The 288358-nt window shown below is 35.9% G+C and overlaps 2 pseudogenes; both read left to right on the top strand.

Moving 5' to 3' along the window:
* Window positions 1-25113: 25113 nt before the first annotated feature.
* LOC118543462 (zinc finger and BTB domain-containing protein 44-like) lies at window positions 25114-28558 on the top strand (annotated as a pseudogene).
* A 20888-nt stretch (window positions 28559-49446) lies between these two features.
* On the top strand, window positions 49447-49953 carry LOC118543461 (UMP-CMP kinase pseudogene; annotated as a pseudogene).
* The last annotated feature ends 238405 nt before the right edge of the window (window positions 49954-288358 follow it).

The following is a 288358-nucleotide window of genomic DNA, read 5'->3' as shown; positions in this document are numbered from 1 at the left end:
TCTTTCTGTACGGTATAATCAAATTTATATATAACTTCATATGCAGATTAAAATATAACATAATTAGGAGTGCCTGGGGGCTCAGTCAGTTAAGCAGCTGCCTTCAGCTCAGGTCATGATCTCAGCGTCCTAGGATCAGCCCTGCGTCAGGCTCCTTGCTCAGCGGGGAGTCTTCTTCTCCCTCTCCCTCTGCCCTACCCACTGCTTGTACTCTCTATCAAATAAATAAAAAAAATCTTTTTAAAAAGAAAAAATATAGCATAATTAAAGAAAAATTAATTTCTTTATATTTTTAGTTTTCCACATTATTAAAGTTAGGAAGATGCTATGAAATGAAATTCATAAGCAAACTTTTTTTAAATTACTTAGAGTTAAAAACTCAATGTAAATAGTCTGTATTTTATCTGAAGTCCATAAAATATTTCACTGTCACCACATTCATTTGACAATAGATACATAAGGGATTTTGTGATGCTTTGGAAACATTGCCAGATATTGATTTTCAGGGTCACATGATGACAAATCTTGCTGACATGATTTTTATTTTTTTATGACAAGAAGATCATTATTCAGATCCTTGACATTTAGAATTACTAACATTTGTATTGGACTGTCCACTACATATTTACAGTGTTTCAGGGATTTGTTGAAAATATAAAGCAGCGGAAACCAAACAACATATCATATCTGACAGTATTGTCTGATTATTTAATGGAAATAAAGCATACAAATTTCAAATAAAGAAGTGGCTCATTAGCCATGGTAAAATACAGACTGGTCTGCCTTAGTTAACTCTAGTTCTGTGATACATACAGTGCTAATGGAATAACCAGTCCTCAGCTTAGTTATAAGGTTTTTGGTGGATTACCGCCTTCTTGTGTCATTGGACAAATCAAATTAGCATATTTAAAACACTCATAGTATTCATTAGGCGCCCTACCATTATTCAGTCTTGATGACTTTGTACAGGATTGCATATAGCTTCATTTGGAATAGCAATAAAGATTTTTTTCCCTGAAATTCTGAAGCAGAGATCCAATGATATGAAACTAGAAGAATACACTAAACTTTATTTCTTTGTAATTTTTTCTTAAACAATAGTGTTTTTTTCTTCTGCATTATTTTTTTCTAAGTTAACATATATCAGTTGTGGTGAGAAGCATACAAAACTTTAAAGCAAGTTATGACACATAACATTACAGCTTTCCTTGCTTTCTTCATTTTATTTCAGACTATATGAAATATTTATGTAATAATTTCTTGTTTAGAAGATTTGTAGATAACATATTCTTCCAAAAACATTTGATGTGGGTCATACAATTCTTGAAAGCTTTATGTGATATCACCAAAACGAAGAAAGCAAAAATGATATTTTTGAATTTTGAAACAAATATTTTTCTGTTCAAATTTTTAGGCTTTTAACAATTATTCATGCTTTTATTTAAAGTAAGCTATTGGTAAATCTGCCAGTTTTCCTCATAAAAAAACTCATCATTAAAAGTTGGCAAATATCATTCATATTCTCTTCCTTTTGGCATATACGTATTAATATGTGTTGGTGAAGCATGGGGAAAAGTAACAGTTACAATTATTTATTTAAAGAGTATTATTTCCTGTGTGTTTGATTGACCTGTACGAGGAAGCAGGCTTTCTGTGTAGACTGACTTGGTTTATGTGACAATCATAACTCCTGGAGGGGGGGAAGCTTTGACACCTTCCAATTTCACTGCAGTAATAAAGCACTGCGCTGATATTCAGCCCTTATGAGATCAATACTTGTCTGAGTCAGCCAAATCTCAAACTTTTTATTTCAAAGATATTTTCTTATATTCAGTACCTATTATTTAGTGGAAAATGTGGATTTTAAAAATAATTTTACTAAGATAGCTGGTTAATCAGGTGGGGGAAAATACTCTATTTCAATATTAAAATTTAGAATCAACTACAGATCAATTTTATTAGGTTTAAAGAGTATTTGCTGATATAAAGGAAAACAGTTAATTTTTGCATATTTATCCTATAATTTACCATCTTAATTGACTCTTATTTATGCTATTATTATTTTATTTTATTTTTTGGTATTTGGCTATGCAATCATATCATGAATAAAAAATGAAAAAAAGTCTCCTCTGTTTTCAATTAATATATCTCTTCTATTTTGGTCATATTGCTTTGCTAGAACTCCCAGAAAAAAGCATTTAAAATATAAACGAATCCAGGCATGCTTTTCTTAACCTTTATTTTAGGAAAAATCTTTGGGAAATTTTGGGGTTAAATGTAAGGCCAATGGTAGTTTTAAATTTGTGTTTTATAATTAAAGAAGACATACTTTAAACTATTGGAAACTAAGTGTGCTTTTGTCAGAAATTGATTTGGAATTTTAGTTGCATATCAAAATTTTGAATAATTCTATTCTACTCTTAACAAAATGCTTTTTTTAAATGTTTATTTATTATTTATTTATTTATTTATTTATTTATTTATTTAAGTAATCTCTATACCCAACGTAGGGCTCAAACTCATGGCCCTGAGATCAAGAGTCCCATGCTCTACTGACTAAGCCAGCCAGTCACCTCTTAACAAAATGCTTTTATTTCTGATTTTAACATTAATTCATGTTCATCAGAAAACAAATAAAATATTACAAAAAAAAAATTAGGAGGGGGACGCCTGGGTGGCTCAGTCATTAAGCGTCTGCCTTCAGCTCAGGTCATGATCCCAGGGTCCTGGGATCGAGCCCCAGATCTGGCTCCCTGCTCGGAGGGAAGCCTGCTTCTCCCTCCCCCACTCCCCCTGCTTGTGTTCCCTCTCTGGCTGGGTCTCTCTCTGTCAAATAAATAAATAAAATCTTAAAAATAAAAAAATTAGGAGGAAGCAATACTGCTTATAAGCTCATTTAAAAACAAATTGACATGATATTGTATAGATTTTAATTCTCTTCTATGAAATGTCCATATACACAAGACTTTCTAAAAATGGGATTTTAATATTCAAGTTTTTTATGCACTGCTGTTTTAATATCTCTATATATTGTAGATCCATATCTATACAAATAAGATATAGACTTACATCATTATTTAATTACTAAATAGCTTTCATTTATGTAGCTGTAACCTGTTTGTTTTTTAATTCCACATTTAAATATTTATGTGGTTTCAAATTTGGCTTTGGTTTCTAGAAAATGTATTTACATTTCATTTTCATTTTCTCTGTCTATGTCTTTCTCCAGACAAGGCTGCATGTGTGCATGCCTGCACACACACACAGAATGAAAAGGAAATCCCCAAAGTTTAGAAAAGAACACAAACAAGAGTAATAGCTTGATTGTTTACTACAGCGACCAGGGTGGGGCAGAGGCTGAGATTTACTACCCACGTAAACTGCAGGGAAAAAAACTCATGAATTCATGTGAGATACAAAAGAGAGTAATAGTTGAATTTGACCTGGAGCAAATGAGTATATTTAGCAATAATAAAATATAATTAATCAGCCTAATGCCTGAGATTCATCTCAACCTATATATATCTAAAAGACATAGGGTTACTTTTTAAAATTATGGCTACAATCCCTCTACTTTTTGTACAGTGAAAAATATTTGCATGATCATAGATCTTAAATTCAGCCTATTTGATTTGAACTTATTGGAAAAAGCATTGAAGGATTCAATAAGTTCTAGAACAGAATATATATATTGTAATCTTCATGTTGTGAAATTACTACTATATAACTAAAACAAATAAAAAAAAGTCAGATGATTGAGGTTGGGGAGAAGAGAGAACAGGAAGAACTTTTTCACCAGATATTTATTAAAACCAGTCTTAGATCATAGTGGTAAATGTAAAGACATAATGGAGAATAAAATAATAAGACCATTAAGGAACAAAATGTATGGATGAGCACAGGGCTGTCAAAGAAAAATTAATTCTGTGATGCCATCATTGAATACGAAGGAAAATAAAACAACTTGAGGCTGAGTTTATGATAATATAAATAGAAGAAAAAATAAACTTATGTAAAGAAAGAGAAATTCAACCATTTATTTTGTAGAGTGTTCTAGATTTCCTATAGCACTCGGGTGGATTCTACTACTGATCAAAGATCCAACAGTGAGCAAAACAGACAATAGACACAGAATCTTCCCCACAGAACTTAGAGTCTGGTGAAGGAAACACACGATTAGCACATATCCTAGAACATATTCAGTGATGATAAGGCTACGGAGAAAACAAAGCAAGGGAAAAGGGTAGGGAGAGCTATGGGGCAGAGTATAAAGAGAAGGAGTGGCTAGTTTTCACAGGATGGTAAGAGAAGTCTTCTGCTAAGGTGATGGCTGGGTAGGAATCTGAAGGAAGTGAGGGTCATGCTGAGAGAGTTCAAGAAAATGCAAAGAGCCTGGGATGAAAGAATGCTTGAAGTGTTTGTGGCACAACTGGGAGACCAGTATGGCTAAAGAGTAGTAACCAGTGGGGACAAGATTGAGAAATGGGTCGGAGAAGTTGTGGCCCTTGGAAACCACTGGTGGTATCTCTGACATTCCTTTGACTAGAAGTGATTCCTAACCTTGGCTACACACTGGAATCCTCTGAGGAGTTTATAAAACTATAGATGTCTTGGTCTCACTTTCAGAAATGGGTCTCAGGTATGGGTTGGGCATGGAGAATAAAAGAAAAAATCCCCAGATGATTATAATTTACAGCCAATGAAGGACCACAGGATAGAGGTAAGGAAAATAAAAGGGATACAATAAAGGGAAGAAAGGTGAAGTAAAAGAAAAATCAAGGGAGAGTGATGTTCTGGAAGTCAAGATAAGAAAGTGACTTGAAAAAGGAGAAGAATTAGTTTTGTCAAATGCTGCCTTTTTTGGGTCCACAAAGTAAAAGCTGATTCAACTATTGGAATTGGCATTGTAGGGATCATTAGAGATTCGAAAGGTTGAGTTGTGGTGATGAAATCCTGATTGGCATGGCTTCAAGGGATAAAATGAAGACAGAGAAAGTGGACATTCTCAGTATATATAACTCTTTCAAAGACTTTTCCTATGGAGCTGAGGAGAAGAGTGTCCCATTTCTAAAGCAGGATTTGTGCTTGAGAGATACTAACTGGAAATGAGGCCATGCTTTCTAAGAGAAATAATTTAGTAGAGAGAAAAATCTGATAATTAAATGAGTTAATAATTATAAAGCATTTTGTAACAGTGCCTAACAATCACATAGTAAATGTGATATAAATACTTGTTTAATGAATGAAGGATTCAAGAGAATGGATTGCAGGGGGGAGGACTTAGCAGAGGAAAATCAGTGAGGAGCCTGAGACGGTGACTTAGCTCAATGATGGGGAACTGTCCTCAGATGGTTGCTCAGAGTCTTCCCATTTGGTAGACTGTTAGTTATGTGATTAGATTTGGTGGAAAGAGTATAAAGATGTTTTATTCAGAATTTCTTAATCTAAGTGAAATAAAAAGCAAAGTCATCTGTTGAAAGAAAGGGGGTAGGAAGTGTTCGAGTTTGGGGAGCCTAGAGACTGAGACAGTGAATGATTTGAAGTTTTGATCAGGAAGTTAATGTGAGAGCACTCATTAAGGTTGCATACCTCCCCCATTAACACTGATCTGTATGTTTTGTTTTGTTTTTACAAATACATACATATATAGAGTTCTTCCCAATTCCATCCTAATAATCTACATAACACTTCATGCTAATCTGGGTACACTTCACGTATGAAAATGTATTCCACTCTATCAAATGTAGATAATTGAACTGTTTCCAGTATTTTGATATCAAAAATATGAATAAAACTAATAGTTTTATACATATGTTATTTCATATTTTTGCTAAAGTTTATTTGAGAGCTTGTTGGTCACACCACATTCTCCAGATGGGGAGATCTTGCTACTGTATCTACACATCCATCTGCATTCCCCCCTTCTTCTTTTTAAATTTAATGGGAGAAGTATACCTCCTCCAAATAAAGTCTGGTGTTTATACCCCTTTTACCTTATCGGAAACCACTCGTTATTGATTCTCTCTCCAGTATGTGGAGTCAGTCTCATTAGCATTTAAGTTTCTTTAGTTTTTTACATCCTAAAAACACTCTCCATTCTTGACCTCTATGATACCACATTCTTACTGTTATCTTACCACTTTGGGGTCCTCTGAGTACTCTATGTAAGCTCCTTTTCCTCTACTAGGCCATTATTCTTAGGGACCCACTCTCCTCTCTTTTCATTTTGTGATTTCTCGCAGGGTAAATTAATCAATATCCGCAGCCTCACGTAATGTATAGCACTCACTGATGGTACCTAAGACTGAATATTCACTTGGCTAGGTCTGATGGCCTTCTCTTTACTCCACACACCTAAAGACCACTGCCCACTTTTCTGTTTTCCAGGAGCTAAGGATGGTTTTTTAAATCTTTTTAAAGAATTACAAATATACAAAAAGCAAGTAAGTAAATAAACAGAAGAATACGTAATAGGAACTGTATGTGGCCTGCAGAACCCCAAATATTTACTATTCTGCCCTTTACAGACAAAATGTGTTAACTACTATTTTAGATGATTCAAAGTCCTTTAAAATTCCATAATCTAAGACAGAATTCCACATTACTAAACAATGTTTCCTCAGTGAATGACATCATTATTCACTCATGCAGATACATCTAAAACCTAGTGCTTATGACTGTACACCTTTACTTCTCATGTCCAATCTATTATTATGCTTTATGTTCTAAAGCATTCTAAAGTCAATCTACTAGCATTTATTTCAATATTATCATCCTGGTTCAATATATTATCATCTTGCACCTACCCTCTCCTCTGTCTAGCCTACCCTTCCAACTGCCCCTCATATTGTTACTAGAATCACCTTTCCTTAGTAAATTGCTAATTATTTAACTCCTAATTAATACTCTTCAATGATTTCTGGATGACTTTAGGATTATAAAGACTCATTACATTGTCCTTTAGGGTTCTGCATGGTTTGACTCCCATCCTGTTCACTAGCCTTACCCCAAACCACCCTGTCCTTCCCTTTCCCAGTCCAGCCACACTAGCTTTCTTTCTACAGTTTAGTGAGGCCAGCTCCCTCTAAATACATGGCATTTCTACAGGTGGTTCCCTATGCCTGGAACCTTTCTTTGCTTATTTAATTTAATCCTACTTATCCACTAGACTGCACCTCAACATCACTTCTTTGGAGAAGACTTCCTTCATACCCTATTTAGGTCAGGTTCCATTTTAATATGCTTTCCTCCAATACCCCTTTGTGTGATACTTGGCTAACACATCTTGCCCCTCCATATGATAAAGATCATGAGAGGAGATCTGTCTGTTGTTTGCTATAGTGTTTTCTAAACTTATCATTGTGCCTGATAATTATATCACTGGAAATAAATATGTCATTGATGAATGGATTGAGTCTCTGATATAAAAATTTATTATATAAAATCAGGGGAGAAATGGTATATTAATTCAATAAATAATTATGTACAATGGACTAATTATTTTTAAAACAAAATTAGGTATTTACCTCACATTATTAATCAAAATAAATCCAGGAAGATAAATTATTTTATGTGAAGGAAGCAATGCATTTATGGATGACTTTTTAAGCATAATCCCAAAGGTTGAAATAAAAAAGGAAAAAATGAAAAGATTTGACCACATTAAAGAATAAAAAAGCCAACACATATCCACATTCAAAAAGTCTTCATGGAAATGATTAAAGCCAATTTTAAAAATGGAAATTAGAAAAATAATCTATAAGACAGATCATTTCTAGTCTGCAATCATGTGAAATTCACTTCATTGCCATTGTTTGTCACATGCATTTCAGGGGGAATCTCAGTAAATACAGATTGCTATGTTTATCTGTATAGCTTCTTGCCTATCCAGCATTCATTTGGACCTCATTTATAATAAATTTATCAATGAATTGTTAAGAATGTAATGACTGATACACAGTAGTCATCATTATGAGAAGCATTTAAGACTACTTTTTCAGCTCCCACAGGAGTGCATTATTTCTGAGAGAAAGGACTGACTGCAGACAGAAATAGAAAAATTTTACTCCACTCAGTGAACAATATTCTAGTAAGACTCCTTACATGAATGGAATGCTTCAAGAAACACATCCTATGGGACCTGTGTGTTTTATTTCCTAAGAGACTCTTCTTTTCCTACCAAGTAATGATCCCATCTTTTGAGCTTTGGTTCATTAAATTTTCTGTGTTCTGTATCTTAAATTCACTAAAGAATTTCTTTTCTTCCCCCTCCGTGTGTGTAAATGACTCTATATTGATTGGTTGAAAAGTGAAAACTCCCGTCATTCCTTTAAACATTTTCATGCAATTTAAACATGAATTGACAGTTCAGTATTTTGTAGGTATAAACAAACACATTGATTTGAACATGAAATAACTGTATTATGAAGATGATGAAATATGTTATTCTTCTTCCATAAATATAAGCAGATTTAAGATTAAGACAGATTTTGAGAATAGCCTTTTCTTGTGCAATAATAACTTTTTTTTAAAAAGGAATGATAGGAGCTATATTTATTTTGTTTAGTGATTGGCCCTTAAATTTTATTATTATTATGCTTATTTTTAGCATTTTACTTTTTAAAATTTTTAAATCAAAGCAAAACTGAACGTAGTACCAAAAACCGTAGGGAAAGTCATGAGCATTGAAATAAATTTCTTGGACTCTTATTGCCAAAATTTAAGATGCTATTGGGACTTTGGATATCTGTGTGATAGCCTCTTCTTACCTGTGATTATTTAAAAAAAAAAAACAACTTAGGCCCTCTTGAACTGAGTCCATGTTTTGTTGGCCAGATTAGGTTTAGGAAACATGTTATAGAAGTCGAAACCTATCATCATTTCATTTAAATTAATAATGTAACTGTAATTTGAAAAATAGGGAATTGAATAAAATAGTCCAGAGGCAGGTAGATGGACAAATAAGACCCAGCACAAAATTATGAAGCACATTAGGAAAGATGCTTATTAAGTAGTTAGGGGAATAGGCTCCTCTCATTGCCTTTCTTCCTTCTATTTAAATAAAAGCTTTATGGTTAAGAACTCCCTCCTCATCAGAAATTGTATATGACTCGATTTAACAACAAAACAACAATAAAAATTACATTCTAATTACTGCGAAAAACCCACAGCAAACAGGCAAGAAAATGGCTTCTATTATTGCTTAATTTAAAACATGTATCTGCAACAGAATCTGTTGCATCATGGAAACCTTAGTGGAGGTTAAAGACCTGGTGTTTTGGTTTCATCAACTCAGTTGAATGGCCAGCTTAACGTTAGCACTGTCTGTTATCTATGATCTCTTCCCAGTCAGTCTCAAGTTAGCGATCTCCCTTCTAAATCTAAATGGGTAGATCAACAATCTAGTTGACAATTTTTCACTGTTAGAAATGGCAATTTCATATGGTTTAACCTAATAATGAGAATGCAGACAATAGAGGAATTTCTTTCTCTTTCTCTCTTTTTTAAGATTTCCTTTATTTATTTATTTTAGAAAGAGAGGGGGAACAGGGGGAGGGGCAGAAGGAGAGGGAGAGGGAGAATCTCAAGCAGACTCTGCATTGAGTGCAGAGCCTGATGCAGGGCTCGATTTCAGGACCCTGAGACCAAGAGTTGGACACTTAACTGGCTGAGCCACTCAGGTGCCCCAGAGGAATTTCTTTCTTAAATGTTGTCATTCTGATAGATATAAATACATCCATTAGACAAATTCGCATAGGATACTGGGTTTTCCTTAAATTTCCTTATCTTTCCAAATGACTGGGTTTATAAAGTACTGATTACAAAATTTGAGGCACAAAGAGCCTTGGAAAATATATACTTTACAAAATGCTTCTGCAGAAAATATCTCCTTTAATTTTTGTAGAAACCCATGACCTCAGTATTATCATTATCTGCATTTTCTAGCTGAATTAAGATCCAACTTTATTCAGATTTCTTTGTCCATGCTCTTAACAGCTGAACTGTACTGCTACTCTGCAAACCCATTGAGATAGACTTCTAATGTTGACTTCATTTTTCTAGATGAAAAAAACTAAAATCAAAAGAGGGTATGCCCTTAACCCAGGTCACATTTTCTACTCTGCTCCAGGTCTGTTCACAGCTGGGTCTAAAATAGATTGAAATGTCAGAGCAGTGTTCTTTCCCATAAAGACGTATTTAACTCAAAATAGTCTTCTATTTATTCTTTCAATAACATCAGATGATAGTATCTTAATTAGATGCAATTTTGCGGTTCCTATTTGTCAACTAGGGCTTTTTAATGTTACAAGTAGTCAAAAGAAATAAAAAAAAAAAACAATGCAAATAGGTTTAAATAAACAAAAAAAAATGAATTGAATCACTCATAAAATTGTGACGTCCACTGATAGGACAAGTTCTGGGTTTGTCTTGATTTAGTGGTTACAGGTTGACAAAGACCTAATTTCTTTCTCTCTCCAAGTGTGGTAGTTTTTTTGTTTGTTTTGTTTGTTTTATTTCTCCTAAGGCTGGATTCTCACAGATGGTAACAATTCCAGGCTTTAAATTCATGACTTCTAGTAGCTCTTTCAGATGATCAAGGAATATTATTTTACTAGAGTCTCAGCAAGTCTTCTTTCATGGTTCAGTTTAATTGGGTCGATGCTAATTCCTGATCAATTCTTATAGCCATAGGAACTCTGTATGTTGAATGGCTTAGTCCTGATTAGGTTAGTTCAGATTCTAACTAAAGGTGTTACTGTGATCTGATCGAAACAATCAGTGTTCAACCAGGGAGCTGGGACAATGCTATTCCCAACCCCACCCACCAAAGAAACAAAACCAAAGACTGTTACTTAGGAGAGGAACAGGAGGATTGTTGTTGAGATGTAAAATGCCGGCAAATCTATGGCCCAGGAAATTCACAATGTGACAGTGATTCTTTACTAAGGATGCACCCTGGGTACCCTCTGGAATCTTTGTGTTATTGTTCTTATGTATTAGCCTTTTAATTGTGAAATTTAATTTACACACTGAAAAGTCCATTAAATATAAATGTATGACATCATTAATCATTGTCAGTAGAACATTGGTATAATCTTTATCTAGGTCAAATAAAAGCACATTGTCAGACCTGAAGAAGCTTCCCAGGTACACCCTCATAACCACAATCCCTTCTGACTTCCCTGAAGTTTACAATTATTACATGTTATGGTAACCATGTCCTTGCTTTACTAAACCCTTCTACTGCCTACCACCTTAGTGGGAATCCTTAAGCATTATAACTTAGTTTTTCCCATTTGTAGCACTTTGCAGAAATTTAATTGTACAGTGTGGGGGCTGGCTCTAAAAGTCTGTAAAATTCTTTCATGTTGTTGTGTGTGGTTGCATCCCACTCAGTGAAACTATCACATTTTATTTTTACATTTTACTGTTATTGACCATTTGTGTTAACTACCATGAACATTCTTGAATATGTCTCTTGGCACACACCTCACTTTATTTCTGTCAGATATATGCCTCTAGATTTGTTGGGTCATGGGAAATATATCTGTTTAGCATATTAGATACTGCCAAAGGGTTTCCCAAAGTAATCGAACCATTTTACTGTCCTGCTAGCAGTAGGAGGTTTCTCTTCTTCTATACCCATTGCTAAATCATGCCATTGTCAGGTGAATTTCAGACATTCTGGTGGATATCCACCAGTGATCTCTCATTGCAGCTTTACTTTGCATGGTCCTGGTTAGAAATAAGATCTGTTGGTCTTTTCTATGTTCTTTTTTGTTAAATGACTGTTGAGGTCCTTTGTACATTTTTTAATCTAATTGATTATCTGATTTCTTTTGCACTTAGAGGTTTCATATATTCTGATATGAGCTACTTGACAATTATTTTTGTCTTGCAGGGATCTTCTCCCACTCTGACTTCATTTTCACTTTCTTAATTCTTCCTTTGACAAAGAGTTCTTAATAATGTAGCCAAATCTACCAGTCTTTCAATTTATACTTACTGATTTTTGTGTTCTACAAAACTATCTATGATAGATCAAAAACTATCTTTCTAAATTATTTAATTTTTATTGTTTTATTTTTTCTTTGACATATAGTTACAACAAACTTAGAATTGCTACTTGTGTATGTTATGTGATATTATTTTATACATCATTTTATATTTATCTTTACATATAATCTCCAGTGTCACAGTACCAGTTTATGGAAAAAAAAAATTCTGTTTTGGCTATTGTAGATAATGCTGCAACAAACATGCAGTTCCTCTTCAAACTGGTGATTTTGTTTCTCTTGAAAATATAATGAAAAGTGGAATTGTTGGATCATATGATAGTTCTAGTTTTAATTTTTTGAGCAAAGTCCATGTTTTCCATAATGACTGTACCAATTTATATTCCCACTAAAAGTGCACAAAGGGTCCTTTTCTCTCCATCCTTGCCAACACTTATCTCTTGTCTTTTTCAGAGTAGCTATTCTAACATGTGTGAGGTGACATCTTATTGTGGTTTTGATTTGCATTTCCCTGATGATTAGTGATGTTGAGCATCTTCCCATGTACCTGCTGGCCATTTAAATATCTTCTTTGAAATAATGCCTACTCAAGTTCATTGCAGCATTATTTACAATAACCAAGACATGGAAACAACCTAAGTGTCCATTGATGGATGAACTGATGAAGAAAATGTGGTATGTATATATACCATGGAATATTATTCAGCCATAAAAAGTAGGGACATCCTGCCAATTGTGACAACATGGATGGAACTTGAAGGCCCTGTGAGTCAGACAAAGAGAGACCAAGTAATGTATGATCTCACTTATATGTGAAGTTTAAAAAACAAAAACAAAAAGAACTCATGCAAACAGAGAACAGATTGGTGGTTGCCAGAGTTGGGGGAATTGGGGGAGGATGGAATGGGTAAAGGTGGCCAAAAATCTCAAACTTCCATGGGGTGCCTGGGTGGCTCAGTCAGTTCAGTGTTAGACTCTTAATTTTGGTTCAGGTCATGATCTCAGGGTTGTGAGATCAAGCTCCTGAGGGCTCCACAGTGGGTATGGATCCTGCTTGGGATTCTCTCTTTCCCTCTCCCTCTGCCCCTCCCCTCCTGCTCTCCTGCTCTCCATCTCTCTCTGGACGGAGGGAGGGGGGAGCGAGTACAAAATTCCATTCCTAAGATAATTAAGTTCTGGGACTTTAATGCATACCATGGTGACTATAGTTAACAATACTGTGTTGTATATTTGAAAGTTGCTAAGAGATTGGATCTTAAAAGACCTCATCACAAAAGAAAAAACTTTTGTAACCATGTGAGATGATGAATGGATGTCACCTAAACTTATTGTGGTAACTATATTTATAGCTACATATACAATGTTATATGTCAAATATATTTCTATAAAACTGAAAAAGAGGGGTGCCTTGGTGGCTCAGTCAGTTGTCTGCCTTCAGCTCAGGTCATAATTTCAGGGTCCTGGGATTGAGCCCCACATCAGGCTCCCTGCTCAGCAGGGAGTCTGCTTCTCTCTCTCCCTCTGCCCCCCCAACTCATGTTCTCCCTCTCTCTCTCTCAAATAAATAAATAAAATCTTTTAAAAAAACTGAAAAAAAAAAAAACCCTTTCTAATCTTCTGCACTGCTAATAGTTCACAAATTTATATTCATATATGTGTGGATCTGTTGGGAGATCCTCAATTCTGTCCTGTTAGTTCATTTGTTTCTCCTTGGTTTGTCAGCTGACCACTTTAAAGATTGCAATTGTATAATATGATTTGATACTGGAAACACTGAGTCTTCCTATCTAAGTTTCCACCAAAAGTAACTTAGCTCTTCTTGGCCCACAGTATTTTCACCACAGTTTGTAATCAGCTCAGAAGAGTCTACCATAAAACCTCTAATGAGTGAAAATACATTGAATCTATAGGTCACTTTGGGGAACAATTTCTTCATTGTAATACTCAAACTTCCATTGCATGAATGTGGTCCATTTTTTCCTTTTTCTTGGGTCTTCTTTAATTTGAAAGAATTCAATGTTATTTGGTAGTTTCCTTCATATTTTGTACCCAACTTAAAAAAAATATTAGTCTGTTTTTGATACACTGAAGCTATTGGAATGGTATGTTTCTTGAATTCTCATTTGTACATTTTGCTGCTAGCATATCAGTATGATTTATAAATTGTCCCTGTATCCAGTAGTTTTGTAAAACTCACTAATTCGGGGCACCTGGGTGGCTCAGTCGTTAAGCGTCTGCCTTCGGCTCGGGTCATGATCCCAGGTTCCTGGGATCGAGCCCCGCATCGGGCTCCCTGCTCAGCGGGAAGCCTGCTTCTCCCTCTCCCACTCCCCCTGCTTGTGTTCCCTCTCTCGCTGTGTCTCTCTCTGTCAAATAAATAAAATCTTTAAAAAAAAAAAAAACTCACTAATTCTATTCAGTCATCTGTAGATGATTTTGTCAGTGCACCAAATGTGCTTCTTTAGGAATTTCACAATTTTTTTTTTCCTGTGGAAGAAGTCAGAGAGGTGATTGCCTGATTTCTTCCCTTCCAATATTCATTCATCTATCCATTCACTCATTCATTCATTCATTGTGTTATTGCACTGGCAAAATCCTCAAACACAGCATGGAGCTCAAGTACTGTAGCCAAACATCCTTGTCTTGTTCTATGTCTCAAATGAAAAGTTTTCAACATTTCACCATTAAGGAAGATAACTGTTTTAGGTATTTCTATGTATGTTTATCACATTAAGAACGTTCCTTGATAGTCCCAAATTGCTAAGGTATTTTACTATGAATGGATGTTTATTTTTACCAAATACATTTTATGCCTCTATTAGATGATCACAAGATTGTTCTTTTTATTTTGTTTATGTGAAGAATTACACTATTTGATTCGCTACTTTTGTTTAGGTGGATATCCTCTTTATTGGATTTTTCCTCCCCCCGAGGTAATAATCAAAATAGTAAACAAATGGCAGAGCAGAGGCACCAATAAATCGGAATGGACAGAGTCTACTCACGTAGGACAGCGGTTGCATGTCCCACACCTCCACCTGTTAAAGTACATAAGCTGTACCTGGGCCTGTGGTCAGGCCTCCTTGTGTCCTTGTTTCTCATTGATTCCCTTTCTTTCCTTCTTTGCTTTTTTTTTGCACCTAGTACTTTTAATCCAACCTCTCATGCCAGGTATAGGCTGAACTTCCTTACACTTTTTTTTTTTTTTTTTGCTACTATCTGTTTAGAACTTTTGCACTTAAGTTTATAAGGGTAGACTTTCATTTTTTTAAAAATATATACTTTCCTTTTAAAAATTTCGTGAAGCAAAGTGAAGATAATATGAACTGAGGAGTACTTATTTACTTTCCTATTATTAGAGGTGACTGTGCAATTTGAAAATACTTTGTCCTTGAGTGTTTGGTAGAACTATCTAGGGAAGCCACTGGAAACCAGAAATTTTGGCTTAAATTTTATATATTTCAGAACTATTTTTGATCATTTACTTAATCAGGTGTGGGGTGTGTGTGTGTGTGTGTGTGTGTGTGTATGAAGGTGTATGTGTGTGCAAAGGTTTTTGATAACTAATTCAAATGAACAATTATAAGCAAATTCAAGTTTGCTAAATTTTCACAAGCCCAATCTTGGTCTTGATAAATTACATTTTTAAAGAAATTTGCATATTTCATAAATATTTTAATTCACTGGAATAAAAGCATAAGTTTGTCTATATTTTCATCTTATTATGTTATAATGGCTGCGTGATCTGAAGTGATGTACTCGTGTTCATTTCAGACATTGTTTATTTGGACCTCATTCTACTTTCTTTGGGTTTTTTTTCCCCCTAACTTTTTGAGATTTTTGCAGCTTGTTTTTTATTCTAATACATGTATATAAGGTTATAAATTTCCCTCTAAATGCTGTTTAGCTGTACCACTCCTTTTGATGGTGACATTTCTCTTAGTATTCAGTTTAATTTTTTTGACCTGAGGGTTATTTAGAGTTATACATTTTAATTTTAAAACACTTGTATTTTTTACGTTATTTATTTCTAATATAATTAAATTGTCATCAGAGAAGTTACTGCTATGGTTTCAATCTTTTCAATATTCTGAGACTAATTTTATACTCTAATAAGATATTCAAATATTTTACATGTGCTTGAATAGAATGTATATATAAAATATAAGCTCATTTGTGGGTTCATAAACATCTATACATTTTTATTAGGGGAAGTTGATTGTATTGCTTAAATTTTATATATTTCAGAACAATTTTTGATCGTTTACTTAATCAGGTGCTAAAAGAGGGAAAATAAATCACTGATATGATTGTAGATTTGTCTTTACCTGCTTGTATTTGGTCAATTTTTTGTTTTATATAGTTTGAGGCCATGTTTTTAGGTGCATACTACTTTAGAATTGCAAAATGCTTCTGCTGAATCCATTCTGATAAATAAAACAATTTCATTTTTAATCTCTGGTATGCTTTCAGCTTAATTTATTTATCTTTTTTTCTGAACGAATATTTGTACTTTCCTGTGGTTGGAGTTTAAATGATGTATATATTTTATTCTTTGACTTTCAAGCTTCCTGCTACCTTATGATTTAGGTGTATTTCATTAAAAGAGCATAGAGAAGTTTATTTATTTTTTTGTTTTTTTATTTAGTCTAACACCTTCCTTTTCATTAGAACTTTGAGTCCACTTTACATTCAATTTAAATATTTAGATACTTTATTTTAAATCTACCATTTTACTCTCCATCTCTGCTTCTCTCTTCTGAGTTTCCTTTTTTTCTCTTTTTTTTTCTTCTTTTTCTTTTGGCTTATTTTTTTCTTGTTTTTTTCTTTCCTTTTTTAAAATTTAAAATCAATTTAATTAACATTTACTGTATTGTTAGTCTCATAAGTAGAGTTTAGTGATTCATCACTTACATATAACACTCAGTGCTCATTACATCAAGTGCCCTCCTTAATGTCCATCACCCAGTTACCCCTTCCCCTACCCACCTCCCCGCCAGCAACCTTCAGTTTGTTTCCTAGAGTTAAGAGTCTCTTATGGTTTGTCTTCTTCTCTGATTTCATCTTATTTTATTTTTTCTTCCCTTCTCCTATGTTCATCTGTTTTGTTTCTTGGATTTCACATGAGTGAAATCATATGCTATTTGTCTTTCTCTGACTTATTTTGCTTAGCATAATACTCTTTAGCTTTATCCATGTCATTGCAAATGGCAAGATTTCATTCTTCCCGGTGGCTGAGTAATATTCCATTGCACATATATATAAATATATTTATATAACATCTTCATTATCCTTTCATCTGTCCATGGACATCTTGTCTCTTTCCATATTTTGGCTATTGTGGACATTGCTGCTATAAACATTGGTGTCTATATGTTCCTTCAAATCACTATGTTTGTATCCTTTGGATAAATACCTAGTAGTGCAATTGCTGGGTCATAGGTAGTTCTCTTTAACTTTTTGAGGGACCTCTATACTGTTTTCCAGATTGGTTGCACCAGTTTTGCATTCCCAAGTGTAAGAGGGTTCCCCTTTCTCCGGATCCTTGCCAACAACTGTTGTTTCCTGAGTTGCTGATTTTAGCCATTCTGACTCGTGTGAGGTGATATCTCATTGTGGTTTTGGTTTGTATTTCCCTGATGCCAAGTGATGTTGATCTTTTGGCCAATTTTTGTATTTTGATGTCTCCTCTTATAGTTTGTGAGTTATAGATTATTATTTCCAGAGATTTCAATATATATCAAAATTTAGATAATATTAATTGGTACTATTCCCTTCTCCTCAATCAATGCAAAGGCCTTAGAAAGTGTTAACTCTATTTACCTCCTCCTGATATTAATTTTATTTTTATTTTATTAATTTCATTTATTCTCTCTCTCCACACACACACATACACAGTAGGGCCAGTGGAAAAAAGAAGGCTTCACCTTTGTATTAGGATGCAATACCTAAAGGAATGGACCTTCAGTGATACCATCCCCTCTCTCCACCTGACCCCTCCCTTCCCAGGGTGATCCCTCTGCCCAGGTGAATGCCCTGTTCTGGATAATTGGAGGAGGCCTCAGGCAAGGGGGCAACATGAGAAACTCCCTCCCTCAGGAAGCAGGTAGTGGACTTAAAGACTGTCTCTTCCTCTTAGTCCCAACTTGCAGGGGGCCAAGGCAAGGTCTGCCCCATCTTTCCTTCCTAAGTGAGTGGCATGTTTTAATAAATCTGTTTTCATTTTGGAAAATATTTATGAATAAGTAGTTTTGTGTTAAAAAAAATAATATAGATATAGTTAGATTTACAGTTGACCCTAGAACAACATTAGGATGGAAAGTGTTGGCCCCCATGCACTCAAAAATCTGTCTATAACTTTTGACTCCCTCAAAACTTAACTGCTAATAGCTTACTATTGACCAGAAGCCTTATCAATAACATAAATGGTTGATTAATACATATTGTGTACATTATGTGTATTCTAACAATAAAGTAAGCTGCAGAAAAAAATGTTAAGAAAATCATAAGGAAGAGAAGATACATTTGTTGTACTATACTTATTTATAAAATATCACATATAAGTGGACACACACAGTTCAAACCTACATTGTTCAGGGTCAACTCTACATACATCTATATCTATATTTATATCCATCATCTGATATATATCTACATACTGTATATAGAGAGACAGTTATACACACATAAACCCACATATATGTTCATATAAATACACCTCTTTATGTATGCATCCATATATTTCCTCATAAGACATTTTACTGTTCTTGTTAAGTATTTAATCAGTCACAATTTATATATATGTATATATGCATTTACATATTTTCAATTACAATCATGTATTTTTCTATTTTGATTACTCTTAATTTTATTTCTGTATTTCTTGCCTTTAATCTGGATTTGTATTTTTCTGCCTTAAAACATTATGCCTTTGTGTATCTTTTCGTATGAATGTGCTGGTTAAAATTTTCTTAGTGTTTTTTCCCCTGAAAATGTCTTTGTTTTACTTTCATTCTCGAAGTCTGTTTTTTCCTGGGTATTTATTTCTAGCTTGACAATTATCTTATCCACACTTTAAAGATACCATTCACTATATTGTGGCCTCAACTATTTCTGCAGAGAAGTCATTTTTGTTAGTGGTTCTTCCTTTTAAGCTCTTCTATGTTTTACTTTTGACTTCTTTAAAGATTTTTTCTTAGTAATTTATGTCTTACAGTTATACTATAAATGTCTCTAGACATGGTTTTTATGTATTTTAATCATGCTGGAGTACTTTGGGCTTCTTGAATCCCTAGAATGGTGTCTTGCGATGTTTCAAATACTGCTTCTCATGTCCACAATAGCTAAGGTTTGGAAAGAGCCCAGATGTCCATCGACAGATGAATGGATAAAGATATGATATATATATATATATATATATATATATATATATATATATATATATATAAAGAAAGAATGAAATCTTGCCATTTGCAAAAAACGGATGGTACTAGAAGGTATTATGCTAAGTGAAATAAGTCAATCAGAGAAAGACAATTATCATATGATCTCACTGATATGTGGAATTTAAGAAACAAAACAGATGAACATAGGGGAAGGGAAAGAAAAATAAAATAGACGAAATCAGAGAGGGAGGAAATCTATGAGACTCTTAACTATAAGAAACAAAGTGAGGGTTGCTGGAGGGGATGTGGGTGGGGGCTGGGGTAACTGGGTGATGAACATTAAGGAGGGCACTTGTGATGAGCACTGGGTGTTAAATGATGAATCACTCAATTCTACCTGTGAAACTAACAATACAGTATATGCTAATTAAATTGAATTTAAATAAAAACTTAAACAAAAAAATAAGACAAAAAAAATGCTGCTTCTCCCCCATTCTCTCTGGTCTTCCAGTGGGACTCAGTCAATGAAAAAAAAAGTTAGTTTTTCTCACCTTTTTCCTTTTCTTGGTCCTTTTACAATCAATCATCTTTTTTTTCCTATCAGTCCTTCTGTCTGAATAGTTTTTTAATCTATTCAGTTATTAATTTTCAGCTAACTTTTCTAATCTGCAGTCAACCCTACATTCTGAAATCATAGTTTAAATTATTGCAAATTTTTTGTAGACTTTTTAAAATTTAGATTTGCCTGTTCTTGTGCTCTTTTCCAATGAATTATTTTAATTTTTTTCTATATTTAAATTTATAGTAGCAATAATAAATTTAATATAAAAATGTACAGGTAACATAGTTTGCCTAATTATTTGAAATTCTATTCTTTAAAACTCCAATATTAGAGGCTTTGTTGGTCTATTTCTATGGCAGATCCATTTCTGTTGATAGGCATTTGTCTCTCTTTGTGTGCTGGTTATTTTTAATTGTGTGCCCATTTATATAAGTTGCTTATAGAAATTGTTTGTAGAAGTAACTTAAGGCCTAGTTTGATGTTATTATTTTCTTTCAAAGAGAAATTCTGCATTTCTTCTAGGTTTATGGTTATGAAAACATTAAGTAAAACTTTATTTCAGTTTTAGACATTGATGGAGCTTTTCTGGGTTAATCACATGATTTGAAGCTTGAATGTAGTCTGGGCAAATAACTGCTTCATTCTTAGTTCTTCCTTATCATACTATTCAAACCTTTGGCATTGTACTCAAAATATACAAACACTCATCTCCTCCTGCTGGCAGACCCCAAAACGTAGCATTTGTATCCCTAGTACTTTATGCTGACAGACACTACACAGTTCCTCAGGTGCCTTTATGGAAAAATAGCCCTTTCCAGATGCTGTGCTCACCATTCTGAAGCTTTGTTTTCTCTTGCATCTTGATCCAGTGGTTCATCCCTAATTTGTTAACTGCCTGATGCCTTTGATCCTTCTGTGCACATCTTATTTTTATTTGTTCAGTATATTAACTTGAACCAATAAGATATATACTATAGTAATTGGTTCACACGATTATGGAAGTGAGAAATCCCAAATCTGTAGTCGGCAAGCTGGAGACCCAGGAGAGCTGATGGTGTAAGTTTCAGTCCAAGTCTGAGTCCCAAGGCAGAAGAGGACTGACATTCCAACTCTAAAACAAGCAGAGAGAAAGAATTCTTTGCTAACCTTTTATTCTATTCTGGCTGCCAATGAATTAGATGAGGCCCATCCACCTGCTTTACTAGGTCTACTGATTTAAATGTTAATCTCATCCAGAAACACTCATAGACACACCCAAGAATAATGTTTAAAGAAATATCTGGGCATTCCACGGCCCAGCCACGCTGACACATAAAGTTAACCGTCATGCCAAGGTTTCCAAACTCCTGAGGGGGAGTTTGTCTAAATTACCTCGTCTGTCATTATTGGAGTTGGAAGTCTTCACAGAATCTTTTAAAAATATGGATACACTCAGGCGTGACTGGGTGGCTCAGTTATTAAGCGTTGAACTCTTGATTTTGGATCAGGTCATGATCCCTGGGTCCTGGCCTAGAGCTCCACATGGGGTTCCCTGCTCAGTGGGGAGTCTGCTTCTCCCTCTTCCTCTGTCCCTTCCCCCACTCGTGCTCTCTCTCTCTTAAATAAATGAATAAATGAATGAATGAATGAATGAATAAATAAATAAATAAGTAAATAAAATATGGATACACTCTGTCTTCAGGAATTTGTTTTCTTATGACTGAGAGACACTGATTCAGCCATGGCAATCTCCAAATATCCAATATAACTGAAAATAAAATGTCATTGAATTCTATCTTTTAAATGTTCAGTGAAATAAACATCTTTTTCTTTCAACGCTCCACTGAGACTAAAGAATTCTCAAACTATGTGCTATAAATCTTCTTTGTAACATTTCTGCTTAAACAGGTCATTATTACTTCATAATCTTTGAAGGCTGACAGTCAGGCAGAGTTCCTTGTAAAATAAGAAGTATATTTCAGTACAAATTTTTTCCTTAAAAATATATTATCCTCTTAAGTTTCGTTACCTAATAATGTTTCTAACAAAAATATGTGATTTTGATGTACTTTATTCAGAGGTGATATTGTCCTTTAATAACTAACTTAAAAAATAATTTGCACTTTGATCTCAGATGCAGCAGTCCTTGATCTTGACCTATCAGTTATTATTAACATCCACTGTTATTATCACTTACCACTTAAATCCTTTTTACTCTCCCTTCTGTGCCTATGCACTTAGAAACTTTGAAAAGTAAGTCAAATTTAGAGTCACGAAATTACAGTTAAGGTTTATCAGTAATGATGAGACTGTAAATAGATGTCTAATTTACATTCCTTAAATATTAACGTGTAGTGGAACTAAGTTCTATAGCTTTAAAATGAATAATAAATCATCTTTCATATAATATTTTAGTCAACCTTTGTAAAATATCTCATGTAATTATAAACTAATAGTTATGTAACACTTATTATAATTTACCATGGGAATACTTCTTCCTTGAGTGTCATTTTAGGGATTTAGAAAAAAGTATACTATCAAGAAATAAATTTTTCCATATATTTGAAATATGTACACAAATATTTAAAATATTATATATTTATTGTATTCCCAGATAAACACACACCATCAATATAAAATATATATTTTAAATAATATTCTGCAAGAGTATTTTCCCTTCAGTATGCTTTATCAGTAATTTGCAATGGGAGGAAAGTAGTATTTGCCTTTGAGAATCACTGCCATATTGCACCACTGTATGTTGGTATGTGTGGGTCCTATTCCTCACTTTTTTTAAGTGCTGGTAAAGAAAAAAAAAAAAGGATTTTGGACCCTTGTTCTATAATTGCACTGTTACATTCCTGAGGACTTAAGTCCCAAAGTTTGAGTTGATCAAGAGGTGTTTCATTTGAAATCAGTTAGATCACAATCTGATTTGAGTGTAAAAAGTCACACATATATATATGGGTACTCATTTTCTTGAATCATTTCAACAGTACATGAAAAGTGAAATAATGTTGCAAGGTCGCATGAACTGGTTGCAAGCAGCAGCTATCCTTATGACCTGGCTAATCTTCAGTGCAGACTCAAGTGTGTAGGCTGGAGATTGAGTGACACGCCACCTCACCTTTCTGACCAGAAAAGTCCCTTGGTAATTGCTACACTGACTCTGTAACCCCCAGCTAAGTTTACCTCAATGGAAATTTTTTCTGGAAGTGTTGGTTCACCCTTAAATTTCATCACAGGAATCAAACTGGTCTAAGCGTTACCATTTGGGACAAGCTACCTTGCTTCACTTACTGCGTTTCTAATTAAATTATTGATGGTGATTTATAAAGATATCAGGAACTTTAGTGGGCGACTTCTTTGTGTAGTAAATGCCACTTTTATTCTATGGGAAGCACTGATTTAATTCTTAGTGGGAAAAGAAGACCCTAGAAATGTCAGGATGTTACCCTGAGGTAAAACATTTGTTTCCATTTCTTCTAGATTACTGCCTCATGGATTTCTCACCTAGAAAATCTGTACCTGTGCATTATGTACCCATTTACCATGTGTGGGTTTTTTGTGTACATTTTGAAGATATTTCTGAATATGTCCTATTTATGTAATCTGTATTTTTATTTTCTGAGGATTATTGATTGTTTCCATTCACCTTTAGGTAACCAGTAACTGATTGCTAAGTAGTACACTGATATTTCATTAGTTTTAATTAAAATGATTTGATAAACCATAAAAAAGTGCCTAATAAAATTCTTTAATAAAGATGACTCCATGATTTCACCTGAAAAGAACATTCCTAACAACCATTCCCATCACCCACCCTCACTCCCTAATAAGCGATAAATTAGCCATCAAATGTAGCTGTGCCCAGGAACCAGATACATCTTTTTTTTTTTTTTTTTTTTTAAGATTTTATTTATTTATTTGAGAGAGAGAATGAGAGAGAGAGAGAGAGCACATGAGAGGGGGGAGGGTCAGAGGGCGAAGCAGGCTCCCCGCTGAGCAGGGAGCCCGATGCGGGACTCGATCCCGGGACTCCAGGATCATGACCTGAGCTGAAGGCAGTGGCTTAACCAACTGAGCCACCCAGGCGCCCAGGAACCAGATACATCTTTATGAAGCAGAAGTTTAGGACTAGAGTTACAGGCCACCTGGACACCGGGGCTGACATAGGAATTATAAGAACAGTTCGCCTCTTTGGAAGAAATAGGTTGCAAAATGGGGAAGAGAATCAGAAATCCCTGTGTAAAGAAGGAAGCTGGAGCAGGTCCTTCTGCCTGTGAATGAAGGCTGGAGATGATGGTGACCACAGTTTGGCACACCCCTTGATGAGAAACCGCTATCCTGAAGGTGGTATAGGACAGGGAAGAGCTAGACAGCCCTCAGATTGGCAATTAGGCCAATTCAGTGGGTGAGAGCTCCCTGCTGCCATCATGATATCTGGTGCTTTACTGGGGGTTCTGAAAGCCTCGATAAAGGTAATGCAAAACTCCAAGAAATGAAGACATGAACAGAACAGGAAAAGAGCAGTTCCACTCAAGGTTATATCTAAATTAAAATTTAGAGACAAAATCATATATATAAAAGTCATATATATATATATATATATATACACACACACTAGTTATATATATATTAGGTATATATTTCATATAGAAATCATATTTATATCTATTTTATATGCAAAATCCAAACCAAGAGAAATTGTTCCCTAGGAAAGAAACCTAATGGACATAGAAAATGATTCTAAAATCATGTTTACAATCTTTAAGAAAATCAAGGCAAGAGCAACTTCCATTAAAAATGAAAAAAAAAAAAAAAGGACAATGGAGTGGCAACAAAAACATAGTTTTAAAATCTTTCCAGATCCCTGCACACTGTATTAGGCAGGACACCTTCACTATGTACAGGATAGTAAAGCCAAAGACCCAGGAATGCCACCTACAACAGTATGTGGTGTTAGGGTAGCCCTGTGTTCCCCAAATCACAGGAAGGTGGAGACAAACCTGGGACAACCGCCTGAGTCATTTCTGCAGCTATGAACAGAGAAGTGGATGGAAAGTAAAGTGACTTCTAATGTCCCTGTGAGCCAGAAGACATAATATTCATTAACAGTTAATGCCCAAAGGTGAAACATGGAAAGCTGAGGAAGGCAGCAAAACTGGCCATGAAATATGCAAGCTCCAGTTTGCAGGTGAGTGAAGGATTCTATAGAGACAGTTGGGTGCTGGGGATGTCTGGGCCCTAAAAGCTCTGAATTAATCAACTTTAAGATCCCACCAAGGAAAAGCCCATGGGGAGGTGAAATTTCTGTGAATGGAATCCACATAAGAGGGACAAAGAAAGTATGGGCAAAAGAGAAAAAAAAGGATCCTGACAAAAGTTGGGAGAGAACTTTCAAAAAAGTTTAAAGCCATATTTTCGGGAACTGTATTGTAACAATAAAAGGAAGTTCCAGAATCTAGAGCTGGTGGTGAAGCTAAAAAAGTAATCAAAATCCACCTCCTCTTCTAAGAATAGAGGAAAAGTCACCTCCTTTAAACTTGAACAAGAGAAAATATTACAGTTCGACCCCATAAAAGTTTCATCTAAAATATATGATGAATAAAGAGAATAAGAGTTCTAAAAAATGACAATGCTTTACCAGAAAGAGAAGACTTCAAAGCAGATGCAATCTGTCAAAGTGAGTTAGAATAAATTATAAAACCAATAACATTTATGAAAGCAAAGCCCATCTTAGAATTAGAAATACCCAGGGCGCCTGGGTGGCTCAGTTGGTTAAGCGACTGCCTTCGGCTCAGGTCATGATCCTGGAGTCCCTGGATCGAGTCCCGCATCGGGCTCCCTGCTCAGCGAGGAGCCTGCTTCTCCCTCTGACCCTCCCCCCTCTCACGTGCTCTCTCTCTCATTCTCTCTGTCTCAAATAAATAAATAAAATCTAAAAAAAAAAAAAAAAAAAAAAAAAAAAAAGAATTAGAAATACCCAGAAATAAGAAGATTGAAGAAAAGAGAGATTTGAAAAAACTAAGGAAAAATTGCTAATGAAATGAGTAAAACCCGTTTTTGAATAAATATTAAACTAGATGGAACGGAAGAGTGAGTTAACACCAGGGTTAATGCCATAAGATACATAAAACATGGATAAAAATGATTTGACAGAAAGCGATAGCTACACAAGATAGCATCTGAGTGAAGGGACACACTAAGAAGAGAACCAAAGCAACAGAATGGAAAAAGAGGCAAAAACTATAACCCAAGGAAAGTTTCCTGACATAGAGATGACTTGAAAGTAAGTGTGTATTGACAGAACACACATCATACTTGGGAAAATCAACTGAGTGGCCGATGCTGGGAACTCTTTTTAGGAAAAATATTTTAGGAAAACTTTTGAATTCTAAAGTAAAAGAGAGAGGAAAAAATATCCTCAGAGTATCCCAGGAAAAAGTCTAAATTGCTTTTAATTCAAGTGATCAGATAATTTATTATCCAACCCAGGAGACTGGAGAGTTAAAAGGAATGAAAGCACAGGGCAACTGTTGTAAAGCAGGAATATCCTGGCAGAAAGGAACATTTGATCCTCCTATTTAGAAAAGAAAGAAAATCGAATCGACATCAACCTTTTTGACATCCGTAGTTTATGCCCGGAGACAATGAAGTAGTGAATTTAAGTCCATCAAGGAAATAAAATAAGAACTAAAGATTTCATATCCAGCCGGATTGACTTCAAAATGCCAGGAGGTCTGTAATAAAACATGCGAAAATTCAGGAAGTATTTTTCCCTTGACTCACTTCTGATATACCAAAAGATCTATACAGAGGAAGAGATAAAACAAATAAAATAGCTCGCATAGACTACAATCTAATAAAAAAAAAATAGAACTAAAACCAACCATTTGATCAGATAAACATGGATTTTGCTTATTTAAGTCACCAATTACAAAGATTTTCAGATAACTAACAAAGTGAAATCTGACATTTTACCATGTATAAGAAACACCCATCTTATAAAACAGTATTTAGGAAGTTTAAAAATAAAAGGACAAATATAAACCAAGAATAGGTAAATGAAAAGTAGAAGAGGAGTCTCATACTTGATATTAGAATTCAGACCAGGAAGCACTGAAAAAGCAAAGGTCACTTTATAAAGCTGAAAGGTTCACAACGAAAATATAACAATTACTATCATTATTTATTATCGCTCCCAGAACTTACTGCAACACCGTTCTTAGCGGAGAGAATACAGAGCTACAGATGCTTGGAGGAATCGAATCAAACTAATAGTCGAAGAAATTAACGCATGTCTCTCAATGCAATACAGATCAAGGAATATAGACCTGAACAACATAACCGACAATGCAGATTTCACAGAAATGTATCAAAGTTGCAATACAAATAGCAGAGAATAGCTGTTCTTTCTAAGTTTATGTGAAACATTACCCTAGTTTTGACTGCAAAGAAAACCTTCATGAATTATAAAGGATGCAAGTAATCCAAAGAGCATTCTCTGACAACATATAGTAACATAATCAATTTTAAATAAAAGGCTTTTTTCTTAGAAATTAAGGGAACAAAACTATCAAAAGACGTGCTGGGAGAGCTCCCAGCCACAGGCAGGCGGCACGCTGCGCTGCTATGCCCCAGCCACAGTCTGTCCACGGGCGGGGCGCAGGGACCCTACAGAGGGTCCCGGGGAGCGGGGAGGGGAGAGGCTGCGAGCCCTGCGCTCTCCCGCCGCTGGGGCCCCGGCCTGGCCGGGAGCAGCAGGAGCGGAACGGCCCGCAGGCTCCCCAGATGGAGGTGTCACGGAAGGGTTACCCACACTTCCAAGCACTTCCAGCGCTGATGCTCGTGCAGGTGATGAGGATCCCCTGGGAAATGTTTAGTGTCCCTGCCAACTCCGCATTGCTCCTTCTGCCCGCAGTACGGAACCAGCAGGCCCACAGGGTCCAGACAGACCTTTTCGGTGTCCCACTTGTGGGGTAAGACACAGCGTATTCAGAACCTAAGGAAAGCACGTGCTCATCCGTTCAGGAATTAAACCATTTCAGCGTGAGCGCTGCGGGGGAAAGTTGGCCAGGGCTTCCTCGCTAAAGGTGCGTGGCCTCAAGCGTGAAGGGCGACGCAGTTTCCAGTGCCGGATGGAGTTTCCAGTGCCGGATTCGTGCCATCGCTTCCCTCAGCGGTGTAAACGCCACGTGAGGGCTTCCCAGCACATTATCCGCAAGCCTCGGATTTACGGGTGCAAAACCCGCGGCGCCCTGTTCGTGCACCTGGGGAGTCCGGGCCGTGAAGCAAGCTGCTTCCAGAGCCCTGATTTCCTGGTAGTGGCCTGCTTCGACCAGGAGCAAGAGCAGGCTCTTGTTGTTCTGGGTGATCTTGGAGAGCACAGTTTTGAAAGCAACTGCCCTGTTCAAATGCCTGTAATTTGCCAGGTCTCCTCGACCCAGAACTGTGAAAGCACTTTCCCCTTGGGGTCTCTTGGAGGGCTGGCAGAAAAAGAGGAAGAAGAGCCAGAGCAACCAAACACCAGTGCTTGTGCCAAAGCAACCAGAGAAGAACCCCCCCCACCCCCACCCCCCCCCACACACACACATCAGAGCTGTCTTCTGTAAGCACTGAGTGATTTCATGGTTTGGCTTCATTTTTGGTTTTTGGAAAGTGCCTGTGCTGGATCTTGTACATTTAATTTAAATTAAATTTTTTAAACAAACAAACAAAAGTTTGGGAAAGGATTTTTCATGACTGAGAGGCTGCTTCGGTAAGTTGACAATAACATATTGTTGAAACATAATTGAAACTAGGAGACTTAAGGAGAACCAGTTGACTTAACCCATAGATCAGTTTCTTCTTCCATTGTTAAAAGTAGGCTAAGGAGATCAGCAGATAAAGGGGAATTCAGATGATTATTGACCTTCCTGAGGTGAAAGAGTTCAACAGAACAAATTACTGAACAGAATTCGACAGATAGCCTAAATAGATGTTTACTCCCATACACAGGACATTGTACAATATTTTGTAAAGCCTGATGGTTTTGGAAATATTTACAGTAAAATTTCTTAAAAATTATTAGGGTAGGTACTTCTGAAACCCATGTATTTTTTTTTTTTTTAACTTTGTCATTTCTATTATTTTTCACGGTGAAAATTTGCTGTTGGGATAGGCATTTCCTGGACTTTTTTAGTACCGCTCCAAATCATCTTTCTTCTGCTTTCTCTGCTTTGCAGAGACTCGTGATTGAGAATAGTCAGGCTGTGCATGAAATGTGATAGGGAGTGGAAAATGAAGTACATACATCTCAGCCTTACAGGAACTCTTGCAATACTGACTAAACTGTGGTTTACCTGGTCTTTGAATGTTAATGCCTAGCTAATTAGGTCATTGCCCAAATCATTTTTTCTCTTGCCCCATGAACAATACTTTCTCTTACATATACTGGAATGTCATATGAAGGAAAAATATTGGAGATTTTCTATATTTTATGGATGGTTTTATGTATTGTTGGAGATGTTTTAATTGTGCTGATTTGGACAAAAAAAAAATTCTCTGTTAAGGAGAACACAAATCCAAAATATATTCTAGGGGAAATAGAATCCAATTATCACAGAGGAAATAGAGAAAATGTTTAAAGAGCTCCTTCATAAAACCCAGCATGATTCAGTTGCTTTCACAGGTTAATATTTTATATGGATTTTCCTCATATCTGTGGTAGATGCACTGCTGGGAAAATGAACTGGTTTCTCTTCAACATTACTATTAGTCCTGGACAGTACCTAGCATTATGTCCTTTGTTTAATAATTGCCAGTTCTTTTGTTTTACATTGAAAAATTTAACTTTTGCAATTTCTGTTTTTATGAATTTATTTAAGCTATGATTCTCTAAGTGGCCATGTCTCTACAGTAAAATTTGGAAGTGACTCAACTCTTCAGTGTCTCAACGACTGAAAGGTATAAATATGTTTAGTGTATGGATGTGAGGTTCTAGGTGGCCCATGATATTTGAGAAAATCTTTTCTGTAAAAGAATTTTCATGCATCCTGCGTAACAGTAAAATGTCTCCAGAACATTCATGTATGTAAAAAAACTGTCCATGATTATCCATTTTTGATATCAATAAATTATGTTTTGAAGTATTTATTATATAATGAATTGTCCAGGTATGCATATAGATGTGTTATTGGGGGGATATATTTTTGCTTGGAACTTTTCCAAGAATTTACTATTTTGGAAAATTATGTCAATAAGTATTTAAGCCACTAACTCAAGAAATCTGTGTTAGTCTTCATTTTCTGTTGTCACATTTGTGATTATTCTCTACATAACTATATTTTTGAAAACTTCTTTCATAAAGTTTAAGAATGATATTCTATGAATAATTGAATTTATTTTTATATCTTTGTGCACAGTTCTTCTTATGCCAAAACATTGGTTTTAATTAAGCAAGGAACTGTCAAGATTAGGTAAATATTTTGCCCACATTTACCAAAAAATTTTGAAAAGACTTATCTTACTTCTGACATACAGAGGGAAACTGTTGAATATTATCTTTGAAATGTTTAAAAGTCTTCTAATCAGCAAGACAAAAGCATCAATCTTATGTAAAAAATAGCAGAAGTAATAACCCTGTAAGCCATGGAATATTGGAGGAAAATTAATCTTACTAAATGTGAAAAGGGTTATTAATACACTGATAAAAAATTCAAATGACGTTATATCTCTGTCCAATCGAGCAATGATACTGTTTTTAAGAATCAATGAGATGTTAAAACATTTTACAAATAACCATGTAACAGACTATAGTACAACAAATTTTTATTACAACTCATTGAAATCATCCTATGTTACAAATGAAGTTTAACTAATAGCATATGTAAGTTGTTTAAGGAATGAAAAAGTCATAGAGGAAATGCTATTTTAACATAGTTATTTATGATGGATACAATGGGGTTGCTAGTATACACACTGCTTAAAAATTATTTCACAGAAAAAATAATTCCTTTTACCAATGTCATTGTTTCTATAACAGAGGAAACCACAGATATAATTGGTCCACAACATGGATTTACAGCACTTTGAGAGATAACATCAAATATTTTACTTATTTATTCCATTATTACTGGTAATGTTTATTTATTAAAAGATCTTAGTAAAATACTTGACAAATCATGGAATGACATGACATGACTGCTATCAGTTAATATAACATCAATCCTTTAAATGACAGATTATTTGGTAAACAACAACAATGAGGAAGATGTTAACATCTTATCTTACATAGAAGTAAGATGGGTCTCTAAAGGAAATTGTTTAAATATATACTATTAATATATTATAATAATGACATTTTATGCCATTAGTTAAAAATTAAGGATACTATTTTCACTTCTAGTTAGAATGTAGTAAAATGTTAATGATTGTCACTTTTAACAAAAAGAGACAGAAAGATTAATGGATAAAATAAAATCATACATTTCTATGACACTACTGAAAAGCAGTGGGTACAAGAAAGGTTTGGTTGATTAAATAGAGAGAAGTACAAATCCTTCACATGTTAGCAGAGAACCATGGCATCATCTATAGATTAGTATGCAGAAAAGTAGGTCTGTCATCGACTGGAGACTGGAAAATTTGCAGGACTGAGAAGACATAAATCAAGCTTTGAGTAGCAGCGCAAGCTAGAGGGATGGGTTGATAGCTAGAGAACCCCAAAAGGGAAAATAAAGCTTAATCACAATGTTTCTCTGCCACCGTCTCATCAGACTGTAACCAAGGAAGCAGTAGTGAAGAGGTAGTAAGTCAAAAAGAATCTATGTAACGTCGTGTATTCTCAATGTGCTTGGATTCTGGGGTGCTGACAAAATTGAATACAAAGTTGAAGAAAAACTCTCTGAAACTGGGCGTTTGAGCCCTCTCGGCTCAAACCATGTAAGATCAAAAGTTTAGCCTTTTGGTGATGCTGGCATAGAGTTTAAAGACTTAGTTCACTTTAAATGTACTCAGTAAAAGTGTGGTCCAGTTCCAGATCAGATCAATCATGGAGGAATCAAAATAGCTCCTCATCGTAACTGCCCGCTCCAGAAGAAGGCTTGTGATTTCTGTGAAAATAATAAGTGAAATTTAAAAATATACTGCATTCTGCACTTTTTAAGTCTTTAAATAATATTTGGAATAAAAAAAATTAAAATAAAGAGAAAGAAAGAAGAAAATGCAACTCAAATAAAAAGGGGGAAAAAAAGCCGATAAGCAAATTCTGAGTACCCAGTCATTGGAATGACTGTAAAGGACTTTAAAACAAGTATTAACTTTTTTTAAATATAGGAAGGAATGGGTGAAGAAATACAGAATTTTATAAGAGAAATGAAAACTCTAAAAAGGATCAAATAGAAGTCAGAAAATAATAAAATATCTAAAATAAAAATGTTGGATAGGCTTAACAGCAGATTGTACACTACAGAAGAAAGGATCAGGGTAGTTAAAAGCAGATTGAGAACTGGTCAATTAGAAAGTACCCAACTTGAAGTTCACAGAGAAAAACAACCGAAAAGAAAAAGTAGAGTCAGTGACCTGTGAGACAATACCACGCAGTCTAAATTATGTGTAATTTGAGCCCCCAAAAGAAAAGAGCGAGCCTGGGGCAACAACATTTTTTTTGAAAAATAATAGGTATAATTTATACAACTATGATGAAAAACACCAAACCCAGATCCAGAATCCCAGTGAAGCCCGAAAATAATAATTAGAAAGAAAATATCACTTCGGTACACTAGAGTCAAACTGATGAAAACCAAAAAAGAAGGGAGAATCTTAAAACAAAACAAAGCAAAACAAACCCAAAACAGAAAAGAACACCACACTACATACTGTAGAGAAACATTAAGCTTATCCAGAGTTAGCCAACTAAGAAGTATCAGGAATGGGATTTAAACCCAGTTTTAACCGGCACCTGTATTTATGTTTTTAACACTATGAAAGTATGGTTTCTTCTATCAGTGAAATTTCCCATGTAAATATGTCCATGATAATATATCAACATATCTAAAAGACACTATGTAATTATCTCCATAGACAAATAAAATATTTTTTAAAACATCCAAAAAAAGTTTATGAAAAATAAAACTGAAGGGGCGCCTGGGTGGCTCAGTCAGTTAAGTGTCTGACTTCAGCTCAGGTCATGAGCGCAGGGTCCTGGGATTCAGCCCTGCACAGGCTCCTTGCACAGCAGGGAGTCTGTTCTCCCCCTCTTTCTCCCCCTCCCCCTGCTGGTGCGCTCTCCCTCTCTTTCTCAAATAAATAAATAAAATCTTAAAAAAAATAAAATAAGTAAAACATAAGAAAATGAGAATAGATGATGTAGATTATTATTATTCTTTTAATATGCTGCTTCACTTTATGTACTAAAATTTTATTGAGGATTTGTACATAAAAGATTGTTCTGTAGTTTTTGTGGATTATTTTTTTTGGTAGTATCTTTGAACTTGCTACAAGTTTATATAGAAGAGAAACAGTTTGGAAACTATTTTTTCTACATTCTGAATAATTTTTAAGGTATTAAAATTGTTCTTTCAAGGCTTTTTTTTTTTTTTTTAAAGATTTTATCTATTTATTTGAGAGAGAGAGAATGAGAGACAGAGAGCACGAGAGGGAAGAGGGTCAGAGGGAGAAGCAGACCCCCCGCTGAGCAGGGAGCCCGATGCGGGACTCGATCCCGGGACTCCAGGATCATGACCCGAGCCGAAGGCAGTCGCTTAACCAACTGAGCCACCCAGGCGCCCCAAGGCTTTTTTAATCTGAGCACATAGCTATTTATGGGATGATTTTTAATAAATTATTTTATATATTATATGACAATTGGATCATTCAGATTTTTAGTCTCTCTAAGGCCAAACTTGATAATTTATAAAGCTAGGAAATGATTCATTTTCTCTGTTTCAAATTTGTTAGCCTAGAATTGAGCAGAGTACTCTATGATACTCCTATTGATTTGCCTCATAGGTTTGGCTGTTTCCACATGTAATTTGTTATTTTGTATATTTACTATTCCCTTTCCTCTTTTTGTTGATTAAGTGAGCTGACAGAATAACTCATTAGTTATTTCCCTCAAAGAAATTGCCCTTGAATGAATTTATTAGTTATATGGTTTTCATCTGTTTTCTTATTTATTTCTATTTTCTTTATTGCTTACTTTTGCTTTTCTTGGGAATATTTTGTTGTTCTATCTCTTTGAATTTTCTACTTCCAAACAAAATAGTGTGATAGGTGTGAAATTAATAATGAAAAAAAAATCATTTAGAATGGAGTCTAAAGGGAGGCTGGCAGTGGAGTTCTGATTCCCCTACCACTTGTAAACTGCAGACCCAATAAGAGACCCACCTTGCAAATCCCGGATACTTTACTATCCCAGCCCGAGGAAGAAAGGCTTTCTCTTCTCCCTGGCAACAGCCCAGCCAATGAGAGACAGTCACAGCTCAGCCAATGAGAAGCCGCTATACTCCCAGGTCCCAGTTACACCAATGGAGTTTTTGTTTATAACAGCCCCTCTGACTCCCATCTTTCCTCCAGAAAAGAGGGCTCCCGTCCTTTGTTCTGCAGACGTGCCTGTGGTTTTGCCATGGCTTGCTTGTCCCAGATTGTAATTCTCTGTTATGCCTGAATAAACCCATTTTCTGCAGGTAAAAACCTGGCAACTTTATTTTTAAGGTTAACACGGGCATAGGATAGACATTTCCATTCCAAAAGGGTGGGGATAAAAGGAATAACAGTGTCGCTAGGGCCCAGCCTGCCAAAATTTGTTACATTTCCAGACCTAAGCATGATTTTCTGTGGTTTGATGCTTTGCTCTGTGCACATGAAGGCTTGCTCGGTCCTGCCTCTAGCCCATCTCCCGGCCTCTCCCTTTTACCTAAAGTTCAACCCTTAGAATTCTTCCTTTTTTGATACGCAGCACATGTTTATAGCTTAGTTGCTCTATCATTCCATTTCCTGCCCCGGAATCCCAGAAATTTGACAGTTTTCCTATATTTCATCCCATGTCTTCCCTTTGAGTCCTGAGCGGCAGGGTTTTAGTGGTATCCTATCTCATTAGTACCCTGACAGATCTTTTCTTCTTCCATGTCAAGGGGGTCTACACCCTTAGACAAGAGTGCCTTCCACGTATTTTTCCCGGAAAATCCCCTCTTTTCCTGGTTTCCGCCAAGAAATTGATTAGATTCATGACTCACACACCTAATCTCTTCCATGAAGACTTTCCAGCCACACTCATGGCTTTCTATCCAGAGCAGCTTTACCAACAATGGGGACTTGCTCATTTTAACATCTTTTGTGATCTGAACAGGCTGAGAACTTACAAAGTCAACAAGTCATGGTTGTTTTGCTGAACGGATCTTTCCTCAATCTTTCTCTTCCCTCTCACATTTTGCCATAAGCAGGAAGGAGAAACCAGTTTGCATCTTCGGCACTTTTTATTCTTTCACAGTTATCCCAGAGGCCAGAAGTCCAAAATCAAGTTGTTGGCAAGGCTGGTTTCTTCTGGAAGCTCTCAGAGAGCATCACTCCATGTCTTCTGCTGGCTGCTGTCAATCCTTGGCATTCCTTGGCTCTGGCTGCCCTTCCGTCTCTTCCTCTGTTTTCACATGGCTTTTGTCTCCATGTGTTGCTGTCTTAAATCTGTGTCTTTTAAGGACACATATCATTGGGTTTAGGACCCACTCTTAGGCACATCTGCAAAGACCCTATTTTCAAATAAGACAGGTACCCGGAGTTAGGACATGGACATACTTATTTTAGAGCCAATATTCAACCCATTACATATATATGTATGTACATCTTTGTGTGTTTGTATATATGTGTGTGTTCCATTATTATTATTTTTGAGAAATTCTCTCTCGTGCTCTCTCTCTCACTGTCTGTTGTAACTACTCTAGTGTGTAGCACAAAATCTGAGTCTCTGTTATAGAGTATCAGAACTCTTTGATCCTAAGAGATTTGGTAGAAATTCCCTGTGAAACCAGCTTTAGTATGGTAAAATTTTCTGTGTCATCCAGGCATTAGCTGTTTAGGCTTTCTACCTCTAATGGGTTAATTGTCTTAGTCTGTATTTCAATAAGAAATTATCCCTTCCCAGAGAGGGAGGCAAACCATAAGAGACTCTTAATGATAGAGAACAAACTGAGGGTTGGGAGAGTTGGGTGGGGGGATGGGCTAGATGGGTGATGGGCATTAAGGAGGGCACTTGTTGTAATGAGCAATGGGTGTTATATGTAAGTGATGAATCACTAAATTTTACTCCTGAAACAAATACTACACTATATGTTAACTAACTTGAATTTAAATTAAAAAAAAGGGGGGCGCCTGGGTGGCTCAGTTGTTAAGCATCTGCCTTTGGCTCAGGTCATGATCCCAGGGTCCTGGGATCAAGCCCCGTATTGGGCTCCCTGCTCAGTGGGAAGCCTGCTTCGCCCTCTCCCACTTCCCCTGCTTGTGTTCCCTCTATCGCTGTGTCTCTCTCTGTCAAATAAATAACTAAAATCTTTAAAAAAAATTACTAAATTAAAAAAAAAGAAATTATCCCTTCCGATGGGATGTTCACATTTATATGCATAGAAGTCTTCAAAATTGCTTAACATTTAAATATATATATATATTCTTATATATCAATGGTTATTTGCCCTTCTTGCTTATTTCTTATTTTGTATTTTTGTGCTTTGGTAATATATTCTCAAAAATTAAGCAATGACTTGTATATTTAATCATATTTTTCAAGCACCAGGATTTTGAGTCGTTCATTATTAAGTTTACTCTTTTTCTAGTCTCTGTCACTTTAGTTTTTTCTTTTATTATTTTCCATCTTGTGCCTTCTTCTGGTTTACTTTGTCATTCCTTTTCTAGGACTTTGGGCTGGGAGTTTAATTCATTTATATTCATTCACCTTTTTTTTTTACTGACAAAACTGTATAGTGGTATCAAATTTCCTCTGATCAATGCTTTTGATATATTCTACAGATTCTGATATATTTATCTTCCATTATCATTTCTTGTTAGAAATTCAATCATTTTAATTTTTATATCTTCTTTAATACCTGTTTAACAGAGGGTGACAATTGATATTTTTTGTAACCATCAATGTTATTTTATTTTATTTTATTTATTTATTTTTTCTCTTTATTCTTTTTTTTAAATTTTTTTATTGTTATGTTAATCCCCATACATTACATCATTAGTTTTAGATATAGTGTTCCATGATTCATTGTTTGTGCATAACACCTAGTGCTCCATGCAGAACGTGCCCTCCTCAATACCCATCACCAGGCTAACCCATCCTCCCACCCCCCTCCCCTCTAGAACCCTCAGTTTGTTTTTCAGAGTCCATCGGCTCTCATGGTTCTCCCCCTCCGATTTCTCCCCCTTCCTTCTTCCCCTCCTGCTACATTCTTCTTCTTCTTTTTTTCTTTCTTAATATATATTGCATTATTTGTTTCAGAGGTACAGATCTGAGATTCAACAGTCTTGCACAATTCACAGCACTTACCAGAGCACATACCCTCCCCAGTGTCTATCACCCAGTCACCACATCCCTCCCACCCCACCCCCCACTCCAGCAACCCTCAGTTTGTTTCCTGAGATTAAGAATTCCTCATATCAGTGAGGTCATATGATACATGTCTTTCTCTGTTTGACTTATTTCGCTCAGCATAATACCCTCCAGTTCCATCCACGTTGTTGCAAATGGCAAGATCTCATTCCTTTTGATGGCTGCATAATATTCCATTGTATATATATATACCACATCTTCTTTATCCATTCATCTGTTGATGGACATCTTGGCTCTTTCCACAGTTTGGCTATTGTGGACAGACAATTGATATTTTTAAGCAAAAATTATAAACATGTGCTATGGTTTACTTGGAAGTAAACCATATAAGATTGTAGCACAAATAATGGGAGGATGTATAAATGGAATTATAATATTTTAAGGTTTATTCATTCTACAAAGAGTGATATAATATTAATTCATGGCAGATTGTGATAATTTAAGGGTGGTTGTGCAATTTCTACAGTACTAATTTATAAACAAACAAAAAACCCAAGGTGAAAGAACTAAAAAATAATAGAGTAGGTAAAAAGAATACTGACAATAAGCATTTGAATAATCAAAACAAAGCTGTAAAGGAGAAAATAAATAAAACAAATGGAAAACAAACCACAAATTCAACCACATATATAATTGCATTAAATATAGTTGGACTAAACAATTAAAAGTCCAATTAAGAAGATGAGGTTTTTGTTTGTTTGTTTGTTTGTTTTTAAAACAAGACTCAAGTAATTCTATTTAAAAAGAGGTACTTGATATAGGAGGACGCAGGTTGAAAGTGAAAGTAAAATGATTGAAAAATATAGACCATGCAAACTTTAAGCATAAAAAAGGCTGGTGTATTAATATCAGAAATAAGCACTTCAAGGTAAAGAGGAGCATTTTATAAAGATAAAAGGGTTGATTTATCAAAAAAACATAATAATTCTAAATAAATGTGTACCTAGGAGACTCAGTTCAAATCAAATGAAGCCAAATCACATCCTTTTACAATTATTTACAAAGAAACTAAATTACTTATTATAATAACATTTCTTAGTTACATATTTGGTTGAAAACAGTTTCAGTGCAGTTGTACAGTTAATGCAGAAATCAATTTGAGAGTCCTTATAGAATATTTAGAACTAATAATAAGTTACCATCAATGAATATAAGACTCTCTTTAATTTTATTAGTAACTATTAAATCAAAATTATGTTATTTTCAGCATATATATTTTTATAGTTATTGAAGCAGAATGAAAAAAATCTGTTTTGAAAATTAAATGTTATTATTTTTTTAATCTTAGGGTTGTCTGTTGTTCTTCAGGCTTATCCTGGTATTATCCATAAGGTTTCAAATGAAATTGTATATTACCTCTTTTCTCCCCTATCACCTATTTAAAATATCATCCTCAAGATTAAATGTATCTAGATATATGTGATAGGTCACAAAGTATGAAAAAATATTTCCTATTATATTTTGTTACAATCATATATCATAACATGTTAAAGAAATTTATTTTGATATTATACTTTAAATAAGGTCCAGATCATATGCAAGACCATCTTATTTTCTCATCTTTGAAACTAATTTGTCTTGGGTTGTTATTCTTACTTAAGTTAAGGTGATTTTTCTCTTATTATACACAAAAATGAATGGCTTATTCTTACTTATTCTCAAACTAATTTTTATTCTAATGTCTAATATTTATTTATTTATTTATTTAATTTCTTTATTGAGAGTGCATGCCTGTGCAAGCGGCAGGAGGAGGGGCAGAGGAAGAGAGAGACTCTTAGGCAAGCTCCACGCCCAGGGCAGAACCCACTGTGGGGCTGGATCTCACGACCCTGAGTATCATGTCCTGAGGCGAAATCAAGAGTTGGATGCTTAACCGACTGAGCCACCCGGGTGCCCTTCTAATGTCTAATTTAAAATCTGCATCTGCTCTTTCATTTCTCTTTAATTTTTGCAAAAAAATGCTATATGGTCATTTTACTTCACTTAAATCTAAACTTACTCATTATAGATATAAGCTTCTAACTATTATTTCTTCTAGTTTTGAAATACATATTTTTTCCTGGAAAGTATTTCCTATAAGACCTTACATTATAATAAGGCCACCAGAAATTATTTTAGAACTTTTATGTGTAGATAGTTTATTAGTAAATTCTATTTAAATTTCAGTGTTAAAACAAACATTACAAAATCCTGGATAAATGGGACGGTGTGTTGGGTCTAATAATGTTGACCTCTAATTTAGACTTTCTATCTAGCAAAAGTATGGCTAAGTTGTCATAGTTCTAAGTTTTATTTTCATAAATTTCTTAAATATTTCTCTAATCCTCTACTATCACATATTTCAGTTTCTTTTTTTCTCTTCCTATATACTTTAAATAATTTATTTTTAACTGTTATTGAAGTATAATTATGATTCACTGTTAAATAGTTTCATGTGTACAACATAATTATTCTACAATTGTATACATTACTCAGTGCTCATTAAATAAGTGTAGTCACCATCTGTCATGAAGTGACATAATGACAATCTTATTGACTATATTTCCTATGTTGTACTTTCCATCTTCATGACTTATTTATTTTGTAACTGGAAGTTTGTACCTCTTAAACCCCTGTATCTATTTCACCTGTCTCTTGACCCACCTTCCTCTCGTAACCATCATTTTGTTTTTGTATTTTTGAGTCTTTTTTTTCTCTCTTTTTTTCTTTGTTCATTTGTTTGTTTTTTAAATCTCACACGTGAATGAAATCATATGGTATTTGTTTCTTTCTGCCTGATTTATTTTACTTAGTATTATTCCCTCTAGAGCCATCCATGCTGTTGCAAATGGCAAGATTTTATTCTTTTTTATGGCTAAGAAATATCCTAAGATATATATATATATATACCACATCTTCTTTATCCATTCATCTATTGATGGGCACATGGGTTGCTTCCATATCTTGATGACTGTAAATAATGTTACAATAAACATAGGGGTGCATATATCTTTTCAAATTGATGTTTTTTTTTTCCTTTGTGTAAAAACCCAGTAGTAGAATTACTGTATCATATGGTATTTATCTAATCCTCTACTATCACATATTTCAGCCTCTATATTTAATATAGTGGAAAGGGAGTAGATGAAAAGCCACAACATCCCTTTCTTGTCCGATCGAGTAGAAGAGTGGAAGTGTCCCTTAGTAAAGAACAATCAGACGTGGTTGGTTGCTAGGAGACCTGTTTCTGCCACCCGTCCTATCAAAATTTCGCAGTAGATAATAGAACCAACAGACACTTTTTTGTGAAATCAGAGTAGAGATAATTAATGTTTCATTCCAGATAATTACAACATGAAGCAGTAAATCTGAGGGATAGTGTTTTAGAGATACCCTGAATTTCCATGACCATTACTCTAATGTGGGTGGGCAACCATGCTGCTGAGAAGAGTCTAAAATTAGTTGAAAGAAAGAGTTGATGCTAAAACGTGGTCTTGACCAGGATGCAGATAACAGCAAAGAAGCTTACAAGATGGAGTTCAACTGAATGTCAGCAGACACTCAGGTAGAGAAGAATAGCTACTTCATGAGTACAGTTGGGTTAGGCAAAGACCAGAAGGCCTAACTGTACATTGCACAGTTGTACATTGCAGAAGATGAAACTGCAAGATGACCATCAACCAGATGCATTCTTTGATTCAGTGTTATGACTCAGGACCCCCAGAACTGAGATGTCTTTTGGAGGAAGGAAAAGCGAGAAATGAGGAATACCTAATATTAGAATTAAAATAGAATAACTCTAAAAATGCTTTTAGTACAATTCAATTATTTGCTATTATGCAGAAATCAAGACTCAAACTAAAACTTCAGGAAAGTTTTAGAAGAAAAGAGTTATATAATTTTTGTAGAACCAAAATTCTAGTCTAGGAATTAATCCTTATATTAGAATAAAAATCATCTTACTGGAATATGTGCTTCTTTCTGGATTACAGTAGACTCCTTTTAAAATCAATTTCATTGGATAACACAACAATTAGATAGTGAGCATCTCAGGAGAACAGTGAAATGTCCAGAACAGGCATGATAAAGGAAGGGCCGAAAAGTTATGTAAAGGCTAATAAAGGGCCAGTAAATCTAATTTTCATTTTGTGCTACCCTTCTTAAGACTGAGTTATCATTGCATAGAGAGTCAGATCCAATTGGAAACAGGTCAACAAATATTATATTTCATGTGTATATGACATATTATATGTATTTGCTGTATTTCATAACAAGTCACTTCTCACTTATGATAATTTTAATCTAATTTTTTAAAGTTTTGCTCAACAATATGTTCTGTAGAAATATTTTGAAATGTTGACTTTCTAAGGTAGCTATTTTTTTTATCAGTTTGCATACATATATCCCTGCATTTAAATATATAAATATGTAATACATAAGTTGGAACTACTAAATACAATTAATAAAACTAGTGGCAGTGTACATTATGTGAAAAGGAAAACTGATTTCACATTTACCTCCCTTGATGAAAGCCTGAAACAGGAAGGTCATCTTCTCAAATTCCTATTCACTTTCCTTGTTGCTCTAGTTCCTTGATTATAGATGACTATAATTATGGTGGATTTAAAAATCTTGTCTGAAAAAGGCTTTTTATACCTCTTTGTGAACTATCACTCATGACATTATGAAAAATTTAAAATACATAGGAATCACTCAGGGATCTTGTTACAAGGTGGATTTCTGGGTTCCAGCCACAGAGACTAATTCAGTGGACCACATACTGCTGATGTTGCTCATGTTTGGACCACACCTTGAGGAGTACTGGTCCAGTCCACAGACTACACTTTTATTCCTAAATGGTTCTCTCTAACTCTGATGGAGCATGCACTTGGATTCCACTTTTGTTCATAGTTTTTGTAACCTCTAAGAACTGACTTCAGAAACTATTTCTCTCTTTAAAACTCTCCTCTTTTAGCTCTTTCCTCTAAGATTGGAAACATCTTATTGTTAAACAACAGCAATAACAATATCCCCTTTCCCTCATCCCACCTTCCTTTCCTGCTGCTGCTTCTCTCTGCCTGCCCCACCCCTACCTTTCTCAACCAATCTTCTTACAGGCATAGTCTGCTCTTTGACCTCATCCCTCTCAAGGCATGAAATTTGCCATAATTCACCCTGCAGTGCAATAACTGACAAAAATCATCTGATGCTCAACACCCTGTCAAGTACGATGGGCTCTTGCTGTTCTTATTTTACTATACCTTAGTTTGACCAAGTTATTGTTTATACTGTGGGCCACTCACTCATTGAAACTCTATTCTCTTGATCCCATTATCAACCACTCTCATGGTTCTTCTTACCCTTTAAGTTCTCACTTTTCTGCCATTTCCACAAAATCCTCCCCTTCCTCCTTTGTGGATAACACATCAAATTCTTCAACATTCTGTCTTTAGCTCATCCTTTTCCTAATTTTATGCTGTCTGACTTCTACTTCTGTCCTGACATCCTTCTTGAGTTTTGGACTCAGGTGCAGAAATGTTACCCTGGATTTCCATAATCAAGCTTAAGCATATTTAATAATTCCCTTTCCAAACCTACTCTTCTGGTCTCAATATGTAGATCCATTTCATTCTAGCTCTAATCATGAAAGCCAGATACATGGCATTCATCTTCCCACCATCCCCATGTCTAGCCATTCTTACTTCTTTAAGGCTTTCCTACTAAGTCCTGTTCTCACCAGCTTTACATTTACTGTTGAGTGGGTACCATCTCTCATTTGGACCATTACTGTGTCCTTCTAATTGTGTTCTCTGCCTCTTCTCTTGTTTGACTTCTCAATTCTACCTTGTAGACAGGTGAATTACCTATAATAGGAGTCATGATCATTTACTAAAATTCATCGAAGATCCATCTACCTTATATTTATTAGTCTGGCAAATGTTGAAATTACACTATTTCTCCAGGTGCATTTGTGAATACATCTTACTTTGCCCCTTACCTGTGAGTAAGAGTGAACAAACATTGTTGTATTTTGCCACTAACCCTCTGCCTACTTAGAATATACTTTGCTTCATTTCTTCTTATTAAAAATTTTAATATAGAAAAATTTACAGAGTTATATAACAGAAACATACATCAAGAATTACTTTTTCCTTTGGATTTTTTAAAATTAGAGTTGTGTTAAATTTTTAGATTAGAATTTGAAAGTGTTCATTCCACTTCTGCTTCTTACTTTTACTGTGAGAGTAAATAATTGTTAACTTTTGCCTGCCTGGTTTCTACACCTTGAAAATGAACATAATCATTGTGCAATCTTCAGAATGACTTAAGAATTAAATAAAGTACATTTTGTAAAGTACTTGGAAAAGGTGCTTGACACATGGAAGATGCTCAGTAAATATTGGCTTTAATTACTGTTTTTCTTTTGTTGGCTTTAATTATTATTATTAATAATTTTATCAGAATTGCATTTCCTTATTCATGAAATGGGCTATTTCATTTTTTTGCTTCATCTTTTATGTATTTCAATGTTTTTATAATTTTTTTCCAAAATTATTTTTCTAAGTAGACTTTTTTGATAGGAAAAGGTAAAATATCTTACTGGCACTTGTATTTTTCTAAGTGACTACTGCTTTTACAATGCTGTCGGTATTCCCGTTTTTAAATTTATCCATCAAATCAGCATGCTCTACAATTTGTCTGTAGAATCCTTTGCATTTTCTGGATAAACAAAGTAAAATTTTAAAGCAAGGAAAAATTAGCTTTTTCTTTTCAAATCTTTCGCTACTTTTTTCTTGTTTCATTGTTTGTCTTGAATTTCTAATAAAATATGGTTACAAGATGCTGTCCTTGGCCAAACTTTAGTCAAGTTGTATTTGACAAGGTCTTGACCTTGGCGCCTATCCTTGCCAGATGTGCATAGTCTAGTTTTAGCAAGAACCCTGATATTAGTTTAGATGGAATCTACCCCACCCTTATTAAGTGATTAGTCTCAATATCTAGTCAAATTCCTCATCCTCCTCTCCTCATTCTGGATGCCTCCGCAAGAATCTCCTCTAATATGTGATGTCTCTTTTTAGTAATTTTCCATACACTGAACCACACCCTCACACACATCTTTTTCCTAGCTATAAATCTTCGGCTGTCTTATTGTATTCAAAATTGAGCCCAGTTCTATACACAGGTCTCTTTTCCCATATTGCAAGTTTCTGAATAAAATCAGTCTTTATCCCTTTAAGGAGAGTCTGGAGCTGGTTCTGTTTGGTTCTGTTCACACTAGGTGTAATAATGGTTCTGACTGGTTTCCACCTGAATTTAATTGGAACACTTCTAAAATGGAACACTAAGTGTGAAGTTTACTATAGGTTTTATAAAAAAATTTTTTTCATTTAAAGTTTTATTTTTTTCCCTCTGCTCAGAATTTTTATCACTGGTATGTATTAAATATCTCAGAATATTTCATCGTTAATGTTTGCTAATTTTATTTTGTATGTATTTTCTCGTATTCTCCTAATCATGTTTTTTTTTTTTTTTTTTAATGGATTTAACCATTAAATCCCTTAATGGGGTGATTTACATGAATAGATTTATAATGTTGAAACATTTGTCTGCACACCTGAGGCCAAATTTGCTTAGTAATGGTTTTTTGAGTTTTAATTTGCTATCTTTTTTTTGTCTTTTAGGATTTTTTTCATCTATGCTCATAAATTAGATTGGGCGATAATTTCTATTTTTTGTCTCTATTTGTCTTATTTTGGTATCAATGTTACAATACCCTCATATAATGAAATGGATAATTTCATTCCTTTTCAAATTCTCTGAATCATCTTGCAATTATTTCTTCCTCATCTTTCTTGAGGTTGGCAGAACTTATTTATAAAACCACATCTGTAACGAGATCTTTTTGGTGAAAAAGTAGAGGTGACAACAATTTAATTCCTCTATTTCATTGTTTTACATAAGCATTCTACTCATTTAAAAATAAATACTTTTTAAAAATAAATACTTTTAATTTGTAAATTTCTAAAGATTCTTTTCATAACAAAATAAGTTCAAAATAAAATATTGGTCTAATTTGTTCAAAGTATTCTTTAATAATTAAAAATATTCTAGCTATAGTCATGCCCCAGCTTTATTTCTCATAGTGTTTGTTTAGGCATTTCTATTCTTATTTAATTATTTCTGTGCAGTTTATCCTTCTGATGAGTTTTGCTGTGGCTTCTTCTGCTGCTGTTGTTTTTGCTGTTGTCTTTAGAACCAGTTTTGGTTTGTAGAGGATGAAGGACATTGCAGATTGCTACTTTGTATCCATTCCCCTTCAACATTTCCAAGAGACCTCCAACTTGTTCAGTTGTCTATTCTTTTCCATACATTGGGACTCAGAGACGTTAACCCTAGCCTCATCTACGGGGATGGATCTTGTCAGACTAGGGTCAATTCTATCTTCCCAGAGAGAGATTAACTCTCAAATGAGTATGTGAACACATTTGGCCCAACGTGATGCTAGCTGGTATTTGAAAGGGGTTTGAGCACATTCTTGTTTGTTTGTTTTTGTGAGCTAGTGAAAGCTGTGTTTTTCTTCTTCAGGATTTGTGCTGCACAAATGAAAGAGAGTTCTGGGAATACTGTGGCATCTACCAGTCTGAAGATAAAGCCAAAACATGGATGGGAAGAACCAAGAGAACTGGAGAAATGGACCTGAAGTCACTAGAAGAAGCAGCCTTGAATCCCATTTCAACTCTGCCTTCATGTGCAAGTGTGATGATTAATATTATGTTTCAGTGTGGCTAGACGATGGTGATTGGTTGTTTGGTCAAACACTAGAAGCTGCTGAGAAGTATTTTTTAGATGTGATTAACATTTAAAATAATTTTACTTTAGCTGAAGGAGATTACTCTCCATAATGTGGATGGGCTTTATCTAATTAGCTAAAGACTGAGGTTTCTCAGAGAAGAAAGAATTCTACTCCCAGACTGCCACATAGAAACTATGCATAAGTTTCCAGTCTTTGAATTTAATACTGGCATCAACTTCTACCTGAATCTTCAGGCTGCCAACTTGCCCAAGATTCAGACTTGCCACCAGCCCCTACAATTGTATGAGTCAGTTCTTTAAATATTTCACTCTTCTTCTCTCTCTTGTTTCTAATATATATCTAATCTATACCTATATCTGTATTATAGAGAGAGAACAGAATAAATAAACCACCTGAGGCAGTTTATTAATACTGGACTTAATGGATATTTTTATGCTAAGGTTATTATTTAGAGCCTTAGGTCTTTGGTTTCAATGAAGCTTTATTTGCCAGTACTGAAATTTAAAAACAATATTTAGGAAAGCACTTCCGGGGCGCCTGGGTGGCTCAGTCCTTAATCATCTGCCTTCGGCTCAGGTCATGATCCCAGGGTCCTGGGATTGAGCCCTGCATCGCATTGGGCTCCCTGCTCTGCGGGAAGCCTACTTCTCCCTCTCCCACTCCCCTTGCTTGTGTTCCCTCCCTCACTGTATCTCTCTCTGTCAAAAAAATAAAATCTTAAAAAAAAAAAAAAAAAGGAAAGCACTTCCAGAATAGTGGGGTTAGTTACCTCTGAAAATTTACTCCTCTATAAAAGCATGATAATGCTGGTAAATATTGTTAAAATCAACTTTTACAGAATTCTGTAAAAAAGCTGGCAATAATCCAAGGGATATTTATTCAAGACAAATGGCTGAATCTCAGTAAGATTGAGTTTTGTGAAGTGTTAAATTGCTCTTTTCCCCTTCTGCTATCCCTAACTCCAAGGGAGACTTACAAACCAACAGTCTTGTAATAATGGTAGTCATGAGAACCAGCAGCCAAATACCTGTTGGAGAGAGAAGAATAGGTTTGGAGCTTTCCCAACCACCCAAATAATTGTTATTATTTCACTTATCTGGCAGTTACTTGAAATACCTCACACTGGGCTTATTTGTATTAGAAGTGATTTAGAGTTTGTTCAATTCTTTTCCATGGCATGTTTGGGAAAAATCAGTGTCAATTGGTTTAACATTGCAACTGCCTCAGGTGGTGATGTAGCTCGGGCGAACAAGAAATTAACTGAAAACTTAAAAGGAAAAGCTGTGGCATGAGACAAACATAAAGAGCTTTGAAAAGTTTTGACATATTCTTGGGAATCTAGAAAACCACATTCACACACAGGATTGGGCACATGCTGAAAAGAGATCTGAGACTGTCCTAATCTCTTTCCTCTGGCTGATCTTGAGGTTCTGTGCAACTAGGAAGTGAAGAATAAGGCAGTGTTGTAAACTGTCTGCCAGAGCATTGAATGCATGCCACACAAACCTTCAGCAAAATTTGGGAGTCTTATTATTTTAAGAAAATCAATTTCCAATCATTAGTTGATCACTGACCTAATTGAAGAGTCTTCGGTGGCTATACATGATGAAGAATATAGACTTTGCAGAATTAGTATAGGAAAATCACTAAGCAAACAAACAATAGTAACAACAACATGAAAAAAAAAGCAACAACAAGAACAATAAACTCTGAGAAAAGGGGAATCTGATTTCCAGATTTGCTACGTTATATCACTTTGAGTGTCCAGTTTAAAAAAAAAATATAAGAAATGCAAAGAAGTAGGAAAGTATGGCCAATACACACACACAAAAATAAGTCAGTGGAAATTGTCCCTAAGTAACTCAAACATTGAACTCACTAGACAAGAATTTTATGTCAGCTATTTTAAACATGTTCAAATAACTAAAAGAACCATAACTAAAGAACTAAAGGAAAGTATCTGAACAATATCTCACCAATAGAAAATATTGATACAAATGCAAATTATAAAAAAACCAAACAGATGTTCTGGAGTTGAAAAGTACAATAAATGAAATACAGTGGCTTCTGAATAGCAGAAGATTTAGTGAACTTGAAGGAAGGTTAATTGAGATTATCTAGTCTGAGGACCAGAAAATAAAATAAAAATAAAAAGTGAAGAAAAAATTTTAAAAAATAAATCTTGGAAATCTATGAAACACCATTGAACATATCCACATACAAATTTTGGGAGTTCCAGAAGGCAAGGCAATAGAGAAAGAATACTTGAAGAAATAGTGGTCAAAACTTCTCAAATGTGATGAGCACTGTTACTATACACATACAAAAGAACTACAAAAAAATCTCCAAGTAGAACAAATTAAAAGAGATTCACTCCTAGACACATCATAAAACAAACAAACAAACAAAAAACATCAAAAGCCAAAATCAAGTACAGAATCTTGAAAACAGCAAGGGCAATGAGACTCTTTCTATGCAAGGATCAATAGATGCAACAGGATTAACAAATGATTTATCATAAGAAGCCATGGGCGAGGGGTACCTGGGTTAAACATCTGCCTTTGGCTCAGGTCATGATCCCAGGGTCCTGGGATCAAGCCCCACGTCGGGCTCTCTGCTCAGCGGAGAGCCTGCTTCTCCTTTCCCTCTGTCTGCCCCTCTGTCTGCCACTCTGCCTACTTGTGTTCTCTCTATCAAATAAATAAATAAAAATCCTAAAAAAAAAAAAAAGAAGAAGCCACAGAGGGGAAAAAAAACAGTAGAATGGCATATTTAAAGAGCTGAAGGAAAATGACCACCAACCAAAAATTTAATATCCAGCAACTCTGTGCTTCAAAGATGAAGTAGAAGTTACAACATTTCCAGATAAAGAAAAACAGAGGATTTATCTCAGAGTTGGTTTATAAGAAATAATATAGGGAGTTTTTCAGGCTGAAATAAAAGAATATTAGATAGTAATTAAACCCATATCAAGAAATAATAACACCAGGGGTTGGTGAACACGTGGAGATTTAGGGGGAGATACTTGTCTGGAGAAGGCATGGAAGCTCTGTGCTTTGGAGCTATGCATCTATCTGACTGTTCCTGAGTTACATCCTCTACAGTAAATCAATGATCTAAAATATGGCGACACAAACCTTTCTGCAGGAGAACTTTTTGATGAAAGGAAGAACCCAGATCCACAGTATGGTGAACTCATTGAAAAGTACATTAAAGATGGAAAGATGGTGCCAGTTGAGATAACTATCATTTTGTTAAAGAGTGAAATGGATCAGACAATGGCTGCCAATGCTCAGAAGAATAAATTCTTAATTGATAGGTTTCCAAGAAATCAAGACAACCTTCAGGGTTGGAAGAAGATCATGGATGGGAAGGCAGATGTGTCTTTCATTCTATTCTTTTACTGTAATAGTGAGATCTGTATTGAACGATGTCTTGAGACGGGAAAGAGTAGTGGTAGAAGTGATGACAACAGAGAGAGTTTGGAAAAGAGAATTCATACCTATCTTCAGTCAACAAAACCAATTATTTACTTACATGAAGAAATGCGGAAAGTCAAGAAAATAGATGACTCTAAGTCTGTTGAAGTTTTTGATGAAATTGATAAGATTTTTGACAAAGAAGGCTAATTCTGAACGTGAAAGCATCCTCAAAATCATGCTTGAATATTGCTTTGATAACTGTTATTACAACCCCTTTTTAAGGCAATTTTAATCTTTCATAATTACATCTCAGTTAATGGCCGGAAGTATGTAATAAGACAAATTAAATTTTTTATCTTAAATTTTTTTTGTTTATAGGAGTAGACAGTGAATTTGGGTCTAACTTCATCTTAGCTATGGTGTTCAGAAAACAAAGAAGGATATCAGCTAGTTCTTTGCTTTTACTCAAAAAGCATATCCCTCTCATAGTTTGTGCCTTCTGTGAGCAAAATTTTTTAGTAAGTGTGTATATCCCTTTAATAATTACAACGTTAGGATTAGGGATTCCCCACTTCCTCCTTTTCTTGCAGGTTTCAAATTTCCAACCTGTTAGATGAATCTGTAGACCAAATTCCAAAGGAAACTTTTGTGTAGTTGGTTCTTGCAAAATGTGTTTGATAAACTCATAAAATGAATTTCTAGAAGTGTTTTAGTATTTATCAAATAACTGACCATTTCCTATAGAAAGGTAAGAAAACTTAGGTTTTGTTTTATTACAACTTATACAAAGTTGTGTGACAGGGCATCTTCTTTGCTTCCAGGGATTGGGATGGGGTCACTGGGGTTCAGAGCCTGGCAGAATTGTCAGCTTTATTCTGACATAAATCTGAAGGTAAGGGGCAAGATCACATCTATTGACCTGTGTTCCTGTGCTCTATTACATAGTGTTATTAATGATTAAACTGATCTTAACAAAATTCCTAGCAGTGGACCTTTGAAATGTATATACTACGTTTATGGTCAATGATTTGGTTAGTGTTTTAGTAACACTTCATTCAAAGTGTTTTTGTTTGTTTTCTAGACTAAATGCAGGGTTGGTATGAAATAAAAACATCTAATGGTTAATTTTCCATTGTGTTTTATTTTGTTGAATACTTTTTTCAGTTATTTGTTTAAAGAGATTTAAAAATCATTGCATTTTGGTCAGAAAAATAATAAATATATCTTATAAATGTTAAAAAGAAAGAAATAATAACACCGTAAAGGTAAACATAAGAAAAAGTTTAAATGCATTTTTGTTTATAACTTTCTCTTCTGCCAATTTAAGGGACAGCTGAATAAAACAATAAATATAAAACTGTGTTTATGGATTTATAATGTATAAATATGTAATTTTTATAACAATAAGAGCATAAGGGAAACAGGAGGGGATGGAGCTACAAAGGAACAAATTATCTAATAATTGAATCAAATTGGTATTAATCTGAACTAGGTAGATTTACATTAAGATGTTTACTGTAACCTCAAGGTCAGCCACTAAAAAAAACCTAAAAATTACATAGTAAAAGAAATGACAAGGAGATTAAAATGGTACACTAGAAAGTATTTAGCACAATAAAAAATAGTAACAGAGAAATAAAGAACAACAACAAAAAACCCACTAAGATATATACAAAGCAAATAACAGTGGCAGACATGAATACTACCTTATCGGAAATTACATTAAATATAAATGAATGAATCTTTCCAATCAAAAGGCAGATAGATAAAAAATAAACATGACTCAATTATATGCTGCCAGCAAGATTACACATTTCAGATTCAAAGACACAAATTGGTTAAAAGTAAGAGAATAGAAAAGATATACCATGCAAACAACAACAAAAGAGAGCTGGAGTAGTTATAATAAGAAAAGAAAATAGACTATAAGATAAAAACTATTGCTAGGAACAAAGAAAGATATATTATGATGATAAAAATGTCAGTCTATAGGAAAGACATGTGCCTAACAATCGAGACCCAAAATATCCAGAATGAAAACTGATAGAATGACGGGGAAAATAAGCAATTTAGCAATAATAGCAGAGAATTCAATTTCCCACTTTCAATAATGAATAAAACAACCAGACACCAATCAATAAGGAAGATTTGAGCAACTATATAAATCATTTAGTCCTAACAAGTATCTGTAGAACACCCTGCCCCAAAATAGCAGAATACAAATTTTTCTCGATCTTATGTGGGACATTACCCAGTATAGATTATATGTTAGGCCACAAAATAAGTCTCAATAAATTTAAGATGATTAAAATCATACAGAGTATCTTACCATGATCAAATAAAACTAGAAACCAAAAACATTTGGAAAATGAGAAATTAAAAAAATACATGGAAATGTAAAAATACACTCCTAAATAAGGAATGGGTCAAAGAATAAATTGCATAAGGAGTTAGAAAAATATTTTGAGATAATTGGAAATGAAAAAAAGACATACCAAATTTTATGTGATGTAGCTACTGCAGTGTGAAGAGAGAAATGTGTAGTAGGAACCTATATTTAAAAACTAAAAATCGATAACCTAACATTCTACTTTTAGAAACTAAAGGAAAGGAACTAACAGAAAATAAAGCAAGCAGAAGGAAGGTAATAATAAAGCTTAGAATGGAAATAAAGTAAAATAAAATAATTGAAAAATATACTACCTTGAGAAACCAAAAGTTGGTTCTTGAAAAGACCAACAAATTTGACAAAACTTTACATAGACTGACCAAGGAAAAAGTGAGAAGACTGAAATCATTAAAATTAGGAATGAAATATAGAACATTATTATGTACCTTACAGGAAAATAAAAACAGAATAAAATATAATACTATGAATAATTGCATTTCAATAAATTATATAACCCAGATAAAATAAATTACCAGTAATACATAAACAACCATAAATGAGTCAAAAAGGAATAGAAAATCTGAATAGACTGAAAACAACTGAAGAGATTTAATTAGCAATTAATTTTTTAAAATGTCAAAAGAAATTACCATGTCCAGATGGCTTCATTGATTAATTCTACTAAATGTTTAAAGAAAAATTAATACTAATCCTTTAAAAAATTGTCCCAAAGATAGAATAGGAAAGAACGCTCCCTAACTCTTTCTATAAAGCAATATTACTCTGATAGAAGAACCTAGAAAAGACCATACAGGAAAGCAGAACTATCTACCAATAACTCATGTGAATATATACACAGATTCCCCCACCCCAAATAATAGCAAATTGAACCCAGCGCTATGTAAAAAATGATTTCAAACCATGATCCAAGTGAGATTTATACTAGGAATGAAAAATTATTTCAACAGATGAAAGTCAATCAATGTAGTATACCATCTTGTTGGAATAAAAAGGAAAAAAGACCTTGATCATCTTAATGCAGAAAAATCATTTGAGAAATACCAAGGCCCTTTCATGATATAACATTCTACAAACCAGGAAAAGAGGGGAACTTCCTAAACTTGATAAGGTGTATCTACAAAAAACACACAGCTAATGTCATACATAATGGTGAAACACTGAATGCTTGTCCCCTAAATTCAGGATCAAGACAAGAAGTCTGATCTTCCCATTTATATACAACATTATACCAAAGATATTAGCCAGGGCAATTAGGCAAAAAAGAAATAAAAGACATCAAGATTTGGAAGGGAAGTAAAACTATCTCTATTTGCAGATGAGCTGACCATGTATTTATAATATCCTAAGGACACCACTAACACTATTAGAACTCATACATTCATCAAGGTTGCAAAATACATTATCAATATACAAAAAAATAGTTGTATTTCTACACCTTCCAATAAACAATCTAAAAATAAAATTAAGCAGTTTCACTTACAGTAGTATCCAAAAGGATAAAATACTTAGGAATAAATCTAAGTGTTATGAACTGAAAACTACAAGACATTGTTGAAAGAAATTAAAGTAAATCTGAATAAAGGGAAAGATATCCCACATTTATTGATCAAAAGACTTAAAATTGTTAAGGATAGCAATACTTCCCAAACTGATTTACAGATTCAAAACACCTCTATCAAAATGCAATTGTCAATTTTGCAGAAAATGATAAGCTGATCCTAAAATTCATATGGAGATGCAAGAGGTCAACAGTAGTAAAAACAATGCTGAAAAAGAAGAGTAAAGTTGAGTGATTAATACCTATGACTTAAAAATTAATTATGAAGCCAGATAATCAAAACAGTATGATACTAGTATAAGGATAGACCTATAAATCAATGAAATAAAATTGAGATTTCAAAAGCAAACTCTTACATTTATTATCAATTAATTTTTGGAGTTTCTAGAACATTAAAATGGGAAAGATCTTTTCCAAAAACTGGTGTTGGGACAATTGTGTGTCTATGAGAAAGAATGAAAATGGATCCCTACTTGAAATGATATACAAAAATGAACTCAAAATGGATCAATGACTTAAATGTAAGAACTAAAATAAAATGTTTAGAAGAAAATACAAGAGTAAATCTTCTATCCTTGGATTAGGCAATTTTGTCTTAGATATGACACCAAAATTACAAGTGACAAAACAATATATGGAGAAATTGAACTTCACCAAAATGAACAATTTTGTGCTTCAAAAGACACCATCAGTGAAATGCACAGACAACCCCTGGAAAGGGGGGGGGGGTATTTGTTAGTCATATGTATGAGATAAAATACTTGTATTCAGAATATATAAATAACCCTTACAATCCAACAATAAAAAGACAAACAACCCAATTAAAATAAATGGACCAAATACCTGAATAGACATTTACCCAAAAAAGATTTAAAAAAATTCCAGTGGTAAATGTGGATATCAATGAACTCTTTTGTATGCCTAAAACTACCTTAATACTATTTTCATTCTTCAATACTTATTTTATTGAGTGTAGATCTCTGAATTGACTGTTACTTTACCCTACTATTTGAAAAATATTATTCTAATAACTTCCAGAATCTGTATATTCTGATATGTGGGATGGCCTCATTGTGAAGTTTGTTCCTATTTAAGTGACCTATATTATCTTTTCAGGATTTTTAATAAATTTCATTTTGCTTGCTATTGTGCATTGTCACTAGATGAGTCCAGGTATGAATTTGGTTGTATTTACCTTTTTCAGGACACAGTATGCTTTATTCTGTCTTAGAATATATGTCTTCTTCAATTAAAAAAAAAATTCCTAGTTTTTACTTTCAATGTTGTCTCTTCAGATGTCCTAATTTTGTTTAAAACAAAACAAAAAACTAGAGTTCTAGCTCCTTAGCCTTCATGGTTCATGCAGTTTGAATGACTAATCCCCCACGTGGTTGTGAAAATTCCATCCATTGAGCTATTTCTGTTTTTCATATACCTCTGAGAGTTTGGCTTCAATTCCTATTTTTTTTTCACTCTTGATTTATGATATATTTTTGTTTTTATCTGACACCGGGAAATTTGCTTCATTTCTTTAATATTCACATATTTGTATTAGTGTGTGTATATAAATTATTGCATTTTATACTAAATATCAATGCAACTGGTGTGTAAGCACTGTGCAGAGGAGGAATTTCCACATGATCTCTCTCCACCACACTGATTTTTTTATTCTTTCCCTCCTGAGTACTTCTGTGCACCTTTCAAGACTCAGTTGTCTTTTGATTTCACCATAATAGCCATTTCTGGGGAAACAGGCTATTTCTGAGCTCCTCCTATGTGTTCCCATGGGTCATTATGTGCACATCTAATAGTATATTATATCTACACAACAATCTATTACTTTAGCTTGTCTGCACTGCCAAGTTACATTTTGCCAAGCATTAAAAATAAAATTTCAGTATCCTTACAAACATTAAATATTCTCTTTACTAAACACAAAGAACCCCATCTGATTTATATATATTTTACGTTCCTAAAATAACTAATACTAAATAGTTAACAAGTAATATTACAGAGATTCTATTGTAGAGAAAAATTAAGATGTTAAAATTATAAAGTCATATCTCCACAATAATCTTTGTTTTCCTGTAGGCAATCAATCTCTCAGGGGTGTAGGTAAAAGATCGCTCATGAAGGATGGCCTCAACTTCCAGACCAATTTAACTTCAAAGCTTCTGATATTGGTTATTTCTCAGGGGTTGTGACTTTTTTTCTCTATCACAACCACAGTTGGTCTAAAGGTAATAATTTCCTGGGCAGGAATCCAATTTTGTAACTATCTCTGTCAGCATGCCGATTTTGTATTGTGCCTTATAAGACTCAGTAGGATCCATCAACATAAGCTCAGATAGTTCTACCATAATACTTAAATGTGTTCTTAAACTAAGGCAGAGACAAAGTTAACAACTGGAAATACCTACAGTAAATTTCTGAGGTAAGCATTTTCAAATTTACTGGCAAAGATAATTATTTGTATATATCATGCAGGTTTGCTTTTTATTTTACCTGCCAATGTCTTCACAAAGGATCATTACTCTCTTTTCTGCTCTACTGATATTTTTATTAATTTCATTTCACTCTCTAGGTAGAGTTGTCCCCTTGGTTTCATGGTCATTAATAAGGTTGAATAAAGCATAGTAGGTGGATTTGAAAAAAAAAACTCCAAGTTTAAGGAGGTGGTATATTTAAATACCCATATATAATCTAGGGGGATAAAAAAAAAAAAAAAGATAAAGTGGTAGAAAAGAGTAAGGTGAAAGACTTCAGTAAGGTATTAATACTGAAGAAATCTGGCTTGGGGCCCACAAAGACCACCAATGATGAAAGCCCACATAATCACACATACTTATGGGATCACAAAATGTGAACTCAATAATAGCATCAGTAATATTTAGAAATATTTATTTCCAAAGACATAAATGTTTTAGTTTCTGTCGAACACATCTCTACCTTGCTGTAGCAGGAGGTTTTATGCTATACTGAAGTAGAGACACATGGGTAATCTTAAGGAAACATTTCATGGATAAGATGGAATGAAATTCTATTTTCTTACAGACTGAAGATGAACTTATACATCTTATTTTTAGCCTCTTCTTATTTCTGGGCCAAATAGTAATATAAAACATTGCACATTAACAAGGTTAAATTGAGTATCATTTACACCACAATTTTAAAAAATCAAATGATGTGAAAACTGAGGGTTATGTTAGAAATTTACAAGCAAACGTTTGATTTAAGCATCTTATAAATTTTTGAAATAAATATAATATACTAATTCGATTGTTCATATGTCCCTTTTTCTTTTTCTTGCAAAAGGAGTATAGGTGATATACACTGTGGGTGTATGTGCATATTTGCCAGATGCCATAATTCAAGATTTTACTCTGTAGTGAGGCTCAAGAAAAATAGACCCCCTTTGACTGAAGTGAACAACATACACACTAAATCTTTAGTCTTGGACTTTTTTTTATAATTTCGTAAGCCATATTTGGATGTTGCAACTGATCATGAAGTGAAATAAAAAAATGATTTTTTAAATGAAGTCTGTTCCGTATAGTGACCATTAACAATTTATTAAACCTGAATTGTAGGGTAAGCAATTACAATTTTATTTCCAAATGCAAGTATTAATTTGAAGATAAAGCACGTTTGATCCATATTATAAGGCAAACACTGAAAAGAAACAAACTGACAATTCAGTATTCATGATCAACGTGATCTAATGTATACTTGATACTATTCATGAGTTCCTCTCAAATGAGAGAGATGTCAAGTATATGGACTCTATATCAGTCTAGAGGTATAAGTTGTTAATAATATAGGAAATTCCCATTTTCTATATAGCATCTAATGATAAATGCAACATATATTTCTCATATCTTCACATTTCTTAAACTTGAATCAAGTAACTTGACTAAATGGAGGTACACTCAGACTGAATAAAACATATATTCAACTTTTCTTCCATCTCAAGTCTCTTTGAATAGGAAGACTGGAGGCCTCTGAAACATTTCCTTAGCACAGAACATGGGGTTAGGAGTCTAGGAAGACCCAGTTGCTGGAGTTCATGAGACAAAGGACTAAAAAGGAGAGAGCAGCATGGAGGACTCTCTGGAGATCTGTGAAGGGTCGTTTTGGGGCATTATTCAACTAATACTGATCAATGTAGGAGGAAACCACTTCCAAGACTGGGGAGAGACCAACTGAAAAGATCATCAGTAAGACTGTCTGAAGTTCACACAGGGCCCAAAATAGTGTAAACATCGCTGGCAAAAACTTTATGTAAGTAGTGGGACACACTCTAGAGCCATTAATACTTATCATTTGTAGGTGTTGATAGATATCCAGGAATCACAACTATTTGATATAAACAAGTCATATGAAAACTAGGAAAAAGATCAAATACATATAATGTGCTAAATGAGGAAACAGAAAAATAAATTAAAATTAATAGAATTTATACCTAGAGAGACAGAGCAAAAAAGAAATAAAGAAGTTATCACATCTATAAAACAAGAACGGGTTGTTGTACACAAGAAATAATCATCAATCTTTCAAAATATATATGTAATTGCCGAAAAAAAATCAGTGAAAGTTGAATAACATAAGATACATGGTTGAAGACTGGTGAAACAGGAGTAGCATAATGTGAGGACACAGTTTCAAGAACAATTGAAAAGAGTTTTATTGATTTATGTGCATCAAATACAGCTGTTAAAAAAAACAATGAGAATTCTGGAATAATGATAAAGGCATAAAACTGTTACTTTCCACCTTTTTGCCCCCTGGGAAGCATTTAAAAGCAATAAAGCTAATGTGAAACAAAATACAATTAATGTTGAAACTAGAAAACATTTATTTATTTTTTATTTATTTATTTATTTATTTATTTAAAGATTTTATTTATTTATTTATTTGCCAGAGAGAGAGAGCGCACAACCAGGGGGAACAGCAGGCAGAGGGAGAAGCAGACTTCCTGCTGAGCAAGGAGCCCGACGTGGGACTTGATCCCAGGACCCTGGTCATGACCTGAGCTGAAGGCAGACGCTTAACTGACTGAGCCACCCAGGCATCCAAAAACTAGAAAACATTTAAAATAGCAAACCCAAGTGTGCAAAACTGCTAAAAGCAGTGGAGATTTAGGAGGAAGATCTGTAAAAGCAATCAGGAGAAGACATTGTGGCAGCCAGGAAAGAATGCTTCTTGGAGGCAGGGCACACAGAGAGGCCGCATCTAAATTACTTGTTTACAATAAGAGAGTGAGGTCCAATAGCTGTCAGTAGAAGTTCCCCTGAACCCAGTTTGGTTCCAAAGAGCACAGGAAGTAGAGCTAAATGACTCACAGCCAAGTCATATTTGCAAAATCCTGTTAGTAGTCGTGCCCAAGTGGAAGAATTGAGGATTCACACTGTAAACCTCTGTAGCTGCCTTTCTCCATTCAGCAGATCTGAATACATCCTATACTGACTCTTTTGCACTGACTAGGTGTGGGCCATGTGAAAATTTAGCTTCTATTTCGCTATTATGAACTCTTAGAATGCAGCCTTCCCAGCATGGCCACTTCCTCAATAGACAAGATGAAGGACAAGCAGCAGAAAAGTAGGCATCAGGCTACATAAACATAAGAGAGGATTTACTATAAATCTTCTGTCCCGAGGTAAGTATGCAATATTAGACTGAGTATCCAGAAACACAGTAGGACATTAGTAGACATTAGAAGAACACAGAAGTCTCGGTGGTAACCCAGATACGGTAGACAGTAATTGTGTCCAACATCCTTCAAAAACATTTGAGTAGCAGCAGTGTGATTTAGATGGATTGACCCCATCCCTAGCCTCCTCTTTCCATCCCCACATCACAGTAATTGGTGTAGGGATGAGTGTCCAACCCACATTTAAGACCATCAGCATGTAGTCTGGACATCCTGAATGTTTCAGGGTTGGCATATGCCTCTGGTTTGGAGTGGAGCTCCAAGGTGCGGGTGTTGAACATATGATCCCAGGAATTGTTAGCATTCATTTGTAGCCATGTGAGGCAATCTTGAACTAAAACTGTTAATTTAGAAGGCAGGACAGAAAGACAGAAAAGAAGTAGGTCCTCAGTTATGTCACCGACCTGTTGTACCAAATCCAATCTGACCAGAATTACAGGAGTCAACTTACTCCATTTAGCTTTTCATTGGTTTCCCGTGATGTAAGATCAAAAGTATCCTCCTAAAGCGGTTTCCCAGGGGCTACAGGCAGCATAGAGTTTGGCGGTTTCTGAGTCCAGTTGGCAGTAGAAATGCTAAAAGATAACCTAAGATGATGACTCAGTCGCTGATATTGGCACCTATGAGGGTGACGTGACTTTAAATTGCATCCATTCCGGTCTTCATGCTGGAGGTAAACTAAAAAAGGAAATTGTGGATGTATCAATGGCTACATAACTCAAGATTGTCTTAGAACTAGGTGGTGAACAGCTGGAAAGTGAGAGAAAAAAAAAAACACACATGATTTTTGAAAAATAGTGACTGTGCTCTTTGGTTTGAGATTATGTCTCTATTCCAAAATGATGAAGCTGAGCACTAGAGATTTTATTTAACTTTTCCAAGGTTATTTACTGGAAAGGTAGATCAAGGATTCAAATTCATGTCTACTGATCCCAAAAGATCACACTTCACCTTCTGCATAATTAGTTCTCTAAAACCAGGAATATTCAAGAACTCATGGGTAAACATATTTCAAGGCTGTGTAGAACCAATCCTCTCCTCAATTATCTACCCCTTCTTTTCCGACTGTGAGCATCTATGTTTCTATTTCAGTGTCTAGCTTGTATGAGGCAGGTTTAATAGACGATTTCCACATGTTCTCTGAAATAGATTGTTGTCAAATACTTACTGATTCCTGTCATAGTTTTCTTTACCTGAACACAAGGAAGAAATCAGAGGTAGGATGTGTGACTGTTAAGGTAGTTTGGCCAGTTTGGAGTGTTCTGGTTCCTTGCTGTCATTGACACATAAACTGCTCTCACGTTTTTTGTTGTTTTTCTTCTTTGCCTTTTCTTGGATCCTCTATACCTTCCTCTATACATGTTATTAACACCAGATGTTGTCAAATCGGATTTTCTTATTTGGTATTTGAGTTTTTTGTTTATTAGAACCGCTGCCAACACAGCAAAATTCAGTGTAATCTTTCACATCTGAATTGCCCAAATGCAATTTGGACAGCATGTGGATTATGCTTAGTGTAGACTGTGACATGAATTCAGTTTCTTTGAAGTTAATTGTCAGCTCTTACATCTATAGTGACTGCAGAATAGTCAGCAAAATGCCGCAATCACCATCATTAAGAAATTTTGAATGACTGCCTTTAGATGCAGCATAAAGCTTATTGATGTGGGGGGAAAAAAGATCATTTCAGACTACTGAACATTTATCATGGTACTATTGCCAAGTTCCTAATTATATCTTAAGGCATGGCTTTGTGAAAGAAACTGCATAGAACTGAATCTACTGTCAAATTCTACTGATGTTGGTAACAAGAACTGACAGAGCAGCATTAAAGCTAACGCGCTTACCCCATCCATTGTTGTTACTAATAATGCAATAAACTTGATTATTCAGTAACTCACAGACGAATGACTAAAGAAAGAGCAATTTTGACTTGCAATAACCAAGTAGGGAGGAAACTTTCAGTATGGAGGTAAGAGTTCTGTCGGTTACATAATGACAACACTGTCTATAGTTGTAACAGTGAGCAGATAGAGGCTGAACCGAAGGCAGGGTTCTTGTCAGATGGACAGCACCTGCTCAGAAAACACAGCAGTCATTGTGAGGCCAAGTAGAAGCCAAAGAACTAGATGACCATACCATAAGTTTTACAAATGAAAACACTGTTTCATAAAAATTTCAAATCAGAGAGAACAAAATGCACTTCCTTCACCTCTAAATGCCATTAAATTTTGTTTGCATGCTTGTAGTCAAATATATGATGGACTTGTGCCCTGTGGTTTCGGTTATTCACCGACACCTTCCCATAAGTAATATATCCTAAAGCCAGTGGTTGATATTTGCCCATGATTTCCCTCATCTCATCTATATGTGCGCTTTGTGATCTTTTGACCCTATTACTGAGATTGATATGGTAATGAGCTGACAATTGTTTGTGTTGGTATGTAAATTTCATTTTTTCATAGCAGTGTTCTATTTTCAATGCTGATTCAGAGCTCCACAGTACCAGTTTATCTCGTTTAAATCTCTCAAACTACTTGTGAATTAAATCTTGCTATCCACCTAATCGTCAGATGAGAATGATGACAATCAGGTTAACAATTTATGTAAACATAGACAAGTAATGAGTGGGAGATCTGTAGGCTCAAGGCTACATCTATTATAACACAAATTTTATGACCTGTCCTCAACTCTGCATGCAGCCTTCTGGCAAGATAGCCTTCACACTCTTCCTTCTAGATACGAAAAAAAATGTATCAGTGGACAGAATTTCAAGGAAGGAGATATAGGAATCAAATAATTTACATTTTTATCATTTCATTTTACTTTGTGAACTAACTGATAAAATTGCAGGGTGATCTATAAAAATAAGAAATACTAATATCTTTAACCTTTACAAACATAATAGGAAAATTCTATAATCCTGTAATAGATACTTATCTTCTTATTATATCTTTCTTCTTTCGACAAAAGTTGATATTGCCCCATTTTAGGAGGTGGTGGTCTATGACAAAATACTGCAATTTAAGGAAAAGAAAATCTGGGCTGAGGCAGAAAAGCTTACTTTTGAAATTATATCTCACAAGGCAACTACGAATGAAATTACAGTGAAAGCCAGGGGGAAAATGTGAAGAACAAATGTCAAACTGTAGGAATAAAATCAGTTACATAGTAGATAACTTCAGAAATTCTCAGAATGGGAACTGAAACATGCAGAGAATTAAAGAAAAAAAATAACTAAAAACAGATTCAGTTTCCAGTTGAAGGCCAAACGTCCAATTTGGGGCCCAGACTCCAAAACCTCTGCCTTCTCATAAATTAACTACTATCACTCCATTAATTTATTTTGCTGCTGGTTCTTTCCTATCATCAAGTAAACCTGTAGACTTTATTTAAACTTAAAATGTAACGAAACGATCTCTATGGATCACATCATCAGTGCTGGTCACTGACCAATACTTCCCCTCACTGACTGGTCACTCTTCAATTCATGACTCCTCTGGCATTCCCAAAAACCTTTGCTAAAGGCATCCATTACCTCGATGTCTTTAAATAAAAGCAACACTTTTAAGGCCGTATTATGTTTGACTTCTCTATGGCACTTGACATTCGGAGACATCCGGTTGTTTGCTTTTTTTTTTTTTTTTTAATTTTATTAAAGTATGGTTGATATATATTAGTTTCGCATGTACCACCTAGTGATTCAACAATTCCGTACATCAGGCTGTGATTGCCACCACACGTCTAGCTAACATCTGTCACCACACAAAGTTACCACACTATTATTGACTCCATTCCTTACGCGTACTCTCTATCCCTTTATTTTATAACTGGAACGGTGTACCTCTTGATTCGCTTCACCTACTTCACCCATCCCTCATCCTCTCCTGGCTGGCAACCTCCAGTTTGTTCTCTGTATTTATGAGTCAGTTTCTCTTTTTGTTATTCCTGTAGTTTTTGTTCATTTGTTTTGTTTTTCAGATTTCACATATAAGTGAAGCCATATGGTGTTTGTCTTTTTCTGTCTGGCTTATTTCACTTAGCATAATATGCTCCAGGTCCGTCCAGGTTGTCACAAAGGGCAAGATTTTATTCTTTTAATGGCTCAGTCATATTTTATTGTGTATATATCCCATATCTTCTTCTTCATCCATTCATCTATCAATGAACACTTAGGTTGCTTCCATACCTTGGCTTTCAAAACTAATGCTACAATAAACACAGGTGTGCAAAAAATAAAACAACAGCAACAGTCAATGACAGGTGGGCATATATTTTTTTGAATTAATGTTTTTATTTTCCTCAGGTAAATACCCCAAAGTAGAATTACTGGATCATATAGTGTTTATATTTTCAATTTTTTGAAGAACTTCCATGCTATTTTCTATCATGGCTGCACCAATTCATTCCCACCAACAGTGCATGAGGGTTCCTTTTTCTCCCCATCCTTGCAAACACTTGTTATTTCTTTCTTTTTGATACCAGCCTTTTTGTCTGATGCGAGGTGATATCTCTGAGCCATTCAGTCTTTAAAGCGTGGTCTTTCCTTGGTCTTCCTGATGTGCCTACTACAAAAAAGCAGTCTTATTCTCTCTCAGAGTATCTCCTTTTGCCTCATCCTTTTTTTTTTTTTTTTTTAAGACTTTATTCATTTATTTGACAGAGAGAGAGAGAACACAAGCAGGGGGAGTGGGAGAGAGAGAAGCAGGTTCCCTGCTCCCCCCAACGATGTGGGGCTCGATCCCAGGACTCTGGGATCATGACCTGAGCCTAAGGCAGATGCTTAACTGGCTGAGCCACCCAGGCGCCCCCTTTCACCTCATCCTTAAAGTTGGAGTTCTGGGCACCTGGGTGGCTCAGTGATTGTGTCTGCCTTTGGCTCAGGTCATGATCCTGGAGTCCTGGGATAGAGCCCCGCATCGTTGGGGGGAGCAGGGAGCCTGCTTCTCTCTCTCCCACTCCTCCAGCTTGTGTTCCCTCTCTCGCTGTCTCTCTCTCTCTGTCAAATAAATGAATAAAATTAAAATATATAAATAAATAAATCCTTCTTTAAAAAAATACAAAGTTGGAGTTCATCGCACCCCTATTAAAAGCCTTTCATCTCAAATTACACAATTCCCTGAATTTATCACATCCATGACCTCGGTTATCAATATATGTCAATGGCTCATTTATTCAATGCATAATTACTGAAAGCCTATAATGGGCCAGCCCAAACGTCCGTTCCTCAGCCTAGAACTATATTTTCTCATTTGTACATGGATGAAATTCAGTCACTTCACATTTCACAGATCGAATCTTACTATCTTCTCCACCCAGCCTTCCTCTGCTGAGTTTATCCTGTTTCAGAAAATACTATGAAAGTTGAGTGATTACTCTAGGGATTGTTAAATATGTAATATTCACCTCCTTGCAGGCTATTTTACTGTCTTTTTTTTTTTTTTTAAAGATTTTTATTTATTTATTTGACAGAGAGAGACACAGCGAGAGAGGGAACACAAGCAGGGGGAGAGGGAGAGGGAGAAGCAGACTCCCCGCTGAGCAGGGAGCCCGATGCGGGGCTCGATCCCAGGACCCTGGGATCATGACCTGAGCCGAAGGCAGACGCTTAACGACTGAGCCACCCAGGCGCCCCTATTTTACTGTCTTTTATTTATTTATTTTTATTTCTTAAGTTTTATTTATTTTGAGAGAGAGGGTGAGAGACAGAACTGGGGGAGGATGGGGAGCGGCAGAGGGACAGTGGGAGAGAAACTTAAGCAGTCTCCATGCAGAATGTGGAACCTCACAGGGAGCTTGATCCCACCACCCTGAGATCATGATCTGAGCCGAAAACAAGAGTCGGACGTAAAACAGACTGTGCCACCTAGATGCCCCTACTTTACTGTTTTTTAAAGGAATGCTCTTCCGGGACGCCTGGGTGGCTCAGTTGGTTAAGCGACTGCCTTCGGTTCAGGTCATGATCCTGGAGTCCTGGGATCGAGTCCCGCATCGGGCTCCCTGCTGGGCGGGGAGTCTGCTTCTGCCTCTGACCCTCCCCTCTTTCATGCTCTCTCTCTCTCAAATAAATTAAAAAAATAAAGGAATGCTCTTCCATAAATGAAAACCTAATTATGTAACTACAGTCCACAAGGGTTTCCCATTCACCTTAAAATGAAACCTTCCATTTTTAATATGACATACAAGCACATGAGTGTTTGGGCCCCACTTTCCTGTTCATCCTGATCTGATTAGTTCACGCTCATCCTCTAGTTTAGCTAGCCTGAACTATTTTGTCCATTGAAGGAACCAGACCATTCCACCAGAATTTTAGTATTTTCATTTTATCACTTCACATTGTCTAAGCATATTCTTGATAATCATTTGTTGTTATTATCGTCATAATTACGATTATTTCCTCTATTATAATTTGTAACTAGTTTTTGTTTTTATATAAGAAACACATATTCCAACGCCACTGGTAGTCTCAGATAGAGAATAATCATTCAGTTACATTGAGAATGTTGAATAGAGAGTGAAATTGGATATGCACCCGATGAGTGTTCTGGGTTTTAACAGAAGTGAACTGTAGGACAGGTCACAGCACACAGGTGCAAGATGGATGATGTGAAGGAAAGAACAGATAATCGTCTTTAGTCTGAGTGGAAGTGATATGAGCAGGTGAGCTTGAAAAGATGAGGGATTGTGTTAAGCTTGGACTTATTTGTGAAGTGCAGATTTGGTTTCTTGATAACTGATAAAACTTTTCATTTTTCTCTCAGAAATAATTGGACCTTATAGAAAATACAGTGAATTTTAAAGTTGAAGTAATAGAAAACTAAGTCTACTCTCTCTACTTTTTAATGAGAAATAAGACTTATTTGAAAAAGAAATTTACAATATGTTATGCTATCATATATTAAGATACACAAATGCACACAATTTAATCTCTTTCTTGGAAAGATACTGATACGTAGATATTGTACAAAATATGAAGGGAACCCATCAAAGTCTATTAAATTTACTGAATCATTATCGACAACGGTTCTTCTCGCTTCTCCTTAGTCTCCTTAGTTTCACCTCCTCCTTGCAGTGATACTCCAACAGCTACACCAGATCATTTTCTGGGCTGTAACTCTCTCCTTGGATAACTGGTTGCCTTGCAGTAGAATGTGTGCTGAATCTTCTAGATTTATACAAGTTCATATATATACATATATATGTTGTACCTTTAGACTCTATTGTGCAGGACATATGACACCTCTCTGCTCACTGGCCTTTGCTCTGCTCCAGTTACTTCAGACTATTTATTCATGTTCCTGATTCTCCTGTGTACATTCACATTTCTGCTTTTAAATTCCCTTTTTATCTTCTGTGCTGCTACCACAGTATTCTTTCTCAGAATTCTCACTCATCGTGATAAATATTTATCATGTGACTTTAAAAATCTTCTATAGGCAAATATCTCCAAAATGTTTACCTCCAATTGGAACTGAATTCCAGACTTTTATTTTTGACAGTTAATTATAAATTCTACTTGGATATGTAATAGGTATGTCAAATTTAACATGTCCCAAACGGGAATCTTTATTTCTACTTTAAAATCAGAAAGAACTTACATGAAACCATTTCGCAGAAACACTTATTTCTACGTACCTAGAACTGTTTTGTTATTTCATAGCACTTACAATTTTTGTAATTATTATTTAACTTAATAAAGTTTCCATAATATATGATACTATATAACAGTTTTAGTTGTTTATTGCTGCATAACAAACACACAGAAGCACAGAGTCTGAAACCTACCTCGATTATCCTTGTAGATGCGCGGGTTGACAAGCTTTGCGTAGGTGGTTTCTTTGCTTTTTTGGGGGGTTGGCTGGAGCTGCAGTCATCTGGAGGCGTCACCGAGTTGGGCACATTCAAGAAGTCTCAGTCTTAACAACTAGCTGTTTATGTTGGCTCTCAGGGGAGGGCTCAGCTAGGTCTACCTACTGGGATAACTCAGGTCTCCTGCACGTGGCATCTCCACGTGGCTTAGGTTTGTCTCAGCATGGCCACTGAGTTTCCAGAAAGAGAATTCCTAGCACCACAGGCAGATGTCACAGAAGATGCATGGGATCGCTTGTGCCTCATTCTAGTCGTCAAAACAGGCTACAGGCTCAGCTATGATTCTAGGTGGGTGGCACAGGACTCTACCTCTCAATAGGAAGAAGGGCAAATAATTTGTAGCCACTCTTAATCCCTAGAATCAGCAGCCTGATCAGAATTATTTATTTTCTTCTCACATGCAAAGTGTATTCACCGCTCCTTAAACCTCTTGAATTCTCCTTTTATAATGGCAGCACGGTCAGGCTTAAGGTCCAGGATTTGTTATCTAAGTAAGGTCCAACTGAAGATGAAGTTCTCTGCATGCATGTTTTTTTGTTTTGTTTTGTTTTGTTTTCCAGGTGCAGAGACCCAGCTGCCTTACTGTCCCTTACTGCCCCTTACTGTCCCTTCTGGTCCCTTCCTGCCCCTTACTGCCCCTTACTGTCCCTTCTGGTCCCTTCCTGCCCCTTCCTGCCCCTTACTGTCCCTTACTGTCCTTTACTGCCCCTTATTGTCCCTTACTGTCCCTACTGCCCCTTACTGCCCCTTACTGTCCCTTACTGCCCCTTACTGCCCCTTACTGTCCCTTACTGCCCCTTACTGTCCCTTCCTGTCCCTTCCTGTCCCTTTCTGCCCCTTACTGCTCCTTACTGTCCCTTCCCGCCCCTTCCTGCCCCTTACTGTCCCTTACTGCCCTTTACTGTCCCTTCCTGCCCCTTACTGTCCCTTACTGCCCATTACTGTCCCTTCTTGTCCCTTACTGTCCCTTCCTGTCCCTTCCTGACCCTTACTGCCCCTTACTGCCCCTTACTGTCCCTTACTGCCCATTACTGTCCCTTCCTGTCCCTTCCTGTCCCTTACTGCCAACACAAAATGGGATGACAAAAACAGTATAAGTGCAGTCGATGCTCTTGCTCAAAAATGAGGTCTTAGGGGCTGAATTGTGTGTCCCTAAATTCATACGCTGAAGCACTAATCCTCAGTACCTCATAATGTGACTGTATTTGGAGAGAAGGCCTTTAAAGCTATGATTAAGTTGAATGGAAGCCATGGGTAAGGTAGGTGCGCTAGTCCACCTCTCAATACCGGAGGGAAGAATGGAAGACACGTAACAGTCCCTGGACTGCAGTATTGTAAATCCAGCCAAGCACGTGCTACCAATTCCTCCGCTCCAGGGACAGAGAACGGTCCTTGGTTAGGAATCGATTCTGTCCATTTAACAAGATCACTTGTGTATGGGTCTGGACTCCAACATCAGGGTCCTCAGTGTTCCTGTTCTGTAAGAAATGGCCTTGCTTGCAACTGAGTAATATTCTAAGCCTGATTCCTGACCATAGAAGTCTGCAGGCTCGAAGGCGTCATTTCATTTTGAACTATTTCTGTCACTATCAGTCCAGGTAAGATAGCTCCTTTAAGTACTGTTTAAATTTCTATGCATCCGGGCGCCTGGGTGGTTCAGTCGTTGGGCGTCTGCCTTCCGCTCAGGTCATGATCCCAGGATCCTGGGATCAAGCCCCGCATCGGGCTCCCTGCTCCACGGGAAGCCTGCTTCTCCCTCTCCCGCTCCCCCTGCTTGTGTTCCCTCTCTCACTGTGTCTCTCTCTGTCAAATAAATAAATAAAATCTTTAAAAAATAAATAAATAAATAAATAAATAAATAAATAAATAAATAAATTTCTATGCATCAAATTATAATCCAGTCTATGATATTAAGGCACACCCATAAATCTTACCAGGTCAGCCCTTCTCAGTTTTTCTGGGATATCTCAGAGCCATGCCTTTGACTTAGTACTTACTGGATTTGATCTTTGCCCCGGAACCATTTCTTAATTGGCCAATCTTGGATAGCTGGAGAAACTGGGAAAACTATTCTATTTTTCAACTAGCAAGTCCTAGGTTGTCAGTTCTCCAAATTCTGTTTAAAAACTGACAGATGAAAAAAAAAAAACTGACAGTTGTTTTTAAGTTACTTTTTGTTTTTCTTTTTTTGGGGTCATGTAATTTTTCATAGTCAGTTAAAGGATGCCAGTTGGTGCTTAAAACATTCTGCCTGAAAATCTCCTTTTTTAGATCCACAAGTTCATTTTATATACATCCTTCCTTACATTTTGCTGCAAGTAACACTTAGCTGTCAGTTACACTATACATAATTGAGATTCCTTTTCTGAAGACTTAGGTAGCAATTTTGTGAGTAAACAGCCTGTTTTAAACCCTTCGGGCCTGAGGCTCCTGCCTGGTCCCAAAACCAAATTCACAAGGACCAATTTCTGTTTCAATTATACATTGATAAATAACAAAAGATCCCAAAGTTAATGGTTTAAAACATTCAGTGTCTCTCACAATTCTATAGGTTTACTAGCTATAGATTATTTATATTCTTTCCATGTTAAAATACAGACAGCTGCTCCCAACATTCACAAAGTCTCATTTCACTGCAGCCTCAGGTGCAGGTGACAGGTGGTGACAGGTTGGAGGTTGGGGGCTGGAACATCCAAGATGGCTGACTCACACTATGCCGTAGGTGCTGGTCTCCACTGGGAGTTAAGCTAAGTGTCCTATCAGGGCAACTTGGTTTCCATCCACTTGAGCAAACTTTGTGGTTTAGACTTCTCATTTCATGACTGGGTTCCAAAGGGAGCATTCCAAAAAGCGAAGAAGGAATTTGTAGATCTCCTAAAGTCTCTGACTTGGAAGCTACATTTCATCAGCCTCACTGTCAATTAAAAGAGCACTAATATTTCAAGATGTATTTTAATTATCCATTATCTGGGAAGCCTTTTTAATTCATCTATTAGATAATGGCTTTCTTTCATTTTAATTAAATTATAATGCTCTTCATGACCAGCATAGTACTTGTATAATATATTCATTTCTATCTTCACTGGAATGCAAACAAGTTTAGAAAAAGACTACTTTATTCATATATTTTTACCAAGATGCTTTAGGCTCATCTTGCATATTTCCTGCCCTAGTCTTAGAGTCAGCCATTTCTCCAAGGAGCCCTGATTCCTTTTATTAAACAACGGTATAGAAATCAAATCTGGGTGCTAGATGTTGCTCCTGGATGTATCAGGCCCTCTAGCTGATAGAGCAAAGTTATATATACAAACCTTTCTGTACAAGCATGTCTATAAATATTTCCACATGTAATTGTATGTATCTGTATTAAGCTGAACATGAGTTCATACAGATAACTCTAGTCCCTTACCATAAGACCCTTGTACAATCCTCTACTGGCTTATTTGTTATATCCAACTTCAGCAGTGAGAAACCTGCCTCCCACCATCGCCATCCATTTAGTTAATTGTTCAATTCCAGTACACGTGTGTAGTGGTTTCAGTTGCTAACCTGGACCCTGCCAGAAACAATTTTATCAACTAGAGTCCAGTATGCTTTAGAATTTACACTTAGAAAATTATGTATAATTCCTTTTGCCTTTAGTCTTGTATCCCTTAATGTCCGAAGATACGTCCGTACCTGCTCTCTGCCCCCCCTTCAGTGCACCTGTTTCATTCATATATAATACATTTAGATGATTTTGTCACATTCTGCATTCCATCTTGGGATCCCTGAACTCCTAAATGACTTTTTAAAATTTAGCATACATTTAGGTTAATATGACTCAAGATATTAACATGACATTATTTAGCATTTTTATTTACTTAATAATTTTTTCTGGCTGCTCACTCGTAAGCTATGGCCCATTATGTTTGAAGTAAAAAAGTTAAGGTAAATCTTAATTGTTAATTTAGAAGCAAATTATAAGCACTTATGAAAAGTGACATAAGCATATTGACATAAATGCACTGTAAAGCAAAGACCTATCACAGAAAATTGACTATCAGAATGATCCAAGAAGAGTATTATTTGTAAAAACAAATTGACATTGCCTTCCCTTTTAAAAAATTCACATGCTACAATTTTTCTCAGTTGTCTCATTTCACATAATTTATCTAAAAAACAAAGAATAATCTTCAGTGAACAGACAGTTTTAACTAAACAATATTCATTTAAACAATATGTAAAATAGTAAAATATATTTTATAATACAAAATATTTTAAAGAATGGAATAGTTATATAAGAACTTCTAGTTATTTTAATTAATTAATTTGAAAAAATACATGTAATTAATTTGAGGTAAATTTTTATAATTTTTAAAATAGAAAATTTCCCAATAATACATGGGAAAAAAAATCTTAATTGCTTTTCAGAAAAACATGAAGACATCAAAACGTAGTTATTTTCTAATAACAGAATGAACACTAGAGATGAAACTAAAGAGTCACTCTGGCCACAAAATATTAGTTATGGTAGCTTTTGTTTTTATCATTGTTATTTGGTGAAACATATTAAAATTATATTTTAACTTTAAATGTGAGAAGAACAAAATTTGGAGTGCAGAAATGTAATGTGTATTCTCAAAAAGTAATTCAGAGTGTTGATAAAAATAGGGAGTTCAACAATCCATCAATCAGAATTTCGTCGTGATTATCTGAGTCATGAAATTATGGATTTTTGTCTTTTTTTCCTTTGTTCATAGTTTCCAGTTTCTCTACAATAGGTAGAATGAGAGAAATACAAAAATACATACTGCTAAAATAAATATTCAACTAATTCTACACATCACCAGCTTCTTTTGTTGAATTTTTAATCCCATGTTTAATTCATGTTGTAATTTAACATCAACTATTCAACAATTATTTATCAAGAGCTAATAAAATAGACACAGTTATAGTAACTTGGGAATAATTATGAATAAAATACCATTTCTTTCTCAACTTGTTTACTATGTCACACAGAAAAGAATTTAATATAAATCTCAAGTATGATGCTGGGTATAAAAAATGTTACAATGCAATTAATATGAAGTGAAAGTCACGATTTTTGATGGAAGAATAAAAACTGTGTCTTCCTAGAGAATGGGGCAGTAAACCAAACCTTGAAAAATGAGTGTTCTTTCCACTGATGAGCGTGGGTAGAAATTTATCTAAGCTGAGGGGCGCCTGGGTGGCTCAGTCAGTTAAGCGTCTGCCTTCGGCTCAGGTCATGGTCCCAGAGTTCTGGGATTGAGCCCCACATCGGGGTCCCTGCTCAGCGGGGAGCCTGCTTCTCCCCTGCCTGCCACTCCCCCTGCTTGTGCTTGCTCTCTCCCTCTCTCCCCCTCTTTCTCTGTGTCAAATAAATAAAAAATTTAAAAAAAAGAAATTTATCTAAGCTAAGAATATTTATTTTTCTGTTAATATATTTAAGAAAGTTTTACTTAATACATATGTGATCTCTGTGATGGAATAAAGGTGAGGAGGGGATTTTATTTTCCACTCTTGCCACTATTGGGTAAAGTTTAATTCACTCTCCTTAAATCTGGTTGACTTGACCTTTTTTCACAAAGGGACTACAGCTAAAGCCAGAGCTGAGCCTTTAGTAGATTTGCAGCCCCTGTCTTCACTATTTGCAATGTGCCCTTTTGCAACCTAGCTACCCAGGGAAGAGCTAACCCACATCAAAGTCATGTGCAGGAAACAAACAAATGCACACGGTATGTGTCTATTTAAGTATATAGGTATACACTAATCTATCATTTTAGAAATCCAAGTAATGGTTGAATTTGGGAGGAAGAAAGGTGTGGACAAGACACCTTGGATCTTCTGGAGAAGCTGCTGATCTTTTATGACTTTATCCAGGTGTTATGTACATGGGTGTTTCCTTTGGATACATCACTGAGCTGTACAATTATAATTGTAAACTTTTCAATATGTGTCTTATATTCAGTAAATGTTTGTAGAAAATAGATCTTTTTTCATACCCATGCATAAAATTTTTGAAGGATTAGTCTCTTTAAAATAAATACATTTGTAATATAGTTATCTGCAGGTATGCAATTATCAATAGCACGCTGAGTGCAAATTGGATTGGGGAAATTTAATTGATCATTGAATTTATCTTGGGCAAAGAGAGAAAGGAATTAATATTGAGAGCCTGTGGTGTAGCAGGCATTTTACTTGGATACTAAATATTTCTTTTTGTTTATGTTTTATAATGATTTTAGAAGTTCTTTTGAGATGCAAAGTCAGCTTATTATGACACATTCTGAGATTGTGTGTAAAGAACAGTATTTTGTACTTGAGCGATAGGATAGTTGTGGGTTACACCAATGTCAAGGGTGAGCCCTTAGAAGTGTGATGCCAAATTAAACTGGAAACGGATGTCACAGGGTGGAGAACGTGAAGGAAACGTAAGGCCAGTGTAGACTGTATTGTGCATGTGTGAGGTCACCACACTGTTGTCTGTAGTTGACCCATAGATAAAACTGACTAACCGCAAAATTCACAGCAAGAGGAGAAGAAGGATGTGATGGTACTATAAGAAGATGCCACTATATTTTTAACACAGTTTTATGCTTTTCTCTTTTTTTTTCCTTCTAGGGGCCCTGTCTTCTGTTGTTACTTCCTCCATTTTTAACCACTCAACCATTCAGTCTTGGTCTTCTTTGTGGGTACCAGAAATCGCACTCCACCTTTCACTCTAATCTTGTTCATAGCACATTATTTTGAGTGAGGGCTTTCTTCATCTTTCCTATAACATGTAAGTGAAGATGCCTGAGGCATTCTTGGGGTCTACTATTCTAGACGCCCATTGAGGTAGAGGCTTTGCCCCATCACTCTATATAGTACATTTGGATTAATGGAAATACTGGACACAAGAGTTTTCTCATCTAGAGACCAAAGGAAGTCCGTGCAAATAGGATATTAGGGATGCTAAAAGGCAATAAATGCAGGTCAGATGGTGCTACAAACTTCCAACCTCAAAATCTTCACAAAAGGATGATCAGTTATGGATGATATTTTGAATGAGGTTCATGTTTGATCTTCAGACTATTCCACCAACCCTTTCCAAATACCTGAGACTGGACCCATTTTGTAAACGTGGTGGTCTTACAATGTGCTGACAGCCATTTCACGTGGTTCAGGTGCATGCCAGAAATCTCAATGAAGACAATAGCTGTAATGATTACAGATGAATTAAATTACATTGCAATGTGCCCTTTTGTAAACTATCTATCCAGTGAAGAGCTAAGCCACATCAAAGTCGGGTGCAGAACACAAAAATATGTATATGGTATGTTAAATTACATTAAATTAAATTACATAGAGAAGTAAACAGTAACACATTAAATTATACAGAGAAGTAAACTGGACATTCTTTTTTTTTTTTTAAGATTTTATTTATTTGAGAGAGAGAGCATACGAACACGCGCTTGTGTGTGTGTGAGAGAGAGAGAGAGCGAGCGCACACAACCTGGGGCCGGGGTAAAAGAAGAAGGAGAAGCAGACTCCCCACTGAGCAGAGAGCCCGATGCAGGACTCCATCCCAGGACCCTGGGATGATGACCTGAGCTGAAGGCAGACACTTAACCGACTGAGCCACCCAGGCACCCCCAACAGGACATTGTTTAACCTCATATTCTACAGGTAAATACAGTTCATTTTATCTTTATTTCTGTTCCTAGTCCTGGGAAGCAGGACTTCATTAGTTACCTTGACAGATCTGGGGATCATACTCACAGGCCCTTAGACCAGCATGAGAACTGACCCTATAAAGGCCTGCACAGCCAAGGGAAATATGTAAAACCAATCACACTATTGATTCAGTCACTGATTTGGAACATAGTATCAACAGATGGCAACAAAATTTGGAGCATGAAAGAGAAAATACAAATGAATGAACAGAAAAACTGACCTCGAAATAAGCAGACAATTCAGAAAAAAATAATTAAAACAATTTTCTACTCTGTACTCTCAGATTTTGAAGTACTTTGCATCCTTATCAAAAGAATATGATGTGATGAAATTGGAATAGAGAACATGAAAAAATTCAATATATGTTTAAACTAATTAAATGTGTCAAATAGGGGAACTAATTTAAAAAGTGCTATGGAAAGCAGAGTAAAATAATCAAGAGATAGAAAATATAAACCCACAAATTGGGATAGAAGCTAGGAAATGAAGTGTTTGCCTATGAGCAGTCCAGAGGAAGAGAAAAAAAAAGACACACATATCATATATGGGTATTGATTCACATTAGAGGAAACATTGCAGAAAGAAAGAGAGTATAGGACTTAAAATACAGTGTATCCATGTAGTAACAAATGCAGCTGGAGCCTTGAGCGAAAGTCTGTCATCAGGGTTCCTAAATCTTCCAGGTGTTAGGTTCTATGCTGTGACTTTTGGTTTTATTTTATTTATTTTTTTGTATGTATTTGTTATGTTTGATTGCTTGATCTTATAGTAAAATCTGTTTTCATTAAACTGTGAACTAACAACCATAGCAGTATTTCCCCAGTGATGATGATACTGACCCTGGTTTTCCTGACAATTTTACCTGCCTTCTTGGCTAGAGTTTGCTGGAAAGTGAATGTGTCATGTATAGGTAAAGTCATTGATGTATGAGATTAACTTGGTGCCCCAATCTACGCAGCTCTTAGTTAGCATGCTTACATTTAAATATGATATAATAGCTATACTCAATTTAAGAAACAATGTATATGTATATATCATGATGCTCCATAAAGACCTAGTAGAAGCAGAGGGATACTTTTACTACAATAAATCTTACACATCCTTCAATATCCTATCTCCTGAGTTTTCTTCTAACTATAATACTTTGGAGTAGGTTACGGTTGGAAAGTAGGAAGATTGAAGAGATAGTTGGACAGATATAGAAATGAACAGATAGGTCAGTAGGTGGATAAATAAAGGGATATTAGATATTTAGAAACCTAGCTGGATGGGCAGACAGTTGATCTGCTCATGTGTAGCATATATAGAGAGTAATGATAACTGCAAATTTTATAAAAGTCAGAGCTGAGTGGTTAGAGATAAGAGTTTGAGTCAATCCATCAATTTATTTATTGATTGATTTTGTCTGAGAAAATCTTTATTGCTTCTTCACTTTTAAAGAGTAATTTCATTGGATACAGAATCAGATGTTAGGGTGCCTAGGTGGCTTAGTTGGTTAAGCATGACTCTTGGTTTTGGCTCAGGTCATGATCTCAGGGTCCTTGGTCCCCACCCCCCAGCATGGAGTCGCTTGAGATTCTCTCTCTCCCTCTCCCTTTGCCCCTCCCACTTCTGCTGTCTCTCTCTCTCTCTCTCGCAAATAAATAAAAATTTAAAAAAAGAATTAGATGTTGATGTGTCTGATTTTTTCTTTCAACATTTTAAATATTTCACTCTTTTCTTATTTATTTGATTTCTGAGGAAAGGTCCACTATAATAAGTTTTATCTTTTTTTCCCTCTCCATATAAGGCAATCTATTTTTTTTTTACTCTAGTTTCTTTCAAGATTTTCTCTTTATCTTTAGTTTTCTGTAGTTTAAATATGATATGCCTAGGTGTGTGTGTGTGTGTGTGTGTGTGTGTGTGTGTGTGTGTGTTAGTATTTATTCTGCTTGGTATTCTCTGAACTTCCTGTATCTGTTATATGGCATCTGTCATTAGTTTTGAAATGTACTTGGATGTTATTACTTTCAAATATTTCTTCTGCTCTGTTCTGTTTCTATAGACATGATAAAACATTTAAAATTGTCCAATGGGTCTTGGATTTTCCGTGTTTGTGCATTATTTATTATTATTATTGTTATTGTTATTATTATTATTATTTCTTCTCCTTGCATCTCAGTTTGGGAAGTTTCTATTAATATATAACCAAGTTCAATGATTTTTATTCCCTTCAATCATATCCATTCTACTAATGAGCCTACCAAAAATATTTTTCATTGTTTTTCAATGTTTTTTTATACCTAGAATTTCCTTTTGATTTTTTTCTTAGTTTCCATCTTTCTGCTTATAATATACATGCTCTTGCATATTGTATAGTTTCTATGTTATAGCCCTTAGCCTATTAATTCTAGTTATTTTAGATTTCCTGTTAGTAATTCCAACATCTGAGTCTGATCCTGATGATTGCTTTGTCTCTCCTGATTGTGTATTTTTTTCTTGGCATTTAAGGTACCTTGTATTTTTTCTTTCAATTGGAAGCCAGACATGTTTTGTTAAGTGATAGGAACTGAGGTAACTATACCTTTAGTGCGAGGCTTTATATTCCTCTAGCTGGGAGTTGAACTATGTTTAAAGTACACTACAGCTATAGGTCGTAGAGGTTTCAAATTTCTCTAAGGGTCTTGTTTTTTCATTTCCCCTTCACTTTGGGTTTCCCCAAGAGCTTTTCCTCAGAGTCAGTGTCTTGCAGCCCTTTTAGCTGTCATGCATTGTTATTCCGTTGGAGCCCTGGTAGTGTGATGAGATGGTGTGGGAGAGTGGGAGCCTTCTGTAATCTTCTGATTAAATCTTGGTGTTTTAGACAAACTGTGGCTTGGGTCTCTGACCTCCACAAGAGAGTCTCCCTTGGTACAGCTTTCCACTTACCCCACCCTCACCCCTGCTTCCTTCCAGGGCTGCAACACTTCCAACATATGTCCATGAAGCCTGAATTTCCTAACACAAAATAACAAGCATAGAGACTTAGACAAAATGAGAAGACAGAGGAATTTGACCCAAATGAAAGAACAGAGCAAGATCATGGCCAGAAATCTAAGCAAACATATATAAGTAATATGCCTGATAGAGAATTTAAAGCAATGATCATAAGGATACTCACTGGACTTGAAAAAAGAGTAGAAGACATCAGTGAGACTCTTAACACAGAGATAAATGATAACTTAGCAGAGATAAAGGGTTCAATAAACGAGATGAGAAACACACTTGATGTGTGTTTCCAGCGGGCTGGAACAAGCAGAGAAATGAAATAATGACCTAGAAGACAGAATAATGAAAAGTAATGAAACTGAACAAAAGAGAGAAAGAGGAATTATGCAAAATGAGAATAGTCTTAGAGAACTCAGTGACTCCATCAAATGTAATAACATTCATATTATAGGGATCTCAGAAGAAGAAAAGAGAGAGAAGAGGGTAGAAATTTCATTTGAAGAACTAAAAACTGAAAACATCCCTAATCTGGGGAAGAAAACAGATATCCAGATCCAGAGGCACAGAGAATCCCCATTTGACTTGTCAAATCAACAAAAGCAGATCCACACCAAGAAATATTGTAATTAAAATGGCAAAGTGTAGTGATAAAGAAAAAAATCTTAAAAGCAGTAAGACAAAAGGAGACAGTTATATACAAGGGAAATCCCATAAGATTATCAGGGAAATTTTTCAGAAGAAACTTGATAAGCCAGTTTCATGATATATTCATGATATATCCAGTGGCATGATATATTCAAAGTCCTGAAAGGAAAAGAATCTGCAACTAAGAATACTCTATCCAGCAAGGCTGTCATTCAGAATAGGAGAGATAATGAGTTTCTCAGACAAACAAAAACTAAAGGAGTTCATGACCACTAAATCAGCCCTGCAAGAAGTGTTAAAGGGGATAATTTGAGTGGAAAGGAAATACCAAAAGTGATAGTATGAAAGTAGAAAACATAAAAGCAGTAAAAATGAATATTGCTGTAAAAAGATCAGTCAATCACAAAATAAAAGAATGTAAAATATGACATTATATACCTAAAACATGGGAGGAGAGAGTAAAGAAGGGGTTCAAACTTAAACAACCATCAACTTCATATAGACTGCTACAGCCGAGAATGTTATATACAAACCAAATGGTAACCATAAATCAAAAAGTACTAATGCAAAGAATAGAGAAGGAAATCCAAATATATCACTAAGAAAGCCCAGAGAAACATGAGAGAAAGAAAAGACAGGATCAGAGAAAAACTTCTGAAAAAAAACACAAAACAAGTAATAAAATGTCAATAAAAACATTATCAATAATTACTTTGAATGTAAATGGACTAAATATTCCAGTCAAAAGACATAGGGCACAAAATGGATATGAAAACAAGACTCATCTATATGCTGCCTATAGGAAACTCACTTTAGACCTTAAAACACCTGCAGATTGAAAGTGAGGGGAGAAAGAAATATTTATCATGCAAATGGATGCCAGAAGAGCTGAAGTAACAATACTTATGTCAGACAAAATAGACTTTAAAACAAAGACTGTAACAAGATACAAAGAAGGACATTACATGATAATAAAGGGAACAATCCAACAAGAAGATATAACAATTGTAAATATTTATTCTCCCCAAATGGGAGCACCCAAATATATAAAACAGCTAATAACAAACATGAAGGAAGTAATTGATAGTAATGCCATAATAGTAGGGGACTTTAACACCCCATTTACATAAATGGACAGATCATCCAATCAAAATCAACAAGGAAGCAATGGCTTTGAATGACACATTAGAACAGATGGGTTTAACAGGTATATTCAAAACGTTCCATCCTAAAACAGCAGAATACACATTCTTTTCAGGTGCACAGGAAACATTCTCTAGAATAGATCACATATTAGGCCACAAAATCAGTTTCAACCAATTCAAAAAGATCAAAGTCATACCAAGCATCTTTTCTGACCACAACACTGTCAAATTAGAAATCAACCACAAGACAATAATCCGGAAGGAGCACAAATACATGGAGGTTAAATAGCATGCTACTAAACAATGAATGGGTCAACCAGGAAATAAAAGGAGAAATCCAGGAGTTCATGGAAACAAATGAAAATGAAAACACAACAGTTCTAAGAGGGAAGTTTATAGCAATACAGGTCTACCTCAAGGAGCAAGAAAGCTCTCAAATAAACAACTTAACCTCATACCTAAAGGAGTTAGAAAAAGTACAACAAACAAAACCCAAAACTAGCAGACGGAAGGAAATAATAAAGATTAGAGCAGAAATAAATGATATAGAAGCTAAACAAAACAAAACAAAACAAAACAAAAAAACAGAAACAAAAACTGTTGAACTGATCAATGAAACCAGGAGCTGGTTCTTTGAAAAGATAAACAAAATTCATAAACCTTGAGGCAGACTCATCAAAAAAACAAAGAGAAAACACTCAAATAAATAAAATTACAAATGAAAGAGGAGAAAAAACAACTAACAACATAGAAATACAAACAATTTTAAGAGAATATTATGAAAAACTATATGCCAACAAATTGGACAACCTAGAAGAAATGGATAAACTCCTAGAAACATAACCTAGCAAAACTGAAACAGGAAGAAATAGAAAATTTGAATAAACTGATTACCAGCAAGGAGATTGACTCAATAATCAAGAAACTCCCAACAAACAAAAGTCCAGGACCAGACAGTTTCACAGGTGAATTCTACCAAACATTTAAAGAAGAGTTAATATCTATTCTTCTCAAACTATTCCAAAAAATAGAAGAGGAAGGAAAACTTCCAAATTCATTCTGTGAGGCCAGCATTACCCTGATACCAAAGCCAGATAAAGACACCACAAAAGAAGAGAGACTGCAGTCCAGTATATTTGATGATCTTAGATGCAAAAATACTCAACAAAATACTAGCAAACAGAATCCAACAATACATTAGAAAAATCATTCACCATGATCAAGTGGGATATATTCCCAAGGTGCAAAGGGTGGTTCAGTATTCGCAAATCAATGTGATACACTGCGTCAATAGAACAAAGGACAGGAACCATATGATCATTTCAATAGATGCAGAAAAAGCATTTGATAAAGTACAACCTCCATTCATCAACAAAGTAGGTTTTTAGAGGAAACATACCTCAGCATACTAGAGCCATATGAGAAGCACACAACAAACATCATAGTCAATGTGGAAAAACAGAGCTTTCCCTACAAGGTCAGGAACAAGATAGGGATATCCACTCTCAACACTTTTATTCAACATAGTACTGGAAGTCCAAGCCACAGCAATCAGACAACAAAAAGAAATAAAAGGCATCCAAATTAGTAAGGAAGAAGTAAAACTTTTCCTATTTGCAGATGACATGATACTCTATATAGAAAACCCTAAAGACTCCAGAATGGAAAGGATATGGATAAAAAGGAACCTTTGTGCACTGTTGGTGAGAATGCAAACTGGTGCAGCCACTGTGGAAAATACTATGGAAATTCCTGAAAAAATTAAAAATAGAACTACCTTATAATCCAGGAATCACACTCCTGGATATTAACCCCCCAAAATACAAAAACACTGACTTAAATGGATATATGCAACCCTATGTTTATAACAGCATTATTTACAATAGCCAAATTGTGGACACAGCCCAAGTGTTTCCATTGATAGGTGAATGAACAAAGAAGATGTGGCATATATATATACCATGGAATATTACTGAGCCTTTAAAAAGAATGAAATCTTGCCATTTGCAATGATGTAGATGGAGCTAGAGAGTATAACGCTAAGTGAAGTAAATCAGAGAAAGACAAATACCATATTTTTATCACTGAGATACAGAATTTCAGAAACAAAACAAATGAGCAAAGGAAAAAGAAGAGGGAGAGAGATAAGCCAAGAAACAGACTCTAAACTATAGAGAACACACTAATGGTACCGGAGGGGAGGTGGGAGGGGGGATGGGGGAAATAGGTGATGGGGTTTAAGGAGTGCACTTGTTGTGATGAGTACCAGGTGATGTATGGAAGTGTTGAAATACTAAATTGTACACCTGAAACTAATATCACACTGTATGTTAACTAACTGGAAGTAAGATAAAACGAAAGAAGGAATCAAAGAAAAAAGAAGAAAGAAGGAAAGAAAGAAAGGGAGGGAAGGAGGGAGGGAGAAGGAGGAAGGAAGGAAGGAAGGAAGGAAGGAAGGAAGGAAGGAAGGAAGGAAGGAAGGAAGGAAGGAAGGAAGGAGAAAAGAAAGAAGAAAGAAAAAAAATTCCTGAAGCACTTCAACATCTTGGAAATAATATAATTAATATAATTATCATTAAACAAATAGAATGCTTTGTGCCAAATATATTCTGAGATGGCTATATTTTTGTCCATGATAAATAAAGTAATAGAATGAAATGAAGATAAATAGGATGGAAGCTACATCTATGTCTGTATCTCTATCTATGTGTAAAACCACTAAGACTCATATGTCATAATTCATCACCAGCAAAACCGAATGTCAACTTTTGAGCCTAATTTAAAAATAGGCATTTCTTTTATACATTTTTATTAATGCAAAGTTAGTGCACTTAAAAATGATTCAACTTATTATAAAAAGATTGTTGCACAAATCTTAGATTAAAATTAGGGTCGATGCAATGAAATTAAATCATTTTCAACAAGACTGAGAAAAAGCTTAGTTATTTAATTCAGCCAGAAAAAGAGCAAATATCCTTTAAAAAATTATCAGAGAAGCTCTTGTTAAGATATTTCCTTCTTCTACGTAAGGCATATTATTCGAGTTAGCCCACAGACTTCTGTATGCCGTGGGTACTATATCTTGAGTATTTTAGAGTACCACCTAACCCCTGAGCTCTCTTTTCATTTTAGGATTGTAGGTAGCAGAGAGCACAGTTAGGGAGAGGTGTGTCACTGTATGTACATGAAGAGTGAGATGCAGGGAGGAGTGTTTACCGGGAAGAGAACCTTGCACTAGGAGCTGGTAAGAGAAGAAACAGGTCGCCTGATCCCACGCTGGATCCATATGGTATATTGTTGTGGTTCAGCATCAGCATGGGGCTCCTGTGTGTGGGATGGAAGTAGCTACAGTGATTCCTGTCAAACTCTGTCAGTGGATGAGATCATGTGTATAAGCCAGCTCTTCACCTAAAAGGAATTCCTCCCACAATACAGGCAGAAAATGAGCAGAGCTGAGGAAAATCACACAGTGCATGGGAAAGTCAGGGTGTGGTTGGGAATCTATTCCCTGTAAACATAATGATGTAAAAAATAACCCGGAGATGTATGAAACGACATACTGCAGAAGAGGGGAAGGAAATTATTTTCTCATTATTGAAAACGTGCCTCCAGCAATCATTTAATCCCAGACTCATAAAATAATTTCAGTAAGCTATTTGATTCCCTTAACATTATAGAAGAAGGCATATCCCCATGTAATTAGACCAAAAAACTACAAGGAGAGAACAAATAACCCAAGATGAAAAGAAAGTATAGTCTGGTGAGTGAAAATCAGGTATGAGGCAAACACAGAAAGCTCAGGTTAATGGTTACATGGAAGCAAGATACAAGTCCTCACTGGAGCTGGTGTATGTATATGGAGATTTGATGCAAAAAATGATAACACTGGAATGGATTAAAAATTTGAAAATTTTCTAGGAAAGCACAGAGGAGTTAAAACAACTTAAAATGATGAGAGAAAAAAATGACATACAGATACTGAGTCCAGAGAACAGGGATCCAAATTAAGAACTTATTTATGGAGGTAAAAATCTGAATAATTGCAATGAAAACAACTAAGGAAGAATGAAATTGAATGTAACCTATGGAATAGGAGAAAAAAACCTGTGTAATGTTCGAAAATCTTCCAAATTGTAATTTTGATTTCCTATTTTTACTTGTCTCGTTTTTCAACATGTTTTAATGTTTTATTTAAATTTGATGGTATTCCCAAAATTGTATAACATTAGAGAAAGCTGGGAAAATTTTTCCTACAAGTCTAATTTTTAAAAATTTTATAAAATTTTATTTTTATGGAACAAGAAATAGATGCTGAGGGAGTGATCTGTGCTGGTCTCTGCTAGCTGGTTCTCCACCCATTCACAGTGTAACCATTGACTTTGGCAGGGCTGTGGGTTTGACTCTCGCTAATGAAATGTTCATGAGCCAGCTTTAGTGTCTGAGGAATCATACAGCAAGTGTCTGCAAGAGGCACATTGTCTTTGCATTCAGCCCCTTAGATTCATGGCTGTTTCTCGCCACAACATAACTTAGCCTGACTAATATGCATTCTTCACGAAGAAAACATGAAAAAAAAACAACAACCAGAAGTCCCCCAGAGGGAAATCTCTAATCCCGTCTCCCAGCAGTAAGCTTCATAAATATTTTGGTGTATTTCTTTGCTTGTCTTCATTTGCATATATACATATATATTTAGCCATGAATTAACTCTGGTAACTGTCTTTTTGTTTGTTAAAGGCATCTTTTCCAAGCCTATGATTTGAACATCTGTCTAGAATACCATCACATAGGTGTAAATTATTTGGGTTAAACAAAGAGTTTCTGTTGGCTGTTTTTAATTTTTTCAGCGTTTTGCCAAGAAATCAAACCTATTGTGTTATGAAGTTCCCGGAGGGTGGCCTGTGTATTCTGTTCCAGAAAGACAGTGTTGCCCCTTGTTGCCTTGGCCCCACCACTGCTTTCTTGGGGCTGATAGCCACCTGAATTCTGGTGGTGACTTCTTTCCAGCTTTGGCTCTAATGACGAACCCTGATGCCTTGTTGTTGAGGTCACCTTGTTCCTACAACTGATACGCAGCCCTGGCTATCTCCAAGCCAAGTCTTTTTTTTTTTTTTTTTTTTAAAGATTTTATTTATTTGTTTGACAGAGAGAGACCCTGGGATCATGACCTGAGCTGAAGGCAGACGCTTAACTACTGAGCCACCCAGGCACCCCTCCAAGCCAAGCGTTTATCCCGCATTGGTGCAACAAATAGGAACTTTTGGCTCTTTTCCATCCCACACCAAATACAAATAGCTCGTGATTACTGCTCAGAGTCTCTTCCTAACACTGCTCCTCCAAGTTATTTACAAGGACATGCCAACTTATCCTCCCAAGAGCCTCCAATGGGATGCCATCTGCATTCCTGTTCAAATCTGTATTCTCTTGAAGACGAGCCAGAGAGGGGGTTTGCCTTCAATATGGCCTTGCTTGCTTACTCTCTCTCCATCTACCTTTCTTCTTGTCTGGACCATAGTCTCGTGTGTGCTGTCCAGGACGCCACTTTTCTTTCCCTTTTCCCTAAGGCTATTCTGGCAGATGGGATAAGAGGAGAGAGGAAGTGCTTTCCTAATAAAATAAGTCAGGAGAATAAAAATTTTATTCATTACACATTAAACAATTATGGCAATAAATAATTGAACTTAAAATACTTTTAAGCTTCCTACGTTTTCCTTTAATTTTCTCTGCAGTGAGTTCCGGATACCCGAGTAGTTTCTTCATATGTATCTCTGACAATTGTTCTCCCAATCCTGATTAAGTTTAATACAGATTCCCATCTCTTTTCTTGGTCCGTGCTAAGAAAGACATACCCACTCCCTCCCCTTACACCCAAATTAAGTATTTTATATTTTTATTTTTAAGTATTTTATATTTTATATTTTTATTTTTTATTTAAGTATTTTATATTTTTATATTTTATTTTAGAGACAGGGTGTGAATGGATAAACCAGCCAAAAACATGGCAAGAAATTTGCTACATGATCTTCATTGTTTTTGGTTTGTTTCTATCCTGATTTTCTTGATAAGAGCAAGAAACTGCTGCTTATTCCTTTCACATCTTTCCCTTTGACTTCCATTTTAGATCTGGTCAAAGTCTGAAGATAAAATCAAGGTGAAAAAAAACTGGAGTCTTCTTTCCTCTGAAAGGCAGTGAAGCCACACCAGGTAATAGACAATTTATTGGCTTGGAGCCTTACACAGGATATCTCATCTTTCCAAATTTTTCTTGCAATACTTCTTACTGAATTTCTAAGTACAGTTAAGTTACTGTGTTTGCCTCCTTCTCACAGGAATCATGTGGCAAAATGATTTAAGTTCATGGCACAATTTAAGCTTAAAAATAGGGATAAGCAAAGAGTGTGCCATATACATTCAAAACAACTGCTATGATCAAATTATAAAGACACCTCCTTCCCCCACATCAGACTTAGAGGGACAAATAAACCTATCCTTGCTCCAGGCTTATTGGACTCCTGTCTTCTTCCCGGTGGTCTTGAGCAAATTATGTACCTCAAGTTTCATTTCTCATACACTTTTTAAATATAAAGTTATCTCAATTTTCAACTTATTAGTTTCTGGATTTTTACCTACTATATCTGTGCGTGAACACTTTTTTCTAGGACTCTTTTTAAATATTGATAATAAAACCCTGGGATTTTGGTGGGGGTAGTCTGAACGATAATGACTGGTTTTAATTATTTTTTTAATGTGTCTTGGGGCTATTTCTAAAAATGCTTTAAAAACACTAAACTGCAGCCAAAGCCTTAAAAAAAGTCATATTTATCAGCGTTTTATTCTTGATGTAATGGGATTGATGGGAGACAGAACTATACATGAACATATGACAAAACCTCATAATTAAGTGGGGATTTGTTTCCAGACTCTGGGGTAGACCCATAGTAAACTAAGATCACCACGTGGGACTCATTGGCTTTATAGAAGTTGAACAAATATCTGCTTTGACTCTTTCCTCCATAATCAAACCGTACATCAGGGCTTACCACCCAAATGTGCCTACACATCACTGGGGCGAACCCCAGATTTGTTGTTCAGGTCGGGTGTGAAATGTGTCCAAGCGCCTCCCACAGACCTTCCGGAAAGGAGAGCAATGGCTGTAGACCAAGTCACCTTTGAGAGAGGTCCATGGAGCCCCCAAGTGCACACTGGAAAGCAGCCCCATAAAGGGAAAGAGCAGATGAAGGAGGACGCCCACAGTTTCCTTGGAAGCCAACTGGCCTGAGGAGAATATGATAATGTCTGTTTTGGAGTAAGGAGTAGGGCACATGTCAGATATAATTTTCAGCAATGTAGTGTAATCGTGATATAGTATGTGATTGGTGAAACACCTGCTTCCCTTGATGCATGGCTTCAGAAAGGTTGGAAGCAGAAATTGGATATGGATTTAGTAAAACTGATCTTTCCCTTTGAGTCTTGTCCCTAACTCTTTTTTTTTTTTTAAGATTTTATTTATTTATTTTAGAGCGAGACCGAGAAAGAGAGAGAGAGAGAGCGATTGTGAGTGCACGATGGGGGGAGGAGCAGAGGGAGAAGCAGACTCCCCACTGAGCAAAGAGACTGACCCTGGGATCATGACCTGAGCCGAAGGCAGACGCTTAACCGACTGAGTCCCCCAGCGCCCTCCCTACCTACTTTTTAGGATAAACCAAGATTATGTCCTGAGAGGATATGTGGTTGCCAGGTTGGGGTAATGAAGAACAGAAAAGGCCCATTGTTTCCAGACATTTGCACTGATCCACCACAGAGTGGAAACTTTATCAACTCTTTATTTGAAAACTGGTTAAAATCTATCATGCTGCTATTACTTGTGGGTAGAAACTTGTCAAATTAAAAAAAAAAAATACACACACACATATATATATGAAAAAAAGTTGAAAAAAATGACAAAAAAGGCAAAATTTGATTATAAGAAGCAGATCAGTAAAACCTTATGTCAGACTACAGGTGGGTATAACCAGGTATGTTTTCTCAGAGGGAGGTTCCCCAGATTTAGGCAATTGTATGCATTTGAGAAAAACGATAACAGAAGAACGATGGAATCGTGGTATTAAGCTTTTCCTACGTCAACATTTTTGCTTATAGAAAACTGCTAGAGGAATCAATTTAGTCCTTTCTATACTCCTTTCATGATCTGCTTAGAGAGAAGCCAGGAATATCACTTGCTGGCGCCAATAATCTGCTTGGCAAGAGTGCCCCCTTTTCCGAAAACTAACATCTCCATTTTAGAAATGTTAAAGCACATTCAGGTCAATCCTACTGTTTTGTTCCCTGACATGCTAAGGTTTAATTATGTGACATTTCGGAACAGATCTGGGACCACCAGCTGGATCCTGCTTTGCTAATCCAGGGATCCGTCTACTGCATGGGCCTGGAAAACTCTGAACGTACTTGTTTGTTAGCCTATAAGACTGCATGCCTTAATTGGAGATATTTTGGGGAAAACATAAAATCTTAAATTAGACATTATAAAAATCAACCTAACAATTTATAGATGGAGATGAAAAGATGGTACACTTTACATTAAATATCTCCTGAATGATTTCCAAAAACTATCATGGATAAATTGTATAAATAATTCATTTTAAAATGTGATTAATCCCTAAACTTCAACATGATTAAAATTTCTATATCTTTAAAAGCAATGGCTAACATTAAGTACATTTATGATTTTTTTTTAATTAAATAAAAAGGAAGGAAGGAAGGAAGGAAGGAAGGAGAGAGATAGTTAATAGGACAGATGCAAGCAGAAGCCACATAAGGACAGAGTCAATTGAGTCAGTGTGTTGTATTGTTCTATTCAGCACCTGGTATATCCAAAAACATCTTTTTCAGTGTGAGTCAATTCCATTAAGAAGAATGACTCCAACATTAAAAGTGCAGCAACCCATACCCTCTTCCAATACGGTGTTTAATTCATGGAATTCTGGCATCAGCGGTTTTAAATCTACTTCTGTGCGGATCCTGATGACCTCTTTGGTTCTCTCTGAGGAAGAAGAGAAAGCAAGTGTCCTGCTGTGTGCTTGTCCTAATTCTCGACATCTGCAGACCCAGCTGAGAGCACCTGCATTATTAGCTTTAAGACTTGGAGACACCTATAAACTAAAAGGCAGAGTGTCGTGAATTTCAAAGTGAAAGTACCCTTTGGAGAGCCATAGTGCTTGTTGGTTCGTAACATGCGTATTAAAGTCCCCATAATATTGGGCCAAATGCTCTGATGTGATTCAGGGGATGCGTTACGGGTGCATCTTCACAGTTGTGAGCACTAAAGAATTTGTGTATTTTCTGTGAAATCTCTATATTCACCTTATTTTCTTATTCAGGACATACAAGAATGGTAGCCTGAAAATAAAAGGCCAACGATGCACAGATTATGAACACATGAAAACACCTGGCAGTGTCTTTACAGCGATGACTTTAGGAGAAATGTCAGGCTCTGATGTGGAAATATGACACCTTTTTCCAAACAAATGCTAAAGAAGGAGAGAATAAAGTCTCTTCAAGCCACCACTTCGCTACAAAGGAAAGTTACTGAGACAGACTCAAAGGGAAAATGATTTTCTGAACTTTTATCTTTTAGATATGCACATATGCAAAACTGTGTGGAAGAACAGGTGGAAAAATAATTGAACATATATGACAGAGAGTTAATTACCATGTATATTACATCTGGATGCATTACAGATCAATGAGGACAAGACGAACACGATCGTAAAAATAGTCAATGGACACAAATGTAAATGCACCAAAATAATTGCCCGTCCTATGGAAAAAAAAAATCTTATTAAGAAATTCTAAACTCACCAAAACAACAATTTTGTTAATTAATTATCAAAGATAAAATTAATACTATCTCAGCTTATTTAGAAAAACTCATCTACAATTCATGTGAGAAACAGCACACACTAGGATATTATCTTTAGTGTAAGTTGTTACAGTGTTTGAAGAAGATATTTGGCAAATCAACTTAAAATACCCTGACTTGTTCATACATTTAATGGGGCAATTTCACTTAAAGGATAATTGCAAATATCACAAAGATTATAATGGCAACAAGATATTAAAAAGCCAAGTAATGGATAATTAAGGATTGCAACTTACTTAAATCTTCTATCACAGAATATTCTGTAATTCTTATCATGTAAATATGTAAGGCAATTCAGTTGATTTAAAGTGATGATATGCTCCATTGTGAACAAAATGGATTTTAATAATATATGTAATATATAAATCCTATTTACTAAGTTTTTGATACACATATTTCAGGGCTATGTTTTAGGTACATAAAATTTCATGATTGTACAACTTCAACTGCTGTTTATATCCACATGGTTTAGTTAAGGGAAGTACAAAACAGTGCACTGTTTGTACTATAAATTTTGGGCTTTTTAAACCAGATCTTCTGAGGACAGGATGGGAGTAATTCAACTGTGAAATATAAAATTTGATCATCTTATACAACATCTAAGAGTAGGAACCAGAAGATGTAGCCTTCAATACTCAGCTTCAGAGAGTGTGGATAAGGGGCCTAACCATGTTTAAAAAAGGTCCCAAGTGATTCTGTCATCCTGATGAGGTAAAAGAAAAGAAAAATCAGTGAAAACACACTGTGCCTGATGATTTGAGAATAGAATCTAACGTGGTCTAAATATCTTTTTGGGCATTTATACATATTTCAGGAATCTTCCTTAACTAACTTCCACAGTCCACTTAAGTATGAAATGCTGTTGATGAACACGGGACACAATTAGAAGCAAGTGCGTAAGATTGCAGAATCCATCCCTCCTCTGTTAGGGCGCTGTGGTTTGGAGGGAGGGGGCCTAAGTAATTGTTACTTTCTGATGGAGATTCACTACCCCTCCACTTCTCCAGTGCTCTGAAAGACTTCTTCCAACTAGATGTGTCTGTTGTTCCAGGTTAAAAAAAAAATAAATAAATGTACGACTGCAATTTATTTGATGAATAGTATTTTGAAGCATCAAAAAAACAAAACAAAACAAAACAAAAAACTCTACATTCTTACCCCTAACTGTACACTTCTCAGTCCATAGCAGGGTTAATTATGAAAACTTGACCAAATACTACATGTTAGTATTAGAGTGTTTTGTGTTTTCATGGTATAGTTCTTGAATTATTCTAAAATCAAGAAAATAACTTGAATATAGGAATTCTATGTTTTCACTTATTTATTTATTTTTTTTTAAAGATTTTATTTATTTGAGAGAGAGACTGAGAGAGAGAGCACATGAGAGGGGGGAGGGTCGGGAAGGTCAGAGGGAGAAGCAGACTCCCTGCCGAGCAGGGAGCCTGATGTGGGACTCGATCCCGGGACTCCAGGATCATGACCTGAGCCGAAGGCAGTCGCTTAACCAACTGAGCCACCCAGGCGCCCTTCACTTATTTTGGTAGAAATATTCCGTTGAAGAGTAAATACAATTTTTTGTCCTCTTAGTTCCCATAACATGTTTTCTATGCCTCAGTTGTGAAACTCATTTCCATTCTATTCTACTTGGTCTCATAGATATTTTTCCATGTCTTCTTACTATCACCATATATTACAACTAAAATAAAACCCCCTTGAAGGCAGGGATCTTGTCTGACATTTGTCAGTATGCCCTTGATCTGGCAGCAGAAATACTAGTGTAATAGTCAATGAATGTTTAAGAAAGTTGGATAGCATATGCATAGGTTTTAAAAGTATGTTTGCTCAACTTAAAGAGTGGATAAGTTATAGACTCATTCAAAGTGTATAAGGTAGACCTCAGAGGCAGAAGTACTTTAAATTCAACAAAACCCTAGAAAAGGTTCTATATGCAATGGAAATTCTATGCAATTTCATTTTCAGAGGCTAGAGAATACTTTTCTTCATTTGGGATTCAGGATTTTACATTGCTGCTCTTGGTATTATAGGGGAAAAAAATCGCACTACTACTAGAATTATAGGCAAAAATCTTATTAAGAAAATTATGTAGTTTTTTTCTTTAACAAGGAAGATTCTAGATATCTTAAATAAAATGGCTCATGTTTATATAAGATAGAAATTTCATCCTGCGGGGCACCTGGGTGGCTCAGTCGTTAAGCGTCTGCCTTCGGCTCAGGTCATGATCCCAGGGTCCTGGGATCGAGCCCCGCATCGGGCTCCCTGCTCGGCAGGAAGCCTGCTTCTCCCTCTCCCACTCCCCCTGCTTGTGTTCCCTCTCTAGCTGTCTCTCTCTCTCTCTGTCAAATAAATAAAATAAAATCTTTAAAAAAAAAAAAAAAAAAAGAAATTTCATCCTGTTATATGCCTGAGATAGCATTTGTATTCTAATAGGAAAATAGCAAAAATGAACAATTCCTAATAGAGTGTGTTTAAATTAATTATAGTATAATCATACAATATAATATTATATAGACATTAATTATATTTTAAATGGTTAATGAAGTAGTTAATGAAACAATTATTAATGAGATAATGAATATGCTCTTAAATTAATAAGCAAAACTACAGGCTTCAAAATCCTTCTAATTTTGTGACAGATCGAGTGTGTGTGTGTGTGTGTGTGTGTGTGTTTGTGTGTGTATGAATGTGCTATATAAACAGAATACACCAAAATGTTTGCAGTAATAATCTTGAGTGTAGGAATTATCATTTTGAGTAAGGTAATTATCAGAGTGATATTTCTCCTTTCTTTTGTCTATATTTTCTAAAATTACTTTTTTTGATCAGAATATACGATTTTAAAACATGCTAAAGTGGTTGTACATATAAATATTTAATTTACTATACCATTCATGGCAAGAAAAAGCTATTGAAAGTTCTCATCTGTGACAAGTAACTTATGGTTTTCTGAAAATGAATTGAGTACATAAAGAGGCCATCCCCTGATAATAACTCTTGGGACAATAAGTACTCCAGGAGTCTCATGCTACTGCTGAATGGCCTTAGCCACACAACAAATAAATCAACAACAGAAAATAAACAATATGGCTTTTTTTTTTTTTAACATAATCTCTACATCCAAAGTGGGGCTTGAACTCACAACTTCTACATCAAGAGTAAGATGCTCTACCAACTGACCCAGCCAGGCGCCCCCAATATACCTTTCTGTTTTGACACATGAATACATGTAGCTCTTTAAGTATGAGGTGTTATGAAAGTATGCTTTTTAGAAATCACATAATTTATACTAGTAATGATTTTTTTTTTCTCAACAACAGATGATTTGGGGCAAGCATTGTCAGAATTATTATGTGACTTTAACTCCAGTCACACAATAAAATTTTTAATTATCAATCTGTTAATAGATAGTTGAATAAACAGAGACTCAATTCAATAATATTTTTAAATTTGAAAATAAAGTAGCTTCTAGAAAAAATAACTTTCAATATAGAATACTTCTCTTTCCAGATCATTTTGTACCCCAGTATATACATAATCTTAGTAATACTTCAATTTGGATTTTAAGGATTGGTCTGATTTGTTTTGTTTCAGTTAAGTAGTTTAATTTTTTTTTCATTTTTTTTTATTATGTTAATCCCCATACATTACATCATTAGTTTTAGATATAGTGTTCCATGATTCATTGTTTGTGCAGAACACCCAGTGCTCCATGCAGAACGTGCCCTCCTCAATACCCATCACCAGGCTAACCCATCCTCCCATCCCCCTCCCCTCTAGAACCCTCAGTTTGTTTTTCAGAGTCCATCGTCTCTCATGGTTCTTCTCCTCCTCCAAGTAGTTTAATTTTTTTTAAAGATTTTATTTATTTATTTGACAGAGAGAGACACCCCAATAGAGGGAACACAAGCAGAAGGAGTGGGAGAGGGAGAAGCAGGCTTCCCGCGGAGCAGGGAGCCCGATGTGGGGCTTGATCCCAGGACCCTGGGATCATGACCTGAGCTGAAGGCAAACGCTTGGTGACTGAGCCACCCAGGCGTCCCAGTTTAATTTATTATTATTATTTTTGGAGAAAAAAGAATTCACTTTTGTATACATAATATAATTGGATGAGACAAATACAATATATTCAAGTAGGGTCCTCAATCATACCTCCTAATTTCAAATCTTAACTCTGCCACTTGTCAACCATGTTTTCTCTCTTAAAATGAAATTAATAACAACAGCTACTTAATATCATTTTCTTGATGATTGAATTCATGCATATATGTAAAACTCTTATGAGAGTAATTGGCCTATAATAAAATTTGACAAATGTTAACTTCTAAATATGCTTACCATCTTTGAATGTAGTCTACTTTGAGAATTCAAGAAGTCTTTTTGAAGTTACTAAAACTTTTAATATCATCGAAGATACTTGAACAATATATTTCTAAGAATCTCTGATGATATCATTGATTTTATGTAGGAAAACCAGCTCTTTGAGGACAGGGTAGTTCTTCATGACACCTTAAAGAAGTAAAATATTGAAACTTTCAAGCAAATTACAAGATTAACATGCAAATCCTCAATTGCAGAAAAGAGTATGAGATCCGTTGGATGTTAGGTATTCATAATCTGGAGGTCTTGTGTTTCAAGCTCCTAACTCATACACAAACCTTTGTACGTAAATGTGTAGGTGGATATAGGAGTCTCTATAACTTTTAGTAGATAGTTACAGGTATCTATGGATTCATAATAGTATAATAACTCCTGTGCTAGATTTATGTAGAAAATGTGGTTATGGCATCAATAAGAAAATAATAAACCCTGCTTGAACTGAGTACAGACTCTTCAAGGAAGGCAGCCACATGGCTGAACATTAAAAGGGGACTGAGATTTCACTTGGGAGAAAATAGAAAGTAGTTTCAGAGAAAGGGAGCAGTATGTGGCCACTGGAGTAGGTATAAATCAACATGCCATCTTAGGTAACTGCAAGAAAGCAGGAATGAATAGGACAATGGGTGGGTGTAGGAAAATAAGGAGATATGAGGATAGTTAATTAAGTGTGTAAAGAGCCTATATGCCATAAATAAACTTCAGTTATCCTAAGATAAATGGCAATATAGAACAATTTTCACAGGGCCATGACCTGGTTTTTCTTTTAGAAGTGTAATTCTGAAATGTTGAAGATGGCTTAAAGCAAGATAGCACCCGAAATAAAATTTATTTACAAAAGTGCATTTTAGATATAAGGGAGGCCTGAACCAAGATGGTGGCATGGGAAAGATGGTTACAGAAGTGGCATAAATTTTTACCTGCAGAATAAAAGGAAAATATGTATTTAAGATGTTGCTCAAGATTCAGGCTTGGTGGCCTAGAGGATGTGAGGCCATTTACTAAGAAAGGAATCCATTATCAGAGTTAGGTTTTGGCTGCAGTGAATTCATATTGGAGCACGTAGTTGGAGGTTAAGAGAATGCACACTGAGAACTGGGATCATGTTGCATCTTGGCTTTATATACCTGTATTACCTTAGCCTTTCTGAGTCCAATTTCATAATAGGCAATGAGATAAATTGATTCAGAAATCAAGGGGGAAAATATAGTGTGTAAGGAGTTTTTCTCAACATAGAAATTTGAAGAAAATAGTGACCTTACATGTGATTCTTTCTTTCTTTGTCATTACAATATCCCTGTGTTGAGGGACAGTTCTCCACTGGTCCCTCACATTATAGGGTCATGCACTGTCTGCATTTTGTATTCTCTTTTAAGGGTGTTTATACAGTGATAGAAACAGTGTCTTTCTAGAACAAAGGTCAGACAGATTTGGAAAAGATTCCAGTTTCCTAAGCTTAGGCTTCCTCTCATTAGGCAGTGAAGCTCCTATACGGATGTCACCTGGTCCTTCTCATATCATCCTGCGAGAATTGGAGATCAGATTACCGGCATGTGAAAATGCTGGTATTCTGTCTATGGTTAGTGTTATGAGTAATAAAATCCGTTGTCTAAAACTGCGGGGCCTTGTATCTTGTGGCAGAATCCATGCAAGTGAGACAGGCTAACCTTTTAGCTTTCAAATTAAATAAAATCTCAGACATTTTGCAGTTCCTGACACACTTTGTTTTTACACAAAAGAGAGAACTTTATAGGAAACTGAGCAATAATCCACACTCAGATGTTTCCTTTCCAGAATATCAATTTTAACAAAATCTTCTCAAAGCTGATGCACTAATCTCAAAACAGATACCCACTCCTTGGGACACACTCTATAGGACTATCTTTTTACATTAGATCCTTTATCTAATCCTGATCCTCCATTGGGTTTCAATTATCACTAGACGAGATTTAGTTTAAAAAGAAGAAAACATAAACCTCTCCCATAAATCAAAAAATATTAGATTGGAAGCATTTCAATTTGAATAATTTCATAAAACATAATGTTCTCATTTTAAGCCATTTTCCCAGAAACACTGAAATTTCATCATACAGAAAGTGTTTTTTTTTTTTTTTCCTATGAAACCAAAGGTCAATTTTGTTTGAAATTATATAAGACCACAAAGGAAACAAAACATGAAAGCCATGTTCAGGTAATGAATCTTTATAATATTAGCTTAGATATGAGTAGAAAAACCATTAAACCCAGAATTTAAATAAACGATGTTGAACAATACGCTATTTGAAATAATTTCCTATTTTCCACCATCATTACTTTACGAGACCAGTGCTCTAACCCCTGAGCTACGGAGCCTCCACCATCATTACTTTAAATGATCAATGACATCTTCAGACTCTTGTAATAAACCACAGAATCATCATAGCTTAACACTTTAGAGATTTCTAACATATTGACAAAATAAAACTGCAGTGAGTAAGTAAATCCATAGAATTTCATGAAGTGAGTTCCTGAAAGAAAGGAAATCAGAACATTAGCTATTATTAGTATTTTATTTAAGAGAAACTCCCAGGTTTCTCTCTCAGATCCTTTACTTGTATTTTTATGTGCTTAAATATATCATTAGATATTGAATATATATATGTATATTCATATATACACACATCATATATATATATATATATATATATATATATATATATATATATATGTGAGCATTGAACTCTTACTATCATTTAAATTTTAAAACTGCCATCTTTCTGGGGCCCCTGGCTGGCTCAGTAGGTGAAGGTCTGACTTGGTTTCGGCTCAGGTCATGATCTCATGGGTTATGGAATCTAGCCCAGGACAGACTCGGCGCTCAGTGGGGGTCTGCTTGAAGATTCTCCCCCTCTCTAAAACAAATAAATAAATCTTAAAAAAAAAAAAAAAACTGCCATCTTTCTTTCTAAAACCTTTCTATTAACTTTGTTATTTGAGAAAGAGCATTAAATGTGGACCAGTCTCAAAGTCTCTGTCATTTTTGCCTCTTGTATTCTCCTCATCTGAAAAACAGTTCTAGAAAAAGTAAAGGTGTTTTAGAATTTGATGAGTCTAATAACATTGTTTTATACACAGGGTAACAAATATGAGAAGTTATTTGCCTATAAATCATTCATTAGTGTCTGAGCCTAAATTGATATCCTAAATCTTCTTATTGGCTGACAGGTGTTCTTTTGTAGAGAACAGATTTACTGAGAGTACTTGGCTGACTCTGTCTCTGGTTCTGTTTATCTCAAATCCTACCTACAGTCTCTTTGAGACAGAAATAAAAATACAAAACTCTGAAAACCTCCACAGTATCTGCTTCATGTTAAATAAATTAAAGGCTTAGTTTTTAAAAATATAAAATCATACAGATTCAAAGACTAATTATGTGGACTATATTGATCATGTCTTGACTGACTCCTTGGTGATCATGGGAACACTGGGTACCTGAATATCAGAAAAATGATAATGAAAAAGAAACTTTTTTTTTCATTTTTTATTTTGATATAAATTCAGACTTACTGAACATTTGCAAGTGTAGTACAAAGAATTCCCCAAAACTCTTCACCAAATTCCCCAAATGTCAACAACTTAGTTGTTTGATACCTTTCTCCATGCTATGTACTGATACTTTATTTTTTAATAATTTCAGAGTATCTTGCAAACAGGATGCCTCTTTATAACTAAAAACTTCAGTGTGTATTGTGTAAAAACAACATTCTCATAAATACCCACAGCTAGATTATCAAAATCAAGAAATTAATTCTTATTCAATATTATTTTCTAATGTGACATCCTTACTCGTATTTCACCAATTTCCTATCACGTTTGCTTTTTTTATTGAATTATAATGGTATACCATATTATATTAGTGTCATGTGTACAGCAAAATGATTTGACATTGGTATGCATTGTGAACTGATCACAATAAATCTAGTTATCATCTATCATTATATAAAGCTGATACAATATTACTGACTGCATTTCCTATGCTGTACATTACATACCCATGATTTATTTACTTTATACCTGGAAGTTTGTACCTCTTGATCCCCTTTACCCATTTTTGCCCCCTATCCCTGCCCCAGCAACCACCACTCTGTTCTTTGTATCTATGAGTCTGGATTTTGTTTTGTTTTATTTGTTTAGATTCCACTTACAAGTAAAATTATGTGGTATTTATCTTTCTGTCTGACTTATTTCACTTAGCATGATACTCTCAAGTTACTTCATGTTGTTGCACACGGCGAGATTTCATTCTTTAGTGGCTGAGTAATATTCCATTACATATATATACCACATCTTTTTATCCATTCGTTTGTGGATAAAAATGAATAGACAATTGGGTTGTTTCCATATCTTGGCTATTATAAATAATGCTGCAATGAACATAGAGGTGTTTATATCTTCTGAATTAGTGTTTTTGTTGTCCTTGGATAAATACCCAAAAGGAGAATTGCTAGATCATATGATTTGAAAATATCTTTCATTTACAATGTTACCATTTAATTTCGTTGATCATTTCCTTCACTGTGCAGAGGATTTTAGTTTTATGTAGTTTAATTTGTTTATTTTTGCTTTTGTTGCTTTTACCTTTGGAGTCAGATGCAAAAAAATCTATCATCTATCTATCTATCTATCTATCTATCCATCTATCTATCTATATATGAGTAAGACTAATGTCAAGGAGCTTCCTGCTGAGTTTTCATCTAGGAGTTTTATGGTTTCTGGTCTGACATTCAAATCTTTAATCTATTTTGAATTAATTTTTGTGTAATTTGTGAGATAGTATTCTAGTTTCATTCTTTTCATGCAGCTGTCCAGTTTTCTCAACACCATTTATTGAAGAGACTGTCTTTTCCCCAGTGTATATTCTTGCCTCCTTTGTTGTAAATTAATTGACTATGAAATTGTGGGTTTATTTCTGGGCTCTCTATTCTGTTCCATTGACCTATGTGTCTGTTTTTATACCAATACCATACTGTTTTGATTCCCATAGCTTTGCAGTATAGTTTGAAGTCAGAGCGGGTAATACCTCTGGCTTTCTTCTTCTTTTTCAAAATGGCTTTGGCTATTTAGGGGTCTTTTGTGTTTCCATAAATATTTTTAAATTATTTGTTCTAGTTTTGAGAAAAGAATGTTATTGCAGTTTTGATAGGATTGCATCAAATCCGAAGATTGCTTTGGGTAGTATGATCATTTTAATAATATTAATTTTTGCCGTACATTTATTTACATCATTTTCAAATTCCTTTGTCAAATTCTTGTAGTTTTCAGTTTACAGGTCTTTCCCCTCCTTGGTTAAATTTATCCTAGGTATTTTATTCTTTTTAATACAATTGTAAATGAAATTGTTTTCTTGATTTTTCTTTCTGATAGTTTGTTATTGGTCTATAGAAACACACACAAAAAATTTTGTTGCATTCTTTTTTTTTTTTGGTTTAATGAATTCATTTATTATCTCTTTTGGTTTTTGGAAATATTGTTTCAGCTGCAGATAGTGACACTTTTGTTTCTTTCTTTCCAATTTGGATGTCTGTCATTTCTTTTCCTGTCTAATTGCTCTAGCTACAACTTCAAATACTATGTTGAAGAAAAGTGGGGAAAGTGGGCATTCTTGTCTTGTTCCTGATCTGACATTATCTATGTATATTATCTGTGGGTTTGTCATATATGGCCTTTATTATATTGACATATATTCCCTTTGTACCCAATTTGTTGAACGTTTTTCTCATAAATGGATGTTAAATTTTGCCAAGTGCTTTCTCTGAATTTATGGAGATAATCATATGATTTTTATCCTTTATTTTGTTAATGTGGTGTATCATATTGACTTACAGATGTTGAATTATCCTTGCATCTCTGTAATAAATCCCATTTGATCATGGTGTAAGATCCTTTTCATGTATTGTTGAGTTTGGTTTGTTAATACTTTGTTGTTCATCTGGGATATTGGCCTGTAATTTACTTTTTCAGTAGTGTCTCATCTGGTTTTGGTATCATGGTAAAATGGCTTCATAAAATGAATTTGGAAGCATACCCTCCTCTTCATTTTTTGTTTTGTTTTGTTTTTGTTTTTGTTTTGGAAGAGTTTCAAAAGGATAGGTATTAAATCTTTCAATGATTGGTAAAATTCACCAGTGATGGTCTTGGACTTTTACTTGTTGGGAGGTCTTTGATCACTGATTCAATCTCCCTACTAGTAATTGATCTATTTAGATTTTCTATTTCTTCATGAATCAGTCTTGAAAGACTGTGTTTCTAGAAATTTATCCATTTTGTCTAAGTTGTCCAGTTTGTTGGTGTATAACTGTTTGTAGTAGTTTCATAATTGTTTGTATTTCTGTGGTATCAGTTGTCACTTCTCTTTCATTTGTGATTTTATTTATTTGAGCCCCCCCCACCCCGGTCTCTGTTTTTTCTAGCTACAGATTTGTGAATTTTGTTTATATTTTCAAAAAACCAGCTCTATTTTCATTGACCTTTCTTTCTTTCTTTCTTTCTTTCTTTCTTTCTTTCTTTCTTTCTTTCTTTCTTTCTTTCTTCCTTTCTTTCTTTCTTTCCTTTCTTTCTTTCCTTCCTTCCTTCCTTCCTTCCTTCCTTCCTTCCTTTTGTTTTTGTTTTTGTCTCTATGTTCACTCTGATCTTTTTTATTTCCTTCTACTAACATTAGGTTTTGTTTGTTCTACCTTTTCTAGATCCTTTAGGTGTAAAGTTACATTGTTTATTTGAGATATTCTTGTTTTTGAGGTAGTCATATATTGTCTATTTCTGTTTTTATCTGTTACTAAGTATTTTATTTTATTCCTCTTCTGATTTCTTCAATTAGCCATTGGCCATTCAGTAGCATGTGTTTAATCTCCACATTTTTGTGCTTTTTTCCCAGTTTGTTGTTGTTGTTATCGTTGTTTTGTAATTCATTTCTGGTTTTAATATCATTTTGGTCAAAAAAGATACTTGATATGATTTCAGTCCTTTTGAATTGAGACTTGTTTTGTGGCCTGTCATGTGATATATCTCAGAGAATGTTCCATGTGCACTTGAGAAAAATATGTATTCTGCTACTTTTGGATAGAATATTCTGAATGTATCTATTAAGTCCAATAGGTCTAATGTGTCATTTAAGGCCAATATTTGCTTATTGATTTTTTTTAAAGTTTGTATTTAAATTCCAGTATGTTAACATACAGTGTAATATTTGTTTCAGGTGTACAATATAGTGATTCAACACTTCCATACAACACCTGGTGCTCATCAGACAAGTGCACTCCTTAATCCCCATACATTTAAATATTTATTGATAGGTATGTATTTGCAAACATTTTGTTAACTGTTTTTGGGATGTTTTGTAGTTCCTCTCTGTTTCTTTCTTTTTTTTCTTTTTAAAGATATAACTTTCTTTACTGGCTTATAACTTTCTCTAGTGTTTACTCAAATTCCTTTCTTATTTTCTTTTGTAAAATTACTATGAGTTTTTGCTTTGTGGTTACTGTGAGGTTCACATATGCCATCCTGTGCATAGAACGGTTATTTTAAGTTGATAGCAACTTAAATTTGATACACACCAAAACTACACTTTTAGTGTTTCCCCCACATTTTACATCTTTTTATTTCATGTACCCTTAACTAATTATCATAGTTTTAGTTAATTTTACTGCTTTTGTCTTTTGACCTTCATACTAGTTTTATAAGGGATGAATACACTACTTTTACTATACATCCACCTTTTCCAGTGAGATTTTTATATTTTCATTTTTTAAAATCTTTTATTAGTGCCAATTATTTTCAGCTAAAAAAGCCCCTTTAATGTTTCTTGTAAGGCCATTTTAGTGCTGATGAATTCGGTTAGCTTTTGCTTGTCTGGAAAGCTCTTTATCTCTTCTATTCTGAATAATAACCTTCCCAGGTAGAGTATTCCTGAATGGCTATAGTGTGGCTGCTGTATGGGGAATGGGGACACACCCAACTTCATTAGCAGGTCAGAGAGGTCGCCAAAATGGTGTTCATTAGTGCCAGCGCTAGCGAGGTAAAATGATATTGGAAAAATGGTGCCTGCCAGAGTTTTAATCCACAGAGAAAGTCCCAACTTTTGGAGGTGCTATTCATCTAGTCTTTAGGACTTTTTTCAGAGGAAATTATTCCAATTATTATTAGCTGTAAATTTGTTGTGTTCATGGGAAGAAGTGTGTTCAGAGTCTTCCTTTGCCACCATCTTAACCTTAGACTCTCCATTTTCTTACTACAGGCATTAAATCATTTTATATCACTCTGCTTAAAGATTTATGGCAACCCTGCAACAAACAAATCTATCAGCAGCATTTTTCCAACATTTGCTTTTGCTCACTTTACACTCTGAGTCACATTTTGGTAATTTTCACAATATTTCAAACTTTTCATTATTATTGTTACATTGATCTGTAACCAGTGATTATGACTTTCTGAAAGCTCAGATAATGGTTAACAACAACAACAAAAAGTTATTTTTTTTATTTAAAGTAAATATTTTTTTAAACATAATGCTATGGCACACTTCATAGACTACATTATAATGTAAACATAATTTTTATATGTACTGGGGAACAAAAAAAAATATTTAACTCACTTTATTGTGATAGTTGCGATTGCAGTTGTTTGGAACCAAACCTGTAGTATGTTGAAGGTATCCTGTATGTTCTTCAGAGCAAAAGAAAACCCTGGATTATGTGTTGCTTTTAACGTGGAACAGTTCCACGACTTTGTTTGTCTTTGGTGATATGGGCATTTTTGAAGAGTATAGGCTAGTTGTTTGTAGACTTTCTCTCCATTGAGTGTGTGTGATATTTTCTCATGATTAATCCCAGGTTATGCATTTTTGGCAGAAATTGTTTTTTTCTGTGCATTATATTGGAAGTTACATAAAGTCGCTTTGTGCAGTTACTGGTAATGTGAACTTTTATTTATTTTTTATTTTTTTTTAAAGATTTTATTTATTTATTTGACAGAGAGAGACACAGCGAGAGAGGGAACACAAGCAGGGGGAGTGGGAGAGGGAGAAGCAGGCTTCCCGCGGGGCAGGGAGCCTGATGCGGGGCTCGATCCCAGGAGCCTGAGATCATGACCTGAGCCGAAGTCAGACGCTTAACGACTGAGCCACCCAGGCGCCCCACTGGTAATGTGAACTTTTATCACTTTGTTAAGGTGATGTCTTCCCAGTTTCTCAATTTTTAAAGATACCATTCCTTTTCCCCCTTGTAAGTCCTAATTATTTTTTGGGGAAAATACTTTGGGACTATAAGTAGTCTCTTACTCCTCAAACTTTTATTCACTGATTTTTGCATCCATTGATGATTCTTGACTAATTATTATTCATATGTTTTACCACTTAAGACAATATGTAATTACAAAAGTACATTTATTAGGAGAGTATTGTATTAGCACAGGGATAGATGAATAAACCGATTAAACAAAATATAGAGTCCAGAAATAGGTCCACGTATATGTGGTTACCTAATTTATGACAAGGATGATACTGTGTTACAGTGGAAAAAACACGACCTTTCATTAAATACCTTTGGATCAACTGTATATTCATGTGGGAGAACATGAATATTTCTTATTTAATGCAATATACAAATATAAATTTCATAGATCTAAGTGTGAAAATAAAACAAGAAAACATTAATAAGAAAACATAGGCATTTGTTTTCCTTGTGTTGAGATGTGGAACTGTTTCTTTCAAAAAGACTCAAAAAATGACAGAAGAAATAGACAAATCAGACTTCATAAACTAAGTCTCCCTGTTCACTGTTATTAAGACAAGGCAAAATATTTAAGTACACATTCAAAGAAAGGACTTTTTAAGCTTATGTGAAAACTACAAATCAGAGAATGAAAGACAATCCAAGAAACCAAAGGGCAAAACAATTTGAGGACTCCCTTGACAAAAGAGGGTAAGCAAATAATCAAAAGTATTTGAAATGTGATCAGTTCATTGGACATCACAGGCATGCTAATTAAAAACCACATGGCGGTATCACTACACACCCATTGGAATGTCTAAATTCATCATGAATTGGCTGGTGAAGCAACTAGAACACTTATGTACTGCTGATAGTGTAAAATGGCACAAACCGTTTGGAAAAATACTTGACAGTTTCTACTAAAGATGAACATATCTATCTTAGGTACATACCTAACAGAACCGCTACAAAAAATGTACTTGTACAAAAGTGTTTGCAACTGCTCTGTTCATATTGGTTGAAAATGGAAAAAAAAATCAAATGTGCAACACATAGAATGGATAAAATGTGAAATATGCATAAAGTAGACATTTTGTATCAACAAGAATATCCAGTCTAGCACTGTAGGAGAAAAAAATGAATAAATTTCATGAACATCATGGTGAGCAAAAGATTCCAGTCACACATCTAGAGTCCTTACACTGTGTTCTTACATTTGTGTGAAGTTCAAAAATAGGCAATCTGATTCATGAAAACAAGTAATGAGAAATGGGGGGCAACTAGTGACTGAACGGAGGTGTAAGGAGACTTTCTGGGGTGCTGCTAATTTCTACCCCTTTATCTGGTTACATGTGTTTATTCACTTTTTAAAAATTCATAGAGAAAAACACTTATCATTTGTATTCTTTTTGGTACTTATCTTGTGCTTTGACAGAATAACACTTGAACATTTTAAACAGTTGCTCAAAATCTTTTTCATGACCCCCTATGAAGAATAGTGTAACCTTCCTAGGAGATCCTACTCTTTAAAGGTTATTTATCAATCTTCGAGGACTAGGCTTTTTTTTTTTTTTTTAATACATTCTGACTTTTCTCAGTCTCTCCTCTCAAATATTTCTTTGTACTATAGATCGTGTTTTAGTTAAGGATTATTATCTTTCCCTTTTATACCACTTACCTCAATCCCATCTCTTCCACCCACACTCAGATTCAGGACTGTGCTAATTTTTTTAACCCTTTCCACATTGAGAATTTGTTCTCAACAATTCTATCTTCTGTTTTCTTTTCCCCCCTTCCAAGCCCAGTGCCACTGTACTCCTTATTCTCTCTCTTCAGGATTAATCTTTGTTCATTGTTTTGCCCAGTTTTACAGAAGTCCCCCTCCAAAGTAGGCTGTACTGACTATTTCCTGGCACATCAGCCACCAGAAGTACAATGACAGTCCCTACTCTGATCCTGATGAACGTGCCGCCGTGTTTGGACTATGCAGTTTCACGGGACATAACAGTTTTATTGAGTGAAAAGATCCTCATTAAGGACAATTAATTATTTCAAATTATTTTCAATTATTTTGACATATTAAACTTTCTGGAATTCATTTTAAAATTACTAAAAGGCTTATTCAGGGAGATAGCATGGTGAAATCTTAGCCATAAGAGCACTATTGTATTGATTTTTTAGAGGACTCTGAGGTTGCTAAGGTTCATGATATGTGGAATTTAGAACATTTATCTCCTCTCATAATTACGATTTTATATTTCTTTCCTCATATTCATACTTTTAGGCCTTTTATCTATATAGTCATCAGAAGGGAGAAAAAAAGCTTTAGAAGGAATAAAGGAAATGAATAATATAGAGTTATCTGCCTCACACAGCAATTTTCTTTTTTTAGTCAGTTTTTATACTAGTTCTTTGGCAAACCATATATGATTTTTCTTCACACTAACACTCCCCTGCCAATTTGTGTGGGGATGTTTGAATACATTGCACCATTTCTATGATCTTTTAAAGTTTATTCTGCATACCCATTGCAGATTTGATTGTTATGAGAACCTCAGTGACACAATTGTTGCTAAGCAAAGGGAGAACTGCATAAAATACCTAACAACATGAGGAAAATAGGTCAGTTATATGAAATTTAGAAACTACAGATATGAATAAAGGATAAAATAAATATAATACATATTTCTGCCACTCCTGATAACTCATTTTGACATATTTTTTTACACAGGATGTGTATGCACATTTTATAAAAATCAGATTTCAGGGGCGCCTGGGTGGCTCAGTCATTAAGCATCTGCCTTCGGCTCAGGTCATGATCCCAGGGTCCTGGGATCAAGCCCGGCATCGGGCTCCCTGCTCAGCGGGAAGCCTGCTTCTCCCTCCTCCACTCCCTCTGCTTGTGTTCCCTCTCTTGCTGTGTCTCTCTCTGTCAAATAAATAAATAAAATCTTAAAAAAAATCAGATTTCAAATTAGTGTTTTTATTAGCATTGAACTGTGAAGATTTTTGCCTATAAATACATTTTTATCAAATTATTTCAATGTTCAGGTCACTATTCCTCAGGGTGTTTCGAGACATAAGAGGAAATGTAAATAATCATATACTGAGCCTTTTTCCAGAATTAGATATTTATGCTCCTTAGCCATGGACCATTTTCATCTCTAAAATGTACATTCTGGTGCTTTCACTGGACACAGGGTTGAATGAACAAAAAACATAAGTTTTTGGTTCTGTGCTCTTTCATGCTTGCAGCATTCATTGACTTTTTTTATAGTATTTTTATTTTCAATTTTTAATGTCTATACAAAGAATACTGAATTCATTGAAAAAACATATTGCTGGAGAACAGTAACTAAGTAATCCAGTTTTATCCTTTCACCATTCTAGGGCTGTCATTCAATAAACTATATATTGTAAATTCAAATCCAGAATATTGTTTAGGTTGCAGTAGAAAGTACCTTTGAACACGACACAAAATTAGAGTGCTAAATTGAAAAAAAAAGAACTGGGAACAATTCCAATCTTTGGCCCTAATTCTGAGAATAAAGACCCAGATTTGGAATCAAAGGAAAAAGGTAATATTTCATTGTAGTTTCGATTTGCATTTCCCTGATGATTAGTGACGTTGAATATCTTTTCATGTGTTTGTCGGCCATCTGTATGTCTTCTTTGGAAAAATGTCTATTAAGGTCCTCTACCCATTTTTTAATCAAACTGATTCTTTGTTTTTTGTTGTTGTTTGTTTTGTTTTATTTTTTGGCGTTGAGTTGTATAAGTTCTTTTTATGTTGTGGATATTAACCCCATATTGGATATATCATTTGCAAATATCTTCTCCCGTTTTGTAGGTTGCCTTTTCATTTTATTGATGGTTTCCTTTGCCGGCCAGCAGACACATGAAACAATGCTCAGCTTCACTAATCATCAGGGAAATGCAGATCAAAACCACAATGAGATATCACCTGACACCTGTCAGAACGGCTACAGTCAAAAAGACAAGAAATAAATGTTGCTGATGATGTGGAGAAAAAAGAACCCCTGTGCACTGTTGGTGGAAATAAATTGGTGTAGTCACTGGGGAAAACAGTATGGAGTTCCTCAAAAACTTGGAAATAACATATGATCCAGTAAGTTCATGACTGGGTAGTTACTCAAAGAAAACAAGCAAACAAAAACTAATTTGAAAAGATACATGCACCTCTATGTTTACTGCAGCATTATTTATAATAGCCGAGATATGGAAGCAAACCAAGTATGCATTGATAGGTGAATGGGTAAAGATGTGGTATATGCAAAATGGAATATTACTCAGTCATAAAAAATAATGAGATGTTGCCATTTTCGACAATGTGGATGGACCTAAAGGGTATTATACTAAGTGAAATAAGTCAGACAGAGAAAGACAAATATTATATAATTTTACTTATATGTGGAATCTAAAAACAAACAAACAAAAGATAGAAACAGATCCATAAATACAGAGAACAATCTGATGATTGCCAGAGGGGAAGTGTGTGAGAGGACGGGCAAAATGGTAAAAGGCGAAAGATTTATACGATCTGAAGAGAAACCAGTGTATAGGACAGGCAAAATGGATGAGGGAAAGTGGGAGATACAGGCTTTCCATTATGGACTGAATTAGTCACAGGAATAAAAGGTACAATACAGGGAATATGGTCTATGGTATTATGATAGCATTGTTTGGTGATAGATGGTAGCTACACTTATGGTGAGGATATCATAACATATAGACTTGCTGAATCAGTGAGTCATACACTTGAAACTAATGTAACATTATGTGTCCACCATACTACAATTTAAAAAAACCCTTAAATAATAAAACAAAATAAAATTTTAAAAAGGAAAAGAAAATAAAGGTAAAAAATAGTATGACTTAAAGGAAATAAAACATTTTATATATTACATTGACTTGTTTTCCAGGCATCTAATATTGTAAGCTCACCGTTGTGAAAAACATAGACCTTATTTTTCATTTCCAAATCTTAAATTTCAATTCCAAATCTTAAGTTTTGTTTGTTACCTGCGAATACAATCCTTCTATTATTTTTGCATATACTCCAAAGCCTTGCCTATAAATCATTATAATCTAATCACCATAATCTGAGACACAGAGCAATTTTCTTTGTTCTAATTCCAGTTTACATTTCCCTGCATTTCTCATTGTGTGTGGAAGGTTGGAGCAATGGGGATATAAATTATTAATCCTTAAATTATTGTGTCTTACTCAATTAGTTGTTTTCTTAGCCTAATTCCCATAGAAAACAGAGCTCAAGGGAAGGAGTAAAAGCTATTACTTTATCTAGAAGGTGCAGTCCCATGAGAGTGAAGGAAAAGAAATACAAGGTGATAGAGTAACACGCCGGCCATCACTTTGCAATGAGATACAGAACCTGCTGCTCATCTCGTGAGTTCCCTCACCTAGGAAGGGCATCTCTAAATGGACGGTACAGAGAAATCACGCCCAAGAAAAGTCCTCTTTGGGGGATGAAGGAGAAGAGATGAATCTACCTGGCAGCCTCCCTCTCATATATTTTTACTAGTCAATATTTGTCCCATTGGAGTTAACTTCTCTGCTTTTCCAGACTGGAATATTTGACGTACTTGACAGTTTCTCAAAAAGCCAGTCTCCCCTTCAACTCCCCACGTAGTCATCTAAATATTGAAGTGACATGGAAGCGAGACCCCAGATACATACAGCTGGTCCCCTGCTGAGGCAGGGTGCACAGTGGCCTCTCTCAGGCCAGGAGGCAAGTCAGAGTCCTGTGGTCGGAGCAAAGTTGATGAGCTGGGGCAATGGCTGCAGGGAAGCAAGCAGCTGAATTTTGAGAGATGGAGGCATCCGGTGAATCTAAGGAGTCAGAATTAATGTTTCCACTTAAGTAGGTATAACTGAAATGTTTACTGAATGTAAATCTAGTATCTCATGGACTACATATTTCTAATATCATTGCATGCTATTTTCATTCGTTGTGAAGTTAGTAGAGTAGAAAGTGGTGGTAACCTGGACCATTTTTATTAGTTTTCTGACCTGGTGACTACTCCATTGATTGAAAGACATATTTTACTTTTGCAAATACAGGCTAATGAAATCCTCATCAATAAATACTGTTTATATGCAGATTGTTCCCTTCTGCAGTAGATTGTCCAAGTCACACAAATTTCTCAAGACTGTTTCAAATGAAACTGTCAATCTCTTCCTTTTTAAATTAATTTATTAGATCAGATTAGAGGCTGTCAGAATGGCTAACTCACATGACTTTTCAAATCAATATTTCTTTAGCTTTCTCTAAATTAACTTTCTCTTAATATTATCTGTCAAATGTAATCAACTAGGAAATTATCTTGTCAGAAAGCATAATGCCTAACATCTTCTCTGGGAATTATAGGTTTCTACATTTTTTGTTACTGTTGTTGTTATTTTGTGCCATTTAAAGAAAGTTTTGTTGATAAACAAAAGTCAATAAAATTTGAACATCAAAATTCACAATAGTGTATTTTTGTCTGGACGCCACTCTTACCAGTGGGGAAGGGACCTTCCTTCCTCACCTCCTGCCCACATTCCAGAGCAGTCATTCCTTCCTTCATCTGGTCTCCCCACCATTCCTTCTGTTCACCTTTTGTCCTTTCTTACTCTACTACTTCTTCCTTTTTTCCCATGCTCTTTTATTTGGGAGGGATCTTCATTTTCATAATTTCTGTAAAAAGTGATGTAGTTTCAAAGGTAATTCTATATGAGAATGATATGCTTCCCCTTCAGAAAAGAAAATGAAAACTGCAGTGTTTATAAATAATACATCAAAATACATTTACCAAAGTCGAAGTTCAAAATGTATCCACCGAAAAGTCAAAATGCACTACAAAAGAAAATCTGTCTGAAGAAATTTCATTGTTACCAAGTTGATCTGATTGGGAAATATGTTAGGGGATCATATTGAGTCCATGTACCCATGAGGTATTAAAAAAACAGACCAAAGATACAATGCCAGTAAATTCTAGAGCAAAAATTACTACTCATCATATTACAATAAAAATGGTTATTAAACATGATCCAGGCAAGCATCCTATCATATAGGATGTTTACTGATCTTTTTAAAACAACCTTTGAGTAAAAAGGAATCACAAAAACCTAAATTGCTGAGTATACATACAATTATAAATCCCTTTCTTCCTCTTATGTAGGGGTACTAAATAATATATTATACTATATAAAACACAGGTATTCAGTTCTCAGATGAAAAGCGTAAATTAATAAGCAAGAAACAGCAAGAGAATAAATCAATTTAATGGACCAATTCAAAGAGATAGAACAACAAAATATACCCAAGAGAAACAAAAGTAAGCAATAAAGAAAACAAAAAGAAATAAATAAGAAAACAGATAGAAACCATATAACTAATAAATTCATTCAAGAGCAATTTCTTTGAAGGAAATAACTAAAGAGTTATTCTGTCAGATAACTTAATCAAGGAAAAGAGGAAAGGGGAATAGTATATATTCAAAATAACAAATTAAATGTAGAAACAACCAAATGTACGAGAGGAGTCAGTAAGAGCATCATAGACTATTTGCTCAATTCTAGGCTAATAAATTTGAAACAGAGAAAATGAATCATTTCCTAGCTTATAAATTATCAAGTCTGGACTTAGAGAGACTAAATAAAATTCTGAATGATCCAATGGTCATATAATACATAAAATAATTTATTAAAAATCATCCCATAAATAGCAATGTGCTCAGATAATTTCTAAAATGACTTGAAAGAACAGATAATTTTATTACTTTAAAAATTATTCAGAATGTAGAAAAAATAGTTTCCAAAATGTTTCTCTACTACAATAAACTTGTAGCAAGTTCAAAGATACTACCAAAAAAAAAAAAAAATTCACTGATAGAAGAAACCATGCTTTTCATAGTAATAAACACATGACCACAGGTGCCAGTCAAAACTGGGTTTAAATCCCATCCCTGATACTTCTTAGTTGGCTAACTCTGGATAAGCTGATGTTTCCTCCGCCAGCAGTAGTGGGTAAACATGCAATGTTTATTAGCCGATGGTACCTCTAACACGCAAGTAGGTTCTCTAACACGCAAGTAGGTTCTCTAACACGCAAGTAGGTTCTCTAACACGTAGCTGCAGTGACGGCCATCATGTAATGAAGCCATCTAACGATAGAAACTCACTTTATTATAATTTCACACTGCATATTCTTACATTACTTTGTTATTTGGAAACATTGAAGAACTTATAAAATTCAAAAGACAACTACTTTCTAGGGAATACTTTAATAAAAGAATGGGCTACCCTGAAAATCAGTGTATTCCACATGTTTGGATATGCTGAACCAGGTACTTAAAAACCAGACACTTACAAACTGGTTTGTAGAACTGAACTAGTAGATGAGGACTTTAACAATATGACCTCAGAGTTCCCTTCTAGTCCTAAGAGCCCCAGATGGTTAGGGAAATATACAGAAGAGCAAAAATGGAAGTGTGCTTGTTTCTCATTCTAGTATTGACTAAACAGTGAAACCTGAGAAAAGGGAAGAAAACCTATAGTCTTTCCATTCCATTTACATGTTGATTTAAAAATAATAGCCATACATTCATCAAGTGATTTTCCCCTAATTTGTAGCATAAAGAAATTCAATTGAACAAATATTTAATGATTTTTTTTACCTTGTATGAAGCACTGTTTAAACTTATTTTCCCTTGAGGGAATTAATATGCAGTCTGTTTTGCAGGTTAAAAATTCTACTGTAGAATTATATATGGAAAGTTATTGTCATATTTTATATAATGATTTATTTTTATTGAACTATTCCCCAACTGGCACACAATTTTCCCCTCTGTGAATTTTAACCTTAATGAGTAAGTGACAAATATCCAGCAGGCTTAATGTCACTTCACTATTCACCCATCTGAAGTTTCCTCAAGACCAGACCAGCTCTAAAATATAGCATACTGAAAAAAGTTTTTTTGAATAACAATGAAAACATAATTCTGTTCTCCCTCCAGGTCTTGAAATGAATATTAGACAGCAGATTCACACGCAGAGAAAAATAAAAGCTATTTAAAGGAGCACAATGTCCCAATGACATCTTTACCATCTGTGTCAACCACTTGAATTTAAGGCAGAAAACAGTTTGTAATGTTCATCTGACTGACTTCACCCCTCAGGTCTCAACAGAGCCCGTGCCCTCTGTGCTCATCGCCATGCTTTGTCTGGGGTCACCTTTTGACTTGCATCATGCATAATGCAATGGTTAGCCAGAATTTGGGAGTGATAAAGCAAACCAGCTCACCAAAGCTCCAAATCTTAAGCTAGCCACACACCACATAATTCTCCTAGTTACCTGAGTAAAGCATCTTTGTAAATTTGTTAGAAAAAGATGTAAAGATCAGAATACTGAGATTTTGGGATGCAAGTTAGACTAACTGTGGCATAGGAATCAAGTGGCAAATATTTTTAAATGTTTTTAAAGTTTGAAAACTCTCAATTTATTCTGATTTAAGCACATTAGAAATTGTAGAAACATAACCTCAGATTGTGTTGTTTAAACTTAGAAAAAATTGAAGGCTTTTGTATGGGCCATTTCTGAGGTTGCTGTTGTTATTCAATAGTTAACTTTAAAAAAAAAAGATTTTATTTATTTATTTGACAGAGAGAGAGACAGCGAGAGAGGGAACACAAGCAGGGGGAGTGGGAGAGGGAGAAGCAGGCTTCCCGCGGAGCAGGGAGCCCGATGCGGGGCTCGATCCCAGGACCCCGGGATCATGACCTGAGCAGAAGGCAGACGCTTAACAACTGAGCCACCCAGGCGCCCCAATAGTGAACTTATGCTTCACTGGAGAATCCCCTATCAGCATGCCCAAGTCACAAATGTTCCCCTATTATTGAATTGAACTTCCACCTATATACTTGGTTTAGAAAGGCTATGTATAGAATATTAAACGTCTTTATCTTTCAGGTTTACAAAAATTTTTTTCCAGGTAAGAGAGCCGGTGACTTACGAATTAGAATTACATTTGGCTTCAAATGACAGCCCCGAATAACAGTGGCCTAAGTAAGATGCAAGTTTACTTATGTATATAATACAAATCCTCTCTCAGACAGAGTTCAGAGCAGGGAAGAATAACCATTCTCAAGCAGGAAAGGGTTTTATTCAGGGGTTTTGTTCTTCCATGTCATTAGAAGGGCAGAAGGCACCGACTGTTAAGAGGATGGGAACAATTCAGACGTGGCGCACGAAGAGAGCTCCCGCCTCTGATGTCACCGTGGAGACGCACTGCCCCCCAGCAGTCTCAGAGCGCACTGCAGCTGGACCTGAGTGCCTTTAGGTTTCGGAACTGAATTCACACCCGGACTGTCTATAAGGGATTCTGCAAAATGTGGTATTTAGCTTTTCAAACTTTCTAAACAGAAGACAGAGGTGCAATGGAGGTTGAGAAAGCCAATCTAGGAGGGAAGCCAAGTTTGGATGTGGGGAGTCAAAGGGATGGAGGGTTCCTCAGGGTCATCGAGCACTCCTGCTCCTTCTAGCTTTCTGCTCTGTGATCCCAGTGATCTCGCCTTTGTTCTTCTTGAGAGTCTTAGCGAGTGGGGCTGGAGCCATCACATTTACATCCCTGGCAGTAGGTGAAGGAAGCAGGGAGGAGAAAAGGCTCACAGGGTGCGTGCCGGCGTTTTTGAGGAAGATGCTACTCAACACAACATAGCAGATAGGGACGCAACCTAGCTGATAGGGACGCAGAACATAGAGAAAATGGGGTTGTTATTGCAGGTTTCCATGTGTTCCATTGGAAGCTGAGTTTCTGTTTCAAACAAAGAAGGAATCAGTCACGTTCCACGCAGTCCTGAATTTGAGAAGGGACCTAACATTTTATTTATCCTCTGTCAAGTGCCAGGTTCTTGTCACTTTGCATTTGCTATGTGATTTGATTATCACAAAGTTGGTGTTTCAACTCCTTTTTATGAATGGCGACATTTTAGGTAGAGCCGTTTGAAGTTTCATATTGGTCAAAAAAGCCTTTTTATATTAGAAAGCTATCCGACTTGGATATAGAACAGAAAATCACAAGGATACAATCTTTGATAGAAGACAGAGAAGAAAGATTCACTGTTCTTTATTTTTATCCTGCCCTGCTGGACATGCAATCACATTTCAGGTAAGTCTGGATTACTAGCATCATGTGCAGTCAGTGGAACCGGTAGGTTGTGGAGAGAAGGGCTTCAGCTTGTAGTAGATTTCCTTAGATCCCCTCCACCAACATCTTCTTTCTTTAAAATGGAAAATTGAGCATTTTCAAGTTTATGTAAATTACTTTAAAATTACAGCTTCAAGACAAATACTTTAGTTCTATCTTCTAAGTTGATTGCTGAATAAATCTTATTTAGAAATTGTGAAGCTATGGCTTATTCCAACATGTTTAAGCATAGTTTTATTGAATATAAAAGAGAGTGCACATGGAATATTACAGTGTGTGCTTTTTTTTTTTTTTTTTTTTTGCATCTGGTTTCTTTTTTCCCAAGTTTATAAGTTTTATACATGTTGTTGAACATAGAAAATATTTTTTCCTCATTGCTATATAAGAATAGTATTCCATTGTTAAATCTATCACAATTTATTCATTTTAATATTGATATACATTGGATACTTTCAAGGTTAGAGCTATTATAAATGTGATGTTATGGTTATTTATATAGCTTTAAAAAACACACATATACTTTCTGTTGGATCATACAGTATACCTATATTCAGTGTTAGAAATATTGCTAACAAACTTCTATTCCAGCTATTGCATTTTACGCTCCCATCAGTAGTGTTTGAGGATTCCAATTTCTTCTCATCCTCACCAATATTGTTTGTTTATTTTTTTGTATTTTTCATTTGAACCATATTTTCTATTCACCATTATTTTCTATGTGTAGTTCTTGCCAAAGCACATGGTCTCCATTTCACATAAAAATGATGGGCCAGTCAAAACTGTAAAATGGAAGAAACAAACAAGCTAATTAACACTAATCAGAATGAAGGTCCTGACACACTGACAGATATGTGTAATTTTAGGTGCCAAGGTAACAAAAGAGGTTCAATTAGATTATTAAAATTTCAGGCATCAAAGATTTCAAGCAGGGCTAGTTGGACAAAAAGAAACTTCAAGTGACCTCTGGTAAGATTACTATTTTTCAACTACCAAACGTATTTTATTTTTATCAAATTAGAGCTGGTTGTTTTGAATATTGTAGTAAAGTTTTAAGAATGTTATAACTATTGATATTAAGAGCATAGTCAGAGCTTCGTCGGGGATATCCGCTGCTCCTTTTCTGCTCAATAGGCCTTATTCTGTGAATATCTGCACAGTCAAAGGAATACATAGGTTTTATCTATCCCATTGGGTTACTCCCTTGGTTAAATGTAGCCAATCTTGCTGAAAAGGCATCATCCTGATGAAACGGTGTTCCTCCTGAGTAACTAGATCACCTGCAAACCTAAATTTGACAAATATGAAGTATAAAACTAAAAGTCTGCTATTGCTAACATGAGAAGCTAAACAGTACCTGGTCTTTGTCTGAAATAGATAATCCTAGGCTGAAGAGTTTCTGATTCTTTTATTCACCAACGAGTATTTAGCTTATTTTAAACATTTTCAAGTTTTTATCCTTCACTATATTTTTTTCACTTTCTTAGGCTTGAGTCAATTTTTAAATCTAATTTTATTATGGGAAGAACACTTAACATGAGATCTACCTTCTTAACCAATTTTTAAGTATACGATGCATTATTATTGATTATAGGTACATTATAGGTACATGTACATATAGGTACACTGTAAAGGTGTAGTACATCTTTAAAGCTTCTCATTTTGCTTGGCTGACTTTATGCCCATTGATTAGTAACTCCTTATTTTTCCCTCTCCCAGCTCCTGGCAACCACCATTCCAATCTTTGATTCTATGAATTTGACTATTTTAGATATTTTACACAAGTGGAATTATGCAGTATTTGCTGCTCTGGGTTTGGCTTAGTTCACTTAGCATAGTGTCCACAAGGTTCGCCCATGTTATTATATATTGCATAATTCCCCCCTTTTTTTTTAATACCATGTTTTCTTTACCAATTCTTTAGTTAATGAACATCTAGGTTATTTCCACATTTGGCTATTATGAACAGTGTTTCCGTGAACATGGGAGTGCCAATAAATGGTATAGCTCTTATGAAAAACAATATAGGGGTTCTTCATAAAATTAAAAGTAGAACTACCATATGATCTAGCAATCCCACTTCTGTGTATTTATCCAACAGACTTGGAAATAAGTATCTTCCACACTTGTGTCTCAAGCAATGAGAGTAAAAAAAAAAAAAATGAATATCTTGTTGTCCTTTGTCTTGTTATTTACAATTTAATGAGAAACATGCAATTGTTCAAAAAACATGAAAAGTAATAACATTCACATATCTAAACATGTGAATATTATTTCATAACTCTGGGTATAAGAAATGTTACATTAGTTTATTTTTCTAAATCAAATTATATCTGTTTCTGGTAAACACCCCTCTGATGCACATTATTTATTGGAAAATGGGAAGTTCAGCTAAGTATATTACAAAACACTAAAGTAAATATGGATAGAAATAAATGACTTTAAAAAATGAAATGCAAGCCTTCATCCTAGGATTCTAGTTGTTTTCTAATCATCACAGAAGAAGATATAGAAGAAGTCCCCTAAAATGTCAGCAGGATTTTATTTTTTTCTTAATGAAATAATTTTCAGAAATGCATCTGGAAATATAGAAGAAAATAAAAGCAAGCATTATTTTGAAAGTAGATCAGGATATTAGTTATACCATATTAAAAAAAAACTTCCAAAGTTAATATTTAAATTGTAAAAATTTAGAAAGAGATAAAGAAGTAAAAGGTAGTTACTTTTATGCCAGCAAATATTAGAATTTTAAATGACAGATGGGGGAGTTAATATTATAAATCAATAAGAAAGTGAAAAACTCCTTATTGTAAAAATGACTTCATGCTTTTACACAGATATTAAATCATGATCTTAACTATGCACCAAAAAGCAAACAATAAATGGAAAAGGCAAAATGAACTGAATTCTGGATAAACTAGAGAATCACTCATGTAAATATCAAACTTTAGCAATCCCAGGCTGAAAAAGACTTGAATGTGAATCAAACTTTGAAAAAATATAGGGAATTTTAAAGTTAGAATTGACTGAGAAAATGATGGTAGCAAATACCTGTTTTGTTAACTTATATATTTAAAAATTACATATACATGGATTATATACATAAATTTATATATAGATTATGTAAATAATTACATATTAAATACCCTTAATTAGATTACACAATACTAAGACTATATTCTCATCCAGGCCCTAAATAAAGATGCAAAATAAGCTAATATATTTTTTCTATCATACTTCCAAAACGTCACTGAAGTTATGATAAAAATTTACAAATATTAATAAAGCCAGAGCATCACTGAAAGAGAGGGTGCCATATTCCAATCAGAGGTTTTGAAGATTTCATGAAAATAAAAAGCTGATGGAATTTGAGAAATAGCTATAAAATATCTAGACCATATACAACATAGGTTTGATGGTTAACATTATATTTAGTAGTATTAACATTTTATTAATTATTGTGTTTGGCCTACAGCTAGTTTCCTTTTTGGTGCTATCTTTATTTGATTTTGTTTTCAGGTTATGTCAGTCTTATAAACTAAATTGGGAAGCTTTCCATATTTTTATGTGGAGAGTTTGTATAACATGGAGATTTCATGGTCTTTGAAAATACAGTGAAATACACTTACAAAAAGTGTTCCTGATTTTTTTTCAAGTATTGATATTTTATTTCTTTTAAAATTTCTTCTATGATGCTTTCTGTATTCTGGCTTTCTATTTCATGAGTTATCTTTGTAGATTTAAATTTTCCTAAAAAATAATCCATTTCATTTATGTTTTTTGCAAACTTTCTTATAAGTCATTTCTTATATGTAGTCATTTTTTTTTTTTTAAGATTTTATTTATTTATTTGACACAGAGAGACATAGCGAGAGCAGGAACACAAGCAGGGGGAGGGGCAGACAGAGGGAGAAGCAGGCTTCCCGCCGCGCAGGGAGCCCGATGCAGGGCTCGATCCCAGGACCCTGGGATCATGACCTGAGCCGAAGGCAGACGTTTAACGACTGAGCCACCCAGGCGCCCTGTCATTTCTTTTTTTATTTTTCAGTTTTTTTGAGGGAAAACAACCTTACCTGAAGGCTTCCCTGTCCCCACTTTTTTTTTCTTCCCAAGTTTTTATTTAAATTTCAGTTAGTTAACATGCAGTGTAATATTAGTTTCAAGTGTAGAATTTAGTGATTCATCACTTAACATACAGCACCCAGTGCTCATCACAAGTGCCCTCCTGATTCCCCATCACTTATTTAATCCATCTCCCCCATCTGCTTCCCTTCCGATAACCATCAGTTTATTCTCTGTAGGATAGAGTCTGTTTCTTGATTTGCCTCTCTTTCTCTTCCTGATGCTCATTTGTTTTGTTGTTTAAATTCTACATATGAGTGAAAGCATATGGTATGTGTCTTTTTCCTGCTGACTTATTTCACTTAGCATGATACTCTCTAACTCCATCCATGTGGTTGCACATGGGATGATTTCATTCTTTTTGATGGCTGAGTAATATTCCATTGTATTATATATACCACATTTTCTTTATCCATTCATCAGTCAATGGACATTTGGACTCTTTCCGTAATTTGGCTATTGTTCACAATATTGCTATAAGTATCGGAGTGTACGTACCCCTTCAAATCAGTATTTTTGTGTCCTTTGGGTAAATACCTAGTAGTGCAATTGCTGTATCTTATGGCAGTTCTATTTTTAACTTTTTGTGGAAACTCCACACTGTTTCCCAGATTGGTTGCATCAGTTTGCGTTTCCACCAACAGTGTAAGAGGGTCCCCCTTTCTCTGCATCCTCACCAACACCTGTTGTTTCCCATGTTGTTAATTTTAGCCATCTTAAAAAATGGGCAGAAGACATGAATAGACATTTTTCCAAAGAAGCTATTACAGATGGCTGACTGATACATGAAAAGATGCTCAACATCATTCATCATCAGGGCAATACAAATCAAAACTACACCTCACATCAGTGAGCCCACACTTTTTTAAACCATTAATCTTTCCTAGTCTTTGAATGCCTTTAAGTATCTACCAAATGCAGTGGTGTCTGTTATAAAAAACTCGACATAAGTAGCCTTTTTTGCCCTCATTCGCATGGTATTCATTGGTTCCACAGATTGCAGTTATACATAATAAAGAACATAGTGAAATAATATCTTAATTCCTGGAAAGTAGGAAGTCATAAGAAAGACTATTTTTCTTTTCTTTTCTTTTCTTTTTTTTTTTTTTTTCCTGAATTATCTCCAGGTGTCCAGTTTTCAGGTATGGAAAAAAGTAGATTGACAATAATTATGTAATTAATTGACAGAAAGCCCATTTAATGACCAGTCTTTTCAGCTTTTCCACCTCACTTTTTCTGCCCTTTCAGCAGGATTTCCTTTTCTGTCTTTCTCTCAAAATAAATAAATACATAAATAAATAAATAAATAAATATACAAACAAACAATTAAATAACTAGAATAAAAAGAATTCTATGAGAGAAGAGCTGGGAGTTTTAGTTTGGATATTGGGACTTGAGAAAGAATTAGGGCAATTGTACACATTGTACATATTAGGAAATTACCAAAGATCCCCAAATTAAGTAATAGAAATTTTAAAAAATAATAATAAAAGAAAAAATATATAGGCTGAGGCACAGATCCCCACATTCACAGGAAATTGATGCCATCTACTTTAATCAAAATAGTTTCTATTTTCTAATATAAAAGGACAATTAAAAATTAACAGATATTTGAGGAAAATTAAAAAGAAAATGAAGGCAAAATGACCCAGGAAATATAAATATGTCAGAAAAGAGAACATTCAAAATTCTGTTGTGTCCTTAGAACAGGTCACAATAATATTGCCTATAAAATATGGTAATAGCTTCATATGAAGAAGAAACAAACAAAACATAAACTAAAAATTAAAAATATGATTGCTTCAATAAACTATATCAGTCTAAAAAACAAAAGTCTAACTTTCCGTTTTTTCTTTTTTCCCAAAATATAGAACATAAAGACAAAATTTTCATTTAAAAGTTGAGGGAAATGAAACCTCCAATAATTCAAGAAATAAAGAACAGAGAAATGGAAGGTGATGCTTTAGTAGAATGTGTTTTTGAAGTAAAACAACCCACACATTACTAGGATGTCTACGTGAAACTATACAACATACCACTTACACATCTGAAGATAACCTGGTAAAGTCTCACAAAACCTAGAAGAGAATAGAGATCTAGAAATCCTCCAGGGGAAAAAAAATAAAAATAAAAATAAAATAAATAAATAAAAATCTTCCAGGGGATAGAATGCAAAAACACCAAGTAATTGCAAGGAAAATTACTGTCAGATCAATCAGTATCAACCCTAGAGTAATGAAACAATGAAGCAGTATATTTGCATGTGAAGAAAAATGATTCTGAGCCTAGATTTCTTTATCCAATCAAATTTTAAATTGAGTGTAGAAATGAATCCATTTTAATCCTATTAAAACAGAAACTGTCATTCCCATCTATATTTTCTAAAAATATACAGAATTTATTCCAGCAAAAGGAGAAAAATAAATCTATGAATTAAGTAAACATGGAATTTAAGGAACAGTGAAATCATTTCAAGAGGAAGATAGAAAGAAAGCACAAGGATGATATCAATACTTATAACCTGAAAGCAATTTACTCAGTTAGGATAAGAATCTGAAAGGTTCCCAGATCATCTTCCAAAAAATAGTGAATCACACTCAATATTAACAACTGGACTTTTATAGACACATTTAAAACAAAACAACACTAGATTTTAAAAATAACAGATTGCAAAAGCTATACCAGTTGGACAATAAACTTAATATTTGGAAAAAAGTAATCACAATTTAAGAGCAAGAACAAACTAGACATGAATGAAGACTTGTCAAGATTGCTGTATCAAGTCCATTCAATTACTGATTGGGTTAAGGTGATATGATCTCATTCTATCTGCCTAGCAAAGGAAAAAGGTTAACATTCTCTGCATGGAGAAAGCACATCTAGGGCTTCTACAAGTTTCTTTCACAACTCAGTGAAAAATAGCTAAGCATCTCGTGAGATTGCACCAAGTAAAAGAAAATTTAATAAGTAGAGCAAATATAGAAATAAATACAAAGGCAACTTACATAAAGAGTTATCAGGTAAGGACTGCTCCATGATTATGATTAGTATGTTCAAGGAAAGAGAAGAAAGAGAAAAATGAGGAATGAATGGAGAATTTCAGTTACAATTTTGAATCTATGAAAATCAAATTGAAATACTAGAACCAATAAATACATAATTGAACTGAAAACCTATTAGATGAGTCTAAAAGCAGATTAGACACACCAAACAATAGGGTTAGTAAACTAGAAGATGGAGCAATAAGACATACAAATGGTGGTCAACAGGTATATGAAAAGGTGCTCAACTTCCCAGATCATCAGAGAAATTCAAATCAAAACAGATGTGAGATATGTCACATCTGTTAAGATGGTTATCATGAAAAACCCAAGAGACAAGTGGTTAATGAAAGTGTGGAAAAAAAGGAAACCCTTGAACATTGTTGATGAGAATGTAAGTTAATGTAGCCATTATGGACAGCAGTAAGGATAGTCCTCAAAAAATTAAAAATACAACTAATTATTCAGCAATTCCATTTCTAGGTGTGTATATCCAAAGAAAAAGAAATCAGGATATTGACAAGATATCTGTACCCCATGTTCATTTCAGCATTGTCCATAATAGCCAACAACCTAAATGTCTATCAATGAATGAATGGATTAAGAAAATGTGATTTTTTTTTTAAAGATTTTATTTATTTGACAGAGACACAGCGAGAGAGGAAACACAAGCAGGGGGAGTGGGAGAGGGAGAAGCAGGCTTTCCACTGAGCAGGGAGCCCGATGCGGGGCTCGATCCCAGGACTCTGGGATCACAACCCGAGCCAAAGGCAGAGGCCCAACGACTGAGCCACCCAGGCGCCCCAAGAAAATGTGATTATTAAAGCAAGCACACACAATATCTATCTGTCTATCTATCTATCTATCTATCTATCTATCTATCTATCTATCTATCATCATCATCTATCTATCTATTTAATGGAATATTATGCAGGCTTAAAATAAAGGGAAGATTCTGCCATTTGTAACAACATGGATGAAACCAGAGAGGACATTAGGCTAAATGAAATAAGCCAGATGTGGAAAGACAAATACTGAATGATCTCACTTACATGTAGAATCTATAAAAAGTTGAACCCATCAAAGCAGGGAGTAAAACAATAGTTTCCAGGGCCTAATGGGTAGAGAAAATGGGGAGATATTGGTCAAGAGGTACAGAGCTTCAGTTATGCAAGATGAGTAAGTTCTGGAGATCTAATGTACTACAATGTGATTATAGTTAACAATATTGTTTTGTATACTTGAAACTTGCTAAGAGGGTAGATTGTAAGTATTCTCATCACACACACACACACACACACACACACACACACACACACACACAAGAAAGAAAGGTAACCATGTGAGGTAATTAATATAGCCTAAGCTTAAGTAGCCTGGTTGTGGTATTTAACAGTGTTTACATATATCAAATCATCAAGTTATACATATTAAATATATACAATTTTATATTGTCAACTATACCTCAACAAAGCTGGAAAAAATATTCAAACATAAACGCAAAGTAGAAAAGATATGGAAGAAAAAGATCGAAGAGGCAAATGGAAACAAAATGAAAACTTACAACGTAAATGGAATTGAAGTCTCAAAAAGAGAGGTAAGACAGATTATTTAAAGAAATAACAAGCTAAATTTTGGATTCAAGTTCTGTAAGATCTAAGCTAAATACAAGACTGAAGATGGGGCTAACATAGTTGCAGGATTTGGTTAATGTTAGGTAAAGATGCTGTGTCATACAACGTGGGATCAACTATCAAAATAAAATATGTCTTTATTGGTGAGAACAAATCACCTACAGTTGAAAATTTTAAGTCTTTGTTGTTAAGTCCTAAACATATATAAACTCTATAGAGAAAGGAAATAAATCTTTAACAAGTTCTCTTGGCCTTTTTTTTTTTTTTTTAAACTCAATACTTTTTGTTTAAAGGTTTATTTATTTATTTTAGAGAGAGAGAGCACAAGCACGAGTAGGGGGAAGGCCAGAGGGAGAGGGAAAGAGAAAATCCTTAAGCAGACTTGTTGCTGAGCGCAGAGCCTGATGCAGGGCTCAATCCCAGCACTCTGAGATTATGACCTGAGCCAAAATCAAGAGTCAGACGCTACATTGACTAAGCCACCAAGGCACCCCTGAAAACTCAATAATTTAAAATTGGATTTCCCCAAACTGATTTATAGTCTTATTATAATACCAATAATATTCTAAACAGATTATTGTGTGGAAATCAACAGATATTACTGATATTAAAATTATGTAGAAATGAAAAGACCAAGAATAACCAAAGTAAAAATGAAAAAGAATATTAGCACAAATATTGAGAAATTAGAAAAATGGAACAGTAATATGAAGCCATAATACTGAGTTCAAGCCAATGTATTGGGGCAGAGGTAACAGTTGCCATTTGCAGGCCTGACATCTAAATTCTCTCACAAGAGTCTGCGATAAATTCTCATTTCTGATTGGCCACCCAGATTCAGAACAGCAGAATAATTTAAGGCCAATAGGATGGTTGAGTCACTAGGTAGAGAAAGCCAGTGTCTGCAGATGATCATGTGACGAAGACACTTGTAAGCATCCACCTTCATCCAAGTATGACATAAGAAAGAATCGAAATGTTGTTTTCAGGCACTGTGATTTTGGAATTATTTCTTACAGTAGCTAGTGCACCTTGATCAATACTTTAAGATTTGTTCACAAGCAAGGCAGCCGCTGCATGGCCCCCTGTTTCATTGGGGGAATCTCTGTCCAAAGCTCCACTAATTAGATGTAATTTCTTGTTCATCAGTAGGTCTGCATCTTACTGGCTTCAATTCTCAGATTCAAGTCCCGGCTCTGGCACCATGGCTTTCAAACATTAATTGCTGTTATGTTACTCGGTTGTATATTAGGTTTACACAATTGTTTATTTAATTTTTGAAACTTATTTTTTTTGAAACAAATATTTTATATAAATGTATGTATCATTGATATACATTGGTGACTTCTGCATGATCTCACCATTATTCCAAAGTCTTTACCTTTTACAGTTTCTAAGTCATCTCAAAAGTTCTTTTGTAACATGGCACCAAGTATAAATTTATTCCAATTTAGAATGTGTTCTTGGTTACTAGTAATAAGATGGATTCAGGTGAGTTTGGACAGACAAGGGACTTAGAAATAGGCATAAGGTAAATTATAGAATTATAGACAGAGTAGATTAAAAGGCTTGAGTTTAAGCTTTCAGACATAATGCCCCAAGCCAAGTCATACACAATATGTTGATGTTACCACCATCCACTGTGACTGGTCATAAAATGCCAGAAAATTATCTCTGTTGCAATTGTCCCCATGCCACATATGTTACCAGTTCTCCATTAAGATTCTTGCCTTGGAACCAGGGGAAACCCCAGGGCATCAGTTACCACCACCAAAGGCCAGTTCTACACAGAACCTTTTTCTCCGTGTTGTTCACATTCAAATAAGTGTATCTGATATAACAGATTGGTGTAACATATCTACATACTTGCTGTAAAGGGGGCTGGGAAATGTAATTGAACAACTGGCTCTCTAAGGGAAAAAAGACTGGGTCCTTAAATCATTGTCCTCTCCTTCAATTTATCTACAAAGTTTTATTTTGTTTTTTATTTGTTTGCTTTTTATTTTTATTTTGAAAAGCTTAATTGAGCTTCGGAAAACCTTCTTTTGCTTGTTGCATGTGCATCCACCCTGTTGTCATCAACACCATCATGGCCATTATTCATGCAGGTGTCCATGTCTCCTCTCATAGAAACAAAGTGGGTTGTGTTCTGATTGCTGAAATGAATTCTCTTCATTATGGCTTCTGAAGAGCTTCAGAGAATCAATTGCCATTTTTGTTATTATTATTACCATTATTTGACTTCTCTGAGTTCACAACTGAACTAACTGAAATATCATTAATGTTGTGAATCCCACTGTCAGTGAAAGATAAGAATCACAACTCTGTGCCTCATTGACTTGTCCTCTCCCACCATAAAGGACACGGAAATTCAGCCTTCATGTTTACTTCTCTTCCAAGAGGAGGATGGGCAACTCAAATGGAATCAACCTTCACCCTTGCTCAGGTTCAATAGATCACAGTGATTAACAACCTCTTTCTGAGAGCAGGGACAGGTCCTTGCCCCCATGCTCTTATCCTGTTCTGCTGATTCCCCTTGGGGAGCCCATTGGGAAGCAGATCCATACCAATTGGGGCATCCATACCAGGGGCATCGACACAACCGCTCACCCTTACTTAAACTCCCAAATCCTGGATCTTTTGTCAGCTGATTTAGACAAAGTCTCCTTGAGATGGTACATGAAGATAATGATCCCCCTTCTAGAAATCTCTTCTAGTTGTACTGCTGGTCTCCTTGAAGGACTCTATATATTTTTATGAGATACACATAGTATATTAAAAAAATCCACATTTTTACCAAAAAAAAAGTCTCAAACTGTATCTTTTTTTTTTTTTAAGATTTTATTTATTCATTTGAGACACAGAGATACAGAGAGAGAGAGCATGAGCAGGGAGAGAGGCAGAGGGAGAGGGAGAAGCAGGCTCCCCGCTGAGCCAGGAGCCCAATGCGGGGCTCGATCCCAGGACTCTGGGATCATGTCCTGAGCCAAAGGCAGACGCCCAACCATCTGAGCCACCCAGGCGCCCCTCAAACTGTATCTTAAAAATATTACAGTACTGGGGCACCTGGGTGGCTCAGTCGGTTAAGCATCTGCCTTTGGCTCGGGTCATGATCTCAGGCTCCTGGGATGGAGCCCCACATTGGGTTCCCTGCTTGGCAGGAAGCCTGCTTCTTCCTCTCCCACTCCCCCTGCTTGTGTTCCCTCTCTCGCTATGTCTCTATATGTCAAATAAATAAATAAAATCTTTAAAAAAATATTACAGTACTATGTAAAAATATAAGTGTAAATATATTTATTGAGGTTTTCTTAATTAAAGGTATCGGAAATAATCTGTACATAAAGAATAGGCAATTATTTAAAGAAAGTCTGATCTAACCCTGTTGCTTCAATTTAAAATTACGTTCAGGGAAAATACACTGAGTGTTTGGAGAAATACTATGCTGTAACTTTAACTGTAAAGTCAGAATGAAAAACTGTATGCAAGCTATCTTTGAAGAGATGCACCATATGTTTCCTGACTTGAAATGCTTTTCCTTGTCTTCTTTGACACCCTGTCTCCTGATTTCCCTTCCAAACTCAGGCGTCCTTTTTCTCTCTTCTTTCTCAAAGTGTTTCCTCTCTTACCTGATCTTCAAGTGCTGGTGGTCTGTGTGGAGCTCAGCACTTCCCTCACTCCATTCTCCCAACAGGAGAAACATAATATCATACACTTTCTTTTTGAGAAGGGGGAGCTTATTTAAATCTCCCTTTAAACAGTTAGTCTTCAATTGAAGGGAAACAAGAACTGAATCTTTTGGACCTTGTGGCCGTTAGGGGAAGCTCGGGGAAGCCAACCACCATGAGTAACATAGAATAAAAGGTTTCTCACAGCATCTCACCATTATGCAATGGTGGAGTCAGTGGAGATGTGTGTGTGTGGAGAGCTGCTACCTCTGCATGTGGTGATGAGCCTGGAGCGGGGGTAGGACTCAGGGCCAGCACTCCGGAAGAAGAGGTAGATGCAGAGACCTGAGATTGAGAACATGCTGGAAACGGGGGTGAGAAACAGAGTCTATCTGCATTTATCATTTCTAATATAAGTCATGCATAGGGCTTGCGGGGTTAGCTGTTCAGGGTTAGCTGTTCAGAGTTATAGAAAAGCTAAAATAAGAGACCCAGGGCAGGTGCAGTTTCTGTAAGGTAAACCACCAGACACGTCTGGTGCTCTATCATGATTTTTAGAGCACACACAAAATGTCTGTGCCTTTTCTTCAGCCCTGCAAGTCTCTTCCACACTTCCATCAGGGCCAAAACCCTAGCCTAGAACCATGCAGGAAAGGAGTTCTGGGAAACGTAGTCCCAGCCTAGCTCAGCTCACATAGTACAGAGCCGCCCCAGCCCTCAAACATTATATGATACTGGGATATAAATCGTATTCTGTATGATAAGGAAAGTGTAAAGAAATAGACTGTTTTCAAACCAGGAAGCTAAACAATGAATTCATTTACTGACTGAACAGGGCAAGATAAAGTAAGATTAAATATGACTAGGCTTTGTTCTTTGTCATCAGCAACAGTTTTCTCTGCTGTGTTTCTTGATACTGTGTACGAAGAGATAAGGAGTATTGGCTTGTCAAACTGTGGGACTCAGAGCCTGTCTCTCTCCTTCTAAAATGAAACCCAGAATCTTTATTTGTAAGGATGTCAAAGGTGTAAAGTGTGGTTGAGATAATTGTGGCAAGTCTTAAAACACAGCTCATGTGGGTAGAGTGACCATTCATAAATTGTATGCAGTGGCCTCACTTTGTTTTAACTGGACTCCCAGGAAACTCACTATCAGATTTCTTCCCCCTGTCCCATATTGCATGGTGCTTAGGAGCTTAGACTCCTGTGTCAGAGAGCCTATGCTGGAATCCAGGCTTTACCACAGATTCAGCCGTGTGAACTTGAGTGATTTTCTATGACCTAATTCATAAAATCGTAATAGGAATTGCATCTGTCCTGTTGGGTTGCTGTGAGGATGGAATGGGTTAAAGGTGTAAATCGGCAGAAGAAAGAGAGCCTGGTCTACAAAAAGTCCTCACGGAGTGGTGACTTGAATTTTAACTCCCGAACTTGAACTGAACTCTCTCTGCCACTCACTATTAGAGCTTGGCAGAGCATCCAGCGCCTGGCAGAGCTGTTAAACTTACTGTCTCTGCGTTCCAGTACATTTTTAGCAACACTGAATTAAATAAAAGTGCTTCGGACAGCTCTGAACCAATTTGTCGTTGTGTGTATCTTTGACATTACGCAACCTTGTCCAATCTTAGTGTTTAATTACTATAAACAGTCTGAAAATTCCCTAATGTGCTTTTCCATTTTGAACTCTGGACTTAAAATGTTCCCAAATGTTTTCATCTGGAAGTCTCAGCATCACCTCGAATGCAGTATTTCCAAAATAAAAGTCAGAGCTGACACCACCCCACACAATTTTTTTTTTTCTAGGTCAGTAAATAGCACAATCCCATTGCTTATGCGAGATACCTGGATGCAGGCAGTAACTTGCTTTACTACAGCCATCTTGCCCTTGTTTCTGTGTTTATTTCGACGAGCCCTGCTCTCTTCTGCATTTTCAATAATCCATCTCTATTGGCTCCTTAATATTATCAATATAATATTCTGGTTCTTTTTTTTTCCATCCAAAATGCAATTTGCTCTAAATCATCTTCGACTTATTCCACATCAGCCTATCCTGTGGCAATTTGAGTTGTGGGAATTATTTTCTATATCCAAATTTTCTTGTTCCTCACTTACTTTCATGATTAGTCAAAATTAAGTCTGTTTCTTGTTTCCTTGGAACTACTAAAATAGTTCGTTCCAGAGTCAATAGCAAACTACCAGTATTTAATTGCAAGGGATAATTTTTCAGCCCTTTCTAAACTGATGTTTTACCAGGAAGTGAGACTCCTGACTGCACCTTCCTTTTTTTTTTTTTTTTAAAGATTTTATTTATTTATTTGAGAGAGAGAGAATGAGAGAGAGCACATGAGAGGGGGGAGGGTCAGAGGGAAAAGCAGACTCCCTGCCGAGCAGGGAGCCCGATGCGGGACTCGATCCAGGGACTCCAGGATCATGACCTGAGCCGAAGGCAGTTGCTTAACCAACTGAGCCACCCAGGCACCCTGCACCTTCCTTCTTAAAAAGTACCCTCTGTTTTTTTCTGACTCTACACTTTACTAGTCATCCCATTTCTCTGCTTGCCTCTGTTTTTTCCAGCCTCCATTTCATGCTTTTCTTCATTCTATTTAAAGGTGACTATTTCTCAAGGTTCTCTCCTAGGTCCTGTTCTCAGTTTGTAAAACCTAAGGTCTATCTCATTTACTCTTGTGTATTCTATATTTATATAAATGTTGACAAACAGTAAGTCTATATCTAAGACATAGTTTCCTGAGTTTAAACCTATAGCCCATTTGCATCCTGCACATCTCTATTGGGATTTCTCATTCATGCTTCAAATTCAACAGGTCCCAAATTAGGCTCCTCATCCCTGCCCACCTTCTATCTTTGCTCTTTGCTCAGTGTTTCTCATTGCAGTGGAAAGTTTCCTCTTTCCCCTCTCCCAGAGTTTAACAATCACTAAATTCTGCCATTATATCAATTCAGTATTTCTCTAACCTGTTTTTTTTTTCTTTTTATATCTATGTCTACAACTCAAGTTAATCCCACCATAATCTCCCTCTTTACTTTACTGCAAAATCTTTATCATCAGAGTTTTATCTCTGGTCTTTCTCCTAACCATTGATAATCCATACAGTAGTCAAAATGATTCTTCTAAACTGCAAATTTTAACATTGCAACTCCTTTCCTAAATCTTTCACCTACTTTTCACTTATTTTCAGGTTAAAAAAAAAAAAGTCTTACTCATTGAATTGATTTGCAAGGTTTTGTTTTTGTTTTTGTTTTTTAATGAGGAGTCCTCTACTCCTTTACTGCAACCATATATTTTACTATCCCCCCTAATATTCTATCCTATCCTGAAATGCTTTAGCTTGTCCGAGCTCACCATTGCCATCACCTCTCCTGGGAAGGCTCATCCCCCATGATTTTGTCTGGCTGATGGCTAACGGTCTTTCCACCTCACCTAGGTTGCTGTGGATGGTTTGGCATGGCTATCTAGAAATAGGTCTGTCTCTGTATTAATTCTTACACTCAATCTTGAACTTTCCCTTACATAGCACAAAGCAAACTTTAATGTTAGTTCTGTTTAACAATTGATATTTACCAAGCAATTCTAAGAATGAGGAAGGGACAAATCACGTATCTGTTTTTCATCCTATGAATCTCCACTGCCATGCACAGAACTGGTATTTAGTAGTGACTTAAGTATTGATAGTTAAATTAATAAATGACTACTTTATTTCCTACTGTTTGATTGTCATCGACTTTTTTCTTTAACTTGGTCATTTCACTGGCTAAACAATCCGTTAGGAATATTATAAAGTAGTTAAAGATTCATTAAAACTTCTCTGGTCCTTCATTTTAATGGAAGAGTTGTGGAATCCCTCAATAAAACATGACTTTAATTATTGTTAGGAATCATACAATACTTATTTGTTAAAAGCATGCTACATTGATATAATGAATAATGTGCTGCTATGAAGAGTGTAGAACCATATGCTCTCATAAGGAAAGGTATCTACAATATTTTATTAAATACAAAAGCAATTTTGAGTACATTGTATTTTGCTATGGTACTGATTTGCAAATAAATTACATATAATAATGAAACTTGTCACCATGTCTTTCATCCCTGCGTTTACCAGTCGATGCTCAACGTATAAAAATATCTGATCTTGTCACCCACCTACTTACAACGCTGCAGTGACTTCTCCTTTTTAGGATAATGAAGATAATACTTGTCATAATCTGTGCTTCCCTATGTGATCTGGCTCCTATCCAGCCCTCCAGACTCATTGCACAACATAACTTCTCTTTCTGTGTGCATTGCAACAACTCCGTTCTTTCTCTATATACCATGTGTCCCCTGCCGTACTAGGGATCCAGGATTCACCTATTCACGCTTCAGATCTCAGGCAACTTTCCTTCTTCAGAAACTAAGTAAGTGATTATCTGTTCCTCACATTACATCAAATTCCCACCTTAGATCACTGATCTCCCCATTATACTCTTATCGATGCTGTCCTTTAATATAGCATGTGATTGTTTGATACACGTCTGTCAGACACACCCTGAGGGGGAAATCTCCTATCTGCTATTATTCCTTATTTTACCATCACTCCCTAACACAAGATCTGGCACACACATAGTAGGGACAAGGTTAATATGTGGTTGATGATTGAGAGTTGTATTTATCTGATGATGTATTTACCAATTACATGAGTGTTCTCTTTGGGGGATTGGTTAGTGGAGGGCCCTACTTTCCTTTTATAGTAGTGCACATTTTGACTGTTTTTACAAAGAACATGAATTTACTCTTACCATTAGAAAAATAAAAATATCACAAGGATTTTTTTGTAAGAAAGCCTGCCGGTCTGTAAGCTCCATGAATGTAAGGACTATTTCTGACTCTCTTAGGAATAGTGTCTGTCAGAGATGTGTAGTTGGAATGAATGAACATGACACGTTATGCCTTCCATGGATATCCTGAAATATAGTATTTCAACTAGACAACCAGGAGTTTTCTATTCATGTTCCATCAGCAAATATAGCAAAAAGTATAGCAGCTTCACTGCCAATATCTATAATTACAGCAGTCCTTGTGGTAAAATTAAAATTAAAAGATCATCATATAAGCACAGTTCATCTCTTGATTTAATATTTCTCTATTTAATCCATTGATTTACTGTTGCTCTTTTCATGTGTGTATATGATATTAGTTTTTTCTGATTCTCACAGAGAGTAACTAAAACACATTTTAAAAAATTCTGAATATGCTTTATAAAGTTATATCTCAGAAGGATATAGTAAAGTAAATATTAGGAATTATGGCTTAGGGCAATTTAAAATTATTGGCATGCTATTGATTTGTAGATCACTCCTTGTAAGTGTTCATCCAGAATCTCAGTGGCTTGATGTAGTTCTCCCTAAATTGGCTATTTGCAACAGATAAACATTTGAAATTGAAAGAGAGGAGCACTGTGTCTTCTAGATATACCCCTGGGAAGCTTGCAGTCTCATAGTAATGATTGAACAAAAGAAAGAAGATATCAGAATGCAGGGTTTATAATGACTAAAGCACTAAAGCTAATTTTAAAGCATTTATATTTGCAAGAAAGTCATCATTGCAGTCATTTTAAAACATCTACCCTTGAATAAGTTTAAATTACTAAAATCTCATTTACCACTAAGGAAAAGTAAAAAGGTGGTTAAGCCCTGGCTCAAATTATCTTTCAGTTGCTTAAATATTCCTGACTCACACCGATTCCTGATTTGTACTGATACAATATTAAACTGTATGTGTGTGTGTGTGTGTGTACAAAATAGCTGATACACAGTTTACAGAATTAATTGTTGTACAAGGTCTATAGGATCTAAAAAGCATTACTAAATGTCATAAGTGGAAGAGGGTGGGGCTGTCATTCAGGGGAAAATGCATGGGTTTTAGTGCTTAAGGAGGAAAATAGATCTTAGCTAATAAGGAAGGCAGAGTAAAGGGGGAAATTTCTGAATGATCTGGACATGCACAAATGGGAGGTGGACAGAGTGCTGTTATGGGCTGTAGGTAGACCACCAGACAAAGCATTTCAGGAGACACAGCAGAAAAGCTCAGAGCAAAAATAAGGGGCTTGGAACATATGGTTTTCTGAATCAGAGTAAAATGTAACACCAGAGGCAGAGGGACAGAGAAGAGGAAGATTACAAATTAGGATAGACTGCCAGCAGGGTAGAAGGTCAACACTACCTGACTCCAGCGTCTCTCTGGAGGAAACAGAGGTGTCTCTCTGAACAACCAGTTAAATCTTGGCTAAATTATCATGCAGTTGTTTATAAAAGCAAATGATTATAATTTTAATAATTCCTGATGTAAACTAAGGAATGTGTGTGTGTGTATATATATATATATATAATTTTATATATATATATAATCATTGATGGCATATACCCCTTTTTTCTCTCTGATGCGTCTGCCTTCCCTATGGATAGTTGTGGTGGTTCAAGAACTAGCATTTCAACTCAATACATCCTTGTTTTATTGAAGAGATACAGGAGCAAGAACATATGGCCACAGCTATAACTCACTAAAAATCTATGGATCAGCTATCATTTTTATAGGCAAGTCTTGGATAGAGAGCACTGGAGACCATTTGAGCATCATCCATGGATGCAATGACTATCATGAAGAGTTGGTGTCTCAGGAGTATTTGTTACTTAATTGGTCCCGTAATTCATCTTCTTATTTTATCACACATATGCACTCCTTACTATCTGTGTAACATGTTTCACTAGCTACTTGTTTATTTATTCTCAAATGGTTACAAACCTAATGGATTTTATCCATCCTACTTGATTTACTTGTTCTTTATAGCTGAAGTAAATATTCTTTTTTTTCTCCCCCAGGCGCCCTGAAGTGAATATTCTTAAGTGACATGGTAAACCCACATCACATGTAACATTATAAACTACAAAGGAAGAATGGAAATAGAGAATGAACTAGAATAGGTATGATGTTCTGGATATCCATATCCATATGCTCACACGTTCAGAGTTTGGAGAGTTAACAGTTTGAGAGTCCAGAAACTTGTGGATTTAGAATGTCAGTTGGGTGTTTACCAAGAAGGCAAGGATAGCAAGGGTAAGAGACTTGACTCAAAATATTGGAGATCTGGGTTTATGTAGCATGTAAATGATCCTGAAGCTCATTCCAGATCCAAAAGCAATGGAAAGATGATTGTATTTGGGGAAGAATGTGTGAGCCCATTCAAAGAGAGCATCCATGTGGAGGGTGTGGTAGCCAATGATAGGCATCAGTGTTTCCAATGTAAATGCACCCTCAGAATTGAATCACAAAGTATTGATTTTTTTAAAAAGTGTCTACAAGCAGTAATAGTTTGGGAATTATTAAAGCACAATTCTACTTCTTGGGTTTTGATGACCATTATCTGTCTTCAGAAGGAGTAAATTCTTGAGATCTTTGGGTAATTTATGTGACTTAAGTTAAGACTAAAGAATTGAGCTTCCTATTAGTATATCATATATGAAGGCTAAAGCAATTAATTTACAAAATAAAACAAATGAAATAAAATTTCTACCTAAATTCATGAAGCAAGTCATAATGTCTTCTCTCCTAGTAAATCTTAATCACCTGCAATAATCTGAGCCTGTCTGAAAGTAATGCCTTGAAACTTGAAGATGTCAACACAGAACAGAAAGATATAGAAACCATGGATAGAACAAATCTCAAAGAATGAAAAAAGAATGGAGTCAGGAGGTAAGGTAGAAGGGCTACCTCGGAAAGAAGGGATATTTTACAAGATGGGAGGGAGAATTAATTGCTTTGAGAGTATATTGGAGGAAATGGCAACTAAAACCTCCATTTCCCTTTTGAGGAAGTTGGTAACCCTTAGCACTAGGATCCCTATAAAGTCTGAGGAACACATATCTGTAGGAGAACCATTGTGATTCCTATGAAAGACTTTAGTACCTCTCAACCACCCCTCCCATTGTTTGGGAGAAGGATTTCATTTACCCTGGCTTTCTTTTTCCTAGTGGAGGGACATTCCTTAGAGGGACAGCCCTTTGTTTTTGTAGTTGTTTGTTTGTTTTTCCACTCCCACATTCATTTTGAGGGATAAGTTTGTTTCTTCTCTTCAATCTCTTCTGATTTTGGAGAAAGAAAGGTGGTTTTGTTTTTAAAGGTTGTCAATTTAAATTTTTTGTCAATCCAGCTGTGATATTAAGGTCTGGGTCATTGCAATGGGAACCTTTAGAAGAGTCAGCCAGTTACCAATTTATTTCAATACATGTTCTGCCATAATGGACGGGATTCTTTTAAGTATTTCCCCTTTGTGTGAGCACAATGTTAATTAAGCTTTCTCAGCAAATTTGCAGAAAAGACATTGTAGGGGGAAAGAGCTGCTCTTTTACCCTTGAGCCCTTGTTCTAGCCTGGTGATACCCTTCCTGCAGCCTTCTTTACATGGAAACCAGTGCCCTGACGGTTTCTGTTGCACTGTTTGCACCTGTCCACACTAAGCAGCAGCTTCCTTTGCAGCCCCATGCTGTCTCCATGCCCACATCATCGGTTGCTGGCCACTTGAGGGCAGGTCCTGAACTCTGAAGAGCTGCTTCTGCATTGCTCAGTGACTTGTAGACTAGCTTCAACCTGGGCAAGTCTGCCAACATCCCCAGTCCATTGGACTCAACACACCTTCCTTAATAAGGCTTGGGCAGTGGCATCTCTTTCAAGTTTGTCTAATCCGTGTACTCCCTCAGCCCTAAAGTGCCATGGAGTTTCCTTGTATCCTGTAACTGCTTTTTATCATCGGCATTTAATAATTCTCTATATTGAACTTGTATTTTCCCTGCTGTGTGGTTTCTATCTCTCAACTGGACCAAAACTGATGCAAAGACTCTGAGTAGAATTTGTTAAGGAAAACAACAGTTGCTGACTACAGCTTTTGACAGAGGCCACAAAGACACTTGCTCTTGGTGATTTGCAGGAAACTATACCAGGCCGCTGACTCATTGTACCCCTTTTGCTATTGGATTTTAGCCATTGCAGCTCAGCAGGACTTTGAAATTTTAGGGAACATGTGATTTTGGCCTTGGCAGGTCACTGCAGTTTATAGCAGCTTTGTCCACATGTGAGTGATTTTTATATAGGCGGGGGTGGGGCTGAGGGTCCTTAGCCAAATAGCAGTGACCCTAAAGCACAGATTGCTGTAGTTTGAACTTCAACCACACAAGTGCAGCCTGGTTTCATAATGCAGACAAAATTGAGGCAGAATTTTGCCGAGAGCTTTTTAGACATCGATGAGTACAACATTTATTATCTTTAAAGATGCAATGTCATTGGACTTTGCATTCACTACAGATCACACTTAAGTTTTACCCTTAACTTGTTATAACCTAGACCGTGGTAAGTATTTAAACTAGCTGCATTCAGAGTTAAGGAATAAATGAAGAGGGGCTCACTCTGAATTCATCTGCATGCTTTTAGATATGACAATGGTCTATGGCAACACCAGTGATGGTGTTCAGGGAACAAAACCTGTACTAGGATTCCTACTTTAGGAAATGGGCATTGACATATTTTCTCACTGTCTTTAGCCAACATTGTAATAATTTTTTTTTTTTTAAGTTTGAAATTCTTTCTTTTTTTTTTTTGGTGTTTCTATTTTTTAAAAATCTTTTTATTCTTATGTTAATCACCATACATTACATCATTAGTTTTTGATGTAGTGTTCCATGATTCATTGTTTGTGCGTAACACCCAGTGCTCCATGCAGAACATGCCCTCTTTAATACCCATCACCAGGCTAACCCATCCTCCCACCCCCCTCCCCCCCAGAACCCTCAGTTTGTTTTTCAGAGTCCATCGTCTCTCATGGTTCGTCTCCCCCTCTGATTTCCACCCCTTCATTCTTCCCCTCCTGCTATCTTCTTTTTTTTTTTTTTCTTAACATATATTGCATTATTTGTTTCAGGGGTACAGATCTGTGATTCAACAGTCTTGCACAATTCACAGCGCTCACCATAGCACATACCCTCCCCAAGGTCTATCACCCAGCCACCTCATCCCTCTCACCCCAACCCCCACTCAGGCAACCCTCAGTTTGTTTCCTGAGATTAAGAATTCCTCATATCAGTGAGGTCATATGATACATGTCTTTCTCTGACTTATTTCGCTCAGCATAACACCCTCCAGTTCCATCCACGTTGTTGCAAATGGCAAGATCTCATTCCTTTTGATGGCTGCATAATATTCCATTGTATATATATACCACATCTTCTTTATCCATTCATCTGTCGATGGACATCTTGGCTCTTTCCACAGTTTGGCTATTGTGGACATTGCTGCTATAAACATCGGGGTGCACGTACCCCTTCGGATCCCTACATTTGTTTCTTTGGGGTAAATACCCAGTAGTGCAATTGCTGGATCATATGGTAGCTCTATTTTCAACTTTTTGAGGAACCTCCATACTGTTTTCCAGAGTGGCTGCACCAGCTTGCATTCCCACCAACAGTGTAGGAGGGTTCCCCTTTCTCTGCATTCCCTCCAACATCTGTCGTTTCCTGACTTGTTAATTTTAGCCATTCTGACTGGTGTGAGGTGGTATCTCATTGAGGTTTTGATTTGGATTTCCCTGATGCTGAGCGATGCTGAGCACTTTTTCATGTGTCTGTTGGCCATTTGGATGTCTTCTTTGGAAAAATGTCTGTTCATGTCTTCTGCCCATTTCTTGATTGGATTCTTTGTTCTTTGGGTGTTGAGTTTGATGAGTTCTTTATAGATTTTGGATACTAGCCCTTTATCTGATATGTCATTTGCAAATATCTTCTCCCATTCTGTCGGTTGTCTTGGTTTTGTTGACTGTTTCCTTTGCTTTGCAAAAACTTTTTATCTTGATGAAGTCCCAATAGTTCATTTTTGCCCTTGCTTCCCTTGCCTTTGGTGATGTTTCTAGGAAGAAGTTGCTGCGGCTGAGGTCGAAGAGGTTGCTGCCTGTGTTCTCCTTTAGGATGTTGATGGACTCCTGTCTCACACTGAGGTCTTTCAACCATTTGGAGTCTATTTTTGTGTGTGGTATAAGGAAATAGTCCAGTTTCATTCTTCTGCATGTGGCTGTCCAATTTTCCCAACACCATTTGTTGAAGAGACTGTCTTTTTTCCATTGGACATTCTTTCCTGCTTTGTCAAAGATTAGTCGACCATAGAGTTGAGGGTCCATTTCTGGGCTCTCTATTCTGTTCCATTGATCTATGTGTCTGTTTTTGTGCCAGTACCATACTGTCTTGATGATGACAGCTTCGTAATAGAGCTGGAAGTCTGGAATTGTGATGCCGCCAGCTTTGCTTTTCTTTTTCAACATTCCTCTGGCTATGCGGGGTCTTTTCTGGTTCCATACAAATTTTAGGATTATTTGTTCCATTTCTTTGAAAAAAGTGGATGGTATTTTGATGGGGATTGCATTGAATGTGTAGATTGCTCTAGGTAGCATTGACATCTTCACAATATTTGTTCTTCCAATCCATGAGCATGGAACGTTTTTCCATTTCTTTGTGTCTTCCTCAATTTCTTTCATGAGTATTTTATAGTTTTCTGAGTACAGATCCTTTGCCTCTTTGGTTAGATTTATTCCTAGGTATCTTAGGGTTTTGGGTGCAATTGTAAATGGGATCGACTCCTTAATTTCTCTTTCTTCTGACTTGTTGTTGGTGTATAGGAATGCCACTGACTTCTGTGCATTGATTTTATATCCTGCCCCTTGACTGAATTCCTGTATGAGTTCTAGCAGTTTTGAGGTGGAGTCTTTGGGGTTTTCCACATAAAGTATCATATCATCTGCAAAGAGTGAGAATTTGACTTCTTCTTTGCCGATTTGGATGCCTTTGATTTCTTTTTGTTGTCTAATTGCTGTGGCTAGGACTTCTAATACTATGTTGAATAGCAGTGGTGATAGCGGACATCCCTGCCGCGTTCCTGACCTTAGGGGGAAAGCTCTCAGTTTGTCCCCATTGAGAATGATATTCGCTGTAGGTTTTTCATAGATGGCTTTTATGATATTGAGGTATGTACCCTCTATCCCTATACTCTGAAGAGTTTTGATAAAGAAAGGATGCTGTACTTTGTCAAATGCTTTTTCTGCATCTATTGAGGGGATCATATGGTTCTTGTTCTTTCTTTTGTTAATGTATTGTATCACGTTGATTGATTTGTGGATGTTGAACCAACCTTGCAGCCCAGGGATAAATCCGACTTTGTCGTGGTGAATAATCCTTTTAATGTACTGTTGGATCCTATTGGCTAGTATTTTGGTGAGAATTTTTGCAACCATGTTCATCAGGGATATTGGTCTGTAATTCTCCTTTTTGATGGGGTCTTTGTCTGGTTTTGGGATCAAGGTAATGCTGGCCTCATAAAATGAGTTTGGAAGTTTTCCTTCCATTTCTATTTTTTGGAACAGTTTCAGAAGGATAGGTATTAATTCTTCTTGAAATGTTTGGTAGAATTCCCCTGGGAAGCCATCTGGCCCTGGGCTTTTGTGTTTTGGGAGATTTTTGATGACTGCTTCTATTTCCTTAGTGGTTATAGGTCTGTTCAGGTTTTCTATTTCTTCCTGGTTCGGTTTTGGTAGTTGATACATCTCTAGGAATGCATCCATTTCTTCCAGGTTATCTAATTTGCTGACATAGAGTTGCTCATAATATGTTCTTATCATTGTTTGTATTTCTTTGGTGTTGGTTGTGATCTCTCCTCTTTCATTCATGATTTTGTTGATTTGGGTCATTTCTCTTTTCTTTTTGATAAGTCTGGCCAGGGGTTTATCAATCTTGTTAATTCTTTCAAAGAACCAGCTCCTAGTTTCGTTGATCTGTTCTACTGTTCTTTTGGTTTCTATTTCATTTTCTGCTCTGATCTTTATTATTTTCTTCTCCTGCTGGGTATAGGCTTTATTTGCTGTTCTTTCTCCAGCTCCTTTAGGTGTAGGGTTAGGTTGTGTACTTGAGACCTTTCTTGTTTCTTGAGAAAGACTTGTTTTGCTATATACTTTCGTCTTAGGACTGCCTTTGCTGCATCCCAAAGATTTTGAACAGTTGTGTTTTCATTTTCATTGGTTTCCATGAATTTTTTTAATTCTTCTTTAATTTTCTGGTTGGCCCATTCATTCTTTAGTAGGATGCTCTTTAGCCTCCAAGTATTTGAGTTCTTTCCAACTTTCCTCTTGTGATTGAGTTCTAGTTTCAAAGCATTGTGGTCTGAAAATAGGCAGGGAATGATCCCAATCTTTTGGTACTGCTTGAGACCTGATTTATGACCTAGGATGTGATCTATTCTGGAGAATGTTCCATGGGCACTAGAGAAGAATGTGTATTCCGTTGCTTTGGGATGGAATGTTCTGAATATGTCTGTGAAGTCCATTTAGTCCAGTGTGTCATTTAAAGTCTTTATTTCCTTGTTGATCTTTTGCTTAGATGATCTGTCCATTTCAGTGAGGGGGGTGTTAAAGTCCCCCACTATTATTGTATTGTTGTCGATGTGTTTCTTTGCTTTTGTTATTAATTGCCTTATATAATTGGCTGCTCCCATGTTAGGGGCATAGATATTTATAATTGTTAGATCTTCTTGTTGGATAGACCCTTTAAGTAGGATATAGTGTCCTTCCTCATCTCTTATTACAGTCTTTGGTTTAAAATCTAATTTGTCTGATATAAGGATTGCCACCCCAGCTTTCTTTTGGTGTCCATTGTAATATTTTTTAACATGCAGAATCTAAGATGGGAATCTCATTAAGAGATGTGGTGTTAAATATATTTTATAGAGTAACTTTTTATTTTCTATTAAGGTTTATTTTTATTTCCAAATTTGAACTTGAGATTTTCTAACACAAAGAATAAAGGGCAAAGTAGTTCTATACAATTTTGGAAACACGAATGTTAAAGATTTCACTTTTCTGCAAAAACTTCCTATTTCAAATTTAACTAAACTATAGGTTTGATTAGGATTTCACCAGTTTTTTGTTGTTTCTGTTTCAGAATACCATCCAGGATGCCATAGTGTGTTTAGTAATTGTGCCTTTTTAGTCTCTGCCAATCTGTGACAGTCTTCAGTTTTTCCTTGTTGTCCATGACTCTGACACAGTTGAGAGATCTGCTTAAGTATTTTGGAGAATGTCCCTCAGTTTGAATTTGCACGTTGTGAGGCACCTGGGGGGCTCAGTTGGTTAAGTGGCTGACTTGATTTTGGCTCAGGTCATGCATGATCTCAGGGTCGTGGGATCGAGCCCCATATTGGGCTCCACGCTCAGCAGGGACTCTGCTTGTGGATTCTCTCTCTCCTTCTCCCTCCCCCTGCTTGCATGTGCTCTCTCCCTCTCTCTAAAAATAAATAAATAAAGTCTTGAATTTGCATGTGGGTTTTCTCAAGATTAGACTAAAGCCACATTTTGGGGTAAAGTAATGTATAGGTAGATGCATTCCTCATCCCATTATATCGTTGGGTACATGAATGTTAACCTTTATCCCTCGGTTAAAGATGATTCTGCTAGATTTCTCTGCTATAAAGTTACTATTTCTTCCCATTCTTCCCCTTATGCCCTCTGTTAGAAGTAAATTACTAAGTCCTGAAATCAAGGAATTTGTGACATTTTACTATAACCACCCCAGTTATATATATATATCTGAAAGATATTTTCAGGCTGTGTAAATATTCTGTTTCTCTTTAAAATTTTGCCCACTAATTTTGGCATTCATCCATGGATCTGGCCTGCAGGAGTCATTGCTATGGTATTATAATGGTTATTTTCTATTCTTTATATTCCTTTATATTACTTGGAATTTTTCTGTAGGAGTATTTTCCCTTGTCTTCCATTTATTCATTTATTTAATCATTTACTTACATTTACATGGACTAAACGATGCTTATTTTATTCAACACAACACTATCATTATTTCTTTTATTGCACAAATTGTTCCAGCATTGATCATTGGGAGCTCTTTCAGATTGGCTCCTTTTGACAAGACCCCATCTTCTATTTATTATTTTGAAAGCATTTCATTATTTTCTGGCACTACAAGATGATCTGCTTCATCTTGTGTTTTTCCTGACCTAGCAGGGAATCATTTGATGCCCCAGAATCAATCACTTATGATAGGAGCTCCAGTCTCTTTTGTTGGATAACAGTGTTTTGAGAATAAATATGGACACTGGTTATGCTTGTTGCTTCTGGGGTGTCCATGCTCTATCAGAGGACAGAGCTAGCACTATTTGGATTTATATATTTAGTTTAGCATGTACTAAGTCATGTATACACACATGACTCTTATTATCATACCCACCTGTCTATCTACCTATCTGTCTGTCTATCTAGGTATCAACGTCTATCTGTCAAACATCTATCTATATCTGCCTTCAAAATCTATCTATCCATGTATAATCTCTTCATCTCTTAAAATAAATGTGAGTTTTTACCAATACCTCCTCTCTAATCTAGCACTACTGGGTTTATTCTAACCTTCCTTCTTGCTTATTTATATTCTCTTTGAAGGTGAAAGACCTGGCTCCCATTAACTACAATTTACTTACTTGTTTGTTCAATCCTAGTAGTATGCATATAAAGTAGTTTCAGAACTGCTAACCAGTACCTTGGATAAAAGCAAATTTACCAACTAGAGTAAGGTGTTTACAAATAGTTCTTTCCATCTTTAGGCTTAACAGGTTCAGCTAAAACACTGTTTTCCAAAGTTACAAAGGGTCACCTCCTTTTCTCCCCACTATAGCCAGTGAAATTATGCTGTACACTTGTAATACAGTTAGACTCATTTGACATAGACTGCATTTCATTCTGGGATTCCCACCTTCTGGTTGATGTTTTAAATTTGCCTACAGTAAAGTTCATCCTTTGTGGTGTAGAGTTCTAAGCGTTCTGACAAATGAACAGGACCATTTATAGACCAACCTGGTACCACGTGGAACAACTCCTTCAATGTAAAAGTTCCTAACTGATATATTTTGGAGAAACTATATACCCAACCTTGTGAGAGACAGTCCAGGGGGATGTGGAAGGTACCCTTCCTCCAGGCAAGCAATAAAGATTTGTTTAGCTGAGAATGAGATTAAGGAATTGAGGAGGACTTTATAATATCTTTATTACTCATACAGACAGGTCATTTGGTATTGAATTTAATTCTCTTGTCATTTTATATGTTTGGACTCCAACTTAACTTAAAGGACATTTATTTTTTAATATTTATGTTTTCTTTAAAAATTGATAGGAAGAAAGTTTATATTTAAATTTGGCCTAGCTCCATGTATTTAGCATTGTCATTGGGGTATCTCTATATTACCATGCAATTTCATTGCTGAGATTAGTATGTCTGAACATAATTTGGGATGGGAAATAGAAAGCAGTGTATATTCAGGCTAGAATACAACAGTCTTGGAGGTTCATTTAGGCACTACACCACTCATGAGCATTGCAAAATAAACCTGAACAGAACAATGTTTGAGATTTCATGTTTTGAGAGTCATTAGAATTACATTTTTTAATCTCTTTTCTCCCTGGTGGTGGTTAACTTTATGTGTTAGCTTGACTGGCCACAGAGCGCCCAGATTAAATATTATTTCTGGATGTGTCTAGGAGGTGTTTCCGAATAAGATTATATTTGAATTGGTATATCGCCCCTCCCCCTCCAAAACACACACAATGTGGGTGGGTATCATCCAATTCAAGGTCCTGAATAGCACAAAGAAACAGAGGATGGTAGAATTTACCTCTTTTTTCCCTGTCTCACTGTTTGAGCTGAAACATCTGTCTCATCTTTTCTGTCCTCAGCTGGGATTTCCACAATCAACATTCCTGCTTCTCAGGTCTTCAGACGCAGACTAAATTATACTACCAGGTTTCCTGGGCCTCCAGCTTGCAGACAACACTCTGTGGGACATCTTAGCCTTCATAGCACATGAATGTGAACAGATTACTCATAATAAGTCCCTCCCTCCCTCACTGTTTCTCCCCCTTTCTCTCTCTCCTCCGTCCTCCTCTCTCTTTTTACATCTATTTATACAGACAACCCTGACTAAAACATCCCCCTCATTCTTTTATCCTTTTTCCCTCAACAGGAGGCATGGAGTTTTTGTTGAGGTGGAACTGGGCACCCACACCCTTGTCCCTCTTTTTCTCCTGCATTAGTCTACACTTGGATTCACTAAACTTGGACCCCTGGATTGAAGGACTTCCATTTTCAGTGCTGTCTATAATAAGGTGGGTAAGTGGGACTAACTCTAGGTTTCTGTTTTGAAAAGTGCCTGTGGTTGCAGACGTACACCATGTTTATAGCACCTCTAACAGTAATGGAGCTCACTTTTTAATCCTTATCTTCTTTGATTTTCCACTCATTTGTTTCCCTCATTTGTTTTTTAGCTTTTGTTTTGTTTGTTTTGCTTGTTTGTTTTTATTTGGTTCTAAACTCTGGCAGGAAAACAAGAGTGTCCAACACACAATGTGGGTAAAGTTGTAGGTAAGGATGAAGGGAAATAGTATTTATTAGAAACCTATTCTGAATCAAGCTCTGTGCTGCACATTTTATGTGGTCTGTCTATTTGGTCCTCATGAACAATATGTTTACTCTCTGGTGCTGTATTGATTTTGATGTCCCCTTCCCAGTGCAGGCTCTGAGAAAGGATTTAACTGTAGTAGTTGATTTGAGAGGTGATACCAGGATGCACTCTGAGGAAACAGGGAAGAAAGACAAGGATGGTTGGAAAGCTGGTCAATCATGCAGTACCGAGTGTTACTTCCAAGGGCACCTGGGGTTGAATCCCACAGGGGCCTTCTGAGAGGCCACGTGGAATTTGCCTCAAAGCTCACAACAGTGAGTAAGCTGTTATTCACCCACTAATAACCATCTCTCGTTGTTTGAGATCTGCTACTAGTGCATTAATTTCCTGGGCACTTTCAGCCTGCCCTGCCCAGAGGCTGAGCAGCGATGCAGCCAGAGAATGTCCTTTGAGAAACACAGAGGCATATATGTCAACTATCTGAGACACTTGGGTCCATCCAAGGGGATATGGACAGGATATTAACTGGATCTGCTATACTGCTATTTGCATTTCATTCATGAGGACACTGAGCCCAAAATACTTCAATAACTTATCTGAAATCACAGGGCTTATTAGACCTTATTTAATCCTAAATCTGATTGAGACATTCACCCCTCCATCTGCACCCCCACCCCCACCCCTACCTACTGCTTTTGTCTGGATGTGTCTGTGTTTTCTGGTGAGGAGAACAGTCAGAAAATATTATATAGCAAGATGAAAATCAAGAGCCATGGGAAACTGAATGCAACTTACTCTGGAGATTGCTACCATATGAAAAACTCAGCTCTGCCTGAGCAAGGTAAACACCTAGAAAATCTTAAGATTGTTACCATACAAAAAAATCAGCTCTGCCTGAGCCAGATAAAATACCTAGAAAATCTTAATGGAGCTATAAAGATTTCTTCTAACTAAGCTAACATGGAGAGATGTCAGTGGAGACAACTGTGAAATCAATGGCCTGACAGTTCTACATGATTTTTGTGCAATCTGAGCATCTCCTTTGTCTTCATCCAGCCTCCAGCTGGGAGCTGGATGAGACTGAGGAGCAGGCTTTAGCCATAGCTGCTTAAGAAAACCAGAGCAGTGAGAAAAACATCGGCTGTAGTGCTTAATTTGAAATGTGGGAAGTTCCAGTGAAAACAGCCCCTAAAGGGGCTAAGCCTTAGGCACTTCTCTTGATTTTACTGACTGATTTTCAAAGAGTTGTTTCGAGGGTTGCATGAAGTTAGAGTGAAAAAAAAAAAAAGCCACCTTGCATATATATCTTGTGACGTATCTCCTGAAACATAATTCTTCTGAAGATTGATGCCTGGTGATCCATGGGTATGCAGGGATTATCTTTTCATTTGCCAAAGCTACCTGAGGACCTGAAGAATGGAAATGGGATTGGTGAGCACACTAAGATTAAACAGGATTTAAGTTAAACTTATTAGCAAAGGTCATAAGGAGAGTCTAGTTTGGACAAGTCAGTGAATCTCACTAAGAATTGTTGCTGTATTAGAGCCCACTATTTTTAACAATAATATTTTTTCTTTAACAAATAGTTTTATATATATATATACACACACACATATATAAAATATATATTATATATGTAATAATCATATATCTATGTTCTTGTATATATATATAATATATATAAGAAAACAGTGTATAATTTTTTATAATTGTAACACCCGAATGTATATTAGTCTTATAATATTTTTTCACTCGATGATGTATGAGTGTTTTCTTCCTTAATTTTATATTAAACATCCTTATATGCTCTTACATTACTTGGGGACAACAATTGAGACTATGCTTTTTAGTCTTTTTAGTAGGAGAAGTTCTACTTTCTTTCTTTTTTTTTTTTTTTTAAAGATTTTATTTATTTATTTGAGACAGAGAGAATGAGAAAGAGAGAGCACATGAGAGGGGGGAGGGTCAGAGGGAGAAGCAGGCTCCCTGCCGAGCAGGGAACCCGATGCGGGACTCGATCCAGGGACTCCAGGATCATGACCTGAGCCGAAGGCAGTCGCTTAACCAACTGAGCCACCCAGGCGCCCTCTACTTTCTGATAGCAGCAAAATGTATGTATTCTCATATCCATAAATGGCTTTTCAATCTTTCTGAATTTCATTTCATCTCACTTTTTTCTTTTCTCTTCTTCTTTTTTTGGGGGGTGGGGGAGATAGTTGGATGCAGAACATGCCTTTATTATACCCTGAAGGTCAGACTCACACACATATATCATGAACAAACATTTAGTCACTGGCTAACTTTAGGTTAATGAGATCATGGGTACAGAGGTATTGATTTAGAGGACAGCTAGGGAACCCATGGTTTGGAAGTAGCACTGAGTTCCAGAGGTGCACACCATATCTAAGAAAGCTTCTGCTGACTTTCTCAGTCATCTTATTTATGCCATCCTCAATACGCATATTTCAGGTCTAAGGTCTTTACCTCTTACTGGTAGCTTTTGGCATGTTCTTGCATGGTCCAAGTGTATATAATGACTTCTTAAATAGCAGACTAATCCATACACAGTATGTGTTGTATACAGGTGCATGAGAGCCCGAGGAAAACACAGTTCAGGTATCCTTTTCATTTAGACATCTTCTGCATTTAGCTGTAGGCTTGTCAGACATCTAGACAAGAACTCCGACTTGTCTTTCTTTCTTTTTTCCAATGATTTGAATCTATTATGTTGTGGCTTTATTCTACTTGCTCTTTATATCATATGTCCAACTATTTCTCTCTAGGGTTCAGTGTGTAAGAGACAACAGTATCTATGAAATTCACATGTATAAAATAAAATTTTAATTTGCTTTTGCTTTTTCTGTCCTTTCTTACACAACATTCACTTAAAAATATAATCTAGTTTTTAAATCTGTATTTTAATGTTGCTGTTAAATATTATTTTCTTAATATTAGGTTATTTTTTACCTTTACACTGTTACAAAAGTATGTTAAGTATTTGCTCAGATTTAACCACCTTCTGTTACCTGATGTATTTCATGACTGATCACATCTCCATTTGTGAGTTCCAAGTGGCTCATCTATCGGTCAGCTAGTTCAGATATGTAATTATGTGGCTATGTGAGAAGAATTTTCTTGTGATAGCCTTAGATACATAGTTTTTTTCTCCCTTACTTTTCTTACTCACAGAGTGTATAGAAATATTTAGTAATAACATACTCTACACGAAGCTTTGTATATATTTCATTATATTTAATCATTTAGTGTTTTCTGAAACTCTTCTGATTTAAAATGTATTTGTTGCTTTATGTCTGAGTACTTTTGGAACTTCTTTTTTGAGTAAGTTTGAAATTCAGCAGGTTTAGGTTTTATTCACTACTTGTAGAGATATTAGGGGAGTTAATTTTAAAATCTAGAGCCTTCAGAGAAGAATACATATTTCTCTTATTTATCTTGCCATTTCTACCTTTCTAATAATCTATTCTTTACTCAGATAATTTCTTTCATATGTGAGGAAGAGTTTCATTATTAATCTTCAAAAATTCTTATTTCCCTTTCACAGTTTGAATTTTACTTAGTACAGAGAGGATACCTTTTATTTTACTGATTTTTTTCTTACAGAATTTTATTTGCTTTTTGTTGTTGTTGTTGCCTTATTTCTATGTTTTAAGTCGGACATGGTATTTCTGACCCCATGGAGGGTATTTTACTCTCAGAATATTCCCTTTTTATGAATTCATAGGGATCTTTTTGTTTATTTATTGTTTCTGCTTATTTATTTCTAAGCAGAATATAAGATTTTGCCCTGACTTTATTCTTAATATGTTTACCTTTATCCTTGACAAGCTCTGCTTTTGTTCTTGTTTTTGTTTTTGTATTAAGGCATGACAGTCTATGCCATCATCCTCTCTGATCTCTGAGAGAAGAGGATCCATCTCTCTTAGTCACTTTGTAACCCCAGACTCTATAACAATGCATGACAGGCATATCATTCTTAATAAATGTTAGTTTATGGAAAGCACAGGGACAGTGCCTCCATGAGATCATTGCCCAGTGCGATTTACAACACACTGGTGGGTATGGACTACGTGTTCATACCAAGTGATCCACATAAGGCAATAGCTCAGGTTTAGAATACATACCTAGGATGGCTCACATGGCAAGCAAAGGGCCTTGAGCAGTGAGAAATATCAACACTGATTTCTGAACAACAAAATTATGAACTCTTCTATTCATTTTCTTCTCTAGGACACAACTATAGTTTTATAGACACAACTATAGTTTCAATGTATAAAAGACACAAGTGAATTTCAAAAAAAATACCAAATCCTAATACTCAAAATGGATTTTTAGAGGTACGTTAGATACTAATGGAGTCATCTAGAAACATAAAATTTTACTAGTCAAAATTGTTGATTAAAAGCAAACAAACATTAGGGATGAATGAGACTATACAATTTTCATTCAAAATAACATAGCTATCTATAAATGATATGGCAAAACTAAGGGTGTATTTCCAGGTTTTTATGAGATTTATAAATCAGACTTATGAAAATGTTATTACTTCCAGCATATCTTTAATCTTAATATATTTTTCTCCCTGAATAGTCTGATAAGAACTGCAAAAGTAGTATGTTCCTGAAAGAGCAAATATTTGAGGGAATTATTAATATTAAATAAAACACATTTCCCAAGTGTGTCATCAAGACATGTAATCTAGAGAATAACCTTAGATTTAATATTCCCCATCCCAGTCTCTGCAGGCATTATTGATCATATCTATAGCTCTATGTGGGATTTTATATTAGTGAACTTGAATGGATGATGGAGTGTGTTTTTCATGTTGCATCTGATATTGTAGTGATTTTATTAGAACTTGATGAAATATATTCTATAGTTAATTCAGTTGATTAATGCATTTTCCTTGTGAAGTTACATATATTTGGATTCAATTTCTTTGGAAGAATTCTCCATTCTATTGTCTACAATGGCCTGCTAACCCCAACTAATCCATCAGATATACCCAATAGCAGTTGTAGAAATTTAGACAGAATGATTTAGGTGAGTTACCAGGAGTAATACTATCTGGCTACATGTCTTGTGATCTTATAAAACATAGTAAGTGAATTCACCGCATTCCAGTGAATTTATGATTCATGATGTTGAAATTCTATTAAATAAAATGATATAAACTTCTGTCAATTGATTAGTTTTTCAGTTAAAAATTGTAAAGATTGGCAGGCAACCATCTTTATAGTGACCTGGCCAATATATTCTCTCCTTGGGAATACAATACACCGAGAGACAATCAGTCCTGAGTTTGTTAAAAAGGCTATTTTTACATGGTTTAAAGATAGCCTTGCTTCTAATGCATATTATTCCTCTACATTGTCAGTTAGATGATACGTCAGGTTTGCTCTGGCCTCTAAACTACTCTGTCTTCATAAGTTAAGTGTAAATATTTATGATTCAGAGGCACCTAGGTGACTCAGTCAGTTAAGCATCCAACTCTTGATTTCGACTCAGGTCATGATCTCAGGGTCATGAGATCAAGCTCCTCTGTTGGGCTCTGGGCTAAGCGTGGAGCCTGCTTAAGGTTCTCTCTCTCCCTTTCCCTCTGCCCCTCCCCACCTCTAAATATATACATATGTATTTATATATATTTATGATTCGTATATTTGCATGTTCTGTTCAATTATCATGAGGAAATCTTATTTTCTTCTTATTTCCAAGTTTTCAAGGGTATATGTGTTTATGAACCCATGTGAACTGGAGGCAGAGAATATAAAGTCGTCTCCAGTATACATCCATCAGTGTAACTGCAGATGCTAATATTTTACAACATTCAGTTTTGTTCTGTAAAATTATCATCACATATCCTATGTGAGTTTTCATATGCTTACAGCATGAAGAGATTTTATCCATTTACTCAATTTTCACATACTTTTTGTACCTCAGAATTTGTATGAGATAAATGTTGAAAAGTAATAATAAATCAATGCATATTAAATATCCTCTTTTAGGGGCACCTGGGTGGCTCAGTCATTAAGTGCCTGCCTTTGGCTCAGGTCATGATCTCAGGGTCCTGGGATTGAGCCCCACATCGGGCTCCCTGCTCAGCGAGAAGTCTGCTTCTCCCTCTCCCACTCCCCCTGTTTGTGTTCCCTCTCTCACTGTGTCTCTCTGTGTCAAATAAATAAATAAAATCTTAAAAAAAATAAAAATAAATAAATGTCCTCCTTTAAAGATTTTTGGGTTTTTGTTTATGTATTTGAATATTAACATTTATAGTTTTATTCTCTGAAAATATCAATAAAAGTTAAACGTGAAAAGAAAACCACAAGGGGAAGTCCAAGTCCTGACCATCTTATAACTTCCTTCTCCCTAAATTCAAACACTGTTTTCCTCAACAAATTTTGTTTGAACATTTTCTAGTGTCCTCCTAATTTATGAACTTGACATCAAGAATAATTGATAATATTCAATTATTATAGTGCAAAACTTATAAAGATTTACTTTTTATAAATAGCTGTCTTTCTAAATTAAAACTTCAATCACCTGTTGGATTTACATTAATGTTCTTATATTTTGGTAGCCTACATTGTTAAAACTTACTTCTTTATTTTATTATATTTAGGTATCATTCCAAATTCTCTTTTTCCAGTGAAACCTTATGTTTCAAAGAGTGCCATGTTCACGCTGGGTAAAGAATTGAGGGACTCCTCTGACCTTCAGTTCAAGTGTTTCCAACATTGTGTCACAGGTCCTTATCAGTCCTAAAATCTTCTTTACCTAACTGCATGTCCTGTAAGTTTCCCCAGTATCATGGTTCAACACACACCCTTCCATGTCCTTTTAACTTTCCCTGTGGGTCTCCATGTTGTGTCACTCCTACACTGCACGACCCTTGGAGCACTTCCAAGGAGTGGAGGGGATGTCCTACTGCTCTACCTTCTGCATCCAAAATTGTTTTTTTCTACTATTTCAGCTACTTGACACTTACAATATGCAAAGTCTATAAAAATAGGAAAACCATATCAAGAGTAGCAACATAGCAGCATTGTGTTTCTATCAACCTTTCATCTAATACCTATCATTTATCTATCTTTTTTATGTGTGTGTGTATATAGAAAGAGACAGAGGGGAGTTTTATTGTTTCTAAATATTAATTAAATTGAGTGGATCCTAACAATTTATCATCAAACAACATTTTCTGTTAATAAATAAGGTTTCAAAAATCATATAAGAATGGATTTAGGGGTGCCTGGGTGGCTCAGTTGTTAAGCGTCTGCCGTCAGCTCAGGTCATGGTCCCAGGGTCCCGGGATCGAGCCCCACATAGGGCTCCCTGCTAGGCGGGAAGCCTGCTTCTCCCTCTCCCACTCCCCCTGCTTGTGTTCCCTCTCTCGCTGTGTCTCTCTCTGTCAAATAAATAAAATCTTTAAAAAAAAAGAATGGATTTAAACTTGCTGAATGTAAAGATTCAACCTCAAATCACTGTAGCTTCAGTAATTGCTTATTGTATTGGTTCAGATGCTAAAACTGCATGCACCGTGCATAGTCTGCTTTTATTAAAATAAAAAAGTTGAACACACACAAAAAAGTCTAAATCTATTTTTTTTCTTAGCACTTTTATTAAGTTAGAAACTGATAAACACCACACAGTTTTTGGGGAAAGCAGCATTATGTGTGCTTTTCTCCTCTCAGCAATCCAACAAGGCTGAGCAGGACCCTCCAGCCCAATGTGGGCTCTGAATCTGAGGTGGGGGGAGGGTGTTGCCTCCCCAGCCCAGGCCCAAGCTTCCTCCACTGTTGTCCACCGATGTCCACTGAGCAAGAGTTACTAAGCAGAGCCATCTCCTGGGACCAGAGCCACATGGCTTATGACCAGGGTCTGTGGAGTCTGAGAAACTTGGAGACTCGACTTCTGCTTTCGGCTCTTTACGAAGAGGCAGCTGGTACCTGAGGCTGGCACTCATCTAAGAACAAACCCAGCCCAAAGGCCCCAGAGAAGCCCACAGGGCTAGGTCCTGTAAGGGAGCAGGGCTGAATTATGAAAAGCAGTTGGTTTATAATGTGGACCCAAATATTTATAAACAGTATAGCCCATTTTGGACCCCAGATTCGGAACCATCCAAATAGCACTGAGCAATTGGCGGGCAGCTTGGTGCACAGGGGTAAGGGAGGGATAAGCCCAGAAACTCTAACACTAGGTGTTAAGATGGCTCCTGGCAAGAGGTGACCTCTCTAGAACCCCAGATGCTGATGAGGGACAATGACTAGGGAAGTGAAAAAAATGAACACATGTTTGGCAATTCTCTTAGCAACCATTCTTACTTTTTTGAGCTCAGGGAACAAATGGGCCAGACTCAGTTACAAACTAGAAGGACAAGATACCAGAGAGGACAGCGGACACTGTTGGGGGATCAGGGGTTGGGGGACTTGTTGCCATCCTCCATGCTGAGATGACTCCAGCCCCAGTGGGATCTGCAGTGGGTGCCCTGGAGTCCTTCTGCTGTCCCCAGCTCACACCAGCTCTTGGTCTTAGAGGGTGTAGGACCACAATCTGAGCACCAGAATGGTCCTGACAGGGGAGGGAAGATATTGGGGCATCCCTTTTTCTAACAGCTTGGCACTGTTATATATTTCCGGGGTAGTTATACATTTTCAGGACACTTTGGAATTCTTAGACAGTGGAACCAAGCATGGAAACAAGCATATAAGATCCAGCAGTACATGGAAATTGGAACAAGTAAATACATTATGCTGTCAAGTGGGTGAGTCCTTTCACAACTGTATATCCCTTGGGGAGTGGTTCTAGTCTGCTAGGAAAATTGACTAAGGCAATAGAGGACTTTAGAATGGAAAGAATGATGGTCTGTGTTTGTTATCAATCAGGGATCCATTCATCAAATAGATGAAAGTGGATCGTTGAAGTTCAATGCGATGCTTTGCCCGAAAAAAAGCAAGAGAGCAATGGGAACTAAGAACAAATGAGGATAAGCATCAAGATGGGGGAATGTGGAGCTCTTTAACCTGAGTAGATTAAAATTAGTGCTTAGCTCTTAGCCATGGAGCAGGTGGGAACACAGCATTGTAGTCTTCCCCAAACATGCTACATGGCTTTCAGAAAGTTAACTAATTAATGTCATAGAGTGAGTTCTTTGCTTCTAAAATGGCTGTACTGTTTTATATTTCTACCACCAGAGAATCAGAGTTCTTGTCGCTCCACATCCTTGCTGGAATTTGGTGTTGTTAGTGTTTTGGCTTCTGGCCATTCTAACAGGCGTGTAGTGATATCTCATTGTTATTTTAATTTGCAATTCCCTAATGGCATATGATGTTGAGCATTTTTCCATATGCTTATTTTCTATCTTTACATCTTTGATAAGGAATATGTTAATATCTTTTAACCACTTTTTCATGTGTTTGTTTTCCTATTGTTGAAATGTAAATTTTTTTTATTATTTTGGATACAAATCCTCTGGATGTGTGTCTTGCAAATATTTTCTCCCTGTCTATGGGTTGTCTTTTAGTTCTCTTAACAGTGTCTTTCACAGAGCAGAAAATTTTAATTATAATGAAGTCTACTGTATCATGTTTTTCTTTCATGGATCATGCTTTTGGTTGTATTAAAAACATGGGGCATCTGGCTGGCTCGGTCAGTGGAGCAGTTTGAGTTCAAGCCCCACATTGGGTATAGAGATTACTTAAAAATAAAATCTTTAGAAAAAAAAAACAAAACCTCACTGTGAAACTCAAGCTCACCTAGAGTTTCTTCTGTGTTATCATTTAGAAGTGTTAGAGTTTTGCATTTTACATTTGAGTTTATGATTCTTTTTGAGTGAAGTTTTGTGAAAGGCATAAGTTTAGTATCAGGACTTTTTTTTTTCCCCTTTTTCCAACACCATTTGTTGAAAACATCATCCTTTCTCCATTCAGTTGCCTTTACTCTTGTTAAAGATCTGTTGGCTATATTTGTATAAGTCTATTTTTGGCTCCTGATTCTGTTCTACTGATTTCTTTGTTCTTTCACCAGTACCACACTGTTGTCATCGCTGTTCCTTTAAATTAAGTCTGTTTTCAACTTTTTGAGGAACCTCCATACTGTTTTCCAGAGTGGCTGCACCAACTTGAAAATAGAGCTACCATACGACCCAGCAATTGCACTACTGGGTATTTACCACAAAGATACAAATGTAAGGATCTGAAGGGGTACGTGCACCCTGATGTTTATAGCAGCAATGTCCACAATAGCCAAACTATGGAAAGAGCCAAGATGTCCATCAACAGATGAATGGATAAAGAAGAGGTGGTATAGGAGGCGGAGCAAGATGGCGGAGGAGTAGGAGACCTGGATTTCGTCTCCTCTCAGGAATTCAGCTGGATAGGGATCAAACCATTCTGAACACCTACAAACTCAACAGGAGATCAAAGAAAAGAAGAGCAACAACTCTCTGAACAGAAAAGCGACCACTTTCTGGAAGGTAGGACGTGCGGAGAAGTGAATCCGAGGCGATATTCGGGAGGATAGACGGCGGGGGAGGGGCCTCCGTCGGCCGCTTCTGGCAAGTGATAGAGCCGCGGAGCACAAAGTCGGAACTTTTAGAGTCTGCTCCGCTGAGGGACGTCACTCTGGTGGCGAAGTGGGGGGTGGAACCCTCGCGGGACAGTGTGGTCTCAGGACCCTCGGGGTCACAGAAAGACCGGGGGTGCCTGAGTGCGGCAGAGCTCCCAGGGATCGGAGCGGGGAAGCCGGCTGCAGAGACGGAGCCCAGGCGCGGGCCCTCAGCTCGGGGTTGCTATAAACCGTGATCCGCGGCACAGTCGGGCCACTGCTCCTCCAGCAGGGACCCAACAAGCGGCAGATCCGGGGAGACTCACCTTCTTCCCCCGGGAGGAGAGGTGCGGGAGTGCACCGCGGGGATCTGCTGGGTTTGGAGACTCCACCCGGGGTCGGGTGCCAGATAGAAAGGCGCGGTCACAGGCCGGGTGAGCACGGAGTGTGGCCGGAGACGGGAGAGACGGGAGTGACTGACGGCTTTTCTCTGGGGGCTCGCTGAGGAGCGGGACCCCGAGTTCTCGGCTCCTCCGGGGCGGAGACTGGGAGGCCGCCATTTTCACTCTCCGCCTCCAAAGCTGTACGGAAAGCTTGCAGGGAACAAAAGCTCCCGAGAGCAAACCCGAGCAGATGACTTAGCCCGGACCGGCAAGGGCGGGGCAATTCTGCCTCCGGCAAAGACATTTGGGAACCACGGCAACAGGCCCCTCCCCCAGAAGATCAGCGAGAACAGCCAGCCAAAACCAAGTTTACCGATCAATGAGAACGGCAGAACTCCAGCGCTAGGGGAATACTGCACAGAATTCATGGCTTTTTTACCATGATTCTTTAGTCTTTCAAAGTTAATTATTTTTTTAACTGTCTTTTTTTCTTTTTTCCTTTTTTCTTTTTTTTTTGAATTTTTCTTTTTCCCTTTTTCAACCAACATCTTATCAATCCCTTTTTTAAAAAAAAAACATTTTTATTTTTCATTTTTAAACTCATATTCTATCCCTTCATAGTAGTTACCCGTATTTTTGGCATATATATATAAGTTGTTCTCTCTTTAAAATCTTGAGATAGTTTCTTCTAACAGATCAAAATATACTCTAAATCTCTAGTGTATGTTTTTTTTCTACTCCCCTGCCTGATCACATTCTCTCCCTTTTTTCTTTCTTTTTTTTTTTTTAATCCTCTTCTTTCTTTTTTCAAACAACTTATCAAATCCTTTTTAAAAATTTTTTATAATTTCCATCTTTACAGTCATATTCCATCCCTTCATCATATCAACCCTTATTTTTGTACATATATAAGTTTTTCTTTCTTTAAAATTTTGGGAGGGACTTTCTTTTAACAGACCAAAATACACCCAAAATCTAGTGTGTGGCACTGATCTATAATCCAGCCTGATCATATTTGATCACATTCTGTTTTTGTTTTGTTTTGTTTTGTTCTGCTTTTGTTTGTTTTTATCTTTATCTTTTTCTTTTCTCTTTTTTTCTTTCCTTTTCTTTTTTCTCTCTTTCCCTTTCTTTTCCCACTGCTTCAGGTCTTTTCTGATTTGTTTAGAGTATATTTTCTGGGGACGTTGTTACCCTGCTAGCATTTTGTTCTCTCATTAATCTATTCTCCTCTGCACAAAATGACAAGACGGAAGAAATCACCTCAACAAAAAGAACAAGAGGTAGTACCGACTGCCAGGGACCTACTCAATACGGACATTAGTACGATGTCAGATCTAGAGTTCAGAATCATCACTTTAAAGATACTAGCTGGGCTTGAAAAAAACATGGAAGTTATTAGAGAAACCCTTTCTGGAGAAGTAAAAGAACTAAAATCGAACCAAGTCGAAATCAAAAAGGCTATTAATGAGGTGCAATCAAATATGGGGGCGCTAACTGCTAGGATAAATGAGGCAGAAGAAAGAATCAGTGAGATAGAAGACCAAATGATGGAAAATAAAGAAGCTGAGAAAAAGAGAGATAAACAACTACTGGACCACGAGGGCAGAATTCGAGAGATAAACGATACCATAAGACGAAACAACATTAGAATAATTGGGATCCCAGAAGAAGAAGAAAGAGAGAGAGGTGCAGAAGGTATAATGGAGCAAATTATAGCAGAGAACTTCCCTAATTTGGGGAAGGAAACAGGCATCAAAATCCAGGAAGCACAGAGAACCCCTCTCAAAATCAATAAAAATAGGTCAACACCCCGACATCTAATAGTAAAACTTACGAGTCTCAGAGACAAAGAGAAAATCCTGAAAGCAGCTCGGGAGAAGAGATATGTAACCTACAATGGTAGAAACATTAGATTGGCAACAGACTTATCCACAGAGACCTGGCAGGCCAGAAAGGACTGGCAGGACATATTCAGAGCACTAAATGAGAAAAATATGCAGCCAAGAATACTATATCCAGCTAGGCTGTCATTGAAAATTGAAGGAGAGATAAAAAGCTTCCAGGATAAACAAAAACTAAAGGAATTTGCAAACACAAAACCAGCCCTACAACAAATATTGAAAGGGGTCCTCTAAGCAAAGAGAGAGCCTAAAAGCAACATAGACCAGAAAGGAACACAAACAATATACAGTAACAGTCACTTTACAGGCAATACAATGGCACTGAACTCCTATCTTTCAATAGTTACCCTGAATGTAAATGGGCTAAATGCCCCAATCAAAAGACACAGGCTATCAGATTGGATTAAAAAACAAGACCCATCGATATGCTGTCTGCAAGAGACTCATTTTAGACCCAAAGACACCCCCAGATTGAAAGTGAGGGGGTGGAAAACCATTTACCATGCTAATGGACACCAAAAGAAAGCTGGGATGGCAATCCTTATATCAGACAAATTAGATTTTAAACCAAAGACGGTAATAAGAGATGAGGAAGGACACTATATCCTACTTAAAGGGTCTATCCAACAAGAAGATCTAACAATTGTAAATATCTATGCCCCTAACATGGGAGCTGCCACTTATATAAGGCAATTAATAACAAAAGCAAAGAAACACATCGACAACAATACAATAATAGTGGGGGACTTTAACACCCCCCTCACTGAAATGGACAGATCATCTAAGCAAAAGATCAACAAGGAAATAAAGACTTTAAATGACACACTGGACCAAATGGACTTCACAGATGTATTCAGAACATTCCATCCCAAAGCAATGGAATACACATTCTTCTCTAGTGCCCATGGAACATTCTCCAGAATAGATCACATCCTAGGTCATAAATCAGGTCTCAACCGGTACCAGAAGATTGGGATCATCCCCTGCCTATTTTCAGACCACAATGCTTTGAAACTAGAACTCAATCACAAGAGGAAAGTCAGAAAGAACTCAAATACATGGAGGCTAAAGAGCATCCTACTGAAGAATGAATGGGTCAACCAGGAAATTAAAGAAGAATTAAAAAAATTCATGGAAACCAATGAAAATGAAAACACAACTATTCAAAATCTTTGGGATACAGCAAAGGCAGTCCTAAGAGGAAAGTATATAGCAATACAAGCCTTTCTCAAGAAACAAGAAAGGTCTCAAGTACACAACCTAACCCTACACCTAAAGGAGCTGGAGAAAGAACAGCAAATAAAGCCTAAACCCAGCAGGAGAAGAGAAATCATAAAGATCAGAGCAGAAATCAATGAAATAGAAACCAAAAGAACAGTAGAACAGATCAACGAAACTAGGAGCTGGTTCTTTGAAAGAATTAACAAGATTGATAAGGCCCTGGCCAGACTTATCAAAAAGAAAAGAGAAATGACCCAAGTCAACAAAATCATGAATGAAAGAGGAGAAATCACAAGCAACACCAAAGAAATACAAACAATTATAAGAACATATTATGAGCAACTCTATGCCAGCAAATTAGATAACCTGGAAGTAATGGATGCATTCCTAGAGATGTATCAACTACCAAAACTGAACCAGGAAGAAGTAGAACACCTGAACAGACCTATAACCACTAAGGAAATAGAAGCAGTCATCAAAAATCTCCCAAAACACAAAAGCCCAGGGCCAGATGGCTTCCCAGGGGAATTCTACCAAACATTTCAAGAAGAATTAATACCTATCCTTCTGAAACTGTTCCAAAAAATAGAAATGGAAGGAAAACTTCCAAACTCATTTTATGAGGCCAGCATTACCTTGATCCCAAAACCAGACAAAGACCCCATCAAAAAGGAGAATTACAGACCAATATCCCTGATGAACATGGATGCAAAAAATCTCACCAAAATACTAGCCAATAGGATCCAACAGTACATTAAAAGGATTCTTCACCACGACCAAGTGGGATTTATCCCTGGGCTGCAAGGTTGGTTCAACATCCGCAAATCAATCAACGTGATACAATACATTAACAAAAGAAAAAACAAGAATCACATGATCCTCTCAATAGATGCAGAAAAAGCATTTGACAAAGTACAGCATCCTTTCTTGATCAAAACTCTTCAGAGTATAGGGATAGAGGGTACATACCTCAATATCATAAAAGCCATCTATGAAAAACCTACAGCGAATATCATTCTTAATGGGGAACAACTGAGAGCTTTCCCCCTAAGGTCAGGAACGCGGCAGGGATGTCCACTATCACCACTGCTATTCAACATAGTATTGGAAGTCCTAGCCACAGCAATCAGACAACAAAAAGAAATCAAAGGCATCCAAATTGGCAAAGAAGAAGTCAAACTCTCACTCTTTGCAGATGATATGATACTTTATGTGGAAAATCCCAAAGACTCCACCCCAAAACTGCTAGAACTCATACAGGAATTCAGTCAAGTGGCAGGATATAAAATCAATGCACAGAAGTCAGTGGCATTCCTATACACCAACAACAAGTCAGAAGAAAGAGAAATTAAGGAGTCGATCCCATTTACAATTGCACCCAAAACCATAAGATACCTAGGAATAAATCTAACCAAAGAGGCAAAGGATCTGTACTCAGAAAACTATAAAATACTCATGAAAGAAATTGAGGAAGACACAAAGAAATGGAAAAACGTTCCATGCTCATGGATTGGAAGAACAAATATTGTGAAGATGTCAATCCTACCTAGAGCAATCTACACATTCAATGCAATCCCCATCAAAATACCATCCACTTTCTTCAAAGAAATGGAACAAATAATCCTCAAATTTGTATGGAACCAGAAAAGACCCCGCATAGCCAGAGGAATGTTGAAAAAGAAAAGCAAAGCTGGCGGCATCACAATTCCAGACTTCCAGCTCTACTACAAAGCTGTCATCATCAAGACAGTATGGTACTGGCACAAAAACAGACACATAGATCAATGGAACAGAATAGAGAGCCCAGAAATGGACCCTCAACTCTATGGTCAACTAATCTTTGACAAAGCAGGAAAGAATGTCCAATGGAAAAAAGACAGTCTCTTCAACAAATGGTGTTGGGAAAATTGGACAGCCACATGCAGAAGAATGAAACTGGACCATTTCCTTACACCACACACAAAAATAGACTCCAAATGGTTGAAAGACCTCAATGTGAGACAGGAGTCCATCAAAATCCTAAAGGAGAACACAGGCAACAACCTCTTCGACCTCAGCCGCAGCAACTTCTTCCTAGAAACATCACCAAAGGCAAGGGAAGCAAGGGCAAAAATGAACTCTTGGGACTTCATCAAGATAAAAAGCTTTTGCAAAGCAAAGGAAACAGTCAACAAAACCAAAAGACAACTGACAGAATGGGAGAAGATATTTGCAAATGACATATCAGATAAAGGGCTAGTATCCAAAATCTATAAAGAACTCATCAAACTCAACACCAAAAGAACAAAGAATCCAATCAAGAAATGGGCAGAAGACATGAACAGACATTTTTCCAAAGAAGACATCCAAATGGCCAACAGACACATGAAAAAGTGTTCAATATCGCTCAGCATCAGGGAAATCCAAATCAAAACCTCAATGAGATACCACCTCACAACAGTCAGAATGGCTAAAATGAACAAGTCAGGAAATGACAGATGTTGGCGGGGATGCGGAGAAAGGGGAACCCTCCTACACTGTTGGTGGGAATGCAAGCTGGTGCAGCCACTCTGGAAAACAGTATTGAGGTTCCTCAAAAAGTTGAAAATAGAGCTACCATATGATCCAGCAATTGCACTACTGGGTATTTACCCCAAAGATACAAAAGTAGGGACCCGAAAGGCTACGTGCACCCCGATGTTTATAGCAGCAATGTCCACAATAGCCAAACTGTGGAAAGAGTCAAGATGTCCATCAACAGATGAATGGATAAAGAAGATGTGGTATATATATACAATGGAATATTATGCAGCCATCAAAAGGAATAAGATCTTGCCATTTGCAACGACGTGGATGGAACTGGAGGGTATTATGCTGAGCGAAATAAGTCAAACAGAGAAAGACATGTATCATATGACCTCTCTGATATGAGGAATTCTTAATCTCAGGAAACAAACTGAGGGTTGCTGGAGTGGGGGGTGGGGTGGGAGGGATGGGGTGACTGGGTGATGGACACTGGGGAGGGTATGTGTTCTGGTAAGCGCTGTGAATTGTGCAAGACTGTTGAATCTCAGATCTGTACCTCTGAAACAAATAATGCAATATATGTTAAGAAAGAAAAAAAGAAGAAGAAGAATGTAGCAGGAGGGGAAGAATGAAGGGGGGGAAATCGGAGGGGGAGAAGAACCATGAGAGACGATGGACTCTGAAAAACAAACTGAGGGTTCTAGAGGGGAGGGGGTTGGGAGGATGGGTTAGCCTGGTGATGGGTATTGAGGAGGGCACGTTCTGCATGGAGCACTGGGTGTTATGCACAAACAATGAATCATGGAACACTAAATCTAAAACTAATGATGTAATGTATGGGGATTAACATAACAATAAAAAAATTAAAAAAAAAAAAAAGAAGAGGTGGTATATATATACAGTGGAATATTATGCAGCCATCAAAAGGAATGAAATCTTGCCATTTGCAACAATGTGGATGGAACTGGAGGGTATTATGCTGAGCGAAATAAGTCAATCAGAGAAAGACATGTATCATATGACCTCACTGATATAAGGAATTCTTAATCTCAGGAAACAAACTTAGGGTAGCAGGAGTGGGGGGGGGTGGGATGGATGGGGTTGCTGGGTGATAGACATTGGGGAGGGTATGTGCTATGGTGAGCACTGTGAACTGTGTAAGACTGTTGAATCACAGACCTATACCTCTGAAACAAATAATACATTATATGTTAAAAAAAAGAAGAGGAGAGTAGGAAGGGAAAAATGAAGGGGGGGGGAAATTAGAGGGGGATATGAACCATAAGAGACTATGGACTCTGAGAAACAAACTGAGGGTTTTAGAGGGGAGGGGGGTGTGGGGGCAGGTTAGCCCAGTGTTGGGTATTAAGGAGGGCATGTGTTGAATGGAGCACTGGGTGTTATATGCAAACAATGAATCATGGAACACTACATCAAAAACTAATGATGTAATGTATGGTGATTAACATAACATAATAAAATAAAAAAAAAATAAAGTAAGTCTGGACATTGAGTATTTTCCATCTTCAGATTTTGTTCTTCAGTGTGGTGTATGTTACTACTCTGTATATTTTGCCTTTCCATATAAACTGTAGAATCAGTTTTGTCAATTTCCACAAAATAACTTGCTGAGATTTTTATTTCAATTGCATTAAATCTATAGATCAAGCTGGTAAGAACTGACATCCTAACATTATTGAGTCTCCTTTCATGAGCAAGGAATAATGGCCATTTATTTAGACTTTTTTTTGATTCCTCTCATCTGAGTTTTATAGTTTTCCTCATATTGATCTTATACCTATTTTGTTAGATTTATACTTAAACATTTATTTTCCTTTTTTTGATGTTAATGTAAATGGTGTTGTGTTTTTAATTACACATTCTGACTATTAATTTTGGGAGTATAGGAAAGCAATTGGCTTCTGTATATTAACCTTTTTTTCACAACCTTACTATAATCGCTTACTATTTCCAAGAGTTTTTCCTTGACTCTGTGATATTTTCCACTTAGATAGTCATGTCATCGATGACCAAATTTTTTTTCTTTACAATATATACTTCTTATTATCTTTCCTTCCCTTACTGTGTTATCTAAGACTTCCAGTATGACATTGAAAAAGAGTTTTGAGACAGGACTTTCTTGCTGAGTTCCTGAACTTACAGGAAAAGCATGTAGTTTCTCAGCATTAAGTATGATGTTAGATGTAGTTTTTGTGTTGATATTCTTTATCAAATTGAAGAAGTCTCCCTCTCTTCCTAGTTTACTGAGAGTTTTTATTATGAATGGCTCTTGAATTATGTCAAATGTTTTTCTCCCTCTACTGATATGGTCATATGATTTTTCTTTAGTCTATTGGTATGATGAATTACATTAATTGATATTTAAATATTGAACCAGACTTGAATATCTGGAAAAATCCAACTTGATTGTGCTGTATAATTCTTTTTATGTATTGTTGGATTCAATTTGCTAATATTTTGGTGAGGAATTTTGAAACTATGTTCATAAGAAATATTGATCAATAGTTTTCTTATAATATTTTTTCATTGTTTTCATATTAGGGTACTGTTTCCCTTGTAGAATTAGTTAGGAATTATTTCTGCTTCCATTTTCAGGAACATATTGAAAGAATTGGTTTTCCTGAGTTTCTCAATTTTTTTCACTGAGGATATTTATACATAACCAATAGAATTATAAGGATTATAGTAAATGATGTGTTTAGAGTGTCTATTACATTACAGTCAATAAACCACATCCTTTGTAATAAAAACTATTATAGCACTGACTTCTGATGTGGTTTACACTAATAATTAATTACTTCAATTATCATTTTCTTCAATTTAGTATAAGAATTCAGAAGGTTTACTTTGGGGGCAGACAGACAAATGTCCTTTTGACTTCAACAGCTAGTAGTTACAACTTGTATGACAAGGTCAATGTATTTAATCTCTCTAAACTTCAGTTTCATAACAAATGGAAATGACAATAGTAATAGTCTTTAATGGATGCTGTGAGAGTTGGAGGGTTGCATGAGATAAGGCTTGGCACACCAGAGGCTCACAGGAAGTGTTCACGACACATAAGCAATAATCATTTTCTGGACTCTAAGATGAGCGATCCTGGGGAGACCTTCTCTGAGGTTATCTCAATTTTGAGATTTTGGGCATTTCTCCTTTAACTAAGGACAGGTCTCAGAACTTAGAACTTTGATCCATGTTTGATTTCACTGAATAGAGGGGGACCCTGGAGTAGGTAGAGGAGGAAAGTAGTATGAAGACTTCATTATAGACTGTGCAAAATATTGATGTTTTTTCTTCTGTTTTATCTAATCCAGATAAGAAATGCCTAAGGGTATTGGTCATATGATTTTAATGCTCTCTAATTTCACACTTATATACAATCATACCTTCTTTAGAGTGCACCCTGTAGACTCCACACAAACGTAAAAGGATTATGATGATGATAATGATGATGACTGAGATTAGCACACTCTTGTTTCAAGGGTAAGAGAAAATGAGTTTGTGTTTATTAAGAATACAAAGTAGGACTGTTTTCCTTTGAGAAAAATGGTAAAATTACTGCTATATATTTGCATATTGTTAAAACAGACAGCTGAAATACTGAACGTCTCTAAATGCTAATATCCTTGTTTTCCTACCCATCACTCTATGAACACTCTCTTTAATCTCTCTCATATTTTAATTTTTCTTAGTTATATTGGTGCATTGTTATATTTTATAGTACATCTTTGCTGTAAACAAAACAATATAATATGAATTTGAAAATATTTTTGGAATTGTATCTAACGTGCATAAAATGCAAAGTCTGGCAAATCTAATTTTTCTTTATAATTTTAGATTTGTCAGAATCAAAACATCTAGACAGATGAAATCCTCTTTTCTTTTTATAGGAGTGGTTGGAGAAGGAAATCAGGAACATAGCACAGAAGTGATTTTACCCCACAATATATGGTATCATTTTATTATCATTTTATATAATGGACCTCCTTTTATTAGATAATCAATTGTTCTTTGTTTCCTAACACAGTTGCATTGACTTTTTTTCATTGCCACCCATTTTTTGTGTGTTCAATGTGTGTAATTCCAATTCATCTTCCACACATTTGTTTTCATGTATGTTTATCCATTTAGGACAATTTTTTATGTGTTTTATGTGCTTTAAATTTACATTAATTGTCCTATATTATTGGACATATTGGACATATTTTCCCTGGATATTATCTTTTTAAGATTATCCATTTATCTGTATGTGGTCTTAGTTAATCCCACTGAACTGTATTATAGTATATGTATATTTCATATTTCACTTGTTCATTCACTTACATAAAGACACCAAGTTTTCTAAAAAGGTTGTTCTCCACATACATCACAACAAACATTCTTCTACATGACTCTTTGTGGATCTGTGGACAAGTTTACTTAGAATTTACACACAGACCTGTATGTGTGTGTGTATGTGTGTTTGTGTTTATATAAAAGCAATAAACATCTGGATTTGTTTTCATATGGGATACATTAGGCTATAATGACAGATGGAAGGGTATTTAACTGAGTGGATTAACAAAGATTACAACTTGCCTAAAAATTCCTTTAACTTTAATAAAAATACTTGAGACAAAATGATACAATATGAATAATAATATATTCTCAAGAGTGTGTACCTAAATTTTTGGTGCATTATTCTAGACATCTGTATGTATTTTCAAAGGTCAGAAATGTTTACCTGCTCTTAAGAAATTCACAATCTATTAGGACAATCAGCAAAAAATACAGTATCACAAAACTTAATGATATGTCTAATAGTAGGAATACACTTAACCTATATTGTTTATGTGTATGTGAAATATGGAGGAGTGTATCGCAAAATACAGGGGTGAAAATATGCTTCCAAGTGTATTATACTTTTCTGAATTCTGAATGATTGAGCACTCATGTGCTAGGATTAGAAAAAAAAATCAAGGTAAAGATAACAAGTCAAAAGCATGGAGTTTTTAACTGATGGGAAATATTTTGTATGTTTGGAAGATTTTGTGACATAATAGAGGCAAGTTCATCAGGGCACAATCCTGCCAGGTCAAGTCAGCTAACAGTGAAGCTTGAAGACATATTTTTACTCTGTGGGCCAATTAAAGCAGTGTGATGTTCAGAGAAGTGAACTTTAGAAAGATAATTCTCTCCCATCAGGAGACTCTTGGAAATTCCTGCCACTTTGATCAAGATACTTGGCAATAACATTTTAACAAAGTTTACTTCAACTGTAAAAGTATGTACTTGTTCAAGTCTCATTAATCTTGATGTAGTAGAGGTGTTCTTTCCAGTCCTGAAAGGAGCAGTGACAGAAAGGGAAGCAAGGATTCTGCTAAGTGAGATGTGTTGGTCTCTGACCTGAGAAATTATGTCTTCTTGATACTTCCATCTATGAGAATAGAGAAACCTGACATGACACTGTGCTCCAAAGGAAAATGTTGTAGGTGGTGTTATACTAGTCATCCACGATGGCCATAAAGGAGAAATAACCAGGTCATACATTTGGAACTTAAACATGACTGAAGGCCTCTCTTATTACCCTTCTGAATAAGACTTCATTGCTGAGAATTTTGAGTTCATATTGATAAAAAAAATTTCAAGTTTCAATGTTTGTTAGTGCTCTCCTGGGCTCTTAGGGAAGTTATACCTTATCATTTACCAAGGTCAAAATGAGTTGGCAAGAGCTCAAAGCACGGTCTCTATTTTTGCCCCAAACACACATTGTACATCTGCTTCATTAAATAAAATAACCAAAAAGGAGCATTCTGAACACAAAATATTATAAAAAGGAAGAGACATCCCAGGTTCCCATAATATTAAAGTCATATGGCCCTGCATATACTAGAAACTTAAGGTCTGCAACTTTCTGAAATGTCCTTTGTCTAATAATCTGTAACTTTTTATGTAAAAAAACAATGTATTTAACCCTACACCAAATGTTCCTTTGCCAGAGTACTCTTTGTTGTGAAGATTATGTATCCTGAGCAGCTGTCCTAAATTGGGCTTGAATAAAAATCTTTCCTTTTTTTCTTTTAAGAAATTCTAAAAGATACATTTTGTGTTGACAATATGGAAAGAAAGTTCATTCCTCAAAGATGAGAGGACACTGGGTGTAATGTCTTCTTATTGTTTTTATCTTGAGTAAAACATACAGGGCTTTCTTAAAATAAAATAAATATTGATAATATTTGTTTTTTTATAATTCTGACTTCTTTGCTCAAGGTTATAGAAATTAAATAATTACTACTTGATAGGAAGAAAGAATTTCCCTGGTATTTACCAAAACATCCCCCAAAATAGCAGTATCACTATGGTAAACTAAAGGACACATTACTTTCTTCTTAGAGGGCCACAAACATTTGTTTTTTTTGAAAAGTAAAATATCAGCCAAATACAGTTAGCAATACTTGAGGAAAGCAAAAACACCTCAAAACTAACTGTAACATTAGCAGTTTCATATCCTGATGTGCTGGAATCCTGGACCAGGAGAATTAAAGGGAGGATTAGTTGAAGTTCTTCAGTAGGAGAAGGAAGGACATTCAAAACTTGGTTAACTCTCCCCTTACCCTGTCTCTGTTATCTATGCCTACATAGCACACTACCCTGAACTGAAACAACATTGTTATTATATTTAGTGGATTAAGATGCCAATCAAAGCTTGGCTGGGAAACCCCACTGCATATGACATTGACTGGAGTCTCTTGATGTATATACTTGGGCTGGACGGTAGATCCAAGATAGCTGGGACAGCTAGAGGACTGGGCTCAGGTGGGCTCCTCTTTCCCCACATAGCCTCTCTAGCAGAATACTTGAATTTCTTCCAGGGCAGCTCAGGCATCCAAGAAACCAAGGCAAAAGCAGCCAGTCCACCTAACATCCAGGTTTCAAACCAGTACATATCCACTATACACTCCTAGCCCAAGTAGTTCAACCTTGACTCAAGGAGAGTCAAATTAGACCCACTGCACAAGGGGAACAATGTCAAAGACTGTGTGGTCATCTTGAGTTTGTCCTAACCCTGTAAATCAGAAACCAAGATGAATTTTCCTCTTTCTGGCAGTCAGGTTTTGCACTTAAGATACAGAACAGTTTGCAGGTGGCTAGAAATACTTGGAAGGGAAAAGAAGTGGATGAGTATAGAAGACTAACTTTCTATGCACTTGAATCAAAATCAGGGTTAGTCTATCCCTAACCACAATGATCAAAGTGGGGAGCAAAGGCCCAGGAGCCATTTTTACTTTCCCTTTCAAGATATGGAGTATTGCAGGTTTAGAGTGAATGAAGAACTTGAGGAGATTTCAAACTACAGATGTTCATGTTTAAGATTATCTACACCATGAAGGACATGCAACAATTCAACAAATACAGGATTTTATCCTTTACAAGAAATTTTAATATAAAAACCAGAAAAAAAGCTTTCAGAATTGTGAAGCAAGCTTAAGGCATACAGGGGATCATTTCATCCATATATCTGCAGTAAGACATTATGGTCGAGGATATGGAGTAGGGGAAAGAAATAAAGGTCTAGGTAATAAAAGAATAAAGTAAAATGATTATTACAAAAATTCAGTAAATTTTCTGAATAGAAGATTAGACAAGGATTTTCCAAAATTAATGATGGACACCAAACCAGAGATCAAACAAATTCATATAATCTCAAGCAGAAGAAATATCAGAAATCTATTCCTTAGACACACATATCAAAACTGCAAAAAACAAAACAGAGAAATTCTTGAAAGAAACCAGAGAAAATAAACATTTATAGAAGAACAGGGATAAGAAGTACAGAGGACTTTTCACCAAAATACAAGAAGAGTGAAGTATTTCAGTGTTGAAAGAAAAAAAAAAAAAACAAAAAACTACCAACCTAGAAGTCTATAACCAATGAAACTGTCCTTCAAATATGAAGAAGAAATAAAGACTTTCTCATATAAACAAAACTGAGGCAAGTCATCAACAGTAAAACTGCCTTGCAAGACATGTTAAAAAGAAGTTTTTTAGAGAGAAAGGAAATGTTACAGGTAAGAAACTTGAATCCACATAAAGGATGGCAGAGTGCAGGATAAAGAATACACAAAGTTGAAATAATCTTTATTTTCTCAGTCTTAGTTGATTTGATATTTTTTACTTTTTTGCCCAAAATACTAATAGTAGTACTGCATTGAGTGATTATAGGGTATGGATAAATGAATGACCACAATGCTATGAGAGATGGGAACATGAACTTGGGAAGGATCTTTTTTAAAAGTTACCTGCAACACCCATAAAGTGGTTTAATGTTATTTAAAAGTGGACTTAGTTATAAATGTATATGACAAACTTCAGGGTATCCACTAATTTTTTTTAAAGAAAAGTAATTCATAGAGTAAAAGAGAACATAAAATCATGTAAAATGCTCAATTAAAACTTGAGAAGGAAGAAAATGGGGAGATAAAATGAGGGAAAAAAGTACAAGACAACTAAAAGAGTAGTGATTTGCAGGGATTCAGGAGGTGGGTATGAAGAATGAATAGAGGATTTTTTAGAGCAATGAAATTCAAGTTGGAGACATCAATAATAACTCCTATTTACCTTAATATGGATACAGATGACTACATGTAGATATATTTATAGATATAGATATATAGATATAGATATAGATGATATAGATGATATAGATATAGATAGATATAGATATACACACACAGGTTAGGATACACACATACAGTTTTTTGCTCTATCAGCTTAGGATACCCGAGGAAATGACACTCTAGCAGCAAGGAGCACCTTTAGTGTCTAGATCTTGCTTTCAAATACCATTCTCCAACAAAAAGGAAGTGAAGCTCCTTGGAGAAATGACTTCACGCAAGACAGGAAGTACACAAGATAAGTCTGGGGTATCTTACAGTGTCCGAATGTAAGGCAGTCTCAACTGCATACATACATACACACACCCATACATACTCACATATATTGTGATGAAGGCATATCAAAATAGGTATAGAAGCCAACTAAAAGAACTCCTAATGGCCAGATAGGGACAAATTTGAGCAACAAAATAATTGAAGTAGTAATGGATTATAACATAGAGTATAAAATAAATATTCATGCGTCCATGCTGATAACATGGATGGAACAAATAATGGAATAAATTAATAAATATGAGAAAGAGACAAATCTCCCATGCAAAATAATTACAGATAAATCATGTAGGTACTTGATCCTAAAAGAAGGTGAGCATAACTTCCCATTCCTTATGTGCACACTGCACATGGGTTGCTTCCTCTCACAGAATACACTATAGAAAGAGGGCAAATAGGAGTTACAATGGTGGAGAAATCTGACTAAGCCTACCTCTGCCAGATGATCAATATCAGTATCGGTAGTCAGAAATCTGGTTAATAGTATGTAAACATGGAATGCTGTAATGAAAATGACAATTTATCTTTGCATTCTTCCTCCCAGAAACCCACAACCCACTCTAGTCATAAGAAAAAACTTTAGACAAATCCAGCAGGGACACATTCTATAAAATGCCTGAGTCTTTAAAACTGTGAAGGTCATCAAAAACAAAGAAGGCCTAAGAAAATGTCACAGCCCAAAGGAGCCTAAGGAGCCTTGACAACTGAACATGATGTGGTATTCTGGATGACATTCTCTAACAGAAGAATAATATTAGTTAAAACAAAATAATCTAAAGAAATTAATGACTTTATTTAATATCAACTCGCTAATTGTGACAAATGCACCATACTAATATAACAGGGGACACTGTAAGTGTGTGTGGAGGGGGGCATGTTAGAACTCTCTCTACTATCTGCTACATTTTTTTTCTGTAAATCTAATACTATGTTTTAAAAAATTAAGTCTAGGGGGGCGGAGCAAGATGGCGGAGGAGTAGGAGACCTGGATTTCGTCTCCTCTCAGGAATTCAGCTGGATAGGGATCAAACCATTCTGAACACCTACGAACTCAACAGGAGATCGAAGAAAAGAATAGCAACAACTCTCTGAACAGAAAAGCGACCACTTTCTGGAAGGTAGGACGTGCGGAGAAGTGAATCCGAGGCGATATTCGGGAGGATAGACGGCGGGAGAGGGGCCTCCATGGGCCGCTTCTGGCAAGTGATAGAGCCGCGGAGCACAAAATCGGAACTTTTAGAAGTCTGCTCCGCTGAGGGACGTCACTCCGGTGGCTAAATGGGGGGTGGAACCCTCGCGGGACAGTGTGGTCTCAGGACCCTCGGGGTCACAGAAAGACCGGGGGTGCCTGAGTGCGGCAGAGCTCCCAGGGATCGGAGCGGGGAAGCCGGCTGCAGAGACGGAGCCCAGGCGCGGGCTCTCAGCTTGGGGTTGTCATAGACCGTGATCCGCGGCACAGTCGGGCCACTGCTCCTCCAGCAGGGACCCAACAAGCGGCAGATCCGGGGAGACTCACCTTCTTCCCCCGGGAGGAGCGGCGCGGGAGCGCACCGCGGGGATCTGCTGGGTTTGGAGACTCCACCCGGGGTCGGGTGCCAGATAGAAAGGCGCGGTCACAGGCCGGGTGAGCGCGGAGTGTGGCCGGAGACCGGGGAGACGGGAGTGACTGACGGCTTTTCTCTGGGGGCTCGCTGAGGAGCGGGACCCTGAGTTCTCGGCTCCGCCGGGGCGGAGATTGGGAGGCCGCCATTTTCACTCTCCGCCTCCAAAGCTGTACGGAAAGCTTGCAGGGAACAAAAGCTCCCGAGAGCAAACCCGAGCAGATTACTTAGCCCGGACCGGCAAGGGCAGGGCAATTCTGCCTCCGGCAAAGACATTTGGGAACCACGGCAACAGGCCCCTCCCCCAGAAGATCAGCGAGAACAGCCAGCCAAGACCAAGTTTACCGATCAGTGAGAACGGCAGAGCTCCAGCGCTAGGGGAATACTGCACATAGAATTCATGGCTTTTTTACCATGATTCTTTAGTCTTTCAAAGTTAATTTTTTTTTTACTGTCTTTCTTTTTTCCAAATTTTTCTTTTTCCCTTTTTCAATCAACATCTTATCAATCCTTTTTTAAAAAAACATTTTTTATTTTTCATTTTTAGAGTCATATTCTATCTCTTCATAGTAGTTACTCGTATTTTTGGCATATATATATATAAGTTGTTCTCTCTTTAAAATTGTGAGATAGTTTCTTCTAACAGGTCAAAATATACCCTAAATCTCTAGTGTATGGTTTTTTTCTACTCCCCTGCCTGATCACATTCTCTCCCTTTTTTTTTTCTTTTTTTTAAATCCTCTTCTTTCTTTTTTCAAACAACTTCTTATCAATTCCTTTTATAAAATTTTTTATAATTTCCATCTTTAGAGTCATATTCCATCCCTTCATCATATCAACCCTTATTTTTGTACATATATAAGTTTTTATTTCTTTAAAATTTTGGGAGGCACTTTCTTCTAACAGACCAAAATACACCCAAAATCTAGTGTGTGGCACTGATCTATATACCAGCCTGATCATATTTGACCATATTCTGTTTTTTTTTATTTTGTTCTGTTTTTGTTTGTTTTTATCTTTAGCTTTTTCTTTTTCTTTTTCTTTCTTTTTCTTTTTTCTCTCTTTCCCTTTCTTTTCCCACTGCTTCAGATCTTTTCTGATTTGTTTAGAGTATATTTTCTGGGGACGTTGTTACCCTGTTAGCATTTTGTTCTCCCATTAATCTATTCTCCTCTGGACAAAATGACAAGACGGAAAAAATCACCTCAACAAAAAGAACAAGAGGTACTACCGACTGCCAGGGACCTACTCAATACAGACATTAATTAGTATGATGTCGGATCTAGAGTTCAGAATCATCACTTTAAAGATACTAGCTGGGCTTGAAAAAAGCATGGAAGTTATTAGAGAAACCCTTTCTGGAGAAGTAAAAGAACTAAAATCTAACCAAGTCGAAATCAAAAAGGCTATTAATGAGGTGCAATCAAATATGGGGGGGCTAACTGCTAGAATAAATGAGGCAGAAGAAAGAATTAGTGAGATAGAAGACCAAATGATGGAAAATAAGGAAGCTGAGGAAAAGAGAGATAAACAACTACTGGATCACGAGGGCAGAATTCGAGAGATAAGCGATACCATAAGGCGAAACAACATTAGAATGATTGGGATCCCAGAAGAAGAAAGAGAGAGAGGGGCAGAAGGTATAATGGAGCAAATTATAGCAGAGAACTTCTCTACTTTGGGGAAGGAAACAGGCATCAAAATCCAGGAAGCATAGAGAACCCCTCTCAAAATCAGTAAAAATAGGTCAACACCCCGACATCTAATAGTAAAACTTATGAGTCTCAGAGACAGAGAAAATCCTGAAAGCAGCTCGGGAGAAGAGATATGTAACCTACAATGGTAGAAACATTAGATTGGCAACAGACCTATCCACAGAGACCTGGCAGGCCAGAAAGGACTGGCAGGATATATTCAGAGCACTAAATGAGAAAAATATGCAGCCAAGAATACTATATCCAGCTAGGCTGTCATTGAAATTAGGAGAGATAAAAAGCTTCCAGGACAAACAAAAACTAAAGGAATTTGCAAACACGAAACCAGCCCTACAAGAAATCTTGAAAGGGGTCCTCTAAACAAAGAGAGAGCCTAAAAGCAAAATAGACCAGAAAGGAACACAAACAATATACAGTAACAGTCACCTTACAGGCAATACAATGGCACTAAATTCCTATCTTTCAATAGTTACCCTGAATGTAAATGGGCTAAATGCCCCAATCAAAAGACACAGGCTATCAGATTGGATTAAAAAACAAGACCCATCAATATGCTGTCTGCAAGAGACTCATTTTAGACCCAAAGACACCCCCAGATTGAAAGTGAGGGGGTGGAAAACCATTTACCATGCTAATGGACACCAAAAGAAAGCTGGGGTGGCAATCCTTATATCAGACAAATTAGATTTTAAACCAAAGACTGTAATAAGAGATGAGGAAGGACACTATATCCTACTTAAAGGGTCTATCCAACAAGAAGATCTAACAATTGTAAATATCTATGTTCCTAACATGGGAGCAGCCAATTATATAAGGCAATTAATAACAAAAGCAAAGACACACATTGACAACAATACAATAATAGTGGGGGACATTAACACCCCCCTCACTGAAATGGACAGATCGTCTAAGCAAAAGATCAACAAGGAAATAAAGACTTTAAATGACACACTGGACCAAATGGACTTCACAGATGTATTCAGAACATTCCATCCCAAAGCAACGGAATACACATTCTTCTCTAGTGCCCATGGAACATTCTCCAGAATAGATCACATCCTAGGTCACAAATCAGGTCTCAACCGGTACCAAATTATTGGGATCATTCCCTGCCTATTTTCAGACCACAGTGCTTTGAAACTAGAACTTAATCACTAGAGGAAAGTCGGAAAGAACTCAAATACTTGGAGGCTAAAGAGCATCCTACTAAAGAATGAATGGGTCAACCAGGTAATTAAAGAAGAATTAAAAAAATTCATGTAAACCAATGAAAATGAAAACACAAATGTTCAAAATCTTTGGGATGCAGCAAAGGCAGTCCTAAGAAGAAAGTATATAGCAATACAAGTCTTTCTCAAGAAACAAGAAAGGTCTCAAGTACACAACCTAACCCTACACCTAAGGAGCTGGAGAAAGAACAGCAAATAAAGCCTATACCCAGCAGGAGAAGAGAAATAATAAAGATCAGAGCAGAAATCAATGAAATAGAAACCAAAAGAACAGTAGAACAGATCAACGAAACTAGGAGCTGGTTCTTTGAAAAAATTAACAAGATTGATAAACCCCTGGCCAGACTTATCAAAAAGAAAAGAGAAATGACCCAAATCAACAAAATCATGAATGAAAGAGGAGAGATCACAACCAACACCAAAGAAATACAAACAATTATAAGAACATATTATGAGCAACTCTATGCCAGCAAATTAGATAATCTGGAAGAAATGGATGCATTCCTACAGATGTATCAACTACCAAAACTGAACCAGGAAGAAATAGAAAACCTGAACAGACCTATAACCACTAAGGAAATAGAAGCAGTCATCAAAAATCTCCCAAAACACAAAAGCCCAGGGCCAGATGGCTTCCCAGGGGAATTCTACCAAACATTTCAAGAAGAATTAATACCTATTCTTCTGAAACTGTTCCAAAAATAGAAATGGAAGGAAAACTTCCAAACTCATTTTATGAGGCCACCATTACCTTGATCCCAAAACCAGACAAAGACCCCATCAAAAAGGAGAATTACAGACCAATATCCCTGATGAACATGGATGCAAAAATTCTCACCAAAATACTAGCCAATAGGATCCAACAGTACATTAAAAGGATTATTCACCACGACCAAGTGGGATTTATCCCTGGGCTGCAAGGTTGGTTCAACATCCGCAAATCAATCAACGTGATACAATACATTCACAAAAGAAAGAACAAGAATCATATGATCCTCTCAATAGATGCAGAAAAAGCATTTGACAAAGTACAGCATCCTTTCTTGATCAAAACTCTTCAGAGTATAGGCATAGAGGGTACATACCTCAATATCATAAAAGCCATCTATGAAAAACCTACAGCGAATATCATTCTCAATGGGGAACAACTGAGAGCTTTCCCCCTAAGGTCAGGAACGCGGCAGGGATGTCCACTATCACCACTGCTATTCAACATAGTATTGGAAGTCCTAGCCACAGCAATCAGACAACAAAAAGAAATCAAAGGCATCCAAATCGGCAAAGAAGAAGTCAAATTCTCACTCTTTGCAGATGATATGATACTTTATGTGGAAAACCCCAAAGACTCCACCCCAAAACTGCTAGAACTCATACAGGAATTCAGTCAAGTGGCAGGATATAAAATCAATGCACAGAAGTCAGTGGCATTCCTATACACCAACAACAAGTCAGAAGAAAGAGAAATTAAGGAGTCGATCCCATTTACAATTGCACCCAAAACCATAAGATACCTAGGAATAAATCTAACCAAAGAGGCAAAGGATCTGTACTCAGAAAACTATAAAATACTCATGAAAGAAATTGAGGAAGACACAAAGAAATGGAAAAACGTTCCATGCTCATGGATTGGAAGAACAAATATTGTGAAGATGTCAATCCTACCTAGAGCAATCTACACATTCAATGCAATCCCCATCAAAATACCATCCACTTTCTTCAAAGAAATGGAACAAATAATCCTCAAATTTGTATGGAACCAGAAAAGACCCCGCATAGCCAGAGGAATGTTGAAAAAGAAAAGCAAAGCTGGCGGCATCACAATTCCAGACTTCCAGCTCTACTACAAAGCTGTCATCATCAAGACAGTATGGTACCGGCACAAAAACAGACACATAGATCAATGGAACAGAATAGAGAACCCAGAAATGGACCCTCAACTCTATGGTCGACTAATCTTCGACAAAGCAGGAAAGAATGTCCAATGGAAAAAAGACAGTCTGTTCAACAAATGGTGTTGGGAAAATTGGACAGCCACATGCAGAAGAATGAAACTGGACCATTTCCTTACACCACACACAAAAATAGACTCCAAATGGTTGAAAGACCTCAGTGTGAGACAGGAGTCCATCAACATCCTAAAGGAGAACACAGGCAGCAACTTCTTCGACCTCAGCCGCAGCAACTTCTTCCTAGAAACATCACCAAAGGCAAAGGAAGCAAGGGCAAAAATGAACTATTGGGACTTCATCAAGATAAAAAGCTTTTGCACAGCAAAAGAAACAGTCAACAAAACCAAAAGACAACCGACAGAATGGGAGAAGATATTTGCAAATGACATATCAGATAAAGGGCTAGTATCCAAAATCTATAAAGAACTCATCAAACTCAACACCCAAAGAACAAAGAATCCAATCAAGAAATGGCAGAAGACATGAACAGATATTTTCCAAAGAAGACATCCAAATGGCCAACAGACACATGAAAAAGTGCTCAACATCGCTCGGCATCAGGGAAATCAAAATCAAAACCTCAATGAGATACCACCTCACACCAGTCAGAATGGCTAAAATTAACAAGTCCGGAAATGACAGATGTTAGCAGGGATGCAGAGAAAGGGGAACCCTCCTACACTGTTGGTGGGAATGCAAGCTGGTGCAGCCACTCTGGAAAACAGTATGGAGGTTCCTCAAAAAGTTGAAGACAGAGCTACCATACGATCCAGTAATTGCACTACTGGGTATTTGCCCCAAAGTTACAAAAGTAGGGATCCGAAAGGGTACGTGCACCCCGATGTTTATAGCAGCAATGTCCACAATAGCCAAACTGTGGAAAGAGCCAAGATGTCCATCGACAGGTGAATGGATAAAGAAGTGGTATATATATACAATGGAATATTATGCAGCCATCAAAAGGAATGAGATCTTGTCATTTGCAACGACGTGGATGGAACTGGAGGGTATTATGCTGAGCGAAATAAGTCAAACAGAGAAAGACATGTATCATATGACCTCACTGATATGAGGAATCCTTAATCTCAGGAATAAACTGAAGGTTGCTGGAGTGGGGGGTGGGGTGGGAGGGATGGGGTGACTGGTGATAGACACTGGGGAGGGTATGTGCTCTGGTAAGCGCTGTGAATTGTGCAAGACTGTTGAATCTCAGATCTGTACCTATGAAACAAATAATGCAATATATGTTAAAGAAAACAAAAAGAAGATAGCAGGAGGGGAAGAATGAAGGGGGGGAAATCGGAGGGGTAGATGAACCATGAGAGACAATGGACTCTGAAAAACAAACTGAGGGTTCTAGAGGGGAGGGAGGAGAGGATGGTTTGGCCTGGTGATGGGTATTGAGGAGGGCACGTTCTGCCTGGAGCACTGGGTGTTATGCACAAACAATGAATCATGGAACACTACATCTAAAACTAATGATGTAATATACGGGGATTAACATAACAATAAAAAAAATTTTTTAAAAATTAAGTCTATTATTTTTTAATAGGTAGTGGTCTAAAACCCCACCAAGTTTAGAGTGTGAGAATTATAAATAAGTAGGAGGTATTCTGAATTGCACCATCAGGTGGTCACTAGTAATATTTGCAAGTACATTTGAGTTGAATTTCTGGTGTGGAAGTCAAGAAGAAATGAGCGGGGGGGCTGTGAGAGCACAGAACTGCTTTCACGGATGGCACGCGATCTTTCTTGCCCTTTCCTGCTTCCAAGTTTACTACTCAAGTAGACTGTAAAGTTCCCAAAAGCAAGTGTTAATTGTAATTCTTTGTGGAAGAACTCAGCAGAGTAATTTGCCCATATCAGATATCCAATACATGTTTTTAACATGTGAAAATCATGAAAAGAAGTAATCATTATTTGTCATGAAGTTGAAAGGAACAGAGATATAGATTAGATAGATGATAAATGATAGATAGATGATAGATAGATGATAGATGATAGATGATAGGTAGATCATAGATGATAGGTAGATGATAGATGATCGATAGATGATAGATGATAGATAGATAGATAATAGATGATATATTTTAGACTTTGATAGGTCAGTGAAATCTTTTTGATCTTTTTTTTTTCACTATTGTCAAAACTGTCACTTTGCACATTTCTTGTTTAGGTAGGAATCATTCAGAAAGAATGTGTAGATTCATCTTTTTATCTGGATAAGTTCAATTATATGTTTAAAAAGTAACTTGTCTTCTACATAAATTTTAAACTCTAAAAACAAAATGAAACAAACAAAGCTCTCTTGAGGGAAAGTCCTTTGTGGGGCATGTATGCACATCCAGGCAAGGACTGAATCACTTCAGATCAGTGCTTTATTGACAGTTTACAACACGTATGTCTATACTATATTCTGTAGTACATCATATATACATACCTGTGTGTGCACAAATATTCATTTACATATATAGAGATCACACAAAATGGTAATCGGTAGCATCTTACTAGCACTATGGGCAGGAGGCAGGCTCTGCTTAAGATGGAGATGGGAGCATACAGAATCAAGGGCTTCTGGGTCATGAGTCAATGTTGGAGGTCTGGTAGGACATTTACTTGCTCTGTGAATTCCTGGGCAAATTTAACTTATGCAGGCTTCACGGCCATGTTTGTCAAGTGGGAACAATGATTTTACCCACTTAGATGCCATATGTGAGTATTAAGTGGACTGAGTATCAAGGGCTGCACACATTATCTGGTATAACAGGACTTTACAGGGTAGGATTTTTTTTTTTATCATATTGTGTGCCTTTTTTGTTTCTTCAACACAGAATACAGGAGTGGGGTTGATGAGATAAAATTCTAGAAGGAATAGACCAGAAGCCTAAAACTTCTAAAAAATCAGCATAAAAAGTAATTCATCAGAGATAATTTTTTTTTTTAATTTTTTTTTCAAAGATTTTATTTATTTGACAGAGAGAGACACAGCGAAAGAAGGAACACAAGCAGAAGGAGTGGGAGAGGGAGAAACAGGCTTCCCGTAGAGCACGGAGCCCGATGCGGGGTTCGATCCCAGGACCCTGAGATCATGACCTGAGCCGAAGGCAGACGCTTAACGACTGAGCCACTCAGGCGCCCCTCATCAGAGATAATTTAGATATCATGATGTGGACTTCCTCTCTTTCTCCAAGTATTATGAATAGAAAAAAAAAAAAAACAACAACAACCAAATACGTGAAACCATGGTGTTTAATGTCAGTTCTTGCCAACCTGGCTATGTGTTAGGAACGAAACAGCCACAAAGTAGAATAAGAAAAGTCTCTGACAGGATATACTGCCCTAATTTGGAGTAGCATTTATGATGGCTAGGCAGTGAGTTTATGATCTTGGTTAGTTCTTTGTCAAAAGATAATTAAGAGCATTCAAATTTGAAAGCGTGTGTTCTATAACTTCAGTTATTTGATTTTTTTTTCTCTATTTGTAGCATTTTAAAGCTAAATTTAATAATGATGAAAGTCAGCCGACACTAATTATGCTTTGTAAATCAGGAACAATTTTCGAAGTTACTTCACTGTCAGTCAGGAACCCAGCTTAAGAATTAGTTTATATTATATTCGTGATAATGATAACCCCCATACAGAGACATTTTACTTGGCATGTGTATCTATGTCATATAAGGTCATAATGAAAAAGTGGGACAGATATTTTTAGTAGAATTTTTACACTCCTAAGTAAAAATCAGTACTGGATAGTTGTTTGGCAAGGACACATTATCTATGCTGATTACCCAGCTCTTTTAGAGCATTTTAATATTCTGGTGAGTTCAATAAATATGAAAAGAGATTGATATACCTTACCCTGGATTTCAAAATGTACATAAATCTTCCATTTTTAAAAACTATTTCTGAATTGTAATCAAATTCAAATGGAAATATCCCAACATGGTGTGGCCAATATTGAAATCTCTTCACTCATAATATTTTAAAATAATCTGTCTAAAGTTGACAACCATTAATATTTTATGTAACGAGTTATCTGACTTTATAATTCATTAAAAACCTATTTAGATAAATAACTCATGCCAGGGCAGATATTAGAGAAGGGATGACAAGGGGTAACTTTTCAGTACAGAGACATTTGGAACCTAGTTTTTGTGGGGAACCAAAATAAGCATAATTTAGAACCCCAGAAAGGCTGAGAGCTGGAAGGTACCAGGTACTTCGGAAGCAGGGCTATAAAATAGATGATGGGAGTCAGGTTTCAAATGATCCACTGAGAGTATGGAAATTCCACACGGCAACCCTGCTCTCCACCCGCACCAGCTCCTACTCTCTAGCACAGAACTGGAGATTTACGTTCTGGGGAGATGTTACTTTAACTTTCAATGCCTTAACCATGTTGAAGTAAAAGTTAATATGAAGCAAGAGATAGGAATCCAATTTTATTTTTCCAGATCTTCTCAACGATATTTACGAATATATCCGTGCCCTACTTAATGATATTATTTTGTCATCTTCAAAATACATTATTTTCGTGTATGCCTGGATTTGTGTCTGAACTCTCTTATTCTGGTTTTCTCTGAAATATCTGTTCTATTCCATGTATATCTTTGTTCAATGATAATATGCACTTTTTAATACTAAAGCTTTAAGTGTATTTTAAGTCTGATTAAGTCATGCCCCCTCCTGTTCACCAATCTCTTCCAGGTTACTTAGCTCTCTATAGACCTGCTGTGTGTCTGTGCTGTAAATACCATACATGTACCACCAACACAAGTATGGAAAGATTATTGAGATATTTAAAACCTCCAACCATGTATTTAGCTGACATTGTAACTTATTGATTAATTTTATGAGAATTTATATCAGTGAAATAGCTATTCATCTATTCTTTTCAACTGCCATTTCCATGTAGTTCAAAGTCTTCTCTGTGGATTTCATGCATCTTCTTGGTGAACAACTTCCTAGATACTTTATAATTCTATTGTTTCACTAAATAGATATTATATTTTCTGAATTAAAATGACCAGTACACAAAATTTATAATTAAAGTAGTGGAAACATTTCTGATCTCATTAGTTCAAAGAGGTTGTGGTTTGTTTCAGTTGGGTTTTCCAATTCAGTAGGTGTCATATTGTCTTGAACTGCTGGTAGTTCAATCTGTTCCCCTCCAAGAGGTAGAGGCCCTATTTGTTTTCTTTTTAACGTTGGCCAGGAATTGCAGCACTCCACTAACCAGCACAGGAGATAGGGGACATCCTACTATACCTGATTTTGAAGGGACTGTCTCTAATAGCTCCCTACTAAGCATATAATTGTGGTTCAGTTTTGCCTAACATCTATCTATCTGTCTTCTATCTATCTGTCTATCTATCTATCTATCATCTATCTATCTATCTATCTATCTATCTATCTATCTATCATCTATCTATCTATCATCTATCTTTCTATCTATCATCTATCTTTCTATCTTTCTATCATCTATCTATCATCTATCTATCTATCTATCATCATCTATCTATCTATCATCTATCTATCTATCTATCTATCATCTATCATCTATCTATCATCTATCATAAAAGCTAAGGAATTCATTTTTTCCATTCTCAGTTTGTTGCATAGTTTTTAATAAGGTATGAAACATTATCGGATAATCAGACTTTTTTGTTTTTTGTGTTCTTTTGCATTGATAGAAATAGCTATAAGATGTTTCTTTTAAATTAATTACAATTAATAAATTAATGTAATGAATTATATTTCTAATTATTGATTGATTGATTAGAGAGAGAGTGAGCGGGGGTGGAGGGACAGGAGGAGAGAGAGAGAGAGAATCCCTAGCAGGCTCCATGCCCAGCGTAGAGCCCGACAAGGGGCTCAATTTCATGACCCTGAGATCATGACCTGAGCCAAAATCAAGAGTCAGATACATAACCAACTGAGCAACCGAGGTGCCCCTACCTTTCTAATTTAAACCATCTTGGAATTGCTGGGATAAAACTTAATTGATTATAATGCATTGTATTTCATTTGCTATTGTTTTGTTAACTTACATTTTACTTAATGATTTTTGTATCTATATTCACAGATGAAATTTTAATTATATTCTATTGTCATTACCCTTTATTAGGTAATACTAGATTCAAAAAATAAAATTGGCAGCTGTAGGGGCGCCTGGGTGGCTCAGTTGGTTGAGCGTTTGCCTTCGGCTCAGGTCATGATCCCAGGGCCTGGGATCAAGCCCCGAATCGGGATCCCTGCTCGGCAGGAAGCCTGCTTCTCCCTCTCCCTCTCCCCCACTTGTGTTCCCTCTCTCTCCCTCTCACTGTCTCTTATAGGTAGTTCTGTGCCAGTTGTTGACATTATATTTGTTTCTAAAGCCTATTCATTTAAACTAGGATTTCAAATTTATTAGCATTCAATTCTTGATAATATTGTCTCGTTTTGTTGATACTCTTCTGTGTCTATAATGATTTCCTTTTTTCATTCAACATTTTGAGTGCATCTTCTTCCTCCCTCCCTTTCTTCCTTCCTTTCTCTTTTTCTTTTTTTCTTCCCACGATCAATCTTGCTAATACCAAAAATAAATTGTTAGTAGAGCAACAGCATGGATGAATTTCAAAATCTACATTGAGTAGTAGAAGCCAGACACACACAAAAAGTGTATATTTCTTAATGATTCCATTTATATAGAATTCTAGAAAATACCAAAGCAGATCGGTGTTTTCTGTTTTATAAACCTTGTCTCAGATGCTTTGTTGCATTTCTTTCATGGTCATTCTATCGTTCAGATGCCCGATGATTTTGGCCTGTGATGCATGTTACCCTGTGAGGCTTTTCCAGCATCCAGGAGGAGAAGGGAGAAGCTCGAGGGCAAGAGTCCAGGTGGCACAAGTCTCTGGAGATCACTGTCATTTGCTGCAATCCCAAGCTGAAGAATGTTTAGTGTTTGACTTTCAACTTCCCATGAAAATAAGTATTTTGGAGGAAATATCCTCCAGTGGGTGTATTTCACCCACTGGGGTTTTTGAAGGTGTGAGTAGGGGTGTAAATGATGAGGGGCTTGTTCTGCTGGGCCAGCCAACCCTTCCTCTCCTCTCAGTAAGTTTCTTTACCCTTTTTCTGCACCAGCACTCAGGGCGGGAGGTATTGTCCAGAGGCGATGCTGTACAGATTCTAACGCAGAATTTAAAAAGCTTCTTACAAACTATCAACCATTTCTTCCAGCAGTCAGTAATTATTTTATTTACTTATTTATTTCTCTGCTATGTAGATCCTAGAATGTTTGCCATGTAGGTAAGGACATGTCTGATTTACTCGGCATTGAAATTCTAATCCTGACACTAGTAGGCATCAAATCATTATGTGTTTAATGAATTATCAAAAATAATGTAAACCTACTCTCTTCTTTATACCTCTGTGTGTATGCTTCTTCTGAGACTACTTCAATCCCAGGAGATAAGACACAATGGTGCATTGCTTATTCTCACAAAAATGGTCATACTTATTTATTTATTTATTTATTTTGGCAAAAAAAGGCATAGGTTGGAGTTGTGACACAGCACAATTACAAAAATAATATAACCTAGGGCACCTGGGTGGCTCAGTTGGTTAAGCGACTGCCTTCAGCTCAGGTCATGATCCTGGAGTCCCGGGATCGAGTCCCACATTGGGCTCCCTGCTCAGCAGGGAGTCTGCTTCTCCCTCTCCCGCTCCCCCCTCTTGTGCTCTCTCTCACTCTCTCTCTCAAATAAATAAATAAAATCTTAAAAAAAATAATAATAATATAACCTAAATTTAAATTATCAGAAAACATGAAACATGAAGGAAAATTACAACCTATATAATATGCAGATGGATGACATCTAGTCATTTTTCTTTGTATACAAAGCAGGAATAAATATATTACATTATACTATAGTATAAAATGTACTAGAATAGTCTATATAATTGTGTCAGAAATCTATTAATAGTATGCTTAGATAAACTCATCAGTGAACTGCTTGGATAATCAAGGTTATGTATTAAGGCTAGTCTTGCTATAGGCTAATGAACTGATTTATGTACATCATACAGGTTACAGAAATAAGGAGTTTTGAACTGAGAGTAATTAGCCATAGCAGTTAGCCCATAGAATATGCAGCATATAGGACCTAAAGGGAAATATGGCAAATGATAAATATCTTGTCTGTGGTATGTGCCAAGGAACTCTAAGATGGCTAAGATTCAAATGGAGACTCTTCCCTATTTTACATATCCTATAGTCCCTTTCTATTATGCCCAAACATTCAGAGCAAGTCAGTTCATGTAGCAGCTTATTAGTAATACCTTTGTGAATGAAAGAGAAAAGATCTGCACTTGGAGTCACGTAACACCAGCCCCTCTGACAGCAATGGGAGTCATTCCAGGTTGCCAGAGAGACCCGCATTAGAACACACTCTGAAATACCAGTGAAGAAACTGGCTTTCCCTAGTATATGGGATGTAAGATTTAAGTATTTGTGAAACTTATTAAAAGAAAGAGTAAAATTGAAAGGCAAGAAAAAACTGAGTTGAAATATTTATTATCTATGCAATATTACAACTTTTAAAATTAACAGTAGGTCATGAACACACACATATATAAAAACATTTATATAACAACATAATTTTATCTTTTTAAAATTCACTTTGGTATGTTTACAGGGTCATTTAAATAGCCTGTCACTTTTTCTGTAAGAAACAAACTATAATGTTTTTCCTTGAATATGTCCTTCATTTTAAAATAAATTCCTGTCAGTGGAATTATGGGGTAAGTCATTTCAAAATATTTAAGACTTGCCAAACATTTCCAAATGTCCCTCTAGATTATGTGTGTCAGTTTATATTTCCCAATACCTTATGTTATATACAGCAGCCTTGTTAATGCTAGTGTTAGTGAAAAGTTGTGATTAAAATGCTGAGCAATTCCAGATTAATTTAAAGCAGATATAACTGTTTAGAATTAAAGTTCTTTTAACCTTTTATTACTTAACTCAGTAACCATTTGAAAATTATTATTTGCCAATCATTAAAATACTGACCATTTCTAACAAAGAAAACAAAGTGGATCTATTGATTTTAAGATGCCCATTTCTTTAAAGTGCACATTTCTTATTCAATGTATTACCAGGAGGTTTATATTTTGTTCGCCCTTGCCAGGCTGCCAATTACTCCATGTTATTTTTTAAGGTGCGTTTGCTTTTCTTTGTGTTTTGGTCTTTAGCATCCATGCTGTTTTTATTTTTTTTATTTTTATTTTTAAATTTAATTTAATTTTATTATGTTATGTTAGTCACGATACATTACATCAGTAGTTTTTGATGTAGTGTTCCATGATTTATTGTTTGCGTGTAACACCCAGTGCTCCATGCAATATGTGCCCTCCTTAATACCCATCACAGGGCTAACCCATCCCCCCCATCCCCCTCCCCTTTAAAACCCTCAGTTTGTTTCTCAGAGTCCATAGTCTCTTAGGGTTTGTCTCCCCCTCCAATTTCCCCCCTTCATTTTTCCCTTCCTTCTCCTAATGTCCTCCATGCTATTTCTTATGTTCTACAAATAAGTGAAACCATATGATAATTGACTTTCTCTGCTTGACTTATTTCACTTAGCATAATCTCCTCCAGTCCCATCCATGTTGATGTAAAAGTTGGGTATTCATCCTTTCTGATGGCTGAGTAATATTCCGTTGTATATACGGACCACATCTTCTTCATCCATTCATCTGTAGAAGGACATCTTGGCTCTTTCCACAGTTTGGCTATTGTGGACATTGCTGCTATGAACATTGGGGTGCATATGGCCCTTCTTTTCACTACATCTGTGTCTTTGGGGTAAACACCCAGGAGTTTAATTGCTGAGTCATAGGGTAGCTCTATTTTTAATTTTTTGAGGAGCCTCCACACTGTTTTCCAAAGTGGCTGTACCAACTTGCATTCCCACCAACAGTGTAAGAGGGTTCCCCTTTCTCCACAACCTCTCCAACATATGTTGTTGCTTGCCTTGTCAATTTTTGCCATTCTAACTGGTGTAAGGTGATATCTCAATGTGGTTTTGATTTGAATTTCCCTGATGGCTAATGATGATGAACATTTTTTCATGTGTCTCTTAGCCATTTGTATGTCTTCTTTGGAGAAGTGTCTGTTGATGTCTTCTGCCCATTTTTTGACTTGATTATTTGTTTTTTGGGTGTTGAGTTTGAGAAGTTTTTTATAGATCTTGGATACCAGCCCTTTGTTTGTAGTGTCATTTGCAAATATCTTCTCCCATTCTGTGGGTTGCCTCTTTGTTTTGTTGACTGTTTCCTTTGCTGTGCAGAAGCTTTTTATCTTGATGAAGTCCCAAAAGTTCATTTTTGCTTTTGTTTCACTAGCCTTTGGAGATGTATCTTGAAAGAAGTTGCTGTGGCCGATGTCGAAGAGGTTACTGCCTATGTTCTCCTCTAGGATTTTGATGGATTCCTGTCTCACATTGAGGTCTTTCATCCATTTTGAGTTATCTTTGTGTATGGTATTAGAGAATGGTCGAGTTTCATTCTTCTGTATATAGCTGTCCAATTTTCCCAGCACCATTTATTGAAGAGAACTTCTCTTTCCCATTGCATATTTTTTCCTGCTTTGTCACAGATTAATAGACCATAGAGTTGAGGGTCCATATCTGGGTTCTCTATTCTGTTCCATTGGTCTATATGTCTGTTTTTTTTTTTTTTTTTTTTTTTGCCAGTACCATGCTGTCTTGGTGATCACTGCTTTGTAATATAGCTTGAAATCGGGCAACGTAATGCCCCCAGCTTTGTTCTTTCTTTTCAACATTTCTTTGGTGATTCAGGGTCTTTTCTGATTCCATACAAATTTTAAGATTGTTTGTTCCAGCACTTTGAAAAATGTCATTGGAATTTTGATCAGGATGGCATTGAAGGTATAGATTGCTCTGGCCAGCATAGACATTTTGACAATGCTTATTCTTCCAATCCATAAGCATGGAATATTTTTCCATCTTTTTGTGTCTTCTTCAATTTCTTTCATGAGTGTTCTGTAGTTCCTACAGTATCGATTCTTTACCTCTTTGGTTAGGTTTATAGGATCCAACAATACATTAAAGGGATTATCCACCACGACCAAGTGGGATTTATCCCCGGGATGCAAGGGTGGTTCAACATTCACAAATCAATCAGTGTGATAGAATACATTAATAAGAGGAGAGAGAAGAACCATATGGTCCTCTCAATTGATGCAGAAAAAGCATTTGACAAAATACAGCATCCTTTCCTGATTAAAACTCTTCAGAGTATAGGGATACAAGGAACATTCCTCAATTTCATAAAATCTATCTATGAAAAACCCACAGCAAATATCATTCTCAATGGGGAAAAGCTGAGAGCCTTTCCCTTAAGATCAGGAACACATCAACGATGCCCACTCACCACTATGGTTCAACATAGTACTAGAAATCCTAGCAACAGCAATCAGACAACAAAAAGAAATAAAAGGTGTTCAGATTGGCAAAGAAGAAGTCAAACTCTCTCTTTCTTCGCAGATGAAATGATACTTTATGTGGAAAATCCAAAAAACTCCACGCCCAAATTACTAGAACTCATACCGCAATTCAGTAATGTGGCAGGATACAAAGTCAATGCACAGGAATCAGTTGCTTTCTCATACACTAACAATGCAACTGTAGAAAGAGAAATTAGAGAAATGATTCCATTTACAATAGCACCAAAAACCATGTTGTCTTTAGAAGAGTGGCCGGAGGATCCCCATTCTGGTCACTTCTGTAGCTATAAGTCCATCACTCCAGGGACTGGCCCCAGTAAGCCTTCCAATTCTTCCCAGATGTACTTCTGCTATCCAGGACTCAAAATTCCTTGCAAATTGGCCCCAACACACTTCTAGTGCCAGTGTGCTCCTGACCCCCCCAAAGGCAGATTTCAGGGCTGCCAAGCATACCCTGAGCCTGAGGGGTGCACATCCAGAGGCAGGGAAGGGGGCCTTCTCTCATGGTCGTGGAAGAAGTCAGAGCATAGAACAACACAGCTGTGCTGGGCACCTGGTAGCAGGAGAGAAATCTCTTCATCTTAAAATCCTACTGAACTTGTTCTACATAAACAACCATCTGAAAGTCAAAAACCAATAACACTGACACTTCTTTTCAGTATTTATACTGTTTTTACCACAGCTTAGAAAACTGCATATAAAAATATGAGTACATATTTGTTACTGAGAAAATCTGTGATCATTCTTTTCTTTTTAAATATTCATTTATTTATTTGGGAGAGAGAGCATTAGTCGGGGGAGGGACAGAGAGAGAAGGAGAGAGAGAGAGAACCACAAGCTGACTCCCCTCTGAGGGCAGAGAGAGAGACAGGGCTCACTCAGGACTCCACATGGGGCTGGATCCCGGGACTCCGAGATCATGACCTGAACAAGAGTCAGATGCTTAACCCACGGAGCCACCCAGGCGCCACCTCCCCCACCCCCCCGTTTTTTTTTTTTTTTTAAGTTAGGCCTAGAAACACACATGCTATGATGTAAAAATTCATCTTTAAATCTTTAAATTTAAAAAGTGGGATGGACCAAATTTTGCTTGGACATGAAAAGAGAAATAAAGTGAAGGAGTCTATATTAACATCCAAAGGAGAAAGAGTCAAGACAAAAGAAAGTCAAATTGGATGAAAAGGTTATTTTATATTGATGAGATAAAGTCCAAAATGAAAATTTGATTATCTTCAAGTAGAATATTAAAACATGTAATACAAGATCTCTTTTCATCGCCTGGAAATATTGACTCAAATTCCAATAATAATGTCAGATGTTACCAATGGGTAGGAAAAACAAAATACCAGCTAATTAATTCATTGGTTTACTAGCTATTTATAAAAAAAAAAAAATACACTCTAAACTGAGATATTAAATTTTATTTGAATTCTCAGAATGGTTACAAAATTAATCATTTCCCAAAAATGACAAGAAACTCCAAACAATCCAAACACAGACATTATGCAGTTCAATATATCTAACCATAATGAATAACAATGGATTTTATTACTACAAAGATAAGAAAATTTACCTGAAAATTAAAAAAATAATAATAAGGCAAAAAGATATAGTCCCCTAAGTAATGCTTTGAGGGAATATTTGGGGCTAAGTGACAAGTGGTAAATATGTGAAGGCAAGATTACTAATGCATAAATAAGTGGACTGTGTTCAAATAAATTATGTTAAATTTGAGTCTGGGTCTGATATTTAGAGCTATGGCACAGATGTAAGAAAAGCTGCTGGAATCTTCTCTGGAATGCATAGATTTTTTTTCTCCTTTTGAAATTCTTCTTTATTCTTTTTCATTTTTTTTAATTTGAATATAGTTGACACACAACGTTACATTAGTTTCAGGTGTACAATATAATGATTCAAGAAGCTGATGTGTTATGCTGTGCTCACCAGGAGCGTAGCTACCACCAGTCACCATGCAATGCTATTACGATATTGTTGACTAGATTCTCTATGCTGTGTCTTTTACTCCCATGACTTACTCTTCCCATAACTGGAAGCTTGATTTTCATATTCCTCAGGATGCTACAAATAACACTATGGTGTGTCCTTTCTCAAGCCATCACTCTACACTCTGATGTCATATAATTAAGGTTGAATAGAACCACTTAGTCATACTAAAACTTTGTGATGTTAATCATTTTCACAGAATCCAAAGATCTGGACTGGTACATATTAGTTACATGAAACAAGAGAGAAAAATCCTAATCAGAAGTCACATTTCTGGGCGCCTGGGTGGCTCAGTCGGTTAAGCGACTGCCTTCGGCTCAGGTCATGATCCTGGAGTCCCGGGATCGAGTCCCGCATCGGGCTCCCTGCTCAGCCGGGGAGTCTGCTTCTCCCTCTGACCCTCCTCCCTCTCGTGCTCTCTGTCTCTCACTCTCTCTCTCTCAAATAAATAAATAAAATCTTTAAAAAAAAAAAAAAAAAAAAAAAAGAAGTCACATTTCTTCACATCTTCCCTCTTCCTGCCTTCCTAGTCTCCTCTCCTTCCCTCCCTCCCTTCCTTTCTTCAATTTTTGTTTCTCTCTAATAAATTCAATGTTTCTCCAACATTTAACATCTGACTTCATTTACACCTCTGTGTCTAACAGGAGTTAACTTCAGTTCTTTGAATTACATCAGTTCATCATATTCCAACCCACAGTAGCAATAGAATGTAACTCTGTACCTGTTAGTTTTTGAAGCTTAAATGAAGAAAAGAATACAAGATTTATCCCAAATAAATTCAGCTTTGTGACTTTCTAAAGAACTCTTCTCTTCTCTTATGGTTTTTCCTCATTTTAAATTCTGTAATTCAGTAAAATATTTGTTTAACAAAATTTTCCCAAAAATATCTATATCTTTTAAAAAAATGGTTTAAAATATTCTTATTGAAATTTTCTTAGATATGAATGAAACACAAGCTAAATAAATGACCTATCCTTTATTATCTTTAGTGAACTCTAAGCTTGACATCATAATCCATTCTTTCCTTCTTTAGAAATTAAAATTCTAAAAATAAAGTAATAATAATGAATAATAATCTCCTTATTCTAAAATACCATATGTTTTATAAATATTGACTTTGAAAGGAAATCATTTTAATAACGAATTGGCTGATCATATATATTACACAGTATAAGTCATAAAATATCAACTATATTCTGACATACATGTGCATTTGTGCATAGAAATGACTAGGCATTTGTTAACCAATTTGATAATCAAGATGAGGGGGTGGGCTCATAGGTTCTTGTCCTCTTTGTGCTTAACTGCCTTTTTATTCCCAAATGGTCTTTCCTGATAATGCATTACTATACAATAAGTGTTATTTTAAAATACAGACCTGATGATTTTCAAAGGAAATTAATATGGTAAAGAAAACCATTTCTGATACGTAAAAATTTGTACACATTTTGAATCCAAATAATTAAATTGTATTTTTTTAAAGTTAGCATTCAAACAGACACATTGCAGATCTAGGAATAAGCATTCTCCCTCCAAATTCTCCTGTAGGCTTAGCCATTGTCAGAAATAGGAGTCAACAGGGAAAGTGTGGGCATGGGATTTGTTTTCATATGCCCAGATGAGTGAGCACATTTTGAGGGTGTTCAAGAACTACATTCCATGATATAGAGGGCAGTCAATGCATGTAACTAAATAAAATGACCAGAAATAATAACATATAAAAAATACAACAGAATTTAAGATTCACTCAGTTATAAATTTTAATATGAACTTTATATTATATCTTTATAAAGATATATATATATAAAACTTTATGTATCTTTATAGAGATAAAACTATATTTTATCTTAAGGTACACTTGCTATTCATTTTATGAATAAAAGGCTGATTAATATTTCAGAAATATTTACCTAAATACCAAAGCATTTGGAAATATTTTTAATTCAAACTTAAACATCTGAATTAGAGAATAAAAAAAATCAAATTGAGAGCCAGTAAATGTCTGAAATAAGAGCATTTCATTAAATGGGAAAATCACATAAAATTTAAGGAAATACTTGTTGTGGTATAGCTGGGTCATTTTTTTTTTTTTTTTCAGAATAAAAAACCTATTAGTCAGTACATTTGAAGGAGAATTTATAGAAACTGAAAAGACACAGAACAGCAAAAACATCACTGAGGGAAAACTGAGCATTGGCAAAGGATCAAGTGTGCCCAAGAGTTCATTATGAGATTAAAGTGGCATCTTACCGGTTCCTCTTTCTGCCCCCACATTAGGGTCCCCCCTGAGTATTAGAGACCAGAAACCGTGGGAATGATCCACAATGAAGTACAGCCAGACCTATGGGGTTTGTTTTCAATTTATCTTAATGTATGTCCCTTTTGAACTTCAGCAACAACTCCTGCCTTATTTAGGAGATGCAATCCATAAATTTAATCCATTTCTAGACATTGGTTTCCCTTTTTATTCTCTGAGTCTGAGTTGTTGTCAACTTCTTGCCACACATTTCACTCCTCATCTCCTATTGCTATTGGCAGGACATTTTTTCTACACTTCTGTTTAGTGTCTGAGGTCTTATCGACTGGACAATGCTAGTCCTAGCAAACACTGCCTGACGTTCTGGGTAGATTTTTGAATGCTAGTGATTCTTGGATTTAGAGCCACAAATACTGGAATGCTGTTTTGAGTCTCTGAGGATAATCACTTCCCCACCTATCAGATATGCTTTTTTTTTTTTAGGTGGCGTTCTGAACTGAAAGCAGTGTGCATGGACTCTATTCCTCTGCATTTTCCTATTACAGAGCTAAAGAACCACCCCTCCCCACCTGCTCTGGTATTCTACTCTACCTGGATCATTATCAGCCCTTTCCCATTTCAGGGCATGCATCACAGTAAGTGGCATCTCTTAAAAAGCACTGAAAAGAAACTCTGACTTCTCTTGTATTTGGCTAGTGCATCTGTTGGATAATGATGTATGATTAAATCAAGTAACAAGGAAAAATACAAAAGAATGTGTTGGCTCAAGAAGGAAGAATAATTTTTAAAAATATTATTGTTAAAGGTAAATTCTATCTGTTCTAAATAAAAGTAATTTCTTGTTTTCTTTACTCTTGAGTCTTTTCTGCACTTTCTTTTACCAGATAAGAATCAGCAATTTGTCCTTTATTTTTAACCTTATGCAGCATAAAGAATTAAATTATATTTTAAGTCACCAATTTGATTTAATCACAAATATATTATGAAACTTTAAAATACCACTATACTGAACCAAAATCTGATAAATGCAAAACTATAGAAAGAAATGAGAGAGGAGATTGAATCCAGAGAGTACCAAGACCCATAAATTTCTCTGAAATAATGTCGCATAATGCAATGATATTCTGAATGAAGCAGTAATTTAGTAATGATAACCAAAACCTAAGTAAATAACTGGACTCCCAGACTGAAAATAGTGAAGCTTACCTATTCACATCATATAGCTTTGGATGATATTTCTTTGACTTAATTATCAGGAAAGGACTCATTTTTCAAACTGACATTAAAATTTATTTTAAAACTATGGTGCCAATTAGTAACTCCTGAAAGTATAAGAAATATGTCCCTTTTATCTTAAGTACACATAAGTTCTGAACTTTTGGGTGACAAGTAAAAAGAAAATAAAACATTTCTATTCTTTCACTATGTTTTCACATAACCAGCTCTTATTTGTTTAGGAAATTTGATAACAAATATACAAATCAACTGGTTGGGTGAAATTAGGAACATAGTCCACCAACATAGTTGGTCTAGTACCGTCACATTTACATGTTTGAATTCCACCAAATAAAAACTCTTAATCAATAGTAGCTTAAATAACTGGGAAAACAGGTGAGTGCAGGGATTCATAGAGATAAATTTCAGGCAAGGTGAACAGCAAGTGATAATGATGGTGGTGGTGGTGTAATCCAACATTTTTGAATGCTTATTAAGAATAAGGCACTGTTCTCTACAGGGACTAAATAATTTAATCCTGGCAATAACCTCATGAGACAGGAGTACTTTTCCCATTTTCCAGAGACAAAATAGAAGTGGTTAAAAGTGGTTAGGTAACTTGTCCATAGGCAGCTGGATGGCACACCCAGCCCGATTTCAGGAATGAAGGGTCTAGTTTCGGGAACTGGATGGGTGTACAGTTTCACAAGCTAAAAGCAGAGAGTGTGGGAGAGAAAAAGAGGGTATGAAATTACAGAATAGGCAACATGAAGGCAAAGGGAAGCAATGATTCTTTTTTTTTTTTTAAAGGTTTTATTTATTTATTTCTTTGAGAGAGAGAGAGAGAGCTCAGCAGCAGGGGAAGGGACAAAGGGAGAGGCAGAGACTCCCAAGCAGACTCCACTGAGCACGGAGCCCAAGGGAGCTTGATCTCAAGACCCGTGAGATCATGACATGAGCCAAAATCAGGAGTCGGATGCTTAACGACTGAGCCACCCAGGCACCCTGGTAAACAGTAGATTCTGTTCCTAGAGAAAGACATTCATCAGAGGTGAATAGTGGGTGACTGGCAGAGTTACAGAGGGCTGGCCAGGGCCTCCACAAAAAGCCTAAGTTGGAATCAGGGAAGGTGCATTTTGCTCAGTGCAGATATTAGCTTGGGAAGGACACAGAGGGTGGGGCTGCAGTGGAGCTCAGCCCGCATACTCCACATACCTTCCTCAAACAGATGCCCTTGGCCAGCAAAGCTGACAGCTAAGGGCAGGGCTCTGAGTAGAGTCACTTGGATCAGAGAGACATTGGGCACCAGAAGGGGAAGCTGAAAATTGTCAGGGAAAAGGTCTTCACTCCAGCGAGGCTAGCTGCCTCTGCCTCTGCCTCTGTGGGGAGCGGTGCTGACCGGCTACCTCCAGCCGTGGAGCAGCCATGATTATTTCCAGAACCTGGCCTGACCAGGCTGTGATATCAGCCACTGGGTGAAAGAGGGAAGGACAGCTGGAGAGGGTTAGGATACGAAAACAGGAAGGCATTATGAACGGAAGGTGTGCCCTCAACTGGACTCTATTATTTTGCCATATTTCTATCTTCTTTACAGCTAAATATCAATCTCCTTATTCACAATTTGTTTTTCTAGCTATTATTAATGTCTATTCAATTATTTCCAACTCTATCCTAAAAATCTGTCTGGGATGAATTATTCTTAGGAGTTTTTTCAGCATCCAAATTCAGAAGAGTGACTATCCCTCAGTTATGTAAATTCCCAAATGTATATTTAAACAACCTTTGCTATTATTGAAAGTAAAAATCTTATTTTGTATGACTTTAGAAGTCCTGTAAGGAAATTCTGATTTCTTCTGATGCTAAGATTAGTTTGAATACCATTCATGAAATATTTTAATGTGTACTTGTTGTCACTTAGAAAAGCACTTTATTTCTAATTGTAACATTAAAATATTCATAGAGCAATACAATTATGAAAACTTTCACAAATTCCATTGACATCTTTGCATTGAAAAAACATAATAAGTTAATAAAATATTTATTAAATGAATAAGCCAAATATAATACTTAGTAATGACTCGACAATTAACTTTGAAAAAACAAACCAGTTGGGTGTAGTTTTGTTTTCAGGTAGGGAAGCCTGTAATGAAATAAGTCTGAATTACTCCTGGAATGAACCAAATTCAATATGTTGTTGATCTCAAAGATAATCTGTTGCTCTAATTAAATTCATGAGTTATAAATTAAAAGTTGGTACAAACAACATCAAAGGAGTTGATAATACTAGAGAGAAGGGAAATTAGAAATATGGGGAAAATTATGAATTTTGCCAGAGAAAACAGAATGACAATGAGGAAGGTGACCATTTTGTTATTTATTACTGTGGATGCTAACTTAGTGCAAGGAAAAAAATATCAACAAATGGAATAGGGGCTCCTGGGTGACTCAGTTGTTAAGCGTATGCCTTCAGCTCAGGTCATGATCTCCGGGTCCTGGGATAGAACCCCACAAGCAAGGAGCCTGCTTCTCCCTCTCCCTCTGCTGCTCCCCCTGCTCATGTTCCTGCTATCACTGTCTCTCTCTCTCTCTGTCAAATAAATAAATAAATAAATAAATAAATAAATAAATAAATCTTTAAATAAATAAAATATACAAATGCACATATTCAGGTGACTTGAAGTGTTTGAGGAATTATCTTAAATATTATTAAAACAACAAACTGTAAATTTATATAGAGATTACTTAAATAAAGTTATCCTGAAGAAACTAGAATTGATTTCTATAGTGAACAATATATTGAAAAACAACCTGCTTTTCTATTGTGAAAACCATATCCTTGTAAATTAAAGCTCAGCAAAAACAAATAAAAACAATTGCCCAAGTTTTTTGATCAACCATATATTACAACTTAGATCATAATTTTCCTCGGATTTACTTAAAATAATCTTAGAATTTTCCCAAAGAAAATTATTGGAACCATGTTAAGTAGCTGCAATAGAATGAAGGTTTGTCCCCACTTCCCTCATTCAGATGTGAAATCTTAACCCCAAATGTGATGGGACTTGGAGGTAAGGGGTTCTTTGGGAGGATGATTAGGTAATGAGGGTGGAGTCTTCATGAAAAGGATTAGTGCCCTTGTGAGAGAGACCCAGAGAGCTCCCTTGGCCCCTTCTTTATGTGAGGACACAATGAGAAAATGGTGTTCTTAGAACAAGGAAGCAGACTCTCACCAGACACTGACTCAGCCAGAGCCTTGATCTTGGACTTTCAGCACCCAGAACTGTGAGAAATAAATTTCTGTTGTTTTATAAACCACCTAATCTATGGCATTTTGTTATTAAAGCCCACAGAGGCTAAGACAGTAACCATATAAGTTAGCATTAGATAAAGCCTGGTGTGACCAACAATCAAAACAACCATGGAAGTTAATTTTTCTCTTATGTACAATATGAGCAGGAAGCAACTGAGGGCAAGTTTGATTTTGCTCCATGGAATCCTCAGGAAACTGGGTTCCTACATTTCTTCCCACCTTCTTCTTCTCCACCTTACCTTGAGTTTGGGCCCCTTTTTACCGTTCAAGCTTAAGCTTTCATATCCACATTCCAGGCAGGATTAAGAACACTCTTGGAAATTACACACAGAACCTCACTTTCCATTAGCCATGACTTAGTCACAGGCCACACATAGACATAAGAAAAACTAAAAAAAATATGACATTTGCTGTGCAATGTCATGTGCCACCTCAACTTTTGGTTTGATAAGCCAAGACATACTCAGGGAATTTAGAGGTCAATGAAATATATATTTGGAAATTTTAACCTATTCCTCCTCTTTTCTGTGGGTAAGAAGACATACAGATGGTCAAGAGACACATGAAAAGGTGCTCAACATCACTAATCATCAGGGAAATGCAAATCAAAACCACAGTGAGATAGGACGTTACACCTATCAAAATGGCTAGAATCAAAAAGACAAGAAATAACAAGTGTTGGCAAGGATGTGGAAAAAAAGGAACCCTCCTACATTGTTCATGGTACAGCTATTGTGAAAAATAGTATGGAGGTTCCTCAGAAAATTAAAAATAGAACTACCATATGATCCAATAATTCTACTACTGGGCATTTACCCAAAGAAAGCAAAAACACTAATTCAAAAAGATATATGCACCATTATGTTTATTGCAGTATTATTTACAATAGTTGAGATACGGAAGCAACTTCAGTGTCCATTGATAGATGAATGTATATGGAATATGTGATATCGATCTACCTATCATCTATCTATCTATCTATCTATCTATCTATCTATCTATCTATCATCTATCATCTATCTATACAATAGAATATTTTGCATCCATAAAAAAGGATGAGATTATGCCATTTGTGAAAACATGAATGGATCTAAAGGGTATTATGCTAAGTGAATCAATTAGACTGGGAAAGACAAATACGGTAAGATTTTACTCATATGTAGAATCTGAAAAGTAAACAAGGAAAATGCAAAACTAGATCTGTAAATAGAACAAACTAATGGTTGCCAGGGAAGGTGCCCAAAGTGGGTGCCAGGGAGTGGGAGATACAGGCTTCCAGTTATGGAATGAATAAGTCATAATAATAAAAGGCACAACATAAGGGATATAGTCAATGATGGTGTAATACTGTTGTATGGTGACATTTGTGTGGTGAGCACAGCATAACGTATAAACTTGCAGAATCACTATTTTGTACACCTGAAACTAATGTAACATTGTGTGTCAACTATATTCAAATAAAAATATTAAAAAATAAAAGAATATTTGGGTGAGCAATGAGCTCTAGATTTTCAAAGTCAAAAGAGAAAGATATTCTCCAAAGTCATCGTTTAATGGATACTTCTATTTTATAGCATTCACAGATAAATGTATTTCATTTTAGTTTCTTTTCTGTATAAAGCTATTCTCTTATTCTAGAGATGAATATATTTTTAGTAAATAAAATTTGCTTTGTAATACTGGTTTTGAAATTAAATTACACTCTTCAAATTGTTATGAAATACTGTTAGGATTTAATTGATCAAATTTAATTAAATTATGGCTACATATGTCAAACAGATATTTACATGTCATGTGGGTGAAGATAGTCTTTTAATTGAAAGAATTTTACAACTAGCAATTCTTATTACTTTACTTCGCATGTTAACAGAATTCAGCAGAGAAATCTATTTCTTATAATAGGCAACAGAGTATAATCTTAAGACCATTGTTTCTACTTGTTAGAAATCAGCAAATAGGTTATTTTATTCATCTTTATTTTTCTTTTATTTTTCAAACTAGATAAATATCCAGCTGTCTTATTTGCTCAGAGTAATACATTTTATAGCATAGCATCTGAATATACACATTTTACGGGGCTAGTGATCTGCTTCATAGCTTCTGTTCAGTTGAAGCTAACTGGCCTCTTAAGATTCTCCTTTCTCAGAGACTGTAATGGTTATCTATAAACAGATCAGCTGCAGCTTTGTTCCGCATCCTTTTCACATAGCCATGAGCTGATGAAGCAGCTTCAGCCCAGAGCAGAGGGACAAAAGTGCTTGTCAATTTCTGCCAGGAATGAAATGTGTCACTTCTACTTCTTTTTATTGACTGGGCGAGTCAGAAAGCTAGGACCGATGTCAGTAAGATGGGGAAGTGTATTTCTACCCCGGTGAGGGGCAAGGACTATTTTTGCTGTCACAATAGAGCAGAGTCTATCCTTCTAGACATTAATTTTGTTTTCCTCATCCCCTCACAGGGCATACACACTCCCTCATCAAAGGCATCAAGCCCAAATCCTAATAACATCATCCATCACAGACATGTAGCAATCTCTACATCTGGTCTGGAGCTGTGTCTTCTTGATAAGGAGACCTATGAACTAAAACCAAGTTAAAATACCTCCCCCTGACCCCACTCTCTGTATTCAGTGCAGAAACAAAAACAATAAGATTGCAATAAAAGCTCTCATTCAGAAGAGAGAACAACTGGAAGCAGCCAGCTATCACGGGTCTATAGTAATCCCCTAAACCTGCTAGGTGGATATTTTGAGAAGCTCTTAGTTTTAGGATGGGGGATGTTGTTTAGGGCCTGATTATATATCTCAGGAATAGATAATCCCTCTCTCAGTCTGTTACCCCTTCTCTATAGCCTTGGCTCTACTTTTGAGATGTCCTTCTTTCTCACCATCTTATTTTGCCATGTCTGAGAAGGTCATTAAGAATCTGCCCTCTGGGGCGCCTGGGTGGCTCAGTTGGTTAGGTGACTGCCTTCGGCTCAGGTCATGATCCCGGGGTCCTGGGATCGAGTCTCACATTGGGCTCCCCCTGCTCTGTGGGGAGCCTGCTTCTCCCTCTCCCTCAGCCTGCTACTCCGCCTGCTTGTACTCTCTCTCTCTCTGTCAAATAAATGGAATCTTTAAAAAATTAATTAATTAATTAATTAAAAAAAAGAATCTGCCTTCTGTGGGGACTAGATAGATTTCTCAGTCTGTTCCTGTCTTTTCAAGTTTGGGGAATCAATGCTTATTTTATGTTCTGAATAGCCAAACTCTCTTTGGGGCCATGCTGATGACGGTTGGAAATACAACTCTCAAAATCTTAGTTGTCTCCTCAATCTTTCCTGGAAGAGGAAGCAAATACTTTTGATTAATAATATAGCCTACACAGAGGTGGAACTTATTTTTTTATATATATAGAATCTTTGATGAACTCAACTTAATAGCTGCTTCTACTTGCTTTTTATATTTCATTTCATTTCATTTTTATATGTGACTTGGATTTGCTCTTAGAAATAACGTTTGAAAAACATTTAGAAATCAAATCTTGGGCACCTGGGTGGCCCAGTCGTTAAGCGTCTGCCTTCAGCTCAGGTCATGATCCCAGGGTCCTGGGATTGAGTTCCATATCGGGCTCCCTGCTCAACAAGAAGCCTGCTTCTCCCTCTCCCACTCCCCCTGCTTGTGTTCCTGCTCTCGCTGTCTCTCTCTCTGTCAAATAAATAAAATCTTAAAAAAAAAAAAAAGAAATCAAATCTTGCAGATGATGGTCCCTATATTCACCATTCCTGACCAATTGGTCATTTGGCCTCCATCTGAACATAAACAATAGATGGGATCTTACAGCCTACCAAATCTGTTCACTGACTTTTCTACTCATCAGCTGCTAGAATATAAATCTTTCTTCCAGTAGTTTCCAGGTACCATTCTTCATTCAGTCAACATATCAGCACACAATAAATGTAAGCCATCTTACAAGCCATCACTGACCAGTCAACACATCTCCTGGTGTGAGCTAATAATATTGAGTGAAAAAAATCTCTGGTTACTAAAGCTATATTTCCATACAGCATATTTCCCTCTTTGTTCTTTCAGTGTGTTCTATTTAATTTGTCTTTTATCTTTTAAAGTGTGCCTCACAAACTAAATGCTGATTTCTAGACAGCCTTGGGTCACTGTAGAATTGAATAGGGCTGCTTTTCCCTTCATTTTAAATAATTGCTCTCTTGTATTTTGAAGATTATGTATTCACTCATATTCGAGATGTATTCTGAATTGGTTTTTGTAAAGGAATCATCTAAATCCTCTATTATTTAATTAGTCATTTAACATAGTTGTTATACCCTTGCTACTAGTCATGACTTTTATATTTTTTATCCAAATGATTGATAAAATTTTGAAAAGAACATGGCCAAGGATAAAGCCAGTGACACCCTACTGGAAACCACCTTTACACATTGACATCCATCCATTAATCATCTCTTTGGGTTGAGTTTTTCAATCAGCAACTAATCCATCACTTTGATCTTGCACTTTTCTAAATCTTGTCCACAAAATGCCTCGTCTGACATGATTTGTTCTTTGTGGGTCTATATTCACCTCCTTCTCTAAGGAATCATCTTTCAACTTTAATGATGTGTTCCTTAGAAAGGAAGGTAATATTATGCTACACAGCAGCAGTAAGCAGAATCTTCATCCAACTTTTCAAAGTGTAATGATTATTTGTCAAACTTCAAACTTCTAGTACTTCTAAGTTTCACCAAGTTTCCTCAAATGTTTTCAAGAATATGTCCATGAACTTATTTTCAAATTATCTGAGAAACTTGAGTATTACTCCATCTGCTTTAGTAGACATACAAATAGCTATGTGTGTTCCTAGAATTCTCTTCACCTATCCCAGGTCTCAAATCTTTTGTTACTAGTCCTCTTCCTATTTGTCTGTGTCTAGAAACTGTACGCTCACTTCCTCATTGTGAGTCATCTACATAACAAACCCCAGACCAAGTGTTTTCTAGTCATTGCTGAGATTATATCTAAAACATCCATAATTTCACCTTGTCTTTCTTACAGTTAATTTGCTGAAATTAGATTAAACTAGAAAAGTGGGTGCTTTAAGGTTTAGATGTTACAATGTTTCCATTAAATTTAAGAAGGAAAGACAGGACTTGCCATGGAAAGAACCCTAAATGTCGGTTCAGATATGTAAAGGCATAAGGACTCAACCCAAAACTTTCTAGTTCTCTATTTGGGGGGGGGCATACAAATCTTTAATTTACAGTTTTTCTGTAAAATTGTAATTTTTTTCTAATATACAGTGCTATACCAATGATTAAACTATGCAAACTACTTTAAAGTCCTGTGAAAATGGGGAATATAAGGCATCTTGTTATTGTAATTACTTAGTAATATAAAGTTGATATAAGAAGCAGGGATAGAAAAAGAGAATTGAAGGCACCATATTGAAAGGCACTGAGAGAAAAAATGGATTATATATATGCTGAGATTGTATGTCACTGAGTTAGGCCATGGGTGTGATTAATACCTGAGAAGTAGTCTATATGTCCTTCTTTTGTAATTGAAATATTAACTATAAAAAATGAGTCAACAATGGCATAAATTGAGTGGGGAAGTTAGAGGTTTTTTTTGGTAGTGTTAATATGTCACCAATTGACATTTTGAGAAAATTTTAGTAGGTTTTCCTTTTTTTTAATTTCATAGGTTACATTTTAAATATTTTTGTAGTTTTTCAAATTTAAAAAGTTTAATTGAATTCCACATTAAAAATATTGGTGATGTGAAATTAGGAATAATTTTTCTTCCAATCACTGGTTTTTGAATAATTGACATTGAATTAACTTCATAGTGAAAATTATAAATTATTAAACTGGCTGAGGGCATATATTTATTAATTTCATTTGTGTCAATAATTAATTACTTATAGGTATGACCATTTGTAACTTAAAAATTTTAAAGTATGAAGCCACAGACACTTTATCCATTAAGCTTTTTTTAATTAAGACATTAACTTGGAACCTAAAATATATGTATTTATTTTTCAGAAAGAGACACATCTATGAAATTTATTTTTTCCTACCTTTTTGTGTATTTTTTTTAATAATCCATTAGTAGTTTATGTGCTTTAAGAATGGGGAAAAATCACTTTTACTAGTATTTCAACACATTTGTGACATCAGAAGATAAAATAATAATGAAAACAATAATATTTTTAACTTAGTATTCATTTTAAATTAATGGCTAGTTTATAATTAATAATATTTAAAGAACTAGTTATTTCTAAAGTGAAAAATGTATTTTAATTTCAAAGGCATTTAAACTATTTACACTATTTAATTGGGCCTCATTACAAAGTTAATCACTTTTCTAAAATATTGCAGCATAGCTGAGTTTTAATTGTGAGGTCCCTATAATTCCATTTAAATCAGCATTATTGTACTGTACTATGATGATACTTAGTCACTTCATCATAATTATTTGGTTTAGTTGAATTAAAGTCTTGTCATGGGTTTAAGATACAGTAATATATATCAAAGCATCATCCATGTAAGCAATAAAACTCTTTACTCAGTGTTCGTTATTTATGCCAGATTCAAACATTTCCTTCAGAACAGCCACTCAAAGGGACAGGCCAACATTTTTCTGTGTGAGTCCAGAGAGAACAAAAGACATAATGACAGTTATGTGTGTGCACACATGTTCATCCATGCTTCTGTGTCCCTTAGCTCAGGACTACTTTTACATAAACGTGCTTATTTCTTTCCCCTCCATACTGTGGGGAAAACTTACCAAGCCTCCTCACCTTACTTCCATCCTCAGAAGAAAAAGGTACAAAGACAGTTATTTTCAATTTTCTTTGTTCCCTCTTCTCCCCAAAGATGAACAGTTTGGTGGGATAATTAGTGGAGGTAGAATAGCGCTCCCTGAGAGGTCCTTTTTTCAGAGCAGTGTGTAAATCCTCTCCCAGGTGGAATTGACTTCTCATTTCAGTTGAGATTTGTTCTAGATGGTGATATGAAGCCACTTGGTCACAGAGCTAAGCCCCATTCTCCTATTAGCTGTACGGCTAATTAAGCTGATATTTTGTTCTCTTTTTATGATTCCAACATCTTACATTTTAATTGATTCCAAGCTATTAGTAGAGAGAAGGAAGAATGGAATTAATTAGCATTTCTAAACCTCACCAGTTGATGAAGATATGTTCTCTTCCCTCTCCCCCTCTTTTAAAATTTCTTATTGAGAAGTGGGTATGTAACTATATGGAGCCTTGCTAGGAACTTATTTACCAGAGCATTTGAGTAGAAAAGTCTTTCGTTTCTGCTTTGGTGCCAGAAGTTTAGGAGTTGTGGGTTTCCAGTGGAGCAGAGCTTACCAAGGAGAAAGCAAAAGAGGCAGAAACCCAATGAGCACAGGTTGAAGCCACGTCTACTTCTATTGTTTTCATTTACATGAGCAGATAAATTTCCAAGCTTCTTCAGACTAGCTTGAATTGGATTTCTATATTTTGCAACAAAGAGAGTATATCTAAAAAAAGTAACTGTGAGTAAGGAATGCAAACATCAGAACATGAAATTGGCTGTTTTGAAGGGAATCCCTGACAATGAGGATGTCTTTATTTCCAGCTAAATAATTGCAAATTCATGTTATGCTGTGGCAAGACATCTAGTTACTTACTGTGTTCCGTTCCATGAGACTACTGAGCCTTGAGTGCCGTTATGAAGTAGACATTTTTTTAAAACAACTCCCTTGAGAAATAATTCATATAATATACAGTTTGTCCATTTAAAGTATACAACCCACTATATAACAAGTACATTTCAGTATATTTACAGCTGTGCAATCATAGCCATATATAATGAAATTTTATCATTCTCCCCCAAAATCTTCACATGTGTTAGCAGTCAAGCTCCGTCTCTCCCCAGTGCATGCCACAGCCCAGACCTGGGCAACCATTAATTTGCTTTCTATTTCTATGGATTTGCTTACTCTGGCCATGTCATACAAATAGAATCATATTTCAAGTCATCTATGCTGTGGTGTGTAGTAGGACTTTATTTCTTTTTGTTGACTAATAGTCTTCCATTGTATGGATTATACTACATACTATTTATCCATTCACCAACTGATGGATATTTGAGTTGTTTCACTTCTTGCGTATTACAAATAATGCTGCTATGAACATTCATGTACAAATCTTTATGTGGACATTTTTTTTTCATTTCTCTTGGATATATAATTAGGAATGGAATTTCTAATTCATATTGTAATACTATGTTAACCTTTTGAAGAACTGTAAAACACCTTTTCAAAGAAGCTGAAACATTTTACATCCTCACCAACAACATATAAGAGTTCCAATTTCTTCACATGTTCTCTAACATTTATTGTTATCTTTTTTTATTATAGTCATCCTACTATGTATGCAGTGGTATCCCCTGGTTTGGACTTGCATTGCACTAATAGCTAATGATGTTGAGCATCTTAAAGTGCTTATTGACCATTTGTATATCTTCTTTGGAGAAGTATCTATTCAGATCCTTTGACTAACTTCTGTTTTCTTTTAATATTTTAATTGTTTAGCTATAAGAGGTGTATATATATATATACATATATATATATATATATATTCAAAAGGTAAGCCCCTTATCCACATATGATTTGCAATATATCAGACAGATATGATTTGCAAATATGAGGGTAAATATAAGAGATGTTTAATATTTTTTTATCATTTGAAAAGATAATTGGGTGTAAAGAAAAAAGTTTTAACATATGTAGTAATAAAAATGTATGAAATGGGGGATCCTGGGTGGCTCAGTCAGTTAAGATTCTGCCTTTGGCTCAGGTCGTGATCCCAGAGTCCTGGGATTGAGCCCCATGTCGGGCTCCCTGCTCAGCAGGCATCCTGCTTCTCCTTTTCCCTCCGCAGCTCCCCCTGCTTGTGCTCTCTCTCTCTTTCCCTCTCTCAAATAAATAACTAAAATCTTTTAAAAAATGTATGAGATGTATAAATGTTTAAAAATGTGGCAATAAAATAAGACAAAACATGAAATAGACTAAATAAAAGTGTAATATTGTTTGTTTCTCTCACTATAGGTGAAATGTATTCTTTTGAAGGAATACTATCATAAGATGTATAATGTAAATCCTAGAAAATCTTATTAAAATATCTATAATGAGTAACACAATAGTGGACATAATGGGATTATTAAAAAAAAAAAAGGCAAGAAAAGAGAAAAAAATGGGTGAAAGATCAGATGAGACAAATAGAAAATGACAAACAAGGTAATAGATTAAAATCCAACCATACTGTAGTACCTTATTGCAATTGGTATTAAAATTTTAATTTTTAATAAAAAAAGACTGTCAGATTGGTTTAAAAAAAAAACCCTCAGAAACCCGTTTTCAGTATAAATATGACAAAGTATGCATTTTGTTTTTGTTTCTCAAAATTCATACTGATGTGAGTGGACATGAAATAATGTGATGTCTTTTATTTGCTTTAAGATGCTTCAGCCAAAAAGGAAAAAAAAAAGGAAAAGAAAGAAAGAAAGAAAGAAAGAAAGAAAGAAAGAAAGAAAGAAAGAAAGAGAAAGAAAAAGAAAGAAAGAAAGAAAGAAAGAAAGAAAGAAAGAAAGAAAGAAAAAAAGAAAGAAAAGAAAGAAAGAAAAAGAAAGAAAAGAGAAAAGGAAATGAAAAATGAGAAAGAGGGCAGATTAAATACATGTGGTGACAAATTGAATTCTGGGGTCCAGCTGATGAGAATGTGGGTGAGTTTAATGCTCTCTCTGTTTTTGTGTATGTTCAAAAAAATTTTTTTGTAATAAAATACTTAGAATACGTAATTATAAGGTTTGCTTTTTAGGTTGTCCTTTGCAGTGTCACAAATTACAAATTATTTCTCAAAAGCTAAAGTAAGTGCCAGAAAAGGCAGCAGGGACTAGAAAGCACAGCTGGGATCCTAATGGGTTACTGTCCTGGGCCATCCCTCAGTGACACCACTGAGAGTTACCTACAACTTAGAGCACACTAAGCGAGGAGAAGGACACTGACTATATGCCATTTTTTGTGGTGATTGAAGAAGAAAACCTGTTATTCTCTGGCTGTGTGGTCCCAGAGTAAGAGCTCCTCAAATCAGGAGAGGACAGCCGGAGCATAATGCTGGTTTTCAAAAAGGCTGAGCAGAGCTGGGAACAAATCATTCCTGTGACTCTCTTACATTGTGATTTTACTAATAAGTTAGCAAAGGGTGAGGGGGCTATATTTTTCACCCAGTCTGGGTAGAATTTTCTGATACTTGGACACAAACTTTCCCAAGTAATACTTATCTAGAGACCAGTTCTAGGGGAAGCCCAGTTGACTGACCAAGGGAGCCTCTCCAATCTTTCTGTTGTGTAAATTTTGGATATTTGTGGAAGAGTGCTGTGTGTTGATTCCACTTCTGCAGTTTACAAATAGCTTTCTTTTTTTATTATTTTGTTTTATTTTTATTTTATTTTTTAAAATTTTGTATTGTCTTGTCTTTAATGTCAACCTTCCTGTTTTCTTTTTATGCTGCATGCTGGATGTGTTTGGGGTAGTAGTCAAATTTATTGTTAGCTTAATTGTTGGACCTCAAGGAGTGACATGTGGAACTAAAGGATGCCTAGCACCAGAGGGAAAACACACACAAACAAATACTAAATTTTCTTTTTATGAGCAGGATGTTTGAAATTGTATGTATGTAGAAAAGGATGCAGGTGGGGATTTGGTGACTCCCTATCACAGAGGTGAGTTGGGAAATGAGTCTTGATTTTTCAGAAAACTCCATCTCTCTAAGCAAAGTGACAAGGATTGACACTTTTTCTTTCTTTTCTTTTCTTATTTTTTTTCTGGATGCTTCAAGAACTCTGCAGAGGGTTGCCTAGATGGCTCAGTCAGTTAAGTGGCTGCCTTCGGCTCAGGTCATGATCCCAGGGTCCTGGGATCGAGCCCCACATCGGGCTCCCTGCTCCGTGGGAAGCCTGCTTCTCCCTCTCCCACTCCCCCTGCTTGTGTTCCCTCTCTCGCTGTGTCTCTCTCTGTCAAATAAATAAATAAATAAATAAAATATTAAAAAGAGAGAGAGAGAGAAAGAAAGCTCTACAGAAAGGATCCCTCTTTTGTGAGGATTTCTTACCTGATAGAATATGAGTTGTGATTGCTGGTGGTCATGATACCAAGCCTGCTTTAGAGAAAGAACATATGTGAGCCAGTGAGAGCATGCGTCCCTCTGGCATGTAGAAACTCTTGTTTCCACCATTTCTGAATCCAAATTTCTAGGTATTTTGGTTCATTTTATGGCTTACTACCAATTAAACTGAGATTGTCTCTTGCCACAAATTAACATCTAAAATATACAGGCATTTTCTGGAAAGACTAGAGAAGAGACTCCAGAATGAGGGACATCAGAAGGGCCTGAGTGAGATTGTAAAGCTGCAATGGCTGGAGGCTGAACGTGGGATCTCTTCTCTGTCTCCCTCTCAGCTCTCAGAACACCAACAGCCAATATTATAATCCCATGTAGAAGACTACATTGAGTTATTTTCTGAGGAAACTGAACAGGTCAAAATAAATACCCACAGATACTCACTTATAGGGTCCCCATATGATTGGGTCTATCCCATCATACTAATATTTGTGCACCTTCTGAAAACAGAGTTCCAATCAGCTTTACAAATACCTCACCCTTTAAATGCTGATGAAAAGATAAGGATCTACAGACATTTAAAGAAATACGCTATTGTTAAAGAGAGATACAGTTCTCTAAAAGAAAGAGAAAGAGGGAGAGAAATAGAACTCAAAAAAAAAAAATTTAAGGAGAATTTTTGTGGCATGTGGGTGGCTCAGTCAGTTAAATGTCTGACTCCTGATTTCGGCTCAGGTCCTGATCTCAGGGTCATGAGATCCACTGAGTACAGAGCCCCCTTGTCACCTCCCCCTGCCTGCGTTCTCTCTCCCCTCCTCTCTCTCTCCCTCAAGTAAATAAATACAATCTTTAAAAAATTAAATAAAATTTAGGAGCATTTTTAGAAGTTCCTCTCTAAAAAATAATTAGTAAGATTGGGATATACCATGAAAGATCCTTGTGGGAAGTAGAGCTAAAAAGGAAAAAGGTGAAAACGATCAATCAGTGTTAGAAGATAAACTTGGAAGTTCATACCCTTGAATGAAAAAAAAAAAAAGGCAGTAACAGAGGAAAATTACCTAAAACTGAAGGAAGTGAGTTACCAGATAGGAAGTGTCCAATGAAATGCAGAAAGATTCATATCAAAGACACACACACACACACACACACACACACCAGGAAATTTCAGAGAAAATTCGATTAAACAAACAGGGATAAAAATAGATCACTTAGGATGAAATAGAAATCAGACTGACACCAAATGGTATGATAGCAACACCGGGAACTGAAAGCCAATGAATCAATTCCTTTAAAATTCTAGTAGAACATTATTTCCAAATTATCAATCAAGAGTGAGGCTAGAATTTTCAGATGTGTTAGGGCTCAAAAATTTACATCCCATGCACCCTCCTCAATAAGTTTTTGGACGATGGAGTAGATGAACATGAAGACATACACGGAAAACAAGAGATCCAGCACAGGACAGAGCTGGGGAGGGAGGGAGGGATGTCGTGGTGAAGTTCTGGATGGCAGCTGGGCAACAGGCTCTGTGTTAGAGCTGTGGCAAGAAGGATCCAGAAGGAATGATCTCAAGAAAGTGAGAAGAGCACAGGGATGTACATGATCAGTGTAAGAGGAGGTTTGGGTACTTACTGTATATTTAGAAATAAATGACCTATGTATGATGATTACAAGGCAAATTTTAAAACATGAGACTATTATATCCATGAAAAATCAATGTACAAAAGAGGAAATAGAATAATAGTACACAAAATAATAAAGTAACCATGGGAAAACTAAAATTGTGACAATAGGAAAATTGAATGGGATAGAATAGAACCATAAATAAATAGAATCATTTTTCATAAAAAAATGAATATATACTATTTACAATCCATTAATCTAAATAATAGTAGTAGATGTATTGTACTTTGACAAAGTCATATTATTTAGGAAAAGTTGAAAGCAGTTGTCACTTCCAGTCATAAGGGAGTAACTTAAATCAGACCTTTCCTTCTGTCATAATTATAGAGACTGGAAAATACATAAAACACTTATTTTAGGCATTAAGTAGCAACCAGTGCAAGACCATGATCATCCTAGGTGAGCCCTCTCGCTATCCTGTCTTTCTCCCTGAGGGCCAGGACATAGAGCCCAGACAAGGAGTAGAGGACACAGAAATCCAATTTCAGGGTATGGAGGCAGCTTGAATTTTGGGAGAATGTTCCAAATAGGAAAAGTCATGAAGAAGGGGTTACTATATATGGATAAGAGTTTCTATATGTCTTTGGAGGAATTCTGAGCTGGCCTAGGGGAGGCCTTGCAGAAGACAGCACCTGAGGAACTGGGGGTCTGGGCTGAGGCTTGCGGGTGACACTTCCAGGGAAGCCATAGGCATGAAGAGAACCCTGGGGGACGGGTGGCTTTAGGGGCCACTGACTCAGTTGGGATGATGAGGGAAAATGTGGCAGCGAATGTTGCTAAGTTTCCAATTTGAGCAACTGGAATTTGGCAGAATGATTAATAAAGACAAAAAACAAGAAGAAGAAGCTAAGAAGTTGATTTGGGAAATACTCAAAAGATTCTAGAAAGATTGCAGAACTCTGAAGTTAGTGGGCAGAGAGTTTGAAATTTGTATCAGTAGATCAGGAGAAGAGTTTATCCCAGTGACATGAAGGGGGAAATCATTTGGGAGTGAATGGCAATTGAAATGAATGAATGAATATTATTGAATGAATGAAATCTCTGGACAAAATATATAGATTAAAGAAAGAATTGAAGGAAATGTCTAAAATAACACCAACATGTAATGGGTGGGCACAGGAAGAGGAGGAAGCCAGCTAGGGAGCCTGACAAAGAGTGGACATTATAAAGAAAAATAAGAGGCAGTTGTCACAGAAGTGAAGAGGAATAAATAATAACAATTTTCATCTGTCTGGTCTGGTGCCCAGTAAATATTTGTGGGAGGAGTGGATTAACAAATGGATCGTGAGATCAACGATAGCTGATGACACAGAGGCTGTCTTACAGCAACGATGAGCTACCTTCATGCGGTGCAGTGTTTTAAGCACAAGGCAAACTGCCGAGAAAAGAAAAGCTAAGACAGTGAAAGGGAGAGGCTTCTTTTGAAAAGCAAGCCTGATTGTCTAATTCAACAACGCACACAGGGCACAATGAATGTAGGACGGAAGTGTTCAATTCTTGCTCCACTGAAAATATCCTTGTTAAATTTGGTTGTCTCTTTATAAATGATGAGACGTTTATATTCTAAAAGTATACTTAAAAATCCAGTTTCAAATATCAGTACAGTTTTTCTGTTCTTTAACAAAAGAGGAAAATGTAGCCATGCCCATATAGAAGAACAGTTTCCTGAGAAACAAACTGTGGGTTCTAGGGGGGAGGGGATGGGGGGATGGGTGAGCCCGGTGATGGGGATTAAGGAGGGCACGTTCTGCATGGAGCACTGGGTGTTATACGCAAACAATGAATCATGGAACACTACATCAAAAACTAATGATGTAATGTATGGTGACTAACGTAACATAATAAAAAAAAAAAGAAGAAGAAGAAGATGAGCAGTTTCCCATATGATGTCACTAGGATTGACAAGCATCCAACTTCCGTCTTTTCCTTCCGCAGGAAGCAGGGAGCTTTGAGGAAGAATCAAAACTGCAGACAGCCTGCTAGTAGGGTGTCCAAAAGAAGTAAATGCAAGCGTAAATGAGGAAAAGTAGCACACAATCTCCATGGACATCAGAAAGTGTGGTTTAATCATATCCAGTAAACTTGTAACTAGTATTTGAATTGCTTAAAACATAATAAAAATTAATACAATGAGAGATTTTTCAAGCAGAACTCCAAAACTCATTGTTATGTCATTGAGGTGCTAATTACATAATTCAAAATGTTTTCGCAGATATTCAAAATACAGCCATATTGTATAATCGCATTTTTCATGACCAGAAATTTGTTTGCAAGCTAACTCAGAATACCACATTTTATAACTTTTAAAGCTCATGGATCAAAACCAAAATAGGCCACCTTCACACAAAGTGGCTGGTTGATCTCCAGCACCCAAGTTCAGTTGTGAAAGCTGAAATTGTGATCAAGTTCTCTGTTCTGACAATAATAAGGACGTGATTGTCCTCAGTGAAATCAGTCGTTTGGAGGAAAGACCAGTAAAATAACATGATCAAATGAACAAATCGATCAAACTTTTTAAAGAGGGGGAGTTTTTGAACAAGATATTAACCCTATTCTGCTAAGAAACATAGAGTTACATGAATGTAATCCCTGAACTTACAGAAGAGGAATAATACTTTATAAATGATCCTGACAGGTGGAGCTATTGCTGTGAGAGTTGATTTAATAATTACCTATGAGCTCATCAGAGGGATAGAACATACAATTTAACGTTATATTTAGTTATCTAAGAGTATTGGGTTAGGATATATCAGGTCCATCCTTTAACAGTACCCTTCAAATTTCTTCATACAACTTAACCAAAAGCTGGAATTGTATATTTGTGTTTTAGTTTGATTAATGCAAATTGGGAAATAATTTTTCATGGGCCTTTACACTTCTGCACAACTTTTCAGCAGAGGCATTTACTTTGTTCCTGCCTATCTTCCCAAGAATGTGTGTAACAGAGGGTGGAAGACAGAAATAGGGCCTCCTCTAGAGGCAGAAGTCAAGCAGGCCTAGAGTCCCCAGCATTACTAAATTAAACTGCAGGTAACCAGTTAAATTTGAATTTCACATAATCCATTTTTGGGGGCATAGGTATGTCCCATGCAATATTTGGAACATGTTTGTACTAAACAATTATCTATTGTTTAACGATAATTCAGATGAACCGGACACGTGTGTTTTATCTGGCAATTTTATTTGCTGCCCATTGCAAACCATTTGTTCTCTGTAATTTCAAGTTTCTTTCCAGCAATACAAACCATTTCAGAGGCATCATCTGGACCCCTTACCTCCACCTCGTGGCAACTGTGCCCAGGAAACCACTGCAAATGCTGTTACTGTTATGAGAAATCGTCTTTCATTTCTGACCACAGGTCTCAAGTTCTGTCAACATCCATGAAACTGGTAAGCTGTTTTAGCTTATAGAGTAAAATCTCAGACACATCATGGCTCTTGACATTCATCTCCCTCGCTAAAATATAAGAGCCTTGACAGCAGAAACTAGCTTTGTTTTGTTTAACGCTGGATGTCTGGCATTTTGCCCAGTACCTCTCACTTGATAAATAATTGTTGAAAAGGTGAATAAGAGAATAATTGAATAAGCTGTCAATTGAGTTTCAGCTGCTAAACTCTGGGAAGATTTGTAATGTAAATTAGACTATATTCCTTGGAGTTAAATTCCTTTGTGTCTCTTTCTCCCCATGTTTATCTCCATTCTATCTTCATCATCATCTCTTTCTTCTGCCCTGGCTTTGGAGCTCCCTCCAGTAAGCCAGCTCCAGTTGCTTGAATGGGCCCAAGGGAACTGCTGAGAAACCTCAGAGTGAGTTTGTCCTGAAGTCGGGCTTCAATTTTGGCAACTCCACCTTGACTCCCATGTGTGATGCTTCAGTTGGGTATTCTAGGTACATCTGGAGCTAATCATTGATAACTATCAATTGTTAGATTAATATGGCAATGATTGATTGATCGTGTAATCACTTAGTCCAGAATTGAAAGCTAGTTTCCTTTTAATAATCTGCTCCTATCCCTCATTGCACACAAAAAAGAAATGAGCCTCCGAGTTTGGAATGTTTCTACATCTACAAATCCCAACTTAATGCTGACTTAATCATCTAAGGGTTTTTCAGATATACTCAGATGTGGTATTAAAAAAACACAGATATGAACTATCCACTTGGTTACTTAAGAATATACTTATATCTATATTTCCATATCTTTCTATCTTTATTTCCATGTCTACCCATCTACTGTTAAGATGAACATGCAACCTAAAAGAAATAGTCTGGTAGGTGTAGTCAACTTCAGGCTAAACTCCTTGACCCTTGGGAGTCTTCATCTTTCTCCTTAATCTTAAAGTTTATTACAGAAAAATAAATAAATAAAAATTCAAAAACAAGATTGGTAAAGACTGACCCATTCCTGTAATTTCTCATTCTTTGCTGGAAGTTTTCCTTACTCCATTTTATTAGCTATCTTCTACTCACCATATACTGAATTTGCCTCCTGTATGAGAACGTGAGTTCCGGGGAAAGGATGGCCAATGAATTTCCATGACAAACCAGGGTCTAATAGTCAGAGGTTTAGAGTGAGAGTAACTGAGGCTTGACCCTTTGCAATGCTACCTATTAGTTTGTGACTTCATGGAAACTACTTAGGCCATCCAGCCTGAATTTTCTTGACTTTAAATAAAAACTATAACATAATGATAGCAATTATGAAGATTAAATAAGATAGTACATATAGATTGTTTACCCAGCAAGTGGCACAGAAAAGAAATAAAATAAATAAGAAAAGATATTATGGGAGTTCAGACCAAGCTGGTGTGGGTTACAACAAGACGACTAGATATCACCTTGACCTTCCGTAGACCTGACTATTTCCAGGGAGCTTTCACTTTGAAAGGAAACACGTAGATTTCACTGAAGAAGAGACCTCAACTCAGTACTAGAAGAGTAGAATAGGCATACCTCATTTTATTGTGCTTTACTTTATTGTACTTCAGATACTGAATTTAAAAAAAAAAAATCAAAAGTTTGTGGCAACCTTGTGGTTTTTGTTTGTTTTTGTATATTTTCTTTATGTGTATGTTTTAAATTAAATTTAATTATATATTTGTCAGAGAGAGAGAGAGAAAACGCACAAGCAGGGGGAGTGGCAGAGGGAGAAGCAGGCTCCCCACTGAGCAGGGAGCCCGATGTGGGGCTCCATCCCAGGACCCTGGGACCATGACCTGAGCCAAAGGCAGATGCTTAACCAACTCAGCCACCCAGGCATCCCTGGCAACCTGTGTTGAGCAAGTCTGTCGGTGTCATTTTTCCAATAGCAGTTACTCACCTGGTGTCTCTGTGTCACATTTTTATAATTCTCACAATACTTCAAACTTTATCATGATTTATATTATATTATATTATATTATATTATATTATATTATATATATGATGTTATTATAATTGTTTTGGGGAACAACAAACCATATTCATATAAGATGGTGAACTTAACTGATAAATGTGTATGTTTTGACTTCACTGACCAGCTCTTCTCCCATCTCAATCTCTCTCTCCCTTCCCCTTGGGCCTTCCTATTCCCTGAGACAAAACAATATTGAAATTAGGTCAATTAATAATCCTACAATGGCTTCTAAGTGTTCAAGTGAAAGGAAGAGTAACACATCTCTTACTTTAAATCAAAAGCTAGAAATGATTAAGCTTAGTGGGGAAGGCATGTTGAAAACCTGTAGGCTGAAAGCAAGGTCTCTTGAGCCAAACAGTTAGCCAAGTTGTGACTGCAAAGGAAAAGTTCTTGAAGGAAATTAAAAGTGCTATTCTAGTGAAGACACAAATGATAAGAAAGTGAAATAGCCTTATTGCTAATATGAAGAAAGTTATAGTGGTCCAGATAGAAGATCAAACCAGCCACAGCATTCCCTTAAGCCAAAACCTAATCCAGAGCAAGGCCCTGACTCTCTTCAATTCTAAGAAGGCTGAGATGGGTGGGGAAGCTGCAGATGTTTGAAGGTGGTGGTGGTTGGTTTATGAGATTTAAGGAAAGAAGCTGTCTCTCTAACATAAAGTGCAAGGTGAAGCAACAAGTGCTGATGTAGAAGCTGCAGCAAGTGTTCCAGAAGACCTAGCTAAGATAATTAATGAAGGTGGCTACACCGAACAATAAATTTTCAATGGAGATGGAACAGCCATCTATTGGAAGCAGATGCCATCTAGGACTTCCACAGCCAGAGAGGATAAGCCAATGCTTGGCTTCAAAGTTTCAAAGGACAATCCGACTCTCTTGTTAGGGGCTAATGCAACTGGTGACTTGAAGCTGAAGCCCATGGTCATTTACCATTCTGAAAATCCTAAAGCCCTTAAGAATTGTGCTAAACCTACTCTGCTTACCCTCTATCAATAGAACAACAATGCCTGGATAACAGCACATCTATTACAACATAGCTTACAGGATATCTTAAGTTGTTGTGATCTACGGCTCAGAAAAAAAAAAAAAAATCCTTTCAAAATATCACTGCTCATTGACAATGCACCTGGTCACCCAAGAGCTCTGATGGAGATGTACAACGAGATTAATATTTTCATGTCTGCTAACACAATATCCATTCTACACCCCATGGGTCAAGGAGTGATTTAGACTTTCAAGTCTTCTTATTTAAGAAATACATTTCATAAGACTATAGCCGCCATAGATCGAGATTCCTCTGATGCATCTGGGCAAAGTCAATTGAAAATCTCTGGAAAGAATTCACTATTCTAGATGTCATTAAGAACATGTGTGATTCAACGGAAGAGGTCAAAATATCAACATGAACAGGAGTTTGGAGGAAGTTGATTCCAACTGTCATGGATGACTTTGAAAGTTTAAGACTTTATTGGAGGAAGTAACTGAAGATGTAATAGAAATAGCAAGAGTACTAAAATTAGAAGTGGAGCCTGAAGATGTGACTGGATTGCAATAATCTCATTATCAAACTTTAATAGATGTGGAGCTGCTTCCTATGGGTGAACAAAGAAAGTGCCTCTTTTTTTTTTTTTAAAGATTTTGTTTATTTATTTGACAGAGAGAGACACAGCGAGAGAGGGAACACAAGCAGGGGGAGAGGGAGAAGGAGAAGCAGGCTTCCCGCTGAGCAGGGAGCCTGATGTGTGGGGCTTGATCCCAGGACCCTGGGATCATGACCTGAGCCGAAGGCAGATGCCTCACAACTGAGCCACCCAGGCACCCCAAGAAAGTGTTTCTTGAGATGGAATCTGCTCCTGGGGAAGATGCTGTGAAAACTTTGAAATAACAACAAAGGATTTAGAATACTACCTGAACTTAGTTGATAAAGCAGCAGTAAGTTTTTAAAGGATTGATTCCAATTTTGGAAAAAGCTCTACTGTGGGTTAAATGCTATCAAAGAGCGCTGCATGGTACAGAGAAATCAGTCATGAAAGGAAGAGTCAGTTTGCTATATAGCAAACTTTATTGTTGTCTTATTTTGAGAACTTGCCATGGTCATACCAGCCTTCAGCAAGCACCACCTGATTAGTCAGCAGACATCAACAAGGCAAGACCCTCCACCAGCAAAAATGTTACGACTTTTTGAAAGCTCAAATGATGGTTAACATTTTTCTGCAAAAAAGTACTTTTAATTAAGGCATGTCTAATTTTTTAGACATAATGCATAATGCTACTGCACACTTAATAGCCTATAGTAGAGTGTAAACATAACTTTTATATTCACTGGAAAACCGAAAAAATATTTATTTGGCTAGCTTTATTGTAATATTTGTTTTATTGGGGTGGTCTGAAACTGAACCCACAATATCTCTGAGGTATGTCTATGTCAGGGCTCAGATGCCTGGGATAAGTTCAGAGCCAGACACAAGACATAAGATAAAAAGCCAAGACTTAGCAGGCTGTGGAAGGATCACAAAATGAGATTCAATGTGAGATAGTTCCTAAAGCCAAAGCCTGTGAATTAGACAGGGATGCTAAGGGCTGATGTTTACAGGATGTTGGCTGTGTTCCATGTTTGGGGGTGGGCAGGCAGAAAGCAAGACAAAGTCGTCAGAGATACAGCAACACTGATCTTTCTGTACTGCAGGAAATGGTTAAGATATTGTTTTTAACAGATTCTCCGTGAACCGGAGCAGCATTGAGGCATTTTAGCCTTTAAAACACAAGATGATTCTCAATGTAATTTTTTGTTTTCCAAACTGTGGTCTTCAACACAGACGTGTCAAGGACAAATGTGAGAGCAAAACACAACCCTCAGGGCGGCGAAAAAAGAAAACAAAAACAAAAAAACACAACCCTCACATTGTTTAAAATGGGGGGGAAATCAGAGGGGGAGACAAACCATGAGAGACTAGGGACTCTGAGAAACAAACTGAGGTTTCTAGAGGGGAGGGGGGAGGGGGGATGGGTTAGCCTGGTGATGGGTATTAAAGAGGGCACGTTCTGCATGGAGCACTGGGCGTTATACGCAAACAATGAATCATGGAACACTACATCTAAAACTAATGAGGTAATGTATGGTGATTAACATAACATAATAATAAAGATAATTAATAAATAAATAAATAAAAATAAAATAGCATTGGCATTGCACACCCGGATAAACACAAGCAAATATAAAGCCAAGTCTTCCCACTCTTGGTTTTTGACAGCATCAATTTCCCTAACTGACAGGGTTGTCTAAGTTATCATATTTCTGGCCAGTTTATTTGCATAAAAGAGAATGGTCACTCTACCAACAAATCTGTTGGCACAAAGATAGTCATTTTACAACTTTCTCCTCCAGATTCCTGATTATTACACTAGGTTCTGTTTTGGGATATTTTTTCTAAGTTTATTCTGAAATTTCCAGTACGTCCTTTGAAAAGATATCTAATTGTGTATTTTGACACTGTTAAGAATAGCTTTTGTTGTGGTTGTTATTTTGAAGACAATGAGACATTTTGTTTCAATAATCCTGTTCTTTATCACTACAGATTTAATATTTGCTTAATATACTTAAAAGTCTTAAATTAATTGAAAAGTAACAATTATTGAGAACATGATATTAATAATGTTAAACCATCTTCTAAAATCATCTTAGAATTATTGTAAAACATTTTTTAAAGGCATAATTTAGGAAGAATTGGGTTCTTTTTCAAATTTCAAAAGCAGTAGAGGAGAAGAAATGAAAGCTTATCAGTAAAAAGGTTTCAGTTCTAAATTAAGACAATAACATTTTCAATAAAAACATACAAAAATAACGACCACAGGTGTCCCCCTAAATCTATTTTCCCGTCTTTTGCAATTTTACTAAAAACCAATGTGCATTTCTGGGTAATTATACCCTTTATCCTTGAACAATAAGGACTTAAACTGTGCAGGTCCACATATATGCAAATTTTTTACAGTGCGATACTCAAAACATTCTCTCTTCCTTATGACTTTCTTAACAACATTTTCTTATCTCTACTTTACTGTAAGGATATAGTTTATAATACATACATAACATATGAGTTCATCGACTATTTATGTTATCAGTAACTTTCCTGTCAACAGTAGGTTATTAGTAGTTAAGTTTTGGGAGTCAAAAGTTACATGTGGATTTTTGACTGTGTAGGAGGTCAGCACTCTTAACCCCTGCATTGTTCAACATGAATTGTATGTGTATATATAATACACAGTTATATATAATAATATATAAGATACTCTTTTGAATAATTTAAAGAAAAATAGTTTAAAGATAAAACTAGCTAAAACAATGCCACTCTTTAAGTTCATCTATAAATAAGCCTTCACACTGTGTTTCTTTTTTTTTAAATTTTTTTTTTTTTTTTAAGATTTTATTTATTTATTTGAGAGAGAGAGAATGAGAGACAGAGAGCATGAGAGGGAGGAGGGTCAGAGGGAGAAGCAGACTCCCTGCCGAGCAGGGAGCCTGATGTGGGACTCGGTCCCGGGACTCCAGGATCATGACCTGAGCCGAAGGCAGTCGCTTAACCAACTGAGCCACCCAGGCGCCCGTTCACACTGTGTTTCTTAAAGTTCCCTTAGAAAATGATTTTTCCTCATACTGCTGAATCTGAAGGGAGCAAACACCAACAAAATTAATGTCAGAAGTCTGTCTTCTCTCAACTTTTCCCCTAATCTAACTTATAGATACCAGGCAAACATAGAATTGTTAAAGTCATCCTCCTTCATGTCCTTGGGGATCGGTATTAGTCACACTGCACCATTTACAAATATTTTCCCTAGGGGATTTTGTGGTCAGTTTATCATGAGCACTTAAAGTGTTTAAGTCTATTATTTGTTATGCAATATCTGTGACACGGAGCCACTTGAAATCTTTTTCCTCACTAATGTTGAATGGCTTTATCTTAGAATTTAAAATTACAATTAGGACAATGGTCCCCAGATGAGTTTTGGGCTTCAGTTGATCATGAACCATGTTATTTGAATTTCAGGGACTTCAAATACATTGTAAAACACACAATCCTTCCTATTATTATTTTTTAACTTATGCTTTCATAAAATGATGTCATTAATTATATGAAAGCCACAAGGAAATATCTTTAAATATTTTAACAATATTCTCTAAAAAGAAACATAAGCATACTTACCTTTCTTTTAATTCTTGATATATGTTTTGGGTTAATTATTTTAAGTAGTGAAAAATTTATTGAAATATTTAATAGAACACTAGTTTTTGAAAATAAAAGTTATCTAACAAAATAAATTGTACTAAAATAGATTGCAAAAAGTGTTAATCTTTTGCAAACTAACCAGGCATGCTAATCTTTGCAAGATTTATATTTATATTTTTATTGCTGAATTATTTTATTATAAAAGTAAAATTTGCTTGCCAAAATGTCCATTGATATTAACCATTTCCGATTTTGTTTGAAATTACAAATCACAGCAGATTTCCCACTCAGCTTAAAAAAAAAAAAAAAGGTAAGTGTCGATATGACTTTTTCATAATAAAGTGGATAGAACTGGCTATGTGATTACTGGATAGGAAGGTTTTTAGGTTTCTCAACACTTAGAGATCCCCCTTTGTCAAAATTATGTGGATCATCCATTCCTTGTGAACTGGATAATTATATCAGTTTAGATACTATCCTTGGACATCACAACTATTAAAAAATAAGACAACAGGTCCAAATGGTGTCACTCATGCTAAGACACATATCATCAAACCAACACTTAACATAATTACAGCTTTAGCTCTCCCAGTTAATCAAAGAATTGTCTGAACAGCACTAGTTAGATAATCTGCCTGACAGACTCCTCCTGTCCTCTAAGGGAAATTAACCTTGCAATCACTATGTACTAGTATAGCTTCCTTGTTCCTGTGCCCTTCTGCCTATAAAAGTCTTTCATTTTGTACAGCTCCTTGGAGATCCTTTCTATCTGCTAGCTGGGATGCTGTCTAATTTGAATTGATTTTTTCTCAAAAAAACTCTTAAAATTTTTAATATGCTTCAGTTTATTTTTAGATATAACACTAGACTTCATGGTTCCAAGATTTCTAAGTTTGGCAATCATCTAACTTTGTGGCATCTTACACCTCAAAGAAGAATGACAAAATTTGCTTTTCACGTTTTTATGGATTTAATTTCAATACCCCTGTTTCATGGCCTACCACCTTTACTATACTGGTTATTCTAGTTCATAAATGGTAACATTTTTATTTATGTATTAATTACTTATTATTTTTTATTAACGTATAACGTATCATTTGTTTCAGCGGTACAGGTCTGTGATTCATCAGTCTTACACAGTTCACAGCGCTCACCATAGCACATACCCTCCCCAATGTCCATCACCCAGCCACCCCATCCCTCCCCCCACAACCACTCCAGCAACCCTCAGTTTGTTTCCTGAGATTAAGAGTCTCTTATGGTTTGTCTCCCTCTCTGGTTTCGTCTTGTTTCATTTTTCCCTCCCTTCCCCTATGATCCACTGTCTTGTTTCTCAAATTCCTAATATCAGTGAGATCATATAATTGTCTTTCTCTGATTGACTTATTTCGCTTAGCAAAATACCCTCTAGTTCCATCCATGTCATTGCGAATGGCAAGATTTCATTTTTTTGGTGGCTGCATAATATTCCATTGTGTGTGTGTGTGTGTGTGTGTGTGTATCACATTTTCTTTATCCATTCATCTGTTGATGGACAGCTAGGATCTTTCCATAGTTTGGCTATTGTAGACGTTGCTGCTATAAACAATAGGGTGCAGGTGCCCCTTTGGGTCACTACACAAAAATGGTAGCATTTTATTTTGAAATGTTTAAGAGGTTCTTTTGATATATAATATTTTAATGATCTCATCAGTATTGTCTTATAAAATTTGGTAATATTCACATTCTAAAAGAAAAAAAAAATAGATGCAAATCAAAGTATAAAGCAGAGTTGACTTATCTTAGTCTTAAATATTAAAAGAAAAAACAATAGATTCTAACTGCCACACAGCCTGCTGCCCCATTTCAGCAAGAAGCAGCCAAGAGTGGTCATCGCCCCATTCTCTAATGGCAGTTAGGGTTACCATTTCAGTGGGAGGAATGAGTAAGGGACAGGCAGGGCTATGTAGGGAGAGAGATAGGGCGCTATGTGATCAGGTTCCAAGAAATCCCCAAAATGTGGAGGTGTGGGGAAACCAGAGATAAGGGGACAAATCAGACCACCCGCCCTAGACGTGTGGGGTGGGTCATGTGGGGTGGGTGTCTTTGTGATAATCACCTGTGACCAACAAAGAATAACCAGACCCTAAAAAGGAAGTAAGCCATGGAAGGTGTTATCACTAGTCCTTACTCAATGGTGATATCAGTAGAAATGTTAAAAAAGGATTTAAGTTCCTTGGTTAGCTTTCTATAAAAGACCAACCCTAAAGGCCCTCATTGGCAACCCTGTCGGGACCCCTGTCACTCTTGAGAGCTTTTCCTATATCTTCACTTAATAAACTTCTATCTCTTTACTCACATAAATAAATAAATAAATAAATAAATAAATAAATAAATAAATAATAAAACTAAAGATAGTCTGTTAAATTATTGAGATCCTACAGTCTGGCAATATTTAACAAAGATATCAACACTTTGGTGGGTTTTGAGGTTTCCTGGGAAGCTAGAATGGAAAAGAGTCCCAAGGAAGGAAAGTATGTGTGTTTGTTCCAACTCTTACCCAAGTGCGCTGCAGCCTGGTCCTAGCTGCCCATGGGTGCTGCTTGCAAATGAGCAAAGCTGCTGCATGCACACATTAATCATGATTAGTGATTAATAGTTGTAAAATTAAAATAAAATAAAAAAAATAGTTGTAAATGAAAGCTTACTCTTGCATTATAATCGTATGTTTCTCAATATATTTAGTACACCAAGAACGACAGCTTTCGTTATTTACTGTTTATTCATACTTGTTCCTAGAAGATCGGTTTTCTCACGTCCTCAAATCAGATACCAAATACAGGATACTTAGTTAAATTAATTTGAATTTTACATCAATAACCAATCATTTAAGAAAAAATTTAGTATCTGTGTATTTCAAATATTGTGTGGGTCATATTTACGCTCAGCAAAAATGTCCTTTATCTTTTCATGCTTATTTGCTAAGTCCGGCAAGCCTACGTCCAATACATACGCTGGGAGGAAAAATAATCCCTTTTACCAATTTAGGTCTGAAAACAGACAGATTAAGAGAGAAAAGTTTATTATGCATGTGGGAGAATTCATATGAAGAGGTTCCCTGAACAGCCAGGAATAAAGGTTTATATACCAATTTAATAGAAGAAAGGGGCAAGGTAGGGCTTCTCTGGGATAAATGAGCTGTGAGGGGAGACAAATGGGCTTCTAGGGGAATAAATGGAAGGTAGGACAGTTTGTGATAATGTTTGTTTATGCAGCTTCTCATCCCTGTGCTAATGGTCAGTCTCCTGCCCCCATAAAAGCTCCCCCAAAAAGGATTTATGCCAGCTTCACTCCCAGAATCTCTGCTTTTTAGTCAGAAAAGGGAAGCTCCCAAATGCATCTTTCTGTCTTCAGTTTGAAGTAATCTTTATATTGTTGTAAGTCCCTTCACATATACTGACAAACCAGTGTGGTTAGTGCACACTGGTACAATATTTTTAGAAGGCAATTTGGCATTATGTATACTAGTATCTATTGATTCGACAATTAAGCTTCATGGTATTTAACCTACAAATAGACACACAGGACTTTACAAAGGTACATTTTGTTTTGGAATGCTTTTAACATTAAATTTTATTTTCAAATTGTAAGTTAAAAAAAGAAAAAGAAAACCTAATTGTTTATTAGAACAAGACTTGTGAAATCAACTTTGAGGAAGTTATATAATGAAATACTAAGTAGCACTTAAAAAAGATAAGCTAGGTTTATTTATATTACATAAAAAATAAGCAATGTTACAATCTTATGAATTCTTCCTGCACGTTCTTGTTCCTAATAGCCATACACAATAATAATAATCTTAAATGAATCATATATGAGTTTACATATACTGAATTCTTATAAATTAAGGAGCCATGCCCTATTATAAGAGTTTTATGTGCATTAATGCATTTAGTCTTCACAATGGATTTATAAGGTGTGTAAGATTCTTATTTTTATTTATTTTCTAGGAAATAGTGAAGTGCAGACAGAAATCACTTGTTTAAGTTCACACAACTAGGAACCAGAACTTAAAGATTTGGAAACTTCTCAACCTATCCCTAATTAGCTACTCCAGCAAAAACACTGCCAGTCTGAACTGAAGGGGACAGAGACAGAACAATATGAAGGAAGGCTGCCAGACTTCTTAGCTCCGAGAGGACCAGACCATTTTGCTATCTGTCTACAATTGTGCACTATTCTTCAAGATCAAGGAAGAATGGCTCCAAAGGTCATTCAGAAGTCCTCAGTGCTGCCTCTTCAGTTTTAAACAGGGGGGCGTTGCCTCAGTCTCAGTAGGTCAGACAGCCTGGAGGGTCAGATCCATGCCTAAAAGAGCTACTGAGGTAGAACTATTTGAAGGTGGGTCTACTGTACCATAAGGCAGAGCATCCAACCAAAGGGGAATATATTCATGCATTAAGATCTAGTGGTATTTGCCTTGCTGGATTCAGGACTTGCTTGGGACCTATAATACCTTTATGCCTTCTGATTTCTCTCTTTTAAAGTGGGAACATCTATCCTATACCTGTCTCATTGCAATTTGGAAGCACATGAGATCATGAGAGTGGAGCTCCCATAATGAGATTAGTGTCTTTAGAAGAAAGACAAGAGCTCTCTCTTCTCCATGTGTAGACACAACAAGAAGAAAGCAGGCCAAGAAGAATGTCCTCATCAGGCACCAAATCTGTCAGCACATTGAACTTGGACTTCCGAGGCTCCAAAATTGTGAGAAATAAATGTGTTTTGTTTAAGCCACTACAATACTTTGTTAAAGCAGCCTGAGCTGAGTAAGACACTATGCTTTAGTGTATTGGCATTTTGAGCATTTGAGATATCTTTGTCTGGGACCTGGCAGCAGGGAAGGGTTCTGGAAAAAGATAATCTGTTCAGATATTACTTGACGTTTGAGAGAGGGAAAAAAAAATAGATACTTTACATCAGTAAGCCTTTAACAAGGCTAATTAAAGAAAATAAAAATTATACAAATTATTAACATGAACCAAAGAGGGGACTCCAGATACTGTGGACATTAAAAAGAAAATAAAGGAATACCATGAACAACTTTATGCCCACAAATTTGATAACCTAAATAAAACAGATGAATTTCTTGAAGACACAGTCTACCAAAACTCACACAAGAAGAAATAGACAATCTGAATAGGTCTATATCCATTAGAGAAATTGAATCAATGAATAATAACTTAGTAACACAGGAAGTACTGGGTTCAGACAGCTTCATTCTCTGGTGAATTTTACCAAACATCTGATACCTTAATAGGCAATATAGATATTTAAATTATGGGATATCAAGGAGAAGAGCAAACGTTACTCAAGGACTTTACCTCCTCTTCTGTAGAAAGGGTTTGTATGTTTTTGGTTATCCATGGGGTAGTTTATCATGTTAGAAAGGTTAATCACCTTATTATTGTCTTTATTTAAAGATTAAGTTTGGTTAAAAGAGATGGCATATATATAAGTGCCAAGTTGAACAGGTAGACCTGTGATGGTTAACTTTATGTTATGTTAACTTGACCAGGTCAAAGGTGCCCAAATTAAACACTATTTTTTGTGTATCTCTGAAGGGGTTTCTGGATGAAACTAGCATTTGAATTAGTGTACTCAGTAAAGTAAATGGTCCTCCCCAGTGTGGGTGGGTGTTATCTGATCTTTTAAGAGCCTGAGTAGAATGAAAAAGGGGAAGGAAGAAAAAAATCCACCTTTCTGCTTCCTGCCCCCCTGCTTGAGCAGAGACATTGGTCTTCTGCTGTTGGACTGTAATTTACACCATTGGATCCCTGATATTTAGGCCTCTAGACTTGAACTGGAATTGCACCACTGGTTCGCTGGGTCTCCAGCTTCCAGACAACATATCATGGGAATGTTCAGTCAATTCCTCATAATAATATCTATGTGTATTTCTTTATCTATCATCTATCATCTATCTATCATCTATCTATCTATCGTCTATTTATCTCCCATTGATTCTGTTTCTCTGGAGAACTAATACAGAATTAATCTCAAAATGTAGCAGGAGCACCAATAGCACAATGGTAAAAAAAAAAAAAAAAAAAAAAAAAAACAAAAAAACACCTCATAACCTGATTAAAAAATAGACTGAAGACTCAAACATTTCTCCAAAGAAGACATACAAGTGGTCAACACATATATGAAAAAAATGCTCCACATCACTAATTATCAGGGAAATGCAAATCAAGACCACAATGACATATTATCTTAAACATGTCAGGATGGCTATTAGCAAAAAAACCCAAAAAAAACATGTTGATGAGGATGTGTAGAAATTGGAATTTTTATACAGTGTTGGTGGGAATGTAGAATGATATAGCCACTATGGAAACAGGATAGAGATTCCTCAAAAAATTAAAAGTAGAACTCTCGATATGATCCAGGAATCACACTTATGGGCTTTCCTCCAAAAGAATTGAAATCAGGATCTAAAGAGATATTAGCACTCCTGTGTTCATTGCTGAACTATATACAATAGCCAAACATGGAAACAACCTAAATGTTCAGTAACAGATGAATGAATAAAGAAGATCTGGTAAATACATACAATGGAATACTATTCAGCATTAAGAAAAGAAAGACATTCTTCAATATGCAACAACATGGATGAACTTTGAGAACATTATGATAAATGAAATAAGCTAGTCACAAATATTGCATGATTCCACTTACATGAATTATCTAAATAGTCAAATTCAAAGAATCATATAGTGGAATGGTGGTCACCAGCACCTGGGACGGGGGAATAGGGAATTACTAAACAAAAGGTATAAAGTTTTAGTCAAAAAAAAATGAAAGATCTCTAGAAATCTGTTGTAAAACATTGTACCTATAGTCAACAATAATGTATCATACAAGTAAAAATTTATTAAAAGGGTAGATCTCATGTTAAGTATTACCACAATAAAGTTTTAAAAAAATTCTTTGCACTTACCTTTGTAGAGTGTGGTAAAATGGCTACTCAAGCAATTATGATTAATAAACAATCAGAATTAATAAATTAATCATTGCTAATTAATGCTGAGAAGCTTAAACATATTTTGAAAAAGCAATTCTAACTTTTTTATTATAGGTGAATTTGAGATGTGGGAAAATAGTTATGTGCAAATAACAGTCTTTTCACCATCATTTATGATCTAGATGTTTCTATAAACATGATAACCATCAAAGAAGAATTTATATAAAATGAGACATGTGGTTGACACAGCCCCAAAGTTTGAGGCACTTACCTTTCTCTTCTACACTAAATGAATATAAATAAATAAAATAGAAAATAAAAAAGGAAACCAAAAAAGATATAAGTATGCTCAGTACCTATGGACTAGATACAGAAAGGAAAGGTAAAGTTTAACAGGCTCTACCAGACTTCGACTTAAAAACAGGTAGGTACCTGTGGATCCCTGAGAGGCGAAGCACAATTCAGAGTTAAAAATAAAGTGTCCTGTCATCTCAGGAAACAAAAAAAAGAGAGAGAGAGAAACACAGAGACAGAGACAGAGAGATGCTTACTATAGCATGAGGCTTTTAATCTTCATACTTCCCAAAGCATAATTTTCCCCAGTCCTAAAAATGACACATAAGTTGGAGGACTCACACTACCTGATTTCAAGACTTGGTATAGAGCTTCAGTAATGAAGACACTGTGATATGGGTGAAAAAATAGATTCATAGCTCAATGGACCAAAGTAGAAAGCCCCAAAATAGACCCACACAAAAATGGTTCACTGATTTTTAAGGAAGAAACAAAAGCAATTCAATGGATAAGGGATAATTTTCAAAAATGGTGCTGAAGCAATCAGACATCCATATTCCAGAAAATGACCTTCAATTTATATCTTACACATCTTACACCTTATATAAAATCAACTCAGAATAGATTATTGACCTAAATATATAATGTAAACTATGAAACTGTTACCAGAAAACAGAGGAGAAAATCTTTATGCCTTAGGTTCGACAACAGTTGTAAGCATCTATATACATGCTGTATACATGATTCATGAAAAAAATGATTATTTAGACTTCAAAAAATTAAAACAAACAAAAAATTTGCACTGTTAAGAGAATGAAATGAAAAGCCACAGACTGAGAGAAAATATTTGAAAATCCCATTGGATAAAAGGCTTATAACTCGAACACTTAAAGAACTTTTAAAATTTAACAACCCTGAAAAACTGGGCAAAATATTTAAACAGACATCTCACCAGAGAAGATATACAGATGGCAAATAAGTACATGCAATGATGCTTGACATCATTAGTCATTGAGAAAATGCAAATTATTACCACGAGATATCTCTGCGCACATTTTAGGATGCTAAAATTAAAAAAAAATGTATTTACAATACCAAGTGCAGACAAGGTTGCTGAGACCTGGAAATTTCATATATTGCTGGTTGGAATGAACAATGCTACAGCCACTTTGGAAAATATTTCAGTATTTTTTTTTGTAAAGTCAAACACGTACATCATATGAGCCAGCGGTCCCACTTCTACACATTTCCCCAAGAGAAATGAAAATTTACATTACACAAAACCTTGTAATGCATATTCTTAATAGCTCTACATATAATTGCCAAAAACAGTATAAATAGTCTTCAATGGATAAATGCATAAACCATTGATACATTCATACAAAGGACTACTATTTGGTAACAGCACAGAACAAACTACTGATATTTGCAACAATGTGGATTAATCTCAAATGCATTATATAAGTGAAAGAATCCTAGACTCAAAAGTCTAAACACTGCATGATTGCATTGTACAGCATCCTGAAAAAAAGGCAAAAGTTTAGGGACAAAAATTGCCAACTTGAGGAAGTGGGGTATAAACTGCAAAGGATTAACACAAGGGAGTTTTGTTTTTTTGGGGGGAATGGGGAGTGATGAAACTGATCTATGCCTTGATATGGTAGTGACTCCATGACCTTGTATTTGTGAGGACTGAAAGGAATTACTTTCACTCTATGTTCATAAAATGAAATAACAGTTTTAAATGTGGTTATATGGGAGTTAAAGTTTTTATTACTTAAAAATCTCTGCAATTTTCAATACCATGACAAGAAGTGGGGTATTTTTTTTTTTTAAAGATTTTATTTATTTATTTGAGAGAGAGAGAGAGCACAAGAGGGGGGAGCGGGAGAGGGAGAAGCAGACTCCCTGCTGAGCAGGGAGCCCGATGCGGGACTCGATCCCGGGACTCCAGGATCATGACCTGAGCCGAAGGCAGTCGCTTAACCAACTGAGCCACCCAGGCGCCCAAGAAGTGGGGTATTATGAGGAAAGACAGCTCATCAAACTTTACACACATAGTCCGCACTGCAAAGTTTCCAAATGTTCTCAGATTCTCTTTCTTTTTGATGTCAAGAACATCACTTATGTGCTCCCCAATATTCAGGATAAAGGATCAGGTATCCCCTAAATGATTTAAATCCTTTACCTCTAAGAAAGAGACTGGGAGGAAGGAGAGAAGGTCATCTAATGGTGTGCCCTTTTCTAGAATAAAGGATGTAACACTTCCTAATGCTATTTTTCAATGTTTTGCATATTCTCAATTTTTTGTAATGTATATCAGTTATTCTTACAAATTGAAAAAAATACACATTTATTTTCATAAAATAACTATTCTCTATAAAAAATGTCACTCACTGCTTTGTTCCAAGCATTATTATTAATAAGGCATATGTAGTGAGTTTTCTGATTGTTTAAGCACATCATCCTATAATGCTTAACAATGAATCCCACTTATATTTAGCTTGTATTTTACCTTAAAGTCTATTACATCACCCCCCCCAAATTCAATGTAAATTATTTTACTTTAGAACAATACTTTTACTTAAAACAATATATAATGATATTCTGCTCAGATTGTAGCTTTCATACTTCTACTACATAGAAATACTAGCTAGTTGTTGACCTTCCCTTTAAAAAGTTTTAGCATTTCTACCTATATTTGTATAGCAAAGATTCTTCAAAGTGAAAATTTATAAATTATAAATTTATATATAATTTATATGAATCCACATATATTTAGTAAGAATGAAGAGTAACTTGAAAACCTGATTTCAATGAGCAAAGTAAACTGTGAATTTTTTGCTGTAAGCCCTAACACTATCATACTAATATTGAAAAATGCGTCTGATCTGTTCTGTCTGCACAAGCTGAAGACTGTGCTGTGTTGTCCTCAGAGCACAGAGGATAGTCTCTCTTCTCTCTTTTTTAATTTTAGTATGATCCATTACTGCTCTTCTACCTTCTTGCTATCCAGCATTCTAGAGAACATAAATAAGATGACAATCCATGATCTTCAATTGTAAGAATATTTTACTAATCAATATGTAAAATTGAGTTTCACAAGTCATATGGGTTTTTATGATGAACCAAGCTATATTACAGGAAATGACCATTTATTCAACAAGAAAATAAAATATTCTAGTAGATTAAATATTCTAGTTAACTTTGATTTACTCTCTATGAAATAATTACTGATTTTCAGTCACATAGATTCAACATAATTTATCCATTTTGCTGATAAAGAAGGCACTTGTCCTTTTATTTTAGTGTCCTCTTGTCAGCCTAATAGTCATTGTTTTTTCAGGAGATCATGTTCTTTTAAAGAGGGGAACTGACTGTGAACTGAAGGCCAAATAAACAAAATAATCTAAGAGATCACATATGAATGTATTCAAAGGCTTTGGTCCATATAAATTTTTTAAAAAATTTGAATACTGTTGAAATGCGATAAGTAAATTTTGGAGATTAATTTTTGGAAAGGGAGAGAGAATATAAATAAATGGCAACAAGTGTTCCAATTATCAGAAGTGAGAGGATTATTGTAAAAATTAAGCTTGACATTGAGACTGGAAGCATAAAGCACTATTAAAGGGGTGTCATGTCTATCCTAAAATGGGTATGGTTCGCTAAGAATAACTTACATCACACTAATCTTGCTGTCTGACAATATCGCTTGCATGCTAAACAATGAATATGTATAATGGTATGTTTGGAAGACAGTATGAAAGTAAATGATATTTATGTGAAAATGAAATACGGGCTTGCTGCTGGTTCAATTAAGGGATTTTGTAACTATCTGAAATGCTTACGTTAACAGTTACTCTTCAATTTCGTCCTAGAAGAGAACTTTGGTATTTCAACCTGTTTTCTTAAGCATTGTTTTTTTTTTTTCAATGAACTGGATGAAGATATACTTGGTATGCGTAACAATTACGTTCATTATTTAAAGATATGTGAAGGGTCCAAATTTGGGGTGACTGAATGAAAACCTCATAAAATCTCAAGGAGCTACAACATTAGAATAAATTTGGTAAAAGATGTAAATGGTACTGTAGATGAACATCAAACTAACTGTACAAAACAGGATGGAGAGGTCAGTCGATTTAACAATAGAACTTACAGAAAGAAATTGTGGAAGAGGTAACTGGCAGAAAATATGAATCAAGAGAATATGGCTAGTAAAAATAACTATTCCCATGGCAAAAGGATAAAACAATTCAAATTTAGTATTTTGTAGGTAATTTCAGTTCTCTATACCTGGACTTTGGTTTTCTGTTTTCAATATTACTCTTTAAAGAAAATATTAATCCTAGAATATGATTAGAAATAAACAGGATAATAAAGAATATGGGTATATTCAGCTTGGAAAGGGAAGAATGTGGGCCGAAAATTAGAAAAGTAGGTTGTTAGAAGTTCCACCATGTAGAGAAGGCTCTGTTTGGCTCCAAGAGATAGCACTGGATCAATGAGCAGCCTTTACAGAAAATAGGCCTCAAAAATTAACCAAGCCACATCTAATCCAACACTGAAGGGACTCCAGAAACAATGATTTGCTTATCACTAGAATTATATAAAAGTAATCAGAAGGGTTCAGGGATGGAGGGGGCGGGACTTAGAGGTGATTATCGTGAAGGGAATTGGGAATGTTACCCACCAACTTTAAGGTCTTTATAGCCCATAATTGGAAAATTTATATCTAATTGTGCATATGTATGGATTGGATTTTGGAGTAATTGGAGTTCCTCGTCCCCCCAAAATAGGATTTTTTCCTAATACACCTACACAAGATACAAATACATTTTACTCAGAATGAAGATCTTCTGGAAACTTGCCTATGCCTCTGGCCATGGCTCTTATAATCAAATATTAAGGTATTTCAATGTTTCTATAAAGTTAAATACTTTTGATTTTAGGATGAATTGTGAAATTCATTATATTGTGAATTTGCTGAATACTATATACATAGATATATAAATATTATGTTTATATGTGATAAAAAATCATTAAATATCCAAGAGTGATTTACAGTAGTCATTTCTTTTTTGTTTTGTTTTTTTACCTTATGAAAAGTTTTTACTGTTAAAGTATTTACTATGACAAGATATGGTAGAAAGAGAAAAGATGGCTTAGATTTTCCAAGAATCAGAAACACAATCTTTTTTTTCCACCAAGCTCATGTGGTTCAAGATCTCATACCCAACATTAGTGCCATTTTGTCTGAACAAAGTCCAATTTCATATTGAAACAGTCTTGTTTTGTTCTAAAATGGGGAAAACGCATTGCTTAATGTTTCACCATGCATAGTCTCCTTTTCCCTACCTTCCTCTGTAGCTTTACTACAGCATATAACATGAGTAAGACTCTGAGTGGCTTTATGAAATATATAAAACCTTCCACATATTTTCTGTATGTTCTTTTTTCTTAGCAGTTGTGGTGGAGTGAATGATGGCTCCCAAAAGATGTCCACCCAGAACCTTGTTTGGAAAAGGGGTCTTTGTGGACACATTTAAAGATATCAAGATGAAATTGTCTTGGATTACTTGGGTGGCTCTAAATTCAGTGATATGTGTCCTTATAAGAAAAGCAGACTTAGACACAGAGGGAGAGACCATGTGATGAGGCGGGCAGAGATTAGGGTTATGTTGCCACAAATCTTGGAAAATCTGGAACCACAAAGCTGGGAGAGGTAAAGAATGTTTCTCTTAGAGACTTATGAATGGAGTGTGTCTGCCAACACCTTGTTCTGACTTCTGGTCTACAGAGCAATGAGGAAATAAATTTCTGAGAAAACCAATGCAGCCGTCATTTGCATTTGACCAGTATCTTACTTTCAAAATATGAGGATTTCATATTCATGGCTCAAAAAGAAATAAATATGAGAGAAAAACCAGTCAGAAAGTTAGGTTGCCTGACGCAGTAACTAATGTACTGCAAAATCAGGGAAGTAGGAATTTGTGAGAAACTGTGGAAAAGCTCTTCGGTCTCCTTGCAAAAATAAGGAGCTCCCCGTGGCATTTTTAAACTTTTGACTCAGAGCGATTTTTTTTTTTTTTAAATGATGGGTGGTTTTAACTGCTTATTTCTAAAACAGATTATGGACACTAAGAGTGAAATATGTAAAAAAAAAAAAAAGTTAAAAAGTAGCCTCCACTTCTGGTCCTAGAATAGCAAATATTCAGTCTTCACAGGTAGTTTACTTAGTGTGCAAGGCATATGTCAGCTATTTTAAATCCAATTTTTAGGTAAAGCAAGTGAAATGCAAAGTGGTTAAAAGAAGCTACTTCAGGCATGTTGCCATTAAAAAAAATATCCACTAGGCAGGCCTAACTATTCCCACCCTGTGGCCAGTAATCTATCATACAGCTGCCACATCCCTTTAAATGTTAAAATGATGAAATATGGAGTAGACATGCCATGGAAATAAAATTGGCTATAACAGTGGGAGAGGAATGGAATTAGTCCAGAGACATATACAAATTTTGTCAGGCATGCTGATTGTCCAAATGAGATTGAAGGCCATTAATTTATAAGAATACCCAGCTACAAAGTAGATGGTATAGACTGAACCTAGCTTACGATTTGAAGAGAAACATATGGTAAATTTGAAGTTAAGGTATTACTAATGCACATAGAAACTTTCAAACATAATAGCATGGGAACTTTATATTCAAGACTTATAACTAGACTAAGGCTGCTAGATCAAAGATTTTATATCCTTAAATAGTTTCTTTTTAAAAAAATTAAATGAAAACACATGAGCTCAGACAATAATTGAGATAAAAATATAATTAGGGTATGGATTTTTTTTATGGATACACAAATTTTATTTGCAGAAAATTGTAAGCTATAACTATAGAGAATTTGATGTATTTTATGTTTTCCAAGTTTTTATTTAAATTCCAGTTAATTAACATACAGTGTAATATTAGTTTCGGGTATAGAATTTAGTGATTCAACACTTACATACAACAGGGCATCGACATTCTTATAATTTTTTTTAAATAAATTTAGAATCAGTTTCTCAAGCTTCATCATAAATAAGACTGATATTTTGATTGGGATAGCACTGTATTTATAGATCAATACTTTTTTTGCTTAAGAATATTGGCCTGAAATCACAAGTAGATTTTGAGTTTTATCAAGTAGTTTTTTACAGTTATCACCATGTTCATTTTAATCTTTCCTTCCCTAGTCTAATGGTTTGATAAACTGATAGAGAACATCTGCCTTGGTGATATATTGCTGGAACAGAATAGCTAATTTAAAAAAAAAGTTGCACTTATTGTCATATGTAAAATGAATCTCTATTCCTGTTGTTTTATATTTGTTTTAGTATCAGAGCTTTTCTGGATTTATAAAATGACATTTTCTATATTCAACAATCTACAGTTTCTTAGAGACTTAGTTATATGGATGTTAGAAGGAATTTATAAATAAAACCATTTAGAATTAAAATTTCTATGAAGGTAATTTGGGAACAATTATACCTTTTTCCTGTCACATTGTTCAATTTGGATTTTAAAAATTTTTAGGCAATTTTTGTCATTAAAAGAATTATAACAATTCACTTCTGTTGATAGTTTCAAAATGATTAACATGTACATATATCATTATGTACTGTCCTCATTATAAAAGCAAAATAAAACAAGTCTTTCCCCTGCGGCAGCATCCTTCTTTTTCTTAAATAAATATTTCTGTTTTATATCTTTATTTTTAACAAGCTATTTCTCCACAAAGTTGTTTATATTTTATTTTATTTTTTGGAACTTGTCTATATTTTATTTTTTTTATTTTTTTTAAAGATTTTATTTATTTATTTGACAGAGAGAGACAACACAAGCCAAGGGAGTGGGAGAGGGAGAAGCAGGCTTCCCGCCGATCAGGGAGCCCCATGCGGGGCTCGATCCCAGGACCCTGGGATCATGACCTGAGCCGAAGGCAGACGTTTAACAACTGAGCCACCCAGGCGCCCCGGAAGTTGTCTATATTTTAAACTAAGGTCTGAAATTCTGTTTTTTTTTTTTTTTCTTTTTTTCAAATCTTCATTGTGGTTATTTTACTAATGTTTAACATTATTTATCTATTTATTTCTAATTTTTGATTTGTGAAATAAAGAAATTATTTAATTCAGAGGGTTTTTTTAATATGTGATTACATACTTGTTTGTATTTCATAAGTACTAATGGGTAATAATCTTATGGCTGTTATATCTTAAGTATTCTGTAGATAAAATTTAAAGCTTCTCAACTACAATTATTCAGATGCATGTTTTATTAATTTCCAATTTGTTGAAATAATTTTGCTCAAACTGTTTAAAATGCATTATTATTCCAGTGACAAATATGAACTTTGAAGGATGAACCTGCATTCAAGCTCTGACGACTGGGCAATGAACTCTATTTACATTTCTTATTTTATACAATGCTTGACACATATTTAGTACCTGATAAGTGGTGGTACCATTAGCAGTTCTTATCTATATTATTGCTTTCATTATTCCCAAAGAAAGTTATCTGCACTTTATGACATTTGATTTGTGGCCCACTATATAAACACATACACAGATATCCCAGGGGCACTTGCTGTAAAGGTATATCATATTTATTATAGTAGAGACTGATTGATTTTTAAAATAGTCATACTAACACCTTTCCTATAAAAATCTTCATTTTTCATTAAAAAAATCTCATTATGAAAGCATGAGAGATGTAAGAGATTTTCCCAGTATAATTATTTTTCTTTAGTTGTCCAGTTATATGATCTACATGTGAATTAAGTTTCTCCCATTATTTTGCCATTCTTGTTTATTTCATTCTCTATTCCACCATTCAAAACTTCCATAATAATATTATATAATATGAAAAGTATACCTAATATTTAATATAATATGTACCATTACAGAACAACTTTTGCCTTGTTTAATGTTATTTTCTCTTGCTACAAACATATTTACAATTAGCATGAAGCATGGCTCTAACAAACTTAAAATAAGAAATTATTTATGAAGTGAGCAAGTTTAAATATATGTATATTTAAAACCACTTGCCTTAAAGTGATATGATTGGCATATTTTTGTTTCATTACTTATGCTTGAGGAAGAAGGTAAAATAGCATCCAATTTAACCGTGAAATATAAGCTATGAAACATGAAACTCACTCTAATTGAATTAATTGAAAATTTATAGCTTGGAATAAATATGCACTAACATAATGCTAATGCTTATACTGCTAAATGTTTCAAATAATATTTTCTCAATTCAACATCTGTTTTTTTTAAGTGTGCTGAAAAGTGTCTTTTTCAAATAACAGAAAGACCCAAATTTGCTATTAAATTATTATAGAAAGTATGTCCCATTTGACAGTTTCCACTGTGGGATAGAATAACAGTTCTGTCTGATGAACATTACTGATTTAAAGGAAGTCTTTATAAAATGTGCTATTATTAATATGAGAAGATTATAACATGAATAGAACAATCTTAAAGATTGTTTATCATTAGAAAAGACGATTCAATATCTGTTTCATTAGAAAATGATTTAATCTGACTTAAGGAAAAGATAAAATGAAATCGCTTCCTTGGGCTTAGTAAGGAGCAGTGTGGGCGACAGCCTATAGAATTACATGATCAGAGATGATCAGAATACAAATTGGACAATGACTTTATGCTTCCAGACTTTTTTCTAATTACTTGCTGAGGCAAATTTAGAAACTAACTGCACAATAACACTGTAATTATAGCTAGATGAGTTGGAATGCATATTGCTGATAATTTACAAATTGATTTTTATTTATGAAGAATGTAGTAAAGTGCTTGTACTGGGTGGGCTTCATTCAGGAATCACACATTATAATTGTCCTCATATTTAGTCTCATTTTTAAGTTTAAACATCCAAACCATTTTAATTATCAGTAGGCAAAAACTGAACCTTTTCTCATCCAAGGCAGTTAAGATGCTTTGATTTGAGCTCAATTTTATCAATATTAAGTGGTCCTATTTATTCTCAACTATTTGCATTCCTAAGGAAGAAAAAAATACCTCTAGCTATTAAGAGGCCTGAAAAGAAGGCGGGCTCAACTGAGATTTCCTGCCAAAATCTTAGTGTTCAGCTTTGACAGCAGACAAGCAAAACCTCTCTCAGAGAATAATATCCATTTGGGGACATAGCATCATAGGGTCTTTGGACAGCATCAGGGATGCCCTTAGGACTCGGATTTGCTTGATTGCATGAAAACCAACCCAGACCAAAACCTTTCTCAATTTTTAATCTCTTACCCTTTGCACTGTACTTCGCATACCCAGTAAGTGCCCTCCAAGCCCATATGGAAAAGGTAAGAGTGAAATGTACCAAGTGTGTAACTGGTAGGGTAAGCATCCTCCTCCCAAGGCCCTCAAGCTCTCCACAACCCTGGTGCTGCCTTGGGGCAGTTACACCATCAAAGAGGCTCACCCACTGCTTTGACTAGGCTTGTATAAAAACAAACAAGCTGGAGGAGTTCAACCAAGGAGTCTTGGAATCTCATCTTCTGTGCTTTGATTTCAGATTCCTTAGAAACAATAAAAGATTAAAGTGAAAAAGGCTAAGATAGAAATATTCCTCCAAAACAGTTACACATTTGCAGAAAACAAGAAACAATGAAGTTTGTACAGATTAACTTAGCTGTCTTGGGAGATAATTACCAGATATGCATTTTGATTTTATCAAACGTATATTGTACCTGAGCTGGAGGAATGGGTGAAAAGTGTGAAAGCATTGCATTTACGAATCATTTATTTTGAGCTATGCATATTACTATGCTATGGGGATAACTTTTGTAATAGAAAAAATATATTTTTTAATTAGAATGATGTTGTGTAATCATGAAAGTGTTGTAGCAAGCACTTTGTTTTAAAGAAAAACTATTCTTGGGGCGCCTGGGTGGCTCAGTCGTTAAGCGTCTGCCTTCGGCTCAGGTCAAGATCCCGGGGTCCTGGGATCGAGCCCCACATCAGGCTCCCTGCTCAGCGGGAAGCCTGCTTCTCCCTCTCCCACTCCCCCTGCTTGTGTTCCCTCTATCGCTGTGTCTCTCTCTGTCAAATAAATAAAATCTTAAAAAAAAAAAAAAAAAGAAAAACTATTCTTGAGAAGAGTAATGTATTATTGAAACTGTGCAGGGTGTTGAGGTCAATTGTTGCTGTAATTGCCTAGTCATTCAGTCAATCAGAGAACATACTGATGGTCTAAAATGATGTGGTGCAAGGGTTGAAACCATGAGTACCATTCTGTCTTGGGGCAATCTTCCATTCCCTAGGGAACGATCAGTAACTATCAATCAATTGAGATTGAAATGCAGCAATAAAGATGTGTCCCAGGAATGAGACACAGTGCTAAACTGAAGGAACCCATGAGACTGAAGTTTAAATCTAAATGGCTACGTAAGCATAATTTCAGAAATATTCAATGCTAAACCAAAAAAAAAAAAAAAAATCCATTAACTAATGCTGTCATTTTTAAGTTTATGGCTTGTCCTTCACTTTTATTGAGGAGATAAGAAAAGAAAATGGTTTTGCCTTAAAAATTCAGCACCTAGATTATATATGAATGTAGAATTTCTGCACTTTGATATAGCATACTCTATCAAGCACACAAAAATCATATCTGAGTTTTCGTTGCTTTGTTGCTTGGTTGATTTATTTGTTTTCAGGCTAAATTGAATTCAAGGCAATAGCACCAAGGAGAACACAGGGCTATTTTTATTGTAAAACACAGTCCACTACGAGGTTATATATGGGAAATTATAACATAAAATATTTGAAATAAAATATTCATGGATTTGAGGTTTGCTTTGTAAGTCCATAAAAGCCATGAAGCCTTTCCTGGAAACTGTATATAAACATAAACCGTTCACATAAGAACATACAAATATGATGTTGCACATAATTTTTAGGACATACAAAATAAATAATTATAAAGAAAACAGTACAGAAAAAATGGAAAAACCTAACAAAGAATATGTAGAAAGTACAGGATAAAAACTAGTAAATGTTATAACAAGAAATATTAAAAAAAAAAAGAAAGAAAATATCTTGTGCCTGAATGTTTGTCTTTGCCTGAATATTGGAACAGTGAAACTAATATTACAATAAAAATTTAAGAAAATATATTGAACTTTTCAATAGTACAATAGGAGTGTTAATAAGAAGAATGTGAAAAATGCTAAAATCCAATTTAAAAAGAAAAATAAATTGAGAAGATTAAAATATGCTAACATAATGGGGCGCCTGGGTGGCTCAGTCGGTTAAGCCTCTGCCTTTGGCTCAGGTCATGATCCCAGGGTCCTGGGATCGAGCCCCACATCGGGCTCCCTGCTTGGCGGGAAGCCTGCTTCTCCCTCTCCCACTCCCCCGCTTCTGTTCCTGCTCTCCCTATCTCTCTCTCTGTGAAATAAATAAATAAAATCTTTAAAAATAAATAAATAAATAAAAAATAAAACACGCTAACATAAGAAAATTAACTTCTACTAGTTTTGAAGGTGTATTATGTGCCAGAAGCTACGTAAGTACTTATTAACACATTTATTCCTCAGAAAAACCTTTGAGGCAGATAAAGAAATTGAGGCATGGAGAAGTCTCACAATAGAAATTAACTTATCTGGGATGTAAACACAGATAACCTGCCCCAGAACTCAGTGTATCATCCAGTATGTTATACTCCCTTTCTGTATAGAACTACAGTAATTAAAAGTGGAAATTGCACAACGAATAGCAGGTTGATGGGCAGAAAAGGTATTCCTGAAACAGGAATTGCTTATAGAAATTGCTTATAGAAAATCACACTTTACATATAAAATGAAGTCTCACAAATAAATCAGTGTTATTTGAGCACCATGACAAAATGATCAATCAGAGGAATCTTAAGTCATAGACAATACTACTCCTTTGGTGAAATCTAATGGTTTCTGACCTCACTCAGTGTTTAAGACAACATTCTTACAAGGACCTGCAAAGATCAAAATTATCTGGCCCTCTGTCGGACGCCCAGGATCCACTTGACATGACTCCCTTTTAGCAACAGACCCTGAGGGTTTTATTGGGCACATGGAAATCCCATCTGGTATCATATTTCTCAGACTCCCATGCAGCTGGGATCACTGTGTGGTGAAATTTTAACCATGCTGCACAAGAGAACACAGTGTGCAAAATATAGCTTACAGACTTTAAAAGGTAATGTCTTGCTTTCCACTTCTTTTCTTTTTCACTTTTCTGTACCCTGGAGCCTTGGAATATGGACTTGGTGCTGGTGACCCTGCTTTGATCATGAAATGAGAGCAAGACTTTAAAAAATAATGAAAGAATATGATAGAAGGGAACTGGATATTGTATGAACCTGTGATTAAGTGCTGCCTACCCATCTGAAACACCTGCCTATATTTGAACTGTTGTGTGCAAGAAAAATGAATGTCCCCTGTGTGTGAGCCACTCTATTTTTTGCTCTCTTTGTTGCAACATATATCCTAATTTGTAATAGTTTCTTTGCTACCTCACCAATCTCATTTCTTACCACTTTCCCTCATTATTCATTCCAATGGCTGCAAGAGACTCTGCTGTTTCTCAAAATAGAACAATCCCAATTCAAGAACTTTCGCATCCTCTTCCTTATACCTCTCCTCACAAATATCCCGTGGCTTGCTCTCACACTTCTTCAAGCTTCTGTTTAAATATTAAGTAAACATGGAGATCTTCTGACTAACTTGTACATACTACTTCGCATCTCCTTAACCTCTCCTGATTTTTCTATGGATTCTCTCCCCCATTGTGCATTGTCTATATAATTCCTAATAAACATAAAAATGTTTCTTTTTTAAAAGTGCACATGAAACTGTCATAAAATCAAGCACATATTAGATAACTAAGAAACATCAGTAAGACACGTGAAGTTAAAATATTATAAGCAATAACCTTTGATTAAAATTCAATGAAATGAGAAATTAAATGGAACATGAATGGAAAGTTTACAAAAGAAAAGAAGTCATATAAATACATGTAAAATCATTTTTTCCCTCTACAGAAATCAAATAATACTAAGATAGAAATACATTTTCATCAATAAAACTAGTTAATTTTTTCTTTTTTTATGCTGAAAGGGCTAGGTCAATGTATGTAATGCTTGTGGGAGCTTAATCTGCTACAGGCTTTGAGAAAAGCAATTTGACAATATTTATATGGATCATTAAAAATGTTTATATACTCTAGACCACTAGTTCTGCTTCTGTAATTATTATTTTTTTACATAAAATGATCTACAAGACAATCAAAAATTGGTATATAAAGATATTTATTGTACCACTTTAGTAATATGGATAAAATAAAAATATGTACATGTTTATTGAATGGTCATCTTATCAGGCTGTTCTAAACTGATGGAGTATTATGAAACTCCCAAAATAACAACTTTTAGATATAACCCAGTTATTGAATAATAATAATGATTAATTTATTTTCCTGTGCTAAATAAATGACATAGCATAAGTAAACTATCTATATTTGTGTATCTATATATAGAAGTACTGATTGGAAGGAAAATTTGTTTCACTGAAGATGGAAGTGTCAGAAAAAAAAAATATCTATGTGTGACTGGGAATAATGCGCATATTCTTTAGGTAGAAATATGACTCAACTAGTTCTGGAGAACATACCTCATTGTCTGAGAGAAACCAGATAACGACGGGGATGCTGCACTGTATCGGCATTCTTGTAACTGAAAATATGGGTATAGTCAAGAACAGAGGTGATAGTCAACCAAATGGAGTGGAATGTCCCTCTAAAATGAAATTACAATGCCAATATTTCCAGTTTCTTTGATGCATGTTCTACTGCTCATACCCTAACCATGTAATGTGAAATAATATGTAAAATAAAGTGAATAGTTTCGTAGTAGACAACCCCTGGTAGAGTCAGTCTCTCACTGAGGAATAGTCAGATAAAAAGTGTGGGAAGAGTTGGTGTGTTAGATAATATGGGATATGAAGCAAGGAATTTTCATTACACATAAGTGGTTCCATTAAGCAGAGAGTGCATGCGCTTCTTGGGTTTCATAGACTTCTCTCAATCTGTCGTCAAAGACTGTAAATAACATAGGTGTCCCTGAATCCACACTGCACTGCACAAGGTGGGGTACTGAACAGGAGAGGGCTACACAGAGATAGAACCCTAGAAGTCTAGAGAGAACTGCCTGTAAATAGTCAGCAAATAACAGTGTGAAGAAATTATGCAAGATCAGGGAAAGATTCATCCAAAAAGATTTGAGGGAACATTACTGAGAATTCACATAAAACCAGGAATAGTATCAATCTGGAAAACAACTCAAAATTCAGTGTATTTGACATTTGGAAAGGTCTTGCTTCAATAGTGGGGAAAAATACCCCTGTAGACCTACCAAATAGATCTTAAAAACAAAAATATAGAGGGTCCACTTGTCCCCAGGTAACTTACCCATTGTCTCAAAAGAAAGCACAAGAATATGTATAAGACTAAAGAAATATATAGCACCCAACAAATTAAAATTCACATCTGACATCCAATTAAAGATTACCAGTCATGAAAATACAGGAAAATACAACTCTCAACATGAAGAAAAATAAAAACAATCTAAAATATCTAATAACTGGCAAAAAATATTAGAAATAGCAGGTATAGACCATGGAGCAGTTATAGGTCATGAAAGATTAAAAAGACCCACCATGGACACGGAGAGGGGAAAACTACAATGTCTGAGATAAAAAAATGCACGGGATGAAATTAAAGCAGATTAGGCATTGCAAAAGTAAACATTAGTGAATTTGAAATTAAAACAATAAAAACTATCAACAATAAAACACAGGGAGAAAAAATAATTTAATCAGTAAGCTATGGGACTTCATGCAGCCTAATATATGTGTAATTAGACTCCCAGAACGAGATGGGTGGGCAGAAATATATTTAAAGAAATAATAGCTAGAAGATTCCAAATTTGGTGAAAATTGTGAATGGTTGTATCCAAGAATCTCAAAAAAAAAAAAAAAATACACACAAGAAACATGAAGAAAATTATACCAAAGCATAATAGGAAAATTGCCCAAAAGTGATAGCCAATGTTAAAAGCTGCCAGAAGAATAAGAAAAGACATGTTACATACAGATTAATGACGATACAAAATAAACACAACAGCATATTTCTCTTCAGAATCATTGTAAAAGACACTACACTATAAAAAAAAAAAGAAAAATAAATAAAATAGTCAACCTAGAATTTTGTACGAGGCAAAAATATGTCTCATTGAAAAAGAAAAATGTTTTTTTTCAGATATACAAAAGTTAAAAGAATTCATAACTAGAAGAACTGGACTAAACAAACAAGGAAACACAAAACAAAAATCTATTAATTGCAATCTTCCAGGCAGAAGGAAAATCACAACAGGCAGAGAACTGGATCTATACAAACAAGCAAGAGCACTAACAATGATAACTAAGTGGGTAAGTGTGTACAGTATTTATCAAGTAGTTGGTATGACAATCATAATAGAAAGGCCTAAATATTATTATTTAGTTATACTATATGCCAAGTGGTAGATTATCACTTGAATATAGACTGTGGTGAATTAAAGATGCATACTCTTGTTGCCCTAAAGCAACAACCAAAATACCACTAGAAAATCTTACACTTAATGTGCAGTAAAAACTTAACCTCTCAATAAAAGGTCTGGCCTTTGCCTCTCCCCCTCCCCCACCACTGCCTTTGGAGACAATCTTCATGTCATGGCCTTGGGCTAGCCAGAGAGTAATAATGTGATTTAGGGTGGGGGAAAGCCACACCAAAAACAACCATTAATGTGATTTGGGTCACATTGTATCAGACGACCTGGAGACTGAAATCAGCCATGTGGGCAATCAATCAATTAAATGTACCTACTAGAGCCCCAATAAAAACTCTGAACACTGAGGTTCAGGTGAACTACCATGGGAGCAACACTGTGAAGTTTCCCACTCGACACCAGGAAATTAATGCATCCTGACTCCATAGGGAGAGGTTAATGGAAGCTCCACATGTAATCCTTCCCCACACTCCAATGTGCTTCTTCCCTTGACTAACTTTAATCTGTGTCCTTTCCCCATAATAAACTAACTATAAGCAGAATAGCCTTAAGTCAGTTATGTGAGTCTTTCTAGTGAATGATCAAAGTTGAGGAAGATTTAGGAAGCCACTTGTGATGGTTAGTTTTTAGTTGTATGTGTCAATACGACTAGACAATAATATCCAGTTATTTAATCAAATATTGATTTAAGTTTTGCTGTGAAGGTATTTTGTAGTTGTGGTTTCTACCCAGGATAAATTGACTTTAAATAAGCGCATTACCTTAGATAACATCAGTGGGGCTCATAAATAAGTTGAAAGCCTTAGGAGCAAAAACACGCATCTTGGAGAGAAAAGAAATTCTGCCTCAAGAATGGAGATTCAAAGCATGCCAGAGTTTCCACCCTACCAGCCTTCCCTACTGATTTTAGCTTGGACAGCTCATGCAATCACATGAGCCAATTCTTTAAAATAAATCTCTTCATATCATGTTTCCAGTAATAAAGACACCACTGAGAGTCTATGGCATGAGGTAGCAACAGAGATAAACAAATTATCACCATTAGCTAGTCCTTACCAATACTTATTAAAAGGTAAGTTTCTGAGTAAGTGTATATTTCACACCTTAGAATATTTCTGTCAACGAGTATTATGAAATTGGCTTTTTGCTTGTAACTATGCTAGATCAAGTAGGGAAAGACTAGGGGTAAGATCAGGGCTTCAAATTCTTAACTTAAACCTATGTCATCATTTGGTCTGCAGGGACCAGATAACCTTTTCCTTCCATATGACATACTCTGGTCCCTTACACTGATGGCATTGGTGATTGGACCTACTGAGCAAGAAGTAGCAATTATTCTAAACTTCTTGGTGAGACATTTGAAGATCAGAGGATGGAAGATAAGTCTGACAAAAAATCTGACAAAACCTCCCACCTCAGTAAAATTTCTAGGGGTCAGTGGTGCAGGACATGGTAAGATATCCCTTCTAAGGTGGAGAATAAGTTGTTGCACCTGGCCTTTCCTACAACTAAAAAGAAAGCACAATTTCCAGTGGTGTGTGCTACTCTATTTACTGAGTGACCCAAAACGTGCTAGTTTTGAGTAGTGTCCAGAACAAAAGAAGGCTCTGCAGCAGGTCCCAGCTGCCTGGCTCTTCCAATTGAGCAGTATGACCTAGATGATCCAATGGTGTGGCAGATAGGAATTTTGTTCAGAGGCTTTGGGGGTGAATCATAGAGTAGGCCTTGGGGATTTTGAAACAAATGCCTGCCTTTCTCTCAGAAAACTGTTTCCTTTTGAGAAAAAGCTCTTGGTCTACCACTGAGCCTTAATCAAGACTAAATGCTTAATCATGGGCCACCAACCTGAGCTGCCCATCATGTACTAGATGCTGTCTGATTCACCAAGTCATAAAGTTGGATGTACTCAGCTTCCATCATGAAAGGGGTAGCACTTTTTGTCTGACTGAAATAGATACTTTCTATGGATATAGATTGGCTTTCCCTGCATGAAGTGTTTCTGCCAAAACTGCCATCTGTGGACTTACAGAATGCCTTATCCATGGTCACGATATTCCACACAGCATTATTTCTAATCAAAGAACTCACTTCACAACAAATGAAGGGCAGAAAAGAGCCCAGGAGTATGGAACTCACTAGTCTTACCATGTTTTCATCATCGTGGACCCGTTGCCTTGATAGATGGGTGGACTAGCCTGTTGAAGACTCAGTTGCGATGCCAACTAGACTGCAGTACCTCGTAAGGCTGTATTTCTCAAGAAGCTGCTTATGCTCTGAATCAGTGTCAAATAGATGGTGCTTTTATCTCCAGGATTCACAGGTCCAGGAACCAAAGGATGGAAATGAGACTGGCACCACTCGTTATTACCCCTACTGACCCACTATCATTTTTTTTTTTATTTTTTTTTACTTTCTGCTCCCACGACCTTCTTTTCCACTCATCTAGAGATTGTACTTCCAAAGAGAGGAATACTTATACCAGGAGACACAATAACGATTCAATTGAATTGAAAGTACAAATCAAAATTACTTTGAGAATTAGTGTTGTTATTTCCAAATTGATACTTACTAATAACATGTGTCTTTCATAAACTGTATCTCCTACAGGATAGTAGTCTAAGGTACAAAGCATAATGAAGACATCTGATGTAATACTGTTAGCAAGTTGTGTGAGTCATTCTAATGAATTATCAAACCTGAGGGAATTTTAGGAACCTCTCTATCATAGTTAATTTTTTATCAACTTGTCTTGGCTATAGTACTCAGTAGTTGATCAAACACTAATCTGGGGCGCTTGGGTGGCTCAGCCAGTTAAACTCTGACTTGATTTTGGCTCAGGTCATGATGTCAGGGTCGTGAAATCAAGCCCTGTGTAGGGCTCCGGCTCAGCACTGGGCATGAGCCTGCGTTGGGAGTGAGCCTCCTTAAAATTCTCACTTTGCCCCTTCCCACTCATGCTCTCTCTCTCTAAAACAAACAAACAACAACAACAAAAACAATACCTTAAAAAATGCTTATCTAGGTTTTGCTGTGATGGTATGTTGTACATGTCGTTAACATCTACAATTAGTTGACTTTAAGTAAAGGGGATTATCCTCCATAACGTTGGGTGGGCCTTATACAATAACTGAAAAAATATATCAGTAGATAGCTTCAAACTAGTGAAGAGGTGTTTTTCCAGTTCTCTCCAGTATCTCTCCCAAGCGTCCTCCAGTCTAAACACTGTAATTCCAATTAGCCCACATCACCTCTCACCCCTTTGGAGTCATTGGTCGTTGGTGGTTCCCAGTGATCCTGTTTCCTACTGTTCAGAAAACTGCATCCTCCAGTGGCTTGGCCTACCAACTTCCTTCCCAGCCAATTTCTTTTTGCATATAGACGATGCCCTTATTTGATATGCCACTTTGATTTGGCCTAGCCACCTCCACAGGGCCTTCCTTTCTGTATCTCTGAAGATAGACCTCCAAAATAAATCAGGATGTGCATATGATCACGGCAGGTAGTGCCCACATCAGAACAGGAATGGAGACCCACTCCCTTTCTCTGATCCTAGGATTCCCCAACCTCACCAGGAGTCGAGCACCACATTGTTGAAGAAGTGGGGTGTGGATCTGGTGCCTGGCATGTGGTCGCACCTGCAGCTGTCTTCCCATCTTGAGTCATGGTTATCTCTTCACTGCCTTCCACTGCTGCAGAGACCTTCCTGTCTAGCATGGCTCCTCCAAACCTGGGAGATGCTTGGCTTTGTGGTAGCTGAACTTCTGTGTAGGAAGGTATAACCACTCACCACTGAGCTTTGCCCACAGTCTTCCATGATGTATCCTTGCATTGTTCTGGTGGATGGGTAATGGCATGGAAACCCCTTTGCCAGGAGCCAGGAAATGTGGGTGACTGATGTTTCCTTGGTACTTTTTTTTCCCTCTACACCACTTTCTACAGTCTTGTTTTTAAACAATTTTTGTATCAAAAATGTGTATCTTAGTGTATATCTTTCAGAGAGACAGAGCTTGGAGAAGCACTTCACTGTGGTCTGTCAACTTAGAGAGGACCTTTGAGTATGCTTCATGGGACTGGAGTGCCAAGCAATATTACTTAAGATGTTATAATGTGAATTCTCCTGTTGAGGCAACCCTTAGATGCAATCTTTAGTGTTTGGAAACTAGTTTACCATCATCTAGTATAAAGAACCATGATGCTTAAAAGACATTGGATGCTTTAGAATTCATTATTTTACCACGTTTGTTGAATAAAGAAATTTATTCAATGTTCTTTTTTGCCAAAATATTTATAATGTAGTCCCACCATAATCCATCTCCATGGAAATTAGATTTAAATATTTAAATTTAATTTGCAAGAGATTTGATTACTGATTTTTAAAACTGAATTATCCATCATTTAACTAACCACAACTACTTAGGATTAATAAGTAGGTTTTTAAATAAATATAATTAACATTGAGAAAATTATATTTTCTCATTCAGTGTAATTGACATTTCATGTAAAATTCTAATATATTGACCATGTTTTCACTGCATAAATTTGCTATATAAATATATGTGTGTATATATATACCTCCCCATCTCATATATATAAATAATATATAAATATTTATATAAGTTATATATATATATATATATATATATATATATATCTCCCCCCATCTCCCATATGCATATGTTTATATACATAGTTGGCCTACCAACTTCCCTCCCAGTATATTTATATACATACATATGGGAGATGGGGGTAATTCTTACTTCCAGCTCCAGAGATCTAAACAGGACGTGAGGAAGAAGTTTCCAACAGAGGTACTATTCAGCTCTACAGGATCAGAAAACCATAGCTGCTTAATCTGCTCTTCTTCTTGTTCTTTCCTTTCTTATTTCTTTAGGTTCAAAAGTGAAGGAACTACCTGTTTATGTACAAAAAGCAAGCTATCAAAAATGTATTTCATTTCTGTATGTTCAGAACTCAATTCTGAACTCATTATTTGCTTCGAAAAATTAATTCTAACTCTACAAGTAAGTGACGTCTATTTAAAATTAGATTGTAGGAGGCCTTTTTAGATTAGATTAATTTTTAAAGAAAGAAGTTTTATAAGTGATTCCCTAACACTTCCTTATTATAGTTCTGAGTGTACAGAGTGAGTCCCCTTCTTTGTAGTGACCCCACTAAGAGTGATATTTGGCATTCACCCTGCACCAGGATACTTTTATCACAATATTCACATATGTTGGCTCACAACCTCCTTGGGATCTTCTTGGGTGAGATCTGAACCTGGCTTCCAATGGAGATCGGGAGAAGAGGCAGGCAAATCCAGATAGGCAGGTGGCAGGTGTAGAAAGCAAGGGAACTTACATACGTGGCTTATCTTGGACAGCCGCAAGACAAGGAGATCTCCACCCCAGCCTGCCAAATCTTACCTTTATATAGAGGTCTTACCTGGGCTCAGTCACATACTCAGTCCAGATGGCCTCAACACCACATTTCTATTTCAAAGCTGTGACCTTGGGGCAGCCTGTGGGAGTAAGGAAAGTAAGTGAGATGCACATTCCAGGGACAGAGAAGGTGGTGAGAAGCCTCCAATTGCCCAAGTCAGCTCGTGCATCAGCTGGTGATTATGTCTTCTTGAGGACCTCTACTAACAGCATTGCCCCAAGATCCCTTGCAAATTTAGAATGCATGTGTTGTTTCTTGGAATTCAATCCTGGTTATTGCATAACAGCATATAAATTATTTCACATATGTGGTGAATTGTTTTGTCACTTGCAGAAATCAATGCATGTCCCACTCAAGTATCTGTTCCATTTTGATCTATTTCAAGATTCTTTTCACAATTTAGACTGCAATGATTTTTACCACCAACTGCTTATGTTCACACCATTTTAATAGCAGTTTTAGATCTTTGAGCAACTGGTCAAATGCTTGTTCTGGGTTTTTTCTTTGTAAGTGGGTTCTTTTCTCAGTAATAAGCAAACCAGAGTCACATGGTGCACTAAGAAGAGAATGTACTTACCTTAATAGCCTTATACAATGACAACACACACACATATATATACAAATACACACATATAAATTGAAATTTGCAGTAGCTCTGAATTACCAAAATGTGTTTGACTTTTATTATCATTGTGATATTTTTAGTGATCTCTATAGAAATTGAACAGATGGCTTCATGTTATAATGGAGGAACAATTATCGTTAAATGGGTAATGATCTACAACATGTGAAAAAGGGAAAAAAATAAAATTCTTTTTATAGGTTTCCAGGAGATGTTTCTTTTTCATATAGGTAATAATTTTGTGCACTCTTTTATACTTCTTTTGAAAAAAAATTGGCAAAAATACAGATTAAAAACGCACGCATACTCACACTGGCGTGTTTGTTCCCAACACGTGTCTCCCTCTTGAAACCCACACCCTCTGTCCTGACAGCTTACATTGCAGAGTCCTGGAAACACACAACCACAAGAAAGTGTGGTAAAGGATGCAAATTCTTGTACAAGGTATAAAAAAAGCACAGAAGAAGGAGTTAACTCTTTTAGAGGCTGCTGGTGAGGATAAGTCAAAGAACAAAGTTTCGAAGGAATTTGGAGGCAAGCCAGGTTGGAGAAATTAGTATGTGGACATTTAACCAAATCATTCTCAGCCACTGCAAATAGCCAGGCACTGTTCTTGGAATAAAAATAGTGCTTTTAGAAAAGAAGATTTGGGGAAGAGAGAGAGGATGTCAGAGAAGCAGGTCCCTGGGCTTAGACACACCTTTAGCCCCCCACCTCAATACTCACACCATCTCTTTCCTGGTCTCTAAACTGTGCCTCTTCCTGCTCAGGGATCCCTTGAGATACTAGAGCCGTGTAGGCCACTGCTACAGGCCAGGAAAAGCATTTGCATGACTCTCAGGATTAGCATTCAGAAAGAAGGAAAGATAATTCATAGAGCCTAGACAAAATATTAGATTAAAAATATATATATATATTTGTGGGATTTTTAAGGTCATGACTCTTTGTCTGTAATCTTTGGGCACTATCCCAAGAATTACATGCTCTCCAGGATCTACATATGTTATCTTCATATTAATCTGAATGTGAATCCTCTTTCTCATTTCCCACCTGTAGACAGAACTCCCAGTTTCTACTGGGTTCTCTGGAATGGCCATTCTGCTGTAAATAAACTTACCCCATGTTTCACCTCTAGCTCACAGTGGACATATCTTCTCACCCTAACTGAAATATTATTTTGACTACTTTACCTTACTTGAAAGGAGTCTGCCATCTTTCACCCTCACATACCACCTGGATGGCAAGAGGCTATCACTGCCCTCTATAAGTGGTCCTTGACACAGTGGGAATGAATCAGACAAGCTCATGCAGGAATATCACCTTCTTGCATTACCCACTCTTTCCCCCTTGTTCCTATACTGGCTTTCTCTTGGTGATTCTCCCATAGCCACATTTTTTTTTTTTCCACTTCTATTCTTGAATAACCTTGTTAACTTAAATATCCAACATCCCCAGCTTTCAGAATTCCTTATACTGCACTTGAGAAGCTCATTCCCTTAGCCACTTTCTGGATCTTGCTATTCCAAGACTGTTCTACTTCTTCGATCTTAAATTCCTAAGCACTCCAACCCTCTAATTCTGATTAATTCTTCTACCTTTGACCTTTAAACTATAATCATATTTCAGTGTGCTCCAGGACTTCATCAAGACACCCATTCCACTGTACCCACGATTTTCTCCACAAATTGAGACTGCATGACCTGATATCCTTGCCCCTTTTAATAATTTTATAACATATACCTTAGAACCTAAAGTTCCATTAGTTAAGTAGTTGTGGAGAAACTGGAATAACCATTCAGGCTTTGGTGACGGCAAATTCTTGAATTTCTATCTGAGTTGGGTATGCTTAAATATTTACTTATACTTTTTCTGCATTTAATATTCATTCTTTTCAGCCAATAGTCTCTAACATTTTTTACTCAAATTCCCTACCAGGTTTCATCATTTTCACAATGACACAGATAAAGAAAAAGGAAGCCCACTGTTAAGATCTATCTTACCTGTACCTATCCTTAACCTGAAAAAGATGACTGAATCCAATCGGTACTGTTCTCTTTTTTGGTATCAGAAGAAGAATAACTTATCCCACTGTCCTAACATCAGAGCCATTGTAAGAGGTCAGTGCGCAGAGCTGGAAAATATGGAGAGACATCAAAACATTTTTTTTTTCTTTCTTTCTTTCTTTCTTTCTTTCTTTCTTTCTTTCTTTCTTTCTTTCTTTCTTTCTTTCTTTCTTCTTTCTTTCTTTCTTCTTTCTTTCTTTCTTCTTTCTTTCTTTCTTGACAGAGAGAGACACAGTGAGAGAGGGAACACAAGCAGGGGGAGTGGGAGAGGGAGAAGCAGGCTTCCCACTGAACAGGGAGCCCGATGCGGGGCTCCATCCCAGGACCTTGGGACCATGACCTGAGCTGAAGGCAGACGCTTAACGACTGAGCCACCCAGGCGCCCCTCATCAAAACATTCTAAGCAGCAGAGGGGCTTATCAGAATCATGGCATGTTTTATCAGATGCATATTTTAAAGAGCTAAGTGGGCAGTACTGTTGAAGGAAACTTGGTAGCAGTCTGGAATAGCTAAGTTCGACTCGAGAGGAAATGCTGGGAATGAAAGGCAGGGTAAATAATTTTAAGTGGCAGGGTCAGAATCATTAAAATGTGATGAGTCGAACTGAGATTAAGTGGAGAAAGCCCAGTGCAATCCTCTCCTAATTTTTCTGTTGAGCTGCCAGATTGTCACTCAGTGCAACAGGAATCACAGGCCCGCTAGCATTTCCAAGTAAAGATTCTGAGTTCTCTTGGATGCATTAAATTAAAGATACCTCAAGTATTCCCATGTAGAAACACAGTAGTCAATCAGAGGTACTCAACAGATAACCCCGGGTTGTGTATAGAGAATTGAGATTTAGTTGAAATTTATCATAGTGACGTGTGGCTTCATTCCTGGGTGAGCACCAGTTCACCCAAGCATTGTATACAGAATGAGAAAAACAGATGGCTTAAGCCAGATCACTATAGATAACTAACATTTAATGGTTGAAACAAGGAACACGACCCCACAACAAAGACAGAAAAGCAGTAGAATTGAAACCAAGAAAAAGCAGTTTGCAAAACCGTGAGACGAATGAGTGTTAGAAATTGGTTCATCTATATAGTTTCCAATTCTGGAGGAAATAAGAGTTTTGTTCAGGGTCATGCTCTGTACCTGTGACGTATGTCAAATGGAAAGACGGAAATTCAGTTCTAGAAATGTCAGGTTTAAGTGTACATTTAAAAAAAAAAGTTTTTATTTTGAAATAATTTTGGATTTATGTAAGAATTGAAAAATAGTGCAGTTCCTGTAAACACTTCAGTGAGTTTTTCTTAATGTCAATATCTTATACAACCAAAGTATACTTATTAAGACTAAGCAATTAACACTGGTACGGTACAATTGCAATTCTGGAGCCTCTATTCACATTTCAGCTTTTCCACTAAAGTCCTTTCCAGTAGTGTCTCTTTTATGTTCTAGGATGCAGTCAGCATAAAACATGGTTTTCCTTTGCCATTTTTCCTTAATTCTCTCTGGTTTGTTAGTTACTTGTTTTTCTTTTTCTTTTATTATTCTGGTACTTCTGAAGAATACTGATCAGATATTTTGTAGAATATTTCTCCATTTTGATTTGTCTGACATTTACCATCATAGGCTGAGGCTATGGATTTTGGGGAAGAACACCACAGAAGTTAAGTGCTCTTATTAGATCATATCAGACGCAATAGCAACGTGTCTTTTCCTTAGCGATGCTAACCTTGGCCTCTTGATTAAAGTGGTATCTTCCAGCTTCTTCCACTGTAAAGTTGCTATTATTCATTTCTCATGCTCTAGTCTCTGGAAGCAGTTCACTGAGGAAGAAAATGTTATTCAGTAAACTCATTTTGGAATTACGGTGTTTGAGGACAGGAACCAGGAGTCTTTCTAAATGTGAAGATGTAGGCAAATCTCTGGGGAAAAAAAAAAGAAAGAAAGAAAGAATAAAGATAAATTTGGAATTAACATTCAAGTCTGATTGTGGAAATAAAAATCTTGAATAATAAGGAAATCTTGAATAGCACAATTTCCTTCGGACACATAAAGAATTGCTCTAGGTGAGAAAGGAGATTAGTCCCCTCATGAGACGCTGTAAGATGCAACTCAGGGCATCAAATAAATGAATGTCACCCAAGCCTCTGGATGACAAGTTCCTCAACAAGGAAATGAAGAATGAGGCCATGTTGTGTAATAGATATATTAATTCTGGTAGTGCTCAACTCCTGTGGCTTTTTTTACTTCTATTTTCACCATTTGGTTAACAGAAAGAAATCTTTCAGTGTTCTTCCTTTAGAATAAGGATTACAAAGAGGAAAAAAAATAATCATTTTTGAGCTTTTAGGTAATTTTATTTTTTGATGAAGACAATGTTCTTGAAACCATGGCTTTCAACTAAGAGATCCTCAGAGGAAAAAAATTTGTTGTTTTGTACCAATTCCAAAAGCTTGACTTAAATAGTAAGAACTTAATAATGAAAAAAACAAGCATATTTAGGAAAACAAAATCCATTTACTAGCCAAATGTAAATATGGTTAACTATAAAGTTGAAAGAAGGCAATCAGAGATGATGTGACCAGGGTTGGACAGGTTCCCAGGAAGGGAACTGATGTCAATTCCTGTCATAAGAGGAACTGCAGACAGAAAAAATATACCCACCCTCTTAGGGTTTGCACAATGGTTGATCCAGGTGTGTAAATTGATACTGTGTGTGGGCAGTAAAGGGTCAATGAGTGAGAGGGGATGAAGAAGCATGTTGCTCTGGGGGCAACTTCTTGGGTCCTTTAAATCCCAGTGTGGCATGAGAGGAACAGTAGATAATATCCGTTTCCTGAGAATGGGAAAGTGCAGGTTTGCGTGGATGGAAGGGGGAGGAGGAGGGAGCCTTGACAAATGGAGGTAATGGTGGGGACACAGATACAAGGCTAACGCAGGCAACACAACATTTATTCTGATACCTTTTTCACAACCCAATAGAGAACAACTGGAAAAGAAGAAAAGACCAGAGAAGCATCTCTAACCCTGATGGTAAGCAGTGCTCTCTTGAAATGAGAAGCAACCAGAAAAAGGAGGTGGGCAAGAGCAAAGAATGGAGAATCCTGAATTGACTAATTAGTGATTTGAAAGAATTTTAATGAAAAAAAAGTCACAGAGAAACAGCACCAGATGCTCATTAAAGGTGGCAAAACAGGTTGTCTTCAGACCACTGTGGTAGGGGAAGAGACCCCACTATAAACTAATCTCAGCGGGAGCCTGGGTGACTCAGTTGGGTTAAGCACTGGACTCTTGATGTCGGTGCAGGTCGTGATCTCAGGGTGGTGAGAGCAGGCACCCTGTTGGGCTCTGTGTTGAGCACACAGTCTGCTTAGGATTCTCTCTCCTTCTCTTTCTGCTCCCCTACCCCACTCGGATGCTCTCTCTCTCTCTCTCTCTCAAAAAATAAACAAACAAACAAACAATAAAACCTGATCTCGACTCCAACTGACAAAGTTGGCTGAGATATAAAGGGACAACAGAGAGGAAACAAAAAGAAGCTATGAGGAAGTGATAAGAGGGAAAGACAAAAAGAGACCAAAGGACCCTGGGGAAATAGCAATTACATGAGGAAGATGATTGAAAACTTCCTGAAGATGGTTTGGCTGTGGGACACAGTGTATCTTGTGGTTCGGCAGCATTACATTTTCTTTTTCTTTTTCTTTTTTTTTTAAAGATTTTATTTATTTATTTGAGAGAGAGAGAATGAGAGAGAGCACATGAGAGGGGGGAGGGTCAGAGGGAGAAGCAGACTCCCTGCCGAGCAGGGAGCCCGACGCGGGACTTGATCCAGGGACTCCAGGATCATGACCTGAGCCGAAGGCAGTCGCTTAACCAACTGAGCCACCCAGGCGCCCAGCATTACATTTTCTTGATCAAAGAACACAGAGCCCGGGGTTGACTGACTTTAGGGACAGGCCTGGTACAGATGGAAGCCTGGCAAAAATGGGTGAATTCTCTTCACACAGTGGTTGGACATGTTTTTTTGTGTTGCCTGGGAGTTCACAATTCCCAAGCAATACTGTCTCTGTAATTCCCAAGGTCCAATTTTCAGTTATCAAGAAAGAATGAGACTCCTGGGTTTGTTCAATTATCAAGAATTAATAAAGAACAGTTTTTAAAATCATACATGAGATTTTTGTTTTTTTAGTGCCTGAGCAGTAGTGTAACTTTTAACACCACTACAAAGCAGTGGTATTAAAAGCTCTTTACTGCATCAGTGAGAGAACAGGGAGGGTTTTGGAGACATGTGGCATTTTCTAATCAAACAAATGTGGCACTATTCAGCTTCCATAAAACAAGCAGCAGGAAAAACTAAGACACTAGGCCACATGCTATGGAAGGATAGTAACACCAACTCTATTAGCAAGAAAGGTTTAATTTGGGAGCCAAGTTGAACCTCATCAGGAAATAAAATTCAGTTCTTACTCTGTAAGAATTCCATCTGTTGCTTGAATAAGAAACACACTAAGAATTGTGGCCTGTTTCTTTCACAAAGTAGATGGGCATCACCCTGGAAAATGCTAAGCATGAAGGCAAGAAGAGTTGTTTGGACTTAAGCTTGAGTTCTGGAAGGTTCAGGAACATCCTGTCTTTTCTGTCCCTCTCCTATGTATGCACAACCAAAGCTAATTTAGCGTTTCTTGGCATCCTTTTCTCTACCAACCATCCTCTAAACCTTGGTCCTGTTGTCTGATGTTATACCATTCTGTCCCAGCAAACTGACACCTCACTACTTGGGGTATTAGTTAATATCTGCCTTGTACTCATAATCTGTCCCTAGTGTTACCTCTGTTGCTCAGATTTTTTTTTAATTATTTACAGATTGGGGCAAACAGAAATGGGAAGAAGAAAGACATATATAGGAATAATTTATATGGAATAAAATGTATTTAATCAAAACATTCAATATTTTGTCATTGTGAAAAATAAAAGTCTACGAAAAATTATTTGCTTGCAAAATTCCTTCAGAGAAATTACAGAGATAAACCTGAATTCTCAATTTAAACGATATCCCCAGTTTCTGAATAAGCAGGGATTAATTAATAAGATACTTAGTTAATATGATTAATAAGGGCAGTTACAGAAGGTATCCTAATTATTTGGGAATTTTCACCCATATGATGGTAATAATTACTAATTATTTGTAAAATACACAATAGTGAATTATTTTTAATCCTCAGAATTATTTTCAGAAGAGATTTGTTGGAAAAAAAATTGAAATTTAAATGTGATATTTCTCAAAAGATGAAATTGAATAGAAAGAAAAACATTTAAAAAGAAATAAATTAGAAAAATAGATATATTTAATATATGAATAGGAATTAATTATTAATATAGCAACATAAGAAATTAAACAATTGATCCAGGGGTTGTTGCTATATAAATATTTGGGAAGTAAGAAAATAGCAAAAAAGTATTAATAGTAATCAACTAACTCTTTAAGTTACTTTGTATCATTTGGATAAGCAACATTTCTAATTGAGAACTCAGTCACTGCTCCTGTCTCTCCAGTTACACTCTCCATAAAAGCTGGGATGGGAAACCTAGAGAGTGACATCAGCAGGATGGTGGTGGACACTGTAGGAAAATAAAATTACAGGCCAACACACCTGATGAACAGAGATGTAAAAATCTTCAACAAAATACTAGCATACCAAATTCCACGGCAGAGTAAAAAGATTACGAATCACGATCAAGTGGGATTTATCACTGTGATGCAAGTATGGTGTAATATATACAAATCAATAAACGTGACATATCATATTAATAGAATGTTGATAGAAATCATATGATTTTCTCAGTAGGTGCAGAAAAAACATTTGACAAAATTTGACATCCTTTATGATAAAGAGTTTTAAATCAAGAATAGAATGAGTGTACCTCAACATAATAAAGGCCATCTATTACAGGCTGACATTAGCTGTCAAGATAAGGATGCCCACTCTACCACTTCTATTTAATATAGAAGTAGAAGTCCTAGCCAGAGAAGTTAGCCAAGAATAATGAATAAAAAGCATCCAAATAGGAAAGGAAGAAGTAAAAATGTCCTTGCAGATGACATGGTCTTACCCAGAAAATCCTAAAGACTTTACCAAAAAACTGTTAGAATAAATGAATTCAGTAAAATTGCAGGGTACAAAATCAATATACAAAAATTAGTTTCATTTCTATGCATTAACAAAGAACTACCCAAAAACAAACTGTGAAAACAATCTCATTTACAATACCATACAAAACATAACTAGGAATATATTTACCCAATAAAGTGAAAGATCTATACACTGAAAACTCCAAGACATTGATGAAATAAATCAAAGAACGACAATTAAATGGAAAGATATCCCATGTTCATTGATCAAAAGAATTGATATTGCCAAAATAGCCATATTACCCGAAATAATCTGCAGATTCAGGGCAATCCCTATCAAAACCCCAGTAGTGTTTTTCACAGAAATAAAAAAAAAAAATTCTAAATTCGTTTTGAACCAAAAAAGACCTCAGTAGCCAAAGTAATCTTGAGCAAGGAGAATAAAGCTGGAGGCATCACACTTCCTGATTTTGAACTCTATTACAAAGTAATCAAAACAATGTAGTACTGCCATGAAAACAGACATATAAATAAATACAGCAGAATGGTGAATCCAGAAATAAACCCATCCATATACAATCAACTAATCTTTGAGGAAGACACCAAGTACACACAATGGGGAAAGAATAATATCTTCAGTAAATGGCATTGTTAAAATTGGTTTTCCACACACAAGAGAATGAAACTGAACCTATAACTTACACATTCACCAAAATAAACTCATAATGGAGTAAAGACTTAAATGACCTGAAACCAAAGAACTCCTAGAAGAAAACAGGTGGAAAACTCCTTGACACTGGTCTTGGCAATAATGTTTTGGCTATGACACCAAAAGCAAAGACAATAAAAGAAGAAAAGAAACACACTTCTGCACAACAAATGAAACCATCGACAAAATGAAAAGGCAACATATAGTATGGGAGAAAATATTTGCCCCCAGTCCCATATCTGATAAAGGTTTAATATCCAAAATATAAAAAGAATTCATAAGCCAAAACCCCCAAATAATCCAATTAAAAAATAAGCAAAGTACCTAAATAGACATTTGTTTTTTCCAAAGAAGTTATGCAAATGAGTACATGGTACTCAAATAGGTACATGAAAAAGTGCTCACTCATCATCAGGGAAATTGAAATTAAACTACAATAAGATATCACCTTGCGCCTGTCAAGATGACTCTTGTAAAGAAAACAAAAGATAACAAGTGTTAGTGAGGATGTGGAGAAAAGAGAATCTTGGGCACTGGTGGTAGGAATGTAAATTGGTGCAGCCACTGGGGAAACAGTATGGAGGTTCTTCAAGAAACTAAAAATGGAACTACCATGTGATCTAGCAATCCCACTTCTGCGTATATATCCAAAGAAAATTAAATCACTATCTCCAAGAGATATCTGCATTTCGATGTTCATTGCAACATTATTCACAATAGCCAATGTATGGAAACCTTGTATTTATGTATGTATGTATACGTATATATAATATAATATAATATAATATAATATAATATAATATAATATAATAATATAATATAATATAATATAATATAATATATATGTATATATAATGGAACATCTTTCAACCATAAAAATGAAGAAAATCCTGCCATTTGCAACAACATGAGTGAACCTGGAGGTCATTATGCTAAGTGAAGTAAGCCAGAGAGAGAAAGACAAATACTGTATGGCATCAGTTATATGTGGAACCTTAAAAAACAAGAGTAGAATGGTGGTTGCCTGCAGGTTGAGGGTGTGGGAAATGGGGAACATTGGTCAAAGGATATAAACTTTCAGTTATAAGATGAATAAGTTCAGAAGATCTAATGTACAGCTTAGTGACCCTTGAACAATATGGGTTTGAACAGTGTAGGCCTTATTCATAAATTTCTCTTTTTTTTAATAAATATAGCACTATAAATGTATTTTCTCTTCCTTATGATTTGCCTAATAATTAATAATTTTTTCTCGTTTGTTTTATTGTAAGAATACAGTATATAATGCAAATAATATACAGAATATGCGTTAATTATGTTATCGATAAGGCTTCTAGTTAACAGTAGGCTGTTAGTGGTTAAGTTTTGGGGGATTCAAAAGTTACATGGGTTTTCAACTGCATTGGGGTTTGGCACCCCACACCCCCATGTTGTTCAAGGGTAAACAGTTAATAAATACTGAACTGTAAACTTGAAATTTGCTAAGAGTAAATCTTAAACATTCACACCAGGAAAAAAAAAAAAAAAAGTAACTAGTAACCGTGAGGTGATGGGGTTGTTAACTTGATTGTGGTGATCATTTCACAATGTATATGTATAGCAAGTCATCACATTTACATCCCAAATATATGCAATTTTATCTTTCAGTTATACCTCAATGAAGCTAAAAAATAATAAAAAAATTAAATTTAATTAATTAAATGTAAAAGTTGATATGGGTATGAGTAATGGAGTTAAAATTAATACAACACTTGCACTGCAGGGAATGAACCACACACTCTACAGTTATTAATTCAACCTCTTTATTTATTTATTTTTTTTAAGATTTTATTTATTTATTTGACAAAGAAAGATACAGCGAGGGAGAGCACACAAGCCAGAGGAGTAGGGGAGGGAGAAGCAGGCTTTCTGCCCGTCAGGGAGCCCGTCGCGAGGCTGGATCCCAGGACCCTGGGACCATGACCTGAGCCAAAGGCAGACGCTTAATGACTGAGCCACCCAGACACCCCTAATTCAACTTCCTTAAATGACTTACTCTACCTAATTTTCGGTGAAACTGCCAATCCAGTTGAGAGAACGCTGTGACTTGAGAAACCATGTAACTGGCAGAAATAACACACAATTTAGGGGTGCCTGGGTGGCTCAGTCGTTAAGCGTTTGCCTTCAGCTCAGGTCATGATCCCGGAGTCCTGGGATCGAGCCCCGCATCGGGCTCCCTGCTCGGCGGGGAGTCTGCTTTTCCCTCTAACCCTCCCCCTGCTTGTGTTCCCTCTCTCGCTGTCTCTCTCTCTGTCAAATAAATAAATAAAATCTTTAAAAAAAAATTTAAAAAAAGGAATAACGAAATAACACACAATTTAAAACATTTTATTCTTGATCAGTGCGTAACTGATAATGTCCTTTCCTGGATACATTTTTTTTTTTTAATTTCTGAAAAATTCTCTATTAGCATGAATTAGCTTCATTATTCTTCCATAGTTAGACTGAAGGAAAATACAAATCCACTCACCACCAGTACAAACCATCATCTAGTCCAATCCTCTTTAAATTCTGACCTGACCTTAAATCTCAGAATAAAAGTAATACCCGTATTTTGGCTAAAACAATATTGGTGCTATTTAAGATTATTCTTTAAAACAATTTTGTTCAAAATAAAATGTCGCATTTATAAATTGCAGAACCAAAATTATATACTCCACTGTGACTACTCTGGAGATTCATTATTCTTTGTTTTGTATTATGATTTTAGCTTTCGTTCTTCCTATTCTAGTTTTATTTCACTTATTAGCGTTTATTTTGTTTACTTGCATTTCTGTTTGCAAATCATCATGAATCAATTTTTGATACACGATGAGTCATAAACATAAATGAATAATGAGATACAGTTAGATGGATAAGGCAGCAGCAAATTCACTTAAATCAGAACATATTTGATAAGATTGTACTAATTAACTTTTTCTTCTGAGGAAATCACAAGTCAAATTTCTCATCAAGGAAAAGTTAATTTAGTTGCCTATGGCTATATTTAATGACCCGACGGCATGTGCTTTAACTTTATGGGCTTAGATATTCAAGGTTAGTGTCCCAGAAGCTGTTTTATTTTTATTTTTTTTATCATTCTGCCTTCATTTTGAAGATTTTATTTATTTATTTTTTGAGAGAGAGAGAGAGAGCACATGAGAGGGGGGAGGGTCAGAGGGAGAAGCAGACTCCCTGCTGAGCAGGGAGCCCGATGTGGGACTCGATCCCGGGACTCCAGGATCACGACCTGAGCCGAAGGCAGTCGCTTAACCAACTGAGCCACCCAGGCGCCCATTCTGCCTTCATTTTGAATAGTAAGCAATAATTCTGTTCTTTAAGTGAACAAATCAAAGATAATTTAGGATGTTCTATGCAAATAGAATTTCTAGAAAACTAACAAAATAATCAATGTAGTGACAAATTTATTCACATAACTAAATTTTTTTGTTTTTGTTATGGGTTCTGTTAAATAAACACACTTCTCATCAGACTGGTACTGAGCTCTGACATTAGGCCAAAAGATTTTAACAATTGGCAGAACTTCCTGGCACGATATCAAAAAACGACCTAGGAAAATCAGACATAGTTCAAGATAAATTGAATGGCCTCCCTCTTCGGGTACAAGACAGGTGTGATACTCAGCAGTTTCGATGTGAAATGTATAATTAACTGCTCTTTTCTTTGTACTGCCTAAATAGTAATTCAAAAAGCATGCTTACAGTACAATACCTTTTGCCATTACCATTTAGGCAGAACAAAGGAAGGAAGGCCACTAGCACTGACAAAATTTAACACTGTTCCAAAGATTCTAGCCAATAAGGTAGATTGAAAAGTAAAACAATAAAGATATAGAAGACAGCAGGGACACCTGGGTGGTTCAGTCAGTTAAGCGTCTGCCTTCGGCTCAGGTCATGACCCCGGGGTCCTGGGATCCAGCCCCGTGTCAGGCTCCTTGCTCAACAGGGAACCTACTTCTCCCTCTCCCTGTGCTCCTCCTGCTTGTGCTCACACTCTCTCTGACAAATAAGTGAATAAAATCTTTAAAAAAAAAAAAAGGTAGAAGATAGCAATATCAGGGAAGAAACAAACTTATTGTTACTTCCTCTCTCTCCTAGCCTCAGATCTGTCCTAAGTGGCCCCAGCATGGTGGCTTCGGGGCAGTTGGACTGATAACATATTGACTCAGGACCCTGAAGAACAGAATGGAAGCTGTACTATCCTGTAAGACCTAAGCCTTAGAGGTCACTCAGACATATCAGAGGTCAATTACAGGGACCTCACTAGCTGAGCCAGGACCTCCTCAAGAGAGATAGAAGGTCACATTGTAGACAAAGGCTAAATCTGGGGGAGACTGTTGCAGCTCTCTTTAGGAAATACAACCTGCAAATATAGTGTTCTACCTGAAAACAAAAACAAAAAACTAGAACTGAAACAACTGAAATCTCTGTGGAGCTATTAAAGGGACCCAGCCATGTGCTTATATGACTTATATTACTAATCAGAAAGCAATTATTCCACAATAGGGAGAAAGATGTCCAATTTATATAGCAACTAAAACTGAGTGTGTGTGTCTGTTTTAATTACATATTAAGTAATATGATATATTCATATCTATCTATGTTACATGACACATGATGGAAATCAAAACACTTTATTGAGAGTTGATTTGTCTTTAAGGATTTGAACACTTTCAGAAGTAAGCCAAATTTCTGAATGAAAATAGTAATTTTTGTACAGATATACATATATTTCACATATTTCAATGAAATTTCAAGGAAATTTAATTTTTCAATAAGTCAAAATTATCCTAAAGAACATGTGTGAAAAGAGATATATGAAACTAGCAAGGTCCCCTTTGGCAAAAAAGTATGAAGAGGGAGAATTTTTATTACCAAATACTAGATAGAGAGTAAACTACAATTATTAAAGTTATGTCAGTTATAGAAATAATCAGCTGCTCAGTAGAATAAATGAACATTGCATACATAACATAAGTACAAATAAGAATTGGATATATGATAGAAATGGCATTTGAAATCAATAGGGGAAAAGTTGGATTATGTAATTATTTAATAAATAAGAAGGCTTGCTATTGGGAAAAAAGAAATTACAGATGTGTAGATCACATTTGAAAAAGAAGTGACTAAATTCCTGTTGTATTAAAGAGAAAACTAAAAATTAAATCATAAAGATAAAAAATATATAGAGGTTAATACAATAGAAATATAACACATCACAACACAATCATACATGTATATATAGCCAATCACAAGCTTATAGTCTCTTTTAAGGAAATTGTTGATAATTTGTAAATAAGTATAATAACTATAGCTTAGTAAAATAAAAGCACACAAAAAAGAGAGAGAAAATCAAAAGATTAAGACTTCATATCATATGAAGCTGTAAAAGCAGGATGTAAAAGAGGAATACAGTAGCCTAAATATTGTCATAATTACGAAAAGGAAATTTAAAAAAGAAATGCAAACACTCTAACTCAAAACACATATGTTAGCATTATCTATATATTGTCATTGCTGTTATAAGCAAAGTGACAATGACCAAAAGAAATTATAAAGCACAGTGATCAGATGCAAGAAAGTAGGTTCTTTCATCTTCTGCCTGTGGAAATTATAAATCAGTATATTCTTTCAGGAAGGCATAGCAATGCATTAAAATAAATACGGTTTTGCACAACCAATTTCTGTCCTAGGAATTTATTCAAATAAAATAAAAGTGGTCATGCAAAACTATTTTCCAATATTGACTCTTAACTATGACTGCATATTGGAACCTCCCTTGGAAGTTTTAAAAAGTGTGCTGCCGGACCCACACCTAGATTTTCTGAAGAAATGGCCTGGTCCCTTCTTTAAAGACTTGTAAACATTCTCGTGTGACTCAAATTTGCAGTCAAGATGGACAACAATCTATCTAAAAATATATTCAATAATGTCTTGCTTATACTAATGGGTGATGTTGAAGTAAACTGGATCCTAGGAGAGTAGCTAAATGCGGTAAAGTATTAGTATGATGACAACTTTGAATCATTAAAACATAATATGGCTGAGAAATAATATAAATTATTTTAAACCCACACACTAATTTAGAAATTATGCCATATTTACAGTATTCCATATTTCTACCTAGTAATATGGTTTGTCATTCTATTTACTTACCTCCATTCATACACTCAATAAAGGTACATACATTCATTCTTCAATATTCCATTAATTTTATCATTATTATTTATTAGTTTGTTATTCAAGATGGATACACTTTTCCCAAGACAGGTCTCAGCTAATTATTGCTAATATAAAGAAAAGTTATCGCATTTGACAAATAACTTATGCATTATTACTTTTAATAATTTTTTCAATTGATCCTTATCAGTGGGTACATGCTTTATTTATTTTTCTATTCCTTATTTCTTGACAAGAAATTTTTAAATCACTTTAATGAAGATAGTTTGTTGGCATGATTTTCAAACAACTGTGTTTTGAGAAAATATCTACTTCAGATTTTGGAGGTCATTTTACCATGAAGTTAAAGAAATTGTATCAAATTATTACAGAATTTTATTTAATGATGATCTATTTATGGATCATCTGTATGATTCCAGTTATGCTAAAATATCCTAAAATTATCAACCTTGCATTAATATGATTGAAAAGTAGTTGGCATAGAGGAGAATTATTTTAACATATTTTTCAATTTAACTTGCTGATAGGTTTTAAATTTTTTTAACATCTATGTTCGTAAGTCTATAGAGTTAGATTATCATGCTATGTCAGTATTTATTTTAAAAAATTGGCATTATCGTTTTATCATTGAGGTAGTTCTAATGTTCAACTTGAGAAAATTTGAAGGTGTTTGCTTTTAATTATTTTTCCAAAGATTCTGTAATGACCTATGGGGTTATCTGTACCATTGTTTCAAGAGTTAAGTGGCGCCCATATGACCCACAGCAGCACTTCACAGCATTTCTGGAACTGGGAAAGTGTCACTAAATGCAATATGGATCTGGTCCCTTCTGAGTGTTTGGTCATATATTCGTAACTCCTGATTTCCCGACTGTGTAGGTCAGACCTCTTCAACTCCCCATTTGACAGTAAGATGGATGCCTCCAATATATCCTCTGCTCCAGATCCTTCTATCATTCTCAGAACGCTTCTCCAAATTTCCCTTCCAACACCTGAGAAAGAGACTGTGACTTTGTCCATCTACAGATTATGCTTCTCAGGTAAAAACCGTTTCCTAAGTAACTATGAGAGATTTTGCACAATTAAAACATTCAAAACCTGAGTTGGTTGTTCAACAAAAGTGAGAAGACTTCTTCTAATGATGTTCAAATAGGTGTCCACATGGCTGGGATCAAACCATAAACACCTCCTCCACAATAGGGGTGCATTTAGTTCACTTTGGGGAATACGTCCCCAAATTATTTTTATCTGAATTTTGGGGAATGCAGAAGTTAGTTAAAATTGTTGGGGTTTTCTTCCATATTAGTTTGTGTCAATGTCTTCATTACACTGTTCTCCACTCTTGCTTAGGTTGAAAGATTAGGGGGTCCAGGGGTAAAATTTCTCCCCTTAACCCTACCTCATTCCTTTAATTTTTCATGCTATTGCCAATTTCTGTCTTTTATATATATATATATCACCCAGCATATATTTTAAGGCAAACTTTAGACAGTATTTGTTTAGCAATACATTTCAAACTAGAGTTAACTTCAGATTCTGACTTCTTCCTGAGAACTTGTGATGCAGTTAAAAAGTTAACCTCAGGGATTAAAGTTGTCTTCCCATAATCAGTGGAATGTTCCTGATACTCACACACCCTTGGGATCTGAATCTATTTAGCTGATATTAAATGCTTTGTAAAATTTAAAATAGTTCACAGGGCCTTTTTTTTTTACTTACTGTGTATACAGAAATAAACTAATGTTCCTTCCAGGTTTTTTGTATTCTGAATATCAAAGTGAAGCTGGAAGACTATTAAGAAACTCTAGGTTGTGCACACTTCATTCAGTATCAGTTTTAGCCTTTCCAATAAAGTAAAATTGCTATTGGATATTATAGTAAATGATCCCTTACCATGTAGGCAAGGTGAGATGGAAATAGCAACATTTATAGAGTGAATTTTAGGATTCCTGGGGTAATTCCATCATAATCAAAAAGTACAATCATATTTGGTGGAAGATTAGGTCAAGCTTATTTATTTAAGCTGAGTTTGGAGTACAAAAGATTCATATTAAATGTTTTGATCCATTTCAATGCTATTTTTTATGCCTGTCATGTCCCCTTGGGCCTTCTGTTTTTTGACACAATCGCTTGCCAGTTTGAGGAGTCTTGATTTTCCTTTAAGTACAGATGTCTCTCCAACTGTATTTTCTTCCATTCTTTCCAGTATTCTCTTCAAAGATCATTTATGTTATGCTAAGATAACGAAAATTATTCAGATCAAATAGTATTAAGAAGAAAGTGGAATGAGTGCTTCATTAAGAGCAAGCCTATAATAACCAAACACAATTTAAATAGGTAAAGGTAGAGGAGAAGAGAATGGCAATTTACAATTATCTGAAAGCTATATACCACGGCTTTAATAAATAATAACAACTACAATGTAGAGTGACTATCAGTATGCACAGTAGAATATAAATTTTAATTAATAATATATTAGTTTCCTATTGCTGCTGTAACAAATCACCACAGACTTAACAATACCAATTTATTATCTTATAGTTCTGAAAGTCAGACATCTGCAAAGGGTCTTATGGACAAAAATCCGTGTTGGCAGAGTGGTGTTTCTTCTGCAGACTCTAGAGGAGCGTCTTGCCTTTCTCAGCCTCTGATGGCCACGCACCTTCTCAGCAAATGGCCCTTCCTCACATCCCTCCAACCTCCGCCTCCATCACCAACAGTCCACCTCCAACTGAAACCCTCTATCACACTCTCTGTTAGAAGGACTCTGGTGATTACCTTGGACTCACTCTTATAATTCAGGAAAATCTTCCCTTTCCAAAATCCTTAGACTAATCGTGTCTCCAAAGTCCCTTTTGCCATGCAAGGTAATGTATTCACAGGTTCCATGGATATGGGCATGGACATCTTTGGGGGTCAACCTATAACAAATAGTTATCATATATTTTTCTCATTAATTATTAAATAATGTTAAAAATCCAAAAAAATAAAAATAAAACCTCATTTATATGGGCCATATAATAGGAGATGAGTGGGTAAAAGTCAGGAAAAAAAAATCAACATATCTGCATACCTTCATTTCAAAATCTTTACCATTATTGTTATTTTACATACTTGTTTTACTCTTTCTTGACATTTTTTTATTTTATTTTTATTTTTTACATGGCTTTAGTCTTTAATTTATAAAATATCTGATATGTGTGTCCTAAGAAAAGTAATTGTTTTATGTTGCTGAGAAAAACTGAAAATAGAATAAAAGTAAGCATAAATTTAATGTTTATAAAATAGTATCAGTAATACCACTATTCTTGTTTTTATCTTTAATTTGTAATTAATCAGGTTTGCATGTGTTAGTGCCACTTTTACCTCAAAAATGGATATAATTTAAATTATAATGAATAAACATTGATGTAAATGTGCTAGTAGAGGTTCTATCTTTTCTGATGATACTGAATTTCTGATTTGTTAGTATTTTAACTTATATTTCTTAATATATCATTAATACATTCACAATAATAAACCACATTTTTCTAAGAATTACTGTTGAAATTTCAAGATATATCCAAAGTTAGTTGTTAATTTTTACTGAATACCATTTTAACTTTTAAGCAGGAAAATACAAATGCAAATACAAAACTGACATTAGTGTTTGCAGTGCATTCTAATTTTTAATAGATATGTTATCAAATTGAGAAGAATCCATCCAGCTATGATCAATCATCAGCTACTTAGCAAAACATTTTACTACTGCTAAGATAATTGACACATAAAACTCTTGTCAATGCTTGTTGTTACCATGACTAGACTCTTCTAATAACTAAAGAGAAGTGATAATTTTAGAAGTATTACATTAACATCTGTTTACTCTCATAAGCTATGACACAGCTATTTTAAAATACTTATTTCATAAGGCTTTGTCATTTTCTGTCTAATCTCTCAAAATTTTAGTACATTGTAATACATGGCCGAAGTATATCCTTGAAGAGAGAAATGTAGGATGCATACAGATGCACTTGGCACTGACTAAATAAGTAGAAAATTAGTGTAGCCTACTTTTCTTCACTTAGTAAAAGAAAAATGTTGCATATCATATTATTAGCTGAATAATGTAAAGTAATGCATCTTTTAGTAAATTCAGTGATTAGTCAACGCTGCAGCAGAAAACTGGATATAACAGCTCTTTAAAATAATTTATTGCAGAAGATCAGATAGTAGTTTCTTGATTCATATTTTTAAGTTAACTATTGTATCTCCTAGAAAACGTAAGTAAATAAGAATGAAATGAATATATAACAAGCATTTTGAGGGTCTGGAAGTATGGACTTCATCTATTCATGGAAATCTTTAGTCAGTTTATTACTTTATGCTGTTTTCCACATGGTAGATTTTGAATTTATCAGTAGTTGCAGTTCACCAATAATACAATACACTTGAAAATTAGGTAACATTGTTAAGAGGAATTTTGATAGAAAAATTATTTTATAAACACTTTGGCATTAATTTATGATTATTTACTGACTATCTACAATGTGTAGAAAATAATTACACATGAAATGAACGGTTACTAGGAATAAATTCATGGCATTTTTCACCTGAAAAGTGGTACTCTAGTTCTTTTTATTTAAAGCAATAATAACATGTTAAGAAACGGACAATTCTGTCCTCAAACATTTACTTTTCCAAGATAATATACAACTGGTTTTTAACTCTTGCTAATAAAATAAAACCTATTAAATATTACAATACCTTGTACACATAAATGTTTGACAAGAAGTATAGTAAACAAGATTCTAGGGCTAGTAATGAGAGATCCAGAAAGTTGGAGTGTCCTTGGATAAATCACTTTAATAATACTACATAGGCATACAGCATGGTGCTGGTGGTGGTAGTTGTAGGAGTATAAACTGAGTGTTTTGGAGGTAAATACTTTCAAAAGTACTTTACACATATTTAATTACTAAATATTAAATTTAACAATTTTATATTTTAAGTATCTAAATATTTAATACTAAAAATTTAAATATTAATATTTAAAATAGTTTCTTTATTTAATATTAAAAAAAGAAAGGTGGGTGTGATTATCCCCATTTAAGAAATGAGGAAGCAAATACTCTGAGATGCAAAGCAACTCAGACACAATGCCAACCCAGACTTTCGGAGCACATCCAGAGCCTTTATTATAATTTTGAAGTTATTTACCACTCTTAGGTTACAAAGGGCCTTACATTTAAATTAAATTTGCTTACATAAAATAAAGTAATTTGTTGGTTTCAATAAATAAAACCCAGAAAAGTGGGTTAGAGATACAACCAGACTGCCAGGACTCCATTTCTCATGACTGTCTCTTGTCTCTATTTTTCTCAGCATGTGTGATTCATACTCTCAAACCTTCTGTATCTATGACACTAGAAGCAGGGATGTGGGAAGAGCAGTACATGGGGAAGACCCAGCTAGATCACTTGACCGTCTCGAGGTTAACCACTGTTGCCTAGCAATATGATCATCCCCTTCTGTGTGTCTGGGCCACTTTCTTACCTTGGGGCCAGAGTACGTACTGTCATAGTTTGAATGAATGAGGAGTGGTTCTCCAAGAAAAAGGATGTTCTGTTCTTGATATAAGAAACAATAAACACTAAACTCAGTCAATTCTTGGCTGCCAGGTGTACACACATACACGCAAATGTATATCAACACCTTTCTTTAATAATTCTAAGTCTGTTCCTTGTGATTATAAGACAAAAATGTAACATACCCTCAAAAACACACCTATTCAAAAACTACAACTAGTCATTAGACTAAATTTTAAGTTCACAGTCTCTGGGTCTTTTCTATTTCTCTCAATCTGAACCTCATATGGCTTCTCATATAATTTTGAAATCTATGAACAACAACATATTTAATTATTCTTCACATACTCACTTAAAAATGGTAGATGACAAATAGTTTGTCTTCAGAGAAAACTCCCATTGAGAATAGCGGAGATGGTAAGAAATGTGTGTATCCAGTCCAAATTTTATACCAAATAATTCATTTATGTAAACAAATAGTTATTGAGCCTACTATGCGTCAGATAGTATTCTAAATACTCAGTAAAAGATAGGAAGGAAAATAGTAAAGTTCACTGTCTTCAACGAGCTTGCACTCTAGTAAGGGAAGAAGAAAATTAAAGACACTAACTAACTAAATATGGAAGTAAATAAAATGTTATGAGGACAATAAAGCAGGAGAGTTAGTTGACTGGGGGTGACATGGTAACTTTAGGTATCACTGGTGATGAAGAAAAGTATGAGACAGAAGACTTGATCAATGAGGAAGAGCCATCTATATGGAGATCAATGAGAAGAACATCCCAGGAAAAGGAAATAAAATCTTCCAACTCTCAAGATTTGTGGATTCAAGAAACAGAAAGAAGGCCGATGGGTGTGAGAGCATACATGGGATGAGGCAGAGTAGCAGTTTCGGTCACAGAAAATAGAGTTCTCACACTTTTAGGTCTTGGAAACCATATGTTAGAATTTAGATTTTATTCTAAGTGCACTTTGGGAAGTTAATGGAGGTGTGTAAACAGACAAAGCATTCATGTGTTTCATATTTGTAATAGAATAATAGATTGTTGTGGTCAAGTTGAATATAGGAATCTAATAAGGAAATAAACTAGGCTAAAATACATAGTTTCTAAAGTGATTAAAATAATCAAGAAGAAGAAAGATATTTACTGTAGGAATAATAAGACCTGCTTAAGTGTTGAGCCTGGGTGGACCAGTACCAGAGACAAATCCTAGGTTTGAAGCCTGAGGTATTTAATGAATGGTGTCATTTAAGGAGGGATATGTTTGGGGAACATTTATTTCTTTATGCACAAGTAAAGCGGCCAGAAACCTATTGCATATACAAGTAAAGATTTCTTAAAGAAAGGTATAAATGTTAGAGATATGAATTTGGGAATTATTAGCAAATATATTTGAATTTACCTGGAGAGGGAATATAGTCAAAAAAGCAAAGTCCTTCAAAGGTTGCAGAAATTCACTTCACTCGTAAACATTGGATTCCTTGGCCAGCCAGTCTAGCTGCCCCAGATTCTACACAGTGAAGAGAGCCAATAGGCCTATTGTCTTCCATGGCCACATATGAGAAAGTACCATGAAGTTGCTTCTTTAGATGTCTAGTGACATGGTGGGCAACTGCCAATGGTTTCCAGACACCAATCATAAGATGGTACTCAGGAGAGGAACTGGGTCAAGAAAAGAAGGCAGGGCCCACATATTCACGTATAAGAAGCTGAAAGCGGAGCAATGGAGACTTTAGGGTGTTAAAAATTGAAACTGGACATACCTGGTCGAAGGCTTAGGTTCCAACTACGAAGTCTGTTTCTTCCTCCTGACGTATTGCACATATTTCTAATATATATTATATCTATATCTGTATCTATGCTGCTTTATTATCTCAGAAATATGGTATCTATCTCCAGATACCTAGTAAAAACATGTTAATTTCCTTTTCCAGTAGGAGAACATTAATATTGTCCCATTATCACTATAAACTTAGATAATCTAGGGCTTAAAATTTAACAATAAAAATCAAGGTTATCACAACACTTTATCACAGTCAAGGCCACTAAGGAAATGAGGTAATATAAGTTAAGAGAATTATTTGGCTTGGTAGAATCTTAAGAATTGTTCTTGACCTTGGGTTGTCCATCACCAGCAAACATATCCATGGTTCCATGACCAAGTTCGAAAATGAACCTGACTCTCCAAGTGATATTCTCAAAGAGTCTGTAAGTTTCAGAATCAATATTACTCTAAAATCAGTTCTATCTTCTTGATCAATGTTGCCACCATAAACATTGGTAATATTGGGGAGTGTATAAGGAATGGGGAGCTTTCCTTACTAAGAAAGTCAGCTTATGGCTTCTACAATTTCCACTTTTTCCTAAAAAACCTTCATCCTTTCTTGTTTAGTTGAGATTTCTTGTTTGATGACCTTCATCGTTTACACATAAATATTGAAGACCATGGCCTTTAGTTGACCTTTCGAAGCTATAGGCTAAGCCATGGTAATTTTCAGTTTACAATAAATAAATATTCTTGCTTTTTTCATGTACATGCTTCTTTACAAAGTATCGTAATTTGGTAAAAAAAGATAAACCATTTTATAGATAAATTAGTTTTCAAACCTATTGAGTTTTGAGATTTGCTTGCAATGAGTTGGTGGAGGGTGCAAAGTTCGAACATTTAGTGCTCTCTCTAAGATTCCATATCTGACCTCTCTGTGACTACTAAAATGATGGCTTAACAAAGGCCAATTATATATTTGAGAAAATTGCCAATAGATTGGTCATTTAGCAGTCATTCTGCAGGTCTACTAAAGGTCTTCGGCTGGGGACAGAGTGGTAGCCAACACAGTATATATCTTGACTTCTACATGCCTACATCAAATAGGTGTAATGGCCAACCTAAACAAAACTGAAATATATTATTCAGAATTTATCATATATTTCTAAACTTGCTAATGGAATTGAATATGCCTGCTCTACAAGAGGAAAGGGTTCTAGAATATCATGGCAAAATGTTCAAGGACCAGGAAAATAGGCTAATGAAAGAAGCAATTAAAAAAACAGATCTTTGGAGAAACAGTATTTTTAAGGATCCAGGCAGAAACGATCTGCCTAAGATCTTTTTAAAGAAATGTGTCACCTCGGAAATTTGAGGATGCTAGTATCCTACTCTCTAGGCTTAAAGATCAGAAGCAACCATTTACATAGTCAACTAACTAAAAATGTTTAAATAGTGTGCACCATGAGAGGAAGTATATTCATATTAAACAAGATTATCTCTGCAGTACCAGGAGAGACAAAATATCCTGGGTTATTATTAGACTCAACTGAGTCTAGTTATATTAAAGAAATATAGCTTTATATTATTTGTTTTAGCTTATATTAAAGAAAATTCAAACATCTTACCCTGGATATGCTTTGATTTGTAGTGCTCACCTTTAAGATTGAATGCTTTAAATTTTAATCTCCATAAAATAAAATTCCCATGAAATATCAAGATTTTTTGTGGAATTAGATAACTTTTAAAAATTGAAGTCTATGCAGATAAGAATAACTTGAAAATACATTTGAATAAGAGATTAAAACGTGGGAAACTAGCCTTACAGTTTATTAAAATATACTCTAAAGCTTTGGTAATCAAAAGAGTATGCTCTTTTCAAAGAAATAAAATAAATAAAATAAAATAAAATAAATAAGTTCATGGGTGCCTAATAATTTAAGACGTCATAAAGTAGAATTTAAAATAATTCTGGGGAGATGGATTATTTTATGACTTATGTTTAGGAAAAAATGGTGGGAAATTATTTTAAACACATTATATATAATAAGACCAATTTTCTTAAACTTAGAAAGTTTTACAATGAAAAATTCTTCATAGAACACTAGGCAAAGTATATAGGCAAATAGTATACTGATTAGAAAGCAAATATAATTAGTTAATGAGTCTGTGAAAAATGATTCACAACATAAAACAAATATAAAAATTAAGGTATCAATGACATTGGGTGTTTTATCTGTCAGTATAGGAAAGGTTAAAAATTATGACAATACTGTCTGGGAAGAGAATCCCAGAGACAGAATCCCAGAGAACTGTTTAGACAGTTCCAAGATTTGCCATAATTATCTATATCCATTATGTATTTACTGTCTTTTCATTTATTTCCTTTATTGTTGATTCAGTAGCTTATGTTCCACCTGCTGCCTGGAATGTGGGCTAACAGAGATGGAGACGTGTATTCTGGTGCTGGCAATCATGACCTGTCACATGTACCACAAAAGGCAACTTGAGTGGAAGCAATTTATCATTGCAAGGTTGCTCAAAATTTCCTAAAGGATTTGAGTGGTTTTACTCCATCTGAGCCTTTATTCTTTAACTTCTCACCATTGTTGTTACAGATAGGAATAGAAGAGAATTCAGGCTTTTTACACAAATGTTTAGAAAGCCCATCTCAGAAAAGGAGAGAATATGTAAATGTTAAATGTGAATTAGTTCACTGGTAATCTAGTTCCCTTGACTAGAAAGTTAAGTGTTGTCTTCCTCAGTCACCATGGAGGTAAATCCCAGCGATGAAAGGAAATAATTTTAAATGATTTTAGAATAAATTATTTTGATTTATTTTCTTAATTGCTCAAGGTTTCTAATATCAGAGACGTGGCTTATAAAGAAAAATTTACTTGTTTCACATCTCTTTTTTGGAAGGGCTACATAAATACTATTTTTGATCCTTTGTCCTTAATTATTGCTTCAACGTAGGATGTGGGGAGAGGATTCTCCAGAGTGTCTCGTGTTTTTTTACATCTTTTTTATTTATTTATTTAGTTATTTGACAGAGAGAGAGAGAATAAGCATTGGGAGTGTCAAGCAGAGGGAGAGGGAGAAGCAGACTCCCTACTGAGCAGGGAGCCCGATGCAGGACTCGATCCCAGGACCCCGGGATCATGACCAGGGCTGAAGGCAGCCGCTTACTGACTGAGCCACCCAGGGGTCCCTTTTTATTTCTTTCGACCAGAGGTACTGGCTGCTGTTGTTTCAGGTTATCTTTCCAAGGATGTTTGCAGAGTGAACTGTCTTAGAATAGAGAGACAGGAGTAAAGGGCATGTTTATTAGCTCTCCAGTATGATAAATATAAACATACTGCCCACCTCCAGGACAAAGGCCAGGAGGCCTGCTCTCCACTATGAAAGACTTGGGTCCCTACACTCGGCTTCCCTCTCCTGTGTAGCTCACTGCCTGGACAGGGCTACCTGACCCTCTTTACGTCACCCAGAGAGACTTGGAGATTGAGGAACCAAAGCAGATGCTGATATTCAACTATTGCTATGTCTGTATTAATCTGTCTTTTTCCCTCTGATCCAGGTTTTGTCTTCTACCTGCATCCAACCGATGAAGGCAAACTAATTTGTTACCTTGCTCTAAAAGTAAAATATCAAATCCTTCACAGTTCTTGACTGTTCAGGAGGTGAGAATGCAGTGGTGTTACAGTGTCTTAATGCAAGAGAAAGGACAAAGGCCTCTTAGAAACCAGTCCATGAAAACCAGCGTTGAACATGTTCATCAAATCGTGTTATCATATGGGAATAAATAGTTGTCTGCTAGATTGCCTGCTCAAAAAGAAGAACTGGGAAGGTAAATAAACCCCTAGGGCTAGCAGCATCTGAGAGACTATGTTATAGGCATCATTCATCAGTGCCCCTGACTCATCTAGGTCTCCCAATAATTGTAAACGACACTCTTTCCAGGGGGCACCATGTGTGCCCTTAAAATTGTACTATTTGTTGAAACCAGATGTTAACTTGCCCCCCCACCTGCCCTCAAGCAAAACAAAACAAAACAAAACAAAGCAAAATAAAAAACCCTGATATAATGCACTTTGGGGCTGGCCATAAGTAATCTTTAAATGTCAAGAAAACACCATCAACGGGTCATGTAGCCTTCACACAACTGCTGACATCTCTCTAAAATGACACTAACCTTGGTTATCTAGGGGATCTTCTAATAATTAGAAGATAATTAATCCATTAATTAAGTGCAGAGAGATAACTTCATTCATTATTTAAGCCCACAGTGTTGGCAGTTCCTCCATGAAGGGAATCATACAATTAGAAAAGACGGTACAAAAGTTTGCGTCTAACTCTACTTGAATTGATCCACGACACCATGGCAGCCCTGGAGGGCATTCAGGTTTGCTTAATATCCTGGTCAGGATGGTTAGGGATGACAGAATTGTTCTAAACTTCTTTCTGGCAGATAAAGGTAGAGACTGGGCAATTGAGAGTACATCTTTCTCTAGCTGGATTATTGCCTGGGGTCTAATGATACTGTGTCTTGGACTCTGGGAGCATAGCTGAAGCCAATATTTTAAGTTGGACTCACCCTTCAGGAGTACTATTGAAAGTAGACTTAATTAAATCATGTATGAGATACACTGAATGGATGTGGTACCAGCCTTTGCCAGTCAGATTAATTAGCCTGGCTGAAGAAGTGGCAGACTCATGGGGAATTTTTCAGAAGCCAAGACAGTGTAGGAAACAAGGAGAAGATATTACTGGGGGAAATTTTTCCAAGGGTCTCTCACATTGCTGCAAGTCCTGGGAGTGGGATGGCCTTTTGTTTCAGACTATCTTTCCAAGAATGTTTGTATAGTGAATGATGACCTTGAAGATAGTGTCTTCCCCACACTCTCACCTCCACACCCCAGAGCGCAGAATTGTTTTGTTCACTGTCCAGTATGATAAAGATAATGCCTTCACCTAAGGCAACAGTCAGGTAGACTGTGATGCTTAATTTTATGTGTCAATTTGACTAGACTAAGGGATGCCCAAATAGCTGGTAGAACATTATTTCTGGGTGTATCTATGAAGGTGTTTCCTGAAAAGATAAGCATTTGAACCAGTAGACCGAGTGGAGAATATCTGCCCTTACACCCTCACCAATGTGGGCTGACCATACCCAATCCATTGAGGGCCTGAACAGAACAAAAAGTTGGAGGAATGGTGAATTCTATCTCTCTTCTTGAGCTGGGGCATTCATCTTCTGAGCTCCTGGTTCACAGGCCTTCAGACCCAGACTGAATTATACCACTGACTTTCCTGCTTCTCCAACTTGCAAACAGCATGATGTGGCATATCTCAGTTTCCATGATCTTGTTAGCCAATTCCATAATAAATCTTTTCTCATATATTCATATGTAGCCTATTGGTTCTGTTTGCCTGGAGAACCCTGACTAATACACAGGCTTACTGCCCCTTTTAAAAAATTTGGTTTTCCTAAGATAGGAGTTCCTTTCCTCTGACACCACTCACCACATGTGTGGGCATTACCTGACTCTCTTTGTGTCATCTTGTGTGATCTGGGGCACAAATGCTGATACTCTAGCTATTGCCATTGCTCTGAGCACTAAACTGTCCTTTTTCTTTGACTCAGAAGTCTTGTATCTTCTGCTAGCATCCATGGAGCTATGGTAAGTTACATTTTTAACTTGCCAATAGGGGAAAGTTACAGAACTTTCACAATTTTTGTTAGAGGATACTGCCCATAAATCATTAAAATGAACATTAAAATTTAACCAAATATATACTTAATATGTATTATCAAAGGATCAATCTTCAGCATGGAGAAATGGACTTTGATATTAGGTAATAGAAATGTAGCTTGGGTGATACTTATTGAAATCCATGTGGAAAAAAGAAAGAAAGAAAGAAGAAAGAAAGAAGAAAGAAAGAAAGAAGAAAGAAAGAAGAAAGAAAGAAAGAAGAAAGAAAGAAAGAAGAAAGAAAAGAAAGAACAAAAGAGAGAAAGAAAAAAGTCAACAATTCTTTATATTAGGCCTAACATGGAACATGCAGGAGGGAATTAGTTATCTAAAATAAAAGGCCTTTAAAAAAAAAAATAAATAAAATAAAATAAAATAAAAGGCCTTTCTTCTACTTGAACTCCTTTTTTTTTTTTTTCTTCCCTTCCTTCTCCAGGTGAACCAAGTAGCTGAACCTATGACTCTGGACACAATAAGAAAGTAAATTCATGGGAATGGAAATGACCCTGAGAGGAACACAAAGTAAAAAGCAGCTCATGGAAGGAACCTTGGAAATGCCTGATTTTAAAAACAATGCAGAGGAAATATAGTCATCAAAATTGACTGAAAGTGAACAGTTTGAGAAAAGGACTGAATTAGGAGAGTGTAGTATCAGGGAAGTCGAAAGAAAAGGGTCCGAAAAGAATGTGGTATTTAGCAGGGTCAAGTAACTGCAGAAAGGACGATTAGCATGAGAACTCTAAGGAGGCCAATGGTTTTTGCAATTAGGAGGTCATTGATGACATTTAATTTTGCAAGTCACCACGTATCAGCTAATGAAGACAAAGCTGTCTGGGTCCCCCAGTGTATCGTAATATCAGCCCTACGGTGAATGATATTATCCACAGGGTAACACTTAATGATGGATAGTATTGTGATTAAATTGCCATAGAATACCAATGGGAATGTTCATTGCAACCCTTTAAATACCAACAGCACGATTAATACTCCAGATCAGACATGCAAGAAATAGATAGTGGTTTGCTACTTATATCACTGTCGAATTTTATGTCACACTTGGGGGTTTATTGATGTGAAATGAAGTACATTTATTCAAATAGAGTTAGTTCTGCTTTATAAGGAATAAGAAACTATTAAAGTGGGCTTAACATAAAGTAAAAAATTGAAGTGTTTTCTAATATGCATATGTTGTTGCTCTTCTATAATTGCTAAGGCTGTTGTTTCTATTATTTGAGGTATTTTTTTTAAAGAACCATGATGACAATTGTGAGGTGGCAAACATACCTTTAAGAAAGGTCATCTTTTTTTTTTTTTAAAGACTTTATTTATTTATTTGACAGAGAGAGACACAGCGAGAGAAGGAACACAAGCAGGGGGAGTGGGGGAGGGAGAAGCAGGCTTCCCGCTGAGCAGGGAGCCCAATGCGGGGCTCGATCCCAGGACCCTGGGACCATGACCTGAGCTGAAGGCAGACGCTTAATGACTAAGCCACCCAGGCACCCCGAAAGGTTATCTTTTTGATCCCTTAAGGAAGTATATCTTATAGGTATTTTCTATATTAAGAAATTCAATTCTATGTAATTAAGTGTGTGGTTCTCCTGTTGTATTGTGAAATCATATTTTTCTTTCAAAAATGAATATATTTCTAGATTTCCCAGACTACCTTACATTTATCTTTGCACTTTAAAGAATAACCTTTAAGTGCTAGACCTACAGTATATAATAGTAAATTGTCACTACTTTATTTTGGTGTTTAAAATTTGTTTTACATGTCAGAGAGAAATGTATGTGTGTGTGCGTGCGTGTGCGTGTGTTTAGATCAGGGGTTGATAAATATTGTATGTAAAGGGATAGATAGTAAATACCATGGACTTTTGCAGCCATAAGATCTCTGTCACAATTATTCTTTTCTGATATTATAGTGAGCAAACAGTCTTAGACAATATATAAACAAATGGGTATAGCTGTGTTCTAACACAGGCAGAAGGGGGTGGATTTGGCATGAGAGGCTGTAGTTTGCCAAACTCTGTTACAGACAAATACATACTGCTTCCTTCCTGACAATCATTATTTAGAGTAAGATTGAATCAAGTATGTGTAAGGAACACTGAAACTTTTAAGGTAGGTAATAGTAAAAAATGTATAATAAATTACAAAATGACTCAGAATATAGTAAATTGGATAATCTTTACAGCATATTACAACAAAATGAATATGTAACACAGAACACATTCAAGCAGATAATAGAAATGAAACCAGTGTCTTCAGTTAGAAGAATAAATGTAAATGTGCACATTTTTCCTTAGAAAGAGAAAAACACTGTGGTTAATTTTTCCTTTCAAATCAAAATTATTCTAAGAATATCATATATGGGAAATAGAGACATTTTAATTTTTGAAGTGTAAGGATATATCAATTAAATACAGCCAGATAAAAGATTAAGTGACAAGTAAAATAATAATACTAGATGGCAGAGTAAAGAAAAGAAATGATAGAACAAAAGAATAAATTTGCTGCAGAGAAAAATGCCCATGTGCCATGTGTTGCAAGAACTAATTATGTTTTAAATATATTAAAAAAAAAGGAGAAATACGTAAGTCTAAAATGGATATGTAAGAGATAAAAAATTTAAAAAATAAAGAGAACTGATAAATTTTTCATCATATTTTATCTTTTGGAGAGTATTATTAAAAATTTACATTGGATATTGGCAAGAATGGATTTCATATTGGATCTCTATAAAATTCCTCAATAACTCCACAAAAATGTTGCTTGTCTTTGCTTTCTCCACATGAGTGAGGCATCTGTTTCCTCACTTGGTTCTTTTTGCTTGAAACTGAATCAAAAGACTGGCTGTGGAGCCCCATAGTGAAAGCATGTTTTAATGAGGGAATAAAAGTAGGACCAGATAAAAGAAATGTGAACCTTTTATGAAGAGGCTTCACTAACCCTTCTCCGTTCATCTTAGATTTTAGGTTATGCAAAACAAAGAAGCAAACAACATTTTTTTTTTTATTGACCTACATTAGTATGATGTTTGTCACATGCTACAAATCATAATCACAACAAAAATGGTGTTGGGGATTTTGTCTTAAGTTCCATCTTGCAGCTGGAGATGGAATATTCTATTACCAACACACATTTACATTCTGACACTGAAAATAGATTTGGCACAAGGAAAACAAAACAAAACAAAGAAACAAGTGAAAAACAAATCTGAGTCTTCCTGCCTCCATTTCTGCTCTTGCAGGTCTATTTGATTGGATTCCATGATGAATCAAACTAGCTCACTATGACTTACACAATGGATTTGCCTTCCCTCCCAGAACACAATCCACCAGGGCCTGGCACCAGACTCCTTTTTCCTGAGTGTCTGCTGTTAACATTGATGTCTCCTAATGGGTGTATCGCGAGAAATGTGGTAGAGAAGCTAGATCTCCAACTACCTAAAAAAATACACACAGGGGAGCCCAGGGTGATATCCCAGTTGCTTTGGTTACAAATGTGCTGCGTTTTTTAATCAGGGAGCAAATAGTAGGGGAGCGGCTGACAATTGCACTGCTCAACTCCAAACTATAAAATCTTTCTTTCTTTTTTTTCTAGATATTTGCGTCCTGAAAACAAAGCCTAGTTCTCTCTGTTAGGTAGTTGGTGAAAGATTTCCCAGACATGAGCAACAAGTTGATGAGTTGTTGTTTTTGAATTTTTGTATGATGTTTTGAATTCCCATCTAAACTTTAGGAGACATTGACAGAAATTGTCAGTTTTACCTCATCATCATTTCTAAATTCCGTTCTTAGATAACTGCCCAGGAGTAAAGAAAACATATGTCTCTCCAAACATTTGTTTCCAAATGTTCATAGCAGCATTATTTATGACAGCTGAAACATAGAAGCAATCTAAATGTTGATCAACTAACCGATGAATGGATAAGCAAAATGAATGCTATACCTATAAATGAAGTATTATTTTTAAAAGATACTGATTTATGCTATAGCATGGACAAATCTCAAAAGTATTATTCTCAGTGAAAGGAACCAGATACAAAAGATCACATGTTATATGATTTCACTTATTACAAAATGTCAGAAAAGGAAACTATATAGTTACAAAAAGTAGATTTGTGCCTGCTCAGGGCTAAGGATAAGAAAAAGGAATCCTTGCAAATGGGCACAAGGAATCTTTTGAAGTGATAGAAATCTAAATCTAGGGCACCTGGGTGGCTCAGTCGTTAAGCGTCTGCCTTCGGCTCAGGTCGTGATCCCAGGGTCCTGGGATCGAGCCCCGCATCAGGCTCCCTGCTCCGCAGGAAGCCTGCTTCTCCCTCTCCCACTCCCCCTGCTTGTGTTCCCTCTCTCGCTGTGTCTCTCTCTCTCTGTCAAATAAAGAAATAAAATCTTAAAAAACAAAAAAGAAATCTAAATCTAAAACTGGATTGTGGTGGTGGATGCACAGTACTGTACATTTACTGACGACCGTTAAATAGTACACTTAAAATGTGTGAATTTTATACTATGTGAATTATATTTCAAATTTGTTATTTAATAAACTTTAAATAAAAATTATCTTATGTGAAAATAGATATAGCCACTAAATAATTTAGAAAGCTACCATGCGAAAAAAAATAAACTACCAAAATAATGTGGGGTTTTTTGGTACACAATATCAAAGACCCTTTGCATGTTTTGTATCACAGGTAAATATTTCCCTGTGAGCAAATCTTCTCATCAAGTAGGAGATGATCTCTTATCATATCAAAGACATATCATGACTCTTTGAGGCACATCTATTTCAGTTATGATCTCAGACACATACAAATGCTTCATTGTCCTGCTTCCCATGTGTCAATTTCTCACACGTAGAAGTTTCAATGCTGGTCTTTACCACTGGTGAAGCCATGGGATGAATGATGGCAGACTAATAACATTCTAATGGAAACTCAGGAAATTCGCAAATTGGGCCACAATGGTAAAACCCAAACTGAGATTTAAACCAAAATTGTAAGGATAAATAAAGATGTGGCATCTGAATTTGGGGTAAATTCAAAGATTCATAATGCTAAAGGTGTGCTCATATCATGGGAGTTTAGCTTTCAAACTGTAAGCTACACCCAGGGTTGGGTGACATGAGAGGGAGAAGCAGGCAAGATTAGACGGCATTAGCAACAATGATTCTTGAAGTACTTTTTCAAGTTTCCATGACTATCCAAGCCTAAGGCAAGCAGTCATCATGGGTTCTAGATATCAACTCCTCAGAATTCCATTAATGAGCAGTCGGTGCTCAAGGACAGGAATTCTGATCCTTGAGACCAGACAGTATGAATTTTGACATATGTATTGAAAGATGAGCTGTTTATCTTGAACCTTCTTTATGATGCAAAAAGTGAGTCTCATGTGGTAGGCTGAAACCCCCCCCATTCCCTCTCACCCCCCCAAACCTCAAATATTTCAATGTTAACCTTTGGAATCTGTTGTTACTTTATGTGACAAAAAAAAGAGAGGTATTTGCAAATGTGATTAATTCAGGGATTTTGAGATGGAGAGATTATCCTAGATTACCTGAGTGGGACCTAAATGTAATCAAACATATTCTTCTAAGAGAAAGGCAAAGGGAGATTTTATACACAGGAGCAGAGGAGAAGTAGTATGAGGATAGGGCAAGGAGAAGTTTGAAGATACTGGTTTGAAGCTTGGAGTATTGCAGCCACTTGCAAGGAATGCAGCAACCATCAGAAACTGGGAGTGGCAAGGCTTCCAGAGAGAATGAGATCCTGATGCCACCTTCATTGTAGCCCAGCGATAGAGAGTTTGGAGTACTGGTCTCTAGGACTATGTGAGAATATGTTTATTTTAAGCCACTAAGTTTATGGTAATTTGTAACAGTAGCCACGGGAAATACAGCTTACAAAATTGTTTTGGGACAAAATGCTATTACACTATTGAACCTAAAATGAGGGCATTGAGCTAAGCCCTCCCACCAATTCCCAAATTCCTTTTCAGATGGATGACATGGAGATTGTATTCTTATAGGAAAAGGATTTCAAAATATTATCAATCAATCATGAGTCAATTTATCCCAGTGCTCTGCCAGGTTGAACTAAACCATGCCTTAATCTTTGTATCCTGAGGTTAGTTGTGTGTGTGTGTGTGTGTGTGTGTGTGTGTGTGTGTGTGTGTGTGTTCTGCTTCTCCAATTTGCACTGCTGGGTCAACACAGAACTGTAGTGCATGCCACTAATGTATGTGCAGTATAGAAATGCTCTTGCCAAAAGAAGTCATTTCTGTGTACACATGCTCTATAATGAGCATTTCCTGTCATTTATTTGAGAAGAGTAATAGAGACATCCCTTTTACCCTGTGGGCACTTTTTTTCCAGTCAACTAAATCAAATCCTACTCGCATCTCCTAGTCTTTCAATTATTTTTATCGCTTGCTTTACTTCCCTCTCCAATTTACTTTTTGCCCACTTAAAATTGGGAAATTAACCATTGAATTAGTGTTTGCCCACACCATACAGATGAGACACAGAGCTTGCTTAATATCACTGAGGAATTCTTTATTCTGCTTTGTTTGATCAGCAATAAGACTCAATTTTTAAATAAGCATAATAACACATACACAACCAGATAAATGCTATCCCTTGACATAGTTACAGCAGGTAAAGCACTCATTCTGATACTTGCTCTAAACAATTCTACATTTTCTTTACAGCAATTAACTGCACGTAGTTGGTTTTCAGGTTAAACAATAAAATGAATATCCTGTCATTTGAGAGTTGCAATTCATTTCACTTTGGATAAGAACAATATCCAAATTTATCAACTATCAATTTTCATCCATTTATAAAATTTGAATCTATTTCTAAGGATTTTTGTTTACCATATTTGAGAATATTTTAAATGAGAATTTAGTGTTAAAACAATCTAATCTTTCTTCTGGTAGTGGTTAAATAGAAACAGCTTCGTCTTGCAGTTGAGTCCCTAGACCCACGCAGAGAAACCTGGACCTGGAGTCTCTGGGAATCATGGGTTTTGGAGAGGTTTTCTGGATTCCCAGTGCCCTTCAGGTGTTTGAAGCCTGTTGGCCCCCCGTATAGCCTGGAAAGTGTGCTCTGAGCAACTAAGGGAGCACGTGGTCTGGCTCTTATTTTTTATCTTTGACTCTTCACCCTGCCTACTCCCCTTGCTCTTGGGGACATTCAGATGCTCAAAAGATGGGGCCCATAGTATGGCACCCTACCAGAATGGTGCTGACACACTGGTTTGGGGTAAGACTCAGTTGCTTTGCAGGCAAGCCCACAGGTTCCTGCCCCCCTTTTGTCTGTACTCTTCTGTGGTGCAGTATAGAGGTCAGCCTCCCCCTCTGCAGTCTCGACCCAAGGTCAGGCCAACCTAGGGTCCTTTGCTCTGCAAAGCCCTCAGGCCCTTTGGGTTCGCAGCAGTGGTGACATGGGGCTCTCCCAGAGTGTTCCAAAGCCACAGCTGACCGATCAAGGAAGGATCTAGGGCTGCTTGTTCTGTCCATGGTCCTGACCATTCTCACCATCTGGAAGTGGACAAGAGCCCTGCTTCTTCAAACACTGAAAGAGACCCCTTCTACAGCCTAAAGTGTTCCAGGAAAGACATGGTTGAAACATGCATTTTTGTAAGTTTACACTATGAAATTTAATTAACATGACTAGGAAACAAATTGTCATTCACATTTTTCTGAGTAATTGGGGCATAATTTACACACAGGTTTGTCAATAATGAAGAACAAGTGACAACATTTGAGAAGGTCACTGTTGCACAGTAGACACAATGGATGAGGCAACATGAATAATAATGTAACAGCATTAAATGAACAGTATTAGGGAATAATGAAGGCAAGAAGATCTATACTGCTTCAGTACAAACAGGGTGCAACAAGCCCTAGGATGAGTCATAACACTGCCACCTTTTCCTTCAGTTGGGACACATGAAATTATGAAGAAACTGTGCATTTGAAAAAAAAAACACATGAAAAGATATTTCCTAGACCCAGGAGAAGAGGCTGCTTGGGCACTATGAAGACTTCATCTGTATTTGACTGGATATTAAATATGTAGGAAAGTTCCTTTTCTCTACACATCATCCGTCACTGATAATCACTATACTTTTCTTGAGCCCATGAACTTAAAAAGTCTTTTATGTTTTTAGCAAAATTGTTTATTTAGACAGAGGCCCTGCCCACAGAAAAAAATATTTGGTGCGATACCTTCATATACTTTGGACAGCATTGTACTCTACATAAATAACTATACTGACTCCAGATTCACATGATAGTGTCTATGATTTGCACTGTAATTCATTCATCAAATAAATAATTATTGAGCTCTAACTAGGTGCTAGAAATTGTTTGTTGGGGACAACAAAGAGGAATGTATTTTATAAGAACATCCTCTCTGAAGAAGTAACACTAAAATTGAGGCCTTGGTGAAGTAAAGAGTGAGCTACGCAAAGACCTGGGGAGAAATCATTTCAGGCAGAGGGAGCAGAAAGTGCAAAGCCTCCAAAGTTGGAACAATACAGCTGGTGTGACTTATTCAAATTATTTTGTAATCTGAGCATCAACACACATCATTGGGATGACATATCATAGTAAAGCCTGTAATTTTATTTAGTAAGATGTGAAACCACTAGAATATTTTGAACAGTACATTTTCATAAACTGATTTATATTTTCAAATGATAACTTTAGTTCTTAGAAATACTGTGTAGAGGGAAAAAGTGGGAGCAAGAAGAACTTCTAGGGATCTTTTGTTTGTGAGATGAAATTTGTTGGTGACTTTGAATAGGGAAGTAAATCTTAAATCACTGATCAAAGGCAGAGCTGAAAAATCTTTTGTTAAGTTGGATGTTGGATATGAAAGTAAAAAGAGGAGAAAAAATATCTTCTAGAATTTTCTCTGGAGCAATTAAATAAACAGAGTTCTACATTCGGCAAAGTTAAAACTGGGGTAGGAGAGAAGTAGATTATCTGTTTGTTTATTTATTAGGAAAAGGAGAACACTTAGCAGTATTGTCTTGGACATACTAAATTTAGCCAACCTATTAAACACTTAAATAGTAATCAGGATTAAGCAGTTAAGGTTTCAAGTCTAGAGATCAGTGGAAAGATCAATGCTATGGGTATAAGTTTGAGGATCATTAGCAGAGAAATGGGACTAAAAGCCATAGGATGGTATGAGATCTAAGGAATGACTGTGAGGAAGATAAGAACAATGAATAAGCCATAAGGCAATATTTAAGGGAAAAAAAAAGAGGAGGGGAATTTAGCAAGCTAGAAAGACAGAGATGGATTGGTCAGTTATGTAAAAAGATGACAGGGAAAGGACTTGCAAGTCAAGTAAAGAAAGAATTTTATGATAAAGAGAGCTGTCAACTCTGTCAAAAGTTGTCAGATCAAGTAAGATAAGAACCCTAAGAATGGTCATTAAAATTGGAAACACTGGGATTGTTAGTGTTCTTGAAAAGAGTAGTGTTCACTTCAATGGAGATGACAGTGTCATCGAAATAGCTTTACACTGAATAGAAGTTGGGGAAATGGTAAACAAACATAGACATATAGCATTACATTAGTTATAATATGGCTTTTATATAAAAAATGAGACAAGAGAAGAAAATTAGTAAGATAATGCATATGATAGAGAAAAATGACTGTGAATGATGAATCCTTCTGTGAAAAATGTTTTTTGGAGGATATCGTGTATTATATGGAAAACACAAGAGAGTATCTTTATCTCTACTTGGAGGTGAAAATGTTTTGACTGGATTCTGAAAACTCCCACACTCCAATCTAAAATTTAAAT

Source organism: Halichoerus grypus, chromosome 12, assembly GCF_964656455.1.
Source record: "Halichoerus grypus chromosome 12, mHalGry1.hap1.1, whole genome shotgun sequence".
In the NCBI taxonomy this organism is placed as follows: Eukaryota; Metazoa; Chordata; class Mammalia; order Carnivora; family Phocidae; genus Halichoerus; species Halichoerus grypus.
This window is presented reverse-complemented; position numbering and strand designations above follow the sequence as displayed.